The sequence below is a fragment of the Mauremys reevesii genome, linkage group 21, assembly GCF_016161935.1.
Source record: "Mauremys reevesii isolate NIE-2019 linkage group 21, ASM1616193v1, whole genome shotgun sequence".
NCBI lineage: Eukaryota > Metazoa > Chordata > Testudines > Geoemydidae > Mauremys > Mauremys reevesii.
Window position 1 is genome coordinate 5,214,516 of NC_052643.1, and position 282,191 is coordinate 5,496,706.

The 282,191-nt window shown below is 48.6% G+C and overlaps 2 protein-coding genes and 1 long non-coding RNA gene across 5 annotated transcripts; 1 reads left to right on the forward strand and 2 right to left on the reverse strand.

Moving 5' to 3' along the window:
• Positions 1-33,858: 33,858 nt before the first annotated feature.
• PAX7 (paired box 7) lies at positions 33,859-181,818 on the forward strand. 3 transcript variants are annotated; one of them, XM_039509500.1, is made up of 10 exons: positions 33,859-34,085; positions 36,124-36,359; positions 37,284-37,410; positions 38,942-39,070; positions 104,332-104,531; positions 122,579-122,744; positions 124,421-124,620; positions 174,304-174,550; positions 177,119-177,315; positions 179,998-180,121. In XM_039509500.1, the coding sequence occupies exons 1-9, from the start codon at positions 34,001-34,003 to the stop codon at positions 177,271-177,273; spliced, it is 1,545 nt and encodes a 514-aa protein (XP_039365434.1). In that variant the 5' UTR covers positions 33,859-34,000; the 3' UTR covers positions 177,274-177,315; positions 179,998-180,121. The 3 variants fall into 3 exon arrangements, with proteins under 3 accessions (XP_039365434.1, XP_039365435.1, XP_039365436.1); XM_039509501.1 differs by lacking the exon at positions 177,119-177,315 and having other exon boundaries at positions 33,862-34,085; positions 37,281-37,410; positions 179,998-181,818; XM_039509502.1 differs by lacking the exon at positions 177,119-177,315 and having other exon boundaries at positions 33,862-34,085; positions 179,998-181,818.
• Positions 34,912-45,738, reverse strand: LOC120387996. The gene is made up of 3 exons (XR_005590473.1): positions 45,615-45,738; positions 45,157-45,171; positions 34,912-35,235 (listed from the first exon to the last, which is right to left on the reverse strand). It is a non-coding gene; the product is annotated as an uncharacterized LOC120387996 (long non-coding RNA).
• A 78,511-nt stretch (positions 181,819-260,329) lies between the features above and the next one.
• Positions 260,330-270,937, reverse strand: TAS1R2 (taste 1 receptor member 2). Its single transcript, XM_039509565.1, has 6 exons — positions 270,780-270,937; positions 267,391-267,691; positions 266,152-266,910; positions 264,519-264,731; positions 263,345-263,465; positions 260,330-261,361 (listed from the first exon to the last, which is right to left on the reverse strand). The coding sequence occupies exons 1-6, from the start codon at positions 270,935-270,937 to the stop codon at positions 260,433-260,435; spliced, it is 2,481 nt and encodes an 826-aa protein (XP_039365499.1). The 3' UTR covers positions 260,330-260,432.
• Between the last annotated feature and the right edge of the window lie 11,254 nt (positions 270,938-282,191).

Sequence of the window (282,191 nt, forward strand, 5' to 3'; positions counted from 1 at the left end):
GTGGGATCAACAGCAAAATAAATCTGGGGTCCCCAGATCCTCGGGGCAGATCCTCATCTGTAGTGACGAGTGAAGCTCCACTGACTTCAGAGGAACTCGGCTGATTTATGCCAGCAGAGGAGCCAGCCCATGGCTCCAGACAGTATTCCTATAAATCGGCACAAACCAGGGGGCGAGCCTGGGGAGGGGCCGGGCAACTGCAGCTCCTGCCAAGCACCGTGGTGGGAGCTGGGTGCGCTCCGGCTCAGGCCCTGAGACGGAGTGCGAGGCCTGGCACAGTGGCAGCTCTCTGGAATTCTTCCCTGCCACGTCTGCTCCTCAGCCGGGGTTCCCCACTCCCCTCCACACACCCCGATGGCGAATTCCACAGGCAGAGCTGAGAACAGGTGCTGGGCCCGATCCCCACGAGATCAAGCTGGCGTGTAACAGCTCCTCCCACCTCCACCCCCCACAGCTGTGGAAAGTAAACCCCCTGCTTCACCCCCCATAAAACCAGAGCTACCTTCTGGAGCCGATTCCTTTTACCGCTCCGGTCACGCTTTCATGTAAAGGCAGACGGGGCTAAGGTTTCAGCACGGACAGAAGTGCCCTGGCTTCCTTATAAATCTGCAGGGGAGTGGGGGCTCGTGCTCCAGGGACTGACTTGTCGGTGCGTCTGGCCGATGATGTCATGCCGTCAGGGGGGCTCTCAGAAATGCAATTAGACGCGCTTTCTCCACCCGCCTTTTCTCACACGTCTGCTCAACCGCCGCTCCCCCCTTTGACACATGTTCCCTGCCTCGCCCCGCTGCCCTCTGCCCCGTTCCCAACACTCGCACCACCCCAAGGGAGAGGGTTATCCTATTCGTTCAGTTTGGGGCTCCTGCTGCGAGAGCCGAATAAACCCTGCCGGACAAGTGCCTCGCCGCCTTCTCTCTGGAACACACGGGAGCTGCGTGGCAAGGCTGAGACAAATGATCACACTTGTCGCTGCCCCGTGCGCCAAGCTGATCGTATCACAGGTGGAGTTCTGCAAAAAAGGGCCCCAGATTCTGATCTCACTTGCACCAGTGAAAATTCAGAGTAACTAGGCCCAGACAGCACTGAACTGTAAGCACCCGCTTCAGTCCCTTTGACTTCAATGGGACATAAGCATAAGCAATTAGACAGATGGATAGATTAGATTAGATGATAATCAGAACTCTGGGTGGTTAGCCAAAACCAAAGCTTGTCTGAGTTGATCAAGTCTGCGTTTCCAGATAGTTTCTGCACCGGATCCAAACTCAGCAGAGCCCAGGGAGTTGTGGAAATAAAGCAGAGAAGTGGAAGCAGTGGTGTAGCTAGGAGAGGAAATTTGGGTGGGCCCCGACTTTTGGGTGGACGGGCAATGCCAGACTGTGCTGTTCACTGGCCATGCCAGCTGGCTGTGCAGCCTGGCCTGGGTGGGGAGTGCTGATCCCCTTGGCTGCACCCTGATTCTGCAGCGGGGGAAGAGACGGATCCGTTGCCTCATTTCAGGGTCTGGGTGCTGCCTTCCAGCTGGGGGCTCACATCTCCTGTGGGCCAAACGGCCCCTGTGCAGGGTCAGCTCCGGCTGCGCTGCAGGGGCACGAACAGGGGCTTGCCTCTGCATGCAACTTGTCCCGGACTTTGTCCTAAGTTGCCCAGCAAAGGGCATCCTCTCCTGGGAGTGCTGCAGGGGTGTGCTCCGGCTGTGCAGGGGTGAGCCGCGCAGAGAGCACTGCTGGCCAACGGGCAGCCCCCGAGCACCTGCTAGCTCAGCATCTCCCCTGATACCACACCCTCCTCCTAAGCCTGGTGCCCCCAGACACAGGGCTTCACCTGCCATGGGGCGGCTCAGAAAACAGCCAGGCAGAGCTGCCGGAGCTTTGCTCTCTGAAGGACAGGCGTATAGCTCCCTCCTGGATTTCAGGTGATGCCCGAGTGATGCTTCGGCAGCACTACACCCCTGCTCAGATTTGGGTGGGCCGGGCTGCTAAGTAAGGGCCCGCATCCCACCCAGGTCCATCCCTGGCTATGCCCCTAAGTGGAATAACCTTATTTGACCCTAACTGGTCCCTCTTCCCTTATTGTCAGTGGTGGGCGAAGTCCTCGCTGTGTCTTGGGTCCTGCACTCTGAAAAAGCACCGAGAGGGTCAGTTCTCCTTGCCAGGTGCTGTATAAATGTGTCAGATGATGATGACGATTCCTGTCAGTCCCATCAGTTAAGAGCGGAGCTGCTTTTCCTTTGGCCACTTTTTGCCACTGGAGGTCACTGCAGAGCTAGAGACGCCCGTGAGTTTGTCCTGAATGAGGCAGGAATGTCCAGGTGAGGCAAAGGGACAGGGCAAAGCAGTTGATCAGTCTCACTGAAATCCAGTGGGGTGGGAGGTGGATGCTACAGCTGAAGAGCTGGAGAGACAATCTGCAAGGGGGGAAGATGCAGGCCTAGTACGAACTGGTAGGATGGATTAGGTAGCATCACAGAGAGACGATGGACCGAAGCACAGAGTACTGCCTGGAAGAGGAAGATGTAGAGAGAGAGACGTGCACTTAAGTACATGCATACATCCTGGGTTCCCAAGCCCACCTATGCACCAGTCACTCAGGCCTGGATCCTCAAAGCTGCCCTTGAAATCAATGGGAGTTAGATACCTAGATACCTCTCAGGGTCCGGACCTTAGCCCTCCCGTAGTCTCTGCAGAACATCTTCGCACTTGCATGGCACCACAGATCTCAAAACACTTTTACTTGACATGAATTAATTAAGTCAGCTTCCCAACCGCCCCGAGAAGTAAGTCTGTATTGTCACCTCCTTCCCACCGCTGGGGAAACTGAGGCACGGAGGACTGCAGTGACTTGACAATCAGTTGAGCTGCTTTTAGGCTGCACCGCAGAACATGCCCACGTTTTGTGTGATGGGCACATCACAAACCAAGGATGCGACACGGCAAATCAGTGGCAAAGCTGGGAATATAACCTAGGAGTCCTGATGCCCATACCGTGTTCTAACCACTAAACCACTCTCCCTTCGCAACCTGGGCTGCCCACAATGGCCTCTAAGGCCAGGGTGATATAGACTAAAACAATAGCCAACTAATTGTGTGTTCAGTTCGCCTTACATAGAAGTTGTGCGTCCCAAATGCCCCCTTAAACTAGCCATCACAGCATGGCGGCTTACAAGTTACACAACGCTGTTCAAGTCGCTTAATGTTGAAGTTTAACTAGCCAGCTTGTGCCAGTTTTTCCTTTGGTACCTTCCTGTGCCTTCTCCATCTTTTGTTTTGAATGTTGGAAATTCCAAATGTTACGGGGCGTGAACATAGTCCCTAATACATAGCATCTTACATTCTCGCCTTGCACCTTTGTTTCGTGACACTCATCCATCTAACTTTTGACCGTTTCCGTATCTGCCTGCATCTAATGCTGAGCTATGTTTCTCCCAGGGCATCGTGGGATATGTGTTGTAGCATTAGAGAGCAAGAATAAGCGTAGTACAATTTAGCACAATTAGCCAACACACACATGTATATCAGAGGTTCTCAAACTTTTGTCCTGGTGACCCCTTTCACATCGCAAGCCTCTGAGTGTGACCCCCTTATAAATTAAGAACACTTTTTAATATATTTAACACCATTATAAATGCTGAAGGCAAAGTGGGGTTTGGGGTGGAGACTGACAGCTCATGACCCCCCAGTAATAACCTCATGACCCCCTTAGGGGTCCCAACCCCCAGTTTGAGAACCCCTGATGTATATTTTATTCCAATACCATGTGCATAACGCCTATTAGTATAGTGGGGGTGGTATATATAACCTATATGCACTGATTAACAGTGACCATTGAACGAATATCAGAACTATGGCAACAGACCTGCACATATCAGTGCCGGTGAGCAAACACTTCTACCTTTGTGTGGTCCCAGAAAAGCCAAAGGGGAAACTCCATGTGGGTTTAGGAGGCCATGTGGGACCCTGTCACGGGGAGACAGGTCCTTTAAGGGGAGCCCCACCTGTGACACAGTGAGCTCACCTCCCTGGTTGGGGAAAATGAAGAAGGTCAAGTGAGAGGAGGATCCTGTGACCCAGTCAGGCCTCTGGGGTAGATAAGGGAGAGGCCTGGAATGAGGGAGTGAGCTGGCCGAGAGGAGCTGAGAGCAGGAAGGCCCCTGCAGGAGACAGCCCAGGGGAGAGGGGACTGAGGTGGTGCAATCTGGTTTCCCAGGCTGCGGAGGAAGGCTGGAAGACTTCTCCCAATGTTGTAATGAAGGTTTAAGTTTGAGTTTTCTTTCCTGAAAGACTTTGTTGCCAACCCTGGGTGGAACCGGTGGAGGGCAATTCAGAGACACCAGGGAGAAGCACTGCCCCATATGAGCCTTGGAAGTTGGCTATGTAATCTCTTAGCCGAGAGGGAAGGATTTGGGCCTAGAGGATCCCTGGAAACTGTGCAAAGACTCAATGAATTATTCCACAGACAGGGAATCTTGGGTTAAATACCTTGGACTATGGAAAGTTACTGAGAGACCCAGGAGGGAACAGAGGGTGGAGTACCTGCGTGGCCACCCCTTGCCATGTTAGGGTGCTCTGGAGGCAGTGGTCCTACTACAGCTTCTTTGCAGGATCAGGGTCTACGAGCTTCCTCCCATTTTGACCATGCAGCAAGTACTGAGAAGTTCCAGGAAATCGCTTTTGAGCGAAGTTTGAAAAGGAAGATCACAGAGTCTGCAGGGGGCCCTGGTGGTAGGGTTGAAAGAGGGGAAGGGTCGCCAAATTTTGGGTTGATCCAGGCTCTCTGAGACACTAGTCCACTCCCGTCTATCTCAGCAATTCTCTGGACTGGATTCCCTGGTCCGCTATGCTCACTTTGCATCCCGTAAATGGCTTTAAAGAAGCCTTAAAGTGGCTGGCAGAGAATTTCCCCTGAGCAGAACTCTCTGCCAGCAGAAAGCTGGTGGCAACAGGTCTGTTGCCTCTGAGTAAAGAGAGAGAGGGAGATGCCAGAGTCATCCTGGGGGTCTGGCATGGGCTGGGGGATGCCTCACTTGCCACTGGCATAAATTAAAGCGGCTGCTTCACATCTTTAATATATGCCAAGGCTGAGCAGCTGAGGATCTAACAGCCACAGCGGGCTCCCTGCTGCCCCTTCTCCAGTAGGTCTGAGTGGGGCCCATATCAAGCCCTCTATCTCCAAAATAAGGGTAATACCTACCTCCCAGGCAGCTTGGATGAGATTTAAACAGTCCGTTGGCCAAGTCCTCTGCTAGTATAAATCCATTTAGCTTCAATGGAGCAATGCCAGGTTATACCAGCTGAGGATCAGGCCCAGTGTCTTTAAGGCCCTTCAAGACGCATTTCTTGTTTGAGCTTGTCAATATGTTTTGGTCACAAACAGAAGCTACTGCCGCCCTAGCTACTTCGAAGTCCCCTTGCTACAGTTCCTTGCAGTGCTCTCTGTCAGCATGTCCTCGCTGCAAAGCACCTGACGAGGTCTTTCCCAGTTAACAAGTATGTCTGCAGATTCCTTATCCCTTTTCGGCAGCCCGGGTGGTGTTTCGCACCAGGCCAGCTGAACTACAGCTTTCAACTTCAGTGGTCTCTGTCTGCCTCCATTGGATTCTCCCGCCCACCGAGTCCAAATTCTGGAGCTTGTGAGGCGTGCCTGTCACCCACGCGTAGGGAGGAAGAGTCATGCAAACTCCGAGCTCTGTGGAAACACATGACAGACAGGCCTGAACTTTAGTTCCAGTAGCTGGGCTGGAGTCTTTATTCCACAAGAATCGAATGCAGCCTGGCACCACCTCCTAAGCCACAGGTGCTTAGGAGGGATATGTTTTTAAAGCTGTTTAGAGAGAGACCCTTTCTCTTCCTTTCCTGGGGGTATTCACGCTTTGAAAATCATTATCAACAGGGGGAAAAAATTCCTCCTTTCATTCTCTAAAATTAACATGAGTTTCTCTAAACGCTCATTGTACTGTTTCAATTTTTCACACCCCCTAGAGTCTAACCATGACAAGAGGAGACACAGCAGTGGTTATGACCCAACTTTCTGGCTAATTAAGAGTCTTGTCAAAGAGAAGTCTCTCTCCCCAGAGAGCCCAGGGCAGGAAATGAGTGACTTCCCATGACATGTGAGCGAAGCTTGAGGCTCATCTGTTTCCTTCGGAACTCGCTGTGCAATCAGCGCCTGATTTACGAGCGAACCCGGGGGAAAGAGCGACTGCCCTGCCGGTAAGCACGTGCCATAGCAGAAGAAAGGACTCTGGCACCGTGGCCAGGTCCAGGGCAGCTTGTGGGGTGCGCATGAAGAGGTGTCTGGGATGGGTGGGATGCCAGAATTCTGCAGGCCACCGCCCATCGCTTGCTCTTCTTTCTTCTGAGGAGTCTGGTTGGTTAGTAAAACAAATCTACCCCCTGCCCCCACCGCATAAAATCAAGAAACCTCATTACAAAATATTCAATCCCCATTTCTGGATTTTGGGTCCAGTTCAGCAAAGTAGTTAAGCACATGACAACAAGTACCTTGGGCCTTAAGTACGTGCTTTGATGAATCGGGGACTTAGACGAGGAATGGTCCTGAGCAAACACCCCAGATCAACCACCCTTGGACATCAGGGGGTTCCCAGGACACAGCCATATTCCAGTCGGGATTTTGCTGCTTGTGACTGTCTTACAATAAAGGCCATTCCCCCACCGCTATCTTTTCTTCTGCGGCTCCCTGAAATGGCAAAGCAGTTTGACAGTAACGTCCCTGGGGCTGACTGTGCTGTGCTGACTCCACTGAAATCAGTGGAGTTACCTCTGGAAATCAAACCAACAGGAGACCAGTCAGGCCCCTTGTTATTATATTACTTTTAGCATTTGTCCTACCATAGCACGCAAAGGCCCGGGTCAGGGTCCCACTGTGGTAAGTGCTATACAAACAGATAATAAGAATCAGTGGGTGAGATTTTTCAAAAGTACTTATGTGACTTAAGAACCTAAATGCGTGTCTACATGGGAACACTCAGGAAAGTTAATCTGCATTAACTTTCAAAGTGGATCAGTTAAGAGGTTAATTACAGTTTAACAAATCTACTTTAAATTCACACACACATTAACTTTCCTGAATGTTCCCGTGTAGACAAGCCTTGGCTCCCAATTAAAGTCAAGGGGACTCGGGCTCCTAAGTCACTTAGGCACTTCTGAAAATTGACCCAGTCTCTCCCATGAAAAGCTACAACATAAAGTCCAGATCCTACACCCTTCAAAATCAATAGAAAGAGCCTCATTGAGTGGCATTGGCTGGGACCTTGAGTAGAGAAGACAGTCATGGGTGAGGGGAAGAGTTGTGCCAGGAGAGTGAGCAGAGCGGTGGGTGCCTTCCTGGCCCCCCAGGAGCATGCTTTAATTACAATAAATGGTTCCACTAGTTTATAATTAGGGGTGGACAAGAAGATTGAAATAAAATAAGAGCCCTCCAGATCTATCCAACAAAAACTCAAACCAAACCTTTAAGGACATTTGAAAAAATTGGTTAACTTCCTTTCCTGTTTTGTTTGGGTTTTTTTTTTCTTTCGTTCTCCTGGTTGCCTCTTCTCTTCTACATTCTGGGCCAGAAGCAGAAAGGCTCTTAGCCTGGCATTTCCATCCCACACAAGCAGGAGTCCTGGAAATCTCATGATTCCCCACCTAATGTTGCAGACTCAGGGATTCCAGATAATCTGGAGAAGCAACGGGTTCTAGACACACACCAAACCCAAACTCCCAAGGCGGGTTTGAGCTGCACTCACCACAAGACAATCATAACTCTTAGGCTGGAATAATGGCCAGTATCATATGACTCTTAGGGGAACATGTTATATACTGACTGGAGAAAAAAATATTTTTTATGAGAGCTTTAAAATGGCTTGAGGTATATGAGGAAATGCTGGTTGGTGTCTTTTGCTCTTCACAGAACAAAACAATATGAAGAAACCACACAGGCATGGTTGGGTCTCAAAGAACCGTGTTTACAGAATATACACAAATCGTGCCAGGCCTTCATAAACAGCTGCCTGGCTGGTGCTGGCAGCTTCTGAAAAATAGAACACAGTGAGCGTCACTAGAGGGCTCACAAGCTATTTAAAGGGATAACTACCCTATTCTGTTAGTCTTTAAGGGGCCACCGGACTCCTTGTTGTTTTTGTGGATACAGACTAACACGGCTACCTCCTGATTCCCTATTCTTGTTCACTCAGCTGGCGTTCTCCTACGATCAGCAATGGAGAGCAGGACAACTCTGTGCTAAAGATCCTCCTTGCCAATTTCCTCATTCCATCTGAAAGCCTGTCTCCTCCCCCACACACAAACCCCTTCTTAACTATTCCCTCCATGAACCATGGAAGGCAAATGTTGGCAGGTTATGTGACTAGCACTCGTCCCCAGAACACCTTTGCTTTTAAATATACAGGCAAGCCAGAGCATTGGTGGGGCTATTGTGGGCAAAGGTTGGCAGGCATAGACAACTTTAACTTCCAATCTGGAGGCAGTATATATTATGGTGACTGGCTCTTTCTTCCGGGTCTTCCTCTTTGTATTATTCCATAGCTCCAGCTGTGTGCTAGGTGATGTGCAGACACACATGGGGACAAGAGAGAAAAGATTCTCTGCCAACTTATTAATTAACAAATTACCAGGTGTTTCTACTAACACGGGTCAAAAATTTTAGAAACTCAAAATTTCAGTGAAACTTCTTCGAAAGTGATTCAAATTTTGTGGGGAAAATGGGTCTTTTTTTCACAAAAAAAGTCATCACAAAAAAAATGAAATTTGACACAAAAAAAAGGGATGACATTTTTTGTGAAAACTTTAGCAGCTCTAATCTCTACTTTCTGGAAATGTGTTGGGATCATTTTACTTTAGGAGGCTGTAGCTATGAGGCCAGACTCTGATGTCAGCTATGCTGATGTAAATCTGAAGTAAACGCTGAAAGATTTCCAGGGGCAAAACTTATTCAGACTCTAGTCCATAGTGTTAATCTGATGGAAGTGACAATTCAGACCGACAGACCGCAGTGGCAACCAAGCCTAGACAACATCCACTCTGCCATGGAGTCTGAAATCTGGATCAGAGCTGGGAGGAACAAATGCATGTGGTCTGGGATGGAGGTATCTGGCACAGAGATGACACACGCCAAGCAACAAGTAACAGTTTAAAATATTTCTAGTCCCCATTTCACCTCTTCTATTGCAGTGGGGTCTCTTCGGAACCCTTCACCATAATGAATTACCTTGATGGCCAAGCAGTTGGAACTAGGGTCTGCCAAGATGATATTTCTCTCTCCCTCTTTGCACTGGTCTGCGCACAAAGTTATACTGATCTGAGGCCAGGTCTACAGGGGGCCGCTCAGGAAAGTTAAGGCAAAATCAACTAAAGGTGTAAAGTTAAAGTGCATTAAACATCTGTGGGGATGCTCTCATCCAGGAGTAAAAGTGACCTGAGTTCACTGTAATGGAAGACGCTTAAGGGCTAATCTGACCGCACAGGTTTTGATGCTACAGCTGTAGGAGTATAGCTGTACTAGCAGAGCCCACTAGTGTAGGCGCAGCATATGCTGACAGAAGGAGCATATGCTGCCAGTATAGTAACACCACCTCCCCAAATGACACTAGATATGCTGCCAGAAGCACTCTTCTATTGACTACACTGGCGGTTTTGTCGGCGTAACTGTTGGCTAGGAGGTGTGGGTTTTAGTTGAGTCGCCTCAACTTTCCTGAGTGGCCCCATGTAGCCATGCCCTGTAGCCATGCCCTAACCAAAGGTGTGGTGTTAAACCGATGTAACTAAACCAATGCAACTTCTGTGCGTTCATTCGCCCTATCAAAGTGGTCCCCAGAGCGATACTAGCTGGTCCTTTCTCTGAAGAACACTTGCTAACCTTGGCCTTTAGGTGGCAGCAACCTTCTGCTGTTGCAATATGAACGGTTTGATTTCAGAGCACAGGCAGCTGTGCAACTAAGTTTTGTGCAGATAAAGAGAAGGGTCAACATTTCTGGGAAAGCCTCTCTGGAATGAAGGTTTCCCTACTGCCACCACTCTGGCCTCCACAGCTTTAAAACAGTGGGCCTGGGGAACACAACTGCAGGTTGTAAATAACCCAAGCATTGTTCTGCAGCAGAGCAGAGTGGAGGTGAAGGCTCAGAGAACAGCAGGAGGTTCTGAGTGGATGATGACTGCATTGAACATGTCTCCAGTGGTGCACTGGGGAAGCCGGGACAGCTTTGGATAAGAAAATAAGATCTGCAGATCAGCGTCTTGTCGTCAGATGCCAACAGAGTGGGGGGAAGGGAGGTCATTTTCCTGGTGTTATAAACCTCTTAGACGTTATAAAATTCCAAAGCACCTGACATCCAGAGTACAGTGATTCCTTTAGGCCTCAATTCAGCAGCCCATCCTTATTTAGCAAAGCACTTAAGCACATGCTTAACTTTAAGCACGTGCTTAAGTTCCATTGTCTTCTCGTGTGTGTTTAAGCATGTGCATAAACTAGAACTTATCGGAAAACTTTAATCAACGCAATTTTCCATTGGAAAATGCTGTCTTGTCGAAACCAACCCCCCCCCCCTTTTTTTCCCCCAAAAGTATCAATTTTAACAATTTAATTTTGAAGAAAAAAATGTTTCAAAATGCCCTGTGTTGACATTTTCAGCATGAAACGTTTTGATTGTTTTTGTTTTGAAATGACTTTATTTTATATTTTAAAATGAAAATGGTTCAAAGCTGAAACAATGTTTTGATAGACCTGAAATAAAAAAAAATCATGAATAATTTCAGCATTTTGGCTTTTTGTCCCAACTCAGAACTATTTTTTTAAGTCAACCTTTTGCAGGACAGAATCAGTTATCTCTAATGCCTACTTAAGAACCTTGCTGAATAGGGATGGACTTAAGCACATTTTGAAATGCTTTGCTGACCTGGGGCCATAGACATATTTAATTGAAGATTCATTTCTTCAGCAAGGTGATCAGAAGCCACCTGAAGGTCTTCAAGCAACCAGAGATTTCAGCGAGATTTCTGTAGGCAGGACGGTCAAATGCTGGCCCTCAGGGAGAGGCAGAATAAATGGGTGTAAAATAAAACTATCATAGAATCATAGAATATCAGGGTTGGAAGGGACCTCAGGAGGTATCTAGTCCAACACCCTGCTCAAAGCAGGACCAATTCCCAACTAAATCATCCCAGCCAGGGCTTTGTCAAGCCTGACCTTAAAAAACCTCTAAGGAAGGAGATTCCATCACCTCCCTAGGTAACCCATTCCAGTGCTTCACCACCCTCCTAGTGAAAAAGTTTTTCCTAATATCCAACCTAAACCTCCCCCACTGCAACTTGAGACCATTACTCCTTGTTCTGTCATCTGGTACCACTGAGAACAGTCTAGATCCATCTTCTTTGGAACCCCCTTTCAGGTAGTTGAAAGTATCCTCCCATTACAAAATGTATCTCTGTGAAGAAGAAACGTTTTCCTTCTTGATAAAAGTTTTATTATTTGCAGAGAGTTACTGTATAACAGCACGGGCAAACATCACTTATTGAATGATGAACATAAGCATCAATGCATTGTGTACATAATAATACATGCAAAGAATCCTGTGGCACCTTATAGACTAACAGACGTTTTGGAGCATGAGCTTTCGTGGGTGAATGCCCACTTCATCGGATGCAACCGACGAAAGCTCATGCTCCAAAACGTCTGTTAGTCTATAAGGTGCCACAGGATTCTTTGCTGCTTTTACAGATCCAGACTAACACGGCTCCCCCTCTGATACATAATAATACATGAATGTAACAAAGCTATTTGGATAAAAGAATCAATGAGACAAACTCGTTTGAGCAAATGTAAACTAAATCTTCTCAAAGCCTACTAATAATAGTATTGGATCAGGGTCCCATAGTGTTGGGAGCTGTAGAAACACCCTATACCCTGATCCTCCAATAATTTACATACATGCTTAACTTTACTTCCATTGGAACTGCTTGCTATGCAGAAAGTTGAAAGTACGTGTAAGTCTTTGTAGAACAGGGGACTTAATAAGAGGCGGTCCCTGTCCCAAAGAGGTTACATTCTCTCTTATGTATCAACATCTTTGGTTATAATTTGCAATTGTTGTGTTATGTAGTCTTGTGTCTTAATTCCTGCTGTTTATCTTTGCTCTTTCCTGGACATCCTTGATTGGGGTGAACAAGCCCTGATCATTCATGTCAATCGCCTGCCAGTTGTTAGTATTTTCAGAACATCTGGGGTACCCTCTGTTTTTGGCCCTGTGGATTATTTGGAGGTTGGGACACTGCTCACGGTGCAAAACATCATCATCCCAGCCCGAGAGATGACTCTTAACATTGCTCATGGCTCAATAATTTCAAAGCCTTGTACAAACTCTTAAACTGACATGAGACGTGAGTGCTGTTATCCTCATTTTACAGATAATTCACCTACAGTCACAAAGAGTCAGGAGTAGAGCTGAATCCCCTAGAGTTTCAAAACTAATCCTCCTTTATATGGGTAGGGACTTGGCAGGTGGGATCCAGGAGGGGTGCTAGCGGAGCTGGGCGAATTTCATTGTCTGAAACGTTTTTTGGCAAAAAATACAGATTTGGCAATATTGAAGCTTTGCCTGACTTCATGTTACTTTCACCACGTTGTTTTGGACCAAAATAAACCTTAAAAAAAATATCGAGGTTTTGATTTGACCATTTAAAAAGCAAATGTTTCGATTGTTTTAATCAAAACTACTGTATGTTTCAAATTTTCCTTTCGGTTTTATTTTTAAAAAATGTCAAAAATGCGGAACACTTGTAATTGAAACGTTTCCTTTTGGGTTGAACAAAGCAATTGCCTGACTCGAAACAAATGTATGTTTTGTTTCACTGAACAACTGGGAAAATGTTGGGCTTTTTGGATCGACCCCCAAGTTTGTTTGTTTTTCTTTCAATTTTGCTTTCAAAATCAGTTGTCTGCACCATTCTAGAAGCAAGTGGGGACAGGAGAGGTTGTTGCAAGGAAGAATCGGGGCCCAACTTCGATGCACTCAAAGAATCAGAACCTGTGGAGGTTCAAGTACGGCAAACTATGGCTCTTGCCTGGCACCGCCCCTCACACCTGGATCCACCCTTCAAGTTTGAATTGAGGGGGTTCAGCAGAGTCAGACGGGAGCAGAGAACACTCCTGCCTCCTCTTTCCCAGACACCTCGGCAAGAATCCACCGGTTCTGGCTCTTTGCACCTGCGGACCGGCGCAGGGATCTCAGTGCTGGCTACAATACTGGATTTGTTTCACAACTGAGACTTTTAAACATCAAGGAGACATGAAACTTGGCAAGGAAATCACCTAATAAAGACATCTGAGCTTAATCATTCCACTCCTGTCCAAAATGTACCGTAACTTACGACCAAGTATAAAATCTGGGCCCAATCCTCTGCTCATGTAAATCGCTGTAGTGCTATTAAAGTCAATGGGCCAGGTCCCCAGCTGGTGCAAATCAATGTATCTCCATTAAAATCAATGGAACAGAAGCCCAGTTTGTGTAAATCAGAGCTACACCCATTTAAACCAGCAGATGACCCAGCCCGTATCCTTTAAACACGTCCACTCATTCTTATAGTCGCCCTTATATTTTTTAATGTATTTAATTTTTTTTCCCCTCCACTCAGTGGATTGGTTACAAAATGGTATCTTTTTACCTAGTTTAGGGGACTTTTCTTAACCATGTTGTGGAAAACATGTATCATTTCAGAGTTCCCCTTTTATTATTTATAGAACTCAATCATTTTGATTTTAAAATAACCCAAACCAACAAACGATGCTATTCCAAATATGGGATTATTGATTGTCACAGTAGTTGGCAGGTCATCTCATGAATGGCTTGTGCCTAAGAATATTCCAAAAATAAAAATTCCCCTTGAAATTAAAAATACTTTAACCATATTTGTAGCATTTTTTAGTGGCTGGTTTTTACCTCCTGTCTCCACCCCACAATATTTTGCTATTTAGGACAGCATCCTTAGTTAAAACGGGCATTAAAGCACACAGTGGTACATACAAACACGAATCAAGGTCTGCGGCAGGGCGGCGACTCACCTGCGGGGCGCCTCCTGCTGGCCGTCTCAGGAATTAGCTCTTTCTACCCCGGAGCGCCCTCTGCAGGCCGGTGTCCTGCCTGCCGCTGGCCCATGGGTCCCTCCCAGACTCCGGTGCCCCTCTAGGTCAAGGTTTTTCCCCCCAGCAGTAACCCACAAGCTGGGTTTCCCCTCCCAGGGGAACCCCCAAACCCTTCAAAACCACCTTGCCTCAGTGGCTACTGCCAGTCCCCATCTAGCCCCTGCTCCCTGGGGCAGACAGCAGCCTGTAAACCACTCATCATCGGCAAGGGGGTTAGGACCTGCTGTCTTTGCCTATCTCTGGGCTGCCCCCCTGCAGCCCCAGTACCCTTTTGTAGGCCTTTAACTAGGCCTGCAGCCTGGGGCTTTGCTAGGCCAGAGCTCCCCGGCACTGCTCTACCCTAGGTAACCTTCTCAGCTCCCAGGCAGCCAGGTCCTTCTCTCTCAGAAAGCTAGAGAGAGTGTCTCAGTCTCCGGCCCTCAGTCCTCTTATAGGGCCAGCCGTGGCCTGATCGGGGCATGGCCCCACCTGTGGCTGCTTTCCCCCAATCAGCCCAGCTTTCCCCCTGCCCCAGCCCTCTCCCAGGGCTGTTTTAAGCCCTTCAGGGCATGAGCAGGGTGACCACCCTGCTACAAGGCCCTAATTGGTTTTAAGAGGAGGAAATGGTTCATGTCTTCAGCTGGTGTCCGTCAGCTTCTGACTTCAGTGCAGCTTCGACACCAGCTGAAGGTGTGGCCCAATCAATGTAAAGAAGCTACGGTCCACAAAATATTTCAATAGAATTATGCTGGGGAGAGATTAGCTGTCTTCACCGAGCCTGGTCAGCCACCGCACACACAACACGCTTTGTCACACACGCTGCACGGCACCTCTCCCTTTCTGCGTCCGGCCAGGGGTCAAGCCGAAACATCCTGCCGTCTCGACTGGGAGTTCCATGCGTTTAGGCTGCGATTCGTGAGAAGCGTTTAAACACATGCTTAAAGTTAAGCAGGTGCTTAAGCCCCATTGATGTCAGTGGGACCACTCACGTGCTTTAATTGTTCTTGGCCGAACGGGGATAGCTGTAAATGTTTTGCTGAATCGGCGCCTATGGAACCCAGGGAAGTTTTTACAAAAGCTGGGCTGGGGGGGTGTTGCCTGGTCCAACTCCAGTTTGGGTGATTAGACTGCAGGGACGCTGGAACTATTTTTATAGTCGGGGGGCTGAGAGAAATTGAACCAAAGTGTAAACCCTGGATATAATGGAAACCACTTCAAGCTAGAGGCTGCCGGAGCACCTTAGTTCCAGCACGTCTGTTAAACTGTGCCCCCTAGACCCACACACAGAGCGGTCATATAAGAACATAAGAATGGTCCTACTTGGTCAGACCAAAGGTCCATCTAGCCCAGTATCCCGTCTTCTGACAGTGGCCAATGCCAAGTGCCCCAGAGGGAATGAACAGAACAGGTGATCATCAAGTGATCCATCCCCTGTTGCTCATTCCCAGCTTCTGGCAAACAGAGGCTAGGGACACCCTCCCTGCCCATCCTGGCTAATAGCCATTGATGGACCCTATCCTCCATGAACTTATCTAGTTCTTTTTTGAACCCTGTTATGGTCTTTGCCTTTACAACATCCTCTGGCAAGGAGTTCCACGGGTTGACTGTGCACTGTGTGAAGAAATACTTCATTTTATTTGCTTTAAACCTGCTGCCTATTAATTTCATTTGGTGAGCCCTAGTTCTTGTGTTATGAGAAGGAGTAAATAACACTTCCTTATCTACTTTCTCTACACCAGTCATGATTTTATAGACCTCTATCATAGCTCCCCTTAGCTGTCTCTTTTCCAAGCTGAAAAGTCCCAGTCTTATTAATCTCTCCTCATACGGAAGCCGTTCCAGACCCCTCATCATTTTTGTTGCCCTTTTCTGAACCTTTTCCAATTCCAATATATCTTTTTTGAGATGGGGCCACCACATCTGCACACAGTATTCAAGGTGTGGGCGTACCATGGATTTATTTAGAGGCAACATGATATTTTCTGTCTATTATCTATCCCTCTCTTCATTATTCGCAGCATTCTGTTCGCTTTTTTGACGCTGCTGCACACTGAGTGGATGTTTTCAGAGAACTATCCACAATGATTCCAAGATCTCTTTCTTGAGTGATAACAGCTAATTTAGACCCCATCGTTTTATATGTATAGTTGGGGTGATGTTTCCCAATGTGCATTACTTTGCATTTATCAACATTAAATTTTATCTGCCATTTTGTTGCCCAGTCACCCAGTTTTGTGAGATCCTTTTGTAGCTCTTCACATCTGCCTGGGTCTTAACTGTCTTTAGTCATTTTGTATCATCTGCAAATTTTGCCACCTCACTGTTTATCCCTTTTCCCAGATCATTTATGAATATGTTGACTAGGACTGGTCCCAGAACAGACCCCTGGGGGACACCACTATTTACCTCACTCCATTCTGAAAACTGATCATTTATACCTACCCTTTGTTTCCTATCTTTTAACCAGTTACCAACCCATGAGAGCACCTTCCCTCCTATCCATGGCAGCTTACTTTGCATAAGAGCCTTTGGTGAGGGACCTTGTCAAAGGCTTTCTGAAAATCTAAGTACACTATATCCACTGGATCCCCTTGGTCCACATGCTTGTTGACCTCCCTCAAAGAATTCTAGTAGCTTGGTGAGGCATGATTTCCCTTTACTAAAACCATGTTGACTCTTCCTCAACAAATTATGTTCATCTATATGTCTGACAATATTGTTCTTTATTATAGTTTCAACCAGTTACCCCAATACTGAAGTAAGGCTTACTGGCCTGTAATTGCCAGGATCACCTCTGGAGCCCTTTTTAAAAATTGGTGTCACATTAGCTAGCCTCCAGTCATCTGGTACAGAAGCTGATTTAAATGATAAGTTACAGACTACAGTTAGCAGTTCTGCAATTTCACCTATGAGTTCCTTCAGAACTCTTGGGTGAATAATATCTGGTCCTGGTGACTTATTGCTGTTTAATTTATCAATTTGTTCCAAAACCTCCCTCTAATGACACCTCAATCTGGGACAATTCCTCAGATTTGTCACCTAAAAAGAATGGCTCAGGTTTGGGAATCTCCCTCACATCCTCAGCTGTGAAGACCGATGCAAAGAATTAATTGAGTTTCTCCGCAATGGCCTTATCGTCCTTGAGTGCTGCTTTAGTACCTTGATCGTCCAGTGGCCATACTGGTTGTTTAGCAGCAGGGCCGGCTCCAGACCCCAGCACGCCAAGCATGTGCTTGGGGCGGCGTGCCGCGGGAGGGCGGCAGGTGGCTCCAGTGGACCTCCTGCAGGCGTGCCTGCGGAGGGTCCGCTGGTCTCGCGGCTCCGGTGGAGCATCCACAGGCACGCCTGCGGGAGGTCCACCGGAGCCGCGGGACCAGCGACCGCCAGAGCGCGCCCCGCGGCGTGCCGCCCTGCTTGGGGCGGCGCAATTCCTAGAGCCGCCCCTGTTTAGCAGGCTTCCTGCTTCTGATGTACTTTTTAAAAAAAAATGCTATTACTTTTTGAGTCTTTGGCTAACTGCTCCTCCAATTCTTTTTTGGACTTCCTATTTGTATTTTTACACTTCCTTTGCCAGCGTTTATGCTCCTTTCTATTTTCCTCACTGGGATTTAACTTCCACTTTTTAAAGGATGCTTTTTGCCTCTCACTGCTTCTTCTACTTTGTTGTTTAGCCACGGAGGGAAGTTCAGCTGCCTCTGAGAGCACCATTCCCCACCACTCCCACCCAAGGTCTAAACCCTCACTTGCTTGAGGATTATTCATCTGACAGCAGGACCAAGGCCAAGGCCCCAGCTCCTGCAGGTTCATTCACACAGGCCTCAGGGGTCTGCTTGCATGAATGAGCTTTCAGGGATGGGTCCCCCAGTACTGTGGGACATTCCGATCCTTCAGGAGCAAGGACAGAGCCTATACGATGAGGAGCACCTCATGCAAAGTGGTGCATGCTTCCAGCTTTCATTGGAGTTGACACAGGGAAGCACTCAGCAGCCAGGCTGGCCCCAAGAGGGGCTGTGTCACTATCCGATATGATTATTGTATGGCTCTCCGTTTCACTGTATCTTCCATTCCCTTCTTTAATTAAAGACATGCTGCCAAGCCCTGATTCAGCAAAGCACGTGCTTAACTTGGAAGTCCTATTAAGCCCGTGTTTAAGTGCTTTGCTGACTTGGGGGCCTTCACTGACTTCCTATGAACAAAGCCAGGGGCAGCTGTAGCAGGAGTGAATTTGATTCTGTATGGCAACCGCTCGGTCAGTGCTATTCGTTCACCACCTCTGAGGATTTCCACCCTTTAGAAGTTAATTCCTTGGTAACTTTTAGAGCAATTTTCAGTTCCCATTATGCCCGCTGCGCTCTGTGATAAGTATATGGCTCATCGACTATCTAGTAAGCTACAGCCTGGGAGATAGTTCTACCTTTCCCTTGACTAGCGGAGGTGATGTTAGGGAAGTGGCTCTATGGATTATGATAAGGGAATGGGTCACTTTATATGCTGAGCATAGTTGCTAACTTGTCTTTCCGTACTGGGGGTTGGGAAGGCTAATTTCCATGCAGCTCTCTATCTCCTATCAATACCAAACATTCAAATACAGCCTGAATGTTAAAAGCAAAAGACCCTTCCTTTATAGATACGGCATCATAGAAAAGAAACGTAACCATGGGCTTTAGAAATAATGTAAGTAGCTGTTTCGAAATCTAATCAGTGAACCATGAAAATATTTTTTAAATGAAGAAGGAAAAAATCGTGACTTGTTTCTTTTTAATTGTTGGGGGGAAGGAGGGTAAGACCTTCCAAAGGTAGGTAGGTATTTTTTTCCCCTGAGACTATAAAATACCTTGTGAATGTTAAAAAACTGATTTAAAAAAACGTGGCTCAAACCCTGATCTCGATCACAATGGCATAAATCCAGCTAGAGTAATTCCATTAAAGTCTATGGGAGTTACTCTGGATTTTTGCCAGTACAACGAAGATCAGAATCAGGTTCTGTGTTCGTAACAGATGGGGCGCAGTCCTGTGAAGCACCGCACGCCTTCAACTCTCATTAAAGTCAGAATCTAGCAATCTGCAGGCTTAGCTCTTAATAGATAATATTGTACACGGGCCCAATCCTGCTCCCAGTGAAGTCAATGGCAAAACTCTCATGGACTTTAAAGGAACCGGAAGCAGGCCCTCAATTTTCATATCCAGTGAATTGATGGTAAAATTCAGTTCTCCAAATGAAAACAAATATGATGTGTTTGCATCCATCTATTGCCTGCTACACCAGATATTAAACAAACAATTGATTTATGGAGAAAAAATAACAAAGTGGAAAGGAATAACCTAACCATTACTTTTCTAATGAAAATTCAGGAAATGAAAATTGACTCTTGAAAAATACCCTTCTGCATTGTTTTCTGGGTTTGTCAGCAGATATTTATTCAACTTTATGGTGCATTAGTAACTAGATTATCTTCCATCTCAGAGCCCTGAACTGGTCTCAAGTAGGAGAATTTCTTTGTTCAGAAGTCAGCACCAAAGGAAAGAGAGCTCCCAGAGAACAGGCACTGCAAAAATACATACCTAAGAGCTCCTCCGACTCCAACTTGTTTGTTTGCTTCCTCTGTTATATTGACTGCAAAAGTTTCTTTGGCTGCAATTTTTGACACAGAGTTTTGTTATATCAGAGCCTGATCCACAGTCCGTTAAAGTCAGTGGAGATTGTGCTTAATTTCCCTGGTCTTGATATTTCTCTCACTTCCACCACTTCAGTGGAGTTACCCCTGACTTACACCGGCACAACTATGATCAGAATAGGTCACACTGTGCTGGTCTGCACATGGATTTCTCGCACCACTGTCAACTACCTGGATTTAGTTATACCAGAGCAAACTCCTACCATAAACACACTCAAATGGGTTCAAATCATGCTTTAACAGAATCGTTTAGCGAATTAACTAAACCAGAATCAGCATGGTTTAACCCAGTTTGAGTGGGCCTCCATTAGGGGCCCTGCACAGGTGTGTGATTTTTTTTTTTAAAGCAGTCCATTACACTGGTGCAAATTTTCCAGTAGAGAAAAGAGCCTTAAGGGACAGATTCACCTTTGGTGGAAATTTTCATAGCCCTAGGGCATTTTACACCGGCTAAGAATCTACCCCTCTGTCTCGGATATAAAACCGCTTCTGCCACCCTTACTCACACTGAGTAGTGCTTTATTAAACCACTAGCCCCACTGAAATCAAAGCAAGGCCCCAGTCCAACAAACAACTCGATGTGGCTGCAACCTTATGTTCCCTAGGGTTCTACCCCAGCCAAGGAGTATCCTCGGGGGTGGGATAGCTCAGTGGTTTGAGCATTGGCCTGCTAAACGCAGGATTGAGAGCCCAATCCTTGAGGGGACCATGTAGGGATCTGGGGCAAAAATCAGTACTTGGTCCTGCTAGTGAAGGCAGGGGGCTGGACTCGATGACTTTTTAGGGTCTCTTCCAGCTCTATGAGATACGTATATCTCCGTATATTAATACCTGCATGGATTAATTTGCAGGATTTGGGTCCTATTAATTCAAATAATTGGGCTCTTCAGAACCAGAAAAAACCTTTCTTGCTTCCCAAATGCCAGATAAGGACGATAGATCAGTTTGAGCTTGTTCCAAACCAGTGAAGTAAGTAGAAAGACTCCCATTGATTTCAATGGGCTTTGGATCAGGCCTTTTCCTCTGGATTATGGTTCAGACGTTGATGTAACAGGGTCCTTATCAGATCCTGGGGTGGGGGGAGATCTGATTTTAATTGTAATGCCTATTTAATTATTCTTATGCTAAGCCAAGAAGAAATGATAGTTGCAGGAGATTAAAGTGCTGTAAGGCTGAGCCACGTGTAAATTTCCTTCGATGTTTCGGGGGACGACTTTCTGTCTGACAAAAATGTTATGAATTTTGAAACGGGAGCATTTTCCCCTTTACATGATTTGTCTTATTGTGAACTGGTGCCATAATTATTATGACACGATAAATAAAGTGGTTTAAATCAGTGGTTTCCAAACTGGGGTTCGTGAACCCCTGGGGGTTCGCAAAATGTTACAGGGGGTTCTCGGGAAAAACTTCCCTAATGGCAGACAGAGCTGTCCCTAGGCACCCCGAGGAGCCTGGGGCCAGCAGCCTGGTGGCCCTGGACTTCCAAGGGCTAAGCAGATCAAAGCAAGCGTATCTATCATACTGAGGAGATTTAAACTTCAAGACTCCTTATAAGAAATGGAAAGGGAGGTGGATATTTTTTGCTGTTTTTAAAATTAAATAGGCAGCTAGTCGTGTTTTTTAAATTATTATGAAGAACAAGTTTAAGCTTTGTTGTAATGTGTGTTGTTTGCCTGGACTGCTCAAAACCTGAATGCTTGTGTAGGAGGAACTCTGAGTTGGTTTCTTAAATACCTTCCTGCTATTTCACATCTGATACTCCTTGATGAAACTTAGGAGCCTTGTCTTATAACAGGCTTATTCAAAGTGATACAAGCTACGAAAGTGAGATCTTGGAAGACTGTTGCTGTTTTCATAATGTAATAAAAATACTGTAATGAAATAATAATTAATAATAAATAGTGTGTAATAAGCATGGCATAAAAACAAATTTTACATTTCCAAGATCACTGCTTTTATAATCTATACTCAGGTGAAGGAGAAAATCCCTGGAAATATTCATTTTTAGGAGGGGGCTCACGAGACTTGACGTTTTAGTAAAAGAGGTTCATAGGTTGTTAAAGTTTGGGAACCACTGGTTTAAATAATATTTTAAAAGAAGGAGCATATCTCCGATACAAAAGCCAAATCCCGAGCGCATCTAGCTCTTATCAGTAGATCTCAAAGTGCTTTACAAAGGAAAGAATTGTCACAACCTCTATTTTACAGATGGAGACACTGAGGCACAGATAAGCAATGTGCCAAAGGTCCCTCACAAGCCCAGTAGCAGAGCTGGAAATAGAATCCAGGTTTGGGAGCTCCTCATTCAGGATCCTACCCAATGACCCACACTGCCCCCACTATTGTCATCATTATACCTATTACACCCAAAGGCCTCCATGGGGATTGGCCCCATTGCACGGGGCACTCTACGGACACAGGAAAAGACCATCCCTTTTAAAGCTGGCAGCCTGAAGATGTAAATCAGGAATAACTCCGCTGATGCTAAGGGCACTGTGCCCATATGAAACCAGTGTTTGAGGACAATTAGCCTTGATGGTGTGAGGATGGGGTAAAACTCATCCAAGAAACAGCTGTACGAAGCAGGCCCATGACCCTGATATGCAAAATATTTTGCCAGCCCAACTACTGAAGGCTAGAAAAAAGTATTCGGCTTTATTTTTGACTGCAACGCTTAAAAGACACGAAGAGCTGTTTGTATGGAGTGGTATTGCTTGACTGCAGGGGGCAGGGGGGCAGGTGGACTCTTCTTTAGTTTACTAGCTAATAAAATGTTTTTCTTTCCTATTGTGGCATCCCTCCGCCCACCTTCTGACCTTTTACATTCGGTGTAATTAGAAGCTACCTGGTGTGAATGCAAAGCAGGGAACTGAAGTTTTCTCGGTGGGGCTTCAACCTCCTTCCCACTTCCTGCCTCCCTTCCAGCTCGGGAAGTTCCTGAAATTCAGACTTGCTTTCGAAAAGGGATGCTTAGCCTCTCGCAAATTACAGCCTGGAAAGGACTGAATTACAGTTCTCGAGGATTAAACCGGGCCCTGCCAGGATTAGGGGACATGCCAGGGGGGAGACAACACTGACAAAGAAACAAACGCCACGTTAGCATGAGCCCAGACCCTGCCGAGAGGAGACAGCGACGCTTCAAGGTGCTGACGTTTTAAATGAGAGCATTTTGTACAGGTTTGGGAGAGGACCAGGGAAAATAAACTATAAAACTATTCATTACCAATGGGTTAGGGGGGCAGTTGTCCAAAGCACTAGCCAAATTGTGCGTTTGATCCAGCATCACGAAACATGAGGTAATTTTACACACAAACCACATTTACCATTACAGTGGCACATAGAGGCCCCAGCTGAGAGCAGGGACCAAGTCAGGCAGCGTGGGCTCATGGTTAGAGCACTAGTTGGGGACTCAGGTCTGGGTCCTCCACCATTGGCCTGCTGGGTGACCTTGGTCAAGTCACTTCACTTCTCTGTGCCTCAGTTGTCCCATCTTTAAAATGGGGATACTGATCCTGGCCTCCTTTGTAAAGCACGTTGAGAGCTACTGATGAAAAGTGCTACATGAGGGCTAAGTGGTGGTATTATTCTTGTGCCAGGTGCTGTACAAATGCCCAAAGTGAGAAATAGTGCCTGCCCCAAAGAGCTAAATAAACAAGACTGGCAACCATAGTATTGCCCCCATTTTAATGAGAGGTGACACAGAAATTAAGTGACTCACTAAAAGCCCCCCACAGACTCTGGGGGGGGGGGCTGAGAATTGAGACCATTTCACCTGAGTTCCAGCCCACTGCCTTAACCACAAGACCAGCCTTCTGTTGCTGCTGCTTCACCATTCAGTGCTGCAGCATAGTGCCATTCAAACAGCAGTTATTATGGAAATTCTTATGAAATATTGGTCCTGATTCTCTTCACATTTACACTGGACTAATGCTACTGGTCCATGGATTCAGATGGGTGTGAAAGTGGCTAAGTGAGATGAGCGCCACAAAGCCATCCCAATTCATCTTTACACTCATGCTAGGGCTTGCACCAACACTATTCCAGAGCTATCCTAACGTGTTCCCCTGATAAGATTCGAGTGCTGAGAGACCCCCTCAGACCAGTTCCAGATACCAGAAACCGTTTGCTTCCACCTCATTTTGAATCACATGGCCCCATTCCTTTCCCTCATTCCTATCATTGCCTGCTTACCCACAATCCCTGCCCTCCCCAATAGCAACCAAAGAAGCCAGCCAGCTGACTCTGAAGATATCAGAGGATAAAGGAGGATAGCGTTAAGGTTAGTGGGGCAGAGTTAAGGTTAACGTGGGAAACGTTGAACTCAGCTTCTCTGAGTTTGATGTTGTTTTTTAAACTGTCATCTTTGAATGCTTCTTGGTTTTAAAGGGAAATTAATTCTCAACCTTCATTTTGTTTTAACAAAGTTTGGGGAGGAGGGCTGGGAATATGCAAAGAAATCTTTGGAGACATTAGCTGTCCTCAGCCTTCTGAGGATAAAGCAAGAAGAGAAACATACCCAGAGGTTATCTCTGGTATTTCAGAAACTGATTCAGAAAAGATGAGCTAGGGTTTGCTAAAATAAGGGATGGTGCATGGGATAAGTTGCAGCCGACTTCACTAGATGCCCTTCCCATAGCAAAACTGGGGCCTGATTCTGAGGGCTGCTGTGTGCTTTCCGTTGCCATTGGGCCAAATCCTGCATTCCTTACTCCATTTTTAATTAGTGCTTGTTCGCCATTGCGGTCAAGGTAAGTTTGCCTAAGTAAGGGCTGTAAAGCTTAAGAGAAATGACAGTAGATTCCATTAGAATCTTTCACCTGAGCTCTGTTAGTTTCTGCTGGTCACTGCAGATTCCTACCTGGATTCCACTGGTTTCTCCTGCAAGACCAGTAGCTCTGGGACCCAGAAGACCAATGGGTCTGTTGTTCCATCCTTAACTCTAGTTGCCATTTGGAACCAAAAGGAACTGCCTGAAAAACTTCAATGGGAGTTTTCACTAGGGACAGACAAGTAAGAACCAAGGGCTGAATTCATATTACAGTGTAAATCTTGAGTAAATCACTGGAGTTACTCTGGATTTACACCAGTGTAGCTGGGATCACAGCCTGACTCTGCATAAGGACCTCAGGGCTGAGTTCATTGAAGTCAATGGCAACTGAGGATGGTCAATAATTCCTGGGCAATTGTCAGGGAAGGAGGATAGATCTTCTTGTGGGAGGATCCTGGGATCTCTTCTCCAGGGCAGTTTTCTTGAAATCACCTTCTATTCGATGCATTTAAAGACAAAGGACCTGATTCCACATTGTATTACACCAGCTCCATTGACTGCCGTGGAGTTACACTTGCCTGAAAGTGGTGGAACAGAGTGGAGAATCCAGCCCACACTTCTGCTCAGCAGATACATCTTTATGGCCAGGGATAAAAGTTGTTTCTTCCTCTTCACTCTCCACTCTGATAAACAATCAGAACTTCTCTGTCCCGTGGGGGGAAGCGGCTTTGATTTTGTTTTGTGCCTGAGTTTGATGACATTTTTTTCTTCGCCTGTCAAAACCTCCCAAAGAACCTAGTTTCTGGTTCTATCCCAGTGGTTTCCAAGTGTGTCTCCCTGGGCCAAATTCAATTGATTGACTGGAGATGAAGAAAAGAATGGAAGGCAATGTACTTGGATATAATGGGCCAACTTCCCAGCTGGCATAAATCAGCGTAGGCATAGCACCATTGAACTCAACAGAGCCATGCTATTTCAACCAGCGGAAGATCTGGCCCACGGCCCTCCTAATGGGGACCCAATTGGAAAGTGCTGCAAATAACCATTGAGTCATTAATCGTTGGAACAATTTACCAAGGGTGCGGTGGATTCTCCATCACCGACCATTTGTAAATCACGACTGGATGTTTTTTTCTAAAAGATCTGGCCTAAGAATTCTTTTGGGGGCAGGTCTCTAGCCTGTGTTATAGGAGGTCAGACTACATGATCGCAATGGTCCTTTCTGGCCTTGGAATCCATGAATCTATGAAACCATAAAGATCTTTTTTAACTGAGCCATTTCCCATTCAGGGGATTTTTACAGTGTGTGTGTGGGGGGGGTGCTCAGGGCCAGGAAATCAAACTGTAAACCACTTCAAGCCAGGGGGTGCAGAGCACCCCCAGCACCTCCAGTTCCAAGTAACACCCATGGCCCCATTTCTGAAAGGAGAGGGAGAGAAAACCCACCATGAATAAGGATGAGAAGGTTTCTGATTCTGAGCCTTTTCAAGACACAAGTGAGCTGGGAACTATGAGAGAGAGAGAGCAAGGGTGGGGGGAACCTTTGCAAATGCACTTTTTTTTTGATCTATCTTAACAACCACGATAGAGAATTAAATGGAATTCATTTTGGTGATGAAGGAATTAATGGCACTAGGGAGAATCAGGTTCAGGTAGGAGACTTGAATCCAAAGAAGGGAATAAAGCCTTGAAATTCAAATGGGGGAAGAAATGATTCTGTAAGCATAAAGGGAACCTATTTTACACCTGTAAGACTGTAACTAGAACCAAGTGATCCCTCTGGGAAGCAGGAATTGTGCTTTTAATTCACCTAAACAAATGTGCAGCTGGGCTTCCAATTCCATCCACTTCAATGAAGTCCAGGCTCTTCATTCGGATTGTTCCCATAACCCCAGGAGTTTTCACCCTCCTTCTCACTGGCGCCAGCGTCTTCCTGGTAGGATTAGGCCACGCCGTAGACTATAGCTAGGCTCTGCACTTACTCCAGCCACTTTTCAGCTGAGGATTTCAAAGCGCTTTCCAGAAGGTGGTAAATATCCAGGAGAAGGTGGCTTGTCCAGGAGAAGTGGTTTAGCTTCCCCTGCCGCGCAGCCCATTTGCAAGGGCGGAGCCAGACCCTGCTTGAAACTAGAGGAAGCCGGGCCAGGGGGCGAATCCCAGCCTTCCTTGGCAGACGCGTGGGGACTTTCCCCGTTGCTGGCCACGAATTGCTGACCTGGGGCTAAACCAGAGGCTAGGCCAGACCAAAGCGAGGGGCGGGCTCTGGGGCAGAGCTGGCCCCTAGAAAGTGCTTAGTGGTGTTGGGTGCCCAAGTGGAGACAGCTAGATATTTAGAGGGCAGGTGCTCAGCACTTTGGAAACTCCAACTCCTTTCAGCTCACTCAAGCTGCGCGCCCCCAAAACGGAGGTGCCCACTAGTCACTGTTGAAAACCTTGGTCCCCTGCTCTCGCTACTAGACACACTGCTCCAGCCTGTAGGCAGCTGGACTCCATCCATGTCCCTCACATCTCCCCCTCGACACACGGAACCCACAACCACCCCCAGTAAGGAGCACAAAGGATCCTACAATCCCCACACACCCCCTTCTGCATCAGCTCAGGAGTGTCCTGCTTTAGCCCTGCCAGGTCGCTGCTGAACAGGAGAGATGCAATAAGAACATAAGAATGGGCCTCTTGGGTCCATCCAGCCCAGTGTCCTGTCAGTGGCCAAGGCCAGGTGCCCCAAGGGAATGAACAGAGCAGGGAATCATCAAGTGATCCATCCCCCTGTCACCCGTTCCCAGCTTCTCTCAATCAGCTTCTTTTTATTACCAGTGACCCTTTTACCATATAATGTGACTAAACCCAACACACAGAGGGAGGAAAGTATCTCCAGCCCCGCTCCTGCCTTGATGCCATCCCAGCGAGGCTGTTTGAGCCGGGCAGCAAGAATACAGGGAAAGCGTGTTGTAGGCAGAGAAAACCCAATTAGGATGTTGCACCCTGACAACAAGTAGAACTGAGCCTTTTAGCAAGGAGTATTTAATCTTCTTTAGAAAAACTAAGCAGGGACTGCCAATGGGATAGAAGTTGGTGTGGGACTGTTGAATCTCTCTAAAGCCACTTATGGGTTCAAAGACTGAACAAGGCCAGGGCCCGCCTTCTTATTTTGATTTGTTTCATGAAAATACTTTGCTCATTCCATCGATGTTATGCTTTGATAAGGTAATTGTTCGAGGGCGCCGCTTACATCTTATTAATACCGCACTCTGGGCAAATTAAACCCGGCCCAATGGCAAGCCAGCGTGGAGGAGCCCTGTGGAATCCAGCCCAGAGCGCTGTGACACTTTGCCTTTTGTTCAGGGTCCTGTCAGGGAGCGGAGCTTGACGGGGTTTGATTCGGGGGGGTTGTGTCTTGCTGTCCCTTGAGAAAGTCCCTGGGAAAATAAATGAATTCCCATTACACACAAATTAACAGCCTTCCTTGTGAGTCTGCAAGGGCTGCATCACACACACACACACACACACACACACACACACACACACAGAGTGTGGAGACATGCAAGAAATTGCAAACAGTTCTTTTTTTTTTAATACAATCTTGGAGGTCAAACTATTTCTCACTTCCACCTTGGGGCTTGAAAAAAAAAAAGCCTGTGATCTGATTGCATGGAACTTTTTTTTTGTTTTTTAAGCAATTAAGTTGAGAGCATCTCTCTGGCAAATAAACAGAGCCTTGTTTTCCCATCAAAGAGGGAGAGAAAAAAAAGAGGAAGCAGGAATACAAACCGAGAACTGAAGACCAGCACTGCTCTGTCCATACCAACGAGAGGGGTCGCATCCTGCTCCCGTTGGAGCCAGGGAGTTCAGTGGCAGCAGATTTTAAATGTTCAGAATCTGGTTTTTGCTTGTCTGGTTGTTTTCCCACTTCTCAGTCCATCCACCTACATAAAAAGCACAGGCTAAAACTAAAGGCAACTCATCTGAACACAGAACTGCTTGAAGGGAGATCTTTCTGATCAGGAAGCAGGGATATATATGTAGATACTATGGTGATAAAGTGTGTTATAACTTAAGAATCAATATAGACTAGACTAGAATAGAGCTACACACACACACACACACACACACATTAAGGTAATTTACCCTCACATTGGGCTTGATTTAAAACCCATCGTAACCACTGAGACATTTCAATACGCTTTGGATCAAGCCCTTAGTTTCTGCAAGAAAATATTCATGTCAATTTCGTTTCCGTTTCTACACAAACAGTAAATCAGGTCTTTGTCATGTGTCGTGTTTTGTGCCCTTTAGATTTTTATTTGTATTTATTTATTTGTTTTACTTTTCCCTGGACACCAGATCTTTAAGGACATGTAGCTTTTCAGACCTGCACTGCGCTTTTAAATAACAAACGAGTTTTCCTGCCTCCTGTCTTCGATGCTCGCTGCAAACATTCAGTCTCTCTTCTTCCCAGTGGGAAAACGTTTTCAGAACGAGCGTGGTACTTTTCTTTTACGATTTTTTTTTGCAATGGTCGTTTTCAAACAACGCCGAAGCCCCTCCGAAATATTGGGTTTGTTTTTTTTTAAATCCCCAGTTTTCAAGGCGTATTAAATCAAGCCCTCGGCAAGGGCGATTCGTTGAATAATCGCTTTGCAATAATGCTCATTGCACCGAAATTTCAAGTGGAAAACCCCTCACATGGATTATCTCCGTGTACATTTCAGGAGAGGGGAGTAACTTTTCCTTAAATAATTCCTCTGCGGTCCTTTTCAATTATTATTATTATTATTATTACTACATTTTAACAAAATAACGATCAAATTCTCCAGCTTTTAATATTTTCAAAAGTGCATATTAAAAAGCACGTCTGATTTGAATGATCTTTTGAAGAGAAGCTCTCTCCTTTCCATCCTCTCTTGGAGCAGTGTCAAAACAGACGTTCAGACGCAAGATCCCAATAAATAAAGAATAAGACGGGGTTTTTTTAAGACATAATGGCTAGCCCGTCTCTAAAATGCGCACGGACTAAGCTGGCGAGGGAGGTGGGCAGCTTTGCTTTTGGCAGCGGGTGCATTGCCTAAGTGATTTTTCCTGGGCAAGCTTGACCTAGCTGCCTTCCTCAAGTCGAGAATTTAATAACCAGACCTTGACAGGACGCAGCGCCGGGTTAGCCAGCCCCTCCGCAATTTACATACGCCGCCCCTCTGTTGAGTGGCTCTGAGTTCCACCAGAAGCAAAAGGAAGATGAGTTTGCCTGGGGGTGGGGGGAGAGAGAATAACACCCCTATTCCCTTATCCTTAGGAGTGGTCTTTCAGTGCTGATTTACAAGCCATCTCTCCAAAGGGAGCCCTGATATACAGCATTTATCAACCAGAAACATACCTTGGGAAACCATGGAGATACGCAGAGAAGTGAGGAGTCGCTTTCAAGACGCGAGGAATTCTGTCTTGTTGCTTTAAGCAGTTAATCGGGTCCTTTTCTTGATTGATGCTTGTTTTAATCTATCGCTTAGCGCTCCCCGGAGAGAAAAGAAGGGGGCTCTCCTTTGTGCACATGGGTAATGAAGCAAGGCATTGGGGGAAGGGGGAAAAAGGGTCCCCCCCCTTTCTTAGCTCTCCGGTTGGGCGCTCAGGTAACAGCCCCCCTCCCCCGCGCAGCCCCCAGATCTGCATGTGAAATTGCCATTTCACCCCTGCACACTCCTTAATTGTTGGAAAAATTATTTGTGAAATTGCTTTCCACCAGGAGAGCGGTGCACGCTTATTACACACACACACACACACACACACACACACACACCACCTTGCATTTCCAAGGCATGGAGTTCCCATGATGCTGGCAACCTGCTTCCTCCGCTATAAACCTATTTCCCTCAAAACACACACACACACTTAAAAAAATTAAGGCTGCTTAAAATGCCAGCACAAAAGAAGGCAGGTGCCATCTTTGCCTCGTTGGTTCCATGATAAATGCCCGGTGGACCCAGGACTCCTGCTCTGGGGTTCTTGCTTTGGGTTCGATGCAATCGTTCGAGCTGAAAGTTGGAAATCAAGCGTCCAATCTGGCCCTGAGAGGTGGGAACGGGGAGGCTGGTCCTTCAGTCTGCTTGGCCATAATGCCTTCATCAAGCGAGATTACGCATTGTCTGTGGAGATGATTATTCCAAAAAATACATTGGACAAAAGGATGAGAGGATAAAGGGTGTGTGGGGGGGTGGAAATCTGAAGTTTCTAGTGTCAAATCTTTTTCAATTCTCCTTGCTCCTTCGGGCAGGGTAAGGAAAACAAATCCTACGTTTGATCTGGGATTTTTATCCGAGAGAGGTAACCTTAGAGCAGTTGGGGAGGCAGGACGCTTTTCAAATAATCGTAGGACTATAGCTATAGTCTTTCTAAGGAGGTGTCCTAAGCAAGAGGTTTACTGGAGACAAGATTCTCCTCATTTTCTTAATCAGCTGGGGCGCTACAAAATCGGAGCCGCGTCATTTTCAACTTTTTTTCCCCCAACCAAGCGCGGTCCGGTCCAGTTGAAATGAAAATAATGAATTGGAGCAACCCTGAAGGAATTCAGCTAATACGGGTCTCCAAGTCCGTTCAAACTGGTCCGTTTTATCCCCCCATCGCTCTCCAGCGTGTTTCCCCTAAAAGTTTAGGAGCTGACACGTGTAGGGGGAAAGAAGGGATGAGAGAGAAAATCTTCGAAGCGATTCGACTCTTTGGAAAGAAATTGACATGATCGATTTTGTTTCTCTCCCTTCTGAAAAAGAATGAGCTGGCACAGAAACATCGCCAAGCAAATACCGCCCCCCCCTCCTCCATCATTTAGTTCAAGGTCTGTACTGCATCTGGGAGCTGATCATCTTTGGAAACACACACACACCCCTCCAAAAAAAAAGCTGCAATGGTTCAACTCAAAGCTACTTTTAACGGGAGGGATTTTCTTCTGTGCCTTGCAAAGTGTCTGAGATCTGTCAGGCCGGGGATGGGAGATGTGTGAATGATAGAAAAATTGAAGCAGAAGTGGTGGGGAGGGGGGCAGTCGCTTTTAATTGTTGGATTGCAGCTTTAGCTGTCAACCTCAGACGCCTCAGGCAGGGAGAACTTTTATACTGGGAGGCCGGATTAATAGTTGGCGGGGGCTTTTCATTAGGAGGGGGGGAGAAGCTGATGCGCCCGTGCCTTGTTGGGAGAGAGATTGAGATCCAGCATGTATCTAGCGCGTATTAATTATTATTCGAAAAGACAAAACAGGAGGGAAAAGTAATCAGCCACCTGTATTTGCCTGGGAATCTGTCTCTCCTCTGGCTGGTTTTCCAACTGGAATATACTTTTTCGTTGGGGGAGGGGGGTCCGATTTAATGGGAGAAGGTTTGGGAGACCTGATTTTGGTTGCAACAAAGTTTTTTTTTTTTTTTTAAGAAAGAAAAGCTGCAAGTGTAGTGTAAAAAAAAAAGTTTTCCGTGATTTCCAGGAAAAGTCCTTTTACAGCTGCAAACAAAAGAGTCCGCAAAGCCCTGGCGTCATTCCCTGCTGAGAAGGAGTTTTGTTCCCTTCAAGTCCCAAAGCAGCCACCTTCAAGGGAAACATTTGCTATTTGTTCAAATTGTCCTGGGTCAGCGGGACGATCCCCCATGGGGAAACCCAGGCTCCACCTCACGCTAGTGGATCACACCTGGGGGGTAAAGGGGCGAGCAATCAGCTCTGTGGCAACCCCCCCCCCCCCCGAAGCAGGGCCCGATCCTTGCCCACGGGCGGGAAGAAGAAAGAACTGGGGCGCGGGGAGGACTCCGGAGTCAGGTTGTTTCGAACCTGCCTTTCCTCGGTTAGAAACACGAATGATGAGCCAGCCACACGAAAGTGCCCAGCCAAGGTCGGTGGGGCTGGGTTCTTAGACCAAGGCGTGATCTTTGCCCGGATCCTTAAGAGAGGGTGTTACCCAACTTCCCTGCGCCTCCTCCCACTCCACCTGGCTACTGACTTTGTTCTTTCCCCCATCCGCCTCCTTGGTTACCCCTCCCCCCACCAAACAATGCCCCCAGATGGGTGTGGGGGGTCTGCTAAGACAAGAGAGAAACGTGTCCCCAGGTCTGGAGAGGAGCAGTGGGGACTCCCACGGGCCAGGCGCTTGGGGGGGGGGAACAGGAGAAAGCCCCCCAACCCCAAACTTGAAGAGGGTTTAAATGGCAGCGAAGGAAGCAGGGAAAGGGGGTTACATCGTTTGGGTGTGAAGGCGTCAAAGGTGGTTTATAGCCACACATACAAAGCGGTTGCGTCCGGGGCTTGTAACCCACTGGGCCATCTATTCCCACCAGGCACATTCGCCCTGGATCCATCTCTCTGCTCCCCGCATGTGGGGGACGGGGGGCGGTTAATTTGCAACCTGCTTCGGGGAGAAGTTTGGGCAGCGGATTCGAACGAGTGCCAGAGAGAGGTCGCCTAACGCGGGCCAGCTGGAGAGGCGCCGGCGCATGGCAGGCTAGGGAGGAGGGTCCCTTGGGTTGTGAGTTTCTTCTTGAGTCCTTAGTCGTGGCAAAACCTCCCCTGATGGGCTGAGAGAGGGGGCGGCTCGGTTGCCACTCGAGGAGACAGGCATCGCCCAAGGCAAGCGGGGGGCTCTGGGCGACCCTTCAGGGGAGATCGTGCTGGCGCATAAAGATTCCTTCAGCTGAAGCCCCGTGCGCTGGGGAGGGAACTTGCCTACCACCGGGAGATGCTTTCCCAAAGTTTTCTCCCCCCCACCCAAAAAAAAATCCCCAGCCTTCCCATGCAAACGAGGCCGAGCCTAGGACTGAATTCCAACCCCCAGCCCCGTGCGTTTGGAAGCTGCTTTCTGCGGTCGGTCCCTCCGCCCCCACAGCAGTGCCCCTTCCCCTGCTCATGAATAAAAGAAAGACGCTGGAGCCTATCACAGCTCACTCGGGGCTCGCTCGCTTCCTACCCAATGCGCCAAAGTTAGGCGCTTTAACTTCCAAACCTTCCAGCTGACATACCCCCCCCCCCCATCACCCTCCTCTCCCGAAAACAACCATCCCCTACGCGATCACCAACTGCCACACACACACACACGCACACACACAACACAACACCACAATAAAACAGAAGGGGGGGGGATCAGTCCCCCAGAAGCCCTGCCCAGTGGCCACTTCCCCCTCTAGTCTGTCTGTTACATTCCTCAAGAGCGTAAGCTCGGTCCAGCTGAGCCACATCGCTAAAACTTTAAGAAGAATTTCTGGGGGGGGTGATTTCCCCCCCTTCCCTGTCGGAGCAAAAGATTTCCCCGTTGTTGGTGCAGCCCAGGGCTGGGCAAGAGAGGCCGAGAAGACAGAGCCGGCTGCTGCAGCTCGCGGGACTTCACTTCGCTTCGCTCAGCCCAGACAAGGGGGTGGCCTGGCTTTGATCTGTGAGTCTGGTTGAAACCCAGCCGCCCCAGACTGACTTCGGGATGGCAACTTTACCAGGGACCGTTCCCAGAATGATGCGCCCCGCGCCAGGACAGAACTACCCCCGCACCGGGTTCCCTTTGGAAGGTAGGTCTTGATTTTAAATGACTCGTTTCTACACAGCCGGTCGCCGTGTGGGGACATCTCCCTCCCTGCCAGGGCCAGAATGCAGCATTGGAGTCCGGGGGGAAGGGAAAACTTGCAACGGGCGGTGCGATCCCCAGCTAATTACCCTGTAACTTTCAACCCTCATGGAGTTTGGGGGCAGATCTCCTCATCTGACTTTCCGAGACAGCCGGCAGTGATTATTTGCCAGCTCCTTGACGTTAGCAAACGTGCGTTGGGGTTTTTTTTTTTTTGTCTCTCCAAATCTCACCCCCTTAGACGGACACGATCCCGAGTTTCTCCCCAAACTTTCTGTTTCCTTCCCCAACTGGGTCGCTCCAAACTTCGGAAGCGGCTTCCCAAGAATCGGAGACCGTAGCCACCCCGGGCTCAAGGGCGGGTCACGGCTCAGGGCTGAAATGGACCCATTTGCAACAAGCCGCCGAAGGTTTGGGGGCTTTCGAGCCCCGGAGAGGCCCCTGAAGCTGTCAGAGGATGTGTCATTCCCCCCACCTCGCAGCGTTGCTGCATTCAATTCTCGATGTATCTGCCTTTGCACTGTGTGTCTGGCTGCACGTTACCGTCATTACCGGTATTATTTCTCACCCGCCTGCTGGCTGCTTAGCAGAGGCAAATTCAGAGTGGGACCCCTCTCCCCGCATTTATTAAAGCAGCGAGTCTCAGGCAAGCCGTGATCAAGTGGCCAAACTCACACCGATGGAAACCCACGCAGGCTGCAAAACACACAAGCTAGGGGGATTTGCTGAAGTGCTTTTCTGTAGCAAATGAAGTAAAGCAGACGGGCAGGGAAAGGATCAAAGGATTACAACAATATTTGCACACCATGCCTGGGAATAATGAAAAGAGAGAGCGGCCGGTGCTTTTGGTACCTCTTGAATGTAAAATTGGCCACTCGAGTGTTATCTGCCGCTAATGAGGTAGCCAGCGAGTGCTGGCCGAGTGACTTTGAATTAGTGGTGCATGATTCTTATTAAATCGGGAAGCAATTTCTGGACTCGGCTGTTCTTTGCAAAGAGAAACTCGGCCTTGTCACCCCCTCACCGCCGTCACCTCTTCGCAAATTATGCAGCTGAGTTCTTCGGTGTTTTCCAGGCTGTGAAATTGTATTAATCTGCAAGATATACATTGGCAGGTATTAAACAAACGGGGGGATATCAGACCGGGATTAGAAAGCCTGCCGCCCCCATGGCCCTGAAAGAAAATGCTGCAGACTTTGTCTTAGGATCTTGTGACGGATGCGTGCCCACCGCAAGGTGTTCCCTGGTTAAAACGGGGCCACCGCAAAGAACCAGCATTTTGCTGGTACAAGTTCGCCGTTCAAATATTAAGCCGGTTCCCGTCGCATTGCTTCCTTGAAAGAAACAAAAATCTCCCCCTCCTTTTCCCCCAGATAGACATCAAGCAAAGAAAGAAAGAGGATTTTTTTACGAGGTGATTTTAGCAGTGTGGGGTTTGTTTGTTTTTAAATGCGCTTTTCTGTGGTTTGGATCAGGCACCAAAAAAGCGCAAGGAAACTTTGGATGAAAACCGTTTTTCCAAGCTAGGTTCGTCGGTTTGCAATAGCGTTTAAAATCTGGGGACCAACGGCCAGATAACGTGATAACACATGGGTCGTTTGGGGGAGGAGAAGGGTGATCTTTATGGATCGATAGAAAAACGGTGCGCTTCTTTTCTTAACAAGACCTCGAGCTCGATAGGCGACTATTGCATTAGCTGTCGATTATGCGGCTATATCGAGGAAAATACAAATAGATACAGGCGGTAGGTGGAAATATATAGATGCAGACGAAAATACAGACACAGGTCTATAGAGGCAGAGCGAGGGGGAAAGATTTAGAGAAAGGAATAGAGAGAAATCTCCAGCCACCCAAAGAAATGCAGACGTTAGAGAGACAAATAGAAACACGTGTAGCTATACGGGATACATAGGCACAGGGAGGGGGGATACATGCACAGAGATGGTCGACCTGACCCAACTTTCTCCCCCTCTGAATTCTAGTGTCGACTCCTCTGGGCCAGGGCCGAGTGAACCAGCTCGGGGGGGTGTTCATTAATGGCAGGCCTTTGCCAAACCATATCCGCCACAAGATAGTGGAGATGGCCCACCACGGCATCAGACCCTGCGTGATCTCCCGGCAGCTGCGAGTCTCCCACGGCTGCGTCTCCAAAATCCTTTGCCGGTATCAGGAGACCGGCTCCATCCGCCCCGGAGCGATCGGAGGCAGCAAACCCAGGGTGAGTGCAAAGGGAGCTCCAGCCCGGGCAGCTCTGACCCTGCTGAGGTGGAAGCCAATGGGAAAATACACCCTCACCTCCTCCTCCCATTGGCTTCCACGGCAGCAGGATCCGGCCCTACCTGTTCAGCGCTCCCCAGGAGAAGCCCAATTCCCTCAAGCAGCATCGCTTTAGGAGCAGCCTTCTCGGCTGGGCCCATCGGTATCAACACGCATGGCTGCGTTCGCCACGCAATGCCCATCCACTCCGGTTTCCAGTGCAGCCTGGGCACTGAGTGCATCCACTCTCCCATCGGGGCCTGGGCCCCCACGCTGAACGCAAGAGGCCTCCCCCGGTGAAAATGCATTGTTTGGATGAAATGTACCTTCAGGGGCCGGGATGGAGGGGGGGGGGAGATGAGGAGAGAAGCGGTGCGGGGTTGAAGGCAATGAATACATTGGAAGGATTGTCCACCTGCAACAAGTGGGGCACACTCCAGCATTTGCTCCGGTTCCCGGTGCCTCCCGGGGGGAGCCCCGTTTGCATTTCAGGGAAGCTTTACATGAGGTCAATCGGGGTGTGGTGTGGATGTGAGTCTAGATCTCCCCTAAGTATCTCCCCGGCCCCCCTCTGGATACTCTATTTCATACACACACCATAAATCTACCCTTGTCAATTTCAAGCGACGAGCTTGGGACAAAAGAATCTTTGGCATCACGTTGTTTCTTGGGGGAGGCGGGGGATATAGGTAGATTTAACACACACATCCCTTACTTGGAATAAAATGTCTTTCTTGTTAGACCTCGATGGGAAATCTGAGTCTAGGAAAGTCTATGGTTCCTTTTTAAATTAAAAGTGATTTTTCCCCTCTCTCTCCCCCCCCTCCGTTCTCTGCACGTACCTTCCCCCCTTCCCCCCACTGATCTCCATTGATCCCAAAAGCAGGTTGCCACTCCCGACGTGGAAAAGAAAATCGAGGAATACAAGAGAGAGAATCCGGGGATGTTTAGCTGGGAAATCCGAGATAGACTCCTGAAGGATGGGCACTGTGACAGGAGCACTGTTCCCTCAGGTGAGAAGGCAGCTTGGCAAGAAATACACAGAGAGAGAAACATCCAGATAGAAATAGATCTAGGGAAATGATTATCTGCAGCCACCACAAACTGACACCCAGCCTGTATCCAAAGGCTACAAAACATCCTCTCAGGCGCTGCGTCCAAAAACAGAAGTGATGAATGAAACAAAATTCCTCTAAAATTGCCTAGAAAGGGACCTAGAAAGCAGGAAAGTGCACGTTTAAATTCTCCCCGCAAACAAACAAAAAAAAAGCAACCATGGACTAAGGCAAACATTAAACCCATAGTTGAAAGTTTATGACACTGTTGAGACTTTACCTGTTTCGCTCACAGTCTAAAGGGGGTGCACGGAGAGCACCCACCAGCATCCTGGGGTTTCTTTCAATCGCCCCTGGGTGGGTTTTTGAGTTGCTCAGGGGAAGAACCATTTTCTCCCCTCGATGATGTCCGGAGCTGATGCGGGAGGAAGCGTCTTTCAATTCAGTTTAAAATCAACCAGCAAAGGTTTGGGGCACCAATGGCTCTGCCGTCTCCGCAGGACAAACCCCCTCCCCACGCCCAAACTTCCCTCCGTGGGAGTAGCTAGAAAGCAAGAGTTTCAAGGAGCCCAGCAGTGGGCCCGATTCTGAATCCCTGCTACCTACACCCCCATCAATCCCCCCTTGACTTCAGGGAGGGAAAGCAAAGGGGAGGGCTGGCCCGTGCTCGGTTTTTTTCACAATTACAAACAAAAGGAGAACGAGATGCCGTGTATGTATTTGTGTTCTCGAGGGTGGGAGCGTGGGTGGGTTAAGTGGGTATTTCCGTGTGGGCATCTCTGTATGTGGGTGTCTGTGATTTGCACGCGTGTGTGTGATAAGTGTGCATTTGTGTCTGTGTAACAGATGTGGGGGGGAGAGAGGTAAGTGCATGTGGGTGTGCGATACATGCCTATTAGCGTGCGTGTAATTGCCTGCAGGCGTGTGATTGCACACCGGTGAGTGCTAAGTGTGCGTTCGTGTTCACGCGGGCGTCGGTGTCGAAGCTTGTGACTTGAGGGGTGCACGTCTGTGATCGGTGTGTTTGTGCACGGAGAGGGCGTGAAACGCGCAGGAATGAGTGTGTGTTGGTGTCTATTCCTGAGTGGGCACGCAGATCATGTTAGTGATTGTGCATTTTTATGCTAGTGTCTATTTCGGAGTCCGTGTGTGTGTGTTTTTTCTGGGGTTATTTCTGTGTTTGTGTTTGCAAGTTTCTGTGTGTGTGTGTGTGTGTGTGTGTGTGTGTGTGTGTGTTATTTCTGTGTTTGTGTTTGCAAGTTTCTGGCTGTGTGCGTGTGAATGTGTGTGTGTGTGTTCCTGGGGTTATTTCTGTGTTTGTGTTTGCAAGTTTCTGGCTCTGTGTGTGTGTGTGTGTGTGTGTGTGTGTTTGCCGACCCACTGCATTCTTGTTGCTCAACTTTGGAAGCGTTGGCGGGTTGTCTGGCTTCCACCCCTTTTCCACCCCAGCTTATGCTCGCGCTTTTGTCTTTGACTGGCCGAGGTTTAGTGAGTTCGATTAGCCGGGTGCTACGAATCAAGTTCGGGAAGAAGGAGGACGAGGAGGAGTGTGACAAGAAGGAGGAAGACGGGGAGAAGAAGGCGAAGCACAGCATAGACGGCATCCTGGGCGACAAAGGTAACTCGACGGGCCGCCGGGCCTGAGCTCCCCGGCCGGCATTCGGCCGCACTTGCTTCCTATTGGTCCCCGCTGGGTTTGGCCTGGGCCCGATCTTGCTGTCGCTGGAGTTCGGGGCAAAACTCGGTGAAGCGGGACGGCCCCTGCAACCAGCAAACGTCTGCAAAACTTGCCCTTCTCCGCCTCTTCCTAGTGATGAAGCGACCCCCGCGTCAAAAGTTAATGAAGCGCTTCAGAGGCGCTTTGGGGCAAGGGATACCCCCTCCTGCCCCCACCTCCTTTATTTTAACTCCCATCACCCCCATTTTGTTTTAACTAGGACCCAAGCTGTCCCCAGGGCCCTTTCCCAAAGGGCTAAGAGGAAAGCAGACACATGGCGAGAAAGGCCTCCATGCAATTGCGCATAGACGGGCGCTTGGAAAGGGGGGGCGCGTGGGGTATTAATGGGGTACCCGTATCACACCCTGCCCCCTCTCCGAGCCAGCTGAGATGCCGGGAAAGAGATGTTGGTATTTTCCTCGCCGTCACTGTGGCTCAATTATTTATAGAGAAGGGAGGGAGGGAGAGGAATCAGGGATTCCTTAAATGAATTTGTTAAACAGCTTTTTCTGCTGCTATCTAAGTGGTCCCCTGAAACTCTGGATGACAGTTGAGCGATTTGGGCAATCAATATCAATTAGAGAGGCTGGGATATGTGCTGCTTTGGGGCTACCAGCAAAAAGCACCGTTGCTAACCAGGGAGGGACCAGTTTGGGGGTGACGGTGCTCAGGTGAGCAAGAAATCTTCCCTTTAAAAAACAGAACCTGCTGTGATTGAGGAAAGGCTTTTGAGCTCGTTCGGTGCGCGGGGTGGGAAATGTGTGTTGAAATCTCCCGTCTCCAATCGCCTCTGGAAACTTTTATAAACACCAGTTCTTGTGCCCAGGGAAATTGTAGGGGAGAAGGGAGATAAGTTTGCAGAAACAAAATGTTTGCAGCTAAACCGTTCCTAGATTTTGATTCCAAACGGTTCTGGGACAAAACCAAAAAAAAAAATGGTCAGTGCAGATGCATGAAACAAGCATGAGAAAGGCTATAAAATAAACAGCGTGAACTGGTAAATAAAAAGTTTGAGCGAGGACTGTCGTGTGTACATTTCAATCTGTGTTCCTGTCCCACTTACAATGATCTTGGTGGGTCCTTTTTCACTGAAGAGAAAAGGAAAAGATCCAGCTTGGGGTTTTCCAATCAGGCTATTTTCGGCTTCTAAACCATAACTAGACCCTAACTCACTGGAGTGGGGGGTAAATACCCGTGTATTTACTTGAAGGGAAATCCGCTCTTTTCTCGAGTTAGGGATCTCACCAGCTCTCTGAGAGGAAAAGTGTCCGTTTAGGAAAATCCTTCGAAAAGATTTCGATCCTTTTCTGTGCAATAGGTAGAAAGCTGGAAAATGGCAACTTCTGAAGCGGTCTGGTTTTGGTTGGTCTTTTTTAATCACTTGATTTGGTTTCTGGTTTGTTTTGAAGAGTTTGCGGTTTCTTCGGACGATTTGCAGTAATATTAGTGACCGAATTTAGGGTCAGAGGTGGGGAAAATAGCTATTTTCTGTCGCAGAAGCCTGCAAAAAATGTGTGCGGGAAGAGATCACTCGGGCAATCTTTTTCACCAGCTATAACATTTCCCCGAGCTGCGACAAGGCGAGTGACTTGGAATATCGAAATCCAGCGATTTTGTGTTGAAAGGGGGAGGGTAAAATTGGGAAGAAAAAGCTTCCAAGTGCCACGATCAAACATTACTCCAAGTTTGAAATAAAGGTGCACAAAAGGGGGAGCTTTACGGATCTGATCCTCCCCCCCCCCCCGACCTTGAAGATGAATTTCGCTTACAAAGACCTTCAAGTCTATTGAAGCTTTATAAGCAAAAGATTCCTGGCCACAAAAGCAAACAGTTTTGTTGGTTTTTTTTTTTAATCTAGGCTGCCTTTAAAAAAATGGAGTAAAGGATGGTGGGGAGGGAGCGTTGTCCATTCTCATTCAAAATTCTGCAAGGAGGAGAAAAAGTTTGGACAAAGGGCCAAAGAGGGGAAGAAAAGGAGATAAATTATTCAAAACTCCCTGCTGTTAGATAGTTTTGTAATATTATAGGACCGTCTGTTGGAAAAAGGCGAGCCGTTGGACGCGGCAAAATGTTTCGTGTGATTTGGAAGGAGCCAATGCTCATTTGCAAATCAGTCCTATTGTGTCTCCGATCCCCCCTCCCCTTACGATATTTTTTTAAAAGATTTTAGTTTGAGTTTATTGCTTGAAAAAAAAATAATAAAGTCGCTCGCGAGAAAGCTGCAAAGATATTTCCCCCTTAAAAAAGAAGAGGGGGACTTTTTGCGGCTACAGACGAACACGGCTGCTACTCTGAAACCTGTCATATTTTCCCCCGTTCCCCCCCCAAAAAAATAAGAATAAAGGGTAAACATAGCTGTCAGCTTCCTTCCCCTGTTACTAAGAGGTAAATTAATTTCAATCAGCAAATAAATATACATTTTTTCCATGATCAAAGAAAACTGGTCCCCGATTTATGTATAGGGGAAATCCCCCCCCCCCGTCCATTTTCAAGCAAGGGCGAATTTGGGAACATCTCGGGATTTCAAATAACACACACACCAAAGAAAGTTCCCTGGCACTTTGTTCCACCGCTGGCTACTCGAAGAACCTAACCTGGTTCTAGATTCTTTCCACAACGGTGACCCTGACTCTGGAGAGCAGCCCAGGCTCCCCGGATCTTTTTAAAAGAAATACCTAACCGCAGCCGCAATAGCGAAATAGAGCCCCCGCCATTTGCAGGAGGCCTCTGCGGGTGCTTCTTGGAAATCCCGTTTGTTTTCAGCAGCTGATCGGATGCATTTAACCCGCTCGCCACGGCGGGAGGCGAGTTAAAAAAAAAACAGATGCAAAATCTCGCCCCAATCTAGACGTCTTTTGTCGAAGTACGAAGAAGTTTTCAGTGGCCCCAATTAAAGTAACTAATCGCACACCGCAGAGAGAGGGGGAGCGACTTCCAGTCTGGCTCCAGTTTAATAATCTTTAGAGAGCTCACCTCGGTTTAACCAAAATGGTAACTTTTTTAACGACTTTTTTTTTTTTAACCTCTTGGCACTAGGACCTGTAGTTTCCAAGCACAGCCACAAAAGGTTCTGGTCTTTATTAAAAAAAAGAATCCGGGGTCGGGGGGAAGGAAAAAGAAGAGACCGGGGGAGAGGGGGGGGGGCAGCGAACTTTGTTTTGGGGCTTTTTCCTCGTGACAAATGCCTTTGCTGTATTTGTGCACGCTCCTCGCAGGGAGCCGGGGGAAGACGGCGCTAAACGCTCTCCCTTTTTCAGCGCTAAAGAAAGATTCCACCCTGCGCCTGTTTCTTTCTATCATCTGCTTGGCATTTAATAATGTTAAGACTTATTAGAGCTGGTAATGAAAACTGTGGCCGCTGAATAGGGAGCTGTGTTGGAGCGGGGTGTAATAGCTCCCAGGCATGCTAAGAAATGTATTTATCCCCAATCAGTGCTCACTCTCTGAGTTCCAAGCACAAACGTTAAGTTGAAGGGTTTTAAGGCAGATTAAATTGAGCCTTTATTTCTCTGCACTTTCATCTTTAAACGGCTCACTCCAGCTAGCCCTGGGCGTATATTCATGAGGCTTCACTACTTCTTCCTCTTTTTTTTTTTTAGCCTTGTTAAAACCGAGTTATTATTAGTTGTTGTTATTGATTGTTGTTATTGGGGTGCATTAGGGAGTGGCACGTGGTTCTGCAAATTCTTCCCCTAAACCGGACCTGCAGCGCGTTGGCGATGCGGATCATGCGGGCCGTAGCGAGGATGCGTGTGGACACAACCCACAGCTTAGGGCGCGGGGAAGATGCCCCGTGTTTAATTAAGAAGGGCGGGGAGGGGGCAAGGCCTCATGCAAACGAGTAAATGGTATTAATTGCAACCAGGCGCGGGCAGGGGATTGCTCCACAATCAATGGAAATAGGAGGGGAAGGGGGTAGGGGCTGGCTCGCTCAAGGAATGGCTGAGTTGATTGTAGGGGTGTGTGTGTGTGATCTGGGTGCAGCATTTAGATATGCAAGGCGTGGAAAGAACTGACCAGGTGAAGATCGATTCCTTATATGCGTGGCGTATAGGGACGCATCTTCCCCACACGATAATCTCGTCAGTTTCACGCGCGCGCGCGCTTTATCTGCATCGTCCGCAACGGCAAAATGCACGTGTGACCAATTTTTTCAAACCCCGATATATGTATCTAAATATATCTTAATCATATAGATGTGCATGCATAAAACGAGGCTGCTGTATGAGGGAAGGAGATCTGTGGGAAATATTTAATTATATAATTAAGCGGGCGCAAGAAATTGACCAGGTTACAGTCAGAGGAGTACAGGGGAAGATGATTTCTCCGTGCGTGTGTGTTCACACACAGCGAGAGATCCCGTGTGCTTGCCTGTTTCCCCAGCCTGTAACCTGGTCGATTTCTTCTCAAGGTCTGTGTGTGGCACAGGGTTTCGCAAATGGATCAATACCAACATTTTGCTATGGCAAAAGATCCAGACACAACTCTCTAGGTTCCCGTATCAGTATTGCTTCGGGGAGCGGGGGGGCGGCTGTGAAAAGAAGAATGGCAGAAAACGGGAAGGAACCATGTACAGGTGTGAACGGGAGCAAGGGACTGGGAGTGGGGGGGGGGGAGAGAAAAGGTGTGGATATTTAGACACGTCCAGCTCAAGGTGGTAACAATTTAATTTGGCAGCAGCAGTCGCTGCTAATGTGGTTTTCGGAGGCTTGCGACACTGAAGGAAGCTGTTTTGATTGTGTGTACAAGGACCTGCCAAATTTAATTAGGCTCCGGGGGAGTGAATGAATGAGGAGAAAGAGGGGACTCCTTTCCCCCCCCCCCTCGGCAACATTTTTTTGCTGGCACACCTGGAAAGCCGGATTGTTTCCCCGGGTCGGCATTGGGGAGGGGAGGGTCTCAGGCGGTTTATCAGCCAGCAATCTGCATTGATTTAAAACCAACAAGCGCCTTCTCTGTAAATGTGTGTTTAGACGGGAAAGGGAACAGACACTTCATCAAATCAAGGGATTACCTAAGGTTGGCAATCTAATCAAACAGAGACCAGGCGGGATTTGTGAGTGTTCGCAGCGAGATCAGCGCTAATAATGGGGGGCAGGAGAGCGAGAGGATGGTGCCAGGCAATTCATTGGCTTTAGGCTCAGTTATTCTGTGCATATTTCAGGAGGAGAGAGAGAGGGGGGAAAAAAAACCCAGGAAGCGGGGGGGGGGGGGGGACTATGTGTGAGCACACACAGAGCTTACATGTCACAAAAAAAGCTGAGACAAATGAGGTACAACAATAAACACAGATAACAATTACAAAGGCAAACAGTGGCTTTTGGGAACAAGTAGCTGCAGAACCTGGGCTACATAAACAAAGTCGGCAAATGTTTGCAAGATAAACTCCTTCCTAAATCGAGTGTGACGGGAAGGAGAGAAGAGAGGCGGCGAGATAAGGTTGGAGGGGGAATACACGAGTATAATCTAATACAAGGCACTTTTAAAAAACAAACTTAAGACAAGGATGCCGGAGAGGGAACGGTGGCCGGGGGGGAGGTTCACTTCTACAGCAGGAAGAGGAATAATATAAGGAAGATGTTAATAATCCAGCTTTTTTTGGGGGGGAAGCATAATTATAGACCAGGAAAAAATATGAAGCAGGTAGTTATGATCCGTGATTTGGGGTGGGGATTGGGGTTAGATTCAACCAGATAAACCAGGGGAAAGAAAGACAATAGAAGGAATCGGTATTTATAACCCACGGATTTTTTGTTTGTATGGGTGGGTGGATACATTCAATTATAGGGCAGGAAGACTCGAAGGCAGATACGTCTGACCCGGGACTGTGTGTGTGCATTCTTAGCAAGCCCCTGCACCCAAAATACGTTTCCAGAAAGAGGTGAGGGGCTGTGACGGGGTTTATAGAGGGAATCCAGCTAAAATGAGAATGGTAAAGGAGCGAGTGGAGATGGCTGCAGTGTGGTTAAAGGAATTCAGATATTTACCAGTTCGAAATAAGCCTGGGTATAAAAAAAAGAGAGGGAGGGAGAGAGACGTTGAAAAGACGAGACGGGAGAATACTTCAAACGAATTCATCATCGGGAGTGATGCGGGGGAGATTTAGCGACAGTATTGGGAAGTTATTTAGATATTAATAACATATTTGCCCGAGGCGTCAGGAGTGCCTCCATACGCACTTTTCCCCTCGCAGCTATTTGGCTGGGTGAAAGATGGGAGACCCAAATGTTGAGAAGAGATAACGCAATCAGCCTAGGCCCGGTCCTGTGACTGCATCATAGCATTAAACCCGGATTAACCTCCCCTTTCCCCTCCCTCCCCCAGCTTGCCAAATTTTTCAGTGGAATTTACATGGCAGGATTTTAAAGCACATATAACACGACCCTTAAAGCGGTAAGGTACTTACTTTAGCATTAGGGTAAGGGGGGGTCTTGCTGAAAATTACCTTTCTTACACATGGAATAAGCAAACAAGGGACCCTCTGGAGACCTGAACTTCTGAGATGTTATAAACGGGCTGTTCCCCCTCGCTTAAAGAAAAAGCAATTGCCATCAGTCGCTACATATGCCCCCCCCCCCCAATGGGTTTTGCTTTGTCATTTTAATCTGCACTGCGCTATGATCTAGGCTCTGGATTGGCGGGGGTGGGGTCAGGACTATCAATGCTTCCTAATATTGTGTGATATTGACTAGGAGAGTTTGGTCTTCATTCAAGATGCCCTCCCCACTCTGGGAGGGAGGGGCGACCATTAAAAAGAAGAGAGAGAGAGTGTGTGTGTGTGTAACCCTGAATCCCACCAAAACTGACGCTCCAGGCCTTTCGGCTTGGGTGCACCGGGGAAGAGACCTTCCAGTCTGGGGGTCCCAGATGCTTGGGATTTTCTGGGAGCGCTTGATAAAATATCCCACCTGGCCAGAGGAAAATGACTAGCACGGAATGAGGGGCGGACAGGTGTTTTAGCTAAACTCCCCGGGGCTGATCAGCACACCCGCGGGGTGATCCGGTAAACACGCAGCGGGCTGCCGAAGCAGCGAGGTTTTGGATTTAGTTTTATTACGAATCATAATTGTCACCGTTTGGTGGCTGCGAACAATCAACCTGTGCCTGCCCGCCTCACCTCCCGCTTGTCTTTCGAGTTCGCTGGTTGCAAAGCATGTTTCGAGGGGAGCGGATGAATCTGCCTTTGGAGGGGTCACTTTTATGCTGCACTTTCTGTGATCCTCCCCCTCAGCAAAAAAAAAAAAAAAAAGGGCAATCAGGTGCCGGCTAATGACAGTTTATAAAGACATTTGTCTTTCCGAGTGGGGGAGGTGCGAGCATGGGGCGGGGGAGGGGACCTCGAAGGAAACCCATTGAAGAAGGGATATGAAGGTACAATTATTATTTTGTGAAGAGCTGGGGAAGACCCTCTGATTCTGAGAAGACCCGAGCTGTCACAGGGGGGAGGAGGCAGTGGCAACTCGTTGGGGAGAGTGGGAAAGAAAAAGGAGGTGAGGAAAAGGAGAGGCAGTTTGAGGAAACTGAGAAGCTTATAGTCTTTGATCCTTGGCTGCTTTTCCTTATCAGAAACATTTGTGGTGACACCGCTACAAAGAAAGTTCATCATATTACAGACTGCTCGCAGGACTCACTCTCTATTAATTAGCAGGCGATCTGTCTTGTGGGACATACTAGATCTGAGGCTACATATTACTTGCTTGGATGGCTCTGGGTCCTGTGATGAATTGTTGAAAAGGGCCATTTCGGTTTCTAGTCTCTGCAGGGTTGGTCAAAGAAGCCGGAGGAGCTTGGGGTGGGTTTTTGGGGGGGGGGCGGGGAGAAGGAGAAGCGCTCCTAATGCTCATTCATAAAGTATATGTATGGAGGGAAGCCTCTGTGCTCATTCGTTATATCTGTGTGGAATTATCACATATGCTCAGAGAATTCCAGGCGGTTCTGCTCTGGCCACTTAGACTTTGTGTTCCTGGCTTCTGGGACATTTGTTCGTGCTTAAAAAGAGAAAGTGCTTTTTTCAGAAAATAAATTCTCCATCTCTATAAAGTTTCTCCTATTACTAGTTTGTTAGTTTTCCTTCCCTGGGAGATGGCACCCTGGGGGCCAAGCGACACGTTTTAAAGAGTTCCCCGCTCTTCTTAACCCAGCAATCGCAGACAGCTAAGTTTGCTGGCAGTACCCCCGGGCTCCTCCTTCACCTACACCTGCTGCGGTGATGGTAGCTTGCTTTGATAGGGTGACCAGGCAGCAAGTGTGAAAAATCGGGACAGGGGTGTGTGTGTGTGTGGGGGGGGTGGGTTAATAGGCATCTATATAAGATAAAGCCCCAAATATCAGGACTGTCCCTATAAGATCAGGACAGCTGGTCACCCTATGCTTTGAACATCAAGCTAAACTACTATTTTAAAAAAATGGGGTTACTTAAAAGCGAATCTCCCATGAACGAGTCACATCCTTTCCGCAAGGTTCCAATTCGAAGTCCAGCCTCACTCAGGCCTTTGAATCATGCAAGACTGGAGTTGTCTTATCCACCACCCCGTGCATAGACGCTGCCAGAAAAAAATGGTGACTAGATGAGCCAGCGAGGTGCTGAGGCGGTGGTGGGAGCAATGCATCGGAAGGGGAAGAGCAAACTGCCTTTACACACAGACTCCTCTGCCCCTAGGCTCTCTGGACGCGAGAGGAAGCCCTGCTCGCTTTTACACTCTCTTCTGTGTTTTGTTGCTGTTGCTAAAATTGGAAGGAAGCACTTTGCCTGACCCTGCAGTATAATCACTGAGGGCACAGCTCCTTTGCAAGGGTCCTTTCGCGGTTTAGGTACAGAAGCGGGTGGGGGGAGGAGGACACTTTCGGAGTCTTTTCGCCTTCACTGGCTTCTTTGTCTGAAGTCCCTAAAGATCGCAGATCAAAGTGACCTGGTCGCTTCTTTAAAAAAGACAGAGACAGGGGAGGGGAAAACTAGTTATGAAACTCCTCCGTGTTTGGAATTGGTTCTCCTGCTGATTCCCCCCCCCCCCGGGGAGGGGGGCTGGACTACTTGGGAGTTGTGGGTGCTCGGGATTTCTGAAACCATCAAGCAGAAAAGGCCGGCGTGGGAGCTGGGTTTAGTTCTTTCCAGCATCAGCGAGGGAGGGTCTCTTCCGCGGATCATCACATTTGGAGTGGTTGTGGGTTTCTAACGGATCTGACCCCTCCTCCCTCTCCCCAGCTCCCCCTTTCTAATCGTCCTCATGACTAAGTGGTGCAAATGGGGAATGAGGTCCAATGTTTAATCATGCTAATAAATTCCGCTCCCAGACTTCTTCCTAAATTGTGTGTTGCCAGAACGCCTTTTAATCAGGCGTTTGTTTCAATTCCCTGGTACCTTCCCCTGAAAATGCTCCACTCAAAAACTTTAGGGTTTTTATGATGATTTTACTTTGCTATTCTCCAGTGAACAGCTAGCAAAAGAGGAAAAAATCTCTTCCCCCGCCCCCCATGGCAATTTACATTTTCGTCCAAATTTGGAGTGGGTGAAAAAAGTCAGATGATGATTATTGCAATAATGTTGTTGGCTTCTATTATGGAGACGAATTGATTTGCATACAGATTGGGAATTAAAGGAGGAACAGAAAAGTTGATTCAACAAGATTATTGAGGCCGTTTTTCAGCAACTTTCTAGCAAGTGTGCGTGTGTGGGGAGGAATGCTGGGGGATTTTAGACTTTCCGAAAATAGATCTAGAAAGGAAGCTACTCACGTTGATTTTGAAACGCCGCTATTTGTTGTAAACGTAATTTCATTTGAAGCAAATTTTTCGAAAGAAAATAGCTCCCTTGTTTGCGGGGAATAAAGAGGAATCCATGCAGCTGGACTCTTAGTGAGTCGCTTTTCCTGAAAGATCGACAAAATTGTGGAGAGCGGGAATTATTTTGATCGAGCGAGGTCTTTTTAAAAGCGTGTGAAATATACAAAGGGCGGTTCGATTTCAAAAGATACTCCCGTTTAAACCCTAAGTGATTCTTTCCAACCCATTTGATTGCCAGGAAAGAGCAACATGGACATGGGAGGAATTCAGGGGAGGGGGGAAGACAACCACACGACCTTTCGAGATTGTAAATCATCTAGCCCGGCAGTAGATTCTCCAACGAGTCAGGAGGAAACACAAAAGTAGATAGTCGAAGCGGCCAATTAATAGACGTTTGGGGACTAGAAATATATTGAGTGGAAATGTTGGGATTTTTGGATTCACTCTTTCTGTGCCGAAACTTAAACGCTTTCAAATTCTTTCAAATCCACGCTCCAGCCCGAGACGTGATTATTGTTTGTTGCTAAAAAAAAAAAAAAAAAAAAAAAACAGCCAATTTCGCTATTTGAAGCCCCGTTCTGCTGGGGTTAGGAGTTGGGGGAGGGGGGGTTGCGAATATTTGGTTTGTATCTTGTTGCTTTTTCCTGGAGCTTTCTCCTTAATCTCATTCCAACCACAAACCCTCTCCTTTGCGTGCTGTTGAATATCCTCGCAGCGGGTAAGCAGTCATTTCTTTCCCTCAAACTCCAGCAAAGAGAGCAGCAAACTTTTTTTTTTGTTAATTCCTCTTTATATCTTCTCTTTATTGGAAAGAGGAAAAAAGAATCAGTCACTGCCTCGGAGAAATGGGTGAGAATGTCCAGGATTAATAGGAAGCTGAAGAACCAATTAGCCCAAAATTGATGCATTCAAGTGATGTTTTGGGGGAGCCATAGATTGTTAGACTCTCCATTCTACTGAGGGGAAAGTGCTTAAAGGTTCATCGTAGGTAGATAAACAACCTTCCCCGTTTAGGCTTGGCCAAATCCGTGTCACTATCAGTATCAATTGTAGAGAAGAAAATAGCTTCATTGAAGAACACAGATCTGGATCAGTTCTGATTTCCATTGCAAAGGGTGAAGTTTCCCGGGTAGGGAAAAATCCCCCCAGTCAAAACAGATCCGCAGACTAATACTTCAGCAGGGCAAATATTTAAAATGCATTTTTTTTCAAGGAGGGGTTCAGATTGCCAGGGAAGGAAGGGAAGTGTAAATGTCCTTGCTGCTTTAAAAAAAACAAACACCCTTTAATCAGGAGCCCCTGCTCTTTTTCGTGCTGCTGTGTGACTTCATGACTCGCTTTCCTTAGTTTTTAAACTTGATACAAGGCTGAATTTGATCCTTTTTAAATCTATTCCCCTCTCCTCCTATTATGGTATTTTTTCTCACTCTCTTTTCTCCCCTTAACCTCCTTTTTTTTTTTGTCCTCCTTTCATTTGAAGTGAGCCTTTACTGCTTGCTCCACTCTCTGAGGGCATCAATAGCCACTTTAGAAATACAAACAACTTTAAAGATAAAGTAACCAAACCAGAATGGGACTTTCAATGGGGGAATAGTTGTTGTCCTTTACCATGGAGTGTGCAGCCGGCTCTGCCTAATCCAGCTTTCATTTTCACCGACAAATGCCAAGAATCTATATCTGTCTCCCCACCCCTCGGGAGCCTGATTACACAACAAAAGGGCACCATTATCCCCAGAAGAAAACAGGGAGGGGACAAGGGGGCTCTGGGCTCTGAGGATGAGGCCATCTTCAAACTATTGACTTAGTGGATGAAGTCAAGAGCAAACACGCTGAGATCTAAAGGGGGAGGGAAGCGGTTTGAAAGGGGGTGGGGGGGGGCTAGTGCAGAAGCCAAGGAAAGGAGCAGAATGTGCTTGAAACCGACATGGGAGTAAATGTAGAGGTGGAAAGGAAAAATAAATTCTTATGCCCCCATTTTCCTTTCCCTCCAGCCTGTCCTGGAAAGCCCTGATCTCATTTGCTTAGAAAAAGTGGCATCTCCCCTCTCCCGCTCTCAGTTTCTGGTTCAGAATCCAGCTGATCTCTACTTGGGTTAGTCTGTTTCAAAGGGCTCCCCAGTCCTATCGCAAAGAGAATTGCGACACCCCCCCCCCCAGTCTTGCTCGCCCTTTTCATGAAACCGACAAGGGAGTAACGGGGGGGGGGATATCAGGGTCAGCTCCTGCCAGAAGAATGTCATCTTTTGGCCGAAATCTTCCAAAGCGGCTGGCGGTTTTCGGGTACCCAACTTGAGCCACGTCAAAGCAAGCTGATTGCTAAGCGTCCTCCCAGGGAAAATCCGGGTTCTTTAGGGTGTCTCATTGAACCTCCAAAATCAGGTGGGCTGCAGGGGCGGAAAAGCGTAGCTGTCCCATGCTCCATCAGCCCAGCCAGAGAGAAGGAAGGGCTGGTTCTGACTTCAGTTACGCCAGAGTAAATCAGGAGGCACTCCGCTGGAGTGAATCTGGATTTACCCCTGTTTTGATGAGGTTAGGGTGTAGGCTGCGTGTCTTAGTTGGGTGAAAGTTGCCAGGAATCTCTTTTACCTTTTGCTCCGGGGTTGGAAAGAAGGGACAGTTGGAAATATGCGATGAACTAACCCTAACCTATCCCAGAACCATAGAATCTCAGGGCTGGAAGGGACCTCAGAAGGTATCTAGTCCTGCTCAAAGCAGGACCAACCCCAACTAAAATCAACTAATGTCCTTACAGGTCCAGTAGCTATAAGTGGGAAAGGGAGGGAGGGCTCTGTCTCTGTGCCGTTTCTTTTCACCTTGCTGTGTTTTGCAGGAGTGCCTAATTAGCTGCTACTGGGTAGGGATTTGCAGTATGAGCTCATGGGGTTTCTATCCCAGCCCATACGGGACAAAAGTTATTCCAACCATATCTGTAATGTATCTGGGTCACCTAGGGAGAAATCTGTCCCAAGCAGCCCTGAAGGAGCCCCACTGCCCCTCATGACTCTTCAATCAACCCAACCCAGTGGTCCCTTTAAGAGCTCCCTTTGGTACAAGCCCCCAATTAAAGCATCTGCGCTCGGACAGATTCTTGGGTGTGCAGGAACTGTGGCAGCTTATTCTTACAGCGAGCTTCCCTTCGGAGAGGAGCTTTAAACCGGGGAGGGACGCCCCAAAATAGCGTAGGGGATGTGCTGTAAAACTGACCCTCTGTAAAACGAACCAACAAGGTGGGCATGGAAAGAGGGGCCCTCACCCTGTTGTGTCTAGTTGTCCCGGCTGTTGTATACTAGAAAAGACCCGCACAGGCTAGAAATTCTCTCTCTCCACCCAGAAACCAAGGGTGGGGGTAAGGAGGCGATGGAGGGCACCTTCGACCTAATCTGGATTTCAGCGTATTTTTTCCTGTTTAATTTCTTTGGGGGCGGATGGGTTCCAAACACCTAAAGAGGGAGGGGGTTGAAGTCTTTTAGACGCTCTGAGAGGCCTCTGTCTGGGCATTTGTAGAGCGTCCGTCACCCTGGTCTCTAGGCGCCTCTTTCAAGCTCCATGTATCAGGTTCACGTTTAGCCAAAGGCGTTTAATATTTTTTCCTCTCTGCAAGCACAGAGCCCTCCGCAGCCTCAGAATAAAGATTTCCTGTCCCTCAGCTACAGAAGCAGCAAAGAATCCTGTGGCACCTTATAGACTAACAGAAGTTTTGCAGCATGAGCTTTCGTGGCTGTTAGTCTATAAGGTGCCACAGGATTCTTTGCTGCTTCTACAGAACCAGACTAACACGGCTACCCCTCTGATACTCAGCTACAGAAGTTGACCGTAGGGGCGGGAACCAAGTCTCACTGATGTGCAGCGCCTAGCACATCCCTCTGCCTGCGATCAGGCTACAAATAACAACAAAGACGGGGATAGGGGCCCCAATGTGACTAGTCTGGAGGATGTAACCAGGCCTTCTCCAACTTCCTGGGTGTTAGTCTGAATCCGCACAAAGAACAGGAGGGCTTGTGGCGCCTTAGAGACTAACACATTGATCTGAGCATCAGCTTTGGTGGGCTCCAGCATCCGATGAAGTGGGCTGTAGCCCAGGAAAGCTTATGCTCCAATACACGTATTAGTCTGGAAGGTGCCACAGGTGCTTCTGTTCTTTATCCCGGGTCTGGCATTCCAAGGGCCCGCGCAACCCTGCGCGTGGGGAAAGGAGCCGTTGCGCATGCAAGAAAGTAACTTTGTGACTCTCTTGGGCCATATAGGAACATACCTATTTCTCCCTGAACCCTGGCGGGTGAAAATCGCCCCGCCATTCTGCTTCATGTTTGATCCGGGCGCCTAGCAAGGATCCCAGAGAAGCAAACGGCTATTTTTAACCACCGCTTTAAAGCTTAATTAAAAGCCCCTACCCTGATTGTTTTGAAAATTGATTTAGAAGACTTGCCCCCGGGCAGAGACACCAGCTCCGCCAAGCTGCAGTCCCAGAGCTCGCCGCGGGGTCTGAGTTGTTAACCCCGCAGGAGGGGGGGTGTTGGGGTGGCGCAGGGTCTATATATAGCTGGGCTTTTTGTCACCCCCTGCAAATAAAGGTGCCTTTGTTCAGCACTGGCGACTGACTCGGTTGCGTGGACCGCGGCTGGTTTCCTGGAGTTCTGAGGCTTAATTGAATTAAGTGAATCTCTCCGGGGCTGGGAACACGGGGACGGGAGCTGCTCCACTTTGCCCTTTACTCCGGGGACTGATCTCGGGCCAAGTTACGCGCAGCCAATAGGGGCGCGTCTCCCTCCCCGTGCCCCCAAATTAGGCGGCTGCTCCTGCACCCTGGGCTGCGTCTCTGAGTCCGCGCCCAGCCTCGGTTGCCTCCCGTTGGGGTTTTGGAAGGGGAGCGGATCAAACGCTGGAAGGAGGCGGAGGTTGGTCTTTGATCCCTGGGGCGCGCAGCCCCCCGCAACTTCAGGGTCGCCCAGAGGGGGGCAAGTGAGGCAATTTGCCCCAGGCCCCCATGAATATAGTATTCTAGAGTATTGCAACTTTTGTATGGAAGCGCCCCCGAAATTGCTTTGCCCCGCGCCCCCTGAATCCTCTGGGCGGCCCCCCCACAACTTCCCTTCCAGCTCCTGGGCACCTGGACATAGCCAAGGTGACCTGAGCTGCTTTAATTATCTTCAGCTGCTTCCTTGGAGAACTTGGCAGAGGAGGGAGGGGGAGCAGCGTTACCTGCCCAGACTGGGCGGAATGAAAATGCGTTGGGAGGGGAGCGCAGGGGAAGCAGCATTTCGGAGGCATAATTAGATGTAAACAAGAATAGAGACAGGGCCCTGTGGTCAGACAACTTGATTGTTCAGGGATTAACACCTAAGTAAACCAATGAAGGCCCCGCTTTGCTGGTAACAAGGCTGCAGGCCAGCTCGAGTTTTTAAAAGACAATCCAGGACCAATGGGGTTGTTCCCCACCACCCCTTGGGAGCTGAGGCCGCTCAATGACCAAGCCCAGAGACGCTAGCTACTGCATTGGTCGCAAACGGAGACAGGCAAGATTTTCAAAAGTGGCGCATGATTTTGGGGAGTCCAATTTAGGACACTTTAAAAAAAATCCCTGAAAAGTGCAGCGCCCCCCTCAAAGGAGGCCCCCTCAAGATAGTGGTTCTCAACCCAGGGGACCCAGAGGCCCTCCAGGGGGTACATCAGCTCAGGTAGAGATTTGCCTAGTTTTACAACAGGCGACAGTACAAGCCTCAGACTCCTGCCAGGGGTACAGTAGTGTGGAAAGATTGAGAGCCACTGGCCTTAACCCACCTAAGATCACTAGTTGCTTTTGATCATTTCTCTATATAAGAAAACCCTTCACGGGTACATCAATTCTTCCCTGATTTGAAACAAACAAAAATCATTGTGTGCACACCCACGTGTGTGTGTGTGTGTAGGTGCAAATCCGCGTGTATTTATGCGCCCGTTTCACTATATTTGTTTTAAACAGGGAACTTTGCGTTTTTTCAATTAACTCCTTGAATCGCTTTCACTTTTCCAGAAAATCCCGTAAAAAAAAACCCCACCCCGTCCAAACTCGAGGTTTCCATCCGTTGGCCTGTCTCTCTCTCTAGGTTTCTTTTCAACTTTGGTTTGGTCTGACTATTATTAAATCGGCTTGAATTCCAGTTTGCACCCAGCTCGCATTCTCTTCTACACCCAGGCCCCCGCCCCCAGTCTGGCCAGACTCCCAGTAGGTCGAGAGAGTTTAACCTTTTTAAAATCAGGGCTGCCCTTAAGTGCTGTGGGTACCTGCGAGTCTAATTTCCCTGGCTTCCTGCCTGCCAGGATTTCGGACTCGGAGCTACCTGAACGGCTCAGAATCAAAGTGCGTTTAATAAGTTGGCTTTGTTTGGTGCTCTCCTATCCTCGGCTCCCAGTGGGTTCTTTACTTCGCTGGGGGGGGACTAATATTAGAGCACTGGGGGGGGGAAGGGGGGTTGCGCGTATTTCTTCCTCCCTGATTGCAAATCACCGAAAGATTAGCACCAGCAGCTGTTTGGAATTGGAACAATAGCGAGACCTAGGAAGTGGAGAAATTGAAAAAGGAGAAGCCGCTTTCTAATCAGCCCGGCTCAAAGTTCACCAAGTCAGACTGCATGACTTAACATGACCTTCAGCCTCGGCTTCAGAGGGCTGGTTACGGGGGGGGGGGAGAAAGACACCGGAGCATTTAATGAAATTCCCCATAGACCTGCACACGTATTCCGTGACTCGCTGGGCCTCGGGGGAGATTAGCCCCAAACCCCTGCGCCCGGGGAGCAGTTTGCTAACCAGCGAGCAGAGGACGAATAGTTGCCACGGTTAGGAAAGGAGGGACGGGGGGGTCGCAGGCAGCGGACCCACATCAAACCCGACTGGGAGTGGGGGACAGGGGAGAGCTGGCCATCTGCTTCCCTTGCCACTTTCCAGCAGCCCCCGCCCCTGTTCCTACCCCCCATCCCCTCCCCATTAGCCGCGCGGTGCGCAGGAGAAGAGGTTTTCTTTGCAGCAGGGGCCCGATCCCGGGGAGTTTTTGCCACCAGCGCTGGGGCGAGTTGGCGTCCGCTGCTCTCCCGACTAGCGGCAGCGGCTCCTCCTTGCAAGTCACCCGGCCGAACTCCAACGGGGAGCCGGGTCCGGCCCTGCCATTCACTCCGCCTTCCAGGATCGGGCCCCCAGAGAACTTCGCGGGCCGCCTGCGCGGTTTTCCGCTCTTGCGCTGTAGCTGCGCGCAGCTCCCGGCCAGGAGGGCCAGGGTGAGGAGGGTGGGGGGAGGTACTTGTCTTTCCTTATTCCCCCCCCGCTTAAAAGCACTCGGGGTCCAGCCTGAGCCAGGGACCTTACCTTGCCCGCCAACCATCCCCTCTGACCTCCGAACCCCACACGCCCGCCCCACAGCTCAGGTCCAGACTATTTCTAGCACTTACCTCTGCTAACCATGCCCCCCCCCCCGGGCAATCAACACACACAGTAACGCCCGCGGGCGGTTGTGATTGTTTAGGAATCGCTGTTTGCACCCGCTGCTGCGCTTTGCACCCCAGGTTTGTTCGCCTGGGCAGGGATCACGTCTGGAAGGTGGCGTGGGAGGAGGAGGGGGGGTCCTTCCAGGCCAAAGTGAACCGTCAGGCAAACCTGGGCTGATCAAACGCTCCGTGAAGTGTGAGGGCCGCGGAGCTGTCAGGCAGGGCGGGGGTGGGATCCCCTAATGGATTTGACTCGGAAATCTCGACTTGACCGGTTTTTTCCTCTTTAAAACAAACTCATTAAACTTGTCAACACTCATTAGGGCTTCAAACCCCTGAACTGGGGCCGCTGGGGAGGGGATAGAGAAGCAGCCCAGAGTAGCGCGGGTTTCTGCTCTTTTCAGCAGGGGAGGAATAGTTCGCTGCTTGGTTAAAGTGAGTTATTGGCGTGGGGCGGGGGACACGGTTTGGGAACGTGCAGAGCTTGGGGTTTGCCCGTTGCAAGAAAGAGGAAAAAAAACCCAGCTCCGTTTGCAAGCGGGGCAATGAAATGACTCGCCTGGGAACTTGCCCTGGGTCCGCGGCGCGTCGCGTCTGATCTTTAATCGTGTCTCGTTGCGTGGATGTGTCCTGCGTCTGGCGAGCTCCAGGGCTCATCAAAGGAGAGAGTCGTATTTGTGTGTGTGAGTAAGGGGGGGGGGACCCGAGCGAAAGGGAGGTGAGGAAACGCATTTCGTGTGGCGATGCTGCTAGACATTGGGGGGGGGGGTTGTGTTGTTGCAATCGCTTGAAAAAAAGACAACCCTAAATCCTCTGTCCGTGAGCCTGGCCTCAGAAATTCTTTCCCAATCCCAACTACCTAAAATATTTTAAGAGCTTTAAAATTAGTTTGCTGGATAAAAACGACCTTGGAGAGAGACCCAATAAATGTTGACTCCCCCCCACCCCCAGTGTCTCTCTGAATGGGAGTTTTGTTTTGGGTTGATTTTTTTTTTAAATAAGGGGTTTCTGATGCTTTTCAAGGCTTGGTTCCCTTCTTAGAAACCCCCCCTCCCTCCATCCACCCACCCTTTAAAAAAACAACCCGAGCCCTTCTGTTCTCCCCCCTCTCTGAGAATGAGACCAGCAGCTATTCAAGCGTATTGATGAACTCCCCAAAAAAGTTTATTAAGAGAAGCGAAAACAAAAGGACTAAAGGCTGCAGGCAACTGGACAGCCAGTTTATAAACCAGGCTCCCATTGTCCCTTTAAGGCAGATGCATGAATACCTCTCAATGGGCTCCTTTGGAGTGACAAGATCAAGCCAGACAACAGCATGTTAAAAGGAAGGAGTGCGGTTTCCCTTTTTCCAACCCAAAGAGCGGCTCCCCCGACTTCTCCTGCATTAATGTACATCTGCAGGGGGAGGAATAAATAGCTCCTTGGGATTGTGTGTGTCCCCACCCCCCACTCTCCCAATGCTTCTCGGCACCATATGCTGCAGCTCAGAGCCCCAGACCTCTACGGAAGGCCGGATGCTCAAGCCAGCACAAACTTAGTGGTTTGTTAAAATCGCCACTTTAGAACAGGCTCCTTTCAAGGAGTCACCCGTGGCCACTTCAGTTTCTGCAGCGAGGGGGATTGGAGGAATTGTTTGTGGTTTCTTTGGCGAGGTGTTGGCAGTACAAGGTCCAGTGAGGGGCCGGACAATGGGCCAGCAGAGGACTCGTGGGTTTTGTCCATCCTCTTCCCCTGCCGGGCAAGATTCTGTCCCTTGGCTATTTGGGGGAACGGAGGAGGGGAGCTGGGGTGGGGAGCTTTGTTGGATCCCCATCAGAGAAGGATGTGAGATGAAATGAACAATAGGGAAAGAGGCGAAAAGACAAAATATTAAATCAGAGTCAGGAGGATGAGTAGAGGGGCTTTGAAACCAAGGGAGCTGGGCCATAAGCCCTACTCATAAACTGGATCCGGACACATTTTTCTGCCTCCCACCTTGTTGTAATTGTTCAGTAACAGCAATATGCTCCATCCAAAATGAAGCAAGGCAGGGATAGAGCATGAGATCCTGGGCCCAGGGAAGTCAGTGCCATGGCGTGTTATTGGGGCCAGGATTTTACCCAGGATCTGCTTTTTCTGCCTTCACTGGCACTTCCCTGCCTTCACCGGTTGTCATTAACGCCCCCGGTTACTCCTGATTTACGCTGAGAACAGGGCTCAGAGAGTAGCCAGAATGAACGGGCAGGCTCAGAGGAGGGGATGAACGGTTTTTTAATAAAACAGTAATATTACTGTTGTCATTTCTTGCACAGGTCATAACTTGGTGTCTTCTTTTGAAATCAGATTGACCTGTGTGTTTGCATTTTTGCCTTTTTTTCCCCCAACCACCCCCCTTCTCCCTCCACCACAGACACACTCGCCCCTCTCCCCTGCTGGTCGAGCTAAGGTTAATTTTTAAAAGTGCATGCAGGGGGGCTCCCGTGTTAATTTGTATTTACATTTTATGGCATTTCAGTGTCTATGATCCTAGGGTATCTCAGTTCCTATGAGAAAGCAGATCTCGTATTACCTGAGGCCCAGAGCCGCCAAGGTATTTAAACCAATGGAAGTTAGGAGCTTAGATACCTTTTGAAAATCTGGGCCTTAACTCCCAATAACTTATTGAAACATAACAAATAGCCCATGAAAAATGTCAACAGAGAGTCAGCTATTTCAGTGCACCAGAATGCCACCATGTTTGGCTTGATCTAGATTCCTAGCCTGAATGCCCAGCCCTGATTATTTTTACGTTCTTCCAAGTTTTCTTTGTCAGTTTGAGGCGTCCCATTCTCTCTCTCTTCTCCCCCCAAGCCCCCTATTGCAGATGGTAGGCTGGATTTCACTCTCAGACCCACCCGTGTGCATCTGGAGTCACTCCCCCAATCTGCAATGATGTGAATGAGAGGCGAGTCTGGTTCAGTGGGTGCATCTCAGTCAGTAGCTGCCTGAGTGGGTGTGGAGGAGAGCAGGTTTCAGAGTGATAATTCACATGATGAATGGCTACAGTTACACTGTGGTGATTGCTGGGCCATATGCCTGTTTACACAATCCTAACGAGAGACCGCTCTGAGTGCCAGGTTGGAAGGTCAACCGCTGATAATAATAAAGAAAAAAAATTCACACATCCCCCTTCTACCAATGGAACAGTTGCTATTTCATGACTGACTGAAGTCAAACTTCCCTCAAGGGGGTTCCGTGACTTATGACCCTTGTAACCTGTACTTAAAACTTTCAAAAGAGACAAGTACCCCTAGAGAGATGACCTGAGCAGAGACTAAATCACAAGGGCAAATCAAGGCTATAAAAAAGCAGCGATGGGGAAGAAAAGAACTCCTGAGTGAAAAACCAGAAGAGTTTCCCAGTTACAGAAGATGCCAGCTCAAATTAACTAACCCAGTGGTATCCAGAACAGCTCATGTGCCCCCGGTGACTATCAGAATAGGACCCATAACTTCTTATCTCTTCTCAGTTCATGTTTTCTATAGACATGGAACCCGTTTATAAGGTAGAATGAAGATCCTGAATTAGTTCAACTCAAGATTGGGGCCTGATCCTGGAATGTGCTGAGTGCTTTCCTCTCCTGGTGAAGTTAATACAGAGCTGAGATTGCTCAGTCCCTCATTCCCAGCACCTTGCAGGATCAGGCCTTTGTCTTATGTAGTGTCCTTTGTACAAGCTGTATTCCCAAATGCTTTACAGAGGGAATCGTGCAAGAGTTTAACATTACCCATAAGCAGAGGGTCTTGTTCCTAGAACCTCCTGTGAACGGTGCTATCTAAAGAGGGAGAGAAGAGAACTTTATAAGGTATATAGACAAAGGAGAAAAGAAATGCTTCCAGCTGAGGTTTGAAAGGAACCGGGAAGCCCAATTTACAATTGCGGTGATAGTAAATCTCTGCTTAGAGTGAAGTTCTTTGGGAGTTGGGGGAGATAAATTCTTGACAGCTTTGTGGTCTGATCCCCCCCCCCCCCCGCAAAAAAAAAAAGAAGTGCTGAGCACCTCTAGCTCCCACTGATTTCACTGGGATCAGTGGATGCTCAGCAGGTCTGAAGCCAAGCTACTAGTGGCAGCAGTACTTAGTAGCTCAAATATTTGCACCCTAAAGCCATCTTTGAGTTTGCAACAGGTTAAACACACACAGGCGCATACCCCAATCTTCTGTTGCTTCAAATTAGCTCAGCTGCTTCAAAACCAACCTACGCACGTGCCCGGTCCTGATGGCCTGAAGTCAGTAGGAATGGCTTGTGTGAGTAAGGCAAGCAGGTTTTTGACCCAGGCTAGTAGATATTATGGCCCTGATCCTGCAAACACACACATACATGCTTAACTTTACATATGTGAACACGACGACTTCACACTAACTGCTAATGTGCACAGAGTTGAGCATTGTGCATAAGCATTTGCAGGATCGGCGTCTCAGGTTCTCCTTTGGAGATTTGCAAATATCTTGGCATTTGACTGTGGGTTTTTCATCGGGCTCGCTTGCATTTCTAGGGCCAAAATAAGACAAGGAACTAAAAGTGCCATGAGAAGAACCAATCTTGCAAAATTTCAGTCCCTGAAGTCACTCCCCGAGGCATTAAAAAACAAAATCTGAAAAATATAAACAGAAATACTCCAGTTCCCTTATTCACATGTGCGTAACCAGTAACCAGGCCAATCTACAGAATCTCAAACTTCCTATTTAACTACCCACAGGATTATCACTTGTTGACAGCTTGACACCAGCAGGTGTTTCTAGCTCTTTACGATCACTGTTGTTTTTTTTATGCAGTGCTATTGGCAGGCGAATAGAAAGCTGGATCCTTGCCTTGAGAAGGTATCAAATTAAATTAGACCTAACTCAGTGAAGGATGATAATACTCAATATATAGGAGGGAGAATTGGTTCAAATCCATGAAGATCGTGCAATCTGCGTGCTCCAAATCCTGAACCGTGGAAATTGTTGGTTCCTCTTTGGATTTCAAACAAATAGACAAAACCATATTAAAATGTGGGACCAGGACCCGGAATGAGGGCTGGATCAGAACAAGGGTCTCATTCTGGCTTACAGGTGGTAGTGAGAAATATAGTTTTATTATTGTGTTATGGGAGGGCCGATCACTTCCGACCAAGATGGGAACCCTGTTGTGCTAGGCACTGCACATATACACAGTAAGGGACACTCTCCGCCCCAAAGAGCTTACACGCTAAATAGACAAGACAATCAAAGGATGGGAGGGGAAACTGAGGCACGGTGAGGTGACTTGTTAGAGGTCACACAGCAGGCCAGTAGCAAAGCTGCAGCAGGAATAGATCCCACATTTCCTGAGTCACCAGACAGGCCCTTTGCACTAGATCACACTACCTCTTACTTATTCTCTTGGGGTTTTTTTGGCTTCAAACCCTGCAGTCTTTACTTGGGCAAAACCCTCACTGATGTCAATGGGACTATTGTCCAAGGAAGGACTGAATAAGGACCTCAGGATATGGACTTTGTTTTTCATTAGGGCTAAAAGAAATAGAACTGTTGATAGCGGGACATCACGCCTATTTTAGGCCCAATCCTGCAAATGCCTGTATTAATGGTAACTTTATTCACATAAGTCGTTCCATCCATTTCGCTGGAACGTTTCCTCATGGGAGTAAAACTGCCCACGAACCATGTTTGCGGGATCGGGACCTCAGGTTACCACCACGTGTTCCCTTGTTACAACCGAGCGTGGTATTAACCCAGCTCTGCAAAGAGCCTCCTTTGCAGGTTTCGTGATTTCACTTAGTTCAGAGGACGGTCCATATTTCAAAAATGAAATAGCCGCCTCCTATTTATCTGAGCCTTAAAATCCAAGCCATGTGGGATGTGACTGGTCGTTGCTCGGGCGACGGGGGTATTGGCTTGATGTCGAATGCAAAGGGGGAGCCCCCCTGTAGCTGTTTGGGGGCAGCTCGACCTGCTGCAAAGCTGCATACATTGGGCTTGCTTTTTGTTTTTTTCCTCTCCCCCCTGGAATGTTTTAAATGATTCTGGATTTTAATGCAGGGCCTGGAGCTCATTCCACTGTGTGCATGGCATCAAACAAGAGGCTGCTGCCCCCAGCTGGGTTCCTCGAACTTAGAAGCAAAGCTCAACTCAATATTACCTCAATTAATTAACTAAAGAGACAAAGGCTTTTGAGGTTTCACCTCTGTTTCCAGGGAGGGGGTCCTGGGGCAGAGATCTGCCATAAACTCATTCAGAACTCCAGCAAAGAGCCATAAGGGGAAGAGTTAAATGACACTATTTACTTGTTTACTGAGACAATGTATGTCTTATATGCCACTCCCCCTTCTGCTGCATTAAAATCTCTGTTGGGGGTGATGTGTGGGGGAGGAAAGGGAGTATTATTCTCATTAACTGAAATCAGTGCATATGCCCATCTTAAAAAAATACCACTTCAGAGCTTTTGGTATCTTTAATTTTTTTTTTAATTTTAATTTGCACAAACTTTTTGAAGCTTTCCAGGTTCAATATAACAAATCTGAGCTTTGATGCTTTAAAAGTGCCGTAAAGAGCTACAGGCAACATCACAGTCAAACACCGAACTGTTTCAAGGCTCCCATCAGCACTTGTATCTGTTCCGAATGTTGTTCTGTTCTTTGCGAGCAAGTCGTGAATAAAAGGTTCGCTGGCTTCTTCCCCGGTGGGGCCGCATTTTGTCGCGGAGTGAAACCCACTTAAAAGGGCACTAAGAAACATGACCGGCTAGATAACACGACCAGCTTATATGGCCCTTGTCACTGTAGCATCTGAACACCTCATGATGACTAATGGATTTTAGCTTCCCCAAACCCCTGTGAGATGAGGAAGCCTTGTCCCCATCTGACCAATGGGGCACCGTGTCACAGGTTAAATGAAATGACTCGTCCAAAGTCATGCAGGGAGTCTGTGGCTGAGCTGGGAATTGAATCCAGGTCGACTGAATCCCCCATCCAACACCCTATGTGCTAGCCATCCTTCCTACCCACAAATCAGTTCGATGCCAAGATTATAACTCAATCATTCTCCTTGGCTGGACCAATCCCAATCATAGGGTTAGATCCTCAGCTAGTGTAAATTGACCTAGCTATGGAAATCTGTGTTGATTTACATCATTGGAGGATGGGCCATAATCTAGAGAGATAAGAAGGGAATCTTGGATCATCAGCTCCAGATCCCTTGGTATATACCAGGGGTAGGCAACCTATGGAACGTGTGCCGAAGGCAGCACTCAAGCTGATTTTCAGCGGCACTCACACTGCCCGGGGCCTGGCCACCGGTCTGGGGGGCTCTGCATTTTAACTTCATTTTAAATGAAGCTTCTTAATCATTTAAAAAATGTTATTTACTTTACATACAACAATAGTATAGTTCTATATTATAGACTTCTAGAAAGAGCCCTTCTAAAAAAGTTACAATGTATTAGTGGCGCGCGGAACCTTAAATCAGAGTGAACGAAGGAAGACTCGGCCCAGCACTTCTGAAAGGTTGCCGACCCCTGGTCTACACTCTCCCTAAAGGCTTTGTCTAGCCTATTTTTGAATACCTCTGGGACTGGCCTTTTGATGCTTGGGGAAATTATTCGCCTGGCTGCATAACGTCACTGTTGAGTATTGTTCATTCTGCTACCTAGAATGTGGAGTGACACCAGCAAGGGATTCTGCAACTGCAGGGAAAGTGGACTATATCTCAAGCGATCCCTCGTGGGCCCCATTTTTGTACCCTCAGTTTTGTGCATAGAAATAGGACGGGTACAGGTCTGAGTTGCAGGGCAGGGTGGGCATAGGAAAACGTAGTCATTTAGAACTGCTTCCTCCTACCTTGTGGCATGCAACTTCAGAGGCTTGGGTGGAGGCCTCCTTGAAAATTTGGTCCTTACCGTCTCACGTCCCAAGCCTGCAATTAATTATGCATCTGCTTAACTTTTTGCCTGCGAGCAGTCCCAGCGGGCATGGTATACACAGCAGCTATACTAAAGAAGGTGTTTCTGCCAGAATCTCCCTGAACGAGGTTGACATAGAGAGGATTCGTTCGGCTATTGCGGTGATATTTCCTAGGTTTTATGGCTGCACTTTGTCGTAGAGGCTCTTTATATAGTCCAAGGCTTAAGGGCCAGATCATTAGCTGATGTAAATTGGCAGAGCTTCACGGAGTCAGGGGAGCTATGCTAATTTACACCAGCTGTGGATTTTGCCCGTTAAATCCTAACATTAGTATCAGAAAACAAGCGAGGGGTTTTTTTTGCACTAGTTCCGTTAGCCTGTGATCATACTACCTTAAGCTAGTGGGAATATGGAGAGATGGAGATTTAATCCTAGCTCTGCTATGTGACCATAGGCTAGTTGCTTTACCTCTGTCTTGTCTATTTAGTAAGCTCTATGGATCAGGGACGGTCTCTTACTATGTATCTGTTCAATGCCTCGTACAATGGGGCACCAATCTTGGTTGGGGTCTCTATTATACAAAGAATAAATACTAAGAATAAAACAGCTCAGCCCTGGTCTTGATCAGCTGGTGGATGGAGGATCTCTAAGGAACATGTAGGTACTACTAGAGGTGGTGCTGGTGATTCAACGGTTGGCATTCTTCCCTCTGAATCAGCACTGGACTAACATGCCACCATGGTACTACCAGGTCTTTGCTGGAGTTGCTGTATTTTGAACAAGGCACAAAACAGACATCCCGACAGCTCATGGACATCCCATGGTTTTATTTGGAGGAGTAGGGGGGTTGCAGTTAGATCCTTTTTGCTTCACTTCCTCCTGAGAAGCACTGTTAGCAGTTGCACGGCAGTTGCATTTCACCCCAGAGGTGGTCGCCTTTCAGTCACGGGTGTAGCAATGTCTCTGGATAATTTGTATATCCTTTAAGTTTGTAAAGCGCTTGGTTATCCTTTGGCAAGAAGGCTACAAGTGTCAATTATAGGGTGAGGCCCTACCTTGCACCACGGGTAAGGTTGAACTTTATTATTGCAAGTGTTGTACTTCTAAATAATAAGAATAAATCATTATATTGTGGGTAAACTCTGACTGGTAGTGACTCCCGCGAGGCCTTGTTGGCTTTGCAGAATTCCTTCTAGCTACTCAGGTATTCTCGGAACCCGAGTGTGCCATGGACTTTAGATGTGTTGCGACAAAAAATGATGTAGCAAGAACTGGTGCCCTTTTGTCTTCTTTCCAGGAACCCTGGCCCAGATCCTCAAATATGTTTAGGCACCTAACTCCCATTGATTTCTTTGAGGATCTGGGCCCTCAAACCTTGCTTAGAGCTGTGAGACTTTACAATTTCCCTGCCAGGACTTTCCATTCCCAAAAATGATGACAGAACAATTTATTCTTGGTTTCCAATAGTGAACTTGGCTTTTCTAGGAGAAAATAACCACATGGGTCAGTTCCCCAGCTGGCATAAACCAGCATAGCTCCATGGAAGTCAACGGAGCTACTCTGCCCTATGTCTGGCCCCATGTGTTTAGTGCTCCTGGAAACTGCAGGGAGGATTACGGCAACCATTCCTGTCCCGTCTCTTTGAGGGTCTACATTCCACTCTGGGGAGGGATGGCTTGCTCAGCCCTGAGTCTCCCACAACACTGAGACTTCTAAATTATAATTACTTAACCGTATGGAAATAGGGGTAAAAGATTGATCCCCTAGGGGCTCAGCTGAGACCGACCAACTCATCGCATGTGAGACACCCATTTGGACTCACGCCAGGAACCTGGGGGGAAAGGCAGAACATTTTTAAAAAGGGGGCATAAAGGATTATCGGATAAGCCACCTGGCTCCCTTTTTCCATCAGGCACTACTTAAGCCAATGTACCTTTAAGTGAGGCAAAGGAGGGGGGTGGACTGGAAATGCTTCAGAAATGTAAATGCCATCCATTTGTTTATAATTTTATACCCCAACACGTAACCCGAACCTGATGGAGTCAATAAAGGATCAAACCTCCGCATGTTTCCTACCTCAAATATACTGGAGCCAATCCAGAGCTCACAGAGGCAAATGATTCCAAAAAGCTGAAAGGGAAAGAAGAAGGAATTAAAAAAAAAAGAAGAAGCAGCAGCCTGACCGTGTGAGTGTGTGTGTGTGTGGTTTGTTCCCCTCAAAGTTTTGAACGAGTGCCCTTACTTGTTCTCCCACATCAATGGGCAACTGATGACTTTTCAGGAGCCCAGCCAGCTAGTCATGAAGTGAGCCCCACAATCTACAAATAATTACATTTCTGCAGGGGGGGTTGAAGAACAGAAACGATTCTAAAGGGATGAAATTTCTCAAGCCCGAGAAATAAAGTTTCCGGCAGCTTTTTTTTTTTTAAGGAGAGTAATTTTCTGTGACACGAAACATAAGTAAAAACCTCAAGACTTTAGTTATTATTACCCAGGCATGGGTGGCAAAGAAACGGTGAATATGAACTGGGCCTTGATTGTTCTTGGACAATGAGCTTTTATGCCGGTGAAATCCACGCTCTGAGAATGAAACTGAGATTTGGACGTTGAATGTCACAGATTTGAGGGGGGGGTACAGCTCCGTGGTCTTTGATTTGGCTCACGATAAAGACACGGCTGGTTCGGGAGATTTAGCTCCCCGGTCCAGAGTTCTGTCCCACCCTGCCCAACGTTCAGAAGGATTCGTTCACATCTAGCCTTACGCCGTGGTGAAGTAGATAGAAAGGTGCCAGTTGTTTTAAAGCATTGTAGTTGTGCTCTGTGTTTTGGAGCAAACTTGTCTGGGATCGGGGGGCGGGGGGCATGTCGTCATGGCGAGAGGATGTCTCCGTATTTATTAGTGCGGTGACTGCTTACTTTTCAGCCCGCACACAAGGGGGAATGATAGGGGAGCTGGCGAGACAAAAGCACTCCGTGATTAATAGTTTGCTATGTAGGTGCTTTTCTTTCAAGCAGGGTTTCCTTTGCTGTGAGTCCCCGACATCAAAAGTGCCCTGCTAGGGAATCGACTACACTGGTAAAACTCTGGCCTCACCTCCGCCCATGCGATCACTAGAGCTTAGACTGTAATCTCTTTGGCGGCAGGAACCGTCTTTTTGTTCACGAGCACAATGGCGTCCCGGCCCATGTTTAGGGCTCCTGGGTGCTGCCCCAAGAGAACTAGTAAAGCAGTGAAGGACAGAGCTTTGGCCTGCCTGCCAGAGATGTAAGTAATGACGTGCGTCTATACCATCAGTACGTGGGCACACCAATGATACACTTCTCTCTAACCAGTTAAAGGAGTGGGATGAAAGAGCTGGGTATAGGAAATCATAGGAAGGAGGCACCTTTTCCCCCTGCAGTGGGTTTCTAGCCTACCACTTTTTACACAGGCTCGAGCCAGCCCCACCAGAGAGAGCACCGGGCGGCGGGGAGGGCACCAGGGGACCCCTACTTTTGGGTCAAATCCTCCACCATTAATGTTACCCGAAATTGTAAATTTTTTCTCCTGCTGATAATAGCTCACCTAATAGCTCACGTTAATTAATTATTCTCATTACAGTGGGTATGGCAACACCCATTTTTTTCATGTTCTCTGTGTATATATATCTTCCTACTGAATTTTCCACTGCACGCATCCGATGAGGTAGGTTTTAGCCCATGAAAGCTTATGCTCCAATACATCTGTTAGTCTATAAGGTGCCACAGGGCTCTTTTTACAGATCCAGACTCCCCCTCTGATACTTATCCAGTCAGTTACAGCAGCGACACAAGTGCTGCTAAATCCAAATGGCCAGGTTTGCCTGTGCCTGTGTGCAGTGCAGCGCTGCAGAGACGTGGGGCCATGAGAAACTGACTCCAAATCTTTTGACACAAAGAGAATGGGCTTGGGCGGGTGTCTGGCTGGAGGGATTTCTGTTCTAGAAAGGTGTTTGCATCTATTGGACCGGATCCTCAGCTGGTGTAAATCAGAGTAGAGCTCAATGGAGATATGCTGATTTAACTCGGTTGATAAGCTGGCCTTTCTCTGATCCTTTGTGTTAACTCTAAGGGCCAAATTCTGCTCCCAGTTACTCAGCTGGCAAGAGCTCCATTGACTTAGGACCAAGTAGATCACAGCCGTTTTGGGCTATAAATCTATCAAAATGGTTGTGTGGAGGGGAGCGACCTTCTGCCCTGCCGATCCCTTTTCAGGTGCCCGCGTGTGGATTCAGTCCTCCTTGCTGGTTGCACTCCTTTATATATATCTTTGCTCCACTCACAAACTGCAGGAGCTGCACTAGCTCAGCTCGGAGCACCAAAAAGGAAGGCAGAGTCACAGTGAGTGACACAGTAGCCGTGAATGAGCCTGCTGACAGGGAGCCCGATTCCCAGAGGGCTATGCGCTGTCGTCACTATCCTGTGGCTCTTGAAGTAAGCAGTTCCCTGAGTGTTCTGTCATACTAACCGCAGCTGGCCGTAATGCACATTGGAAAAAATAACCCCAACTATACATACAATGCGATAGGGGCTAATTTAGCTACAACTAATCAGGAAAGAGATTGTGGAGTCCTCGTGGATAGTTCTCTGAAGGCATCCACGCAGTGTGCAGCGGCGGTCAAAAAAGCAAACAGGATGTTAGGAATCAATCAAAAAGGGATAAAGAATAAGACGGAGAATATCTTATTGCCCTTATGTAAATCCATGGGACGCCCACATCTTGAATACTGCGTACAGATGTGGTCTCCTCACCTCAAAAAAGATATACTGGCATTCGAAAAAGTTCAGAGAAGGGCAACTAAAATGATTAGGGGTTTGGAATGGATCCCATATGAGGAGAGATTGAAGAGGCTAGGACTTTTCAGCTTGGAAAAGAGGAGACTAAGGGGGGCTATGATAGAGGTCTATAAAATCATGAGTGGTGTGGAGAAAGTGAATAAGGAAAAGTTATTTACTTGTTCCCATAATATAAGAACTAGGGGCCACCAAATGAAATTAATGGACAGCAGGTTTAAAACAAATAAAAGGAAGCTCTTCTTCACACAGCGCACAGTCAACCTGTGGAACTCCTTGCCTGAGGAGCTTGTGAAGGCTAGGACTATAACAGGGTTTAAAAAAGAACTAGATACATTCATGGAGGTTAAGTCCATTAATGGCTATTAGCCAGGATGGGTAAGGAATGGTGTCCCTAGCCTCTGTTTGTCAGAGGGTGGAGATGGAAGGCAGGAGAGAGATCACTTGAGCATTACCTGTTAGGTTCACTTCCTCTCAGGGCCACCGTGGGGGGGGAGAGGGCAAGTGGGGCAATTTGCCCCGGGCCCCGCAGGGTCCCCCACAAGAATACAGCATTCTATAGTATTGCAACTTTTTTTTATGGAAGGGGGCCTCTGAAATTGCTTTGCCCCAGGCCCCCTGAATCCTCTGGGCGGCCCTGCTCCCTGTGGGGCACCTGGCATTGGTCACTGGCGGTAGACAGGATACTGGGCTAGATGGACCGTTGGTCTGACCCAGTATGGCCGTTCTTATGTTCTTATGATCTTTAATGTGGGCCTGGGTTGGGGCAGATACGCTAAAGTTCTCCGGGTGCAAAAACACACACACATTATCCTCTTCACAGTCCGCTTTACGCAGTATTCAGGACAAAGTTAGCGAAGCCAAGGGATCTATTCTCCATGTGTTTGGATAGCGTTGGTTCAGTTTTTATCCTGGATTCCTTGGAGCTAGTTGTTGGCTTAGAGATCCCAATACGCCCTTTTTGGGGAGTTAGCCCCCCTCCCCCTTCTCCAGAGTCATCCTCAACCCCCATGTAACATGCTTTCAAAACAGGCTCTCTACTTCTTTTTTTTTTTTGGCTAACTTTTTTGTCACTGCACCAGCACGCCTCAGAGTGTCAGCTTGACATAATATGTAACAGTAATTAAGAAATAAGCCTCTTGCCCGGTTTCACAGCAATCATTTAGCTAAGTAACTACCATGGTCCAGTGCCTCAAAAATCACCATTAGCCCACGCCACTTATGGCCATAAAATTTCTTGTTTTCTGCTTTTCATCGGCCTCACCCTGGAATCTTCGTTTTGCTTTATTTATACATTTGCACTCAAACAATGGCAATAAACCCATTCCCAGAGTGTTGCAAATCAGAAATTTGTCCACATTTTTTCCACCACCTTCCTGGGTGAAGCGGCCTTTTTGCTTGGGAACGGTGGTGGCTGGAGCCAGCAGGGAGAGGGGGCAGGGTGTCGCATGTAGATTGATCGGTGCTGTTGGAAGTTGCGGGGATGGGGCAGAGAGGGGGAGCTGGAGGAATCCGGCATGAAAAGGCAGTTTGTGGCGACAGGAGTTTCTTTTGAAAGCTGTGATTGAATCAGACCTGAGGGGGGAAGAAAAGGCGGCTGCCTGTGTTGTGTTTTATCTGCGTTTTTCTCCTCCCACCGCCAAGAGAGAAGTTGGATGTTGGGTTGTTTTGATTTGCCTTTTTTTTTTTTTTTTATGTTTAAACTTGAAGAAAATCTACAGTAGGTCCTGCCTGCAGGGGCAAAATCCTGACGTCTTCATTCAGTGCTTACAAGCCTTTGGGCCAGATCTTCCTCTGGCATAAACCAGCAGAGCACTGCCAGGTTCAGCGGAGCTCCGCTGACTTACACCAGCTCGTGAATGGTGCCTTCGCCTTGGAAAAGGATGAGTAAGGAGCTGTCCAACAATTAACTCCATGGGCCAGATCCTGATGCACTTACACAGAGGAGTCCTCTGATGTCAGTGGAATGACGTGTGGGGCAAAGTCCTCACTATAAATAATCTCTCTAAGGTCCTGGTGTGGTCTCCATTACTGTAGTACCTGAGAGTCCCCCGTTCATATCATCACGACACCCCCATGAGGCGGGGCAGGGCTATTCTCCTCATTGTACAGAGGGGGAACTGAGGCACAGAGAGGCCGGCGGAGCAGGGAACAGAACCCTTTTCTTCCAAATCCCAGACTAGCGTCCTAACCACTGGACCATCCCTCTTCTCCGGGGAGTCTGGTGTAGCCCCGAGTGAAAAGCCTTTTGTAGGGCCAAATCCTGAGGTCCTTACTCAGATTTTGCTGAGTTTTTACTCAGGCAAACTCCCATTGAGGACTAGGGAGTCACTGCAGCTTTACACCGCAGCGAGGTCAGAATAGCTTTGAGCAAATGCCTTGGCCTTTGGCACACTAGGCTTCGACGTGAGTTTTGTCAGAATCAGGAGAACTCAGGAGGACAGAGCAAATGGACATATACTGGGCTATCTTTTTCTATGCAGAACTTCCCATTGACGGCCCTCGGCGGGGAACCCTCTTGCACTGACTGTGATACAGATGAGATGCCTGACCAGGTCTTTACTGTTCCCCTCATTGCTTCTCCCTCCCAGGGCTGGCGCTTCCATTAGGCGACCATAGGCGCCGCCGAAGAAGGACCTTCTGCCGACGTGCTGCGGAAAACAGCGGCAGGCAATTGAGCAGCTCCATGACGGCCACTGTCACCTGCGGCATTTCGGCGGAGGGTCCTTCTTCGGCGGCGTGACGGGAGTGGAACCAGAAGCTCCCATGTGCCCCGTGGGGAGCGCACAAAATGCCCCCCCCCCGAATTCTGCCCTAGGGTGCCAGAAACCCTGGCGCCGCTCCTGCTCCCTCCCCAACCTTCAGTCTATCCAAAACCTTGCTGTGGAAATGATCTTCCTCTCCAATTGCCACCTTCCTCCAATCCCTTCACCGGATTCCCTGCCTCTTGCGGCATCAAATTCCAGCTCCCGGTCTTCCTCTACAAGGCCCCAGCTCCACATTCCCTCTGCCCTTCCCTCTTGCTCCCTGCACTGCACCCAATATTCTTTCCCTACCGTTTTTCATCTCTTCTCCTGCCCTTCATGCCATCCCGTACATTTGGCAGGGTCTCCCTGACCTCCCCCGCAAATGTCATCACTCTTCCTTCAAATGGCTTCTTCCAGGAGCCCTTCCTGCCTTGTTCTGCACTCCAGCATCCTCTCCACTCCCTGCTTTACTCCAGTGGTTGTCACCTATTTCATCTGTAGTTTGCTTTGTGTGTCATAAGACCCAATCCTGCAACCACTTATACAAAACAGTTGGCAGGATTGGGTCCGTAGACTGTAGGCTGAGCAACTCAGGGAACGTGTCTTACTCTATGGGCCAAATTCTGATCTCAGGAATGATCCGGAGTAAATCCCAAGTAACTGCACAGACTATAATGGAGGAGAAGTGAGATCCAGATTTGGCTTTGTGTCTGTGTAAATTCATGGTGCTGTCTCAAGCCTCAATCTTGCAAAGCTGATCCTTGTGGCTGGAGTCCCACTGAAGCTAATGGGACCTTGCACACATGCAGGGTTCCATCCCCTTGGATCAGATTGCAGGATCGGAGCTTCAATAATAACTAATTATAGAACAATATTGTCTATGAATCCATTGTCAGTTGCCATTCTGGTTGCACTGAACCTCTGTTAGGAGGGCAGTTGTTTTGTAAAATAACACCTTTGCTAGCGTTAGTCTTGGTGTGTGTCATATATAGTATGTTTATCTGATTTTCCTAAGGCAAAACAAAAATAATTTCTTTCATAGTCAAACTCCAAAAGACCTTGGCTTTCAACATAGACAGGTGAGTGGATGGATAGATAGAAATAGCTGGATATTTTCTCTAAGAAGGCCACTCTGCCAGGGAAACCTTTGCAGCAGTGAAAGTGAAACACGCAGTTGGTAAGGGGAGGAACCATGGGTGAAATCTGACTTCAATGACCTCAGGATTTTGACCCATATGTGCAGCCTTATCCTGCTCAGGGTCCCTATGTGATTTACTAAGTACGCCTTCCTCCCCAATCGGAAAAAGAATAAAGGGGTTTTTTAAAATTATTTTCAAATGAAAACTTTCTTAAATGATAGTCGCTCCTGTGAAACAAAGTATTAGCCCCATTCTCCACACCAGGAAAGTTACCTACCAAGTAGGGTGACCAGATGTCCCAATTTTATAGGGACAGTCCTGATTTTTGGATCTTTTTCTTACATAGGCTCCTATTACCCCCCACCCTCATCCTGATTTTTCACACTTGCTGTCTGGTCACCCTATTACCAGGTTCATATTAGCAGTCAGTAGAAAGCATCAGGAATGGAACCCAGGAGTCCTGGCTCCTAAGTCACTTGCTTTAACACTAGACTGTCTCTCCCGCATCACCTGTGTTCACTGGAGCACAACCTTTTCTCTTAACTTTGCATCTGAGCTGTGTGGGTCTGTCTGTCTTGCTGTTGTCCCTGTATTTCTGCCTGCGCCGTGCTGCGGCCCAGTTTCACGGGGCACTCGTTGCTCGTGTTCCATTAGTCATACTAGGTACCGCTTCAGGACAAGACCAAACACCGATTCTCTGGTCCTGCTTCCCTGAAGTCGCCGGGAGATTTGCCGTTGGTTTCAACGGAAGCAGCATGAGGCCCGAAGGTAGAAACGATTAGTCATGCACAGGGGCTGCGGGGGGTTAGCACCTTCCCTCTCTAGGCCAGGGACAAAGCTCGGGGCACCCGCTCTGTTGCTCCTACTGCCCACAGGCTGCAACGTGTCCCTTCCATGGCCCCCTGGAACAAACAACGGCAGTGCAGTCTCCATAGAATGTTGGGCCCTGGTGTCCCACCAAAAGGGGGCAGTAGTGAGTACAAACACATACCTGTCCACCTGGCAGGACAATAGTGTGTACGTGCATGGAATAAATACAGGCTGTCCAAGCAGATTCCTAGGTCAATAGGGACAATATCAGGGATCCTCCAGGCAAATGCAAGCGTAGCCATCTCATTCCAGCATTGTCTCTCTCCCCCTGTATCAAAACAGTACCACAGTGTCCTGTAACAATCGTGCAAAGGGCCCCGGCTTCTGGGATTGTTACCGCAGCATTTTCATGTTACTGCAGTATTCTACACACACACACACGCACACACATGCAAGCCAGCTCCTGCTCCTGTCCGAATGTTTGGCAGCTGTACAACAAACTTACTTAAGTCTGATTAGCAGCAGATCCATCGAGCAGGAGGGGCTGGGCAGGGGAGAGTGACTCCAACAAATATAATAGAAACAGCCCAGCTGAGTTGCTGTTGGGTTAGTTTCAGAGAAAGCCGAGGGGTTAGGAAACCCTCCACTAGGCCTTGTCTGTTGTCGAGCTCCATCACTTGGTTACCTAGGCTTCCTGCAGCCCCCAGGCGGAGGAGGGAGGGGGAGAAACAGGGAGCCGTGGGAGGCAGTTTTCCCCAGGCATATAGTCCACGCACATAAGTACATTTATACATCAGCGGGTGTAAATCAACGTCGCTCCATTGACTTACATTTGCACATGCTAGGGATCTGGCCCACTGACTTCAAGGGAGCGATGCTGATTTACACCAGCTGAGGATCTGGCCCTGATTATCTTTCTTCATCCTTCCCTCGTTCTTACCTTGAGATTCAAGTCTGGCCATGCAAGCACAGCACTTGCTTTCAGTTGGCCTGATCCCCCCTCCTCCATCCACTGGTAGATCTGCTGATGAAAGAACAACCTCGTCCTCCCTTCCCCATCATCCATCCACTGAACGATCCACCCATCAGTGAATCCTCTGTGTCTCATTTCTCCACTGGAGTCTTCTCACTTCCCTGGCTTGACAGACCACCTGGGAGTATTGCCTCAGACTGAGGCTTTTTGACTTTCCCAGCTTCCTGGTGATCAATCCTACCTTTGCTTTCATTAACCCACAAGCCGCTGTGGGGCAGAGCCAGTTGTCTCCATGCCGTGGCGGGAACCAAAGGGGGTGGTGTATATGCCACTTCTCCTGGCACTCGGAGGGGTTAAAGCGCTCAAACAGCAAGAAGAAATACCCCATTCAGAAACCAGTGTGACTTTAGTACAAGCCTTTTCTTCAATCGCCCCTTTCCTCTGTCCCTCCTTCCACCTCTCTCCCTATCTTCTCCCTCAGGAATCACCAGAGCATCAGCATCGCTTGAGTTCTCACCTCGCTCATGGCACAATCTCATGCCGGTCAGGAAGGGGTCTGGGACAGGATCCCAAGATGTGTCACCAGCCCAAACAGAAACTCAGACTCCATTTCGGTCTTTTAAGCCGTCTCTCTTGGTTTCAGATGGAGGTTGAGCAGCTCCAGGGACCATCCATGCCAACATACGTGCAAGGATGATTGCATGGAATATACAAGATTATCCTTTACGAATTATGATGCCAGCATATAAACTGTGATCCTTATCTTGCCTTGCACAAGCCATGCTTATCCTGGCACTTCTGCTAGTATGATAGCAAATCAGTATGGACAATAGATACATCTGTTGCTCTGTTCCAAAACCAGTTGGCCAACTGGAACCATAGGAACTAGATGCACCAAGTTGGGACCGTTTGCACTCTCGAGAAAGTGCTTGGAATGGAAGGCCAATTTTAAATTAAAAGAATGTCCTAAACTATTTCAGCAGGAGGACAGGCCATCGGTATACTTAGGCTAACATCTCAGCATAGACAGCCAGCCAGAGGTAGGTAGAAGTGATGGCCTTTCTTCTGCCATTGGTCATATAATGAATATAAAAGGAAAACATCTTACCAATGCAGAATCTGGGTGAATGACCCGACTTGGATAAAATATAATCCCCCCCTCCGCAGGGCCACCCAGAGGATTCAGGGGGCCTGGGGCAAAGCAATTTTGGGGGCCCCTTTCATAAAAAAAGTTGCAATACTATAGAATACTATATTCTCGTGGGGGCCCCTGTGGGGCCCGGGGTCTGGGGCAAATTGCCCCACTTACCCCCCCCCCCACACACACACACACAGCCCTGCTCCTCCGAAACCTTGGTTTCCATGACAGAATCTTGTTTGGAGGTTGTGAAATGTCCAGATCCCCCTTTCTAGGAGTGGGGTTGGGGGTAATGAAGGGGTTTTCTTTCATTTATGCTGTCTGACACTGCAAGGCCTAGAAAGCTCACCATCAATGCTGTTCTGGTGAGATTTTCCAGCTTGGTTACTCAAATCCAAGAAGTGCTAACAAGCATCCGTCAAAGCTTTTAGATCCTTATCCAAATGCAACCTGCACTCTGGATAACATGTTTTTTTTTCTTAGAAAGAAGAGATACAAATCTGCAGGGCCTAAGACAGCCATGAACTGATGGGGGGTGGAGGGAGCAGGTTGAGAAGACCCTTCCTTCCCTTCCGAAAAGAGGTTATTGCTTAATTGTCCACTCCTGGATTTCTTCCACTTTCTTCTGAAGCATCTAGTCCTGGTGTCTGCCTGAGAAAGGACAGTGCACCAGATGGACCATTGGTCTGACCCGATAAGGCTATTTCTATTTGAACACATCCAATCTGGCACTCAGGCTTGGTGCTTTGTCTGTCACTAAACAGGGATCGTCTACCAGCCTGTGGAAAGAACTTGTCCAGAAAGGAAGTAATATAAAGAGAATACCAGGCACACTCTTTTCATGGCTTATTCCCCAAGAAATCTTTGGGGGGGAACTTTTATGCCCAGCTCCCCAGAGAATGGGGTGTGTATGTATCTGAAATCTGTGAATTTGTATTTCTCTTTTCTAGTCTCCGTAGCTCAGATACTCTAACACTTTATACGCGTGTCAGGAGGTACAAGGAAGCAAGTCTGTCACCTGAGACGGAGTTGTACGCATTAGCTTCCTGTAACAGTAATGCTAACGTTCTCAGTCCTCCAGCCAGCAGAGGGAGACACTGTGCAGCTGTGTGAAATAGTCACACTCAAAAATCCTTGAAATCTCAGGTGTTTTGAATGTGCTGAGATTTTGAAAAGGAAGAGGCCAGATTTAAACAAAAATCCAGTGACATTTTATAGCTCTTTGCTTGCAAATAGGATTGCGTTGGGCTAATAAGAAAAAGAGAGTTTTCAATCCCAATAGCACTTTTTCTGAGCTTAAACATCCTTAGTTGTTGAAATTATCTCAGAGGAAAATTAATGTTTGCTCCGAAACCTCCACCCATTTTAATTTTCTGCGAGCAAAGACTAATTTTTGTGAAAGAAATCTTGACATTTTCCAGGCATGAAATCAACCAAAATAACATTGTGAACATTTTTTGCGGGGGAAAAAAATTACACTTTCACACAGTCCTAAGTGCCTGTAACTGATTAACATTAAAGCAGGTCTGATTTCCTCCGGTAAAGAGCAGAGAGTGGTACAGCTCAGACATTACTAGCTAGGATCTGCTCTGGGCAGTGGTTCTGGACCCATTAAGTTAAACTGTGGGTGAAAGTCTTTGGCTGGGATCTCGAAAGGCGCTCTGTGTGGGTGCAGGGCTCTACTGGGCGCGCTGCTGGCAGAATCAGGAGACTGGAGACTGCTGGGGGTAGGATCTACGTCGTCTTATGTGTTTCCACAGCATCTAGCACAGGGGTGGCCAACCTGAGCCCGAGAAGGAGCCAGAATTTACCAATGTACGTTGCCAAAGAGCCACAGTAATATGTCAGCAGCCCCCCATCACCCCCCACACACACCACACACGCCTCCTGCCCACCGGCAACCCCACCGATCAGCGCTTTCCCCATCCTCCTCGCACCTCCCGATCAGCTGTTTTGTGGCATGCAGGAGGCTCGAAGGTGGGGGCGGGGGAGTGATGGCACGGCAGGCTCAGGGGAGGGGGCGGGAAGGGGTGGAGTGGGGGCAGGGCCTGTGGCAGAGCAGTGAGCACCCCCCGGCACATTGGAAAGTTGGCACCTGTAGCTCCAGCCCCGGAGTCGGTGCCTGTACAGGGAGCCGCATGTGGCTCCAGAGCCCCAGGTTGGCCACCCATGATCTAGCACCACCGAGCCCCCTTGGATTGACTGCAATGTAAACGTTTAATACTAATAGTTGATAGGGGTTGGTTTACATAGGCAGAAATGGGAGGGAGTCCCCTTACCCCAATTGCTTTCCCATGGGAGTTGGGTGCCTTTGGAAATCTCCCCTGTGAATATCAGTGTCCTTGCAGATCACAGAGGTAGACAACGCAGTGGACTGTGTCTACACTGCATCGTAAACCTGGGTCTGTGGGGCCTGGGCTTGTGGACTTGGCGTTTCCAAGCCTGGGTCTGAGCATCCACACTGCATTGTAAGGCTGGGATTACAGCTGGTGGACTGAGGTCTCACAGCCGTGCTAACACGTCCATGCTGCACCACGAAGCCCTTCTGACGTGGGTCTGTGTGCTGAGCTGCGTCCACACTGCAAAAGACAGGGCTTGGATGCGAGTCACAGCAGGACTTGGGCTCTGACACCGCCTATCCTACCCCATCCCCCAGCAGGGTCCTAGGCCCAGATTCTGAGTACTTACTGACCCAAGTCGGACTGATTTGTGTGTGGATGGGAGAGGGACTTGGATGCAAACCTGAATCAGAACCTGGGCTTAATGGGCAGTGTAGACATACCTACAGAGACCCAATGGTGGCGGGGTTTGTTGGAACCCCATGGGTTGTGTGTCTGTGTCAGCCGTCCCCATGGGGACAATACAGGCAGACGAAATATGGATGAAAAGGAAGTGTAAAATTCTGGTGGAGCAACAGAGCCAGAAGCATTGCACTGAAGAGCATTTCCATGACAATGAGTTGACAAGTCTCCCCCCATTTCCCACGTGTTACTAAGGCCCGTTGGAAATATCTGGTGCTGGGCTCCCTGGCAAGGTTCTAAACGAGTAGAAGAAGCATTCTGAGCAGTGTCCATGGGACCCCGAGCAGCCCTGCCATCCCCAGAACGGGGTCCGCTCATACTGTCGCTAGTCGCAGCCCGATGACTGAATGTCTCGACGGGGTTTCTCTCTTGAATCCACAGCACTCCTAGGGTTAAAATTAAACCCAGAGGGTATGGTCCAACCCTTTCACTCACGGTTGGCGAAAGCTCTCCATCCAAGTTTGATGCCCCCACTTCAAATCGTTTCATTGGGAGGTTCATTTGTTTAGATGCACGGAGAAGGCTGTTTGTCGTTTAAATTAAGACACTGAAAAATGCTGCTGATATAAGGTGCTTTCTTCTACTTCGCAGCGGGTGAAAATTAGTGACTGGTGGTGAGCATCCAACAATTCAGAGGTTTGGTCCAGGTAAACATCCAAACGTACTTACATTTTTGATCATCCCTCAGACCAAACCGTTGACGAGATTCAAACGTTGTTAGATGAAATTCTGATGCTTCGTCTGGTGTTGGGGAGGGTGGTGTGCCTTGCTGACAGTTCTGGGGCTATCTCGCAACGTATGCAGCCCTTCATCTTGTGCACAGTGGGTTTTCTAAGCCTGGAGGGAAATATCGCAATAAAAGTGGCAGCTTTTTAAGAGTGACGGTAATTCACCATTGGAACAACTTACGTATGTGTGTGGTTGCTTCCTTGTCATTTGAAGTCTTGAAATCAAGATTATATGCATGCGCAAGCTCAACCAGAACTTGGGTTTGGTTCAGGAAATCCTGGATAAGGTTCTCTGGGTCTGGGTTATGCATGAGGTCAGACTAGAGCATTATAATGGTCCCTTCTGGCCGTAACAGCTGTGAAGAGTGGTCCATGGGTCAGACGCTGGCTTGGCTTGGGAGTCAGAAGACCCAAGATCTGTTCCTAGTTCTGCCACGGATCTGCTGCATGACCTTTGGCAATTTACCTCACCTCTCTGTTTCCTGTCATATTCTTTTCCCCCCTTGTCTGTTTAGATAGCATACAATGCCTGCCACAACGGTTGTGGACTTTAGGGACTACTAGAATATAGATAAGAATAAATGTATAAATGTTGAAACGCAGAAATGCAGGAAGATGAAGACAACCAGAGTTAAACCAACATAACAGAAACTTCAGGAAAGGTTTAAGTTCTGTTAAAGTAAGTTCTTAATTTATCCAAACCAGCTGTCCCCATCCCAAGAGAAAATATCCATCTCTGAACCCAAAATCTCATCAGTGAGTAGCTGAAATTATCTACAAACTGGAAAGAGGTGAACATCTAAAGGTTCCTGAAACAACCAAAGATTTGGATGCTTTTTCAACTCTCTTTGATCTGCAAGATTTGGTTAGAAATAGAGATGAGTGAAGGGACTTAGGTTTCTCAGCACTTGGGTTTTGGCTGAAGAAACCTGAGTGGTTTGGATGCAAGTACCATTGCACCTGCACCATCAAAGGTCAGGGGTGATTACAGTCTGGGCTTATCATTAGCTGGAAACCTATGGAGTTCAAAGGTTTTCTCATGGAATTTTGTGCACTTGCTGTCTCTGTTCAGGCTGGAAAGAGAACTGGCGTGAGAACTGTCTTTCTCATGCTGTTTCTGGTCCCAATAGGATCTTAAAGGAGGTTTGATTTGGGTTTGTGGCTGAGGCTTGTAATGAGGGGAGATTTCTTCTTCTTTTATCCACTCATCCCTACTCTTCATCTGTTTGCCCGTCTAACTGCAGGTGCCCGTCTGTCTGTCCCTGCATCTAACCAACTAGGTGTACCTAGGCACCCATCAACATACTCTCCTCACTGTGAGGAATTACCTTGTGTCGTAGAGAAGGGCACCAACATTAGCTATAGTTTCATGAGCCACAGAGAACAATAAGCAGCACACAGGACCAAAACCACAAATAGTCTCATTCCAGGTGCACAAGTAGCTGTGGAAGGGATGATCAATAGTCAAGGAACCAGGGCTTGATGCTACAGATCTTGCTAACCACCACCTAGTGTCTCATCTCCCTTTTCTAAGGAAGCTAATTCAGAAGTGAGCACAAACCAGCCTCCCACACCGTTTGACCCTGCCAGTGTCTTCAGGCCAGGACAAAGCACCAGTTTGTCAGGTGGACGATGTCCCTCTGTCCATAGAAAAGGGTCAGCATGTAGACGTCACCTTGCTTGTTGGCGTCCTGCGCTGGCTCCCCCATTAAACAGAGTCCAGCTTGAGGTCCCCCATGGAATCGGCTCTGGGTCCCCAATTGCCCCACTCCTCATACCTTGTGGCAGCTGTGTGCCCCTGGAGGCACGACAGAAATGACACCTGCTGAAACTCTCCTTTTTCAGCTGCATTTTGCTTTTGAACTCAGAGCTGGGAGCAAATGTGAGGACGTATTAACCAAACTTCACCAAGACTAAAGGGGAGTGTTCTTGTCGCTTCTCGTAGCCACTGAGTTCAGCCCAGCTCCACACCCTGCAGTTCCATTAGGCTGCCTCAGGGTGGGTCACTGAGCCTATACGTTTTCCCCAGAGGGCCTCATCTTGCATTCCAGGACCTAAGCTTTCAGTTCAAGGCAAAAATTCTTATGGGCACAAAGATAAACCTTCCAATGATGAGCTGAGCGAAAACTGATGTAGTAAGGTCTGCTGGAGTCTGCAGACAGCCTGACACAAAGGTTCTGCCAACTGTGACTTGCCCCTCGTCATCTCAATTGGGCGCGTTAACTCTGGAACCTAATGGCGTGATTTAACATGTCAAAAATGTAAAATATTTCTCTGTTGATCCAAACGTCCATGAAAGAAGAGAGGTGATCATTTTACAAAGGTCTGTGCAGTCTTCTGGGAGTGACATTTTGTTTAGGCACCAGGAGGGCCGAGTCATCTCTCTGCCTCAGTTCCTCATCAGCAAAATATAGATCATAGCTTTTCCTTTCTCTTACCAGCCTTTGCCTGTCTTGTCTATTTACACTGAAAGCTCTTTGAGACAGGGACTGTCTCTTATTATGCATGTGTACAGTGCCTAGCGCAAGGAGGTCTCTAGGCACTACTATAAAATAATTTAGGGGAGAGATGGCCCTTCTGCTCCTTGTGGGGGCAAAGCTTCAGGACTCCCTCCCCTGGCCAGACCATGCAGTACTGTCACGCCACTGCAGGCTTCATGTACCTTCCTTGGAATAATCCGATTCCGGTTGCCATCAAAGTCTCGTCTTGTCCAGTCTGGTGACTCCTTTGCGCCTGTTGCCTTGGGGGCCTTATGGCTGAGGATAAAAGCAAACACTCATTGGCCCATTTAGCTGGGCAGCAGGAAATGTATTTTTGGGTCGTCTTGCCACCCAAAGCTCTGCTAAGCACCCCCTTGATCTTCATCCTCCTCTCTTCTCCCTCCTCTCCCCCCACCTCCCGCCCCGCTCCACCCCAAGCTTCTTTCCAGGCTGCTCAGGGTTTTAATATTCAGGCCGTACCTTCCACATGAGCTGCGCTGAAGAGTTGACATGCTGGAGTTTATTGATATCACATCGGGCTGCACTGGGCTGTCAGCTGCACATTCAGGCTCTAACGGCCCCCTAAGGTGCCGGCTCTGGCAGCTCTAAAGGAATCTGCACAAAACCGCCTTTTCGTTTTGTCCAAGGTGAGACAATGCGACCGGGGCTCTGCACCAGATGACAGGGCTGAGAAAGGGCCCAGCAGCGCAGGGATATCTTGCTTTCTTTTCGCTCCTTCATTCAATCCTTCTTTCTGTCACTTTCATTCTCTCCTCCTGTGATTTTTCTTTCGCCTCTTTCTTCTCCCAGCTCAGCTGAGAGGAGAGCGGCAGAGACAGGCCGAGCGGTTCAATTGCAGGCGAATGTCACAGTCCGGCTTCTCAAGGCATTTTTAATGGCAGTGGAGGTGCCGTTGGCCAACGTGATGAGGGATTCCTGAGGGCACCCTCTGCCTGGTGTCTGGCTAGTGGCCCCTTTTTTCTCCCGGAGTTCTCTACGCTCACGTCGCTGTTGCTTTTTCCAAAGGACTAAAATTAACGTAAAGCACAGAGGGGAGGATAGATACAGAGGGAGGAGAGGCAGAAAGAGGAGGGGGCGAACCATAGCGCAGAGAGAGTGAGGGAGAGAGAAAGGGAGGAGACAGAAAAGGAGAGAGAGGAAGGGAAAGAGAAAGTGGAGGGAGCAGAGAGAGAAAAGACACAGAGAAAGAGGGATAGATACAGGTGGACAAAGAAGATGGAAGGTAGAGAAAGAAAAACAGACCGAAGTAAGTGTGTCCTCCATGGTCGCATCAACCTGTGCTGTGTTGCTTTGCTGTCCAGCAGCCAGGGACGCAGAAAGGACAAACCGCAGAAAATCCCCACGCTCCACTCTGCTCACCCCGCCTGGCTTCAGACAGGAAGCCTGACGCCCAGATAAATGAACCAAGGCCTGCAGGCTGCAGGAGGAACCCGTTTTTCACATGTGCTTTATTGGTCTCCAGCATCTCGTTTTTGCCGGCTGGTTCTTCAGGAGTGGGAAAGGTTTATGAGGTTGAAATTGGTGCATCTTTAATGCAAGAGGTTTATACTGAAAGGTGTGAGCTATCCATCCAGGGAGGCCCAGGGCTGGACTAGCAGGTGCCGAAGGACAGGAGTGAGGGGCATTGGCAGAGCTGTAGAGAGGGCTCAGGACTGACCCGGAAGGGGCTCGTTGCAGGTCAGGATGGAGGTGTGACGATGGGAAGAGGGCAGCTGCAGTCAGGACAGAGGTGCATTGGGAGAGTTTTTGGAAAGCCCAAGACTGGAATAGCGGGGGATGCTGTAAGTCAAGTCTGAGGTAACTCAACAGAACTATATTGGGCCCAGGACTGGAGGAGCAAGAGTGAGGCGCACGGGGCGATCTGTTGGCATGAGCCGTGTGGGATAGCAGGGAATAGGCCGTTTGGGAATGGGGCCATCGGCAGATCCGGGGAGGGAGCATTTCAAGACTGGAATAGCAAAGGCGCTGAAAGTCAGGACTAAGGTGCATTGTCAGGTTAGGGTGAGGGGCTCGGGGCTGGAGGAGAGCTGAGGTGCGTTGGCAAGGCTTCATGAGCTGGGGATGGGATTGAATGGGCCTCTCCAATGAAGGTCCCTTGCCAGCACCTGGCTGGGATGATTAGGAAGGAGTGGGAAGCAGGGGGGACTTTCCATGTGGGACGGGACATGGCGACTCATCACAACCGAGGCAAAACAAGCCCCCTCTGATGTTATCTTAGACTGCGCGAATGGTGAGGCGGGACGGCGGTGGCACTTTGCACTTAAATCGCCCCTTTCCTCTGCATTGTTATCGTTATTATTTATGTAGCCCTGCAAAGTCAGAATGTACGTTATGCACACACTCCCCATCCTCAAGGCGAGAGGCAGCGTGGCCTAATGGGCAGGTCCTGGCCTGAGGGTTAGGAGTGGGGAGGTCTATTCCCTGCTGTGCCTCTGGGCAAGTCACTTCCCCTAGTGGGGCCCCTTCTTCCCTCCCCGCTGTTTGCCCGACTTGGCTCTTCGGAACAGGGACTGTGTACGTCGCACCGCCCTGCACAATGGAGGTCCCGATCGTGGTTGAGGCTTCCAGATGCCTGCAGTTTAAATGTAGCCCCAAGTTTTGCAAACATGGTTCAGTAAAGCACCTGAACTCCCCCCGTGAGGCCAGGTGGGGCATGTTATTACCCCTCTTTTATACATGGGGAAACTGAGGCACAGAGAGGTAACTGTAAGCCAACCTTTTCAAAGCAGGGTGCCTGCAGTTAGGCCCCTAGATCCATATTTAGGTCCCTAAATAGGAGCAACCTGCTTTTCAAAGGCACTGAGTGACTGCGGCGCCCATGGGTGGCAGCATGCTTTGTGGGCAATCCCATTTCTGAATTCAGGTGCCTAACTCTACGCACCGAAGTTTGAAAAGCTCAGCCAAAGTGACTTGTTCTGGGTCACACTGGGCAGGAACCGGGAATAGAAGGAGGGGTCTCTGGAGATTATCTCACGGCACGTTTCCTCCTGTGTTGGCAGTAGGGAACTTCTAGTGCGGCAAAGATTTCCCCAGATCCTTGAAATTCCAGAGCTGCTTTTTCAGATAGGCCTCTAGAAATGCCCTTGCCCAATTTTGTGTGTGCACAAAACTTCCAGGTTTTTGCAACACAAACGTGTATGTATTTGCATGTTCAGATGAACATGTGTGCGTGCCGTGGCGACAGCAGCACACGAATGAGGGATTTTTGCATGCGTGAGCTTTGCTGCTGTGTTTTGAGGCCAGCCTGATGTCTTGCGTCTACTACATTTTAGCTTTCCAAGGCTAAGCCCACAGCTCTTCTGTATTCGGCAAAGTGCAGTGGGTAAATTGATGGCACAGGATACATATTTTTGAATAGTGATGGTGATATTGCATCGCTGTTAGAGAAAAATCTAAGCCACATAATTCAGATCGATCTTTCTAACGCACCAACGTTCAGGGAAAAGCGGGGACAAAAGGGGTCACAATACAGCATTGTGCGGTTACAATGCAACATCACAATGTGAAGGCATGATTTTCTCCTATAGGATAAATAGTTTGCACCTTGCTTGAGCCCTCAGACCTTCCGCCTTCTCCCCTCTGTTCAGCAGGTGTGTGTCCTGCTGTGGCGTATTATTCAATAGAAGCAACTGGCCCTGGTTTTAGGTCACCTACCAGAGACTGCACTGCGTGTGCTGAGTCAGCCACAGCAGCAACTGCTCCACCAGGGGAAAACCGACTTGTACCTTTTGGTTTTCTGCCACTGGTGGATTTAACCTGGGTTGCTGGTACTACTGGGACTTGGGCTCTGAGATGCTGAGCTCTGCAAATCCTCCCTCGGCAGGTGGAGGCAGGAGCAGTTTTCTGCTATCTGCTTTGCTGCCTAGTACGGGCCCAATCCATTGAGAGTCTTCCCGTTGATTTCAGTGTGGCTGTATTTAGCCCTGAGCTGTGCCTTCTATCCGAGATCAGGCACCGGGAACCTAATACCAGCCAGCTATCTCAGCACAAAGGCCCCTGCCTGGGGGTGGCGCCCTATACAGAACAGTAACTGGCCCACCTGTAGAAATGAAGGATAAAGGTATACGAGGGTTGTAAGGAAGCATTCTCTGCTCAGTGAGAACTGCGCCTCTCTAAGGGCTGGGGGAGGGAGAGATACCGCCATGAGCCCCTCGTAAGGGGCACTGCTCCAGGAACAAGCCAGGGCTTGAATTGTGACTCAGAGTCCCAGTTCAGTCCCTGCTCCCTCTTGCTCCAGGGGAAGAAAGCTGAACCATCTCACTACCCATTTTTTCTCCCACTGCATCAGCTCACCTGTGCTGGCAGGTGCTTTGGGGAAGTGGCGCTGAGGCTCCGCCCACTCCCCCTCCCTGCCTGCCTGTATGGAGAGGAGAGTCGCGACCTGCCTATATGCGCAGACTGGTGATGCAATTGCCCACGCAGGGAGTCAAGAGGGTGCCCTGTGTCTCTATCGTGCCAGTATTGGCACCTAAAACCCCTCACAATGAGCCCTAATACAGTAATTGCTCTTGAATTACCACATGCTCTGAAGGAGTAAAGGTGTTGGAGAATTATTTCATCTTTCCTTAATGTTGAAATCCTCTGAAAATCCTAAAAGAAAATCACCCAACTTTTTCCAGCACCCAAATCATGAGCAAACCCTGACGGAGGCAGCAGCTCAGGAGCTGGAAGGAACTGCAAAGATCCCACTCGAGGCCCCTGACCTCGGAGCAGAGCTGTCGGCAGCCGTTCTGAAATGTTTGTATGTGCTGGCCAATCCCTTGCCCAGACACATGCTGAAGTATAGTCATAGGGCCAACCTGGTCCCTTGTGTAACTCCAACATCTTCAGCGGGACGGCGCTAGAGAGGCATTTGTTACGTCATCTTCTGTCCCCAGCGCTACTGGGATTAAACAGGTTGTCCAGTGCCTAGCACACTGACTGGGCTTCCCAGGCACACCCCCAGTACAAATAACAATAATTAATAAGCCAAACATTGGCTCAATTTAGAGCTAGCCCAAAATATGAGTTTGAGCATCGTTCAAGGCAAAACTGCAGCAGGTTTTTTGTATGACGATTTTTGCAAGAAAGGCATCTTGGTTTTCAGCCAGCTCTAGTCCCAGTCAACTCAACTGCAAAACACGCATTGATTTGGGAGGGGCCAGAATCTGGCCGAGTATACTGACTAATGCTGCAGCTGCAGCTAGACTCAGGCCACTGGGTCTGATGTGGCCACTTGGCACTGTGCTGTCTTAGGAATGGGGACATAGGGCTGCAGAAGAATCGCTCCCATGTAGAGGGATCCCCTAGTGATGTAGGCCCAGATCCTCAAAAATATTTAGACTCGTGGAATTAAGGAGCCTAAATATCCCTGTGAGAATCTGGGTCATAGAGACTCCCATGCCACCCACCCCTGCTGGTGGTGGAAGGGATGTGAACAAAGCACAGAAGGTATAGAGAGAGCAAATTTGGCATGGCTGAGGTGTCCCTACACCCACCTCCAATTTCCAGTTGACATTTCAGCCCCTTGAAGCAATGGCCTAACTTAGAGCACCCTTCAGGTTACTCTAACTTATGCAGGGGAATGGGCCCAGACCAGAGCAGGCTGAGAATCAACGAGGAGCTAATGAGATCAGTTGAACGAGGTTACTGCCTAGCTTGTGAGCTCCTGGGGCCAGGGCTAAGTGGCTGTGCTGCCAACAGAGCGCTGCGCACACCGGCGATGGCATCTGCACACACAGATCACTATCGAACCAAAACACACCGTGTAGAACAAAACAAACTACCTGTGGCAATACATTACCCTTCCAGCCATCACCCGCTGCAACGACATCTCTCCCTGACCCCCGTAAGATTGGAATTTCCCACTGGTACCGAGGACCACACCTTCTGCCTCGTTAGTCAAATGGCTTTTCCTGAGTCCAGCCACATCTTCAAAACCAAAGTCCAAGTCATTGCAATGCCCTCCCCTCTGTGTCCTACCAAGATCCCCTTCCTCTGTTGTTCGAGGGCTGAGCACGCTGGTCCTCTGTGCCCAGTTCTCTTTTGTCACCCTTTTGGGATAGCATCAGAGGACCAGAGCCTCAGCTGGTGTAAATTGGCCCAGCTCCATTGATTGCAATGGAGCTGCCCTGATTTACACCAGCTCAGGATCTGGCCCAGAGGCTTGTCCTATGTGTATGAAAAATGATTGAAGGGAATTAACAAGGTAGATCAGGCCAAGGATGAGAGCATGAGAGGAACCCCCCAGGTTAAATAATTAAGCCCCTCCTGCTCCCTGGCCTCCATCCTCCCCCTGGCCTCCATCCTCCTCCTGCAAACTACCTTTGCTGCCCAGTTTTGGGAGCCCAGCTGAAGCAAAATGCTGCAGCAGGAGAGGCAGCAAGTGGAGGAGCAGGCGAGTCCCCACGGTCCCTCTCATGCAGCCCTCAGCTGGTTCCTGTGCCTGCCACAAGCACGCAGCTATGAATATTGAAGCGAAAAGGGCCTTTTATGGACTTCACAGATGTGCTGAGGAGTCGGGAAGGGCCCCTTTACCTCGGGGTGCTTTAAAAGGCCAAACAAAAGCCAGAAGAAAGAGGGGGGGGCGGGAGGAGGGAAGGGAGGCGAGAACTAGAAAAAAGTTGAAAGAAAAGAAAAGAGACTGGAGTTGATGGATATTCCATCTGTTTATGCTCAGGCTAGTGCAGGGAATTGACAAAGGCTGTCGGGGGCATCGTCTCCCTCTCTCTCTCTCTCTGCTCCCCCCTCCCCCACCGAGATGGTTTGGATGCTCCGGTTTTGTTCACTGCTCACACGTAACAGAATCGGTTTTCATGGCCGGGGGTCTTTCCGTGGGGCACGGCAGCGGGCAGCTGCCCTGCCAAGCACGGACTTCCAGTGGGACTCAGTAGGGGTCCTGGTGGCTTTTATTTCCTTCACGTTCCGAGAAGGAGATGGAGACTCCAGGACTCAGATCCCCCTGGGTGCAGTGCCATGGGCGTGCCATGAGCTACACCGCTTTATGACAGCGCCGGAGGGGACTTGGTCTGTCCAGGTGAAGCGTGAAGCAGCACCCTTCTGCATTGCCTGGCATCCCCGAGACCCTTCTCGGAGTAGCAAACATTTAACTGGTAAAGATCTCTGAACGAATCGCTGTCAGTTCGGAAACATACCAATGTGCAAGTGGTTTAGAGATCTAGCCCACACATAGCTCGTGTAATGGGCTTTATGTACATCTCCAAGGCAATTGAACCAGGCTGGCTGGATGGATGGAGAGAGAAGACTGTATGGTGATAGACAGATAGAGAGCTATGGATGGGCAGGACTCCAAAGTAAAGTCCTTAACCAAGTCTTCACTCAACTCCAGTTTGAGCAGCAGTGAAAACTCTTTGTGAGGGTGGATCTCCCTAGTTCTATCAAAACGAACATCTCTCCAAGCTGGAGTATTGGGTGGTGCAGTTGATGGTCAGGCTTCCTGCTTTCCATTCCAAAATGCATGCCCTGGTCTGTTGCTCCACAGTTCACGAGTCCCATCATGCAAGACAGTGCGGGACGCCTGAATGCGTTGCGGGTGTTGTGACGTTGGGTGGTTGCCTCAGCAATATGCTCTCCTTGCGCATCAGGCTGTTGGGTATTGACCTGTCATTCCCAAGTCATGTGGTGTTCTGTTGGGAAAATCCTACTCTGGACAGCACCTGTGACAGAACCAATGTGCATCTGCAACGTCAGCCGCGCGCTTCCGCTTGGAATGGAAGGAGAGGAATCCAGCACGCATGACACCCTGTGCCACTCTTCCCCTGGCTGACCCATGGGCTGGGGAGAGGTTCCCATTGACTTTTGGGTCTCAGCATAAAGGAGACGATTACCATAAAACACAGAGGTGCAGCGGCTTTGGGCTGCTGTTTAGTTTAGGCTGAAAATGTGACTGAAACTGTGCTGCTTGTATCTATCTTAGGTGCTTATATGACTCCCCCACCCCCCCGTGCCATACAATCTTTTTAATGTATTTATCATCACTCCTTAGAGGTCTGGATTTCCCCTTATTACTGATGGGGAGCTGGGGCACACAGTGTCTAAGTGACTTTCCCAAGGTCCCACAGATGTCTGTGGCAGAGCAGGGACTAGACCTGCCATGTCCTAAGCCCCAAGCTAGTGCCTTACCCAAGGTGCCCTCCTTCCTCTTGTTCAGCAACGATTGTGTGAACATTTCATGCCAAAGCACCTGGTGAAATACACCCCAGTTTAACTTTGTTATGAGCCCACAACATAAGAACACAAAAGCAGCCATATTGGGTAAGATCAAAGGTCCATCTGGCCCTGCCTTCCAACAGTGGCCAAGGCCAGGTGCCCCAGAGGGAATGAACAGAACAGGGAATCATCCAGTGATCCATCCCCCTGTCACCCGATCCCAGCTTCTGTTTGCAAAGTGGGGCCTGAATTCTGGTGGAACCAGGGCGGTTTTGCCATGTTTTTTAACCGGAACCAGGGACAGCATGGTGGTCCAGTCCAAGTCTCACTTGGAATCTTCAGATTTATCATTTCAATTTTAAACTGCAGTGTGAATCCAGGGGACCCAAAATTGGAAAAGAAACTCATCACTTGCTGCAGACCAAAACCTCTGTGTATTGCACGGCTCTAGCTGCATTTAGGTTTGCTGCCTGATCAAACCTGATGATCCAAACATTAAGAAGAGAGCTCGGAATGACATTTGATTTTCCATTCGCTTCTTTTTCAGGCTATTTAATCTCCAGCTTTCTCTTCTCACTAGCTTCTCACGCACCCCAATACAATCTTGCACCTTCAGAGAAGGCAAGGGGAATGCCTCCCTCCCACCCCCGTCCTTCTGGAGCATCGGTCTCATTGTTAGTGTTATTGCCAAGTTGTAAAGTCCATAATGGACATTACCTCGATCTGTGGTTTAGTTACAGCTGACCAGTTCAGTGCCTGAATAAAAAAAACAAAACCCTCATCTCCTAAGGCCCCATACTACTGCTGTGCTGAACACTGCGGTCCCCAGCTGAGCTGTAAATGACTTTTTCATTTTCCTAGCCCTGCTATCCAGTCTGTTTGGTATTCAAGGGCACCCCACCAATACGCACCTTCGCTCGGCTTGGACCGAATTACTTGATTAAAACGCATATCAACTATTATGTGATTCAGTTTTCTGCTATCGTTTCACACCACAGCCCCTAAACTATGTTAAACTGTAATATAGCTGAGGAGGGGCGGGGGGAAACTGGGAGACAGAGCAGTTTACAGGTTGGGGAGAGTGAAGAATCCAAGCTATATTGTATGCGCCGGTTATTGTTTCTTCATGGATGGGGCCAGGTGGTGGGGGGATGCATCTGGAGTTGGAATATCTCTCTGGCTCTCTTTTGAACACACCTGCAGCTAAATAGGTTGGGACGGGAGAGTGAGGAAGGGTTCTTCTGCAGAAATCTTATTTAGTTAAAATCCCACCCCTCACATTTAGGGCTCAACACTTCATCGGCCTCAAAGAAGAGAGACTGAGAGTGGGGAGGGAGATTTTTGTTGTTGCATTTAAAAAAAAAATCTCATGGAAATATAATTCTTTTGTGCCTGCAATGCCGCCGCCTCTCTCCTCAACTCACTTTTTAGATGGTCTTGTTTGCATTTTGATGGATTTTGTTTGCTTTCTGCCCGTTCCTGCTCCAGAGAGAGGCAGATACTCTATTCCCAGGGCGGCCCAGCTCTTGCTCAGAGAGAACCATCAATTGTGGTCAGAAAATGGGTACTCGTTGCAAATTAAAAAAATGCATCTTGCTGTGCCTTATTGATCCCCCCCTCGAATTGCTGCCATCGCCAGTTGAGGTCAGTTGGTGAATCAAAATAGGGATTTTATGACCCCACCCCAGGATTGCTGTCCCCTCTTGGCACTTGGCATCCAAGCTGTGTTTTTTCTGCTTCCTCCTCCAGCCCTATCAATATTGATTCTGCATTCTAGCCAGCAACTCTGCTACTGGTGCAGCAGGCAGAACAGAAACGCTCTTGCTCTTCTGTGGCAGTACTGGCTGTAGCATGAACACTTGTCTGGGTCAGTAAACTAAGTAGATACGGGCTGCACCGTGGGCCATTCTTATCTCTGACAGACTCATTTTCCCGCATAAAAATAACTAGCCTGCCTGGCAAACAAAGCCGGTCTTCTGATATCAGTGCAAATCAGTGTGTGAAATCTCTGTACGGCCGTATGTTAGGGTTTTATATAACATATTCCGTAGCATCGGAGTGCCATCAACAGTCTGTTTCCAGAGGTAGGGGGAGGAGAAAGCAAGATGGTACCGGAGCCAGAGATCCAGGCTGTTGTCCATTAGAGCCTCGAAAAGCCAATTCAGGAGGGCTCAAATGGAGAGGAGGAATATGGCCTCCATATATATATATATGGGATTGGTCCTGCTTTGAGCAGGGGGTTGGACTAGATACCTCCTGAGGTCCCTTCCAACCCTGAGATTCTATGATTCTATGATATGGGGCATCTTCCTAGTGCCGAGCTGGACTGTGATGCCCTTGCTCACACTGAGTAGGACCCCATTGATTTCAGCAGAGCTACTCATGGTGTAAGGTGCCGCTCAGCATGAGGAAGGGGTTCCCAGTCTGGCCCTGTGCATGTGTCATGTACCCAGCCCAATGCTCCAGTGGTGGCGAAGATTTCCATCCAGTGAGCTCTTCTCTGGTGTGCCTCTTGGCTGCATTGTGACAATGTGACACCACATCACCAGCTGCTGAGACAGCATTGTGATGTGAGGAAACCATCCCCTCCCAGCAGGGGCTGCTCCCCGTGTCACCAACCAGACCACAGAATAATGCTCTTTAATTGCCCCGGGAGCATGAGGGTGGGAAGAGCCCATGGCCCAAACTCAGAAGGTTCAGAGCAGAATTTCGGGACGGGTGGCAGAGTTCCAGTCGCACCCTGCCCAGGAACCGATCCATGCAGCCTCCTGAGGGGCTTTGTGGGTCGGAGGGTTTGGACGGCCAAAGTCTTCAAAGTGGGTTAACCCCACCCCCTGTTGTGCTGTTGATTCGAGGCTTCCCAGTGAGTAGGCACCCACCGCAGCGCCTTTGGTGCAGTCTTCTTGGGATGTCCCAACCGCCCCTGTGACATTGGAGTGATTTGGGATGCAGCCCCTTTGATGCCGTGACTTACCGTGTGTGGACAGCGCCCTGACGGGCTCCGGCAGGTTCCCAGCGACTCACAAAACCGGTCCCCTCTCTCTTCCTCTCAGTCACTTCTTAGGACGGGGCAGGTGGGAACGAGAGAGAGAGGAAATAGAGTTAAAGGAGAGAGGGTGACAGAGAGAGATGAGAAATATCGTAGGAGAAAACACGCAGCCCCCCTTTTACCTCCCCTCCCCCCCTGCCCAAATCCGATTTCCTCTATAATGAATGCGTCTTCATGTCCAACCCTGTCTGCGAATCCTTCCAGAAAGCACCGAGGTGCTTCAAGATGAGGCAGCGGGCCCTTGTAGAGCATCGAGGGCTGTCTGAGCCTGGAGGGGCTCGCCGTGGCCGATTCCACCTAATCCTGTTGATTAATTTAACTCCAAGGCTAAGAGGCTCCCAGAAGTAATGGAGGGAAAGGGAGGGGGCAGGGGCTGGGGGGAGAGAGGAGAAGCATGCCCCTTAATTATTGAGGGTTTTTCTTCTTCCTCCCCCACTCCCACATCCCCATTCCACTCCCACCCCTTTCAAACTCCTGCAAACTCCCTCTGCTCCGCTCCTCCTAATTACACGCCCCACCTCCGCTGGCGTTGTTACCCAGGAATGCGCGTTTGCGGGCCATAATTTACACATTTTCTCATGCTAGACTGGATTGTAAAACCAGCTCCCCCTCCCCTCCAGCCCTCTCCCATCTCCCAGACCCCCTCCCTGCTACACCAACGCACCTGCGTGTGTTGCTTTGACCGCGTACCCTTCATCCGGGAGGAGCCATCTTGTTTCATCCCTCGCATCCTCAGTTCAAACCTGGGCTTGAGGTGGATCATGCAAATCTCCCGCTGGCCTCTCCTCACCTTCTTTTCTCCATCCTCTTGGGGGTGGGAGGAGGTGATGGTGTGGGGCTGTTCCTGGGATTTTGTTCATGGTGAAAGTTGATGCTACAGCAAAGGGCTGAACCGTGAGCCCAGATCTGAATGCCCCCAGCTTCGGAACAAGTTGGATCTAGTTCAAGTTTTGCAGCTTGGGCTCACCTCTGCTCGCCGCTAGGCAAGGGTTTCCTGAGCCAGATTCTGAGCTTCTGCAAATCGGCAGAGCTCCATGGATTTCAGTGGGTCTGTACTGATTTAAACCAGCTGAGAATCCAGCCCACTGACATCAGTGGAGCGACGATGATTGACGCCAGCCGAGGTTCCGGCCCATTACGATCTTTATCAATTATTTTGTATTACAGTCGCGCCCACCAGCTCCAATTGAGAGCGGAGCCCCTTTGTGCCAGGTGCTGTACACAAACATAGACCCAGCCAGACCTTACCCCAAAGGGCCAAGAATCTAAATAAGGGGGGAGGGGACTTAAGAAGTGTTGCCAATTTTCAAGTGGGCAAACTTTCTCCTGTGCTGTAAACCCACATTTGTTGCTTGTTTCCAAGGGCGAGTCAATTAAAGAAAAGAAAAATGTTTTTCCAGCTGTGCTGTGTGTGAGAGATAGACTCGCCCCTCAGAAACTAGACTGGAACCAGTGCGTGTCCTGTATCTAGAACATATCCTAGAGGGGCTGCTCTTTCATCTCCCCTCTCTGTGCCATTTTTCCCATGGCTTTTTCTCCCTTCTTCTCTTCTTCTTCTTTCCTTTTCACAGGCAATCCCCAGACATCCTCGAGGGGTTGAAAGCGAGCGAGCTAATCTTTCCCTGTCCCTCATTACAAGGGGTGATGGGTGACCCACGCAAAAGGTGCTGCCTGGTTTTTCCACTGCCTTGCGTTTAGGGTGGTCAGTTACACCTGTGCAGAGGGGGCATAAAATGCTCCCCAGTCGCAATTATTGTCACTGTTGCTTGCATTGCAATACCCTCGAGAAGCCCTGGTGCCATTGCGCTTGGCGCTGTACAAACATATAACAAAGAGATGTCCCCACCCCAAAAAGTTTACAGTCTGGGTACGTCCACACTACCCGCCGGATTGGCGTCTAGACGCGATAAATCAATCCCCGAACGCGCTCCCCATCAACTCCAGAACTCCACCAGGGCGAGAGGCGGACGCGGAGTTGACGGAGGAGCTGCGGCTGTCGATCCCGCACCATGAGGACGGGAGGTAAGTCGAACTAAGATACGTCGATGCTATTTTCGTAGCTGAAGTCGCGTATCTTACATCGACTCCCCCCCAGTGTAGACCAGCCCAGAGTGGGATTTGCCACCCTCTCACACCAATGGGGACATTATACACCCACTTCACACACCTTTCCTCAGGTGCACGTGATGACACACGGTGTAAGGGGGAAGAATCAGGCTCATGGACTTTATATTTCGGAGGCTTTGTCTACATGCAAAAGTTGTGCCCCTTTAACTAGACTGGTAGTGTTAAAAGCAATATCAGAGCCCTAAAAATGGGCTATACCTGGAACCAGCTAGAGCGAATGGCCCCGGATAGAAGACTCTGGAGATCTGTGGTTGGCGGCCCATACCCCGGTTGGGGTGACGGGCATGAATGATGATGAATGATGAGTGTGGATGCAATTAAACCTGTTTAACCGTGCTTATACCCTACAGCTCATTCCTATAAGGGAAGGGGGTAAATTAGACCAGTATAAGACATCATTATCACAGTGTAACTGTATCTACACTAGGAATTGTACTAGTATAAATATTATAGTTAAAAAAAAACCCACAGCTGTAATTGACACAGTAATACCGATGCAAAATCTGGGACCCTAATCAAATGATGCTTCTCTAAACTATCCAGTATCTCGGGTTCCACATCCTTGGAGGTTTTTAAGAACAGGTTGGACAAACCCCTGTCAGGGAGGGTCTAAGTATACTTGGGTCCTGCCTCAGCCGAGGGAGATGGCTTAGATGACCTCTGGAGGTCTCTTCTAGCCCGACATTTCTGTGATAATCAGGCTGGGTATTTTGCATGGTTTCTTTTTCCAGCCAGAATTGAAATACCTCCAGAACAGCCTGTCTCGCACTCCTTTGCTGCTTCTGCTGCCTATCCTGGCTGGAGCCTGGTTGTTCAGAGGCCTCCAGAGAAGAACAGTAGTAAACAGGGGAGGCGGGGAAGGCATCCAAACATTTTCAAACTGGGGAAAAGAGTTGGTTCAAGTTTTGGATGAAGGCTCCTGGTGGTTCGCGGGGGAGGGGGGCATTATTTTTGCATTATACGCAGGGGGTGGTTATTCCTGCAGCTTTCTTAACCTTTTTGTGCGTGAACTTTGCTGAGAATAATAGAAGTGAGTCCCCCGCATAGGAGCCCTCTGACTAGGAAAAGACCTGTTAGAGCGATGAGGCCATCTTTCTGTAGTTACGGGAGATCATCCCCTTGATAATACAGGATGCATTGGCTAATCAGCTGACACTACGCTCAATCTTAGCCAGAAGGCGGCCCGCATTATTTAATAAATCTGTGCCTGACAGTGGCAGCTGCATCCTGCTAAGACCAGCTGGTTCCAGACGTGCCCTGGGATCTGTCTTGCTGCCTGGCCTGTTCCGTATGGTCTTGTGGTTAAAGCACAGGACTTGGCATCAGGCGTTCTGAGTTGTATTCCCAGCTCCGCTGCACGACCACAGGCAAGTCCCTTCCACTCTCCATGCCCCGTTTGTCATCGAACGCTTTCTGGAAATGATCAGGCAGGGAGTGTTCTGGAAGGCCAGTGTCTCACTGTAACGGCGGCTTTGGCGCTCTCCCATCTGGCACTGCAGCCAGGTAGATGGCCAGCAAGTCCCCAGGGACAGGCTGATGAGTTGGGTGTCATGACAACTGGCTATTCCCTGCCAGGCTCCTTGTGAGGGATTTTTCACCTGCCAATTTGCGGATGTTTAAAGAAGTTTGGCTCCTTCCCATTCCAGACCACCATGGAAAATATGCACAAGAGGCTAGGTGGGGAGGCAAACCGGAGTGGGGGGATGAAGCTTATCTGAGTTTTGGGAGGCTCTCTCATTCTACTTCCCCATCTCCTACACCGGGGTGTGGGTGATATTTTGGGTTGCAGCAGGGCTGTATGAATTAGTGGCAGGGATTCTGGCTGTAACACCAGATAGCCAAAAGAGTTGGATTCATTGTCCATCGATATTGTAGCACTAACCTTAGGTATATAAAACACCTCGATGTTGGATGTTTTGTTCATAGATAGTCGAGCATGACCACCAGGTAGCCAGGTGAGCCAGCTCCGTCGTCTATAGAGCAGGGCTCGGCAACCTTTCAGAAGTGCTGTGCCGAGTCTTCATTTATTCACTCTGATTTAAGGTTCTGCGTGCCAGTGATACATTTTAACGTTTTTAGAAGGTCTCTTTCTATAAGTCTATAATATAGAACTAAACTATTGTTGTATGTAAAGTAAATAAGGATTTTAAAATGTTTAGGAAGCTTCATTTCAAATTAAATTAAAATGTAGAGCCCCCTGGACCAGTGGGCAGGACCTGAGCAGTGTGAGTGCCACTGAAAATCACCTCACATGCCGCCTTCGGCAGCTGTGCCATAGGTTGCCTACCCCTGCTATAGATATTCTAGCACCGGGGTAGGCAACCTATGGCACATGTGCCGACGGCAGCACGCGAGCTGATTTTCAGTGGCACTCACACTGCCTGTGTCCTGGCCACCGGTCTGGGGGCTCTGCATTTTAATTTAATTTGAAATTAAGCTTCTTAAACATTTTAAAATCCTTATTTACTTTACATACAACAATAGTTTAGTTATATATTATAGGCTTATATGAAGAGACCTTCTAAAAATGTTAAAATGTATGACTGGCACGCGAAACCTTAAATTAGAGTGAATAAATGAAGACTCGGCACAGCACTTCTGAAAGGCTGCCAACCCCTGTTCTAGCACCACTCCCAGGTGGACAGGTGAACTGGAGGAAAATATTATTATTTATTATTAACGTCACATTTATATTGGGATACGTCCAGATCAGGGGGTTCACTGCACTAGGCACGGTACAATAATATACTAAATTACCATCCTTGGGCTGAAGCACTTAGAGTCTGAAAGTCAAGAAGTAACATGTGGAGGAGACAAAAACAGGGGGTCACGTTTAAGAGGTGGGGGAGGCAGGGTAACAGAAATAATCGGCTATGTGCAACACTAAGGGTCAGGATCAGTGATCACAAAGCCGATGAGGACTCTGGAAGTCCTCTCAGGTGGTTAGGTTGCCTGCATGTTTTCTAATGGCCAACAAGTCCATTCCACCCCTACAGCACAGTAAATCTGAAACGCCGTATAATTACCGGTACTTCACAATGAAAAGAGCAGCACTAACAGTAGCTGTTCCTTATGCAACAGCCTGAGTATGGCTGCTATGTGTGTGTGTATTTGTCTATACAACACTGAAATAATGTTCAATCTGATTCATTTGCCTTCACGACTGTCTGTGGTGTATTGAGGACTCAGCTGTATTGCAAGCTATCACTTTAAAAGCGGGCCGTGGGGCAGCTTCCTTGTCCTGCTGGCAGGCTCTTCGGAAAGTATGTGAGCAGAGTCAGTCTGGAAGGAGCCAGTTTAAAGCAAAGTGGGGTGAATTGTGCTTTGCTGCCTTAGTGAGCAGCCTGCTTTCTCTCACTCTGTTTTGGGTTACTGTGCATTGTTCTGGCATCTAGGAACAAAAATAGTGTTCCTCTGCAGCCTTCCAGCAAGAGTGTTTTATATTTTTTATCTAACGTCTCTGTTTATATGCTGTGGACAAAACACTCTGAAGTGTCCTCTCATTACCAGGAACAGCCTGCATTTTAGACCCAAACTTACCTCTTTCCTAACTTTTATTATTGCAAATTATTTCCATCAAGAATGCCAACTAATGAAACTGACAGTTGCTTGTGAAATATACAATTATATTTATGCTAATTAAATTAATAACATGTTCTTGGATTCCAGATGTGCTTGTGCACAGTCTGGTTCTCCAGAGCCCAGATGTACCTGTACCTGGCCAAGATGTGCATGTTGCACCATTTAAGAATCTAGAGATTTTCCTGAAAATGCAAGAACCAATGAAGCTGATCATGCACCAGAACCAATGAAGCTGATCATGCACCAGAACCAATGATGCTGATCATGCACCAGAACCAATGATGCTGATCATGCACCAGAACCAGTGACGCTGACCATGTACCAGATTTGTGCTACAGTCGGGATTCTAAAGGCCTCCTAAAAATATTGGCCCGATGCTGGTCCCACTGAGGTCAACAGCAGAACTGTTATTGATTTCATTGGAACCATGATTTGGCCCACTGGGAATAACAGATGTGAGAGATCGAAAATATGAGAACGCTATACATTGTACAGAAAGAGATCTGTGGATCACAAGCTAAATATGAGTCAACAATGTAACACTGTTGTAAAAAAAGCAAACATCATTTTGGGATGTATAAGCAGGAGTGTTGCAATCAAGACACATGCATCCAGCGAATTGGGTATTCACCCACGAAAGTTCATGCTCCAATACGTCTGTTAGTCTATAAGGTGCCACAGGACTCTTTGCTGCATTTTAAGACACGAGAAGTCATTCTTCCTCTCTACTCTGTGCTGATACTGCCTCAACTGGAGTACTGTGTCCAGTTCTGGGTGCCACGTTTCAGGAAAGATGTGGACAAATTGGAGAAAGTCAAGGAGAGTAACAAAAAATATTAAAGGTCTAGAAAACATGACCTAGGAGGAAAGATTGAAAAAATTGGGTTTGTTTAGTTTGCAGAAGAGAAGACTGAGAGGGGACATGATAACAGTTTTCAAGCTCATAAAAGGTTGTTACAAGGAGGAAGGAGAAAAATTGTTCTTGTTAACCTCTGAGGATAGGACAAGAAGCAATGGGCTTAAATTGCAGCAAGGGCAGTTTAGGTTGGACAGTAGGAAAAGCTTCCTAGCTGTCAGGGTGGTTAAGCCCTGGAATAAATTGCCTAGGGAGGTTGTGGAACCTCCATCATTGGGGATTTTTAAGAGCAGGTTGGACAAACACCTGTCAGGGATGGTCTAGATCAGGGGTAGGCAACCTATGGCACGTGTGCCGAAGGCGGCACGCGAGCTGATTTTCAGTGCCACTCACATTGCCCGGGTCCTGGCCACCGGTCCGAGGGGCTCTGCATTTTAATTTAATTTTAAATGAAGCTTCTTAAACATTTTTAAAACCTTATTTACTTTACATACAACAATAGTTTAGTTCTATATTATAGACTTATAGAAAGAGACCTTCTAAAAATGTTAAAATGTATGACTGGCACGCGGAACCTTACATTAGAGTGAATAAATGAAGACTCGGCACAGCACTTCTGAAAGGTTGCCGACCCCGGTCTAGATAATACTTAGTCCTGCCTCGGTGCAGGGGACTGGACTAGATGACCTCGCGAGGTCCCTTTCAGTCCTACGATGCTGATTCTATTGGTATCCCACAGGTGGAAATAGAGGCTGGGTTACAATCACCTGGCACAGTGATTCCCACAGCTCTGAGAACATGAGGCCACTAATTGTACTTAAATGCATATTGGTTAACTACAGGGGACCTGATTCTGATCTCCCTTACACCAGTATAACCACCCTGACAGATAGGAAGCCATGTAGCTCATGCGGCTACAGCACAGCCCAAGGGGTGCCTGGTCCGAGTTAACTCAAACGGACGTGGTCCATCACTCCTGCATCCAAGAGCTCAATTCAGACACAGTGCATCCTCCTCACATAGACCCAAGAAATGAAATCATCCTGCCCTGCAGCACGCTGGATCCAATGGCATGTTTGACCTGCTCGTTATAAATAATTGGCCCCCATTGGGATATTTGCCTCATGCTCCACAGGCCGTCTGCATTGTTCAGCAGCTGTTGAGAACGCCACAGCTGGGATTCCCAGTCCTGGGAGGAAAAAAAGGAGGTTTTGGTGGAAAGTTCCGATCACCACATAAGAGCACAGTGAAGAGAAGGGGCCAGATTCATCCCTGGGGCAGCTCCATTGACTTTATATGGATTATTCCAAGGATGGATTTGGCCCTGCCTATGTAACTCATGCATTTAATCATAGCTGATAAAGGTTTGGCCTAATAGGAGCAGACTGGGGTTGTGAACTATGCACTGAAACAGATTATGGTCTTGATTCTGCTCTCAGCTACGTCAGTGTAAATCGGGAGTAACACCATTGAAGTCAGTGGAGTTATTCTGGTGTAAGGGAGATCAGAATCAGGTCCCCTGTAGTTAACCAATGTGCATTTAAGTACAATCTGTTGTATTAATGAGAGACAGAGAAAGAGAAACAGAGAGATCAGATCTCTTGTTTCGCTGAGGACACCTAAGGCTTTAAACATCAAGTTCTCCGGTCTGCCTCCATACTGAGCAAGGGCATATATCCCACGAGAGCTGAAGTTGCCTCTCACTTTCCCACACAGCAGCGACGTGGGGTACCGGCCTAGATTAAGCATTCTGTGCACTGGCATCTGCACCGCTTAACCTGCGGCAGGGTCGCACAGCATCTGTTGAGACAACAGTTTTGCAATGTGAGTGGCCTCGAGGGAGCACTAAAGAGTGAGGCAGTCTAGCACTTTTCTCCCACCCCCTCCCAGTAAGGTTCCCCGGGCCACGTATTTACACTGGTGTAACTCTGTGGACATCAGCTGAGGATTTGCACTTGTGTACGTGAGACCAGAATCAGGCCCACTAGCTCTGGGGCAAACTCTGTTAAGCCAAGTCTGATCTATTTGGTTTCGTTGTTTAATGGTACGTCCCGTACACAGCAAAGACTTGATACTGGCAGCAGGTCCAGGTCAATACAGCTCAAATAAATGCTGAAGCATTTATTTTTCTTTCTTTCTTTCTTTCTTTCTTTTTCTTTTTCCCTCCCTCCCTCCCAGATAAAAGACTGTAGCAGGTGGGGTATCAGAGCTAATCATGAAGACAGAGTAGATAGCGTGAAAGCCAGGACCGTAGCCAAAACATGTGCAAACATCAGAAACTTGTTTTCTTTCCCCCTCCAAGAGCCGAGGACCTTTTCTGTGAGTTGTGACTCCCTTTAACCTTGTGCGATGCTGACAGGAGATGCAGCTATTGACTGAAGAGGAGACCTTTCCCTGTGAGCTGTTTTGAAACTAGTGGGAGTTTTTTAAACTCCTAGCGTCTCCCTTAAGATGCTTTCAGCCTGTTAAAAATGCTACTTTCTGGACCCATCATCATTCCCTCAAAGCGGGGCCCGGGGTGCCCTATTCACAGAAGTCAGGGGGCCACATGCTCCTTTTGAGGATGGGCTGTTGGGGAAGTTTCGCTGTCTCTCTTGTGAATTTGATCCCGATAAATATGCTGGATTAAACCCTCCCTTTATCCATGGGACAGATGGAGCCTGGGCAGCAGCCATGAAATCTCCCTGTGCACTGTGCCCAGCAAAGGGGCATCATGCCAACCAGGAGGGACCACCTCTAGGGTTGACAGGGGAATTCACTCAGCTCACGGTCTTTCTGCAGAGATGGCCAACAATGAGCATCGGCTGTGGTGTGTTTGGGGGGAAACGGATGCTTGTTCGCAAGGAACTAAACCGAGGCCCCTAAACTCGTGTCACAAAGGGGCATCAAACAGCCACCTGCTGACTCAGGCTGAGGGACAGTTTAACTGCAGTGTAGACTGTTTGGATTCAGGCTGCAACCTGAGCTCTGGGACCCTCCACTTTCATAGAATCATAGAATCTCAGGGTTGGAAGGGATCTCAGGAGGTATCTAGTCCAACCCCCTGCTCAAAGCAGGACCAAACCCAACTAAATCATCCCAGCCAGGGCTTTGTCAAGCCTGACCTTAAAAACCTCTAAGGAAGGAGATTCCACCACCTCCCTAGGTAACCCATTCCAGTTCTTCACCACCCTACTAGTGAAAAAGTTTTTCCTAATATCCAGCCTAAACCTCCCCCTCTGCAACTTGAGACCATTACTCCTTGTTCTGTCATTTTCTACCACTGAGAACAGTCTAGATCCATCCTCTTTGGAACCCCCTTTCAGGTAGTTGAAAGCAGCTATCAAATCCCCCCTCATTCTTCTCTTCTGCAGACTAAACAATCCCAGTTCCCTCAGCCTCTCCTCATAAGTCATGTGCTCCAGCCCCCTAATCATTTTTGTTGCCCTCTGCTGGACTCTCTCCAATTTATCCACATCCTTCTTGTAGTGTGGGCCCAAAACTGGACACAGTACTCCAAATGAGGCCTCACCAGTGCTGAATAGAGGGGAATGATCACGTCCCTCGATCTGCTGGAAATGCCCCTACTTATACAACCCAAAATGCCATTAGCCTTCTTGGCAACAAGGGCACACTGTTGACTCATATTCAGCTTTTCGTCCACCGTAACCCCCAGGTCCTTTTCTGCAGAACTGCTGCCCAGCCATTCGGTCCCTAGTCTGTAGCAGTGCATGGGATTCTTCCGTCCTAAGTGCAGGACTCTGCACTTGTCCTTGTTGTCCTTTGCAGGGTCCTAGAGCCTGAGCTATTGGTGTTAGGTCCTCTGCCCTCCACTTAAAGCCCCTACCCAGCTCTGGGCATCTATAGAGGATGTACTTTCTCTCAGCCACTGAGGAGCGGTGCTGGTTCCATCAGCATCAAGCCAGCAGCCCTGTGTCCTCTGGGCAGGCCAGAAGTAGAAACTCTTTTCATGCCCCACGAGAGTTTTTGAGGTTTCACGTGTGTTTCCATGTCCCAAATCAGGACCAAGGGTTCACAAATGTTCACAAGCTGATCATCCAAAAACTATAATAATCATCAAACTGGGTCAGCTGACACGTTTTGATCATCTGTAGGTGTTTCTTTTCCATTTTGACCTTTTTTATTTTGAACCTTTTTATAAACAATAGAAATTTAACATTTCAAAATGAAAAATAGTTCCCAACGGTCCAATGAAATGTTTTGCTTCAAAAATACCAAAATGGGACATTTCTACCATTTGGAAACTTTTCTTTTTTTCCAAACAATTTTCGAATCAGGAGATTCGTCGAAACTGATCCGTTCCCACAAACCATTTCAGTTTTGACAAATCAGCATTTTTCTGACAAAAAATGTTTTGTCAGAATTTCCCCGTCCAGTTCTACCCAGAAGTAGAAGTTGGCTTGGTGGACACCATCACTGTAGCATTGCTCTAATTCTGGTTGTGGGGGTGGCTAGGAGGTGTTAGTAGGCTGTTGTCTACAGGAGGTCAGACTAGATGATCTGATGGTGTATTCAGGCCTTAAACTCTATGACTATATTGGATTCTCTCCTTCCCTGTAGCAGTTTAATTCTGGCTTTTCTGCCATTTAAGCCTCAGTCCTTCTTCTCTTTCCCTCGCCAGGTAACAGGCTGGATGAAGGCTCGGATGTTGAGTCTGAACCGGACCTCCCCTTGAAACGCAAGCAGCGCCGTAGCCGGACCACCTTCACGGCCGAGCAGCTGGAGGAGCTGGAGAAGGCCTTTGAGAGAACCCACTACCCAGATATCTACACACGAGAGGAGTTAGCCCAGAGGACCAAACTCACAGAGGCCAGAGTACAGGTAAGGATGAGAGTCAGGACATGGCTGAGTCCCCTGATAACACAGCAGCCAGGGACTCTCTAGGTCCATTGACCTAGGAGCAGGAGGAGCTGAGAGTGGGAGGATGACACGGTGGATGAACCATTTCTATAGGATCAGGTGACCGGGGCTGAGATGCATAGTTTGGATCCAGATCCAAAGTTTCCCCATAGCCCAAGGCTGTTCCCATCTGGGATTTTGGTTTGGCCCATTACAGCTGCAAAATTTCAATCTAGATTGGGATCATGAGCCAAAGCTGACGGGATGTTCAGTTCTGTGTTTAGTGCCTTGAGTGAGGAAGGGGCTGTATCCCATTTACCTAGGAGGGTCTGGGCTGTTTCTACTATTTACCATACCCCAGCCTCCCCTCTCCCCGCCCAAGGGTTTGGATCATATTTTGCAAAGGTTGCAAATTCTGCGTGTGAATCTGTTTTTCTTTTTGCAAATCTCCTGAGAGTTTGCGAGTGGGGGGGGGGAGGGGAGAGGAGGAGGAAGGGAGAAAGCTATGACATCGACACAATTAATAGCCCTTGTGGGAACTCCGCACACAGACCCTTATGTCTTCCAGATAAAGGCTGGGTCAGCAGTGTGTGCAAACATGCAGAGGGATAAGGAGTGTGAACAGATCGGTGGGTATAATAGAGTCCCCCGGGGAAAGGGAAGGGGGGGCGCTGAGGATTGTGCTGGGTTAAAGAAGTGAAATGGAGACACCAACAGTCAGTATGGGCAGCGCTATTCGGTTTCAGCCTCAGCATGGAGTGGAATTGCAGCCGCAGGAGGGAGGGAAAGAGCAACCCCGTCTGGTGACAGGGAAATAGTTCTTCAGTTAAATGGCCTTTTGGAAGCAAAACAGGCGTTTTTCTGTCTGAGATTCCCCTCAGAATAACACCAGACCTGTGTTAATCCCTCCGAGGCCAGCCCAGCCATATGGCTGCATCCTCCCAAAACCGGGCCTCACACCTCTCGGACATCCACCCGGTTCATGGTCTTGCCCTGGCCATCAAAAGAGATGGATAGCCGCAATGCTACAGCTCACAGCGTTTCCTGTGTGTCTTTTTGCCTCCCGCTGGCTTTTCCTGCCCAACGTGTGTTCTCTGAAAGCTGCCACCGCGGGGGCTCAGACTCACAGCGCGTGGGTGTAGCAAAGGCTCAATGACTGCAGCGTGTCTCCCTGAGCCACCCAGCATCTCTCTGTGCCTCAGTTTCTCCATCTGTATAGTGGAGATGTTGATATTGGCCTCTGTAAAACTCTTTGAGATCTACTGATGAAAAGCTCTATATAAGAGCGAGGGATGATTATTATTTTCCTGGGGAGGGAAGATCTGACCCATCGTACCTTGAGACACAAAAGACGCCCTGTGTCAGAGTTAATCCTTCTCCCTGTGAACATAGGCTGTATTGCCCCAGCAGAGGAGATGTAGTGGACATTAGACCGATAGGGGCCTGGGGCACATGACCTATGAGGAGAGGCTGAGGGAACTGGGGTTATTTAGTCTGCAGAAGAGAAGAGTGAGGGAGGATTTGATAGCAGCCTTCAACTACCTGAAGGGGGGTTCCAAAGAGGCTGGAGCTCGGCTGTTCTCAGTGGTGGCAGATGACAGAACAGGGAGTAATGGTCTCAAGTTGCAGTGGGGGAGATTTAGGTTGGATATTAGGAAAAACTATTTCACTAGGAGGGTGGTGAAGCACTGGAATAGGTTACCTAGGGAGGTGGTGGAATCTCCTTCCTTAGAGGTTTTTAAGGCCTAGCTTGACAAAATCCTGGCTGGGATGATTTAGTTGGGGTTGGACCTGCTTTGACCGGGGTTGGACTAGATGACCTCCTGAGGTCTCTTCCAACCCTAATCTTCTGTGATTCTATGATACTAGACTTGACTTTAGCCAAGAGGGTCTTCCTGAGATTTTAGCAATAATAATGCCATTTGTTCATGATGAGCCCAATCCACCTCCCACTAAAACCCAAGAAAAACCCCCATTGCCTGCAGCGAGCATTGGAACAGGCCCTGTGCTGTTCCAAGAGTTTATCCTTCTCTCTGCATTACACAGGGTTGCTCATCCTCTCGGTTTAGGGCACATTGGTGGTGAAAGCCGGTCTACGGTAACTGGTCTAGAGCAGAAACGCAGCAGCTGCGTCACTGAAATGCTGCTTTATTTCCTTCTGGGCAAGGCAAGCAAAATCATCCTACTGGGATCCCAGTTTGTGCAAGGTCTAAGTACTCTTCTCGAGGACAGGAAGCACAGGGCTTCCTGTCCTCAAGTCTCCATGATAGCCGCTAGCCAGCAAGAAGGGGTCGTCTTTGCACCATGAGACCATCTGACCTCTTGAAAATTCTCTTACTTGCTCCTGAAGCAAGCCCTGCTCCACCCACCCTGGATGGCAGGGGCTTGTGCTGGAGATAAAATATGAGGGGGGTTGCATGCTCCTGTCCTGATTTACTTTGGCTGATGCAGACATTGAAAGACCCTAGTAGAGAAACAAGGAGAAGTAAGAAGGTGCCGGTTGGCCAAACCCACCCAGAGAATGGTGCTTGGAGGGGGAATTCTACCTGGGCAAAGACCCCTACACACGTTTTTACGGTGAAAAATATATCTGTATTCAGTGTACTGTGGTGCCAGTCGCGGGAGCGGAGGGAAAGCCCAAGGAGTGCCAGAGAGCTGAGATTCCTCCCCACAGCCCCTGCCAAGTCTTCTAATCCAGGCACCCACACAGCTGGAAGAGCTGCCCTGTGAACCCGTGGCAGGTTCCTTCCTTCCGAGGAGTTCCGACCTCAGAGCGACAAGGGGGTGGAGGAAAGCAAAGCCAACCAAATAAATAAATAACCCCCTTCCCTCGGCTCAAGCTGTGATCTCCGAATCCCTCTCCTGGCTCCCAGGCAGCTTGTGGGGAAGGCTCCTGCCAGAGTGCTAGTAGCAGCTGTTCTCCGCGGCGCATTCCTGATCGCTTTTTCATTCCGACATCCTGGCAGGCTCGGCTTCTTCCCACCGCTTTTAAGCCTGCCGCCCCTTGTAAAATTTTCTGGATATCAGAGCGGATCTTCCACTGGCTCTCAGGAGCCACAAACATCAGTCAATCACGTTCTTGTGGAAAACACACACACACACACAACAGGAAGAGTCCTGCAGCCCTTTTCCCCCTCTCTTCACAGGTTCTGCGGCCAGAACGGATGTTTATTAGCAGTAGTTATAGTATTATTTTTTACAGTAATGGCTAGAGGCGCCAGCCAAGATTGGGACCTCATTGTGCTAGATGTTGTGCGTGCACACACACACACACACGCGCGCTCTCTCTCTCTCCCCCCGTGCCCCAAGGAGCTCACAAGGCAAAACAGACAAAGGGTGGGAGGAAAAAAAGAGGTACAGAGAAAGGAAGTGCCCCTGGTCACACAGCCAACCCAAGATCTGCCGAGTCCCATCTAGTGCCTTATCCATTGGGTCCCACTGCCTCCCAGAGCAGCTAGTCTGACCTCCTGCACGAGAGAGGCTGTGGAATAAACCCTGCCCTGTCCCATTTTGTGTCTCTGATCCCTCACCCACACACTCCCCTCCACCTGAGAAGCCCCTAGATCTGTTAAACTCACTGGCAAGGCTTTGGAACTTGGCCGGTCGTGCAGCTGTCCAGCTAAGTGGAAGTTTGACACGTTGACAGCTAATAAAAATTTGCAAGCTGAAGAACAAGGGGAGGGGGAGGCAGGACCAGTTGTGGGCTCCTATTTCTCATCTGCTAAGAAGTTCATGGAAGAATGAGTGATATTTTCAATAGGGCCATAGCAACCTCTGTGCAGTCAAGGTGCATGGGTCCAGAATGCAGGCACTGGCAGTGTCCAAGATGCATGGCATTTAGAGGCATGTTAAGTCAATGGACAGGCTGCCACTGACTTCAGTGGGCCTTGCATCAGATTCTTAGGGCCTGGACCTATTGCCTGTGAAAGCAACAGCAAAATCCCCATTGACTTGAATGGGAACAGGACAATGCCCGTGTGTTCTACTCCAATTGTACATGTGGGCAGTTCCTTTTTCTGGGTCACTCTCGCCTCATTTGCCCCCACTCCCACCCCAACCAGCCAAACCACTGGGAGTCAAGTGGGACCACGCATGCCAAGGGTTTGCATTTAGTCCCCAATCCAGTCAAGCTCCCTGTACCAAGGGGTCTGATGTTCAGGTGAGGTCACTGCAGTGCTGGTTGCTAATCAGGGTATGTCATTCCCAGTTCCAGGAGACGTACCGCGCTAGCTCTGATCCAGCCTCGGGCACTACCGACAGAGGGTAGCTGCGACGGTGGGAGGGGCTAGCCACCCTGAGTACGTACCTGTGTGAGATGCCAGGCCTGTTCTCAGCACGGCAAGCCCCTCCTGCTGCTCACGCTCTATTTGTAGCACGCCAGCCCGACCAGAGTTAGCATCCTTGAGATGGGAATACGCCCTCCGCTGGAAGTGTAGACATACCCTTAGCCTCATGGCGTAGAGGCCGGGCTGGGGCATCTGCACGGCTGATCCCAATGGTAGCGGGAGGGCCTGAGCTGACGCTGGATTAGAGCCAGGGAGGTCTTGGCTTTATAAAACCTAGACTAATGATGGGGAATTTTTTGCTTTGTTATGTTGCCTTGTTTTCAGTAGGCTTCCTGGGCCCAAGGTTAAACCCAGTATCTAGTTCTATGGGCGCAGTTAATTACGGGCGTCTAACTTCCTGGTTAGTAACCACCATCGGGTGGCCAGGCTTTTAGGGCCAGATCCTTAGCTGGTGTAAATCAACAGAGTAAATAGGTTCCTCATTCTGCCTCCAAGTCTCACTCCCGCTGCCCAGGAAAGCAAGAGGGGTTTTGGATTGTGCCCTGAAAATCAGCAAAATCAAGCTGCCAGGTGGGGGCGGAGGATTTCAAATCAAGGTTCAAGGGCCTCTTCAGAGAAAATGCCAACCAGCATCTTTCTCTCATTTAAACTATGAGGCTTTTAGGTCAGATACCTCTACTGATCTCAACTATAGACATGTGCCATAGCAGAAGGGGAGGTCTCTCAGGTAGGCAAGTCCCAGGTCACGGGAGACTCACTTGCAAGCTGCTGAATGTCTCCTCCTGTACTGAGCTTATGTAGTACCTTCCCTTTCCAAGTGCTTCAGGAAGACTGATAAGCATTAGGCGCTTGATAGCACGGCTGAAGAGCCTGAGGCCTGGAGAGGAGAAGCGACTGGAGCTGGGTGGGAAATGCTTTTCCCGTCCTGTAAGAATTTTAGAGATTTTGAATTTTTTTCTCATCCCAAATCAGGACAAAATGTCGACAACTCAGAAATTTTCCTGAGGCAAAAAATCTGAAAAAAATAAAAATAAAAATTGGAGCAGGTTGATTGAAACGTTGCATTTTGATCATTTCAGAATGATTCCTTTCCATTTCAACCTCTTCAATTCATTTTATTGAGCTCAATTGAACGTACATTTCAAAATGAAAACTTCCTGACCAGCTCCTGAAGTGAGTTGCCCCAGGTGACGCAGGAAGCAACTGGCAGAGCCCAGAAGTCTTGTTTCTCAGTCCTGTGCCCAATCTCCTGGGTCCTGGTTCCTCCTTGATATAATGCTGCCTGCTGATCTATCTAGCAGTATTTCTAAAGAGCACATCACTGTGGTAGCTAAGTGCTGCTCTGGGTTTTGTAGTTGACTAACTGGAGAAAAAGACAGAGGAAAAAAAGCTTAAATTCACCAGAAAGCACCAAAATCCCCCCAGAAAGGGGGGAATCAGTGGGCACCGGCCTCTCGGCAGATTTGGAGCTTTGAGCAATGAAAACGTTTTCAAAAGTGGGCAGGGGCCGGCGCAAACAACGGGGCTCTGTTTCTCCTGCCATTAAAATGAGTCCATGAATGATGTTCTGCATAATTCAGTAAGGCGGGAACGCAGGGCAAGAGACTCAGGTGGTTCAAGTCGGAATAGCTCCATTGATTGAAATGGCGTCCATTGATTGAAATGGCATCCATTGACTTCCGTGGAGCTATACCAATTTCCATCAGCTGAGGGTCTGGCCCATAAACTCCAGTCCCCGTCCTGTTCCAGCTACAGAAAGACTTCTAGTCTGGAGTCCAGTTCCCAGCTGGTAAAACAGGATCCCAGAAGCCTGCAATGTGTCAAGGTTTACGTTGGATATCGAGGAGGATTAGGTTGGATATTAGGAAAAACTTTTTCACTAGGAGGATGGTGAAGCACTGGAATGGGTGGAATCTCCTTCCTTAGAAGTTTTTAAGGTCAGGCTTGACAAAGCCCTGGCTGGGATGATTTAGTTGGGAATTGGTCCTGCTTTGAGCAGGGGGTTGGACTAGATACCTCCTGAGGTCCCTTCCAACCCTGATATTCTATGATTCTAAGGCACTGGGGAGCCCAGTGCTCTATCAGTCAGAAATCTCTGTGGTCAGTGGATTGCATGTCTCTATGCGGCAGTCTGTTATATGCGGGGTTGTTGGACCCAGGATATTAGAGAGACAAGGTGAGTGAGGTCACATCTTTTATTTGACCATCTTCTGTTGGTGAGAGAGAGACCAGCTTTCGAGCTTACCCAGAGCTCTTCTTCAGGTCTTGGAAACTAACTCAGAGCGTCCCAGGTAAATACAAGGTGGAGTTAGTTTCCCAGACCTGAAGAAGAGCTCTTTGTAAGACCTGGTCTACACTGGGGGGAGTCGATGTACGATACGCAACTCCAGCTACGGGAATAGCGTAGCTGAAGTCGACGTATCTTAGATCGACTTACCTCCCGTCCTCACGGCGCGGGATCGACGGCCGCGTCTCCACCATTGACTCCGCTTCCGCCTCTCGCCCTGGTGGAGTTCCGGAGTCGACAGGGAGCACATTCAGGGATCAATTTATTGCATCTAGACAAGATGCGATAAATCGATCCCCGATAGATCGATCGCTACCCGCCGATCCGGCGGGTAGTGTGGACGTACCCTAAGTTCAAAAGCTCGTCTGTCTCACCAACAGAAGTTGGTCCAGTAAAAGATGTGACCACACCCACTCGTCTTGCCGAGTCTGTTAGGATTCATTCTGAGGCCCTTCTGCGCTTGGAGGCGTCGTATGGAGATGGTCAATGTCTTCCCCAGATCTGAGCGTTAATCTGAGACATGTGAGGCTGCTTGAGTCTAATTCAGCGTGCCTGACTAGTTGATTCCAAAGCTCTTTGAGACTTTTCCAAATGGGCTCTGTTAATGCAATCCCTTCATTCTCAAAGGTCAGTGGAGAATGTTCTCTTTCTTCCACGGGGTTTGACTCGTTTGCATTTCTTGCACGGGGTGGGGGGCCGCTATGAGGTTATGACACAACAGCTGCCCTGTGTCTTTGGCAGCAGCCAGGAGAGACTGTGCTCAGGAACTGTGGGAGAGGCTACACTCAGGATCAGGGACTCTTCCTGGCAGAGGCCAGGTTGGCGTGTTCGTTCTCTGTGGCACGCAGCCAGCTAAGTGGCTTTCTCACACACGGGGGGGGCACCCACACAGAGCAGCCCCTGGCTCTATAGCAGCCATGTCAGTGGCATTTCCTGTGTGTGCCCGGGCACTGCGAGAGGCCGACAATGAAATACATGCACAGGCATGTCAGTCAACATTCAGCTCCTGGGAAAAGGTCGGGGGTGGGGAGGAGGTTAGAACACTTGCCCAGCCAAGTCGAAAGGAGCATTCCACTCTGCAAAGCCAGTAAGGACTGTTCTGAATTACTCTTTCGATTGTAGCTGGTCATTCCCTCCTCCCCAGACTGAGTTAGAAATAGACATGGAGATGGGTCCCATAAAAGGAAAGCCCACAACTCCCTTGTCCCAAGCCACACTCTCCAAATAAGACCCACGTCCGTCCAGTAGCCACTTGCACAGGGGTTCTCAAACTAGGGGTTGGGACCCCGTGAGATCATTACATGGGGGGTCGCGAGCTGTCAACCTCCACCCCAAACCCTGCTTGCCTCCAGCATTTGTAATGGTGTTAAATATATAAAAAAGTGTTTTTAATTTATAAGGGGGGGGTCGCACTCAGAGGCTTGCAATGTGAAAGGGGTTGCCAGTAAAAAAAAGTTTGAGACCCACTGCACTAGGCTGTACTGTATCTCAAATCTTCTGCTCTCCAAGGTCACCCAAACCATGGTGGCAGTTCTTCTCCACCTGGATTTGGCAAAGTTAAAGATCATCTGTAAGAACTGCGAGGATGTCCCTTCCCTCCCAGCTGTGTGTGTATCTGTGGCTAAGCTTAGAATTGCATGCATGCCTTTCTGACATATATATAATACAGTCTGGTTTCTGACATATATGTAATTACATATAATGTAATATAGTAACTGGCGCAGCCCCAAATCAAGAATAGCAGGGTTGGAAGGGACCTCAGGAGGTATCTAGTCCAACCCCCTGCTCAAAGCAGGACCAATCCCCAGACAGATTTTTTGCCCCAGATCCCTAAATGGCCCCCTCAAGGAACTGGACGTATAATTAGGCAAGATCAACTTGTTTTGCGTTCATAGTGCAAGGGATCCATATAGGGTGACCAGACAGCAAATGTGAAAAATCGGGATGGGGATGGGAGGTAATAGGAGCCTATATAAGAAAAAGACCCAAAAATCAGGACTGTCCCTATAAAATCGGGACACCTGGTCACCCTAGATCCATATGAAATGAACATGAGAGGTAATTTACAGCAGCAAATGGTGATCAATTTCACACTGGTTGAGTATTGAGCATAAGCTTGCAGTGTAGATATGGAGGAACCAGTTCAGATGGAATAAGCACTGGAACATGGTTTTACTTACTTTACTTTAACTATCAGACCAAAAAGGTTCAGATAAGCTACACCCTTCTCTAAACCGAACCTTTAGCTCCACCTCAGCCACCATCCCATGTGCCATTTAAAGCAAATAAGTGTGCCACTTATCCATTGCTTAGAGCCAGTGAAATTCACGGCACTCAATCTGTTCTCCTGGCGATTACCCCAATTAAGCAGGTCTTGCTATTTATTAGGGCACCAACTTAGCAGATTTCATTGGGGTTAACAATGGAAAATGTTTCTTAGAATCAAGCCTGGTGTTTGCCAAGATATTTTAATCTTTTATCTATTTCCCACAGCATTTAAGCTATTTTTGTAAACGATGCATAGCTTTTTCTGTCGCAAAGAAAATCTCCACAATATAAATCAATGTGCTGCTGTTCTGTTGTTAAAGCCTATCACCAGCCAGACAATAGCAGTGGGAAATCTACTTCCCAACACCTTAGTCACCTCAGTGAGGTGTGTGCATCAAAGCCTGTTTTGGAAGGCTTAAATGCAACTGTGACACTGTTAAGATTGGGCCATCTAAGAAGCAGGTATTCAAGCGGAGATCAGGCACTTTAAAAAAAACAAACCCCACACTGCTATGCAACTGTTTTATGCCATCAGTGAATTTATTCTAGTGTCTTTCAGCTTCCCCGTTTATCCCCAGGACATACAGTTTGTAGGGGAGATAAATAGATAACTGAAAACAGTGATTTTATTCTTCATTTTAGTTACTTAACAGCATTTCTTTTGACCACGATCATTGAGAAATTCTCTATATACACTGTAGAGCTGGAAGATGCTGAAAAAACAATGTTCGCAAACATTCATTCATATTCCAAACAGCTGTTCGGTCCAGCCATAATTTGAGTCCTTTTTATTTGCTAGATGCAGGTATTAGTAACATCCTTCCTAAGATGAGTAGGAGGGATGCACCAGTTTGCAGTGCTCTGGATGGGGACTCCAGAGCCAAGGGTTCGATTCCTGATTCAAACAGAAGATCTCTTGTCTGATGTTGGGCAAGTTACTTAATTTATCCCATGCCTCAGTTTCCCATCTGTTAAAATGGAAGTAGTTTTCTGCCACACAGGAGTGTTGATGATAAAATCCCTTAGTGATTGTGAGATGCTCAGATACTATGGTGATTAGGACCATATGAGCAGATGGATGAATCATTGGTTGCATAAGTGCTTGAGAACTGGGTTACTTGTTGTATTAACACATGTACTTAGATGTGAATGATTGTATTCGTGAATGGACAATAGTATTTATTATTTGTTGCTCATTCTCTGCTATTCACTATTCCCTATCCCTTGTTTAAAAACAATTTCAGGCATCCAATCAAGAATCAGAAACAATGTCATGAGACTTAGATGACCAGTCACGCATCTTGAATAACTAATGGTAACCAGCGAATAACTGAACTGAACAGTTCGCAAACAGGCCATAGTATTCAGTCCAACCCATTCAGTAGATACTTACCAATAACTAATACATTCACGGGTACTAGGACTTTCAAAGAGAAAAATCGGCTACATTAATTGGATAAATTTCTTTGTAAAAAATAGTTCGATCAGGTCTAATAATATTATTTCATATTTATATTGTGGTAGCGCCCAGAAGTGGTAGGGCCCTACTGCGCAAGGTGCTGCATAGCCATCGGGTCTGTCTACACAACCAAAGCTGTGCACAGGCTGGCCTACCTGAGCTAACTTGAATCCAGCTAGCGCAGGCAACAACAGCAGCGACCATACGCTGCAGGGCAGGCTGGTGAGACAAGTATATAGCCAGGGTCCGTGGCAGGCTTGAACTCCCTGGACTGTGCTGTGTTCACTGGTATTGTTACCCCGCTAGCTGGATTCGAGCCAGCTCCCATAGCATAGCCCGTGCACAGCTTTTGCTCTGTAGCAATACCGGTACAGGTAGATACAATGCCTTGCTGAAAATGTACATGCTTAAGATCTAAACATATTTATAAGCCGCTTTCTAAATCTGTAGAGACTTGTCAAAATCTAAATAATCTTTGATGATAATCTGAGCGGCGCATCTACCTCTCTGTTGTCTTCCCTGCGTTTCCCATCTTCTGACAGAGGAAGCACATGGGTAGCTGTCTTAGGTAGTTACATGGCCCCAGGACTGTTATCTGTGCATCTCACTAGCTTTACTGTATGTATGCCCGCAAGATTAATCTGGAGACTCCAGGACAATCCTGGAAGGTTGGCATCCCTAGTTATGCCAGCAAGTTACCACGTTGACTTCAGTAGACTCTTCATGTGATTGGCTAAATAGGTCTTTTCCATCCCTGATTTCTGAACATGTGGAAGCAAACGCATGTTGTGCCTTTTCCCTGCTGTCTGAGGTTGAGGGCAGGACTTGATTGTTCCATCCCTGTTTTCATTTACCAGCTCATTCATCCCATCCATCTTCCCTCAACATCGAGTCCTCATTAGGCTGAGGAGGAACACAGCGGCCTTTCTTTCCCACGAGAGGATCTTCTTGACCTCCCTTCCTTCTCCTTGTCTGACAAATTGTGGGAGCTGACCCAGATCGCGATGTTTGCTGGGATAATTCAGTCCAGCCTCCCCTGGCAGGCAGCTGTCTCAGCCGTGTGGCTGTCCTGGGTGCACAGACAAGTGGCTAGTACATCGAGTGGAAGTATTGGCAGGACGGGGTGCGAGGGTTCACTTTAAATAAGAACCAGCTCTAACCTTTCTCCCAAGTTCAAACCAAATCTGGCTGAGCTGCTGAGACAGAAGGTGGGTGGTTTTGTGGGTAAGGCGTCGGCCTGGTATGCAGGAAATCTGGCTTCAATTGCTGGTTCTGCGACATCCTCCCTGAATGACTTGGGGAGGCTTCTTAGATGCTCTGCACCTCATTGCCCCATCTGTAACATGGGGAGGAGAAGGAGAATGCTTTGTTTCTCCCGCCTTTTGTTTAATTAGATCCCTAGGCCAGGGACTGTTTCTGACTATGTGTATGTACGTCATCCAGTATAACAGGGCCCTGATGACAAGTAGGGGAATACCAAGAATAAGTTCAGATAACTTTTTCTTATGTTCATGAGCAAGCTTGGGTTCCTACACGACCGTGGTGTTGGTAATCACAGTGGGGGAAGTTCACCCATATGCAGAAGGTCTACGTGAGGCTTATGCACCACTTACGCCCATAGGTGGTGGATTTAAGTGGGGTATAGGCTTCTTGGTGCACAGGCCTTGTTCATGGGCTTTCTGCACGGGGGCGAGCTGCCCCCACCATGACTGGCTTGGGCATTCCAGGGTGGAATTGCCATGCCAGCTGCTCCTTTGCAAGCACGTGCCCCATGGTGTGATTTACGTCGCGTCGCTGGGAGGCTGTCTCCTTTGTTCTTCCCGACAGGCCGTGAAGATCACTGCGGTGAGGGCAAATGGGAAAGAGAGAGTGAGACTAGAAAGGGGAGGTGGGTTTTGCTTTGTGTTCACTCGCCCAAAAGGCGACTGCGTAAAAATGGCACCTCCCCATTCCACATATCTGTTCCCTGCATGTAGGCAAGCCACACTAACTACCTTTACTGAAACGAGCCTGTTTTCCTTACCGGTGATCCCCGAAGAGGCAGTGCGGCTATGGGAGAGCAAGCCGGATTCTAATCTGCACCAGGCACATTCTGCCCAACTAAATTCCAGCTGTGGAATCTTTACTATCGTTAGAGATACCAGACGAGGAAACAAGTCGGGTTGATTCTCCGATCCCTTGCGGTGCCCGTAATGCAGACAGTTAGAAGAATCTCCCCGCTGCCTTCCAATAGGGTCAGTTTGAGCTGCAGTATTTACAATCACTTTTCTGACTATAAATCCAAGAGAGGCAACGTGGGATAATACACGTCCCTATTAGCATCGCGTGTAAAATGAAGAGCCACAGCACCCTGTTCAGGCTCTGCCCAAAATTAAATACATTTTTGGATTAAGCAACGTCATAAGGAGATATTGGAACAGGAATTGGCTCTTTGTAACCTTTCACTTCTGTACATTGCACTGACGACATTGTGCTCGGATAAAGACCCCAAGTGTCTTAAGAATCATAGAATCATAGAACTTAAGATCAGAAGGGACCTGTCTTTATCAGATGCAAAATGCTGCCTGCAATGATCTAAATTTTGCTCCCGTGTCCTATGCATCTTCAGTGAATTTACAGTGTGGGATCCTCCTGCAGTGAATGGACATAGAACCTGAGGTACCTTTTACCTCTTTATAAAAGAGGCAGATGACAGACACGCATGTCCATCTGCCTCCAGGTACCTTGTGCAGCCTCTTTTCCAAGTGCCAGACAGCTTGTCCTAAAGGAAGATGCTAGCTATGCAGTTCTGCCCAAGCCCATCCCAATGGCCTATGGATGGGAACAATATTTCCGCAGGCAGACCCACAGCTTCAAGGCTGCTTCCTCTTCTCCTCCATCCCCCATGGTCTGGTTTTAGCAGCCATGGCCTTCACCCTGGGCTTAACATGCTGGTAACAGGATCTTCAGGCAGAAGAATCTTTAGTGGCTGATAAAACCTTAACTGTTGTGAAGCGAAAGCAGGTTTCCTTTGAAGTGAGCCTCGCATTGCAGTTCGATGCTCTAGCCTGTGTATTTTAACTACCAATAAAATGATTTTTAAGCATAAAGCCTTGAGCCACCTTTAAGCGGGGGAAGGAAAGAATTGCTAACGTCATTAGCTGGAATGTATCTTCTTTTTTTCCCGGTGGGTTATAAATAAGGGGCAGAATCAACCTGTATCAGCCATGAAACGTCCTTTCCTCTGCAAAGGGAGATAAATCCTATACATTCCTTTGTGGATGGTTTCAGCGGTTTTGTCTGTTGGTTTTGTTTTAAAGGCTCTAATATCATCCACTAGCCAGCCTCAGCTCGGAATCACTAGCGTGCAGTTATGAAGCTCCTTGGGCGCGCCTGTGTTTTCTCGTTATAATGACTATTTATTATTTGGTTTACAATAGGGCCTAGAGACCCCAGCTACTGGGATCTCATTGCGTGAGGTGCTGCACATACACAGAGTAAGAGACAGCCCCCGCGCCAAAGAGCTTACAGGCTAAAGAAACAAAACAAAGGGCAGGTGGACAGGAAGTCGTATTGCCCTCATTTAAAGACTTCCACAGACTGCCGATCAGATGCTAAGTGACTTCCCCCAGGTCACACAGGGAGCCGAGGAGGGAACTGATCTCTTGAATGCTCATCTGGTACCTTAACTACAAGGCTATCCTTCCTCTCCAAGGACGTGCACTTCTTAGTTGGAAACGTGGAACACATCTACACAGTGCAGCTGGCAGGAAGACAGGAGTGACCCCCAAAAAATAACCGTTGGCCATTCTGCTAATTGCATGGCACTGCGAAGGCCGGTGGCGGGTCTCCGTATCAAGAAGCAGCCACGGTCCGTTCCAACTAGGGTGACCAGACAGCGAGTGTGAAAAATCGGGGGGTAATAGGAGCCTGTATAAGAAAAAGACCCAAAAATCGGGACTGTCCCTATAAAATTGGGACATCTGGTGACCCTAGTTCCAACACAAACGAAAACAAAACTCTGGGCTCAAGAGGGTGTTGCAAGACAACACTGGGGAGCAGATGGGTTTGGGACGGACTGGAGCAAGAAGAGGCTTTTAGGGAGGGATCTGCAGGAGAAAAGGGAGGGTCTTTGGAGACTGGAGATCCTTCCATAGGTGGGTGGGATGAATGAATTGTGCAAAGATGAGAGTGGGGAAAGAGCAGTAAAGGCAGCAGGATGCTATGAGAGTAGAAACATAAGCAGGTTTGCTAGCATTGAAGTCAGTGGTCACATTTCCAATGATAGCACAGTATTAGGCCTATGGAGCCGTGAAGGGTTGAGCAGGGGACCTTCAATGGGATTCCCAGGCCCTCACAATATTTGCACAGTCATAAGCTCGCTCTGGTTCACTCACTGACCCTGCTGCAGCGAGAAGCCTTGTGTTTCAATTTGGAACTTGTATGTGTGTGTACGCACGCGTGTGTGTGAGAGTGAAGACAATAACCGTACGTGATGTAACATAATATAACGCAAATCTCTCCAAAATTGCATTTTGATCACCTGTTAGCCAATCCAACAGACAACATCACCCGAGGGGGAGCGGGAGTCATTGTGGGTAGGTTGCTTGCCCATCCCACTCCATGTGTTTCTTCTAAAACTCCTAATCCACAGTGGATTTGCCGGCATCTGGCTCTCCGTTATAACAGGGAACTTTCCCACCCTGTCCAACTTCAGAAAAGTGTCACAATTCAATGTTCTGAATCTTCTTGGGTCATTGTCAACTGTTGCAGTGGAAGCCGTTGATGTCATAAGCAGAGGAAAGATACCCTGTTAGCATGAATGAAGAGGGATTGTGTGTATTTGGGATGGGGTGTTTGGAGTACAAATGGGGGAAAGGACAGGACTCTCTACTTTGTATGACCAATGACAAACAAAACATTAAATTATTAGTATTATTTATTACTTGTGTTACCATAGCATGAAGGAGCCCTAGTCATGGGCCTGGACTCCACTGTGCTAGGTGCTGTACAAACACAGGGAAAAAAGACAGTCCCTGCCCCAAAGAGTTTACAATGTGTTATGAACCTTGATGTAAATTCATCCTCTTGACCCTCAATCACTGACTTACTGTGTGGCACTGGATAAATCATCTAAGCTCTCTGTGCCTCAGTTTACCTATGGATATAATAACAGTATCGTAGTGGAGTTGTGAGTAATGCAGAAATTTGCCCATGAATTAAACACAGAATGCACAATTGACTGTGGAACTCATTGCCACAAGATATCACTCAAGAGCTTAGCAGGATTCAGAAAAGAATTAGACATTTATATGAATAAAAAAAAAACCTATCCCATAACTACAATTGCAAGGATCCTTCCTCTGAAGCCAGTGCTGGCCACTGTTGGAAACAGCATACTGCACTAGATGGACCCCTGGTCCTCTATTGCAATTCCTGTGGTGCTCAATCAATTAATTTCATCCACGTTTGCACCCCATTTGTGTCCGCTTTGCAATCAAGTGTCACTAGAATGAATACGCCCCCAAAATTAATGTCAAGCTTCCGTGCTCCAACATCCACTGAAAGCAAATTTAAAATTCGCTTTCGGTGAGTGTCCTCGCCGGAAACCTGGCTGTAGGAGTTACGCTCATCCAGTCAAGAAGCAGAAACAATACCATGTGACTTATGTGACCAATCATAATAAAGCAACACAAGCCACGCAGTAAATGAGATGGGGGCGTGTGTGCAGGAAATTCGTTGATTATTTTTAAATAACAAACAGGCCCAAAATATCACGTGTTCACATGAATGTCCCACAAACACAAACACACCTCTGAGTTTTTCTCCTTTGTCTTGACTGATCATGTTGAGTGTAAGTCCATCGGCCTACCCCCATCCCTTTGCAGGGTCATAGATTTTAAGCACAGAAGGTCCGTTATGATCATCTAGACTCACCTTTGGCATAACATAGGCCAGAGAATCTCCACAGGGATTCCTGCAACAAACCCATATCCTTCCTCTTGCAGCCTGCAACTCTCCCCTGCCGTTTGGCCTCCGTCCTGGTCCCAACATACATGCATCCATACATTTGCCTCCACTGAACCTCGCTTGTTGCCGTAATCTCCCCAAGTCACTGCACCCCAGCGTACAACCCAGGCACTAGCAGAACGCATGCACGTAGCGAGATCTAGCAATGCAAGAAACAGGACAAGAGTAAACAAAACCTGTTCCCCACCTCCACACACACACACACACACCCCCGGGGAATTAAACGTACCTAATGCGACACAAAGTAGCCCATGAGGGACTGTACTCATTAGGGGGCTTGATCCAAAGCGTGTGGAATGACCCCTGTTGATTTCAAAGGGCTTTGACTCAGGCCTTAGGTGAAAGGAGAATCAGATCCAGAGTCTTCACTACATGCACAAAAGAGAGGTTTGCTTTGGTTCACCAAAACAGAGGGTGCTCTTGGGAACTACACCCCCCACCCTTGTCACCCCAGCTCCTAATCTGTCACTGAGCAGCCTGAAAGCCTGATGGAGGACTCCCCTCCCCCCCAACCCCGAACGCTTTTCACTCTTGATTTTTGCTCCATTTTTTCTTGTCCCTGTGAAATTTAATCATGTTTTCTAGCCCTTTAGGCCTCACAGAGTCCAGCAGCTGCATTCTCATCTGGTTTGAAAGCTTATCCGCATACTTCTCAACCCCAAACAGGGATCGGTCCTCAGAGCCTTGCTGATTAAACACAATAAACCAGACCCTAGAAAGGGGGCTTATGCCGCCCTTCACGCTATCCAGGAGGGAGATGGCTTGGGATAAAACACATCAGGGCAGACTCATGCTTTTAGAAAATCTCTCTTGAGTCTCACAGGTAAAACAGGGCAATGCAAGCCCAGCATAAATACTGGGCTTATTTTAACGCACAGTAATTTAGATGGGCTGCAGCACCTAGCGCAGGGAGGCCATGTGCTGGGCCACAGACAGTGCTGATTGGTTGCAGTACAGAGAAGCTAGGAGAACTCTCTATTCCTCCTGGTCTGGTTCTGTCTTTTTAGCTTGTCGAACATAGGAGCCGTGATGCTCATCTATCTATTCATCCTCTCTACCCGTGCAGCCATTACAGTAACCTAATCCTACAGCCTGATTCACATAGTTGCCAGATAATGAGGCAGATTGACCAGATGACAGCAGTACCTCTACTTCCTAGGGGCCCTCTTGGAACGCACGGGCTTAGTAATTATTCTTTTTCTCACGCTGATACTTACATGGCTCTCACTACCAGAGGGTCTGAGCACAAACCAGTGTTTAAGGTACTTACGGTCTCTGCACCGTTCTGACACAGGGCACTGCTATTATACCCACTTTAGAGATGGGGAACTGAGGTACAGAGTCACACAGGAAGCTTGTGGCAAAATACGAACCTTGAACTCAGGTCACCCCAGTTCCAGGCTAGCACATTAACCACCGAACCATTCTCCCTCTCTCTCGCTCAGCCTTTCTCTCTCACACTATGATTCCTCTGGTGCCATGGTCGCTATTGATCAGGAAATGCATCTAGGGTGACCAGATGTCCCAATTTTATAGGGATAGTCCTGATATTTGGGGATTTTTTATATATGGGCTCCTATTACCCCTCACCCAGTCTCGATTTTTCACATTTGCTATCTGGTCACCCTAAATGCATCAGCAATCACGGTGAAACAGGACAGTCTCTGCAAAGGATGGAACTCAGTGCGATTCACCCTCTCTTTCCTGTCCTCCATCGTAGGTGTGGTTCAGTAACCGAAGAGCCAGGTGGCGCAAGCAAGCAGGAGCCAATCAGCTGGCAGCTTTTAATCACCTGTTGCCAGGGGGCTTTCCGCCAACTGGAATGCCGACTCTACCACCCTACCAGCTGCCAGATTCCACCTACCCCACCACCACTATTTCCCAAGGTGAGCACCAACTACCAGAGTTGGTTATTTCTGGGTCTGTTCTCATCTATTATGCCACTCCGCCAGCCAGACCGCCCTACCATTCTGGATTCCCGTCACTACCTTCCTTTGAAGCAGCTGCTCTGTGCAGGTTGGCCTCGACTGGGAGGGAGGCCAACGTTTGATTCAGGCTGATGGACGCTCAATAGTTTCCATTCTTGATACTAAGCACAGCCGGTCAGCTTAATGTCCATCGGTCCCTATTCCTGCATCAAGGTCTCCCATGACGATGGCTGCTCCACTTACCATGTCACTGAGACTAATGAATCCAAAGTGAATTCTGTGTGGGACTGGTGACTATGGCTCAGCTAAGTGAAACGCTGGCCTCCCAGCCTAGGGCAAACCGACATGTGCAGCTGCTTTGACCGTGAAACCGGGCAGGTGGGAGAATGTGTATTTCCCCTTTTTAAAAAAAATCTTCAAACTACCATCTAAATTTGAAAAGCCGGGCCCAGCTCTTTCCAGTTCTGCAGCAGCAGCCATGGAAGGTCACACAAGAATAGTATCGGAGCCCGTTTAACAGAGCAACCAAAGCGTTTTGCACTGTAGTGAGTTGGACACCAGCAACCACGCACACAAGGCTTTAGGCACTGGGCAGCGGCAGGTAACCTCCGAAACTGGAGTCTGAATTCAAGCCCCTTGCACCAGCTCTTGGATTTGGCTCCGGAGCTGGTTTTCTGGCCGGGGGGGATGCTGGAGTTTTATTCAGAGGCCGTCCAAGTCAGTGGAAAGTCCCCTGTTGACTCCGATGGGCTTTGGATTGGGTCCTTACAAAGGATTTTACAACCTTAGGGACCTCAAACCAACATCTCTTCCTGCCTTGTGTTTCCTGCCTGTTTCTTTATAGACTGAACTGTCCATAATGTCCCTTTCTCCCTCACCTGCTCCTCCCCAGCAAACTGTGGGGATCAGGGTGTCATTGGAGAAGGAAGATTTAGAAATATTGGGGGAAATTTGGGGAAACGCTACTGGAGCTTTTTCAGGCGACTCCATCTCCAGCCCTAGGGGAATAGAGAACCCTGAATGGAGAAAATTTGTAACCCTCTGGGCTAGACCTACCTGCAACAGGGAGGCTGGTATTGTAAAAAAGAGAGAGGTTCTGAGATCAGGAGCAAGGGGGCCTTGTGGAGAACAGAGCTCAGTTCCTGCTCTGCACAACTGCAGGGAGTGAGAGTTTGCTGGGTGCACCTCAGACTCCCACAAAATATTCCAAGGAGGTCAGAAAACTGCCACACAGTTTCTTCGTTTGTGCTCACGTGCGACCCAGGTCCGGGATAGCCAGGTTGGCTGCAGGGCAGGGCTCAGCTGCACTGGCACACATGGAAGGGAAGCCAAGGACTGGATTAGCAGGGATGCAGATCGGGACTGAGGTGCATTGGCAGAGCTGATGAGGGAATGCTGGGTGCTGGCCAGGGTCAGTTCCTCATTGTTTGAAGAACATTACGTTCAATCGCAATTTGGGGAAAAATAAAGAACAGAGGGAACTATGCGGAAATGCCTCTCTGGTCTGTGCCAGCTCCCGCCTCTCCCTGCTGTTATCCTCAGCAGCCCTTGGGCTCTTCCCCACTGCCTGATGATGCAGGCGTGGCCTCCGGTCATGTCTCATGAATGTTTCCCTATGAATGATTTCTTCACAGATGGGAGCAGCACCGTGCACAGACCCCAGCCCCTGCCACCATCCACCATGCACCAGGGAGGGCTGGCAGCTGCTGCCGCCGCTGACACCAGTTCTGCCTACGGAGCCCGACACAGCTTCTCCAGCTACTCAGACAGTTTCATGAACCCTGCAGCTCCCGCCAATCACATGAACCCTGTCAGCAATGGCCTCTCTCCACAGGTACATAGTGCTCTTCCATTCTTCTTCTCCAAGCCAGGAGCGTTCGGTCAGCCCAGACCCTATGGGAGAGGGCAGGCGCTATGCGATCGCTGTCCAACACTATTACTGAACAAGTTGTTGCATGCTCTCAGGGAGCCCTGATCTATCTGTCTGTCTGTCCATCCATCCATCCATCCTGAGCTTATTGCCGCAGCATCTGAGCATCTGTAGCCTGTAACAAAGCTCAGATCCTGTGTTTGAGATGTCACACTCTGCTCCCAAGTATCTAGAGACTCGCTTGAGTCATCAAGTTGAGGGTTGGCTGGAACAGCATTAGGGGGGTTGTTCCAGCCCATTACAGAGGTGGGCCCGGCTCTGACGTTCCCATGCCCACCAGGGTCTGAACTTCCTCAAAGTTCAGGGATGTCTGGGCCTGGGATTTTGGTTCCAGTCTCTATCAGGAACTAATTGTGATGTGCTCGATTTTCTTTACGACCCCATCGTACATAAGAAGAGCCACATGAAGTGTGAGAGAGAAAACACATATTCCCCATATATTTGTTCAAATAAGAAGAGAGCACATCTGTATTGAACTTACCGGGCCAAACTCATACCTGGTGCAACACCACTGATCTCAAACTCCCTCCCTGAGCTCCATATAGAATGTGGGACTCCTGACAGCCAGTCCCCTGCCCCAACCACTAGACTAACCTGCCACTAGGCTAAGTTCTGGGGGCTCAAAAATTCACAGGGCTAGATCCACAGTTGGTAAGCGCCATTGAAGTCAATGGAGTTATAAGGATTTACACAAGCTGAGAATTTGGCCCACTGGTCTCTTACACTGGCTCACCTGGCATATTAACACCAGGGGCGGCTCTAGAAAATAGCTGCCCCCCAGCGCGCGCGGCGCGCCGCCCCCTCTCCTCGGTCCCGCGGGGGGTCCCCCTCCCCGCTGGCTCGGCTGAGCCTCCAGGTCCACCGGGAGCCCCGGGGGACGATCGCGGCCGCAGGCATGATGACTGCGAGCCAGCGGAGCCGGGCGAACAGCCGCTGCCGGGCGCGGCTGGCGGTCCGCGGTTCGCGGCGGGTCGCTTCAGCTGCCAGCTGCGCCGCCGCGCCCTGCGGGAGCGAGCCGCCGGAGGAGCGCCGCCCTCGCCAGCGCGCCGGCCTGCGGGTCGGTCCCGCGCGTCCGGTCTCCTCCGACCTCCGCCTCCGCAGGCGTCCCGCCGCCCCCCCCCCCCCCCCGCCCCTTTTGCGCCTAGGCAGCAGCTTGGTTGCTGCTTGGGTGCCCCCCTGCCGGATTAACGCTAATTTTCTATCAATCCAACGTACCCTCAGCCTTGTCAGACAGAGCATTTAATTCTCTTAGAATCATAGAATCATAGAATCTCAGGGTTGGAAGGGACCTCAGGAGGTATCTAGTCCAACCCCCTGCTCAAAGCAGGACCAATCCCCAGCTAAATCATCCCAGCCAGGGCTTTGTCAAGCCTGACCTTAAAAACCTCTAAGGAAGGAGATTCCTCCCTAGGGAACCCATTCCAGTGCTTCACCACCCTCCTAGTGAAAAAGTTTTTCCTAATATCCAACCTAAGCCTCCCCCACTGCAACTTGAGACCATTGCTCCTTGTTCTGTCATCTGCTACCACTAAGAACAGTCTAGAGCCATCCTCTTTGGAACCCCCTTTCAGGTAGTTGAAAGCAGCTATCAAATCCCCCCTCGTTCTTCTCTTCTGCAGGCTGAACAATCCCAGTTCCCGCAGCCTCTCCTCAGAAGTCACGTGTTCCAATTCTCTTCTCTGACATGTCATACTTTGGCTCCCATATGCACGTTTACTTTTAGTGGTAATAAGACACTTATCATATGTTAAGGGGTAACAATAATGACTTGTATTCACATAGCTTTTATTATCCTGAAGGATACCAAAGTGCGTTGCATTCTTGTTCTTTCCTATCACTGAAATACAGCTATCTGGGAGGTGATATATGGCTATTAATTAAGGACTTGTCTACACAGTGGAGTAACGTGCATTACAGGGGTGTGATTTCTAAAGTGTACTAATGTGTTGCACATTAACTGCTCCATGTGGACCTTGCTGGTGTGCACAGAAAGCTTGTTAGTGTGCTTTAACATAGTACCGTGTCACACAGTAAAAGAGTGCTCAGCAGCACTGCTTAAGACGGGAAGTGCAGGATCGTTTATTTAGCTGAAACTACAGGGAGATTTTCAGTAGGCGTTTGAAATGAAAAGGTTGGAACTGTTTAGTTTGGAGAGGAGGCAAATAAGAAGGTAGAATAGAGGTATAGAAAACAGTTACTCGTCTAGAGAAAGCAAATATAATACAAGAAAGTGGGGCTATTCAATGAAACAACAACTCATACAAGGACAAACTTTTAACACAATGCATAATTAATAGGGCTGGTTGGAAACACTTCCACTGAACCCTTTCCCATTGGATAAAGCAATTCTGTCAAAATCGTGTTGATTTTGCTGAAATTTTATTTAGGAGGAAAACAGCAACAACAACAACAACAACGTTCCAACCATGCTGAAATGTCCCACTTCATAGATTCCTAGATTCCAAAATCGGAAGAGACCACTGTGATTATCTCGTCTGACCTCCTATATTACACAGATCAGAGAACTCCCCCAAAACAATTTCTGTTTCAAGATTTTTGGAACCAAATGTTTAGAATTTTTTTGTTTTGATATTTTGTTCTGAAGTGATCTTTCCTTTCAATTGTTTTGTATTATATTATATATTGTAATATATTTTTAAAAAGTCAAAATCTAAATGAAATATTACAATTCGATCCAAAACAATATTTTTTTTCTGAATTTTCCGGCATGGAGAATTTTGAAATGTTTGGGTTTGATTCTGATTCAAAACAAAGCCACATTTTGAAATTTCAAGATTCTTCAGGAAATGAAATTTCTGTTCTCCACCCATCTCCAATAGTTAGCCTGTGGAACTCATTGCTGCAAGAGATCATTGATCTCCTTGGAGATGTAACAACTTACAAAAGCTGTCCCAGAGTCTGGACTGCTCAAGAGATGCACTAACAAAAACGAGATGTCTGGGTAGAGATCCCTTTATGACTTTGCATATAGAGAACAGATGATGGTATGATGTAATCTAATGTATCTAAATATATTTGCCTGATTTTGGAATAGCCACATGACTGGCAAGTGAAGAAGCCTCATGTGTGAGCTGCCCAGGTCATCTCAAATGCATTCCAATACAACATTTACACTACTCCACTGTATATTTTGTTTCTTCCCCATTTGTTATGGAAAAAACTTCTTTTAGAAATGCTTTTTAAAGGATCACTGGTATTAATAATACTTGGCTTTTATACAGCACTTTTCATGCATAGATCTCAGAGCACCATACAAAGGAGGTCAGTATTATTGTCACCTTTTATATATGGGGAAACTGAGGCACGGAGCAGGGCCATGACTTGACCAAGGTCAACCAGCAGGTTAGTGGTAGAGCCAGGAACAGGACCCAGCTCTTCTGAGTTTCTGTATGGTGCTCAGCCCATTGTCTCCCTGTCATTCTTCATAGCTTCCTGCCTCTAAGTCCTGCTGTACAGAGCTGACTGAGTGAAAAAGGTATAACTGCTATATTTTAGAAGCCTCTAAAAATTAGAGTGGGTCCAAAAATGTGGGGGAAAGGAGGGGGATATCATGGAAAACTTCAAACATTTCCAAGTGATTTTCATTGCACAGGTTTCAAAAGGGAATGATTTTTCATTGGTTTGAACTTTTTTTTGCAAAGATTTGGCATAAATATTTTTGGTTTAGGAAGTTGTCTCTTCCTCCTCTTCTTCCCCTCCCCCCATTTTACTTCCCCCCCCCCCCTTTGCTGCCCTTGTTTTCCGTTTTCCATTTTGCCACTGAAAAGGGTCATACGGAGTTTGGATTATGGGCATGTAAATTGCAGCTTGCATGCGTAGGTGCTGGAAGTAGGGGTACTGCTGGACCCCCTGGCTTGAAGTAGTTTCTGTTATGGGCAGAGTTTACAGTTTGGTTCAGTGGCTCTCAGCCCTCGCCCTCCCCCCCGCCCCCCACTGTAAAATTGTTCCAGTTCCCCTGCATGCACTAGCATTCTGTGCTAGAACTGTCCTATGGAGGCCCTGCAGGTGCAAATTATAAGGTACCCGGTTTGCACCAATGCTGTCCTTCCAAATGGAATAAAACTCCCATTTCTAGGTGGTTATAATTCTCATGGTGGAGCAGCACAATGAGTGCTGGTGTGTGGCGTAGAAGGTCATGGGTCCTGTTCCAGTCAATACTGGTATGTGTAGGCTGTCAAAATGATAAGTTATGTAAGGTTAAACCTTCCCCTGGGGCAGGGCTGAATATTACCTCTGGTGTGGTTTTTGTGGGGGACATAAGGAAACATTTCTCTGGCAGTTGGAATTTTTTTAAAACATCAGCTGAGTAAAGCTGGAGACGCGAGTATATATTCTGGGATTAATGGGCAGAGCACAGGTTAGATGATCCCAGGCACACGTTTATCCAGTGCTTTTGTAATTTATGACGTGGACGTAACACGGGGGCAATATCCAGGTGATAAATTGCACAAGCGTGTGGTAAATACGTCTGTTGTGCAATGCTCATGCAATTTATCCCATGCGGCTGCATCGTCTGCTTGCTGGTCCAGCTCCCTGGGATATTCCAACTGACTGAATAGATTAAAAGGTTCATTCAACCCTATCCGAGAAATAGTTCTTTCTATGCTTACCCCTACTCCAAATTACCCTGCCCTGGGGCCTTGGAGGTGAGTTCTGGGCCAGTAAAAGCCTTTCAATACTTAAAAATGTAGAGAGCAAGATCTTGCAGCCTTGAAGAAATAAGAGCTTGATGCTGTTGAGAAGGGGAGATTCCAAGCACTCACTTCTAACCCTAGAAAGGCCCAAGGTATCTGCATATAAATACATCCAGAGTTTTGTGTCTAAAAAACCTGTTTTAGGTTATTTTCTGGGTGTTTTACATGTGTTAGTTTTACTTCCTCTCTGCCCTTCTGAGCCCTGCACAGTTGGACTTGTGGCAGCCAAGGCTCCGGGTCTTACAGGCAGAAGGATACAAGAAAGAGTCCCAGTAACGGGAATAAAAAGTCTGCAAGGCATTCGTCAAATGCCTTTCCCCTAACATATTTGGCACATGCAGAATACATTATGGGGTGGGGTAGGGTAAAGGTTTTATTGGTACTCATCTGGGGGTGACCTGCCTAACTCACTTGTGGGTAATGCAAGCATCCACAGCCCTACAGATAAACCTTTTATGCCGTTCTATCTCTCTATCTATTCCCATATACCCCCTCTATCTATCTATCTATCTATCTATCCCCATACACCCCCTCTATCTATCTATCTATCCCCATACACCCTCTCTATCTCTCTATCTATCGCTCTATCTATCTATCTATCTATCTATCTATCTATCTATCCCCATACACCCCCTCTATCTATTTATCTATCTATCACCATACACCCCCTCTATCTATCTATCTATCTCTCTCTCTATCTATCCCCATACACCCCCTCTATCTATCTATCCTCATACACCCCCTCTATCTATCTATCTATCTATCTATCTATTCATTGTGGCATCTGGCCGCTGTCGGTAGGAGTAAATATCCAAATGAAAGGGGTTTTAGGAGACTGAAAAAAGTTAGAAACTCAAGATACGGTGGGTGATTTGTATGAGCTGCAGACAGTTCTCTGGTTTCTTCCCTCAGCAGCAGCAGGGGGGAGCTTTTTTTGCAGTTTAGACAAGGAGAAACCGATGGGGGTGGGGGGAACTGGACCCTGAGTTACAGCCAGAGCCCTCCGCATTTGCAGCCACAGGGATCGCTATCCAATTACCCCTGGATTGGGTATCCCAGCCAGAATCCACCAGACGGGGTTGGTGCTGGTAACTGAAATTCTATAGGCCGAGCACAGTTTTTCCATTCTCACAAGAGAGAAGGGGGATTAGATTTGGCCTCTGCAGGCTTGACACACACACCCTACGCCCCCGACAGAGGGAGCAGAAGCTGCTGAAAGTTTTGCGTAGAGCCTGTGGGAAATGGCAGCCCTTTGTGTTTGTTTTTTCTATACCCGGTGCGTGCCCGTGCTAAGGAGGGAACGATAGCGCTGACCAGTGAGGGGCTGTGTAATCAGTCTCCAAGCAGCACTGCCAAAGCACCTCCATACTCAGTCACCGCATCCCCTGTTAGTCTGATCCTGCTCCCCCCAGCCCCGGGGCTCTGCAGTCCTGGCCTGCAACACGCTGGGCTAGTCCAGTTCTGGCCCTAGGTCACTACACAGCTTCCCAGCCTTGTCCTGCAGCTTTCCCTGAGTTCCAGTCCTGGGACCTCCAGGACTGGAACTCAGTCTTGACCCTTCATGTTCTGGTTCAAGGTCCTTGTCACAGCTGTGTCAAAGCACCTTTGTCTTGACCTGCAGCATCCTCTGCTATTTCTGTCCTGAGCTTTTCCTGGGCAGACACCAAATCTATAAGGGAGCCCTTTTTCTCCTCCCACCACTAGACAGAGGCTGGATTAAGACACCCCCCCCTGCAAAAAAAACTCATTTTACATATGACAATCCACATAAGAGAACTAATCACAATGAAATGAAGGATAATCCGACATCAGTAAACCACTACATAACCCAGCCCCTATTTTGTACCCCATCCCGATCCTTAACGATGGAGCTTATGGTAACTTGAGAACTCATCTGTGATGGTTTTATGCTGGGGCGGCCTTGATAAGAGAGAGGCAGCTAATGATCATGCTCTGAAGGCTGCCTGTTCAAACCTAACATCATAGGCCAGCCAGCTGCGACCAGATGAGTCATCATGCATCTGTCAGACTGGATTTAGTGGCTACAACACTACTTAGGAGAAGCTCATAGCAGACCCAGAACTTGGATCTTCAAGGGCTAGGTACCCATCAGTTTCTAAAGGTTGCACCTCTAACCACAGAAGTCACTTGCTGGAGGATTCTCTGCAGCTTGAGGTCTTCAAACCACAATTTGAGGACTTCAATAACTCAGACATAGGTTAGAGGTTTGCTATAGAAGTGGATGGGTGAGATTCTGTGGCCTGCATTGTGCAGGAGGTCAGATTAGATGATCATAATGGTCCCTTCTGACCTTAAAGTCTATGAGTCTAAGTCAGAGAGTCTCTCGGGCTGAACTGGTGACTTGCAACATCCTTCCACCAGGCAGCTTTTGAGCAGAGCTCAGCAAGGCGGAGAAGAGGAAGAGAGACAAACCCAGAGAGAGATTAAAAAATAAGTTCGTGACAAGTTAATGCTCTAAAAGAAATGGGCTGCAGCCCCCAGCAGCTGGAGCTGGGATCTCACCCGTCCTTGAAGCCTCGGAACTATAGCAGGTTGAAAAATGGTGGGTGGGAATTTCATTAAGAAGTTTCAAAACATTCCAAATCATTTTTGTTCCACAGATTCCAGAAAGGAACAAGTTTGTGTTGGGTTGAAATTTCCCACAATTTTAATATTAAAAATGATCATTTTTGAAATTTTTCCTTCTTTCTTTCCCCCCCTTTTTTCTTCTCCCCTTCCCCTTTCCGCTTTTCCTTTTTGCCACTGAAAAAGTGGGAGAAAGAAGGAAGAAAAGAGAAAACAATAAACCAAAATAAACAACAAAACAAAACCAGACCCAAACCATAAATAAGGCGACATTTTTTCGCTTTCTGATTTCATCCAAAAAGGAATATTTTTGAAAAAAAAATTATTTTGAAAAAAAGTCATTTTTTCAATTAAATCAAAATTCATTCAAAAAATGTCAATAATCTACAATAATAACCAAGCTAAACACCTTGACCTTCCTCATGCATCACACCACAGCTATGTCAAGCTTCACACTGACAACAAGGATAGAACTCAAGTATCAGAGGGGTAGCCGTGTTAGTCTGGTTCTGTAAAAGCAGCAAAGAATCCTGTGGCACCTTATAGACTAACAGACGTTTTGCAGCATGAGCTTTCGTGGGTGAATCCGACAAAGTGGGCATTCACCCACGAAAGCTCATGCTGCAAAACGTCTGTTAGTCTATAAGGTGCCACAGAATTCTTTGCTGCTTTTTAAGGATAGAACTCAGATCCTTCTGCTCAGAAACCCAGACCCCTGCCACTTGAGAATCTCCATTTGTGGTCACCAATACAGGGCCTATGACACACAGCGCTGAGTCTATCCATTAAGGAGAAGCAGTGCACAAATACACTAGCTAGTTTATTATAATTGGGGCCTGAACAGTGCTTGGTTGACAGAGCTCCTGGAGAAGTGCGTGGCACTGCAGGAACCGGCGTAGGGAGCACAGAGGGACGGAGCGCAGTGTTGCTGTTTTCTTGACAAGACATAAAACTGAGTATCCAGCCACTCATGACCATGGAAGAGTCCATGGTGTTTTCCATGAGAGTAAAAAGCTCTGGCTGTGTTGCTTGCTGTCTGAATTTCAACTTGAGTAATTACATTCTGCCTGCTTAAATGTCCCACTAGTTTTAATGAGATGTTTTTCCCCACTTCCTGGCTAAGTGTCCCTGCTACCCTGTCCCTTCCACCCCAGATGTAGGTACCATTCAGTGATGGGTGAAGACATCCCTGTGTAGATCTTTTGGGATGGAAAAGGCTATTAAAATATAAGGGATTCTGGATTTATTGCAAACGTTTCTGATCACTGTGTATCTATTTGCTATGTCTGCAATGAATGGGCAACGAGAATGCTCATCGAGATGGCTTGCTAGCTAATAGGGTGTCGCGTCTGTAAGGATAGTGGGGCATTTGCCCTTCCCATCCATCTCTCTTTGATACAATGCAACTGGTTCTAGATGGTTTAGGTGGAAAATGATCTATCATTATATTGGTCTATATAAAGGGGCCAGGCTGGGGAAATGGGAAATGACCAGCATAGCTTGGTAATTGTCTTAACCAACATCTCTCGGTTATCTAGGGAATAAGGCTATGTGACATATTTTACATTAAATTGACACGTTTAGTTGTTTCACAGAATCAACAGAAATATGAAAATACCAAAATGTTGGTACTGTTTCACCTGCAAAACCCCTCCCCTCTACGTTTCCTTTACAAGGCAATTGATGTATCTAGCTCTTTGTACCGGTGCTCACCACGGTAGTGGCAAAGCTGAGTGGTACTTTAGCTTGACTGCCTTTGGATGGCCAAACTCAGATTTCCCCGATATGTTCTTTCTGAGTCCTCTAAAGTGTTCTGCTGGCCCACAAAGTCAACCAGAGAGATCACGACAATCACAGAAATATCAGGATTAGCAGGAAGCTCAGACACCCTCTCCTTGTGTTTGTTGCTTTTGTTTTCTCGGGGCTATGGGTGGCTTTCCCAGAGGAGTGAACCTAACAAGCAAATATCAAGATCTCTCTCCTGCCATCCATCTCCATCCTCTGACAAGACAGAGGCTCACTCCACGTGTCACATTCATCCCCAGTGCAGCTCCACCACTGAGTGGTCACGTGGCTAAGCCATGAGACTGAATGTTGCGGGACTTGGGTTCCACCATGTCTGGCTTTGCCACCATTTCTTGGGAAAGCGACAGCACCGCTCTGTGCCTCGGTTTCCCCATTAGTAAAATGATGATAACACCGCTGAGCAACCTTTGAGGGTGTTTAATATCTCTGACGTGCTTTGCGATCGGTGTGTGGCCGGTGTAGTGGAAGTGCAGTGCTGCCTTAATGGTGTTTCCGGAGAGAGGTTTGAGGCCCGGATCTGAAAGTTGGCATTTGTCAGTGATTTTGATGCTCGTGCACCTTACCTTTCTGAGGGGTGAGCGGCGGAGCCTTGCAGGCAGGCTCTCCCTCATGAATGGGCTGCTTCTGCTCCTTATTTCACCCCCAACTGTCTGGCTTTCCAGGCTCCATTTGAGTGGATGGCCCTGGGAGGTGCCTCAAGCTGACCTTTGCTGATCACGCCAGGCCATGTGGCTAATTCAGCCCGGCCATTTGTATTTCCTTCACACTGTGTTCCTGTTTGTAAAGCTGGGTGAGGGTTCTCTCATGGCAGTCCACAAACTCAGGGCTACATGGGAGGCTACATAGCACGGGCTGTGAGGGAACCTCAGCAAGGCTGCCAACTTTCCGGGGGTGTCCTTTCCTAGCAGCGCAGGATTCTGACTGGGGAGCCGCACAATGAGTTGAGGCCATGGTGCTGTCCTCATCTCCAAACCCACATCCCTCCTGGTCCCTGCCTGAATCTGTCCCCCCATGCGATGTGTCATATCATTATCTAGAGCAGGGGTGAGCAAACTGTGGCACCTGGGGGCCGCATCTCACCCCCCAGACATTTTAATCTGATCCTCGAGCTCCCGCCAGGGAGCAGGGTCTGGGGCTTGCCCCACTCCGCGTGGCTCCCGGAAGCAGCAGCATGTCCCCACTCTGGCTCCTATGCATAGGGGCAGCCAGGGGGCTCCGCACACTGCCCCCGCCCCAAGGGCCGCCCCTGCAGCTCCCATTGGCCGCTCAGGCAGTGTGCAGAGCTGCCTGACTACGCCTCTGTGTAGGAGCCGGAGGGGGGACATGCCGCTGCTTCTGGGAGCTGCTTGAAGTAAGCGTTGCCTGGAGCCTGCACCCTTGACCCCCTCCTGTGCCCCAACCTCCTGCCCCAGCCCTGATCCTGCTCCCGCCTTCTGAACCCCTCAGTCCCAGCCTGGAGCATCCTCCTGCACCCCCAACCCCTCATCACCCGCCATACAATTTCCATACCCAAAAAGTTTGCCCACTCCTGATCTAGTGCTTCTGTCCTCCTGACCCATCCCCCTACTGGTTGCCTGCTTCGCCCCCTGCCTGCGGCCACCTCCCGCTGTAGGCTGGCTCCATTTTTTGACCACCACCCCCCAATTCACCATCGTTTTAAAGAAATAGAACAATGGGTGGGGCGGGAGAGACATCCTCAAGCCCCGCTCCACTGCCTACTTTCTTGCACGGTCTGTAAAGGATGGAGTCAGCATTCTGGCCTGGAAGCGGGAAGAGGAGCAGAAGCTGGAAAGGAAGGACATTCTCTGCCATTCCCTGAGTTTTTCAGAGAGGCTCAGGATTCTTTGCTGCATCTCCTGCAGTCCCTCCAGCCAGCCCCAGGAGTGAGTGGGTGGAGAGGGAAGGAGGCAGTACACTGAGATCCTCCATCCTAGAGATTAACCCAGCTCTGACCACCTGCCCTCCATCATCGTTGAGGTCTGGACATCAGTTTTTGCAGCATGAGCTCTGTCTACACTTCAGCTTCTCCCATCTAGGGCCCAGTGCTGCTCCCGCAGCAATCCGCCATACAGCTTCTGTTGTGGTTCAGAACCTCGCTCGGTCATGGACCGGAGGCTTCCTGGCTGTAACGGTGCTGATGCTGGAGGAAGGACGGGTTTAGCCGGCTAAGTCCTTTTCGGGAAGCCTGGCAATTGGGAGGGACGCGGCACCGGGTGGTGAGAGGGGTTGGTGCACAGAGAGACAGTGCTCGCTCGTTCAGTGACACGAAACCTTTCCGTCTGGTTCCTTTTCTTCCTTCCTTTCTTTTTTTTTTTGTCGGAGACACTGCGCCTATAATAAGCATTTAAAATGAGTCTTGCTGGGCCGGGGGAGGGGAAGAGCGGAGGGGGCAAGATTTGGAGGGGGGGGGTTAAATAGCAAAGAATTAGAAAAAAAAATCTGATGCAAATCACTAGTAGAGAGAAAATTATGTGCAATTACCCAAGCGCTACTGGGCAGCCTGGCCCACCCCAACCAACAAGATCTCATTAACAAGCAGAAAATAAGATTGAAATGGTGCGTAAAAGAGCTGAAAAATGAATTTGAATGCTGCATTTGTCCACAATTACCCCCTCGTTCACACATATTTTATTGCCATTTTTTTATTATTCTTAATCTTTCCATCCCTCAAAGCAGATTGGGAACATCCTGGCATTACGGTTGCTGAGGGAGGACGCATTAAGGATTCCCTGAAAGGAGACCCTTCTCTCGCTCCAGTGTTAAAGGGTTGGGTTTGGAAGGATAAGGATTCATTTCTCCGGCTTATCTTAGTGTAGAAACATGTTCTTTTAATAGTCTTTAACTCTGACGCTCTTCGGTGCCATCCCACACGGGCTTTTTTTTCCCACTTTTCTCCTGGTTTCCTCGCCGTCCCTCTTCTGTCTTTCCTTTCACTTTCCCTTTCTTTTAACCGTTTCCCCTTCTTCCCTCCCACCCTGCTTTCTCCTCTCTCCCATTCCCATTCTGTCTATCCATTTACCTCTCTCCTTTTCCCCCTTGGATCTGTGCTGCACACGCAGCCACCTCCCCTCCCTTCCCTCCCTCCCTCCCGTCCATTATCCACCTTTGAATTCACTCTGCAGCCCCCCTACCCTGCTGTTATGCCCGGTATTTATCTCCTGTGTCTCTGGGGGAACATTATTCTCCTGGACTAACTGAGGACTCTCTGATGCACACACCTGGCCCCAGTCACCAGACCCCTTGGAAAGCTGCTACCGCTTCTATGGTTTTTTTGATTTGGGAGGTTGGGCTGCTTTTTTTTCCCAGAGACGAGAGCATATGCAAGTCCCATCGAGATGCGGCATTTTGTGGAGTGGGTGCATGTGATCAAATCAATGTCTTTTAGGAAAGTGGTGGGGGGGAATTGAAACCGTCTTTTTCCCCCTCGGAGAGGCTGGCTTTACTGATCCCTTTGGCGTTCTCAATTGCTCAGTATCAAATACAGCTCAGACTCTGTAAACTGTTAACCTATGTGGTCCTGCAAAGCTTTTCCCCTCCACCCCCTCCGCTAAAGTTTTTACCAAACAAAGCCAGCTGCTCTTGTCAATTAGACGCCTCAGCTACAGGCTGCGAGGAAAAGGGAGAACAGAGTATTTTTCTCATGTGAAAATAGACACGTATTTATTTGACTGCTTTCTAATTACTTTGTTTATAGGGGCGAAAGGAGTAGGGGGGATTCAGATGTGGGGGGTCCGAGGCACCGTTGCAGCCCTTCCATGTTTCCTTTCAATGTTTCCCATATGGTCAAACCATAAATATTTCCCACAGGCCCAGTCAGTGTTATTACCTCGCTATATATTACCCAGGTGACTCATACAAACAGCGGCCCCGAGTCTGGAGAAGCATCCACACAAGAGTAAAGTCGCACCATGTGAGTAAAAGCATCTGCGGAGTCTGGCCCCGCGTCTCATATCACACCCAAGAATTATTAGGTGTGAAACTACAGCCAAGATTTCAAAACCAGCCTAAAGGATTTAGAGGCCCAATTCTCATAGGAGGCACCTTGAAATGGAGTGCCCAAATCCCCTAGGCAGCTTTGAGCATCTCACCCTAAAATATTACTTTAAATACATTCAGAATAGTGTGACTTGTATTCTAGGCCTTATATAGATCTATCCTATATAGGTACAGACATATATATGTCCTGATCCTCATTTATGTTACACTGGCAGAGTAAAGATGCATTAGTGCCTTGTGTAAATGAGAAGCAGGTGTACACACACACACACCCGTGCGCCCGTAGAGTGAGAGAGAGAGTTTTGAAGGACTATTAAGACGTACAAGCATTATGAACACTGAGAAAATAGGACCTGATCCCAAGCCATTGAATGCAATGGGAGCTTTGCCATTGACCTTGGTCGATGCAGGGTCAGCCCCACAATTCCCATGTTACGTATTACTCTAAGTAACAAGAAAAGGGGGGAAAGAGGCGAAGAGAAAGGGAGAGGAAATAAAGGAAGGGGAAAGGGAAGAACAATGAAAGAGGGCAGAAGGGATGAAGGGGAGAAGAGAAAAAGGTCCCACGTACAATCCTCATATGACCCATGATTACTCCTAGTTCTATAGACAGTCGTTCCTGTAGAGCATTTGACTCAGATTCCTCTAGGAATCCCGAGCCCGTTTCTTAATATCCAAAGGTCTGACACGCACGGCGCGATGAATTGCCCAGCACATTTAAACCATACTTCCCGTGCCTCGTATTGTAGCAGATCTTGGTTTATGATGCGAAGCCAGGCCAACGTAGCACAGATCACGTCTGGACAGCTAGAATTGCGTGTATATGGTCGGGAGTAGCTGAATCTAAGCACGAGCTGTGTGTTTTCCCCCCCCCCGTAGGTTGGCTTGTTCGAAGTCTGTCTCCTCTGGGTTAGAGAGAGAGAAGGCGGGTGAGGGAAATATCTTTTATTGGACCAACTTCTGTTGGTGAGAGAGACCAGCTTTCGAGCTCTTCGCCAGGTCCTCTGGGTTTTGTCTCTTCTCTGCACGGGGGCGGTTAAGAGTGCGTGAGCCCCTGACTTGGCTGGTAGACACGGGCTGGGAGAATTCAAACGCCGGCTTTGCCCTTCTTTATGATTATTAAGGGAACTTGAGACAAGGCAGGCAGGGCAGATAGAGGGAGAGAAAATGAGAGATTAGCAATTAATACCGACTCCAGACGGGTGACAGGCATTGCCAAGCGACCTTTGGAATTCAGAGGCGAACGTTTTACCGCAGGGCTTCAATAGCCCAGGGACGTGGGAGCTGGGGCTGAGCTGTGAAAGGGATCAGAAAGGCCACAGTGCGGAGGAAGGTTGCCCGGGAAGGAGGACTCCTAGATGGAGACGCTTAAACAGAAAGAATGCAAGAAGAGAAATAATTTGACTCTAAAGGCTGTAGTGCGTGTGTGAGTTCATGTATGTGGGTGTGCGTTCCTGAGTGCACACGTGTATATCAGCGTGCATGGGGGCACATGTACATACATGTTCCAGTTTCAATAGTCCTTGAGAAAAAAGAGAGAATCATGCTGGCAGTTTGCTTCCAGTGGAGTCCATTTTAAGCCCAGCTCTGCTCCTTATCTTTGCATGAGCAGGGCCTGATGCTCAGGGGTTTACACGCAGATGGGTGTGCACGGCGTGTTCATTTCCTTGGGTGCTGCAGATACTCAGCACCCCTTTGGATCAGGCCCGAAATGCTACGGTGCAGCTTTCCTGCGTTGGCCAGGGACCAGGCACAGAGCCAGTTCTACTGGGCAGCAGAGGTGGGCACAGCCCAGACTGTACCTTGCAAGTGTCAGTGAATCAGTAGCTTCCCCTCCCACCCAAGTCCCCCCCACCTCGTAAAGCATCAGCTGTGCCCCTTCACCGTCCCTGTGCAATGAGTCCGGAGCCTCGCTTTCCCCGGAGTGCTGGTGTGTCGCCGAGGCCCAGCATTGGCGGAGTTAATAAAGGTGCTGGGTGAGGGGTGCTAATGGAAGGGGGTGGGAAGAAGCACTTTCCTTTGCTGCGGCGCCAGCCCTCCCCACTGCATCAGCCAGAGCCTTGCCACTGGCCATCGCAGGGAAGCATTTTTGTCATTGACGTTGAGCGCCTCCTCCTGCAACAATGGTGTAGCGAGTCGCACAGGTAGGGTGGGTGGGGTGGGTGTGCTTTGGGGGGGGGAGGTTGCGTGTGACATCAGCCTCTGGAGTGTTGCAGAGGGGCGTGAGTGTTGCCTTCATCCCCTGGGGGGTATACAAGGGCAGGGTTGCGTTAGGGGAGGGGCTGTGGGTGAGCGATTTAGAGGGAGGCTTGTGTCGTGTCAGCTTTGGGTTGTGCCCTCCCCTCTGTAACACACACACGCAAGGTAGCGCTGCACTGCTCAGCCCTTGCCCACTATGGGGCCGGTTGGCCCAGCCTTTCTGGCCCTATATTGCAGAGCTGGGGGGGTGAGCTGTCCAGGACCTCGCCACCTGGCATCGACATTGGCACAGAGATGGGCCTAAGGGAAGCAGCGTGCATGCAGCCCCAGCTTCCTCCTGAAAGATGCTTTCTGCCCCCGCATCAGACAGGCATGCGAGAGATCAATTTACAGCAGGGGCTGAAGATCCGAAATTCTAGCAGGGCTTGGGGTGGGCAACTAGCAAGGTGATCAAAGGTGTGGATGGTCTTAGCTCCCGTGATAAGCTGGAGTCAGTCCTTAAGCCTATCCAGTTGGGAGATGAGGGGGATCTGATTGCAGGGAATAAGCACCTGAAAGGAGATCATAAGCCACAAAGCGAAGGGGCGATGGAGGAAGGATCTAATCTTGCTCAGCCGCAATAGGAAAATCCACAGGATACTCCTGGGAATTTGCAAGGAAATATACAAAGTCTACGCCAGGGGTTTGTTGCTGGCAGGGAATGGCCATCGCCAGAGTTTGCCCCAGAGCCACTGCAAGCCCACCAAGCCAGTGAACAGCTCGGAGCCCAAAGGGACTAGATGTTTTGCGGTAAAGACGCTGGTCCCCATTCGGCTCTGGGAGGCAGCGAGTAAGGATGGCTGGCTCCCCTTCCTCGCACGCACCGAGTAGGGATCACCTGCTGGGATGATGGAAGGGGCCTCTCCCACAGAGTCCGTTTCAGTGGCAAGGGGTGGGCCTGGGCACAGCCGTGTCCGTGACCCTCATCCCTGCTCCCCCTGCGTCTGGTGTTTCTAGGACCCACCCTGGGATAACGCCCGGGGAGCGCTGTGAAAGCTGGTACGATGCAGCAATGGAAGCAAAGCGCAGAATGGCTCAGGTCTTGTCTGGTCGAGTCTCACCTCCAGATTCCCAAGCCCGGCTCAGGAAAATGCCTTTCTTGCTATCACTATTATTATGTCTTTTTTGTGTTACCGTAGCGCCCAGGCACGGACCAGGGCCCCGTTGTGCTAGGTGCTGCACACACACAGCAAAAGGATGCTCCTCATGGACCATATGTCCCCATCCAGGCAGGGTTCCGGCTCCTTGGTGCAGCTCAGAGCAGGGAAAAGGGCATGAGGCGAGAAAACCCACCCCCATATCTCCCACGGTCAGTCTGCCCGAGAGCGGACAGCTCCCCCTCCACGCCGGCTGGAAATCCACCCCCACAAAGGTGCCAGGCTCTCTGTTTGCCCACTCTGCCAACTGCCCGGCTTGACGCAGTTCTCTTAAAACAGCCCCTCCCGCCTCTTTAACCCTCCAATGGCTTTATATAGAGCGACCCGGAGAAACCCCTCAGAGGTGCCCCAGACACCAGGGAGACCGTGTAGGGGAGAGGGAGAGAGTGGGGCCAGGTGCCCAGGCTGATGCTTTCCCACCCGTGGGATCCGATGTGGCACTGAGAAAACCCCACACTGAGAAAACCCTTCTGCTCCTTCCTCTCTTCCACTCCTCCTCTCTCCCTCTCCCTTCTCTCTTTCCTCCCTCTCCTCTCCTCTCCTTCCATTTGATGTCGAGGAGAGCTGTCTGCCACTCCAGTGTCTGTACCGAGAAGGGATGAGAAGTTTCAGCGTGTGCTCGGCGCCTCTCCTTTGATCCATGTCCTGAGGCCTGCTTGACAGCAGAAAAAGCATGGAGACAAAACGACTCAGTCAAAGTGATTCCTGACAACTGTCTCCCTGAGATAAGGAAGCTCTCTGTGTCTTGTGGTTTTTTTTTTTTTAATACCTCCTCTCCGTTTCCATAAGAAGCAGAGTCACTTTAAACCAGAAGAGCCAGGCAGCAGCCAAGCTGCACAGAGAACAGCGATACAGAGAGCGCCTGGCTGGGGTTTATCGTGTTTCCTGTCTTCCCCTCTTTCTACCGCCCCCCCATTTTCTTCCCCTCCTTTCTAATACGCTGCGATGGAGGATGTCGGTTACCCCGGCGCTGAATTTAATTACGTGCTGCAGAGAAAGCCCAGCGAATTTGCAGGTGGCAATAACATCAGTGGGTTATTCTGTTCTATCCTAACCACAGGGAGATGCCTGCATTCAAAGGGTAGGAGGGGAAAAACCTTTGCATTATCTGACAATAACCAATCCTTTTAGGGATCGGCAGCAGGCCTGCTCATTATTAGCAGGGCATTACGGCCTGCCAGGCGCTAAGTGGCCCTCAAAGCTGTTCCCCTGCTGCTGAGGAGTCCCGGGTTTGTATGCACAGTTGATGCTTCTTACCCAGAAGGCCAGAGAGCCTTTTTGTCTCCTCTTACCCCTCCGGGCTGCTCAGTGGAATGAGTTTGGCAGGGCTCAGCTCGGTGCATCGCCGACGCTACTCTGCGTTTTGAGGAAATGCCGCCATCTTTTATTCATGGTTGAGGAAGCAGGAAGGCGCCAGGGGAGGGAATTTGATCAGATTCAGGCCACAAGCAAACGCCAATGCAAAGGCCGGGCCTGGCTCTGCGAAGCACCAGGCAGCCAAAGCCAGGGTTGCCAACCCTCCAGGATTGTCCTGGCATCTCCAGGCATTAGAGCTTCGTCTTTAATGAAAGATTATGTCACGTGATGAAACCTCCAGGAATGCGTCCAACCAAAATGGGCAACCCTAACCAAAGGCGCCAGGCTCCCCTCAGGATCAGGCCCACAGATGGGAGCAGATCCAATCTCCCTGTCAGTCAAGACAATCCCTCAACTCAGAGCAATGGGATTTAGGAGAGGGGACAGCCCATGTGTGGTGGAACTTAGCTGGACCTTCGCCATGGGACGTGGCCAGGCAGGGCTGATTTGGGCAGATGAAAGAGGATAAATTGACTGTGGCTGCAAAGCGGCAAGAGGAACATAGGGGGTGGAGGGAGAAGAGGCAATCCCTTGTTTAGTTGGCAAGGGCAGATCACGCTGCCCCATCCCCAAGTTTAAACACACCGCAAAGGAGTTGGATCTGCGCTAGCCAGGCAGTAAACCCCACGAGACAAGGAGGAGATCTCACAGCCCCTGGGCCTGGAGAGGTCGTGATCCTTTGAGCATCATCATCCATGGCCATGGGAAGACAGTCCAGGCAGCTGGGGATTGTGGTCTTCTGGTTCGCTGCTGCAGGTGAAAGGGGACGGCGGGCACTGGAATTCGGAGCTCATTGTGGGGCGGTGTGGAGCCTCTGGAAAGAGTTCCTCCTTCTTTTCTCTGGTTGAAATAATGAGGCTATTGTTGTGCCGGCTGCTCTAAAGTCAAACGCCATTAATATGCGGGAATAGTAGGGATGGCTGGGAGAGAAAGGGAAGCGAGGGGACACAAGAGGAGGCACAGAGGTAGCGCGAAAGAAAGAGAGAGTGAGATTCCCTTCCCCCCTCCCCAGAACCGCACTGCACTTCGCTGATAAACGGTAAATATCGGGGAACGGGATTTCCACATTATCTGAGCGCGGCAGAAAATCAAAATTTCAGTCTAAATCCGAGGAGACGAGGCTCTAAGCTCCTCCAGCTGATACGGACGCCGAGCCCAGCTAGAGAGGCTCAGGAGGCACCAAATAACATTTTTCATTCAAAAAAAAAATAAGGAAAGAATGAGAAAAAAGAAAGGACAAATATTTCTTTGGCTAAATTGCAGGAAAGGGGAAGAAGAAGTGAGAGCGGAGAGGGGCCAACCAGCAATACCTGAGTTTATGAACTCTTTCTGATGGGAAATAGTTAGCTTGTGTGTTGGGGGGAATAAGAAGGGGCTCATATTTGAGGTAAGCCGTCCAATGAACTTTCCAATATGCTACTACGGATCAGCAGAGTGTTGCTTGGGGATCGACCTGGAGGATACTCACAGCTGCTTGAGGATGATGGCAAACCTTTAATTAATGATTAAAGTGTGCAGCTGAGCACAAATCCAGGCTCGAATTAGGAGCCACATGGGGTCTCCCTGACCCCAAAAGCCAATGCCGGATTCAGCGGCTCAGTCGGGAGTGCAGTTCCATTGGATATAATGAATCTCTCGGCATTGCGTGCCAATAATAGCGCCGTCACGCCGCTGCTTGTGCCGAGGAGGATTAGACAGCGTCTTTGACTGGGTAACTTCACACCCCGATCAAAACTGGTGCCTTTGCCAGGGGAAGTGGCCAGGATCTGTTCTAGGTGGGCACAAAAATCCACTCCACAGTTTACCTGTAACTGCCGTAGGCAAAGAGTAGGAACTAATGAAATCTAGCGAGTCAGCACATGGTGTCTGTAACACTCTCACAAGTAGAGGCGATACATGAATACAACAATGGGTAACTGGTCAAGCACGCAGGGTCAAGAACCAGGACGTCTGGGTGATTATGGCCAAAAAAAACCCCAAATGCGGCAAATAATCATGTTTTTTAAGGAATTTGCTCCATCCCAGTTCATGTTTCTTTTGTAGCCACTTTCCGCGAGCATTTGGTAAGTCAGATTTTTAGGCACAGAGGGACACAGGCGACCACTGACTGTCAATGGCATTTAGACTACTAAGTGCCTAAATCCTAAATTTGAACATTAGATTTAGGCTCCTAAATCAGGTAGGCATTGCAACGCTGAGCGCAGCAACACCTAAATCCTTTTAAAAATCTGGGCCTAGATGCTTTTGAAAATCCCACTAACTTTTAAATACGTTTAAAAATCTAGCCTGTTTCAAAAATGACGTAAGCACTTTAGAAGCCTAAGTCTCGTTGGAAGTCAGTGGAATTTAGGCTCATAAATGCGTCAGACTCTTCTGTAGATGGGACCCAGGCTCCTAAGTAATTTAGGTGCTTGATGCCTTCAACTTCCTTCGAAGTCAGAGTGAACCTCAAAAAAATGGAGAGATTCAGTTTGGATGAGTACCCAGGAGTTCAGATGCTTATTTGAAACACTTGCTTTAGCTCTCGGATTAACAAAACTGGGCTGGACAGCTTAGCTTCTATTATGGGATGTTGTCACATCTGGTGGAACCCAGAAGCAACATCATAGCTCAGTGGTTTGAGCATTGGCCTGCTAAACCCAGGGTTGTGAGTTCAATCCTTGAGGGGGCCACTTAGGGATGTGGGGCAAAAATCAGTACTTGGTCCTGCTAGTGAAGGCCGGGGGCTGGACTCAATGACCTTTCAAGGTCCCTTCCAATTCTAGGAGATGGGTATATCTCCAATTAATCTAATCTATTCAGTCCCGGTTCACAGCAAAGGCTGTTCCCATAGACAAAACACTGGGCACTGCAGGGCCAGATCCTCAGCTTGTGTAAATCAGCATGGCTCCCTTGACATTAATGGAGCTACACCCATTTACACCAGCTCAGGATCTGGGCCTGGTTGCGAGAAGATTGGGAATCTGGTCTCTGTGATCTTCGGCAAGTCACTGAGCCCACTCCAACTCCCAGTGATGTCTATAGGAGACTTGGCTACTAAGCACCTCTGGAAATCAGGTCAATGGTGTAGGTACCTAAATATGTCTCTCAGTGCCTAATCTGAGGAGCCTGAGTTTGAAGATGGGCAAAATTTTCTAAAGTGCCTTAATGATTCAGGAGCCTACACCCAATTGAAAGTCAATGGGATTTAGGCTCCTAAATCACCAGGCACATCTGAAATTTTTGCTTGATGAACTTAATCTCTGCGTGCCTCCGATTTCCTGTGGGTGATAACAGCAAGCACTTATCTCACTGGGGCGGGAGGTTTGCAAAGCTCGCTTCACCCGTTTGCAAGGCAGCCAGGGCTATGATGATGGGTGCCCAAGAAATGCCTAGAGTCAAATAATCAATAATAATTAATAAGTCAGAATCGGGTCACTTGATTTTCCCCACTCAGCTTTACGGCACATGCCAAGCTGAGCCACTACCTCCTTAACGGTACACTGCCTCCAGCCCAGGTGCAGGAAGGGGAATTACACCACCTTTGGGGGACCCTACCTCAAAGAATCCCAAGCTGGAAAGCCTGAGGATCCCGGGTATTCTGACATCCTAGTCCCCAGGGTGCCTGGCGTCGAGATCGGCACCACAGCGTGGCTATGCCAGTTTACACCAGATGAGAATAGATCCCGTACTTTTTAAAGGGCCAACACGCCACATCTAGTCTTAGCATTTAGAGCTGAGAATGCCTCCCGCTCCTCTAGCCACCTATCCATGATTCTGCCTGGCTGGCTGGCAGGGTTAACATTACCTTGCCGGTTGCCATTTGAACCTCAGTCGCTGCAGAGTTTTGGCCTAAGGGACACAGGAGAACTATAGAAAGTCAGTGGGACTTGAGACCCTAAATCACATGGGTGCTTTTGAAAATCCCACCTTGGTTACCTCAACATCGGCCTTCAGCTCCATCTTGCTTTTTCCCTGTTGGCTGACCAAATATCTTCTGTGGTTTTTCCCAACATCTCTATGACATTAGGTCAACCTCCAGACTATGTTCTCCCAGCCTTCTCTGAGGACTGCCCCTGTACCCCCGACCCAGCCCCTGGCCTCTTTCCCCCCACCCTGCTTCTTAGAAAGTGGTTTCAGCCCCCCTCCCTGCTGTTTTCTTGCTTTCCCTTCTTGCTGTATTTCATCCGGGGTCTCGGAACCACAACCACAGTGAGATGGCTTCTCAAACAGCTCGAGAGCTGCAGGCTTGTCTGGGGGGTGAAAGGTCACCCACTAGCAAGTGTTTCTGTTTAGTTCCAGATTCCAGCCTGACAGGTGTGTGCCTCTTGATTAATTCCCAGCTCCCCTAAATGTTCCCATCGTCATGTGCTCCTGCCTTGCCCTCGCCACGGCAAAGAAAGAAAGCAAAAAAGTGGTATTTGAATGCACTGGGCTTTATCCAGCCAGCTTCCTGGAATGGCACCTACTTAATGCATTGGACTAATGGAATCATTTCAGATTCTCCCCTACAGAGCTCCTTCCATTCAGGCTACATTTAAATAAAGAGATGGTCCAAACTGGGATTTTAAACCCCCTAAGGTCATCCCTGTGACGGCTTCTCCACTCTGAGCCATCTGCCTCTCCCACCAGCCCCCATCTGTGATGACAAAGGAGAGGGCTTCCACACCGATATCTTGTTAGCCACCAATGGCGCCCAGACACTGGAGCGGCTTTATCTAGTCTCCCCATCCACAGGCTGTGCAAGCATCCCATTGAGGCTTAAACCAAGATCCTTATCATCCGTGGGCAGCAGTTTTATCAAGGCGGCATCCTGTCCACTTGACCTGGTAGGAGCTATTCTGAGATAGGACTCTGCAGTGGCTTGTAAGCTCCTTAAGGCAGGGACCGTGTCTTCTCCTATGTGTGCACGGCCCTCTGGGCACCCTGCTGGCACTCAATAAAGAATCATTGTAAACCACCATCACTTTGCAATGATGGGACACATACAGGGATTCAAAAAGGTTGGGAGGAATTCAGTGATGTTTCAGTCAGGATGGTACTTTGATGGTGAGTCCTTTCTTCTGGCCTCTGGTCCTTGAGTTTGAAGAGCGATTGTCTTGGTTGCCAGTTAGCGATGGGCAAAAACCAGCCTGGAAAGAATATCAGTCCTCATGTGGTGTCTCTCGTGATCAAGAAGTAGACTGCAATGTAACAAATATGGTGGGGATTCTTTATTGAGGCTGCAGGATACAGACATACTCCTTGGTGTTGTCCGGCTCCCAGCCTGACCCAACCTGTGCTGCCTGGTAGGTGCCTGGTGTTTGCCTGGACCTTCCTAAGCCCTGGCCCGGACTAAACGGTCACAGAATGGATTGCTGACTACGCTATGCCTTCCCCCACCCCACCCCCACACATCCCCCCAACTCGAACCTTCTCCCATTTCTACAAGGAGACTGGGACCCAACTTTTTTTCAAATGCTGAAACGTTCTGAGAGGTTCTTTGAGTGATGGGTCCGGATCCATAATGCTGGCTCCGAGTCCCCATGACTGTGGAGAACGTTAGACAAGAAAACCAGATCCAGACTCCAGACGCAGGCCCATGGCCCCAATCCTGCGAATGGCTCATGGATGCAGGTGGATACCGATGCCAGTGCAGGGCCCCATCGACTTCAGTGGAGCCAGTTGCAGGATCCGATGCTAACTGCAAATAAACCAGAACCACAAATCTGAACACTCTAGATTAAAAAAAGAACTGGATAAGTTAATGGAGGATAGGTCCATCAGATGGCTATTAACCAAGATGGCCAGGGAGGCTACCCCATGCTCAGGACAGCCCAAAACCTCTGACTACCAGAAGCTGGGAGTGGAAGACAGGTGGTCTCACTCCATAATTACCCTGTTCTGTACACAACCCTGAAGCTCTGGCACGGACCACTGTCGAAGACAGGATCCTGGGCTAGATGGCCCATTGGTCTGACGCCCTGGCAGCTTTTATGTTCTTAACACTCCCAACATTTGGGGATGTGCAGATCTGGATCTGGACTCCATGGGAGCCTGGGCTCATCTCTAAGGAGTTTTCCCTCTACAGGTCAGGCCGCCCGGTGGGGGGGGGGGGCAAGTGGGGCAATTTGCCCCAGGCCCCAGACCCCGCAGGGGCCCCACAAGAGTTTCCAGGGACCCCCATGAGAGTTTTCGGTGGCAGGTCCTTCAGTGCTGCGGCACACACCCGGAGCGAGTGAAGGACCCGCTGCCCCGAAGACCCAGAGCTTCTTCCGCTCCGTGTCTTTGGCGGCAATTTGGCAGAGGGGGCTTCACTCACTCCGGGACCCACTGCCGAAGTGCCCCGAAGACCCAGAGCAGAAGGATCCCTGCCACCAAAGACCCCAGGCCCCCTGAATCCTCTGGGTGGCCCTGCTACGGGTTTCCAGAAATGCTGGAAATCTCATGAAAAAGTCGTTTCTCAGAGGACTTCAGGCCAAGCTGTAGAGACTCACAAGGTTTGCAGAGCTAGATAAGCATCAGAGAGCATCCCACACCAATTTATCCGCTAGAGAGAAGCAAGATCCCTTTTGGGGTTTAAGTAGTTGGGCTCAAGATGAGTTAAAGAGGAAATATGGTTTAGTGGTTGTAGTATAGAACTGAGAGCCATGAGAGCTGTCTCCTCTGCCACTGATTTCCCTGCATGACCTTGTGCAAGTCACTAAAAAAAAAACCCTCAGTGCCTCAGTTTCCCCATCTGTAAAATGGGGATAATAGAACTGATTCATCTCACAAGAGCGTTGCAAGGCTGAAATCATGACTGTCTGTAAAACATTTTGAGCTCCTCAGATGAAAGGTAATAGACAAGGACATGTCTTGACCCCTGCATGTTTCATGACCTCACCAATGGGGACACATTGAGCAATCCTGAGCACCTAAGGAAGCACCCGATGCACTCAGTTCTTTCTGGTTTGTGCGAGTTCTTTTTTTTAAAAAAAAACTTATTAAAATCTTGCCCCGGTTGCATTCCTTGCTTATTCAAATGCTGTCAGTTTCACTGTGGATCCGATATTATCTCCCATCATCTTCCAGCTTCAGTGTTTGGGTTATATGGAGAGAGAGGGGAAAAAAACTGCAAGCAAAATAAAAAGCTGCTATCTGACAGAATCTCTCCTGGGGATCTCAGTTATATAAAAAAAAATAGGAATAATTTTTCTCTGAGCTGGTGTTTGTTAAATGTGCAGGAGCCATAGGCAAATTTTTGCTAATTTTGTGCATGCTTTTATCATACTGGTGATTCACTGGCAGCTTTATCCTCCGATAAGTGGATTAGTTGTTGAGCTAAACAAAAAGGTGTTTGACAACCAGGAAGCTCTAAAGAACATATTTGTTTTCCAAATAATGGAGCTGTGTTTGCTGCTGAGTGCAGTGTGGGATGATGTTGTGAATTTCATTAGCCAAAAGGAAAGTCCTCGCAGCTTTTTCCCTTGCATAAGGCAGGAGTTCGACAGGAACCTCTCCTGTCTGCCGCAAAGGTTTGGGGGTTTTGAGTCTCCCTGCTCTGGCTCTGGTCTCGCCCTAGATCTGGTTTAGTCCGGAGGCGATGGTGATTAGGAAGTGGCTAATCAGCTGTGTCTGTGTCAGCCCAGCAAGGATAAGCTCTTCACTCAGCAGCTACTGGAGTTACTCATTTAGCTCAAGAGGTAGCGGCTCGTGCTGCAGGACCCGGTGCTAGCGAGACTGAGAGGTGAGGTATCTCTGCGCGTGTAGCCAGGCTTTGCTGCAGGGATCATTTCCTGGCTTTGAAGGAGGTGATATAGTTCAGAAAGAGCCTCTTAATTTAAATATGGGGGGGTGACCCTAAAGTGCAGCCTGTGGCTGCCCCCTCCTTGTGCAGGCCAGTAATATCAATGGCAGGCCTGATGGCCAGTTGTGCCCATCCACACGCAATTTCTATTCGCCCAGCAAGGCCAATTCAAACGCAAGCATTATGGCCAAGCCTGTTTATTTCTGCATGGCATGTTACATGCAGCCCTTGGGCTCCTGGAGAGCTGGGACGCGAGCCCTCAGCGTACAAGTATTTGGCTCCCCTGACCAAGGGGGTATGTCGACGAACTGGCTAAGTGGGAGTAGGCTGAGGCTAAAATGTAGCACTCGTCTCTGTCTAAAGCACTTATATGGCCCCATTAGTGTGCTATCTGAGCCCTTCACAATCCTTAATGTATTTCTCCTCCCCCTGGGGAAGTAGAACAGTCCAGATATCCCTGTTTTACCAAAGAGAAACACAGAGAGACTTGTCCAACCTAGGAAGTCTTGAACCCAGGTTTTCTGTGGCCTAGGCCAGGGCTCTAATCACGAGACCATATTGCCTCTCTTGAGCGGGAACCTGAACGTGGCCTCTGTCAGTTCACATGGAAAACTCAGTGACTTGAAGATGATGCCTTCATTGGAGCCGGCGGGATGGGGGCTTCCTGGGCATGGAGACCTTTGTATCTTTCTGCAATGACCCCTCTGCCTCTAAAAGGCAGCACTGATGGGACACACGGAGGGCAGTCAGGTCCAGCCATCTGCAGTAAAATGACGGGTTTCTCGGTGACGGTGGTTGGGCATACAGTGGAAAAATGAAAGGATCACACCCACCGCTTCCACTTGCCAAAAGGCGGAGGTGAAATTCCTCCCACGGACAAGCTGAAATCTCCTTGTTCAGCCTGGCGGAGCGCGCTCGCTGCTGTAGCTTTGGAATTCCTGTGTCTGGGAGGGAAGGATGCTGTTTGTCCTATGCCCTGTGGAGGCTGCAGGGCTGAGGGGTGCCGTGGTAACTGGTTTGAAAAGAGAAGGGGCTCCCCCAAATTCAGTCTGACTCCGAGAAACAATGGGCGATGTGGTTTCTCAGGCAAGGTGGATGATACTGAGAATAATGGAAGCCAGGGAAAAACACCTTCTTTGTTGGCTTAAACTCTGTACCCCAATGGTCCCCTGCTGAACCAAGCATCTGCTCTCCCTTGATGCCAGCTCACAGACAGACACTTTCCTACACGCTTTTAAAAGATGGACCGCTTCAGTAGTAGGAAAGATGTAATCTCAGTGCTTGGAGAAGGTACCTCCCATCTCTGCCCGGCAATTGGAAGAGAGCAGGAGCATCTTTCAAATTTGCAGAGGGCCCTAATGCTGAACAGGAGATCCAGGCAGTGAGTTAACTACCCTTTGGGTCCATTTGCAGGTGGGCCCACCGGGGAGCTGCCAAGCCTCCTTCCCTTCACTTGCATTGAAGGAAGGGTGGCTGGACGTGGGACACTGGACAGAGAGGGCCAGGGTTCTGAGGTGGCACTGAGCATTCAGGTGCTTAGCTGGCTGGTCCTGGCTAATCATCATCTGCAGGGTCAGGAAGGAATTTCCCTGCAGGTCAGATTGGCAGTGACCTTGAGGTGTTTTCGCCTTCCTCTGCAGCGGGTGGGTGCGGGTCACTTGCCAGGATTGCGGGGGCCTCGGGCACTGGTGCATCTCGGTCTCTCCTATTCTCTGGTATCGTTTCAGTTGTTGGGTTTAGTGTACGGGTGCCGGGTGGGGTTGGTGGCCTGTGATATACGGGAGGCCAGACCTGACAATCTGCTGGTCCCTTCTGGCCTTGGACTTTATGACTCTGTGACACTGAAAACAACACCATAACGCACACACGCACGCAACCCTGTGACCAACAGGCATTTCTGTCCTGGCAAAGGACAGTGTAAAGATGGGGTACATTCAGTGCAGGAGAGAAAGAGGCAGCAAAGAGAATTCTTCAGATGAAGGCGATCGTGCCCTCAGCTCCAGCCTGGATGAGCTTGGGGGAGGGAAGAAGGAGGGGGGGGGGAATAAGCAGCCGAAGAGCGAAAGGTCCCCAGCTGGCTGTTAGCGGCATCTGCACTCGGAGTGCAGACTCCAGCTGAGAGCTATTTCACTATTTATTTACATGTAATTATTGCTATGAGGTGCAGATATTAACACTGTCAAGAGCAATTTGCCCTGACATTTTTCACTTGCTCTGTTCCCTGACGTTTTCAGAGTTGTTGGTTTCTCTCGCTCCCTCTCTCTCCCCCCACCCCCGTCCCTTTTTTTCCCTCTCGCTGCAGCAGCCGCTAACACGGCGCTTCGGCTTTGGCAGTGCGCAAGGCGGCCTTTCTAATCCAGCGCCCTTCGCAACTCATTAAACTTTGGAATTAAATTTTGTCCAGGAGAGGCATGGGGGTGGGGGAGTCCCCCCCTTTCTCGCATGCTCTTGCACCCCGCCACCCGTCCACAGCAGTTCAAGCATTTCCACTCTAAACAAACCAAATTTACCGGTGGCCGCGTTTTCAATTGGAATGCAATCTCAGGCATTAACCTTTGCTTTTGACGCTGCATTTAAAATACAGAGAAAGGTGCCCAGCCGTTTATTAGGTAGCGATTTAAAGTGCGGGCGGAGAGGGGTAGGAAAGAGACAGAAAAACGACTGCAGTTGGAGAATGAATATTTTCACCGGGCCCCATGGCAGCATGGAAATAAGAAAATCCTGGGGTGTGTGGGTTATAATCTGTAGCTATCTTACACGTCCATAGGCTCTGTTTCCTTCCCCTCCTCCCTGCCCAATCCATCTGATTTCAATAACTTGCAACCAGTGGCACTTTAAATTAAGACTCCCAACTGGCGCTCAAACTCTGATTTAATGAGACAGTTATTGTATAACATCTAATAACTATCAATTGTGCACTAAAATTTACTCACTTAGCAGAGATGTGACAGATACAGGCTTCTTCATCCTCAGCCAATGTGGTGCTTGTCATCGACTGCTTTTTATTTTATATACAGAAAGTCGCATCCCTCCCTGGCATGACTCCACTACTGCCAGGCATTGATCTGACTCACAAGTTCTTTGTGAGGGTTTGTAAGCTGGATGGAAGGGAAGCATTTTATGCGGATCCCAGCATTGAAGCATCTGCGTTGGAAGAGATCTGCTTCATACTTATTTAGTCTACGTCCGAAGCATTTGATCGGTGTCTATTATATAGCTATATAATTGGGCCCAAATTCTGGCTGCAACCATTTTTTACCTCAGCACCCTAGGCCTGATTTTCAGCAGCTGGGAGCACTCACAGCTCCCCGTGTCTCAGGGCTGGGAATCTACACATGGAGCCTCTCCAAATCAGAGGCCACTTTTTAAAGTTTGTGCCCATCTTAACTCTTGGCCTTGAGGGTTTCTTCTGCCTTACCAGCTCACCCGCACTGAACTCCTCAAGGAAGGCAGGATCAGGCCCTGAGTGTAGCATCCGTTTGATAACCGGTCTCCGACTGCTTTGCCCTTGCAGAGGGGTGGACATAGGAACCTGATGGGGTTTTCCTGGTTCTGTTTCCTCTGGGTTTGAGCTCTAAGGATAGGGGAGGAGGGTTTTCACTGGAACAGGCAAATCCCCCAAATCTCAGGGATGCATGACAGGCCAAGGCGATCCCTCCCGGAGTGGAAATTCCAGATATACATTCCCAACTGATTCTTACTTAGGGTGACCAGATGTCCTGATTTTATAGGGACAGTCCTGATATTTGGGGCTTTGTCTTATATAGGCGCCTATTACCCCTCACCCCATCCCGATTTTTCACACTTGCTGTCTGGTCACCCTATTCGTACTTGGCCATTCAGTTTGGGAACAGTAACGGGCTATCAGCCTGCTGGTTCCTGCGCTGCTGGTCCCCCTGCAGACACCGAGAGAGAGCAGTGCAAAGATTCGAATGAGATTTCCACGGGTGCCCCCTTCTCTCCTGGGTTCTCTTGGAGATGTGCTGCCTGGGCCTTCCTTTGATGGAATGAGGGAGATCAGTGAAGGGCTCTGTCAATATTAACATAGGTAGGGACCCCTCTGCGTTTGATAAAGGGGTGATGCATGGAAAGTACCCGCCTGCTAGGCCCACCCCTCTGCACATGCAGATCTAAACTTTTTCAATGGAAAATGGGGTTTTCAATGAAATGCAATTTTTCCCTGCAATTGTCTGCTTTCTGTGGAACATTTTGACTTTCTTGTTCAAAAACTAAATTTTTTGCAGTGAAAAATTCCATTTTCTACCACTGCTCTATTAATAAACATTGAGCAGATGTTTTAGGTCAGTAGGTTGTTTATAACCAGGACTGATTAACCGTATAACACCTTCTGCTGATGAGCTTAGATAGTAAACTCTTTTTGTTCTGGGTTTGAAAAAGGTAACTCTTTTCCGTTCCAAATTTTGAAGGAAAAAAAAGGAAAAAAGTTTCATTTCATTTCACGTTTTTCAGGACTTTTCCAATTTTTTTAATTGAGTGAAACAATTTTATTTCATTTAGTTTCAAACCAAACATTTTTGTTTCGTTTCAAATTGAAAATTTAATTTTCTTTCAGCATCTGGAAACCAAAACTGTTTCCCTTTTTGATTTTATATTTTTATTTTTTTTCTACCTTTCTCTCCTCTTTTCCCTTTTCTAGAAAACCCTACCAATTAATTGGACAATCATTTCATTAAAAAAGGTGGAACCTTTCAAAGGAAACTAAAATATATCACCAAAAAATCATTTATTTTAAAGTCCGGTTTTCATCTAGAAGAAAATGTTGACCAGCTCTGTCTGTAACATCTATTCCTCACATATTAACCCCTTATACACCACTTATAAATGGAGCCTTAATATAAAACTGGTCCTTAGTAACATGTGAGTTTTCATAGATTGCATGTCTAAGTGTGATAAGAGGAAGGGAATGAGAGCCAGAAATTTGGACATGTCTATTTCTGGCTGCTTCTTCTTCATGCCCATCCACGTCCTGTTCTTCAGTTTGTCCATCTAGCTATAAAGAACTCTTAGCTCTTTGGATGAGAGCTCTATATAAGAGTAGATTTATTATTATTATTATATTATATGGCAGCACTGTTGTGAGGCTCACCTCATTACTCATTTAATGCTCATTCAGTGTGAATGGCAGGATGATCCGGTGGTTAGAGCACTAACCTAGGATTTGGGCTCAAATCCCTGCTGCTCCGCCACAAATTTCCTGTGTGACCTTGGGCAGGTCACTTAGCTTCTCTGTGCCTCTTCTGTAAAATGGGCCTGTTAGTCCTTCCCTACTTCCCAGGGTGCCGTGAGGATAAATTTAAATTTCATTAACGTTTGTGACTTGCTCAGATACCATAGGGATGGGGGCCGCCAAAAAGGGCTGCAGAATTGTAACCTGTTCTTGTTGTAATGCTGGCTCAGCTGTGAGATTTGGGTTGAGTGTTCTGGGTGGGTTAGGCTCATAGACTTTAAGGTCAGAAGGGACCATTATGATCATCTAGTCTGACCTCCTGCACAATGCAGGCCACAGAATCTCACCCATCCACTTCTATAACAAACCCCTAGCCTATGTCTGAGTTATTGTAGTCCCCAAATTGCGGTTTGAAGACCTCAAGTTGCAGAGAATCCTCCAGCAAGTGACCCATGTCCCATGCTGCAGAGGAAGGCGAAAAACTTCCAGGGCCTCTGCCAATCTGCCCTGGAGGAAAATTTCTTCCCGACCCCAAATATGGCGATCAGTTAAACCCTGAGCATGTGGGCAAAACTCACCAGCCAGCACCCAAGAAAGAATTCTCTGTAGTAACTCAGATCCCATCCCATCTAACATCCCATCACAGACCACTGGGCATACTTACCTGCTGATAATCAAAGATCAATTGCCAAATTAATTGCCAAAATGAGGCTATCCCATCATACCATCCCCTCCATAAATTTATCAAGCTTAGTCTTAAAGCCAGATATGTCTTTTGCCCCGTTACTCCCCTTGGAAGGCTGTTCCAGAACTTCACTCCTCTAATGGTTAGAAACCTTCATCTAATTTCAAGTCTAAACTTCCTAGTGTCCAGTTTATACCCATTTGTTCTTGTGTCCACATTGTTACTAAGCTTAAATAATTCCTCTCTCTCCCTAATATTAATTCCTCTGATATATTTAGGCGATCAGTCCCTTAAATGCTGCAGCGCCCCGTGGATTGGTGAGGGTAAAACTCTTTTGTGGCAGTAAAGCTATATCAGAGACTAAAACCAGCCCACCGTTTACAGCCGGAAGAGTTCATCTTTAGCTCACGTGGTAGGGGGCAGTTGTCCTTCGTGCTGCAGCTCTGAGTTCTGTCCAGGCTGATAGCAGTGGTGTCTGTGTGTATGGGCTGCAGTTGGTTACTCAAGGGCATTTCTTGGACTAGAAGGAAGTGAGTGGGGTTTTCAGTGTCTATGGGATTCTGATCCCATTGAATTCCCATGGGATTTACTCATCTGACTCCTGAAGAGTCTTTTGAAAATCTCTGCCATAATTCGGAAAGATTTCAAGTTGGTTTGAATGTGTCAGACTAGAAGAGGTAGGTGGCTTTTCTCATCATGTAATGGCAGAGTGAGGGTGAATATGATTGGCTGAAGGCTTTATGACTAGTGTCCAGAACACATCCTAGAGGCTCAGAAACCAGGATGCAAATAAAATGAATTCCAAGGGTCTTTTTAAAAAAAATCTCATGATTTTTAACACCAATCTCATGATTTTTTTGCGGGGGGAGCTGACATGGTTGAAGAATACTTGGGGTAGGCCATACAATGTGTTTCAAAGGTGAGTACGAGGACCCTGATGAGTCTCCATACAAGAGTCTTGAAGAATATTTGAGAATGACGCATAACCAGGACTTGTGCACAGAGGGCTTCTGAGAAATCGGGGTGACCCATAGGCTAGTGCGGACAGCTATTGTCATGATTTCCCCTCGGATTCCCGTAGCACATGGCCAGTGCCTCTCGCCATGGGTGTGTCCTCAGCCATTTCCTTCCCCACTATCAAGTCTCCCTCCAAGGGATCCAGAGCAGGGTGGGGTGGTCAGTAGAGGCCACAGAGCCCGGGGTAGCCTCCATGGGCAGACCCAGAGGGTGCAGTCTGGCCCTGAGTAATATGTCAAAATCTGGCTCACCCGTCCATGGGCCATGAACTACAGCGCAGCATGGATCCGTTCACCAACCTCGACCTCGCGAGGCCCAGCACCAGCAGTAGCGGTGAGGGGGACCAGGGATCAGGTGGGCGAGAGAGGGAAGCAGAGAGAGAACGAGTGATCAGCATTGATGTTGTCAATGTTGCTGGGACTTAACGTATTGTGAGATATGGCAGCTTGTTTGCACGGGTGTTAATCAGCCTTTCCTGTCCCCTCCTTGTCACTGCCCAGTCCCTGCCACAGCCAATCTGTGTCCTAATCTCCATCAATTAATGAGGAACACTCTCTCCCCTCTCCCCCGCCAACACATGCACCCACCCCGAAGCATAGGAGGCCCCAAGAAGAAACAACCGCCCCCTTACTTTCCACTAACTCAGCGCGGCCAATTAGGCATCTGACACCCGCACTGGCTGACAAATTGTTTCTGTCATCTGCTTTCTGTCTTTCATTAAACGGGAGGCGGAGGGGGGGAATCGGAAGGGAGGGGGGATTGGAAGATGTGATCTCCCATGCTTAGCGAGGCCAGATACATTAATTACAAAACGGCCATTTGCGGCATGAAAATGCATTAATTAAATTTATGCAATCATTATCTTTAAATAGTCTTATCTTTAAAATAATCAGCCCTTCCTGAGTCTTCCCTCTCCTCCACTAAGTCGCTTCTAATCCCCTTTCCTCCATTTATCTCTGGATCAGCAGAAGCTTGTGTGCTTTCAAATTTCCGCACGCGCGAGGAGCCTTAAACTTCGCCGGAGTAACGCAGGGTGTGACAGATCAGTCAGATCACTTCGCAGTACAGTTAGGATGGAAGGGAGTGGGCCCAAGCTTACGCAGGGATGTGAAACTCAGACATAGGTTAGGGGTTTGTTCCAGGAGTGGGGGGATGAGATTCTGTGGCCTGCGTTGTGCAGGAGGTCAGACTAGATGACCATAATGGTCCCTTCTGACCTTAAGTCTATGAATCTCTGACTCTATGGTGGATTCGCCATCACTTGAGGTCTTTACGTCAAGATGCCTTTCGACAAGACATGCTGTAGCTCTGACAGACGTTCCGGGCTTGATGCTGAGTTTATTGCATGAGGGTCCTGGGTTTGTGCCATCCAGGTCAGATTAGGGTCTGGTCTACACACACATTTTGTAACCAAACAAGTGTTTGGGGGGGGGTGATTTTTTTTTTTTTAGTGAAAGAGCTATACTAGTCCTCCAGCGTGGACACAGTTCTATCAGGATAAAGGTGTCTTGTAGCTAATTCCCCCTCCCATATGGGGATAGCTATCACAGTATGAGCACCTTTATACGGGCCTATCTGCATCTACCCCAGGGGCGCTGTACTGCTTTAACTTCAGCGCTCTTGTTAGCTGGGCTGCGGTATCGACTGGAATGTCTACATGCTGCAGTAATAGCAACAGTAACAAAAAAGGGCTCACAGAAATGACTAGAAATTGTAATGAAAATGAGCGGGGGGTTGTTTGCTTAGTTTTGGTTTGATGTGAACAATTCCTTGCATTGTTTACAACCCAACACTTTTAGGCTGTGCCTTCACTAACAAAAAAATCCCCTCTGGGAGTTCTGGTATCAACGAGCCTTCAGTGTTTTCAAACTAGGGTTCCCACCAGCACTATTACTGATTTAACGGCAGCACCAATGGGAACGTTATTGTAAAATTCTCCAAGATAGACTAGATTTAAGTGCATGAAGGTGAAACTACCTAGGTCATTAAACTGATGAGGTGATGTTCATTGTCCAAATGGAGTGAAACACATAAAGTAAGCAAACAACCTAAAAGGCAAATGAAATGCTTCACATTATTCCATTTTTAACCATTTGAGATGTTAGTAAGAGAGGGAGGGAATTTTAAAAATATATACGGTGCTTCACTCATTTGAAATTCTCTCAAAGGTACACTTTATAATCCACACACAAAAATCGATGGTCTCTGCCTATCCCTCTGCAAAGATTTAATAACAGCCATGGTTGTGAGATCTCATATTTCTGTGATCTCAAGATTTAAAATAAGGCAGTATACTCTGGAAAACTCTCAGTATTATTACTTAAAATACTAATATCCTATGGAATATCATCAGAAATAACCCAAACTGAACCACCATTGACACAAATGAGAAAAGGACCCTGTGATGTCTTACCCTGGCTTTTTAAATTGTGCCTGTTCTTTTACTTGCTAATTCACAAAATTCAGAGGCGATTGCAAGTTAGTGAGGTTTTACTGTGTGTGGATTATATTCTCTGCTGGTGTCACCAACAGAGAATCTGGCACTGTGATTTTGATAAACTGATGGTGTCTTTTTCATAGTGTGGAACCAAAGCCCCAATTCAGCCAACCATGTTAGCACATGCTCATGTCCATCCCTATTCTGCAAGAAAGCATTTAAGCACGTGTGTAAGCCCATTGATGTCAGTTAAGCATGTGCCTAAAAGTTAAGCACGTGCTTAGTGCTTTCCTGAAGAGAGATGAACTGCTGAATGGGTCTGAAGTCTTATAACCAAAGACTTACGTAAAGACTCCAGGATTTTTTCCATTGACAGTATTGTTATTCTTTGGTGATATTTTTAGCACTAATTAGGGAAATATGACTAATTCAGATAAAAAGCCAACTGAGCCGCAGCTTCTCCTAAAACATGAACTGAACTCGGTTTGCATTTCATTTTTAAAACTTTGCTCAACTTTTTTTGTTTTTAATTATTTCTTCCCCTTTTCATTTTGTGCTTCCTTTTCCTAGAAGGGAGTGAAAATGCCAAAATATCAAAGGAAGGTGCTTCCCATGGTATTCTCACCTCCATCTGAGGCAAGAAGCCCTAGTAAGCTTTAAAAAAAAAAAAAAAAAAAAAGCCTGTTCTCATGAGATTTCCAGCCCAACTACACTCAAGAGGTTTGGATGGTTCAGAGAAACAGTGGATGCTTATCTCAGCTGAAGCCCTGAAACCTTTTTGAGTTTTTGGACTTTGTAGGGTTGTCTGGGAGTCAATGGGGATTTTAGTATATTGTAGTCATTCATTCCTATCTGCAATAGAAATCTTAAAGACAGGCCAATGTAGTGGTGTTTTGATCCAGATCTGTATTAGATTTAGTCTGCGATTTGGAATTTAAGATCCAGTCAGATATAGAGTTTGGGTCAGGATTCCACTGTGTCAAAATCTTGCCAGATTTCTGATATCTTGAAGAGTGGAAATCATCTGTTCTCACTAGATTTCTGCCATCTTGGGCTGAAATCCCATGGGGTTTCAGTTGCATCAGAACTGTAACTGGAAAACAGTTCTTCCCCCATTTCCAGCCCGGAACCAAAAACATAAGGGTGGATTGAAGATCCAAAGCTGAATCCAAGCCCTCCTAATATTTAAAGCATCATTCGATCTTAAGCTCTTCAGATCTGAGACTGTCTGTATTTTTTACCTGGTACAATGCTGAGCGCATTAAATAATAAATAAATGCACAGGAGCTCAATTTCAAGGTTCTTTTCTCCAGCCCATTCTAGTAACTATTCACCCAGTCAGAGAGAAGGAAAAAAACTCCACTTTCTAACTGGAACTGGATGGGGAGAAGGACTATGAGATAAAAAGAAAACTAGACATACAAGACTAAGATCTCAATTAAGATCATCATTCTCCTATTTACCTACAGTAGTATCCTTATCCCAGTGAAAGTCTAGGGTCAGATCCGCAGGTGGTGCAAAGCGACACAGCCCCATTGTCTTGAATATTCTGAGAACGTTTGAGCTCTGAGCGTGTTTTTTAATGTAGAGGTGGACAGGGAGCGTAGATCACCAGAGGGACTTTGAAAATCTCTCCCTGAAATCTTTGTTTCGGCCTCACACAGCAGAGAGGACCATAGAAACCAATTGTGGGGCTGCGAAAAGCCACTTCCACTGAATTCATGGCTTGTCCTGCAGGAGTGGAGGGAAGACACTTGACTTTAAAACTCATCCCTGCTGCAGGTTCCCAAGAACCTAAAATTCTCTCAAGTTGCTCCAAGTTTGATAGGGGGAATGAGCTGAAAAGGAGCCGGCCTACCTTTAAAATGCAAAAAGCCCCGAGCAAGCTGAGAAGCAAGAGAGCAAATGAACAGGCAGCCAAGCAGGATGAGATGCTGCTAATTTTCCCTTTCTTTCATTCTTTTGCCAGCCCGAGTTATTAAATGTTTGGTTTGAGTCTAGCTAGCATGGCAGTGGCTGAACTTATCAGGGTTATTTCATCTCCCCATGACCTCTCCGTATTTACGATGGGGACCCTGGAGGCATTGGCTTGACTTAACCAGTGTATCTTACAGTGCAGTTAAGCCGGGCCTTAACTGATTACAGCCCTTGATTGATCAGAGGGGGGAGAGGGGCGTTCTAGAGCAGATACGCAGGGCTATCAGTGCACCAGGCAGCTTTGCCTGAGGCTGGGATATGCCACTCGGGGGACTCTTTGTAGTGCATCTTCCTTTCACATTTATAGATGCCTCCCTCCACACTCCTAAAAAAAAGAGAGAGAGAAGCAGAGAGGGGAGGTGTGCGGAGGACTCAAAGGATCTCAGGAAATCTTGTTTGGAAGCAGCAAGTCAGCACCCACACTCTATTAGCAGTGTCCGCGGGGGGTTGTGATAGTGAGTGAGCACATATCAGTTTAGCTGAGAATTGAAAAAAAAAATAGAGAGAGAGAGAGGGGAAAATGGCAAGGAAGGGAGAAGAGAGGAGACACTTCTGTGAATTTTGGTTTGGTTTTGTTAATCTCTGGTATGGAGCTGATGATAAGAGAGAGTTCTCAGGGGTTGAATGACAGAAGAAAGTTTATGAAACAGGTTTAATTTGCCAGGACTTAGCTATCCTGTTTGAGCTCCACGTCCAGCCATTATTCGCATCAGGCCGATGCACTGCAACAGATTTAGTGGGCAACCTTTTTTGTTTCTTGGTATTGTAAATCTCTTGCCAGCCCCTTACTATCCAGACCCTTCTCCCACCAGCGTTCCAGAGATCAGCCCAGGATGGACAAACAGGTGCAGAAAATAAGAACAAGGTGATCCCCAAACCTTTGCACATCTCTAAAGCCAAACCCAAACTAAACCCTGTTGAAGATTCTGAAATGTTTGGGGGTTCTTGCTTTTCCTCGTTGTTCCTCTCAGCTTTTGCATCCCCGGTGACCCTGTGAGTGCTGAAATGCCATGAGCAAGACTGTTCTCCAGACAGCTGTCTCCCAGTCAGAACCTGGAAACAATTACATTTATAATTAATCGTTTTGTGGATAAAGTGCCTAACCTGTTTGCCTAACTCAGGGGATCTCAGACTTTTTCATAGTTGCACCACATGGAGGTGTCCCATGGACAACTCCCCTCCCACTCCACCCATGTGGTATTTTACATGGAAATTGTTTTGGGGGAGAAATAACATCAGGGGAGTGTTTAATGTCTGTTTAGCTTCTTTTAATGCAATCTAGCAGCTGGAAAGGAGGAGGAGGAGCCAGCCCCATGTGATCAGCCAGCTCTCTGGCAAGCCACAGTTTGAGAACTGAACCACTCACCTTACTTATTTGTTATTCCTCTGTTTAAAATGTTTTAGCCATCCAATCAAGGAGCACAAAAAGTACCATGTGACTTAGGTAACCAACCACACAACGCAAATAACTAACTTCACAAACAACTCATACCTTGAAAAAGCTATTCAGTGACCCCGTTACAGACAGGGAACGTGTCTGAAGGAAATCAGGAGTAGTTCATTGAGCAATTCACGAACCAAAAGGGGAAATAAATTCATAACAGATACCAGGCCAGATCTGCAGCTGGTGTAAATCAATGTAGCTCCACTGAAGTTGATGGGGCAGATCCTCTGTTGGTATAAGCTAGCACATCTCCAGGATCTGTCCCATAATTTGGTGATGAACAGTTTAACAAGATCTATGCTCAGAGCTTCAGATGAATAGAGCCCTGGAAACGTGCAGATATGCACTTTATATCTGCGGACTGTGCTTGCGGATTGCGGAGCAGATGCGGATACAAATTTTGTATCCGCACAGGGCTCTACAAATAGAGGGAAAAATTCTGCTCCTATTCCATAGGGGAAATTCCATCCCAATCCTAAATTTATCAGTCTGTTCAGATCTATGCATGTGATCAAGAACCTCTGCTATCTATCAGTGAATCCCATTTTTATCCTGAGATACGACTGAGCTAGATTCTCCTCTCACTTACACCAATCTAAATGTAACTCTGCTCCAGTCAGTGGGGTTACATTGATGTAAAACCAGCGGGAGAGGAGAGTCAGGCCTGTTATCTTTGTTCTGTATTTTGAGAATGCTTCCTAGGCAGGGGTGTACACACATTAATTGACCCTTTGGTGTGGGGCACCGTTTGTACGCATTTCACTAATCTTGGGGCCAAGATTTTCAGAAGTGACTAGTGACTGTGGATGGCTTAACCTGAAACACCTTAAAGAAAGGAGTTTTGATTTTCAGAAGGAGGGTGATTTCAGGTATCTCAAGTTGGGAGCCAAAATCTCTAGTCACTTTTGAATCTCTTGGCCTGGGTTTCTTCCATCTCCACAGGAAGTGTGTCCATGTCTGATTAGTTACCATAAATCCATATGCACATAACTGGGATCCCCCTTTACCTTACGCAACCTGTTCTAACATAATGTGGCTCTCTGTTGTTGAGTCTGCTACTACTTCTGATACAATGGATTTGGTCCTTTTGCTCAAGGGATAGAGACTCATGCTTCTAGATCCAGAGGTTTTGGGTTCAAGCCCCACATGTAACAATGCCCCAGGAAATTACTCTTAAGATGCAAGAGAAGATTCCCCATAGACTTTCTTACTTTCTTTGGGACTTGCTCTGAAAGAAGATCTCCATTCTCTTTTCCAAACTGTCCAGGCTCGAGTAATAGCTAAGACCCACCTTTGAATAGTTTAGCAACTTTTCTCTGGACCGTCTCCATAATTTGTACATCCCTACAGAAGCAGGGTGCCCAAACCAAGAGGCAGTTCTCATGCTAGCCTTGAACAATCAGGTAATAACTTCCCATTGCCTTGTTTCTTCTAATACTCCTGTGCTGCTGCCTAGAACCTTACTGGCTTTCTTTGCTGCAAGTGATCATCGTATTCTCAACTCCACATTGTTCCCAATGGGAATCCATAAGTCCCTTCCATTGTCAGTACATGCCAATTCTTCATCCATCAGTGAATAGGTCATCTTAGGATTTTTAGATCCAAAAATAAAACCACTCATGTCCATTTCATCAACTGTTCCCTAAACCACTCCCCTTATGTATTTAAATAACCCTGAAGATGTTTTCAGTCACTGACAGTGTTAATGGTATTTCTAATTTTATTGCTAGCTGGCAAATTACACCACTCCACATGCACAGGTCCACAGTAAGCCACTTAGGAGAACGCTGAAAAAGGAGACAGCATAGTCTAGTATCCTAGCACTGAAGCGGGAATCAGGAATCTTGTGTTCTGGCCCTGGCTCTGTCAGTGACTCACACCATGACCTTGAGCGTGACCTCTCTGTGCACGTTTTCGCATCAGAATGATACTTGCCCTTTTGTGGAAAGCACTTTGAAATCTGCAAATGGAAAACGCTATAAAAGCAAAGGTTTGTTATCTGAAGGCAACTGAGATTCCTCCTCTAGAGACATCACTGCAATCCAGTGCCATTTGCAATAACCAGCTTTGGCGTCTGTCCATTCAGTAGATATTTATCCAATCTAGATACCTGAGTTTCAGAAACATGTTAACTAGTATAGGAATCAAACACTGGTGCAGTGCTTCATCCCAAGTTATAATAAACTCTGGATAGATAATATTTTAACCATTCCCTTATCAGGTGCCTTACTGGCCTCTTGTTGATCAAGAACTATCCAATTTTTGTCAGACTACATTGGTTCCCGTTCTCTTCAGCCCTAAACATCATGCTCTAATGCTCAGATCCCATGCTGATGGTTGCATGATAAATATCTAGCTAGACAGAGTCCATTCCACCAAGCTATCTTTTATAACGTAATAGATTCCAGGGGTGAAATCTTGCCCCACTGAAGTCAGAGCTGAAACTTTCATTGACTTTACTGGGGCCAGGATTTCACCCCAGTCATTTAAAATCTCATTTAAAAGCTTGATTGCATTTTATATAACATAAATCTCCAGAAATAAAACACACTCTTTTAAGATAATGTATGTGGACCCATTCTGGTTCCCACTGATTCCACTGAGCAATGGACTGACTCTATTTGCTGAAGTTAGACCAAACGGCCTATGATCACTTTGATCAGATCTTTCTCAAGTTGTGGCGAATATGAGCCCTGATCCAGTCCTCTGCTACCATGCCTGACTGCAAGGATATATTTAATTTGTACACCTGATGGGTTACCATACTCTTCACAGAGTTCCTTCAGTATGCCGGGATACCACTCATCTGAGCCTGGGGATTTTTAGAAGTTCAAAACTGAGTGCTTGGTTTTGTAAGTAAAGTGTTAATGATTACAATATAATCATCATATTTCTCTACCCATGGGCACATTTGGTTATAGTCAACTTCCTGCAACGTGAAGACCTTTGGGTCTCCATATTTATTTAGTTATTTATCTCCTCCCAAATCTTTCACCAGTCCTACAGTAACCTTTCCCTTAAGCTACTGTTTAATGTGGGTTTGAAATAAACCTGTTCTACCTGTAAGAATGACCACACTGGGTCAGACCAATGGTCCATCTAGCCCAGTATTCTGGCTTCCAAAAGTGGCAAAGCCTTCCTTTATTCACAATTTAGCCAAGCTATGCATATTGAGGCCAACATTTTCTAAAGTAGCCATGGATTTTGGATGCCTTAAAATGTCTGAAGATGGACACCCAACAACTCAGAACCACTTGAGAAACTATTAGCCTTAAGCTCTGTTCTCCTTCCCTCCAGAACCAATCCTTCCAGCCTCCTGATCATTTTTTGCTGCTCTTCTCTGAACTCCTTACAATTTGTTCATATCTTTCTGGTAATGAGGTGTCCAGAGGTAAATGTAACATCATTGTCCTGCTACATGATGTGATGCCTCTATAAATGCCCCTAAAATTATATCAACCTTCCCTGCTCCCCTTCCCCTGGGTATCAAAAAAAATGACCCCGTCTACGCTCACAACCAATAAGGATTTACTTCATCAGCTCTTTAAGGAATGATCATATGGTGCAATTGTCTGCCATTGGTTCTTCAAACCCAGCACCATGGGTATCTTTTCTCTCTAGTCCTGGTATCTTGCTCATTTAGTCTTGGTGTCACACCAGTTTAGCCTTCACGTTATATCCGTCTAGCAATCTGCTTACCAGAAACCTCACACTTAGATAATCATGAAGTAAGTCAGCTGAGGAAGTACAAGATTCATGGATGGGGTATGATCAGCCACCTTGTGACTAATGAGGAAACATCCTTCTCCCGGCAGTGAGTACTCTCCTACTTACATACTGACCTGCTGCTGGTTGGTGTCACCATTTGAATGTGCACAAGTTGGTTCCAGATGTCTCTGTGCCTGGGAGAGGTATTGTAGCAGCAGTGAGTTGGCAATCCAAGCCCTCAATTGTTTTTCTGCCCCCTGAGTGCCACATTCTGGTGTTTGTTCTTCTGGAAGTAATGTTACAAACCATGGCACCACGCTTCAGGGAGAGCAGGGGCCTCAGAGCTGCCCACTGGAGTCCCACCTTTGTGATAACAACAACAATAACATGCCCTGATACCACAAATTTCATCCCTGGATCTGTTATTATCCTCCCTTGTAAAAGGCCAAGAGAAGTTAAGTGGCTTGCCCAAGCATCACATAGTGAACCAATGAGAGAGTTGGGAATAGAAGCCGAGTCTCCTGGCTTCCAAGCCTGTGTGTTAACCATTAGGTCACACTACCTCTCCCACATAGCTTAGGTAAGGGCATACAGGGAGTCAGTGGCAGACCTGGAAACGGAATCCAGATCTGTTGGCACCCAGCCACCTGTTTTGACCCTCCCTGCACACCGTGGATATAATTTTCACAATGGTGAGATTTTTGAAGGGGGCTGGATAATTTTCTGGCCATCATTAACGTTTGTAGCGAGGCAATGTAGGACTATGATGCGGCAATCGAACCTCATGCTTCAAGGTATAAGCTGACTATCTTCTGGGGTCAGGAAGGAATTGATGTTAGCCCTTTTCTCCCCCACTGGTCAGGTGCATTATGGGAGGAATTTCTTGCCTTGTTCTGCAATATCAAAAGTGGGCGGTCACGCTGTGAATGCCTACTTCAGAGCAGACTATCAAAAACCAGGGCAGACACCCCAAACTGGTGGCATGTTCATAATTAGCCAGAAACAAATGTGAACTCCTGGAGCGCTATACTGGTCTTATAACGGAGTCACAGGCAGTCCCTTTAGATTCTCCAGCCTATCTTGCCACCCAGACAAACTGGATTTTGTGATAAAAGGTCACTCCATCCAAAAATCACACCACATCAGGTTGCTCCCAGCCCCAAGAGACCAGTCATTTCCCCCAGATCAATTAGTACGTCAGATCTTACGCTAGCAGCCAATTCTAGAGTAAACTAGCTAAAGGTTTATTAGCTAAGAAAAGGAAATGAGAGTTATTGAGAGGTTAAAGCAGGTAAAATAATGCACAGGTGAGTCTCAGTTTGAAACTCCAAGTGGTGGCAGTGATGCGATAAACAGCCCATCCTCCAAAAGTCTTTTCAGGGTACCCAGATTGCCTCTGGGGATCTCCGCCTTGCATCTGGTACACTTCCCTGTAAGAGTCCAAACAGTCCAGAGAGGAAAGATCTTTCCTTGAATCCATGCATCTAGCGTCTTCTCACAGAAAACAAGCTGACAGGGTCACTACCCACATGGGCTTTTCCTTTGATGGCATAGGGTGAGGAATGCGTTTCGAGTCTTTGACCTCCAACCATCACCCACAGTGGCCACTCGCTTTGAAATGGGCTCTTTTCTGTTCAAGTTCTTCACTTGCATTCTACAAGGCTTCTTTCTCCTTTGATGGGTTATTTTGTTTCAGGGATCTACCCAATGTAAATGTTTGCTACAGGATACAGATACATGAAAACAATGCAAGTAACATCCCATTATTTTTCCTGAAGTTTAAACACCAAATACACTCTGATACATTCAACAATCGCTTTGATCTAGGCGAATTCAGAAGTGAATTGGCCTGAGGCTTTAGCATGAGCTGGCACCTGGTCTGCCAGTGTCATATTGGCCATTGCCAGAGACAAAGTACAGAACTAGATGGAGTGATTGCCTGCAGGATATCTGCAGCCCCTTTCATGGCTGCTTTCCCCAGACCCTGTGTAATGACACTAGCCAGCGCAAGCTGTTAGCCAGGATGAGAACTAGAGAGAACCACAGAGTGAGTCTGTGTCCAGCAGCCTCAATGAGGAGTCCCCTTCATATTCATTGCGGCCAGTCTCCTCTCCAGAGTGAGGGATGGTGGATCCCAATCCTGTTTGTTTAAAAGTTTGTGGCAGTGCGCCCCAATGCACTGCCTCCCAAAGGAAAGGTCAGTCATCGTGCAGCTGCCAGATTTCCACGTTGTGCTTCTCTGACCCATTTTCTAGCGCCTTAGAAGCTCGGGCGGGTTTGTGTGTGGAGTTGCCATAAAGGCACTTTTGTGTTGGGAAGGAAGCAGATGGGGATTTGGCTCAAGGTTCACAGGGTGTGAGCACCCTAAGCTTGTACTCCCTTTCCACACCGAGTAAGGTGGGCGAGGACTGGCCCTGCCAACCTGGCCCTTCCCCAGCCTGGCAATGAGCAGCTGGAGTGGGAGGGAGAATATCAGTGAAAACAAGACACGGCCAAAAGCAGCGACTCCAGCCTCAGGGTGCTGCAGGGGTCCCTAGAGTTAACTTTAGGGAGGGGATATTTGGGGGTTGTCTTTCTTCACATTTCTACAAAGCCTGAAACTTACATAATATTCTCTCCCCTCCCCGCCCCCGCTCCCTTTGGTATATAAAAAAATATCGCCCCATCGCTGCCTCTCAAACTCCTCCCCCACGACACACAACACCCCCCACCCAATCTCCAAACCTCCAAATCTGGAGCCCCGATTGCAGAGATTGAGGCTCCTAATTGCACAGCACTTTCCAAAGCCGCCTTCGTTTATCATAAAGGGTGCACATTTCCCCGGCTACAGTTTCCACGGCCAGAGGCCCTGAGGGCCAGCTCAGAAATGGAGGGAATTAATTACATTTTTTAAACTCCCCTTCTTTTAAAGTACAGGAGAGAGTGATGAAACGTCCCGGGGGGGAACTGTAGAGACGATGGGGGGGGGGCAGTGGCGGGAAAGGAGGGGCCTATTATTTCATCCAGGAGGCTCCATTTTACCTTATCCTCAGTGACCCCCCAACACACTGAGATCCTCCTTTCCCCCATCACAAGCAGGCTCCTAAAAAGGTGGAAGTGAGGCCAAAGCACCATGGAGTGCAAGCTCACGCCAAGCCTGTGACTGATTTGGGGCAGCAGAAAAGGAAAAGGAGATTGGGGGGGGCAGGGATTGACAAGAGGGAGGAAAAGGCAACGCTGTCCCTTGCCATGATTGACAGGTAACAGATTTCCCTCCAGATAAAACCTTACAGATGTGGAGTGGGTATTGATTTTTAGTTAGTGATGGTAATGCACCAAGAAGTAATAAATTATAGGAAAGGAAGGTCAAGGAAGGAAAGGTAAAAGGACTTTGCATTCTTAAGAAGGGGATTACTCCATCTGCCCTCAACTTCCCCAAGTTCAAAAGGTTGCTGGAAAATGAGTTGCACCAGTTGGCGTGAAATGCCAGATAGTGCTGGCCTGCCCCCAGGCTGGAGACCTCTTCTCCACCCCCTCTTGTGGAGGGTGGTCAACGGTGGATGGATGATGTCAGCTGGGGTGTAAGAATCCAGGGTCCACCTCTCGTTATTTCTGTTACAAGACGAGATAAGGACCCCCAATGTACTAGGGTTGTACAAACACATAGGACAAGACAATCCCTGCCCCAACAAAGCTCACAGGCTAAATAGACAAGACAGACCAAAAAAAGCATTTCACAGATGGGGAACCCTGGAACGGAGAGTTTGAGAGATCTGTCCAAGCTCACACCGTGACTCTGATAGAGCTGTTGGTACCAGCCCACTACCTGAAACGCACCACCCCCCTTCTACCCTTAGATCCATGTGGGAGCATCCGTCTAGAACACACTGCTGTCTTTTTGGCTGATGTTGTTTGCCTAAGAGTACCTGGGTATGTAGTGCATGGGGCACAGAGCTTCACAATGATGCCACAGTCTCCTCTGGGTGCTGATATGTTGGGATCCTCTTGGCTTCTAATATAATAACAGTAATTGCCCTTCTGTCCCACAGCATCTTATGTCCTAGGATCTCAGAGCTCTTTACAGGCATGTATGAATTCAGGATCTCGACACCCTTGTGAGATATTTTGCAATGGGGAAACTTTAGAGAAGTTAAGTGGCTTTCCCAAGGTGTCACAGAGAGTCAGGGGCAGAGCTGGGAACCGAGCGCAGGAGTCTTGGCTTCAGCTGCATGAAACTTGGCTGTGGTTTTTTGCAGGGATTTGTGCCGGCTTTTCTTAGGGTGACCAGACAGCAAGTGTGAAAAATCAGGACAGGGGCTGGGGGGTAAGAAAAAGCCCCAAATATCGGGACTGTCCCTATGAAATCGGGACATCAGGTCACCCTCACTTTTCTCCGGTTTCAACTCTCACAGGTTGGGATACTGTGGGCCTGAGTCTTGTTTACACTAAGACCACTTCACTTCACTCCGTCTCGTCACAGGGCCTGAAAGTGAGTGTAGATGTAACTGGCACCCACGCTGAGGCCCTTTTACGCTGCCGGAGTGCAAGTGAGGCTCAGCCCGCGCGTCACCTTATGGTTTTGAAAGCTCATAGAATCCCTCAACCTCAAAGTGAAAGAAAACCGCTCAGTTCCACATGATTTCTACACGCAACCTCTCTGGGTTTATACTAGGACCAAATCTTCAGCCGTACAGCACTGCGAGGCCTGGACAGCTCACTAAGGAGAGCAGGAGGAGAGAGGAGGTGATAGCTTAGCCGTCAGATAACTGAGCGAATGCTTTCCAAAAATAATTAACACCAGCCATTTGTGCACCTGATCCTAGCCATGAATTGAATTTAATATCTCAGTCTGGCCCCACATATGCCTGGGGCAGGTGCCCTAGATATATGTATAATAATAAATAGCCATTGATGATCAGTTCCTTCTGAGCCAATTCACCTAGTCAGGAAGCTCCTGCCGTACCATATGAAATCAGGTTACACTAGACCAGGGGTGTCAAACAGGCAGCCTGCCAGCCTGATCCAGCCCACCTGATGTATTTATATGACTTGCATGTCCTAGTCAGATTCCACTTAAAGCAGAATCTCAGCGTCTGTTTAAAGGGAAAAAGCCGGTTTCTGACCTTCGTGATGGTGAAGAACACTTCCAAATATGAACTGAAGGAAAACCCATGCAGTGTCGCCTTCCTGAGTCTTCAGAGAGCCTGAAACAATGGCTCAGAGAGGTGTAAAATCCCCAGTCCCCGGTAAAGCTCATTAGACCGTCAAACTCAAATGATCACACTTGAACATCAAGATGAACTACTGCAGAGCTGATCGTTTCAGCAGGGGGAATGTGGGAGGGGGTAGGAGAGACGCCCCAGGAGGTTGGAAACAGGTGTTGCTGTAAGGAAACATAGAGGGAAGAGCAGAGGAGAGACACAAAGACAAGGAAGAAGGGGAGAAAGGAGGGTGGGGAAAGAAGAGAAGGGAAGGGCAGAAATAGTAGTGGCCCAAAGGGAGACTTATTTTTCTACCGAGGGATCCAACAGTAACTCAAAGTTTAGTTAGCATTTAAAGGCCAGATGCTACCGCTGATCCCATTGGGCATCCGGGCCAGGACTTAAAGTGGAATTTGGCCCTTTCCACCACAGGAGTTTGACACCACTGCATTAGTCCGTCCTATCATCTGAAATCAGCTGAGCTCCCAGCTGAGACTGTTAGAGTTCCAGGGGCCTGTGCTATCCTCCTTGGGACAAAGATGATGGAAATCCCTGGGATCCCAGGGCGAAGAGCCCCCTTTTCTGTAGTGTTTCTGGAATCAAAGGCTGCAGTATGCGTCCGGAGCCAGAGGGATGGCCCAAGAATATAGGACTTGCAGTTCTGGGTTAGGCCAGTGATCTGTCTCGTCCAGCAACCTGTCCCCAGTATCAGCTGGTTCAGAGAAAGGTGCAAGAAACCCTGCAGTAGCAGTTACGGGCTAACCTGCTCCCAGAGAAATTTCCTTGCCAATCCCCAATAGCTACAGGCTGGCGTAAGCCATGGTGCAGGAGGGTTCACATCCCGTTGTGGGAAAAGACGATGACGTCCTCGATGATACCTCTATGGACAGCTCTGTACAGTATATGCAGGGCTTTAGCAGAGAGAGCAGTTACTGCTGCTGGCTTTGTGATGCCCTTCCTCTCAAAGCCTGGGGCTGAAATAATGTGCGAGGAAGAGGAGGAACTCTGAACCCCCAGCCCAGTAGACCGCAGGGATGGGGGTTATACTGATTTTCCAGCTGATAAGATGACACCCTCTCCAATCCCCCATCACCTCCTTCTCCACAGGGGGCCAGCCATTGCCGATCTGTGAATCCAACGCTCAGACAAATCCCCGAGAAGGGGCTCAGCCTGCCCGAGTCGGGAGGTGACACTCCATCCAGGGAAAGGGTCGTTGCTGGACTCCTGAGTCCTTCCGGGGAAGGGGGAGGGTGGAAAAGCAAATGTCAATCCGCCCCCCCCCCCATCATTCAGGATAAGCTCCTGCCTTAGCGAGGGAGGGGAGGAGGGTGATGGGGTTGAGTAGAGAGGGAAATCGCTGTTCTATGGAATCCCCTCTTGTGTCATTCTGAAGAATGAACCCTCTGCACAATAGCTCCCCAGGCCACCGGCAGGGGATAAAGGGCTTGTTCTGCCTCTCGCTGGGCTGCAAATATTTTCAATTTGCCACTTTAATTGATGTCAATAAGGTTATGCTAAATGTGGAGATTTTCGACATTTCTGCTTTCGAGCTCCACACTGGCTCCCGAGGTGACCGCTGCCCGCCCCCCACCCCGGGCGAGCTGCCAGCACAAACGCCGCAAGCCTGCACTTACCCGGTGACGGGTGACGGGATCAGCCCAGATGTGTCAAAGACGCCTCTCCTCCCCTCGGCTCCTGGTCCTCAGCTCCCGGCCTGCAAACACTGACACACGCTACAACCGCGAGGAACCTCACTGATTTCAATAGGGCTGCCTGGGGTAGTAAAGTGAAGCAGGTGCACAAGGGTTTGTAGGATCAGGGCCCTGGTTCCCAGCCCTGTAGGCAAACTGACTCACTCCATCCTGGTCCCGTTTGCTTTACAAACCCCTCTCTTCTAACAGGCATTTTCTCTGCAAAATGAACCAACTGTGGTTACAGTCCCAAAGTGGGAAGATCATTTAGGTGCAGCCTTAATTTTGAGATGGGCTGAGCTACTACCAGCAATTTAACCCCCTTTCCTTTACCTGTGCTTTTGAATAGGGGGTGGGTGAATTCACATCCCCAGATCAAAACCTGCTCTTCCAGGTTGGATCCAAAAGCGGGAGCTTACTATTCAGATCTGGTTCAGATGGGAGCCCAAGATGGCAGAAATCTGATGACCTTTATTCTATCTTTATTTGACTTTATCCTCCAGGGTCTTCAATCTGGCACCGTTTGGCAAACGTAAACTGACTTAAAAGCCACCATAGATATTGGCTGTCACAAGGCCACTTGGCGGCAGATCCTGCTGGGTCTAAGCATGCTCTGTTCATGTGCCCATCGACAATGCTTTCCCCCTTTGCTTCCCCAGGTGATGAGCATCCTAAGCAACCCGAGTGGCGTTCCGCCACAGCCCCAGGCTGATTTCTCCATCTCTCCCCTCCACGGTGGTTTGGATACCACCAACTCCATCTCCGCCAGCTGCAGCCAGCGGAGCGACTCCATCAAGTCTGTTGACAGCCTCCCCACCTCGCAGTCCTACTGCCCTCCCACCTACAGCACCACCGGTTATAGCGTGGACCCCGTGGCCAGCTACCAGTACGGACAGTATGGACAAAGTGAGTATCGAGCCCACCAGAGACTCGGCTGGACTTAAGCAGAGTTAGGTGTGGGAGGAGTTGGGGTATTGGAACCAGCAGTCAGATGGGGTGTTGGCTCTGCACTCAGGAATGGATTCCCATGGATGTCATCTGTACAGAGAATCATTCTTTAGGGACTAAGCAAACAGACACTGTCCCGCTCTTTCCGTGCTCTGTACAGGGTCCCCCACTCACTTGCCATCTATTGGAAAAGTCTGAATGAAAGATATTAAATAGGAATATGTATATTGTAAGAGAAGGAGGGGTACCTCCGGGATCCCTCTGCTTCCCCATCTCCTACTCCTGCACCCTCAGAGGCCCTACATCATGGTGACCCTGCTTCTGTCCAAGGAGATGTAGACATGACATCCCTAGCCAAGGGACCGAGCTCAGCTGCACAGGCATTAGCCCACCAACCCAACCTGTCAATAAAAATATAGGGCGGATATCAGCACAGCTTGAATCGATCATTAGAAAAACGCATGTGATGCACACCACGGCTCCTCAGCTGCCAAAACCATCCCAGTCAAACAATTCACAGTCCCCTTTACTCAGTTCTGACCCAGCTGCCAACACCCCCACCATCTCTTTAAACTACCAAGGGTTCCATCAGATAGATACTTAAGGTGACAAACCCTCTCACCTTTGGGGCTTCCTCAAGCAGGAGACTCATGCCAAACACACGGAGGTGGGGTCGTGGCCACTTTGCTACTGCACATGCAGCCCTATTGGGAACAGAATCCAAGCAGCAAAGAAACAAAAATGAAAGAGAGAGAGTTTCTCTAGCCTTTTCATTATGAATTAGACACCCCGTTAGCAGGTACAGGTTCTGGAATTTCGGGTGCTTTTAATGCAACCACCCGCTTCCAAATTTGCATAGGAATTATTGTTGCTATGGCATCAATTTGACCTCAAGGATGAGGATGAGTGGTTGGATGAATGGAGGTAACACGCCTTTCCCAACATTCAGAAATTGCTGACTGTGAAAATGTTACAACCACACTACCTGTCCCCAGATTCTCCTGAAATGTCCCTTCTGGGAGTCTCCTTCCAGAAATATTGACTCAGGACAGCATGGGAAATGGCCACCCAGTGGCTGATACAGAGGTCTTTTGAAATCAGTGCTGATGGGGGGAAATTGCCAGGCATGTGTGTGTTTCATAGGCGACATCATAACCAGGAGTCCCAGCCCTGGTGGAATTGAAGTGGCCATTCCAAGCCTGGTGCCAGTTCCAGTGCCTCACAGCCACTGGGCCTTTTATGTCTCCAGCCCACCATTTTCCTTGTGACCAAGGCAGGCCTGGCCCATCAAACCTCACTTGTTGCTTCAGTCAAGAAAAATGCTGGAAGGGTGTGTGTGTGTGTGTGTGTGTGTGTGTGTGTGTGTGTGTGTGTGTGTGTGTGTGTGTGAAAGAGAGAGAGAGAGAGAGAGAGGGTTTGGTATGGGAATCTGTGACTTCTGCTACTACCACTGGGCAACAGTGGGGATTCTTGGTTTGGCAAAACCTTGTCAGCCAGGTTTGGTTCTAGGAAACTCAGAGATAGGCCAGAGTCAGAATCCTGGGTGTGAACACACTCAAAACTGTTGTGAAATTTAGATGTGGACCCGAACCCAGCTGTGACTTATTTGAGCCCCCAAGATTTGAGGGCTGGGGGACTGGCTCATCTCGGCAGCAAAGCCTGTGTAAGGCATCCTGAGCATCCCGGCTTGCCCCTGAGGCGAGGCTGGTGTCAAAGATCTGCCGCCTGAGCCAAGGCTCACCGAAATCGAGTGGAGTCTTTCCATGGGCTACAGATCAGGCTCAAAAGTCAGCGGTTGGGACGGTCGGTTTCACCTCTAGAACGGCTGGGTCACAGAAACGCTAGAGACCCTGGCAGAGGGCTCACCTGCCGGTGTTAAACTAATAATAAGTGTGTGTTGTGAGAGAGCGACCCGCAATGGGTTAAAGGTGCATCCTCTTCCTCCCTAGCTCTCCAGCTCGCCCATGGCTTGTCCTCGGTGACCTTTCCTTCCATTCGGCCGTGGCTTTTTATTCCCCTCTCCGTCACAGCCCTTTAATGTCTTTAACTTCTATGGCTAAATGAGAACCGGCTGTGGCGGCAGACAGGATCAATAGCAGCTTCCCCCTCGCCCCTCCTCTTTTTGTTTTTAGGGAGCTTGATCTGCGACCCCTTGACCTTCCCCTCACTTCTGGATGCGAGGCTGGACACACGTGCTATTGATAAAAATCTTAAACAAATTCCAATACCATGTATTTCCAATAAAGATCCCTTCAGGCAGGACGTTAGTCACACCCCATGTGTGTAAAAAAAAAAAAGGGTGGGGTGGGGGGGATACATTTTAAAAATAAGAAGAAGGAGTTGAGAAAAGACAAGGGAAAGATCAAAAAGGAGAAGAGAAGAGAAAGAAACGCTTGTCTTGTTTTGCTGCCGGAATTCTTATTGGGGGCTCTCTGGGTTTATGAAACCGTCCGCTCAAATCCCTTGATATTCTTTTATTTGTCTCCCCTTTTTTGTTTCTGTCTCGTGTCTCCCTCTTTTCTGCAGAGTGTTTAGACTTTCATCCCATTTCAAAGTCTGGTTTTGAGCTTACGGTGCAATCCGCCGGGCTCGGTTTGCAGTGGGACCGTTTTCCGGTTTATTTCAATCAGAACCCGGGCTCCCAAACGTTCTGTGCCCAGCAGCAAATCTCGTACGATTGACAGAGTTAGACCAGATGTGCCGCGCTCCCCAGAGACATTCAGGTAGCCAGCCACAAAGGGTCCCTTCCTGTTGCCGAGGTGAAGGTAGGGTGAGAAGCTTTTAACACACACACACACACACAACCTCCACCACTTCTTCCCATTGCTGGGAACTGGATTCACTCCCAGTCACATGAGCCAGTGAAGCCCAACTGTTCCCCGTATAATACTCCTGCCTTTCAGTGGGATGCTGGATGGCAACCGTCGCCACAAACCAACATTACGTGTGTTAAGATGAGATGCATTTGAAGCTTCAATTTCCCTATATATACATGATCCCTGTGCAGGGCCTGCTCAAAAGCCCATTGACTTCAACAGGGTTTGGATCAGGTCCATAGGGAACACGATCTATCTGTCTATCTAAGAGATGCTGAGCACATGCGATACCTGGTAGAGTCAATGAGAACTGTGGGTATTCAGCACCAGGCATACACACACAGTCCCACTCGTACACACACCTGTGCATTTCTTTTTGTTTTGATTTCCACTCTGTATTAAACCAGCTCTGATTTCTGGCAGGGAATGACCCACTTCCTGTGAACCCTTCCCAGAGGTGTAGAAAGGGATTGACGGGTGGCTTTTGTTGGTTGGTTAGTTGGTTGGTTTTTAATAATAATACCACCACATTTCTAACACCAAGTGATGACCAAAACAGGACGAGCAACTTCTGGCCAACCTTCAGAAAGTACTAATTTCCCAGGAGAATTAATATTCCCAGCTCACCCTGCTTTTCCTCCCTCGGCAAGTACGTGTCAGAGCCCATGCCTTGCACAAATGTCAGCGTGGGGGGGGGTATACATGAGGATGGATGCACAAAATCAGCACACATACACACACACACACACACACACACACACAGAGCACTCTTAATTGTATGGGCAATGTGTCAGGAACGAATGTGGTCTACTAGCCCATCTCACGTGTACACACCCACCTAACACACATGCACCACAGCACAAATTTACAGGGCTAAGCCTTAGGACCAAGCAAACTAGGGACATGGGAATCTCATTCTTCCGGGATCTTCCATGCACCCCAATCCACCCCCCATTTCCCAGTCTTGTGGTCCCATCAGACTCCAGTGCTGGTAGGCCACCTCGGGGACTGAACTCCCTCATAGGCCTTATGCTGCCCTTCACACCTCAATGTAACTTTATCCTGTGCCCGAGTCCATTTGCCGCTCACGTGTCCCAAGCCATGAACACTCATGCACAGAGGCAACGCACAGCATGTTCTGTCCCAGCCGGTGTGGAGCAGGGGTGCCAGATGAATGTGGTCCTTACAGTTCCCAGAGGCCGGAGCCATGCTAATGATGCCGGTGATGGAACGCAGAAGCGTGAAAGGAATTCTAATAGATATGACAAGTCTAATAAGAATTTGTGTCTGGAAGGGACCCCCTTTGGGGCAGGCATCTGACAAGATGTTGATGGCTGAAATTTGTTTACTCATTGGCACCGATGGTACATCTCCTGCCAGCTCCTTATTAATCTAATTTGAGGCATTATAGCTAGTGAGAGGGAGAGACTTTGACTGAAGCTCTGCTAATGAGCGGTGTCACCATCCTGCCCTGTCCCTCTTCCCCTTCAGTCCATGGGGCGGTCTGTTGAGCTGGAACTTGGTCACAACTTGGGATACGGAGAGTCCCCGGATGACCTCGGGAGTTGCCAATGTGTCTTCCATGATGATGATCAGCAGAGGCTTCTCCCAGAAGGGGAGGAAGGAGGCGAGGAGTGAAACTATCAGAGACGTATCAACCTACAGTGTCTGGGTCAGATTCCAATCTCACTCACACTGGGCTAGCCCCATTGAAACCAGTGAAATAATTTACACCAGCGTAACTCAGATCAGTGGTGGGCTCTGTGGCTGTGAGGGAACACAGGGAGTTGAGCAGGAAGATCTCTGCGCTCACCCAGAGCTCCTACCAGCTGTCATTCTCTTCGGCCTTCATCCTTAGGCAGCTACCCAGGACATGCCCTTGTCTATGGGAGATGGGGAATTCTTGTGTTTTTCCAGACATTTTCACTAGGTTTGGGGAAGACGAGTGAATCTATAGCAATGTGTGTGCAAAGTTCTGTGAATGCAACCTCTGTATTTAGCTCCAGCAGGGCTTTCTCTTCTGTCAGGCCGCCCTAGCAGGTCCTGGGCCTATCTGTCTGTGACTCCCCTCCCATGGTGGGGGCCTGTGTGTCTGCAACTACCCCCACAGCGGGGCCAGCCTGTCTGCAATTCTCTCTGTGACAGGGCCTGTCTATCAGTGAGTGCTCCCCGCGGCAGGGGCCACCTGTCTGCAATTCCCTCAGTGGCCAGGTCTGTCTGGGACTAACTTAATGGCAGGGACTGTCTCTCTCCCCCAACCACCACGGAGGACCCCTTTGTGTCTGTGACGCAGCCTTCTCCACAGCAGGGCATGCACATCTCCATCTCCCTCTGTGGTGATGCCCATGTGTCTGTGACTCCTCCCCGTGGTGGGGCACGTGTGTCTACAACACCTCCTGCACCCCCCTATGGCCGGGCTCATGCGTCTGCAACTCCCCCCATGGCTGGGCCTGTCTGTCGGCGATTCCCCTTGTGGCAGGGATTGTTTATTATCCTCTTTTAAATGGACGTAAAATGCCTCATGCCCCGCAAATCCCAATCCTCATGCTGTGTTTTTTTTCCCTTCTTTTCCCCCCACCCGCCCCCCAGCTGCTGTCGACTATTTGGCCAAGAATGTGAGCCTGTCTACACAGCGCAGGATGAAGCTGGGAGAACATTCAGCCGTGCTGGGCCTCCTACCAGTAGAGACAGGCCAGGCTTACTGAAGAGCCCATCTGTGCCAACAACCCACTCCAGCAACCTGGTACCACCGCAGAAGACACCACCAGCAGCCTTCCAGGGTTCCACCTCTGCCCGGACACCGCTCCTTTCCAAATCCTCACCACCTGGCACCAACTCAAGCTGTGAAGGAGACGGGAAAGAGGGGGGGAGGGCTCTCCATCTATCCAGTTCCTTGCCGAGCACTCTTCTAAGACGCCAACCCAGCCTCTTTAACCGTGACTCCTTCTGTGGCCAGAGACAATGGGTTGGATACATTTATTAACCCTAACGTTCATGCCCTCCCTCCAGCCTACCCGGTCAGCTTGGCATACTGCCCACGCTTACTGACTTTCCATTGATCTCGGTAGTTGGCACAGTCAACGCTGAATTTCTTTTTCCATTGTAAAATATATTTTTTTATTTTCCCCCTCTTTTTTATTGTAGTAACTTGGTGGATGTTGTATAGAAGGAGTAACCAAGCTGATCACTAAGGGTGATGCCGTTTGGGACCAAAAGACCTTTGGACCAAATATAAGAAGGTGTTTAAAAAACAAATGAAAGTTACAGCAAACCTGTCCACCTCCCACGCTGTTGATAGCAAGGAAGAAGCAGGCAGGGATGTTGCTCAGCAAAGGTGGGATTCGATGGATGCTATAAATGCTCCAACCTGGGACCTTTGGAAAGTGTAAATGTAAATTGCTGAGCGGGGTTAGGAGAAGTTGGGGGCAGGTGTGAGCAACACTCAGTTTTCCTCTTAGGGACCAACTAGATCCTGACAGGATGGCGTGGGGCTGACTGAAAACCACTTGCATCCCATAGCAGCAGGAGATTCAGTAAGAAATGTTGGCGCATGTGCGTGTGGAGGGCTGGCATGGACACTGTTTAGGCCAAGCGGTGTCTGATTGTGCAGAGTGAGAACTGAACAATGACCTTCCTTCGCTCAGCGAGTTTGATCCTGGCCGTGAGGGAGAGTGGCTGTGTATGTCAGCAAGGGAGGTGCGCTGCCCAACGGTGCTGTAGCTGAGCCTGTGTCTGGCCTAGCTGGAGACACTTCAGCTTTCAGAACTGGGTCCTTCTGCTGCTTAGAACATGACTGAAATGAAATGAGACTTGTTCTGAAGCCGCCTGTCAGAGAGGTCAAGCGAAGGGCTGAGTGACAAGTTAGTCGCTGGGACGGAGGAGGTGCATTAGCTAAGGCACAGTGCCACACAAAACTGGAGTGGGCGTCACGCACTGGGGAGACAGGGCTGTGGGAATGTGACCACGACAGTCTGTCTCCAACTGGCCAGAGAGAGAGGGAGGCATAAACCCACAGAATGCACCTATTTGTGCTGTACTGTACGGCAGAGGAAAGACTCTTGCGTCCTTACGCACACACCTCTTTGTTTCGCAACCTACCAGGATAAGTACTTGTCTCTTACCTTAAGTAACTCGTCCTTTTCGCCATCATCTGGTGCTTTTCTGGACAGGCTGATCTCTTGGTCCCTTCTCTTCATATTTCTGTGTTCTTTATTTTGGAGCTGCATTCTCTCTAGGCCTCAGATTTATTTTTTTTTTGGTTCAGACTTGCCCCCCTCTTTTCTGTAGCATACAGCACTCTTCCCTCTGTACCAGCCCATGATCCTGCTCAACTCAATGTTCAGATAAACCCAGCTGGGAATAACAAGTTATATATGAGTCACGAACCACATGGGGTTTCTGCCATTTATTTTTTTATTTATAACAATCTTCACTCATCCCGATAAATTGCTAGAGCAGGTCCCTAAACATTTAGATTTTCTTCACTCTCTGACTGCATTTAAATGGCTCACCTCCAAGAACACACTTACTGTTTACTCATCACCCTGAAGAGGATGGGGAAAGCTGCCATTGAAACAACCCATCCTGCTCCTCTCCTTTAAATGATCTTGTGCCAGCCAGTGACTAATTTGTAAGGTCCAGTGTTCAATGGATTGGCAGCAGATGCTGCATGCCGGGTCGGTCAGGTACAACTTTCTGGTGTCTATATTGGACATACCCTCAGTGGAGTTGAGAGATGTGGGGGGACCTAGTTTCTGCCTCCCAGTGTGATTAAAGGGCGGGTGAGGGGGCAGATTTCTTTCCCGTATCCTTCAGCTTCTTCGTTTTTGCGTTTCCCTCAAACCATCAGTCCTTGTCTTTACACCTGAAGCAACATCTTCTGGGCAGTTTCAGGCTTTCTGGTGCCTGGCCCTTGGCTGCATTTCATTGTTAACCACAAAGTTGCCAACTCCCGTGGACATGGCAGCCCACATGGGCAAATTGCCAGGTCTTAGTCAAAGCAGATTTTTGCTTCATGTGTTGCTCTGTATTTCATCAGACACCATCCATGGCTTTTCATCCAGCCCACTGCTTCACTGGGCTTTGTTGTTCTGAGCTCCTGAAAGCATTTTAACACACAAGGTTCATCTCTCTTATTTATACACACACACTGCTGTTGATAACAATTGCACACATAGACTCCTCTGCAGTGACTTGTACAGAGAATCCAAATCTCTCCTTTGCTTGTCCAACTCTGCAACAAATAGATCTGTGATTCCAGAACCTCCCCTCATCTATGGGAGAATTTCCCGGGATCACAGAACTTCCTAGTTCTTGCATTTCACAATGCCATTTCCAAGACTAAATACTGCATATAAAATGGGAGTTGATGAGGACAAGAATACTGGTTTCTTAGAGGTTACTGGTGAACTGAGATATGATAGACAAGAGGTGTTGCCCAAAGCTAGTGTGATAGAAAAGGAAAATGGAGAGTTATGTGCTTTTGGTTTGGATCTGAAATGAGGAAGAGCAACTTTTGAATCCCACTTCTGGCTTGACTGTCCCTCCCAGTAACTATAACAACATTATTACCCCAACCACATCTAAACTGGAGAATCAAAGGAACATCTGGAAGCTCGAAGCAGATGTTAGGGTGTTTCCATGAGATAGCTCGTGACTGAAACAGCCATTTTAACCTGCTCTAGTACCTCATGGTTACCTGTGGGTTTTGAACAGACACCAGTAAGTACTGCTGCAGCCGTAGAACATGTGCATTTTGGGATATTACTGTATGCCATGAGCTGCATTAATCAGCAAAAAATATTGATGGCTAAGTGCCCATAAGCACCCAAGAAGGGCTGTCATGCCCTAGAAATCTGCAGCCTGGCATGTCTTGGTTCTGTTAGGAAATGTAATGTTCAGAGGGAAAATGTTAGCCCCCTGCATTAACTGAGCATTGTTATCACTGACGGCCAATTAAAAAGCTCTAGTAATATGCCAAGTCCCAAAAGCCATTTTATACTTCAACTAATTAAAGCCATTTTTGACTAAACTGATTTCTCATCACCTGCCACACGATACAACCAGCAGGACAGACCCACCTTGTAACAAGAAACGGTTGACCACTGATCCCGCCCACAAAAAGGTGCACTTCCTCTTTTCCCCACCTTGTTTTCTTGTATACTTGTGTGGGCATATATACAAAAGCAACAGACACACAACAGCTCCCCGTCCGTAAGGTGGCCCTCAACAGCATACAGCAGGTTCTAGTAGTGGGTATGTTGTTAACAGACAACTTCAGTTAAGCTAAGAGCCAGAGTGCAGGAGCCTAAGATAAAGAGTCTTAAAAAGAGGCAGCGTTATAGAAATCAGTTTACCAATTACCTTCACCAGAAAGTCCACGAACATCCTGGCTGCTGTTGTAAATAGAGTTCTTAGAGGAATATGAAAAAAACGCCCCATGCGAATAGCTATCCTCTGACCCTCTCCCTGAGTTCGCACTTATGTATATTAGTTGGATATCTGGTCATGTGCTGTATGTTTATAGAAAGTTGCGTTTTTTTATATACTAAAAACACAGTGAGGTGCTATGCTAGTTTAAAAAAAACCGGGGCAAACCGTAGAAATTTGCATATCGTGTGTTTTCAAAATACATTCCAGAATCTTTGGGGTGGGATGGGCTTGTTTTTGTGGGTGGGGGGGTGGGGTTTTTTTTGTGTTTTAATTTTTTGAAGGTACGTTAATGTATGAAAGTCAAAAGATTTTGTTTTGTTTTGTTTTATGGATTGCCAACCTCCGTTCTGCTGAAAAAAAGACAAACTGGGGGGATGAAGTGGGGAAGCAAAATGGAGGGAGAGATGCGCTAAAGGCGAAACGCTAGGAAGGGTGGAGCTGCGGCTCTTGGCAACGGGCAAGCATCGGACTCACAGGAGCCTGGAGAATGCCTGGCCAGAGTCACTTGAAGTGAAATGAACTGGCCATGAGCAGACATTCCAACCATGGGGATGCAGGGACACCTGGGAACCCAGACAAATCCCGCGCTTAATAAAAACGAACCAACTGAAGGACACATTCAATGGACGTTCTCCCAGGTTGATTTTTTTTCCAGGCCTGTGAACACGATCCTTGTGGGAAAAGAAGTAACAGATTTGCTTTATCTCCCCACCCACCGGCACCATTCCGAGACCATGCTGGTCACTATCTCACCATGTTCTGCAGTTCAGCAGATTAGCCCCTGTTGTTCAGAGACTTTGTGTATTTAATGCTTTTAACCCCATCACCCCTAACACCTCCATATACCCATCTGGGGAATATCTACATAGCACTATAGAACATTCCTTATTCCTTGTAACTGCGGATATGTTGCTTCTGTGTTTGACTCATAGCCATTTTGCTCCATGTGTATGCGTGTGTGTGTGTGTGCGCGTGCGTGGGTGTGCGTGCGTGTGTGTATATATATAATCGCACCATAATTTATTCAGCTATATGGAGTAGTAGAATAGAAAAAGAAACTGGTATTTGCTTTAACTACCTGCTGCCTGTAGGTGTCTCTCTGTAACTCAGGCATAACTGTTATACATTAAAAGAAAAAAAAAGAATTAAAAGTGTCTTTGGAGAAATTATTTAATTCACTTCGCAGTGTGTCACACACAATCAAATGGGAGCTGCATGACAAAAACCTTGGGGTTTTATGGGTGCTTGGTATAATAATAGGGTCATTTGAAAGTGAGGGGCAAATCCGGCCCTAAATGCCTAATTTAATCAAATTAACACCCATTAGGAAATGCAAAGAAATGCATTTTCACAAAGTGGTTGTTTTCATAGGACCGACAACACATTGATTTAACCTCTCCTCAGCAGCAGTGGGTTCATTAACCCACACACTTCTCAGAGCCAGCGAGGGCTCAGATACCATGGTGATGGGCACAACATAAGACTCTAGCCCAGGGGTCGGCAACCTTTCAGAAGTGCTGTGCCGAGTCTTCATTTATTCACTCTAATTTAAGGTTCCGCGTGCCAGTAATACATTTTAACATTTTTAGAAGGTCTCTTTCTATAAGTCTATAATATAGAACTAAACTATTGTTGTATGTAAAGTAAATAAGGTTTTTTAAACGTTTAAGAATCTTCATTTAAAATTAAATTAAAATGCAGAGCCCCCCGGACCGGTGGCCAGGACCCGGCAGTGTGAGTGCCACTGAAAATCAGCTCATGTGCTGCCTTTGGCACGCGTGCCATAGCTTGCCTACCCCTGCTCTAAATAGTTAACTAGAATTTAAAAAAAATCCATTAAAAGGTTTTTTTGTTGTTATTCTTTTTTAGCTTTTTGGGTTTTCATTTTGTGTTGCTTTTTAATGGAAAATGGCTTTTTGTTGAATCAGAAATTTTCACCCAAAATTCTTTTTTGTTGAAAATTATACATTTTTTGCTGGCAGCCACAATTTTTATTTTCAAGGCTGTTGGCTTGCTTGTGTATTTGTTTGTTTGTTATTCGACAAAAAAATTCTTTAAAATTCCACAAAAAGTTTTATCAACAATTTTCATTTGCATCAAAATTTTCAAAGGGGGAAAAAATTGTTTTCCAACCAGGCCTAGACGTAACCAATGCTTTTTGCGCAAAAAACAAACTTGTTTTGGCTTGGCAAGGCAGTATGTGAGTTGAATACGTCGTTGAACAAAAGCCACCATTTTAATTTCAGTGCCAGTCAAGAAACTGGAGTTTGCCAAATGGAAAAATACAAAATCAATGGGAGGAAAGTATTTTCAAGTTTCTAATAGGGAATCACAAATGATGGAATAAGTGGCTCATGGGACTGGCAATTGGGAATGGAGCAATTCACCTCTAAATCAAATACAGACGATAGAGGGCAAAATTCATTATCATCTGATGACTCTTGCACTATGTCTGTGAAATGAGATTGTTTTAGTCCAGTTTCCACTCGCCAACATCACAAAAACTACTACGACAATTGGCTTCTTTGTCAGTTGTCTCTCAGCAGAGGGAACGATTTGTGAATGGGTGCAAAGGATGAACTAACTTCTCATTTTGGACAACTGTCCTGTCACAGAGGGACCCAGTCCAGTTCACCTATGACTCATTAGCTGCCTCCCAATAGGAGGGCACCCGGCCATTTTAAAGAGCCAGGGAGCAGGTAGGGGAGAGGAAGAAGAAAGGGACAGCAGGAAGTAGCAGCAGGGTCTCTGTAGACAGCTGCATGAATACTGTGAGAGCAGTAGTTGGAAGCCGCTTGTGGGGAAAGAGCTGGTGCAGGCAAGAGGTCACAGCATTGGCCAAACCTGGGGAACCTGCCAGGAAGAAGGCTCAGGCAAGGTAGGGGGAAGAACCAGCTCAGCCAGGGACAGGCCAAACCCAAGAGGGTGATCCTGGAGGCACTCAGCAGGGGTAGATCTTGCAGGCAGAGAAGCCTGGGGAGCCCACTCGCAGGAGCCCTGAGATAAGGGTTGTGGCCCTTCACCGGTGTGGAAGCCCTGGAATAGGGGTGGGGCTGAACTGTGGTGAGGTGGGAGGTGAACTGGTGGAGGGCGAGGACAGAACTGATAGGGGCTGGCAGTAGGGGGCCCATTTAGGGAGGGCAGCGGGGCGCATCCGCCCCCAACTGCATAGGCAGAGATGGAGAGGGTATGGGGGCATTGCCTCCCTAAACTGAATACGTCACAGAGGCGACACATGGGGGGGCAGATTTCTGCCTTCCCATTGGCCCTGCTGCCTCCCTGTGCCCCCCCAACCCCCGAAGGGGCTCAGGCCAGCCACATCCCCTACGAGGGCTCGGAGGAATGTTCACGGGGGTGGGGGGTGAGCGGTGACACCAGATGCTCTGTGTGTCCAGGTCAGTTTCCACACCTGGGCTGGGTAAAGGCCGCACCCTCCAGGCTCAGGTGTGTCGTCCTTGGTGCCCGCGAACCACTGGCTGCTGGTGCCCACGGTGTCTGTGCAGGATGGCATGGCCTGGCATGGCCTGGCCCGGCGCACACACGGCCACAAGGAGCAGAGCTGCCCCCATTGTGCCAACTAGAGAGAGAGCACGGCCGGGCCCTATAGCAGCACCCTGTTGGACTCAGCCCCTGCCTGCACCCTGAGCTACCCCCTCCCCGCCAGGGCCGGCTCTGGCTTTTTTGCCGCCCCAAGCGAAAAAGAAAAAAGAAAAAACCTGCAGGGCGGCCGGAGCCAGGGTGCAAACTTTCGGCTAGTGGGACTCCCTGCGCTGAAGACGTGCCCTGGGCGTGGCGTGGGTGCCCTGGGAGCAGAGGGGGGGGAGAGAAAGAAGGGGGGCAGCCAGGGCTTCCTTCAGCCAGGCAGCCAGGGCGCTCGCCACTCAGCCCCTCCCGCCGCGCCGCCTGCCGGGAGGGCTTTTTCCGCTCTGGTCGGCGGGGTGTGGCACGGGACTGTCCCATGGAGTTGGCAGTAAATCAGAACCCCAGCGATTGTCCAGAATGGCTGCAATATGCCCAGGCACGCTGGTGATGAGCATCCTGTAACACATTGTTCTTGTCTGTGGGGCTTGCCTGGTCAGGACCGTGTCCCTCGGCCCAGGGAGGCGCAGTGTTCTCTGCAGAGGGGCTTCACTTGGTCAGGAGAGCAGCTTTCTTCAGTGTTTATCTTGGCATCCAACGTCCAGCACCTGTCTGACATTCTGCTCTGGACTTGGGCAAGTGGCTCCGCCTCCCATTCTAATACTTTTCCTACCTACCTAGGTGCATAGGGGGAGATTTTCAAAGGTACAAATGATGAAAGTCGATTGGGTACATAATTGCCTGTTGTGCCTTTGAATATCTTCCCCTTTTATGCTGCATTCATAACATGACTGGGGAGAGCTCAGCAGCAGTCCCTGAGCTTTGTCATTCTTCGGCAGACGTTGCATGAGAGGTTTCACCCTGAGCCCACTAGGATACGTCAGATGATTGGAAGGCACCGAGCATTGCACCAAAATCTCCCGAGCCAAGGGGCAGAATCAAGAGGAATTTGAGCTATTTCTAAATAATGCCACCCCCTTGTTCTGGGCAGCGCTCTTTTTTCACTAACAGCTCGATCGGGTGCCTTGTAATGGCAGGCAGCTCTGACAAGGCTTGAATGTGTTGCAGCTATGCCATCTTGTATTCCCGTTAGCTCCAATGAGCTAGGCAGGACGGGTCTGAGACAGTGCTTGGATGAGAGACCTCCAAGAGAAACCTAGGCACTGCAGTAAATAGTGTTGGTCTAATAGGGGGCACTCTTCCCTCTAAATCAATGGTCTACCCTAATGTTAGGGGCATTGTGCTATCTATCAGACCTGTTGGTTTTGTGATAGGATGTAAAATTGAGGTTCTGAAAGCTGCGGCTATTAATGATCCCCCAGAAGTTTATGTACGGGCGGGAATCACCCCTGGCCTCCTTGCCAAGTTCCAGGGTAAATTACATCCTGCTTCTGCAAATATGACATGATTGGGCTTCTCTCCCTGCCCTAATGTGTCTGTGTGCTGCTGTAACAGCTGTCGTGTTTCACCCCAGAGATGGCTGCACTTCAGTGGGGACTGAAGTGATCTTTTGCTGAGTTTGCATTCGGAAAGCTCTTTGAATGGAAGGCTCCATAGAAACAAGAGATGATGATTATTACACAGTAACTGTAGAAATGGAGAACATGGCCTCCAATTGCATGCCCTTTTATAATGCAAAGATTTTGCCCTGTGCCGCTGTGGAAAGGCGAAGTCCTTGTGCCGCCTCGCGGTCCCTTGCGGCCGTGTCTTGGCTCTGACAATGGTCGTGCTTAGATGTGTGTTGCCTCGGGCCCTGCCACTGCTAGTGTTTCAACGCTGCCCCCCACTGTCCCAAGCGCTCTTCTTCCTTTCGCCTAACGACTCCAACCGTTATCTAAGTGGAACAGGATATTTGCCAGACCTGGCAAGATTCGATCCATTACCCTCTGAAAGACATCAAGGGCACAAGCTATCCCGTGAGGGAGCTTTTCTTACTGAGACAGCTCCTTATGCCAGTATCAATGGTCAATGATGGCTCTGAGCTGTCATTGGCTATAATCTGCTGACAAGCCGATGCTAAGTCAAATGTGAGTCAGTTTGACAGCAGCTGCCAACTTTTGCAAATATGCTGCACCTGCAGTGTAGGAACTGCCATGTCCAGGGTCGCTTTATAGTCACAACCTCATCTCATTACCATTTGGACTAGCATACACCCACAGACGAATACACGGGGACCAGCCTACATAGTCCACTGGGGTATTGTTCCAACCAACGTTTCTTTCTTCCCCACCACCCTGGGTTATAAAATAGTTGGCGGTTGCTCTCCACCGCACCCATCTGCTGAGGGTGTGTCTACACCGCAAGAGAAGGTGTGATTGTAGCATATGGAAGCCTATCTGTGGTAGCTTTACTCCAGCTAGCATGAGTACCAGCAGGAGCGGAGCTGTGGTGGCACAGGCTAGCAGTCAAAGTTTTGGTCCACCGGGACACCTGTGTATGTATTTGGGTGGCTGGCCCCTGCTGAAACCGGCGTGGCCACATCTATATCACTCTTGTTACCCAGGCTAGCCAGATTTAAGCTACGCCAGATATGACCACCCGGGGTACTACCCACCTTCACTTGCACCTTGAGAGTTGTGCTGGTCACATTAGGGGGACTGGATTTCTTAAATGGAGGACAGGGTAGTGGAAGAAAGACATTCCTCCTCTGAAGACAATAGTTACTTCCAGGAGCCCAGGACATGCTGGAGGTGGCTCTCAAACAGAAGCTGGATTAGGGCAGTGGTTTGCAACCAGGGGTACGTGTAACCCTGGGGGTACTCACAGGTCTTTCAGGGGGTACAGCCACTCATCCAGATCTGGGCCTCGTTTTACACCAGATTACATAAAAAGCACTAGCAAAGTCAGGACAAACTAAAATTTCATACAATGACTTGTTCATTCTGTTCCAGATACTATACACTGAAAAGTAAACACAATCTTTATATTCCAGCGTATTTATTTTATAATTATATGGTGAAAATGAGCCAGTAAGCAGTCTGTCGGTAGTAGTGTGCTGGGACACGTCTGTGTTTTTATAAGCAAGTAGTTTTAAGTGAGGTGTAACTTGGGGGCACGCAAGACAGATCAGACCCCTGGAAGGGGTACAGTCACCTGGGAAGGTTGAGAGCCACTGGATTAGGGTAACCTCCCTGCTTTGCGGATGCCACTCAGTCATCTCAGCCAGGCCAGGCTTGTCCTGAGGGGCTCATAAACCCTGTGAAAGGAGGGATCTTGGGCTCTTGGAATGGACCCGATTGCCTCAAACAGCAGGTGTTTTCCTAAAAAATTGTTCCTGCTTGAGGCCCCTGGGGCTCAACTCCCACCCTTTCCAAGGTCTTCAATCAGCTCCATTTCTAACAAACAAGCTAACCACTGTGTTATCCTCTCACTGTGCTCCACTTTTCACTCACCTCCTGTAGTTCCAGCACACGTCGCTCAGGCATCTCAGGTTGGTAGGGTTGCCAGGCGTCTGGTTTTCGACCAGAACGCCCAGTCAAAGAGGGACCCTGGCAGCTCCGATCAGCATCGCTGATGAGGCCATTAAAAGTCTGGTCGGCAGTGGAGCGGGACTAAGGCAGACTCCTTGCCTCCCCTGGCTCCGCGCAGCTCCCAGAAGCGTCCAGCATGTCCCTGCAGCACCTAGGTGCAGGTGTGATCAGGGAAGCTCTGCGCGCTGCCCCCGCCCTGAGTGCTGGCTCCACAGCTCCCATTGGCTGGGAACCATGGCCAATAGGAGCTGCAGGGGCAATACTTGCAGGCGGAGGCAGTATGCAGAGCTGCCTAGGAGTGCCTCTGCCTAGGAGCTGGACATGCCGGCTGCTTCCAGGTGCCACGCAGAGCCAGGGCAGGCAGGAAGCCTGTCTTAGCCCTGCTGCACTGTCGACCAGGAGCCGCCTTAGGTAAGCACTACCCGGCCAGAGCCCACACCCCAACCCCCTACCCCAGCCCTGAGCCCCCTCCCGGAGCCCACACCCTGAACCTCTTCCCACACCTCAGCCCCCTGAGCCCCGTCCTGCACCTAAACTCCCTTCTGGAGCCTGCACTCCCTACTGCACCCCAACCCCCAGCCCCAGCCCTAAGCCCCCGCCTGCACCCCAAACCCCTCATCCCCAACCCCACCCCAGAGCCCGCACCCCCAGCCAGAGCCCAAACCCTCTCCCATTCCCCAACCCCCTGCCCCAGCCCTGAGCCTGCTCCTACACTCCAAACCCTTTGACCCCAGCCCAGAGCCCCCTTCTGCACCCCAAACCCTTTATCCCTGGTCCTACCCCAGAGCCCACGCCCCCATCCAGAGCCCGCACCCCCTCCCACATGCCAATCCCTTCCTCCAGCCCTGAGCCCCCTCCTGCACTCTGAACCCCTCATTTCTGGCCCTACCCTGGAGCCTGCACCCCCAGCCGGAGCCCTCACCCCCAACCTCCTCCCCAGCCCAGAGAAAGTGAATGATGATGAGGGAGAGCGAGCGACGGAGGGAGGGGAGATGGAGTGAGTGGGGCAGGGCCTTAGATAAGGGGTGGGGCAGGGACAGGGCAAGGGTGTTCAGTTTTGTGGGATTAGAAAGTTGGCAACCCTACAGACTGGGTGGTTCGTCAGGATCTCACATTCACTAGGGCCCAGATCCTCAAAGGTATTTAGGTGCCTAACTCCCACGGAAATCAAGAGGGGTTAGGCGTTGAAATAGCTTTGAGGCGCTGGGCCGAGGCCAGAGTCTCATTTACTACCAGACTAGGTAAAGTGGCCTGAGTGTAAATGAGATTTAGGTCCATGTATGGGGTATATAAACCCCACCTATTGGGAAGGGGTGGGGGGGAACTGGATTGGGCGGTTCCTGTAAATGAAGGACTGCAGGACAATAGAGAGAGAACTGAGGGGAAAGCTGCAGGAGGGAGGTTCCCTCTGAGGGTGAAAGAGCCTCCCGTGGCAGGTCTGGAAGAAGTCCTGCCAGATGGCCAGGATGGATATTGGGCAAAGGATCTAGTATGCAGGGAGGACATGCTGGGGATCTGGGGAGATGGCCCTGAGAGGCAGGGTCCTTGTAAGGGAACAGGGGAGAACGAAGAGCTGAGCCCAGGCGGGACAGAAGAATTTGTGGGTCTTTTGTTTATTTTGGACTTTGGGGTATTCTGGAAAGGTGCAAAACGATACTGTGACCTGGCTGGAACAACAACAGCACCAGCCTCCGACATAACCTCTGCGTCACCTTTACCTCCTCCCACATGCAGACGGAGGCAGCTCCAGTCACCTTGCCCTCCATGTTCCTAACATCCCTCTTTCTGTCCCAACAGCTAAACTGCTTGCACAGGCCGTAATCCGTCTCCTGGCCTGGCTACTGCAATCTCCTTTCTTCATGCCCCATTATATTTCAGCTGAACTTCTCGTGGAACAAGTTATTATGCAATGTGAGTAAGGGTAGCGGAATAGAGCCCCAAATAAGCAGAAATTTAGCACGTATGCACACATCTATGCTGGAAAATGCTGGGGGAGGGAGGGGCATGGCAGCTTAATTAGTTCTTTTCTCTAGAGTTGGTAAAAAAGAAAGTAATTGTTTCTCTGCAGGAAATGTAGGGGAAATATTTTTTCCAAATTTCCCATGAAAATGTGGAATTCTGACAAAAAAAACTGAAACAGAAAAAATGAAATGTTTTCAGGGGTTCTTGCTTTGCGGTGTTTGCTTCCTTCCCTCCGTCCTCCCACTGTAAGGGGGAGAGGAGGAAGGGGACACAGAGGAAAACACCCCAAAACCAAAAAGTATTTCGCTTTTTGCCCATTTGAAATCAAACATCTTTCAACTGAAACAAAATGAAAAGAACATTTTCTATTTTGTTTCATTTTTTTTAAAATGAACATTTAAAAAGAAAGGCAATATACCCCTGAAAATGTTTACTTCCTTCAAAAAGCCATTTTTAATCAAAACAAAACATTTCAGCAAAATGTTTTCACCCACTTTATTTTTCTCCTTTCATAGCGAATCACTTAGCAAACATTGGCTTTGTTAGCACTGACATCCCCCCCCCAGCCCCACTCGGTAAGGCAACTCCCATCTTTTCATGTGCTGTGTATTTTCCACTCCATGCATCTGATGAAGTGGGTTATGGCCCACGAAAGCTTATGCCCAAATAAATTCGTTAGTCTCTAAGGTGCCACAAGGACTCCTCGTTGTTTTTGCAGCTACAGACTAACACATCTACCCCTCTGAAATTTAGCAAACAATTTTCAGAACATCCCTGCAAAGTAAGGTTTTTAAGGCCATTTTACAAATGGTCAAATGCTGGTTAAGGCCCAGATCCTTAAGGGTAGGTTCTTAACTGCCTACCTCCCATTAAAATGTATAGGAATTAGGCTCCTAAATACCTTTTGAAAATCTGTGACTTACAGACAGACACACATACTTAAGTGTCAGAGCCCAGCAGTCTACCTCTCAATGGACCGAAGCCCAAATGTGGGATGCTATATATGACTGGGTCAAAATGAGGGATACAAAGGTTATTCATGCAGGGAACCCAACATTCTTTAAATTACTGTTTCTATAACTTGAATTCCATGATTCTTTATTTCTGATGTATATATACTTTTGAAAAAACAAAGTGCAGAGGATAAGAAATGTATGGGAATGTATTTGACTTTGGGATTAAGCCCCAAAGGGATACATTTGAAAGGTATGCTGTGAATCCATCATTATAAATTTTTGACAACATTGCACCAAGATTTTTGGAAGTGACTGGTTGTGGTGATTTGGGGAGTCTGTCTTGTACAATTTATGAATTCGGTGTGAGATTCTGAACACTCTGTATGTACCTTTACCAAGCGGCAAGCTCCATTTTGAAGGTGATAGCTACTTGCCTTCTCTCTGTGCTTTTGCCTCCCTGTTGGACTTAAGTTCCAAAGGAGGTGGCAAAGGACTAGCAAAGGGGGGTAGTTTATTTAAGGGCTGGACCGTTGATATTTACTCACCCTTGGTGATAGACTGGCTTCCAAGTAGGAGAAGTGGTTTGTCAGGGGAGTGGTAACCTCTCAGTGAAGTCACCTGGTAGGGCTTTGTGGTCACCTGTTAGCACTGATCAGGGAGTCACCTGACACAGGAGACAGGAAGGTTAGAAAGGGCAGATGCTGCTCTTCTTCCATTCACTCTCTGGCCATTTTTCACCAGCTTAAGATGAAGGAAGCTGCTGCCGGAGCCAAATGAGGCAGGGTGACCCTGCCTACCTGAACACAAAAGAGCCAAGGAAAGGGTGAGTTAGAGTGAGGGGAAATATATGTAGGGTTTATTATTCTTGCACGGATCTGTGTATTTCTCATTGGGATTAAGTAGAGCGCAAGAGCTGTGTAGAACTCTGTGCAAAGTGTTTGTGTGTGTTGTGTTACATCTATCTCCTGCCTCCTGAGAAAGCTAAACTGTAAGGGTGAGCCTTTGGTGGGATTCTTGGAGAGGGTGTTTTTAAGTGAGAGGAGGAGTCAGTACTGGGGCTTCTGGGATCAGCATCTGGGATGTGTTGCAACTCTCAGGAGGGAATATTAGATAGAAGGTCTGCACTCCAACAGTATGCCTAGGAACCTGAAGACTGGGGCAGTTCATGGACTCTATTTTGACTCCAGAGGCTGGGATTCCCCCACAGCAATCTGGTGGGATGCCAGCAGGGGGCACCTGACCAGATCTGTGATACTAGTGATTTTGAGTATTTTGATTTTTGGGGTGCCCAGTTTGAGACCTCCAGAAAGGACCGGACTTTTCCGGAAGTGCTGTGCACCCACCCTCTGGTCATCAGGTCCCTTTTAAGGGTCTCATGCTGAGCGTTCGGAATCATTGCCACTTTTGAAAATGTAAGCCATAGCCTTTTCCTCACAGCACAGCCGAGTTCAAGTCCTACTTGAGTCCCTCGTGGAACGAGCTTGGATGGCTTGTTTCGAGCGGACACGGTGTCGCAAGGTAGCAAATTGTGGCTGGGATAGCAGGGGGGTGTTGCCGATCAGGATTTAGATGTGATGACAAAGCTGTGGGAGCTCAAGGCCCGTGTGCATGATACCTGGTTCTAGTCACTTCCATAACGTCACTTGCAAAAGCAATGCACATCACTCCATAATTTTCTCTTAAAGACAGGTTTTGGTTCGTACGTTTAGCTGTGTGTGTTTTATCTATATATTATCTGCTGAGCCTCCCCGATGAACTTGGAAGTTGCTGTATGTTGCCACATAGGGCATGAAAATACAACTCCTAACACACACAAACCCAAGTCTGTCTGGAGTGAATCTTAATGTATCCTGTAGCATTGACTCTATGAACTACATTGCTAGCCAGACGGGCACACCCGCACCCAATAATTTAACTATCAGGGTACATGCACCTGCCTCCGATGTCTGTCACGCCTCGTGGCCTGTGTTTAGTCCTATTGTCACTGATCTCAGTAGCTATCATACAGTTCCTGTGTGGTCAAATTTAACTTGGAAGCCTTCAGCGTTACATTTCATGATCAATTTCTTTTCTGCATAGGTATAGAAAAGTTTATTACAATAGACTGTGTGGACCTGCATAAAATCAGGGCATTCTGAGCAGGGAGAGGTACATGAAAAGAGAATTAAATGACTTTAAAAGGATTTTCATGTGGGTCTCATTTTCTGACATTTAATGTAATTAATATTCTGTACTTTATGGACCAGATTCTTGGCTGGCATAAATCAGCTTAGCCCCGAAGAAGTCAATTTGCTGGGTTGATCTTACACCGGCTGAGAATCTTATCCTGCATATCTATAACACATAACATCCTTAATCCAACTCCTAACTAGTGGGGGTTAAGAAAGAAGCCTCCTCAAAGCAGGTTATCCCATAGCTGTTGATGCAAGATTTCTTGCAACTTCCCCTGATGCAGCTGGGTGCTGGCCACCATCAGAGATTGGATACCTGGGTCTGATACAGTGTGGCAATTCCTATGTCCCTTTCTGATGAATTCAAAGCAGTATGGAAACTTTAATCCCCACCACACCCCCGTGATGGAGGTATTCTACTCCATTTTACTGAACTCACACACAGGGAGGGTGAATTGTCCAAGATCACAATGGTGGAGCAGGGGAACAGGACCTTGTTAGTAAGGCCACATTATATAGCCCTCTGGTTAATCACATGAGAATCTGATTTGGTTTCCAGACATGGTCTCTCACCTTCCGGGCTAGGGTGGGATTAGGAACTGTCTGTGGAAGTGTACCGCCTTTTGGAGAGGTGGGATTTCCCATGCAGTGACCTTGGGACCATGCGAGGTGTGAGAGGGAGGTGACCCATCCATCTTTACCTGCCTGAGAAAGGTCGATGTGATTGAGGAAGAGGAGGAGAAAGAGGTGGACAGTTTCCTATGGAAAATTGACTGGTCCTCTACTGAGAATAAGTATGATGTAGATACCCTATTTGACTTCCCTTCTAAACAGTCAAGGTATTGAGCACTACAGAGTGTCTAGATCTTGGAGTATAATATAAGGAGTTAGGGGACCTGGTTTTCATTGCTTTGCCCAACTCCCCATGGGACCTTGGATAAAACACTTAACTTCTCAGGCTCAGTTTCCTTCTCGTTAAAATGGGGATAATTAATACTAACCTCAGAGTGGAGACAGTGACACCCGAATAAATAACGTTTGTGCGTGTGTTTTGAAATCATGGGAAAGAAGGTGCAGATTGGGATGGATGAGTGGCCCCACACCTGTCTAGAGCCCTCACAAGCCACTGCAGCCAACGGAGGGAGAACTGGGGGGAGGGGATCCTCATGGCTTACTGAGGGAAAATTCCCCCAGAGTGGACACTACGTAGCATGGCCAGAGTGACCCCACACAACCCCCACCTCCCTCAGAATCCGCAGCACAGGGGAAATGCTGGGGGGCGGCCATATGGGGGCAGGAGCGGAAGGTCCCGCCCCCAAAATGCCACCCCCGACAGAGGCGACGAAATGCCACCCCCGAAATACCACCGAAGACCTGGGTGGCCGAAGATCCGGCTGCCACCCCCAAAATGTTAGCGCTCTAGGCGACTGCCTAGGTCGCCTAATGGGTTGCGCTGGCCCTGTGTGGGGGGCAGAAGGAGCGTCCCTGCAGAGTTATGATGGGGATCACGGGTGGTTCTAATATGCACTGTTGGCTGCCCACATGCACCCCAGGCAGGACTGTCATAACTTAGAGCAGCCACTGGGGTCCCCTAAAATTGCCTTGGGGGCCACACTAGTCCCCAGCTGGCCCAGACTCCCCAGGATACAACACTGGCCGAAAGCCACCATGTCCCCCTCCCTCTTGCGCTGAGACTGTGTGCACTCTATTTCCAAGCGCCACTCCACCGAATCTTGACCGTTAACTCATTGCAGGATCAGGGCCTTCCTCATCTGTGGAAAGAGAGCTCCTTTTTTTTTTTCCTTTTGCCTCTTGTTCCCACCCAACGCAACCTCAAAATGGTTCACGTAAAAAAGCAGGAACAGGGAAGGCTTCCTACGCATCTCCCATAGGGGGCGAGTTATATGGGCCCGTGGTGCCCGTGCTCCACCTATATTTAGGAACGTGGGCCTGGCTCCACCAATGTTTGGGCTTACCACGCTTTGGGGGCCCCGCACTTCGGGGGAACACAGATCCAAGGCGGCCTGGCCCTAGGCCGCCCCGCTCCACTTCACCTTGGCAGCTCCTGGCATTGATTGGGGGAGAGGGTGAAAGCCGAAAAGAGGCGGGGCGGGGGCTTGGAGGAAGGGCTGGAATGGGGGCAGGGAGGGGGAGTAGCAGGGGTGGGCTGGGGCCAGGTTGCTCGCTGCTGCTGGAGCCAGGCCCTCCGCTAAGCCCCCCTGAATCACAGGGCCTCCCAAAGCGTGGGGCCTGGGGCCAGGACGGCTCTGCTTGGGCCCGTTCTGGGCACCACCAAAAATGATACAAACGTGGCACCCATGGTATCCCCAGCCCACTTCTGATTGTCGTTCATATACATCCAGGCTAATTATTATTAATAGCAGATATGGGTTTATTTCAACAAAAAGCAAAATAAGGAACTGAAGGAGGGGGAGGAAGAGAAGGGAGGGGAAAAAGGAAAAAAAAGAAGAAACCCACAAGAAATTGTTCACATTTCCCGAGACGTCGACCAAGCTTTTATGAATATAACTGGATTTGTAACAAGCATTGCAGCTGCATATAAGGCATTCAGACATGGAGACAATTTTACTAGATAATAGACTATCACGCAGGATACAATTTAAATTAAAAAATGCAATTTTCACCTTGAAATGAACAAATGATTACAATTTCTATACAAATTAAGGCATTCAGGCTCTCTTTCAGTAGTGGCATCAGTCCATGAAATATGACATAATTACCATGAAATACATTTTCAAATATTTTGATTTTTGTCCGCCGCTTTTAAAAAACATAGCCCCGGCTTCTGTGTGTGTATGTGTGTGTGAGCGCTGCTCGCATTATCCCACCTTCTGGGGGAAAACACATTAAACAGAAAAGAAAAACTACCCAAAGATTAAGCTTCCCCCCCCTTCTCGTTCTCCCTCCCCTCGAGTTGCGAGATAAAATTGAAAAAAAAAGAAATCTTACAGAAAGAAAGAAAGAGAACGCAAGCGAAGGCCTCCAAAGCCTCCAGATTTATCTAAATTACTACGCTTATCTGCAAAAATCACATCTGCTGGTTATCTACTAACTTTGCAGATTCCCCCCTCCCCTTTCCTCCCTTAAAATGATTTTTTTTTTATTCCCCTCTTTTATTTTTTAATTATTTTTCCATGATGTCCTCTTTTTGCGGCTGGAGATACAAGGCGAATCAGAGAAATTATGACACAGGCTCGCACACGAGAAAAAAGAAGAAAAGTGAAACTTTGCAGAAGTAGGTGGAGGAGTGGGGAGAGGAGAGTAGGGGAACGTGGCGGGCGGGAGGGATGTAAAAGAAGCACTTGCTGCCTCCCTGCAGCGTGAAAGTGATAAGTTTGGTGATCCCAAGAGAGGGGCAGCTTGCAGCCAGCTGATCTGCTCCCCGGCCTGTCTGCATCCTGCCTAAGCCTGGTCTATGTATTCTGAGCACTCTCAGCTATGGATAATGCTCTTTACTGGAGGAAACGTTGTTTAATGGTTAGACAAGGGTCTGGAATCCTCAGCTTCCCAGCACGGCCCGAGTATAAATTAGGCAAGTTACTTCAGCTCGAATTTTCAACTTGGATGGCTAAAGTTAGCCACCTGAATCTGTATTTAGACCTCAAAGTGGTCTGATGTTCAGCAGTCCCAAAAACCCAGAGCTCCCAGCAATCTCCTCATCTAGTCTGAAAACTATTTCCAGTAGGTGCCTGTGGATTTAGGGGCCTAACTTTAGATGCACAATCTTGAAACTAGTGTTCGGAACTTCTTTATGAGCTCAATCCTGCGTGGTGCTGAGCACCCTGGCCCCAATGCAGCAATGTACTTAAACTTATGCTTAAATTTAAGCACACGTGTAAACCCAGGGATTTCAGTGCTTTGCTAGCTCAGGGTTAGAGCACTCAGCAGAATCAAGTCTTATCTCTGCTTCTCAGTTAGTCCTTTTTATAGATGGCTTGTAACAATCCTTCATCCATATCGCAGGTGTTTGGCCGAGGTCTAATTGTTGCCTGTGAAGTATCTGGAGATTTTACAGTAAATATGTACGGTGTGTCATTTTAGTTTCAAAGTGAAAATCACACTGCAAAACTCACCCTTACCTCCAACTTTCCAGTGCTGTTGTTGAATAATAATCATTGTCTCTCATAGGTTATGTTCACAATACGTTATACACCAAAATACCAACTCTGGCAGGTCAGAGTTAAGGTTGTGATTTTTCGGTTGTTTGGTGTGTGCACTGAGGTTGACAGTCTTGCCGAACTGAAATGGAGTGTGTTGGCGAAGGTTCTCGTGTGCTGAAACGGTGGCGCCATGGGGTGGTGGAATAATGCCGGTCTTAGCGCTGCAGTGCACCGAGCGGCTTTGATTCTTTTGAAGTGAATTGTGGGAGAACGTGTCTCTCCTTCTGGACACACAAAGCTGAATTGTGGGAAGGCGTTGGAGGACTATCTGCTCTCAAGCAGCTTAGCCGGCATCCTCACTGCAGAGTGGGCAGGTTACAGGCCTCAGTGTAAACAGCCCAGGAGGGATCAGCAAGCCTGGGTGTAAAGTATCACTTAACTCGTTTTGTGTGTGAACAGGCGTTAACTCTGCCAGGAAGACGAGTTGTACTAGAGAGTGAGCTGGGATCCAAGGGGCTCAGAGGGGGTTTAAAGACACCTGTTCACATACACACACTCCTAGGTCCCGTCTTTACTGCAGAGTTAATCATTGCTCTTACTCGGGCGTTGCCCCAGGACTAACCTGTGCACTCAGACCCGAGTGCCAATCACCCAAATTAATTCTGTGCTGAGCTTAGTTATAGCCCCACTCAGGAGCCTCTCTGTCAGTCCTGTCTCTATCCTTGTTGTGACTCAGGGATAGTTATTTTTGTTATCGTACGTTTGTTGCCTTGTTGAGTCCTCCGAATCAACGCATGCATTTTAAAATCTATATATAGTGGTATCCAGGGTGTCCCACTTTTCCATCCCACTCCTTCCACCAGAGTAGCATCAGGGTCATCCAAAGGAGAGACCACGTTGTCAATCCCCACACACACACACACACAAACACACACACACACAAACTTTAATGCAGGCAAAGCCCTCATACAGCAGCGCCTGCCTCCCCTACAGCTGGGGAGCAGCACCTCCACCGAACAAAAGAACTTCGTTTCAATTCCTATTTCTCCATCCTCTCTCCAAACACATCTACCCGCCACGTTAGCCAGCGGGAGAGGGAAAGCCTATTCGAATGTTTCATAGTTGAAAAGAGAAATTTGGTCCAGCTCAGTGTACGTTTTCAAGGGGTTTTCCCCAAAGCAGGTGAGGCAGAAGCGTTGGGTGGTTCGGTTTTTTGTTTTGTTTTTTTTCTAAGAAAGCCCCAAGCCTGGGACAGCCATTCAGTGTCATTCAGTGTGTGGGAAGGTGGACTAAAGAGCTTCTGTGCTAAATTTAGACACCGATTCCCATCAGTAAAGTACTTGCACCAAAATTTTGCAAGTGGGCACCAGACCCTCTTCATTTAGACCCTCCCCCCCAATTCATGCTAGTGCTGCTAACTGTGGGTACATCGAACCACATATCAACTTCTTCCTTGGGGTGGAAGGGTTCCAAAGAAAGAAGGAAGGGGGCTGGGATATCAAACACATTCGGCCATAATGGGCTTTAAAATGGCCCCACAACAGTCACATTCAAGGCTGTGAAATCAAGCAAGGATTCCGTGGGGCAGACCCTGCTATGTGTAAGATCCAGAACAAGGCAATCAATAGGAAAGGAGTCCTGCCCCGCCTGCCTGCAGAGGCCCATCGTTAGGGCCCTACCAAAGTCACGGCCATGAAAAACACATCACGGACCGTGAAAGCTGGTTTTTTGTGGGCTTTTTACCCTATCCTGCCCAGCTCCGCAGCAGCAGCACAGCTGGGCTCCCGCCACCTGTGAGAGGCAGACAGCATCCCTTCCTGCTGCTCAAGACACTGCGCAAAGGAACCCCATATAGGGTCTCACAAACAGTCTAAAACCAGCATGGGGACTGGACTGGATGACCTCTCGAGGTCCCTTCTAGTCCTAGAATCTATGAATCTATGGGGCCCCATAGCAGAGAAACACACATTTTAGTCATTTACTAGAAAATGCATTAAAAGTATCTTGCCAAAATTGGAAATACCTTGTAAATGTCAAATTTGCAACTACTCGATTTGGGACAGCTGGAATGGACCTGATTCGCAAGGCGGTGAGCGTTCTATCCAGCGTGGCTTCCCTGCTCACTCCGGTTACCCCCACCCTGAGTATATGGATCCTCTCAAGACTAGTCTCAGGTTGTGCTGATGCTAAGTGGGTGTGGCATGCAAATTTAGCTCCCTCCATCCTGGCTGACACCAGGTCTGCGCCTAGCTTCATTTACACCTTGCTGCCAGTGAATGCTTCTTACAAGTTACACACGCTCAGGCACGGCGCTGTATTTCAGTCAGAGTTCAGACGCAGGGAACTAACTCTGGCCCCAGGAGTCCCATGAAACTGCAAAGAGAGTGAGCTAGACCTAGGGTTGCCAACTTTGGCTGGACATATTCCTGGAGGTTTCATCATCACATGACATAATCTTTCATTCTTGGAGACTCTAGGACAATCCTGGAGGGTTGGCAACCCTCACTAGACCGTATCTTGGACGTGACAAGCTGAGATTCAAGGTGTGCCCAAGGGCATAAGGGCAAAGCACATAGGATGGAGCAACATTAGTCCCTAGCAATGGGGGGCGGGGCAGGGGGGGCTTGTCAGCAATTAAACTGAACCACGGTGTGGGTCTATCCTAGTAGCTCTCACAAGCTAAGCAGGGTTAGGCTGGATCATTTTGGGGAATGGGAGACCTCCAAGAATAACTGTGGTGCAGAAGGAAGAAATGATGGTGATTCAGCACAGCAGGAGGACTGGCTTCTGAGTCAGTGAGGAAACAATGCCCTTCTGTGCTGCTAAGAGGCACTGCCTTTCAGATGAATCGTAGGACTGGAAGGGACCTCGCGAGGTCATCTAGTCCAGTCCCCTGCACTCCTGGCAGGACTAAGTATTATCTAGACCATCCCTGACAGGTGTTTGTCCAATCTACTCTTACAAAATCCCCAATGATGGAGATTCCACAACCTCCCTAGACAATTTAATCCAGTGCTTAACCACCCTGACAGTTAGGAAATTTTTCCTACTGTCCAATCTAAACCGCCCTTGCTGCAATTTAAACCCATTGCTTCTTGTCCTATCCTCAGAGGCTAAGACGACAATTTTTCTCCTTCATCTTTGTAACAACCTTTTACATACTTGAAACCTGTTATCATGTCCTCTCTCAGTCTTCTCTTCTCCAGACTAAACAAACCCAATTTTTTCAATCTTCCCTCATAGGTCATGTTTTCTAGCCCTTTAATCATTTTTGTTGCTCTTCTCTGGACTTTCTCCAATTTGTCCACATCTTTCCTGAAACGTGGCGCCCAGAACTGGACACAATACTCCAGTTGAGGCCTAATCAGTGTGGAGTAGAGTGGAAGAATTACTTCTCGTGTCTTGCTTAAAATATTCCTGCTAATACATCCTAGAATGGTGTTTGCTTTTTTTGCAACAGCGTTACACTGTTGACTCATATGAGTAAAAACTGAGACTCTGACCAATGGTCGTTCAAGATTTAATGGCAGTTTCTGATGGATGCAGTAGTATTATTCACTTCCTGGTCTAACCTACTGAGTGTCGGGTGAGGCGGGTAGGAGAGGGTGTTCTTATTCCACTTCAAAGGTGGCTTCATTTCAGCAATAGATTAAGCGTTCCCTATGTCTTTTATCTATCTCGGGGTTCTGTGAAGCTCAGTTAGTTAAACTTCATAAAGTGCTTTGCGATTCTTAGAGGAAATCTTCCGTAGAGGAGCACAACATGATCATTGTGTGTGTTGGGGACTAATGTGAGTTTCTTGGTGGAGAATTCTCAATTTTGACTTCCCTGCCAGACAGTTACTAGAGCAAAAAATACGAGAAGGGGTCAAAGGTGGTGGTGGTTGTTTTTTTCCTCCCTGCAAAACATTTCTCATTTTCCTCCAACATTTTCTTTGACGTTTTTCAGGTGTTTGTCAAAAAAACCCAAAGCCACAATATTTAGGTTTAATACCGCAAATGTTTGCTTTTCAACAGATGAAAATGTAAAACAAAAAAAGGTTTCTTTTTTTGATTAAACCCCTCAAAATGTGGATGAAAATCGATTTTTTCCCCCAAAAAAAATCATTTTATTGAGAAATAATTTTTGATCAGGAAAAAGAAGTTTCTAAAAAACAAGTTTGACCAGCTTTCAAGGATGTGAATGTCTGTAGGGCTCATAGGAGTGCAGTCAGTTATGGTGCCACCAATTGCACTGGAGGTAGCATTTGGATCAGGTCTTCCGGAGGGGGCAAAGGTTTGAGCAGATTTTCTGCTGCTTTAGACTGTTTCCTCTCTTGCTGGAGCATGAGTTCAAGCGGAGGTCACAAACTGAAGTAAATTTGTGTGGCTTCAGCTCCATCTCTCCTCTTGCCCCCCCACCACCACCACCACCATACCAGACAGAATTGAATTGAATTGGGAATCTCCAATTTATTCAGACTTGGGTCTGGGTCTCATTTCACTCCTCAGAATTAGTTTATCAGGAGCTAGTACACCTCAGCTGCACCTGACTTCATCAGCCCCTTCCACTGTCATCTGGAATACCTGCTGCCAAAACATGAAGGGGCAGGCTTTTGAGCTCAAAGTGCACAGGTGTAAATCAGGAGTAATTCAACTGATTCCAATGGAGACACCATGGATTTCTACAGGCGTAACAGATGACAATCTGACCCAACTGGCGTCATGTGCCAGCAATGTCCCTCTGCCATGCACATTGGCCAAACCGGACAGTCTCTACGTAAAAGAATAAATGGACACAGACGTCAAGAACTATAACATTCAAAAACCAGTCGGTGAACACTTCAATCTCCCTGGTCACTCGATTATGGACCTAAAAGTTGCAATATTACAACAAAAAAACTTCAAAAACAGACTCCAAGGGGAGACTGCTGAATTGGAATTAATTTGCAAAATGGACACCATTAAATTTGGCTTGAATAAAGACTGTGAGTGGATGGGTCATTACATAAAGTAAAACTATTTCCCCATGTTTATTTCCCCCCCACACACACATATACTGTTCCTCACAACTTGTCAACTGCTGCAAATGGACCATTTTCATTACCACTACAAAAAGTTTTTTTCTCTCCTGCTGGTAATAGCCCACCTTAACTGATCGCTCTCGTTAGAGTGTGTATGGTAACACTCATTGTTTCATGTTCTCTGTGTATATATATCTTCCTACTGTATTTTCCACTGCATGCATCCCATGAAGTGGGCTGTAGCCCACGAAAGCTTATGCTCAAATAAATTTGTTAGTCTCTAAGGTGCCACAAGTGCTCCTGTTCTTTTTGCGGATACAGACTAACACGGCTGCTGCTCTGAAACCATTCAACCTCAGCTATTCGTGTGCAATCCCATTGCCTGCAGTGGGGTTGCATGGATGTAAATAAGGGAAGACTTGTAAAAACTCACCACTTTATCCAGTTTCAGAACCTCCATTTGGCTATTGGAGGGGTGCAATTTATATTTTAGCCGGACCTATTCCCGCCACCCAGTACTTAGTATGTTGGACAGTTCCGATCCAAATTCTGTTGCACCCCCTACAGCTGACCCATTTCTGTGACTGTAACTGATTAACATCAGCCAGGAATAAATGGGGGAAGTTGAGCAAAACTATTCCATGCAAAAGGTAATAAACATATGGCATAAGTTACCCGAGAAGGCAATTGAAGCAAAGAGCATAAATGAGTTCAAGAGACATGATTTTTCTCTTAAAGAAGGAGAGGATTGAAGGAGTCTAGAGGAAAAAAATACAAAGCAGGAAGGTGGGGATTAAGATCAGCTATTCAGGGCTAGCTGAACTCTTCCTGTTCTTATCAGAGAGTGGAATTATGAAATTAGTTATAGGAAAATCTCCAGCAGAAACCTGTTTAGCACACAAAGCAAATAGTTCCTCGTGATGGCTCTATTCCCTGAATGAGCAAGTATTCCTGTATGAGAGTTCAACCCTTTTATGGAATGTGGGTTGGCTCAGTGCTCAGATTTGTTCCTTTATCAGCTTTGCACAGTCCTGCATTTTACCTGCCTTATGCATTGGAAGTTTCTTCTTTTAGCTAAAGCTGCAAACGAATGGGTCGCCGGAGTGTCGAGTTCTTGGCAAATCAAAAGCTACAAATCTCCTGAGCCTGTAATAAGAAGCATAAGAATAGTTTACATATGTATTTTCACTTGCCTTTCAACCTAAAGGAGGCCAAAATACTTTGCTAACTACATACAGAAAGAAATGCAGCCACTGCTGGGGAGGCTGGTACCAGCCAGCTGCCACATTTCACATCTACGGGAATTCTGTGAAGGCAGCAATGCACCAAACTCCCCTTTCTTGGTCTGACGGGGTAGGAGTCTCATGTCCGCCTTCCTGAAAATTGCAGGACCATCCCAATGTTTGAGTATCTGACCTGCATAGCAAGCTCTGCTTTCATAGACAGCTGCACCTACCCCACAAAGTTGGGATACAGATTTTTGAAAACAGCCCTAAAGGTTCAGTGTACTTGGCTCTGAGAGTCTGGTTCTGGCTCCTTTTCACAAGATAGAAATGAAACTCTGCTGGAAAGTTTATGCCTGTCACAAATACTGTGGACAGGCCCGATCCTGGGAATACTCACCCCTCGCACGAAGGTCACTGTTCAGCACCGCTCAGGATTTACAGTAAAGCTGATTTTAAAAAATGTCAGCGTAACAGTTTTCCATTGGAAAATGCAGTTTCATCAAAATTGCAATATTTTGAGGGAACATGTCAGTTTCAACAAAAAAATTTTCATTGGAAAAATGTCTAAACAAATTGTTTTATCTTTGTTTCATTTTGCTACAGTAAAAGTTGTTTCAACTTTATCATTTCAATTCCCAACTGTTACATTAAAATATTATGTTATATTACATTATATTTTAGATGTTAAATATGATCTATTATAACATTTCAAATTTGTGAGAACAAAACATTTGAACGGTTCTGAATATAAATTTTTCAGAATTTCTATTCCACAAGAAATTTCAGAATTTTGACTTGTTCCGATTCAGAAGGAAAATTTTGAAATGGGATTTCCCACTGAACAGGAAAATTCTGGTTTCTGACCAGCTCTAATTTACTGTCTGAAGTATCCATTTTGCTACCACCTACCATAACCATGTGCACTGGGCACCTCCTTGCATCCATTGCTATCCCATGTAGCATGATCTGTCACAGGAATTTCACATGCAATGAAGGAGCCTCATTGGAACACTGGGACAGCCCAAGGACAAGAATGGAAAACTAGCAACCAAGTTGAGAACAGTCTACGGGTCACAGGGTGGTCTCCAGTGTACAATGTGATACTTGTAACATTTATTGGATGGATGGATGGAGGCAAGGAAGTTGTTGCAACATTGAGAAAAAAAATGGTTGCCCCTCAACATATGATTTACAATAAAGGAAAATGGACCAAACTGCATCTGTAATCTTGATGTCCACAGTGGTTGCAGCAGCAGCTAATGTGGCTTTTGTAGTGGGACCTACACAAGGAGCTACACAGATGGAAGAAGAGAATAGAGAGGCCTTCCCTTCTCAGGAGCTCTCAGTCTGGTACCTAAATTTCACTAGCACCAAATTCACATGATGCCTTTTTTCTTTTTAAAGAAATGGACAGGGAGATTTAAATGCCCCCCCCCCTCCCCAAACTCACACACACACAAATGACAGCTCTGCAATTGTCATCCAATTGTTTGCTCAACTGTTTGGAGAGTTTTAAATGCTGCGGTTCCCCAGGAATACATAGGAGGAGGCTTATAGAGAGCTCAGGGGCCAGTAATCCTAGTACTGTGGAAATGGGACCAGAACACCCGGTTTGAGGATAGCACTCTAATGATACATCAGAAGCACCCAAAATAGTGCACAGCAACCCTTACACTTCAGAACTGTAAACCGTCCCAGGCTTGTAAATGCATCGGCTTAGCAGGAGAGGAAATAGGGCTGCAGCACCCAAACAGTTTTAAAGCTTAAAGTTCTTTCTTATAAGTACCCTGGCCCTGCTCCTGTTTAATTCAACAGCAAAATTTTCCCTTGTCTCTGAGAGTAGAATTGAGCCTTTCACGGGAGGTCCAGGGTCATTATAAGGGACACTGGGTTGGGAGTCTGCAGAAAAGAGACAGGCATATGAGAACTTCTTAGAACTTCTGAGCCTTCTTGGGTCATTTCTTCTTTACTCTAGCTGCAGAAGATAAGGGACTGAGCAGATTAAAGGATTTATTCCACCACCACTCCCAGTTGATACAGGGCTGAGCTTGGTCGGTTCTTGGATAGGAATCCTCTACAGATGCCCAGGTGCTACTGCAAACGGTAGCGATCATTCAGGAGGCAATGCTCTTCCCTCTCTCCGTACCAAATCTATGTCTTTTGGGGGCCCTACATACTGTCTTCCAGATGCAACGACAACCCAAGATCCTAAGCACTTGGGCTCACTACAACTCCCGTGGCACTTTTTCTTAAGAGCTTGTTAGCTCCAATGTCCACTTATTTAGGTGCCTAAATGGGAGCTGAACTGTTTTGTAAATCTGCCCTTGATTGTAGGCGCTGAGGACTTCTGAAAATCTGGGCCTAACGAATCCTGCCATACATTCCCCAGGCAGTTTCATTTGGCCGTGGGATTCCTCTTACCTGCTCATCCTGCACTGTTGAATAGTGTTGCTCTTCATTCGACCCCTGAAGCGGCTGTATTACTGTGGAGGCTGAGGAGTTTTTGAAGCTCTCTGGGACCCCCCAGGGTGAAAGGTTGCTTTATACATCTAAGGTAGTATTATTGTTTTATAGCCCATTGATTGGTTGACTTTTACCAGGGTCCACGTAATATACTTCTCAAAGTCGGTGCACGTTATTTCTAAAGGGGGTGTCATGACCCATTTCTGAAGTGAGGTCTTCCCTTTGCTAGTCAGAGAGGGGATGCCCTTAGCTTTTTATGTCAGAGCCATGGACCAAATCCTAGTTGGCATAAATCAGTGTAGCTCCAACCGAAGCCAATGGAACCACTCCAATGTGCACCAGGTGAGGGTCTGCCCTGTATGTCTGGCTTGGGAAAGGACACAAAATGTGTTCTTTCAATATACCTTTAAAATGGGCTCTAGTGACCTCTTCCATCTGGAACTTACAAGAGTCATTCCCTCTTTTGGTTTTCATAGATTGATGGATTTTAAAGGTCAAAAGAACCCACTAAGATCATCTGGTTTGACCTCTTGCTTTCCAGAGGCCGTAGAAGATCACCCAGTAATTCCTGTATCAAGCTGTGATAGTTTGTCCACCCCACACAAGCCCTGAGAGAGTTAATGTGTGCTAGAAGGAGGCAGGTAACCTGATATGCTGCACCTGCAGGGGAACTAGGGATTGATAAGGCCTAATGTCCGAGGAAGCCAAGCTGGAGAGGAGTATAAAGCCAGGAAGTGAGCACAGGAGGAGGCGGCTGGGAAGGGGCCTGCAGTCACTCTCTACAGGGGAAGAGAGTTGATCAGGGACCAGGAGGAAGTCCAGGGGGAGAGTAAGTCCTGGAATCCTGTCCTGGTCTAGGAAGTCAATCAAGAGTTCGAGATGGGTGAAGTAGCCATGGGAAGCAGAGGAAGCTCCAGTAGTAAACCAGGAGGTAGAGGGTAGAGTTGGAAGGAGCCCAGGGAAACAGCAACTGAGACTGAGCAGAGTGGATTGCTAGCCATTGGGAGCCTGGGCTGGAACATGGAGTAGTGGGTGGGCCTGGGTTCCCCTACCAGCCACTGGGAAGCGGCGCAGGATCTAGAAATGGAATGGAGATGTCGTCCAGACAGCTCGTCCGGTGGGGCTTTGATACCCCAGAAGTGGAAGACTATAGAGTGACCTGGAGAGAGGGTGGAGTCACAAAGAGGGATCACCCCTGAGTCTTGGGGAGAGCGGTGGAGCCACACTATGAGCAACCACACAAGGCGAGAGCTAATTCCCAGACCTAGCCACAATGGGGCTCACTTGCAGCGAGTGGAACCCCTTCACACAAGCCCATAACTTGCGTCTGAGCTGTCCTGTGCCTACATTGGAAGGGGTTCCAGAAGGGACTATTATAATCCTCTGGTCTGACCTCATCCTTGACTCAGCCACAGAATTTAACCCTGTGCTTCTCGCATCCATACCAACAGTTGGTGGTCGAACCAAAGTGTATCCCATTCCTCTTAGTGAAAACGCACAATGGCCCATCTCTAGTTTGATCCCTCATAAAAGAGTGTAACAAAGTAAAGACCGAACTCAAAGCAAACCGAGTGTCTGAGTCTAGCTCTACTTAGGTTTAAAAAGCCACACGGCCCCTTTAAAGCTGGCCCCAGCTGGGGTTGCTACAGTATTAGAGAAGACACAAAATTAAGTTACGTGAGGCTCCTGCAGCTGAACCAGATGCGACTGAAACCAGCTCTTTATGTATTCATGAGCTGTGTGGAAGAGAAATAAAAGGATTCATTACCACGCAAACTGTTACTAATGACATGTACCTGGCGCCGAGCACCTCTGGAAATCTAATGCGACACACTAGAAGAGAAAATGTATTCGCTTATTCAGAGGCCAGAGCTGAATGGAAAATTTCCCCTCCCCGGCCCTTCCTCATTCGGCAGTCACTAAAAGCAACATTTACAATTCTTCTGCCATTATGTCCTACCAGGGCCTCTGCGCTTTCTGTCATGACCTTGATATTAGCTGAAAATTGGAAATTCATTGGCATAGCAGAGGTGGGGAGGGGTGCGAACCTACTTGCTTTGCCTCCTGGTTCGCCGTGCACTGGAGGAAGGAAAGGAAGAGAAAAAGAAGGAAAGAAACTCCTACTCTTTCTAATGCAGCAGCAGCAGAAGGGTTCGAAGAGGTCTGCAACTTGAAACTAACCTGGCAGTTCTAACGGCAGGGGTCGGAATCCATTGGTGACTAAGCAAAATTCTTCTGCCATTCGAGTCGGCACTAGCCGGATGCCAGAAGAATGTTGGTAGTCGTCACCTGGCCAATCCAGTTCTGCAAGAGACCCGCTCCTGAGCCTTTGGCAAGGTGGCGTTTTTGTTTTAAATCCCCTCATCTTCCTCAGGTCTGAGAAGCTTCCAGTCAGGAATCTGGGCTCATCAAACATAAGTTGCCTCTGAAAAAATGGGACACAAAGAAATATGCGGTTTGTTTTAGCGCTGGAGAAAGGGTAAAGCGCAGATAATGTCAGGGTAAGCTTCCCTCACATGGCAGTGCCCTGCCAATGCGCCTCCCACAGAGAGTCACATTTAGTGTGAGACGATAAAGCCGTTTCCATGTCCTTGGTCTCTGGACTGAGACTATCAATAACAGGGCCAGATCTGGTGGTGTGGGGTGGACACCGTTCCTCCAAGAAGTGAACTGAGAACCAGCATCTTATTTCACGCAGGCAGCCGTCCAATTGTAATGATGGGGTGACCTAAAGCCAAGACCCCCCAAACTCTATGTTCCTTCCTATGAGTCTTCCAGTCCCATCTAATATCTACATTGGGAAGTGGACAAGTCACAGGGAGGAGCTGATGGTGGAATTATGACTTGCTACCACAAGGAGACCCAAGTGTCCAGTATGGAGGGTCAGGAGGAGTGGAGACTTCTGTTGCCCAGATCAGTGAGGCTCTGCTTGGTTTCCAGACAGAGGGTCATCCAAAGCTGACTATAGTTTGAAGGGGTGAATAAGAAGCATGGGTGGGAGGGAAGAGGAAACTCCAGGCCAGGTCATCAACTGGTATAATTCAGGATAGTTCTATTGATACTGGAGTGATGCTGATCTACACCAGCTGAAGATCTGGCCCTCCATTCTCAACTCGTTCACGTTTTAATAAAGATGGCATGTGGTTTTCCAGCTACTCTGATATGTGGTAGGGTTCTGACTGATGGATGGGGGGTATGTGGGCTTCAGGGAAGCCAGAGATCATGTTATCCTGGATGAAAGGATAACACAGCAAAGGTCAGGTCTGGGAGATGTTGTGGAAGAAGTGGTAGGATTTGGACATGACCTTGGATGTGAGGTACAAAGGGAACGGAGGAGCCGAAAATGATTCCTGGGTTATGGACCTGAGTGATGGAGAAGATGGGGGGGGAGAGTTGGAGACAGAGAAAGGGGAAATGGACAGGGCTTGGTAGTGGAACTGATCAAAACATTTTCATAAACTTGTTTTTTAAAGAAAAATGACTTTCTGATCAAAGTCCATTTTTAGTTGAAATTTTCCAGTTTTCCATGGGGTGGGAGGAAAAACAAAAGAATTACAAAAAAAGTCTGGTTTTCAGTGTTTAAAAGCAAAAGAACACCTACATACCTTCTGGTTAAAATTTTCATTTTCTGGATCAGTGTTTATTGTTTAGACCTCTACTTTACTGAACCCAGATATTTTTTTAAAATGGGAACAAAAGATTGGGTTTTGGTTTCAATTTTTCATTGGGGGGGGGAAATTACATTTTTTTCAGAGGAAAGTTTAAAAAAAAAACAGAACCATGAAAAAATAATTAGCATTTTCAAGTGTTCCACATGGGAGAGGTGAAGAGGAGCTCAATTTTGACTGGGTTAAGTTTAAACTGATAGCAAACCATCTCAGAATACCAGGTCAGAGAGACCGACTAAGAGATGGGATTGGATCAAGGGCGAGAGGAAGTTAATGCTGTTGAAACCAGGGAGTGATGTTTACATCGGAGTTGTGTGCTTGCCAGATCTCTATTTCTGATGCCATGGTCTTAGAGTAAGCTGGTGCAACTCCAGTTAAGCCAATGGAAATGTAAACAGGAACATCAGGGCAGAATTTGGTCCTGGTTGATGGATGGACTGTATGGTGTTTTGATTGACATGGCACCAGAAATGGATTATTCCTTTTACATAGTGATCAGCAGAGGGAATTTCCATTGTTCACTGAAGCCAGCATTAGGAGTCTTCTTGTGAACACATAACACTTGTATGCAGAACGGTAGGCAGCAGGTTTCTATTGGGCTTTTTGCTCAGTGTAGTCTATTGGGCCTGATTCCGATCTCACGAAAACTGGTGTAAATCAGGAGTTAATGGAATGACACTGGTGAGAGCGGACTCCAGCCCTTTTGCTGTTATCTGACCTTAGATGTGCTCTTCTCCAGTAAGAAGGGATTGGATTATGTCGTCCACTGGTTTAGCGGTGGTTTCATTGGTAATCCGAAAGCGTCCAGTGTCTTTTTTTTTTAATGCTGTGGGAAATGTTTTCTACTGACATTTTTATAGCTATTTTAAAGCTGCCTGAGGCATTCATGTATAATTTAACATGTGGCTTAGTCCTGAGTCTGTAAAGTCATATGTGAATTTGTGGTGGTTATTCGGGGAAAGGTTCTGTTTTATATTTCATCCCTCAGTCCCTCTCTGTTTGCCTCTGTCCCTTCTCCTCCCCATTCCTGTGTGTTTCTCTCCCTCTCTCTCTGTTCCACCGTCTCTCCCTTCCTGCCGCTAACTTCCTCCCTTTCGCTAGCCAACCCCCGTCACTTGTCAACTTGCTTCTTATCCACTTCATTAGCCCTGTTCCTAGTTGTTTGTGGAGGGGGGTTCGTATTAGTTGGAGAGCTTTCTAATTTAATCAAGGTTAGAGACACAATTCCAATGCTTGTTTGCCCGGCCCGCTGGCCCCGCTCTCTGATTAATTCACAGGCCGTCAGATGCACTGTTCTGCTTTGTTTGTCATCTTCCCCCATCATATCCTAGTCCATATTCTCCACACCAGGTGCACAGAGCTTTGAAAGCGCACACATAAACAGCCCTATCCGAGTGACGATGTGAGGAGAGCAACGCCCCGTTCTTGGGAACAGAGCAGAGCTAAGGTCTGATTCTAAGCTTGCTTACACCAGTGCAAATCAGGAGTGACTTCACTGGGGAGTTACCCTAGGGTGAAATTAGTGCGAGTGGAGAATCAGGCTCCTGAACTGCCCAGCTAGGAACAGAGATCCCTAAAGTTTCAGAGTTTCATGGGAGATAGCCACACAGAACATAAGAATATGATCCCACTGGCATTAATGGTGGTCATGTGCCTACCTGCCATACAGCTTGGTCAACACACGTGGAAATGGGTCATGTATGTGGGCTTGGAGGCCAGAGAAATGCTTGACCAGATGCCCATTTCAGGTTCGTTGTAGGGCATGGTTACCTTATTGTGGTTATGCCTTTCCCATGCCCTCTCTGGAGGGGGAGGGATAGCTTAGTGGTTTGAGCATTGGTCTGCTAAGCCCAGGGTTGTGAGCTCCATCCTTGCGGGGGCCAGTTAGGGATTTGGGGCAAAAATCTGTCAGGGAGTGTACTTGGTCCTGCTATGAAGGTAGGGGACTAGACTCCATGACCTTTCAAGGTCCATTCTAGTTCTATGAAATAGTACATCTCCATATCAAAAGAAGAGTGCCAGCTTTGCTTTTCTAAGCCACCACCCCTCCTTCTCCACAGAAGCAGAGCACTCAGGCAGTGGAGGAGAGTGTATTGACAACGATCCTTTCAGCAACTGCCAGCTGGAAGAGTGGCTGCAAGGTGAAGTCTCAGGGGAGGCGACAGAGGGGATCTCACCAAATTCTCAGCCCAGCTTAGCCAATTCAAGAGGTGCAGCTAGGGTAGAGACACAGCTGAATTCTCAGGTGTTTCTCTGAACCCCAGCCCTGGTTGCCTATCACCATTGCTTTCTGGATGCTTGAACCCCAGTCTGCTGCAGGATCTTGTCTCTGACACGGCTGCAATTAACATAGATCACTACATCCATCCAAGTAGTTTTCCTGGCACAACCCTTGGTCATGCCATGTTGGCCTTTTCACGCCATCATGCTGGCCAGTCGTGTTTGAGGAGTGCATTCTGGGAAAATCTGGGCAGGTGACAGCAGCAGAAGCCTGTGAGTGTTTTTCAGATGGGGCAAGGCGCTTTGGGATGTCCTTCCACACACACACAGCTGGGAGGTAAAAGAAGTGGCCAAACCACCCGCCTAACACAAACATAGCAAGGAGGGCAAGAAACCTGGGTATGGCATGGCAATAGTGGCGCAGGGTCAGAGCACAGTACCACCTGCAGAGGTAGGAACCATGTGCGGAGTCGACCATGTTACAAACTGAACACTCTTAAGTCAGACAGTTTCAGAGTAGCAGCCGTGTTAGTCTGTATCCGCAAAAAGAACAGGAGGACTTGTGGCACCTTAGAGACTAACAAATTTATTTGAGCATAAGCTTTTGTGGGCTACAGCCCACTTCTTCGGATGCATGGAGTGGAACATATAGTGAGGAGATATATATACACATGCAGAGAGCATGCCAATTAAGTAAGGGGGGGGGGGAAAGAACTTTTGAAGTGATAATCAAGATAGCCCAGTACAGACAGTTTGATAAGAAGTGTGAGAATACTTACAAGGGGAGATAGATTCAATGTTTGTAATGGCTCAGCCATTCCCAGTCCCTATTTAAACCTAAGTTGATTGTATCCAGCTCAGCAGTTTCTTGTTGGAGTCTGTTTTTGAAGCTTTTCTGTTGCAAAATTGCCACCCGCAGGTCTGTCATTGAATGACCAGAAAGGTTAAAGTGTTCTCCTACTGGTTTTTGAGCATTATGATTCCTGATGTCAGACTTGTGTCCATTAATTCTTTTGCATAGAGACTGTCCGGTTTGGCCAATGTGCATGGTAGAGGGGCATTGCTGGCACATGATGGCATAGATCACATTGGTAGATGTGCAGGTGAATGAGCCCCTGATGGCATGGCTGATGTGATTAAGTCCTATGATGATGTCACTTGAATAGATATGTGGACAGAGCTGACATCGGGCTTTGTTGCAAGGGTAGGTTCCTGGGTTAATGTTTTTGTTCAGTGATGTGTGGTTGCTGGTGTTTTTGTAGCCGTGTTACAGCCTGCTCCTCTGAGCTGGTTACAGCACACGCAGTAAAGTTGTGCCCACACTGCAGGGGAGTGTTGCACAACACAACCACAAGTCACAGTTTGTGCATCCACACCTGCTGGGCTACCTAAGCTGTTTTGCACATCCTTGGAAAGATTGCACAGAGGATATGCACACACAGCAGCACCCGCAGAACAGGTGGCAATGTCCCACTGCCCGTAGCACTGAGAGGAGGGATAATCAGCCAGATTGACTATACTGGGACAAGTATCAGAGGGGTAGCCATGTTAGTCTGTATCCACCAAAACAACAAGGAGTCTGATGGCACCTTAAAGACTAACAGATTTATTAGGGCATAAGCTTTCATGGGTAAAAAACCCACTTCTTCAGATGCATCTTTCGTGGGTTAAAAAACCTACTTCTTCTGAAGAAGTGGGTTTTTTACCCAAGAAAGCTTATTCCCTAATAAATCTGTTAGTCTTTAAGGGGCCACCAGACTCCTTGTTGTTTATACTGGGACAGTGAAGGGGGGTGGATCCCATCTACACAGCAAAATAACAATGTTCCTGATTGCCAGAAGACAGCCCTGTGCTAGGCTATGGTGACACATGACTGGCTGCCATGGTTACTAACCTAGTATTAATCTTTTTGCATGTGGACATAAAGGTGACCATGTCATAAGTGCATAAGAACAGCCACACTGAGTCGGATCAATGGTCCATCTAGCACAGTATCTTGTCTTCTGACAGTGACCAACGCCGGACACCTCAGCGGGAATGAACAGAACAGAGCAATTATCTAGTGATCCATCCAGTGTTGTCCAGTCCCAGAGTCTGGCAGTCAGAGGTTTAGTGACACCCAGAGCGACCCCAACCCTCTTGGCTAATAGCCACTGATGGACCTATCCTCCATGAACCTATCTAGTTCTTTTTTAACCCAGTTATACTTTTGGCCTTTACAACATCCCCTGGCAATGAGTTCCACAAGTTGACTGTGTGTTGTGTGAAGAAGTATTTCCTTTTGTTTGTTTTGAACCTGCTGCCAAGGAATTTCATTGGGTGACCCCTCGTTCTTGTGTTATGTGCAGGAGTAAATAACACTTCCATATTCACTTTCTCCACACCAGTCATGATTTTATAGACCTCTAGCATATCCCGCCCTTAGTCATCTCTTTTCTAAGATGAACAGTCCTCACGCTTCTTAATCTTCACATTTTTTAATCTCTCCTCATACAAAAGCTATTCCACACTCCTAATCATTTTTGTTGCCCTTCTCTGTACCTCTTCTAATTCTAATATATCTTTTTTTGAGATGGGGTGACCAGAACTGCACATCGTATTCAAGGTGTGGGTGTATCATGGATTTATCTAGCAGCATTATGGTATTTTCTGTCTTATCCTAGCCCTTTCATAATGGTTCCTAATATTCTGTTAGCTTTTACGACTGCCACTGCAACTTGAGCAGATGTTTTCAGAGAACTATCAATGATGACTCCAAGATCTCTCTTGAGTGGTAACAGTGTCATGAACCGGTTAAAAGTTTGGATCATGATTTTCAAAAGTGACTAGGGATCTGGGGTGCCCTCCTTACTAAGCACCCACTTTCTGAATATCACCCTCCTTTAAGGCATCTCGAGCTGTGTATCCAAAAATGTGAGGCACCCAGAATCATTAGTTACATTTGAAAACCTTGGCCAAAGTGTAGACAAGGCCTAAATCCGCAGTGCAAGATGGGTCCTTTGTGGTTTGGTCTGTTCTTCATACCACTGTGAGCAACCTCACAGCAGTCTGCCTTCCCCTTGCACCCCCAGACCACAAGACCTGCCTCCTTCCTCTCCGCCCGTCCCGGGGAAATGGAATACTTTTCTCAGAAGTTATTGTCATGTTCAGTAGCACATGAGAAACATCCGTGCTGTAGGTTATCGACTTCTGGTGCTCTGGTGTAAATTCAATTAGCCAGCATGTGTGAAGAGGAACAGAAACCTTCTCCAGATCACCTCTCCTGAGCAGAGATCAGGCCCTTGGCCTTCACAGCTTCCTGCTACATTTTTCACACCTCCTTAACAGGAAGGCTGGTGGAGAAGGGTGAGGGGGCTGGGGAAATGAATTGGGCCGGTTGGCTTTTGAACACATCAAAAGTGCAAGGTGTAGGACACCCCATGGCAGCTTTCTCGAGTGATCAAGTTACATCCCTGCAAACCCCCTCCCCTCCCCAGCAAAAAAAAATAAATCCAGGGCCAGAAAGACAGTGGGAGCGAGGCAGAGAGCTGGCGAGAGAGAGCCGCCGCTCTGATCCCTGTAGCATTTCACAGCTGTTAGAAGCTGCCTCCTCCTATTGTGGTGATTAGGCCCGAATTAATGAAGGGCCTTTCAGCCTTCAGCCTTCATTACTGCTGTCAGGTTTCAAGATGGCTCTGGGGCCTGATGCCTTATAGAGGGTCAGGGGCTGGGCTGGGTCCGAGGAGGCTACGGTCTTGTCTCTCTCTTGCCTGGGCCTGCGGGTTTTCTCTTCTTCTTTTCCAGCCTTTGTTTCTGTGTTACCGTTTCCTTTAAGACACGTTTCTGCTCCTTAGAGGGGGCGCAAAGCCCAGTCCCAAGCCCACGTGCTGTTTGGGGGGGGGAGGGTTGAAATTCATGCACCCATCTGGCCTTCTCTTCATAATGAGCCAAACTAAGCTGGGAGGGAGGAGTTCAGAACGGAACCGCATCCGACCGAGTTGCTTGAGCCCATCTCTGCCATGCCCCCGAGCTTGCCAGAGGAGGCCAGATGCCAGAGGGACACTCACCTGTTGCAGGGAATTTGTTTGCAGGGCCACGACCCGCCCTACCGCAATGCGGCGTTGCCGTTGCCCTGATACTGCCTCCCAGCGTGATGGCTCGGAGCTGGGCTGCCATGATGCATAGATCCATCCAGCCCAGAACCACGCTCGTCTACCCAGGTTCCCCTCCGTGAAAGAAATCTCTCTGGAGCTCTACCAGGGACCCAGTTCCCCTCTGCCTCCCTGGGAACAGGGCCGTTTTCTCCAGTGTCACAAAGTAGGTGGGAGCTCCCCTCTGCCTCCTCCCGAAAGACGGGTCTCTTTGTAGCCCCGCACAGGGTCAGGGACACATATACCAACGTTCAGCAAGGCCAGGTGTGACGGAGCAGGGAGCAGGGCGGATTTGACCTGGGAATGTTGCAGGGGAGTTACCTTGGGGATGAGAAGGAAGCTACTTGAACATAAGTGATCAGCAGATTGATTGAGGGGTCCTGGTTGTGGCTACAAGCTCTGCTGTAGCCTGCATTCCTATTGTCCAATAAACCTTCCATTTTACTGGCTGGCTGAGAGTCCCGGTGAATCCCAGGAAGAGGGGTGCAGGGCCCTGACTCCCCCACACTCCGTGACACCAGGCATCTATATCCATCTTCCCATGTCCCCCCCCTGCCCTGAGAAAGAATTAATTTGCAAAGGTAGTTTCCCATATATGGGCTCAGCTCTCTTGGCCACCTCTTTCTCCATTCATTCAGCTCAGGTCTGATTTTTCTCCCTTTCATTCACCCTTCCCCTCCTGGCAACTGAGAGAGCCCCTTGAGATCACAATCTAAATAGTCTCCATCAGCTCACCTCCCCTCCTCTCTCCCACCTTTCCTGAGATGTCTTCTTGGCAAACATTTGGCTGGGGCAAGGAGTGGAATGGAAGGAAACGTTACAGTAAATCCCCCTGGTGTCTCAGTGCCAGGACTTGCTTGAGCCCTGCCAGCTGGGGTCAGTGGAGAGAGTCCAGGAGTTTGGATTCTTCTCAACGGCCAGATGTGCCTTTCCCATGCAAGGGAGCTTAGATCCAAGTGATGTGCCAAGGACATGGGGGAGACTTCCTCTTACCAACCAGTGAGGGGGAGGTCAGCAGGGAGGAATGCCAACCTCACAAAATCTGTACCACCTCCACCCTTCCGCCGTGCCCTGGCAGTTCTGCTAAAGATAATGCTGGAAGATATTCAGAGGAAGATTAAAGAGAAAGAAGGTTCCAGAGTAATGGAAAACAGCAGGAATTGGGGAGTGGGGTAGGGGTCAGATACAACAGATCCAGCCAACTAACTCTTGTCCAGCTGAGATTCTCATATATGTTCCATGCTTGTTGGACCTTGGCATTCTGCTTGCTGCTGGCCACTGCTTGGTGAGGTTCTTGGGAGTCTTGTACCCTAGAAATAATGGCCCACACGAAGTAAAAATCCTTGTTGGGCCATATCAGCCATGAAAAGGTAAATGCCTATGCAGGGCTCTTGCATGTTTTGGGGATGCAACTGCCCTCGGTGTAACAGAAAGGAAATCAGCCCTCATTTACCGAGAGCTGTACAAAATGTGGAACCACGTGAAACTTACCCAATTTCTCTGCAGAGGGGAAGAATCGGACCAGGTTCACTGAAAAGTTCATGAACCATTGGTGCAAAACCGGGCCCAACTTCAAGTGAATTTGGGCCGATGGCTGGTTTCTCAGTGACAGCAGAGGTGGGCTCAGGCAGTGGTGCGCACGTGCTGAGTAAGTACTGGCTGAACCTTGAGGTTTGGATTCACTGGCTCGAAAAACTTCCAAGCTCGTCCTGCAAAGTTTTGATCTCAAATGTTGGAAACCCCGACGCAGTGGGTATTCACCCACGAAAGCTCATGCTGCAAAACATCTGTTAGTCTATAAGGTGCCACAGGATTCTTTGCTGCTCCAACAGAGTCGTTGTTCTGGCCAGATTGCTGTCCTACTGAGCCATGCTCCTGTAATATTGGCTATTGTCCTGCTGTTTCATTTGCATTTGACCCAGAATCAGAAATCAGGGCCCTTCTGGTTTTAGATCAGACCTGGCATTAAAATCATAGAGGTAGGTTAGGGTCCAAGGACTCACATCTGAGCTATCTTATTACTCCTGAAATTTGAAAATCTGGTTTGGCCAATCTCTAATCTAAATCATGCCATGCCTGTGACTTTGATGCAAATCACAGATGTGCCTTCAAAGCATCTACTGCTGTCCATTGCTGGAGACAGGCTACTGGCTAGATGGACCATTGGTCTGTTCCAATAAGAAATCAAACTCCTTGTGGCTAAAACAGTTGTGTTTCTCAGCTGAAAGAAGAGAAAGAGAGAGAGAGAGACCAGGAGGAAGAGGGATATTTTTGGATAGACCCAGGATAACAGGAAAAGATGGGTTTCTATACAGGCAGATCTCAGTCTGTAAGATGCCCGTCACAATTACAAACAGTCGTTTCTGGATCCAGCTGAAATATGGTTTGGTTGTGCAAAGCATTCGACTTGTTGCATCCTTAGCCTTTTACAGAGTTGTACTGTTCAGGACCATGGCTAAAATATAGTTTAATCCCAACTACCCTGCAAGAGATCATCATAACTGGTTTGAGGGACTATCATGCTGTAAATCAATTTCCCCACTCTGGTAGGAATTTCAGTGAAGACAGGACCTCAAGGGTAGCACTAGAGATGGAAACGGACCTGTTCAAAATGGTTTGGCTAATCTTTGGCTGCTTGGGAAACATGGAAACGAAGGAACTACTTGTACTCTGGGAAACTGTTTTGCAGGAAAACTGAAAAACATTTGTGAAAAATCACAAATCTGCAGTACAAATCAAGGCAAACCATTACCTTGGTACGGTGCTCGCTTAATGTTCGGGCTTAGTTCATGTACAAACTGCTTCACCTAGCTACTGTCTCTGTCTGCCTAGACCCCCATCTTCTTCCCCTTTCTTTATGGCAAAGGGGTTCCCAAAACTTTCTGCTGTCCTGTCACAAAAGACAATGCAATGTCACTTCACTGCATGGAGAAAATCCAGAGGAGAGCAACAAAAATGATTAAAGGGCTAGAAACTATGATCTATGAGGAAAAATTGGGGAAAAAAAGTGTTTATTTAGTCTGGAGAAGAGAAGACTGAAGGGGAACATAACAGTCTTTAAGTACATAAAGGGTTGTTATAAGAGGAAGAAGATAAATTGTTCTCCTTAATCACTGAAGTCAGGACAAGAAGCAATGGGCTTAAATTGCAGCAAGGGAGATTTAGGTTAGATGTTAGGAAAAACTTCCTAACTGTAAGGATAGTTAAGCATTGGAATAAATTACCTAGGGAGGTTGTGGACTCTCTGTCTAACCCAGGGGTCGGCAACCTTTCAGAAGTGGTGTGCCAAGTTTTCATTTATTCACTCTAATTTAAGGTTTCGCGTGCCAGTATTACATTTTAATGTTTTTAGAAGGTCTCTTTCTATAAGCCTATAATATATAACTAAACTATTGTTGTATGTAAAGTAAATAAGGATTTTAAAATGTTTAAGAAGCTTCATTTAAAATTAAATTAAAATGCAGAGCCCCCCGGACCGGTGGCCAGGACCTGGGCAGTGTGAGTGCCACTGAAAATCAGCTCGCGTGCCGCCTTCGGCACGCATGCCATAGGTTGCCTACCCCTGGTCTAACCTGTTCTTAAAAACCTCCAAGGACAAACACCTGAGATGGTCTAGATAATTCTTAGTCCTGCCTCACTGAAGAGGACTGGACTAGATGACCCGTCGAGGTCCCTGCCAGCCCTACATTTCTGTGATTCTGTTGTAGCATAAGGTCACGATATAGAAACATTTGAGAACGGCCGAGGTAGACAGTTATTCTATGCTCCTCTCCTTGATATCTGAGTGCCTGCTCAAATGAGCCCAACGTGCTGTCACCCATGTCTCGCCCTCCACCTGTGCTCACAGTCATGGCGGTTTAATCAACATCTGGGTTCTCTTCCTATCTCTACCTCAAGGCCTGAATCTCCAATGCCCTGCACCTCATGCCAGCATTTACACTCGTGTCAAGTAGGTGTTAAAATTCTGCTAGGAGGATCCGGTAGCATTTTGCACTGGTGTAAATAACCACACACGGTGCAGGGCAATGGAGAATGAGGCCCAGTGCTTTCGAAACAGCATCAGCATTCTCTTCGAACACAGTGTGGGGATGGCAACGCTCCAAATGAAGCTGGTGACAGCTGCTTCGAAGGGCTTTACAGTGCACATAGGCTCCCAAAGCTTTGCTCATTCAAGGGTTTGCTCATTCAAAAATACCTATCATGTGAGTGCGACCAGATGTTCATCATGAAACCACAAAACTCAGTTTCAAACTATGTCTGCCCATCCGGAGGCAGCAAAACATTGCGATCTGAGTTGAGAAATGGGTCACTGGCCACAAAAATTCAGGTGGGGCGATTCTCACATTCAGCCCGCTCCGGAAGAGCCAAAGTTTCACATGGTTTTCAGGAGGTTCTGCTGCAAAAGTTTCATGCTCTGCCTGTGCTCGCAGTCCATGGCAGTTTAAGCAAGGGCAATGAAGCAGGACAAATCAAACACCTGGAGGAGAATGTTGAGGGACACAACTGGGTGTCTTTTCACTATTTCTTTCAAATCAAACGGTCTAGTGGCTGCAGCAGAGGATGGGGAGTCAGGACATCTGGGTTCTCTCCTTATCTCTTCTGCTGACAGGGCCGGCTTTAGGCCGGATTCGCTCGATTCCCCCGAATTGAGCCCCATGCCTAAGAGGGCCCTGCACCGGCACCTAAGAGGCCCCTGCGCCGGCGCCTTTTTCATTTTTACTCACCCGGTGGCGCTCCAGGAGTCTTCAGCGGCATTTCGGCAGCGGCTCCTTGAGTGCCGTGGAAGACCCGGAGCGAGTGAAGGACCCGCTGCCGAAGTGCCGCCGAAGATCCAGAGCACCGCCGGGTGAGTACGAATCGGGCCCCGCACTTGTTAAAGCCGGCCCTGACTGGTGATGCAGTGTGACCTCTCAGTGACTCAGTTTCCTCATCAGTGAAATAGGGATAATAATACTTCCTGTCATTTGGAGGAGGGTTTGGAAGGATGGTCCAGTGGTTAGTACACTAACCTAGCACTTAGGCGACTTTGCTTCAGGTCTGCCATGGACTTCCTGTGTGACCTTGGGCAAGCCACTTAGCCTCCCCGGGCCTCAGTTCCCCATCTGTACAATAGGTATGATAGCCCAGCCCTACTTTACAGGAGTGCTGAGGATAAACTCTTTAAAGACTGTGAGTGCTCAGTTACTACAGGGGTGGGGCCATGTCGATATAGGCCTGAACTAGATCGATAGGCTTGATTCATTAAAGGTTGTGAAGAACTTGGAGCGTCTTAGATCTGGGGATTGCCAACCAAAAGGGGTTTGTGGCCAACCTGCCTTTCCTACATTGCTAAAGGAAAAGGGGTCCCAGGATGGGCTAGGTTGAGAATGACTGTCTTAGATGAAGGGGATGGGGTTAATATTTATTTACTAATGACACCCTGTGTCTCCCTCACACACACTTTGGCTAGAACGTGCCACCCCTAGTACCTGACCCCTCGTTGAAACCAGTGGGGATCCTCGCAGAATAAGGCATGGGTAAGAGCGATGCCGTCTGGCCCTCCTGTGAGTTAATCAGGGTGCTTCATTTTTAAAAGCGAGGGAGAGAAGCGAGATGAGAGTTGGGTGAGAAAAGGGAGGGGAAAATGAAGGGCAGAGACAAGGGGGGAGAAGCGTTTGGGGAGAGGGGTAGAGGGAAGGAGCCAGCCACTCAGGTTTCAGGGGTCTCAGGGAAAAGTTGAGTCCTGAAGTATTTTCCCAGGCTGTGAGAAGGCATTGCAGCTGGCTCCCATCCTAGGCCGGGAAAGGAGAGAAAGTCTGAAGTGCTGCCAAAGTCTTAGTGTTTGTAATGAAAACGAGAGGTTGAGAGGTTAGGGAAGGATTCTCCCTGGCTTGACTAGAAAGATGAGACTTTCTACATGTGCAGCTGCTCACCACATTGCCAACCCTGGGGGTGGGAGGGTGGGGGGAATCAGAGCCCCCACAAGTTATCGGCTGCAGTTAAAAGGAGTTGACGAACAGGGGGAGGCTGAGTGACTGCAAGGCCCATAAACGCAGGTGTTACCAAGGAATTATCGCCATCCCTGGAGCACGGAGGGTAGTAAATCAGTGCTGCTAAGGTGCCACATTTGGTGCAAAGGACATTCTAGGCTGGCGGAGGTTTCTGGTTAAAAACCAGGCTTGGAGTCCTGTGTGGCCCGCTGCAGCGTAGAGGTCAAATCTTCAGCTAATGCAAAAGGGGGGCAACTTCACTGATGTCCATGGGTCAGATCCTCAGCTGGTGTCAATCAGCACAGCTCCATCGACTTCAGCAGAAATTTGCTAATTTACAGCCGCTGAGAATCTGGCCCCAAATCCTCCCAACAGGCCAGGGAGCTCTGTCTGTACCTATCCAGTGGGAGACAGCCACGGAGCTGACTCCTCTTCCTCGCTCTGGTGTAAAATGTGAGTAACTTCACTGAAGGTACAGGGGTGAGAGAGGAGAGTGAAACCCTGAGTTTCCTACTCTAACCACTCATGAGTCCCTAACGCCCTAAGCAAGTCCGTTAAAGTTCATCTCCTGGAGGATGTACTCCAAATCCATTCTTGGTCAGTACACCAATGCAGACCAGATTCTTTGCCAGATGGTGAGAGACACCCAGAGTTCATATAAGTCTCAGTGTATTGAGGTACCCCAGGAGTAACTCCACTGAAGTTATACTTGTTTAAACCAGTGTAAATGCCCCAAGAGCCAGGAATAGAACCCATGTCCCCAGACAGACAGTCCAGTACCCTGTTTGCTAGAGAATGCTTTTCACCTGGCACAGTCTGCTGAACTTTCCCCTCTGGGATTGCATGCCTGGCAGGCCTTAAAAGTGTGATAAACTGTAACCTTGCAATCCCTGAACCTTCAAACAAGATGCTAAAGCCAATGGAAATAAGGCCTGATTTAATCAGCAGGTTCCTATTTTTGATAGCATGGAAACCACTTCAGCTCATCTCCTTGGTGTGCATTCAATTTAGTCCTTCAATAGACGTATTCATTTATAATCCACCATTTGCCAGCCGGGTCTCATTGTGACTACAGAAGTCATATGGATTGATATATACAGATTGTCTACAGAAGCGCTTGTGCTCTGCAGGCGGGTCTGTGAAGTTGGAAGCAGGAAGCGGAGTGCCTTCAGCCTCTTGAGATGTGTGGAGAGAATTATGCAGCACACCTGGGCACCCCACGGCCCCAGGATTCTGCTTTGGAAGGAATTAAATAATTCTGTCAATGAATGACTGGTTAATCCTCAGCGCAGGCTGGTAACGATTGCGTTACCCCATTTCGCAGGTGCAGAAACTGAGACCTGGGTAGAGCCATGTTCTTTGCTCATGCTGGTGTAAATGCAGCGTAACTATGGCCTTTAATAGAGTGGCTCTGGATTTACATCAGTGTAAATGAGAACAGAATCTGGCCTCAGGAGCCTGAACTCCTGACCCTCTGCCTAAGCCGCTCTCTAATGCTGTAATAACTCCAGGAGCTGCAGTCAACAGATGACTACACACAGCTGGAACGCTGGGCATAGAACCCTGGTCTTCCAGCCCCCCCAAACTGGCCCTAACCACTTGAGCTAAAAAACTCCTCCGCGGCTGGTGGAATCAGCAAGTCCTTAACCCTTCCTGGGCCACCGGAGAATAACCTCGCACGTGCCTACGCAGAGCCAGTACATTGTAAGGCAGCAATACGAGCGAGACTCCACTGTTAAAGGGAAGGGGCGATACAATTTGCGGCAGTAAATTAGCGCCCACGCCCACGATCACCCAGGGATGGAACCGTGCCCCCTCGGTCTCTTTGTGCCACCCCTTACGATGGGCTCTATCCTTGTGGCACCGTCTAGGCCTCCATTGATTGAGCCACAGACGGATGTTTTAGCCGATGAGGCAAGACAAATTCCAGACTGCTCGGGTACATTTGACACTTCCCAGGCTTAGCCTCCTGAGTGATAAACCAGGTGGCTTCCCGACTCCAGGATGCAACAGCTCTCCCTCTGGCCACAGGCTGATGCTAGCTCTGGGTGCAGCCTGAGCACAGCACAGAGAGATAAATTAGCGAGAAGGAGCGAGGGGTTTCTCAGCCCAGTTGTTTGGTAGCTCAGCTGAAGGACATCCCTGAAGATAAGGGGCAGATGCCCAGGCTGATGTTCAGCCTGTAGAGACTTGGAAAGCCGGCCAGCTGCTAGAAATGAATCATGAGGAGGTGGGTGAAAGCAGCATAGTTACTTCTTGTTGACTCCCAGCTGTGTTCCCCGGGGAGGAGCAGAAATCCCATGTTTGTGCAATGTGCCCACAACATACCCGCTGCGTTTAGTCACACTCTGACCATAGGCTCAGCTGGGAAATGTACAGGGGGGAGGGAAGGGAGGTGGGTGGCAAAAGGAGGGAGAGAAAGAAGGGAGAAGAGAGGGGTGGATTGGACAAGAAAAGAATGGGGGTGAGGCTGGAGAAAGAAAAGGAAATGGAGGGGAGACGAGGGATGGGTGAAAAGAAAGAAGGATAAGGGGAGTGGCAGGTCTTAAAGAGAGAGGGGATTACCAAGCGTATTCTGCTACCCGCGGGAGCCTCCCGCTGAGAGCAGGGCCCCATTGTGCCCAGTGCTGTCGAGACACAGTAAGGGACGTCCCTGCTCTGAAGCGCTTACAGCCGAAGTAGACAACACCGACAAAGGGCAGGGGGGAAGGATATTCTTCGTGGGTGTGTAACATGCAGCGGTGAGGTCCTTGCTCCGTTCCTCACGGGTGTGCGGGCGAACATCTCTGCTTCCCCACCATTGCACTGGAAGGTGCAGGTGCCCGGCTGCTCCTCAGGACTTCCCCACTGAAGTGAATGGGCCTGATTCTGCTTTGCCCTCCAGCCCCTGGGAGCACAAGGGCTGTGAGGCCAGCTGATCCAGCCACTGGGGAATTGCCCCAATCTAGGAGGAGTCCATGTGTGGAACAGAGTTGGCATAATGGCCCTGCACACACATACCCTCCAATACATGGGAGGTGTAGGTGGTGGTCTGGCTGAATGGGAGCATGGATGGAGGGTCCTCAGATTGGTCTGATGCTCTTAAAGATGTCAACGGGAACTAAGGAATCTCTTCAGAAGCCAGGAATTAGAGCAGCAGGGCTTATGTTGAGTCCTGATTTGGGTTCCCCACTAATCTCATTCCTGGAACTCAGAGACTGGGATACCTGGTGCATGCCAAGGCTAAAGACGTACAAAGACTTTTGATAGAAATGCACTGGGTTACTTTTTATTTTCAATTATTTCATAAATACTGAAGTCCATGTTGAAAGTTCTTACTCACCCCGGGTAACCCCTTACTCTTGGAGGAATTCCATTGTTTCCCATGTGGCACTACAGTCCTCCAACCTGCAGCTTCCAAGATGTATCCCCTCGGCTTCCTTTGCTTCAGTGGGTCCTTCTCTTGGGTGATTTTATAGACAGACGCTGGCTCCAATGAGCTCTTTAAATGTATAAAGGCTAGTGCCCAGTAGCTCGGCCCTAAATATAATTTATCCCAGGCAATGAAAGAGTCAGTGATCGCCACTACTCTCTTTCTCTAAAGGCTGCATAACCCCCCTGGTTGTATTACTAGGGCACCCAGTGTCTGGAGGGATAGCTCAGTGGTTTGAGCATTGGTCTGCTAAACCCAGGGTTATGAGTTCAATCCTTGAGGAGACCACTTAGGGATCTGGGGCAAAAATTGGTCCTGCTAGTGAAGGCAGGGGGCTGGACTTGATGACCTTCCAGTTCTAGGAGATGGGTATATCTCAAATTATTACCTTTGCCTACACAGTTTCTTGGTGTCCTGGTAGTCCATCGATCCGATGATGACAAATCTGTGCAGATCATCTATTGTTGGTCTCATGGTGTGCCCTCTGATGACTGTACAAGCCAATTCTAGAGGTGCACTTTTGGCTGCAGATGGTGCATGTGAAGTTCGTGGTCAGTGGATTGTGCGCTGCTGGTGCTCTGTGACGTCGTTCGCATGCCTCTTGTAGACGCCGGCAGCGGCCTGCCTCAGAGGCGATGCAGGTATTTCTGACTGTTGCACAACACTGTGTTCTGTCGCTGGCGGCTTCCTCAAGGTCCCTGGGTTTGATCCTGCTATACTGCAGATTGTCTTCGATGGTGTCCTTGTAACGTTTCCGTGGACGACCTATATGCCGGATGCCCTGGGAGAGCTCACCATAGAGAAGCTGGCGGGGGATTGGTGCCCCCTTGTTGAACATCCCAGCCAAAAGACCAAGCACTGAAAGACCTCGCAGGGCCAGGCAGAGATACAGGGTGGAAGAATGCATGGGAAACATGTGCTGATCCCTTGTCTGCCCATAAAGGGCTTCCCTTTCCAGAGCTGCTACTGGAGCATCTGCCAGGACCACGAAACTTAAAATAAAAAAGAACAAACAAATTCCATCCACATCCAACACCTTGGAAAAGTCTCCCCTCCCTGCCCGGCCCATTCAGGTTGTTGGGACTCCTCATCCTCTGGACCCCTTCCCACCCTGCACGAACTGTGGTCTCTCAGTACCACTTACAGCTGTATCAAGCCTCAGACAATTGATTTCCCAGCAGCAATCCATCAGCCTGGCACAGCGGGCTGTAAAACTGTCACCAGGGCCTCCTGAGTGTCCCTCGTCTCAAAGAGGCGCCCTCCTTCCCCCTGCCGGGAAGATCCTCTCCCTTTCGAGAGCGCCGCTTTGTTCTTGGACAACTGTAACCAGAGACCCCAGCACAATTTCCAGAGCAGGCCATCTCGCAGTGGGGTGAGCGGTCTCTCTATATGGGAAAGGCTGGACTGTACATGCTTCTTGGGGAGAAGGAAAACAACTGCATCAAAACATGAGGATAAACTTTCTGAAGCCGGAGCTGGGTCAAGTGGCCAGAGCCGTTAAAGGCTTTCTGTGAAAGAATCGGAATAATGATCGATTCTGAACCTCGACTATATTCTCGATATATTCTATCCCTTGACTTTAGCAAAGCTTTTGATACGGTCTCCCACAGTATTCTTGCCAGCAAGTTAAAGAAGTATGGGCTGGATGACTGGACTATAAGGTGGATAGAACGGTGGCTAGATCATAAGAACATAAGATCATTGGGCTCTCAATGGCTTGATGTCTAGTTGGCAGCTGGTATCAAGTGGAGTGCCCCAGGGGTTGGTCCTGGGGCCGGTTTTGTTCAACATCTTTATCAATTATCTGGATGATGGGATGGATTGCACCCTCAGCAAGCTCACAGATGACGCTAAACCGGGGGGAGAAGTAGATACACTGGAGGGTATAGAGTGACCTATACAAATTGGAAGATTGGGCCAAAAGAAATTTGATGAGGTTCAACAAGGACAAGTGCAGAGTCCTGCACTTAGAACAGAAGGATCTCAGGCACTGCTACAGGCTGGGAACCGACTGGCTAAGCAGCAGTTCTGCAGAAAAGAACCTGGGGATTACAGTGGATGAGAAGCTGGATATGAGTCAGCAGTGTGTCCTTGTTGCCAAGAAGGCTAACGGCATATTGGGCTGCATTAGTAGGAGCATTGCCAGCAGATCGAGGGAAATGATTATTTCCCTCTATTCGGCACTGGTGAGGCCACATCTGGAGTATTGCATCCAGTTTTGGGCCCCACTATAGAAAGGACGTGGATACATTGGAGAGAGTCCAGTGGAGGGCAACGGAAATGATCAGGGGGCTGGGGCACATGATTTATGAGGAGAGGCTGAGGGAACTGGGGTGTTTAATCTGCAGAAGAGAAGAATGAGGGGGGATTTGATAGCTGCTTTCAACTACCTGAAAGGGGGGTTCCAAAGAGTCTGGAGCTCGGCTGTTCTCAGTGGCGGCAGATGACAGAACAAGGAGCAATGGTCTCAAGTTGCAGTGGGGGAGGTCTAGGTTGGATATTAGGAAAAACTATTTCACTAGGAGAATGGCGAAGCACTGGAATGGGTCCTGTAGAGGACGAAGCAAAGCACTCAGGAGGAAGACGATGAGTGAAGTCTCTACAAGGAATGCTCAAAGCTAGCATGGAATATTTCAGGTGGGCTCACCGGATGGGTGTGGATATACCCCAGGCCACATGTTTCCAACACATCCTATTCCTCTGTCTCACCACAGATGTCCTGCCTCTGAAAAAGCTGAGGTTCGGACAGGGCAGGAACGGTGCAAAGAAAATGGCTGAAGCTACTAAAGAATCCTAGCTGGAAGGGACCGTCACAAAGGGTTACGGGAGTGTCCATGTTTTGCCTTTCTCTGCCAAGCCAGCAGAACCCGGGGCTGCCGCAGGGCTTGGGTTTCACAAGCAACTCTGGCTATAAAATATGATCGTGTCTCATGCGCTGATTGATGGTCCCAAAGTAAACATCAGGCAGATAGACCCAGAAAGATCAGATTCTCAAGGGCTCAGACAGCTGACATCCTATCCGCCCTTGCAGCCCAGTGGCGACCCAGGATCTGTCGCCGTTGCACCACTAACGAATCAGCAGCGGAGGGAGGTCAAGAGAGGAGGGGAAAACCCCCACTGCAGTAGGATCATCTCTTTGGTGGAAATCATGCCAGTGCATCCAAACCATTCACTTGCTCTGTCTGGCCTTGGGCGGTGGCACTAGAAGCAATGCGAAGGCACATGGAGTCCAATTGTGGAGAGCAACCCAGAGAGTCAGAAAGCGTATGGTTTGGATGCACTGGCATGATTCCATTCTGCCTATGGTACGGGCATGCCTGGACCTGAGTGCTCATTACCAGAGAGGAGAAACCTCTGTGTTAAGGGGCTAGCCGGGGAACGCCATATGAATAGGTCTATCCCTAACCCCACCCCCACCCTGCTGCCAATCATTTCAGCCGTATCACCTGCCTACCAAGGAGCTTCCAGCTGACCCCTCAATATGGCAGGCGTTTATTTTACCAAGCAGAGCAACAAGCTCCACTTTGCATTTTCCCAGTGATGCAACTGGATGTAGCATTGCATAACCACCACCAATGCACAATGTGTTGGCATTCCAGCCTGGATTTAAAGATGTACCACCACTCTTCAGAAATGCCCGTGTGTATGACTAGCACCAACAGGAACTCCAGCTTCTTTCTTAAAACGGAAGGACTGTCCCTTTAACCCCCGGTGCATTGTACCTCCTTGGCTGCTTCAGTAAAGGGAGACTCAGGGAAACAATGCTGTCTATGGTGGGAAGAAATGCCCTTTTCAGGTGACTGGACAGAGCAGGGGTGTCATTAACCTTCCCAGTGAGGTACGTGCCACTTGAACTCCAGTGGATGTTCCCAATTCTCCCTCACTGGGAGTTTTTACATCAAGAATGGATCTTCTAGACAAAGATCTGTTGTGGGAATTATTCTGAGGCCGTTCTATGGCCTGTGTCATACAGAAAGTGATCAAGTGATCAGAATGGTCCCACCTGGCCTTGGTATCTATGAATTGTTGATTTGATTGAAACTACTGAGTAATCTCTAAAGCATTTTGCAGTGCCCGGGTATAAATGGGACTGTATAGAATATAAACGAGTTAGTTCACCAACCATTAACTGATTAGGATTAGTACAAAACTTTCCCCGTGAGCAAGTTATGCCATGATTATCCATCAGAAAACATATTCCACCTTCCTCTGAAGTGTCTGGCGCTGACTGCTTTTGAGATAGGATCCTGGCCTAGATGGACCGACGTTATGTTCCTAATACTATTATTGCTGTTTATTAACTGCTGTCCCAATGGCACATATCAAGTCAGCAACAGAGATGGGAATAGAACCCAGGAGTCCTGATTTCTTCTTCCCTCATCAAAGCACTAGATCATGCTCCTGTTTGCATGGGATGAATCTAGTGGTGCTATATTTTTCTACTTAGTTCATTAAGGGTGAGGCTTTGAGTGTATCTGCACTGGATTGGTTTGGGGGTTTTGCACTGATACTGGTGCACATTGCTGCAGTAGCAGTGCCGCACTGTTTGAAAACCAGGGCAAGAGGTACTAATTCAAGTCTCTATTTACACTAGTGTAGCACATCCACGCAAGGACTGAGATTCCGTGCTGCAGTTTCCGAAGGTGTAAGCCACCTTTCCACCTCAGGATTCTGGCTGCTCTCAGGGGCAAATACAGCTGCTGTGTAAATTAGAGCAGCCCCAGGACTGCTATCCCCAGGCTCTAATTTATGGCAACCTTCTGAGGACACCTAAGGGCTGCTCCACCATCTTGAGCTGCGCAGAATCTCCATAGCAGTATGTACTAGAGCATGTGTTGGCCACATTCTCTGTAAGTCCCTATACGCCACCTGGGTGGCATATGGGAGCCAGAGTAGGGGGCAGAGTGTATTCCTAGGGGGTTGAACTGGTGAAGCTACTCAGATGAAAAAAATTCCCAGTGTGTCCCCTTCAGTTTTTCCCTGAAAACAGCTTAGCATTAAGGATTGCAGGAGGAGCCCTGTTAAACCATCTGACTTTGCCTGTGCTGCAGTGTTATCTAGAATCCAACATGCTTGAGAAGCCAGGACAAGGAAACTGAGCAAGCTTTCTAACATCTCGCTGCCCAGAGGAGAGACCTCTGAAATGTCTGCCTGATTATCGTGTCCTATTTGAGGCTGGTTTTTAAAAGGAGACTGGAAGTTGTTCGCATGTGTGCGCTTATACTTGTTAGGCCGTGATCTGGTCAGTAATGGTAGTGTGGGAGTGAATTTGGCTCTATGGTTTTATATAGTACTTTCCTCACCCAATGAACTGTACAATTCCTGGGCAAAGAACCTCGGTTAAACTGGAAATGAGGTTGAGCAGATATAATCTCTTTGGGAAATGACTTAAAGATCAGTTAGAAATCAATCAGATCTACACTTTAAACAGGCTGGAAATTTAATATGAGGGTTCCAGTTTATGAAATTACAAAGTTAAGGTTAAACAACCAAGCCGCCCCGCCCCCTTTTCCACTTCCCCTGGTACCTTTAACGTTGATCTCTGGTGTCACACCCATTATGGGATTGTAGGTGTAACGTCTCACCTGGAAAGACGCCTCCACTGGCAACACCTTCCCTTTGCTGTGTTCTGTTCCCCAAGTGGTGTGGGACTTGAATTCCAGGGGGACAGATCCTGACTTGAGTCAACAGAGTTGGTCTGGATTTACATCTGTGTAAGTGGGATCAGAAGCAAGACTGGCACCCTGCAGAGAATGTTTTTATTCTCACTGTTTGTGTTTTGGAACAACTTTTTTAATGACGACGGTGGCACTTAGGGGTCCCAGCTGAGATCATTGCCCCATTGCATTAGGCACTGTGTAAACCTGAAGCACAAGAGAGCATCTACCCCAGAGAGTTTTCAGTCTAAACAGACAGGCCAAGCAAAGGAAGGGACTCTTATTCCCATTTCACAGGTGGGGAACTCAGACACAGAGACGTTCAGGCCAAGGCCACGCAGGGAGTATGTGGCAGAGCTGGGATTAAAAAGCAAACACCCAGAGTCCAGGCCTTGAATAAAAACATCTTCCTTCCTCTCTAGGTTCCTGAGTCCATATGGTGCTTTGGGGCTTTTCTTTCCAGCTGCAGGGCTGGAAGGTGTCTCCGGGGTGTTTCCTGTGTTTGGCTGTTCCATTGTCTTAAGTCTGTGGTGGGAGGGTTTGGGGTTGTCTGAATAAAAAGCCAGTTTTTATTTATGGTTGGTATTTGTGGGCAGTTCCCCCGTCCCCCTTTAGAAAACAAGTACAAGTCCATTTGCAGGGGGCGGGGGTGTCACTGGAGACCTCAGAATGATTTTTATGAGACGGGCTCACACACAACCCTCTTCCGGTCCAAACCCGCCCCCCAATAGCCACAAACAGCGAATGCAGCGCTGCTTCCAGGCATCACCCAGCAGCGCCTGGTGTTGATAGAAAGCACCGGGAGCTGGTTTTCGGGTAACAGAGGTCACAGCACTGGGCGTGGGTGACACATTGGGGAATTTCAGTCCATATTTTATAAACGTGACGGCCCAAGCGTGCAGCACGGTCCATTGTTATAGACCCGCACCCCACTCAAAGCAGGGCCTTTCTCTCCAGCTGCAATAGGCTCCCAGGCAGCAACCAGCCTGGCTTGTAGATTTCAAATCAGCTTTTCTTTATTCTCCAGCCGCTGGGCTTAAATACCACCTGATGCGCCTGAGAGCCATTCGGCAAACACAGGGTTAAGGCGCCTTGCATACGATAGCCCCCCCCAGGCCTCCTCCTTCGATGGAAAAATAGGAGACGCGCAGCCTCTGCCAGTGTAGCTCATTCTCGGGCCTTCATAGCAGGTTTGTGATGTCAGGGGGCCGATGGGAACATGCACAGCTGTCTCCAGCCATCCTGTTGCCACCGCAGGATTAGGGTGAAGGGGGGAGACTCCAAGGGGAAGGGTAGGAACGCATTCTTCAGGGACGTACGTCACTTTGGCACTTTTTCTCCCTTTCCTTGGGATTTGCGGGTGTGTGTGTGTGTTTATTCAGTCATGTGACCTGGCTCCCAAACTCCTGTCCCACACCGCGCCCCCGCACGATCCGGAATCCCACGCCTCTGCACTGAGACATGAACAGGGCAGAAAGGAGTTTATTCAAGTGCAGAGAAGCAGGTGATTCAAGCCCTGTGGCCCTCAAGCATGGGGGAGCGGTGATGTAAGTGGGCAGATGGCCCTCGATACCCCGATCCCTGCAGCCATCTGCCCAGGCAGGAGGGAGCTCACCCGGGAGCAGGAGAAGTGCAGATCCAGTGTCCAAACTTCCTGTGCCTTCAGCCACCATGCTGTGAATTGGTACTGAGCCAATGGTGAACCGTGGTGTTGAGAGATGGTTGCGCCATTGGCGGCGTGGTCTTACGGCCGAGACTCAGATCCTCACGGCAGGTGGGCACTAAAAATCTCATGGTGCTTTCAGTAGATCCTGTGGCTTTTATCCTGGCCAAATTCCAGCTCAGCTAATCACATCCTGCCTCCCTGAAGTCACCCTGCAAATATTGTTCACTTCCTACCTTAGCCTATGTGAAGCAGGAAGGTGTCACCGTCCAAGGGTTAGAGCCGGAGACTTGGAATCCAGATTGCTGGTTTCTATTCCCACCGACGCACCTTGAGCCGTGACGTTAACCCTTCCGTGCCTCAGTTTCCCCATCTGTCAAATGGGGTTAACAATCCTTGCCCATCTTTGCCAAGCGCTTTGATCTCTTTCCCTGAAAAGGGGCCCCGTACAGGAAGTGCACAGTAGAAGCAAGCCTTGCGGTGCGCTGTTCAACATGTGCAGCAGCTCACCCCAGAGGGGGCTGCCCTGGAAAACCCAATCGCTATAGATCCCTCACCTATTTTAGGGAGGCGCTATGAGGGTTAACAGGGCACTGTCTGCAAAGCACTTTCACGTGCTCAAGTGAAAGGCGCTAGGCAAGGGCAAAGTATTTTTTACTATTGATTGCTTTGTTAAGCAACTAGATTGCGCTACCAAGCTCTAATTCATTGGTGAAAAAATAATCCAGGGACACGTAGCCGGGCACTGTACATCAGTTTGTGGGATTCTGAGTCCTTCTGAAGAGGAACAGAAGGGACCTGCCGCTTCTGCCTTCTTCAGTCTCAGCCCACACTACTAGCAGTCTGAGTGTGTTGTGTGTAGTCGCTTCTCTGGTTTACTTGGCGTTAAAGTTTCTCCTCTTTATTAGGGTCTCATGTTCACAGGCGTTGAGCAGCCCCTGCTCCTCTTAGCTGCAGTGGAGTTTGTGAGTGCTCGGCCGCTCTGGAGATCAGACCCAGTCGACGCTCGCTGCTTTATTCAGAGTTGTACTCCGTTCTAACTCGGAGCAAGGCCCATTGACTCCAGTGGGAATTTGCGTAGGTGAGGTGCTCAGGATTTACCCGTTATTTCTAGGATCACCCTTCCTAAACTGGAACAAGTCCATGTCTTGAGAGCACCGCTCACAATAAACACAGGTTATCAGGAAAGTCCCCAAATATCCTTTTGGGGAGCTGCACCATTCCCCCACATTGTCCCCTTGCGCCGTTACCACGCACCGCACTGACTTGCTGAGGAAGCTTCATGAGGTTTCAAGGCAAGCATTGCAACGCTGGGATATACACATTTGTCCCGTGGGTCAGACAGACAGGGAGAGGTCGCAATACAGGAATTGCCCCACCTGAGGGAGGATGGTCTAGTGGTTAGAACACTAGCCAGGCAATCCGATTCAGTTCCCTGCTCTGACACAAACTTCCCCTGGGCAAGTCACTTTTGGGATCTGGGCCGTAGAATCATAGAATATCAGAGTTGGAAGGGACTTCAGGAGGTATCTAGTCCAACCCCCTGCTCAAAGCAGGACCAGTCACCAACTCAATCTCTCTCTGCCTCAGTTCCTCATGGGTACAAGGAGGATAATAGCACTTCCCTACCACACAGGAGGTTGTGAAGATAAATGCATTATATTTTGTGAGGTGCTCACATATTGTGGTGACGGGCTGTATAAGTACCTTAAATTCTTACCTCTAGAGCAGTGGTTCTTAACCTGGGGTGCACGCACCCCCTGGGGGTGCAAAATGCCCTTTCTGGGGGTGCAAGACATGCCAGATTTTTTTAGAAGGTAAATCATCGAAAGCACAAATTAAGCATTAAGTCATTTAAATCATTAAAAAGGGGATAGAGAATAAGACGGAGAATATATTATCACCCTTATATAAATTGATGGTACGCCCGCATCTTGAATACCGTGTACAGATGTGGTCGCCTCATCTCAAAAAAGATATACTGGCACTAGAAAAGATTCAGAAAAAGGCAACTAAAATGATTAGTAGTTTGGAGAGGGTCCCATATGAAGAGAGATTAAAGAGGCTAGGACTTTTCAGCTTGGAAAAGAGGAGACTAAGGGGGGATATGATAGAGGTATATAAAATCATGAGTGATGTGGAGAAAGTGGATAAGGAAAAGTTATTTACTTATTCCCATAATACAAGAACTAGGGGTCAGCAAATGAAATTAATAGGCATCAGGTTTAAAACAAATAAAAGGAAGTTCTTCTTCACGCAGCGCACAGTCAACTTGTGGAACTCCTTGCCTGAGGAGGTTATGAAGGCTAGGACTATAACAGCATTTAAAAGAGAACTGGATAAATTCATGGAGGTTAAGTCCATTAATGGCTATTAGCCACAATGGGTAAGGAATGGTGTCCCTAGCCTCTGTCTGTTTGTCAGAGATGGATGGCAGGAGAGAGATCACTTGATCATTACCTGTTAGGTTCACTCCCTCTGGGGCACCTGGCATTGGCCACTGTCGGTAGACAGGACACTGGGCTAGAGGGACCTTTGGGTCTGACCCAGTCGGACGTTCTTATGTTCTAAGCACAGGTACGTAAGTACAACTACTCTGTTTTGTCAAACCTATGTATTTATTAACATTATACATTTTTTAACAATTACTGTAATATACAAACAAAAAAATATATCTAGGTTTACTGGGTGTGAGAACATATTTTTTAGGTTTAAGGGGGGTGAGAACATATTTTGAGAACCAAAGGGGTGCAGGCTGCAGTAAAGGTTAAGACCCGCTGCTCTAGACAGGCTGTAGCTCTCTGCCTGGCTGTGCTGGATAAGCTTGATCTCAAACTCTGGCCGTGCGAGTTTTGGGGTGCATTCTATCATGTCATACCGTGCTGGTCATAATATCAGCGTCCCGAGGGTGGGGGGAATGTCATGCTCTCCCTGTTTGTATTTTGTTCCACTGTCTCCATTAAATCGTGTATTTGTAACTAATCACAAAGTCCTAATCATTATTCTTATTGTTTTACAAGCTCCTTCTCTGGCTGAGCTCGCTATGGCCGAGCATTTAGTCTGTCAGCAGCGCACTCCGCAGGTGGCAGGAACAGCTGCAGTCCGGCAGTGCAGAGCAGCAGTTTTACATTTGGGTTGATGCACGCAGGCAGCTCCAAAGCTGGCTTCCCTTCATGAAATTGACATTCCACGATCGCTTACGTTTCCCACCTTTCCAGGGGAGTGCCCTCCTTCCTAGCCTACAAAATCCAGTGGCCCTTTCCTCAGCTGTCCAGGGTTCACCGATCGTCCTTATTCTCTAGAACCCCCAGTGATGGGAACTCCATGATGGGATTCTTCACTGGAACAAGTAGCAGAAGGTCAAAGCAGGAGAGAGAGATTCGGACTGTGGTTCACTGCCTGATAAGAAATAGGTCACTCTTACTGAGAGAACCCCATGATGAGCCGAAAATCCTAAAGGCCCTAGATGTTCAGAACTGGTTTCAATCCTCAGGAATAAGGCAGGAGGTGGCAAGATCCCCATAAGTGGGCCAGAAGGCAAGGCATGCTTAGAAAGAGAGCAGAAGGGTTTATGACCCAGCGGTCAGGCAAGGAGACATGTGAAAAGGGACGGAGGGCCTGATACTCCCCTGCCTCGCACGGTGTGTAGCCATTTACACCTGTGCACGGTGACTCCACAAGCTGCAGGGCAATGGAGATCCAGGCCCCGCGTGTGCCAAATGGGTGTGATGCTCCACCACCCTGAGCAGTGGCCTACAGCCTGCGAGCACACTCTTGGCCTGAGTGTAAATGATGACAATAGGTGCACGGCAGTGGAGAATCAAGCCCACGGCCTTGCACACCCTGTAGCCTTTGAACGTACATGCATGTGAGTTTAGTACGGGCGAAAGGTGCTGCCTGACAATTCAGGAGCTGCAGGCCCTATTCCCCCTTGTTTACACTGGTGCCAATCACTGATTTTTAACAGGGTTACCCTGGAGCAAAATCAGTGTATGGGGGTATGTGTGTGTGTATATATATATATATGTTGTGATAGATTCAGGCCAGTTGGGTACAGCAGAATAGCAGAAGGCAGATATACTGGACACTGGATTAACAGTTTTCTGTTCCCTGACTGACCAGAGCAGGAGCTGCTCCAGGCTAATGAGAACACCTGACTCTAACCTGCAAAGAGTCAGGTGAGGCCATTAAGCTAATGTGACCACCTGACTCTAATTAAGGCCCCGCTGATACTATAAAAAGGGCTCACTCCAGTCAGGCAGGGGAGAGGCAGGGAGCCAGAGGAGAGGAAGTGCGGCTGAAGGGCTGGTTAATGAAGACACCCTAAAACATCGTTAAAGGAGCCCTAAGGTAAGGTTGAAGAAGGGAGAAGCAGGAGAGCTGTGGGGAAGTGGCCCAGGGAAATGTAGCAACTCTGGCAGTGAAAGGTTGGCTGCCAACAGCTGCTACCATCAGGGTCCCTGGGCCGGAACCCGGAGTAGAGGGTGGGCCCGGGTTCCCCCCAACCCACCACTACAGGAACATCTCCTGGGAGGGGAAGTCAGGTCCCTGTCAGGACAGGAGGCTGAACAGAGACTGTGGGAGTTCTCTCACCAACCTCCTTGCAGGCCTGTGATGAAAAGGGCTCAGCAGACTGTGACCCTGGCCCTAGAGAGAGACGGGCTACGTGGAGGGTCACAGTGAGCCACTGAGGCAGCATAAACCACCTGGAAGCCCAGGACCCACAGGAGCAAGGCCAGAGCTCTGCCACAATGTGTATCTACAGTGGATGTGATTTCCAGCTCGGCTCGACGTACCTGCGCCAGCTCGGATTGAGCTAGCCCACGAAAAATAGCAGTGTAGTGCCGGCTGCCTGGGCAGCAGGCTGGGTTAGCTGCCTCCAGGACAATCCTGCCCAAGACTCTAGAGAGGTACTCGGGGCAGCTAGCGCATCCTTTCGCCCATGCAGCCGTGGCTACATAGCGATTTTTCACTCGGAGCTGGCACAGCTCCCTCTGCCCGAGCTGGGAATTATACCTCCCGCTGCAGTGTGGGCAGGCCCTAAGTGAGTGGTAAGTCAGGCCCTGAAATCCTCTGTGCACCGCACAGGTAGCAAGACAGCGGCTTCCCCTCCACCGCCTCACCAGCCACAGTCATAAGGGGCCACCTGAGAGGCTCATTTGGTTTCTGTGGCCTAGTCACGTCCTTGGCCCGGCCCTGCCCCTGCAGACGAGAAGCCAGTTGTGATGGTGGCATTTTACGCAGCTGGAGATTTGTGCGCTAGGAACTAGCCTGGGACCCCCCAAACTCATGCCATGTAGCCGGCCAAACCGCCCCCAAGCACTGAGATGGCCCAGATTCAGACCAGCAACCTGTGGGGAAAGGCCCACGCACAATCCCCTCAGGCACCCAGAGGCCCAGCTCTCAATTGAGTCTTATTCTTCAGGCTTTGCCAGGAGCGAAACATCCTGAGGAATTTCTCCTTCGCCCCCAGTGGAAACTCACAAGGGACCAGACAGGGTAGTGCCCTCCCAGGGCCGGTTCACGGCGCGGTTGTAGTGGGGGCAGACGCGAGCTGGGCTGCGAAGCGTCACTAAAATGCATCTTTCCCCTGCCTCTCTCTGGAAATTCCCCGTCGATCCAGCGTGGCAGGCGTTTGGCATCTCTTTTGAGAGCTAGCGCCAACTGGAAAATAGCTGGTCTCCCCCAGAGCATTGCGATGGCTGCACAGTAATTGTTTGGTGCTCCCCGCCTGCTGGGCGGCAGATCCAGCGAGTCTTGATTTCTGGGCCCCTGTCCCTAACCAAAATCAGGAGCAAAGAGCCCCCATGTTCTTCAGAACAGACAAGGCATGGCCCTGCTTCCTCAGGGCAGATACTGTCTGCTTGTCACCTGCAGCTGTGAGCTGGCTCTGAGAGCCTTTATTATCTGTACTCCAGTAATCCCCAGGGGCTTCAACCAAGGATTGGGCCCCATTGTACCAGGTGATGTACTGACATAGTCAAAGAGACACTCCCTGTGCTAGAGAGCACCGAGTGTGCGTCAGTTTCACCTGCCCATTTTCAGATATTACCAGCTTCCTCCAGAGGTGGGGAGGGGGCGAGGTGTATCTTTTGTAATGAACTTGCCTATGTGTGTGTCACTGCCCACTGTGGCGTAGACTCAGACGATTCTGTTGCGTGTCATAGCCCCGCTATAGTTAATGAAGATTCTCCTTTAGCACAGGTAGTTGGGGACTGAGCCTTCTAGTGCCATGAATTTCAGATGGGCCATAATGTGCAAGATATTGACAACCAGGATGTGCTACGGGTCATAGATTTGTTAATGTTTGCGTCATAGCTGTATAGATTTTACGAGTCATGGAGAGGGGCTGACTTTAATAGCTTTATTACGTTTAAATATGGACACATACACGTCCTCTGCATATTATATGATGTGTGAGATCCAAAAGGAGGGGGAGTATCTCTAGGGTAGCACTCCACATTACTTTGTGCTGAAGAAGGCAGGCTAGGTTGAGCATATCATGGCACAATAACCAGATCAGCCTATATCCAGTTCGGGTTTTTATTTGGGGGCATATGTTCCAAATTAGTTTCGCATGGAGCATGGAGGCGCCTGGACGGGAAGCCAGGTAACCACAGAGCTTCTGAAGCAGCCATCAGACTTGAAGCTCAGAGCTGACCACGTGAAAGTCTGGGAACGCAGCCCTGGCTAAGAAATAAAATCCAACGTTCACCTTCTCTTAGCTGTAAGTTCTGCAAGAGCATCTTCCACCTGAGATGAGCTTAACCCAGAGCCTACTGACGTGACTAGGAGAGTTGGGTTTAGTTCAGCTGCTACCTCTAGATGGCTAGGATCCCGGTTCAGACCAGCTGTGGCAACACAGGATCATGTGTAATCTATACTAGGAGAATGAGTCTTTGTCCCTCTCTGGTGTCTGGTCCACTAAGAGGATAATCATCTACTATGGCTGACAGCTTAGCAGGTTTCTATAAAGGCTCATACAGCCTGGGGTCAAACTCCATTGATGGCCCAAGGGCAGTGAGATTGTTATAACCACACTGGGCCCAACTCTGATCTTACATCCGTTTGACGCCTCCATTTTTAGTGGCGCTCCTCCCACTTTACACCAGGGTGTGAGGAAAATCACACCCATGTCATCCATTTTGTGGGGGTGAGGGATTCTGCTAAGTGCTTCTATCCACTGGTGCCTCAGCAGTGGTTGTCAGGCACGTTAGGGCAGAATTATGTAGACTTTAGGAAGTTGCTTGGGGAGGAGGGAGGAGAGGAATAAATTAAAAGGGTCCACTGAGGGCACGATGAAATCTTAATTGGTTTTGTTAATTCATTATTATCCATTTAAAAAGTGTAAACTGAAGACTGAAAGTGACAAAACATGTCAGTGGAGCTTCTCAACTGTGAACTGCCCTGGGCTGCACAGGAAACCATCCCATCTGGATGAGCCATTTTAGCCTGTGGCCACACCCCGAGGAGCTGCTGTGGGGGTGCAGATTGGGGTGATTCCACCAGCAAAGAGGGGGAGAGCAAGGTGGCGAGGGAACCAGTCCAGGACTTGGGAGACCTGGGTTTAAGTCCCTGCTCTGCCACAGACTTCCTGTGTGACCTTGGGCAAGTCACTTAGCCTCTGAGTGTCTCAGCTCCCCAACTGTATAATAAACATCATAGCACTTGGCTGTCAGGTAGAGCTCCACCTCACAGGGTTATGAGGCTAAATCCCTTAAAGACTGGGAGATGCTCAGATATTATGATACATACATGTGCTATCCAGATCAGACTCACTAGGCTCTCAATCCTGCCCCACTGAAGTCAAAGGTAGTGTGACCATTGAGAGCTGGATCCTGCCCTAGTCCAATTCTCACTCCCGATTCAAAAAGGGCAGCCCAGCCTGAGACGGATTAAGACTAATAACACAGTCTGGATTCATCCACAAGGTGGAGTTTCCTGCACAGAAGAGTGGGGTGGGGGAAGTGACTCCAGAAAAAGAAACCACCAATTGACGTTAAGGGGACCCCACGAGGCCCCGTCAGCTGATCCATTTGACCCGTAAACCCCTAGCAGAGTTTCTGAAATATTTCAGCTGTCTCCCCTTCTCAGCCTTAAACCTCAAGATGCAGAGCCCTGCAATTCAATCCTGCGCAACAGGCTTCACTTTGGGGTATCTTTTGGTTTTTTATTTTCATGGGCTGGAAAAAAACCGAGAAGAGAGAGAGATGCCGGAAGGGTTGATCTTGCGTTGATTAAATGTTTTGGATGGTACTGATAGATTATGCAGAGAGAATCAATTGTTCAAGGCAGCATTGCCCTCCTGGCATTGTGAAGCAGGCACTGAAATGTCAGGTTTGTGATCTTAAATCAGCAACCACAACACAGGGGGGGAATTAAATCGGGAGGGGGGGCGAGAGAGGGGGAGAAATCTTAAATGAAAACAACACTGAAGCAGGTTGGGAACTGTGAGGATAATATTAATAATTGATACCAAAAAAAAATGTGCCATGGAGGAGACTGACGGTTGTAAGTAATTTTCTGGGTGCTGTGTACACACACAGATGCCTTATCGCTGAAGGATGGAAAATAGCAGCCGAGATGAAACTTTAGATACATTTTAAACACTCGGATGAAGGTGGGGGCAGAGGAGAAAGCAAGGAGCGCGAGGCGGGGGAAGAGTTTGTATTGCAAAGCACTTTCCCATTTGGATACTGAGACCAAGCGTTAGATTGGAGCAGATAGTCGTGTTGCCTCAGGCCCAGGAGTGAAGGCAGCAAAGCCAAGCGAAGGGGGAGTTTAAGGCCAGTGGGTTAGAGAAAGGGGGAAGGTGGTTGTTTTTTTTTAATTTGGGGGGAGAACAGAGTGAATTTTGGAGCCGGTGAGGGATTAAAAGACTTGGCTTCTGTCTGGCACTAGTTTTGCAGAGCTCTGCCCCTGGCCCTCGGTCCTACCATGTTATTCTAGCTCTGGGCTGCCTACACCCACGCTTCTCTGTCTAGCCTAGGTACTTCTATCGCCCCCGATTCTGTAATACCCGAGCACGTCAGCGCCTTTAATCTAGTTATCCTCACAACACCCCTGCACGGTAGGGAAGTGCTGAGCCCCACTTTACAGCTGGGGGGACTGACGCAGAGAGACTAGGAGTAGAGATACACTGCAATGGGGCAGTGCGACTGCAGCAGGAGTAAACATGCCCGAGCAAGCCCAGGCATCGCTAGCAATGGGGCCGCAGCAGGATGGGCTGTACAAGGCTGCCCAGGAACCTGGGTAACTACTCGGGGGACTAGCCTGGCTTTGCTGCTTCTGGTATGAAGCTGGCTTGGGCAAGCCCATGCATTCGGCAATGGCGATGTAGCCGTTCCTAAGCGACTTACCCAAGGTCACACAAAGTCAGGGGCCGAGCAGGGAACTGGTTTCCCCAGGACCTAACCCCTGGGCTAGCCTTCCATTCTAGCCACGTATTGCCCTCAGCGCCTTACTGTTCTGATCCTGGGTTCTCCACACAACGCAGCCAACGCCCCTCGCACCCGAGTGGTAACCTCCCCTTGCTCTTATCAGAAGAATTCTCCTGTGCCAAAGCTGCCAAGCACACCCGATGCCGTGGCGGTTTAGAAACGGAGCAGCTAGCCCGAGGCCAGCAAACTCGTGTCACTTCCGAACCCAATTGCAGCGTGCACCCGGATCTCCCCGGCTGTGGTACACGCAGGGGTAGGGATTTTTCATTCTAATCGTTGTGTTCAAAGCACCGTTATTCTGTTACATACACAGGGAAGCCAGACGTGAACGAGACACTGTAAAAGGTCAGCTTGTCATTAAGGGCTTTGGAACCGCCTGACTATCATGTACACAAAGAACAATTCATCCTACATTTATTTATGAACAGCTTACTACTCAGAGCCAGGGGCTGGTGATTAACAAGTGAGTGAATGAATGAGCCCTTTTATTCCCTTTGGGAAAGAATCTCATCGTGATTATTTCGGTGTATTACAGTAGCACATAGGGGCTTCAATTCAGGATCACGGCTCACTGTGCTAGGAGCTGTACACACACGTTATGAAAGGATGATCCCTGCCCTTGCAATCTAAGGAAGGATCCATCTGTCTTAACGATCTAAAGTACCTACAAATGCACCTCTACCCTGATATAACGCGACCCAATATAACATGAATTCGGATATAACGCAATAAAGCAGTGCTCCGGGGGGCGGGGCTGCGTGCTCTGGCGGATCAAAGCAAGTTCGATGTAACGCCGTTTCACCTATAACGCAATAAGATTCTTTTTTGGCTCCCGAGGACAGCGTAGAGGTGTCTCTGAGCAGCTCACAATCTTTCCTGTATTTATCCTTGCAACACCCTCATGAACCAGGTCAGTGCTGTTATTTCTATTTTACCGATGGGGAACTGAAGCCCAAAGGGACTAAGGGTCAGATTTTTGATGGTATCTAGGCACCTCACTCCCCTGGGAGCTAGCCCTGAGTCGTTCAGGAAGTCTTGGATGGACCAGGAAACTGAACCCAAGTTTCTAAAATCCTAGGCTGGCGTCCTAACCCCTGGCCATTCTTCCTCTTTGGGCTAATAGCCTGGCTGATTCTTTTGGAGCACAGGGCCACTTGGATCTCCACATGACAGCCTCTAGGTTAAACATCAGTATTGTTGCAGGAGCTTGACAGACAGCAGAGTCATGTCTCTGCCTGCATGTGTCTACCAGGGCCGCCCAGAGGATTCAGGGGACCTGGGGTCTTCGGCGGCGGGGGGGCCCTGCTGCCGAATTGCCGCTGAAGGCCTGGCACTTCAGCGGCGGGTCCCGGGGCAGAAGGACCCCCCCACCGCGGGTCTTCGGGGCACTTTGGCGGTGGGTCCCAGAGCAGAAGGACCCCCCCCCCACCGCCAAATTGCTGCCGAAGACCCAGAGCAGAAGAAGCTCCAGAGGCCCGGGCCCCGCGAGAGTTTTCCAGGAGCCCCGGAGTGAGTAAAGGACCCCGCACCAGGGGCCCCAAAAAACTCTCATGGGGGCCCCTGTGGGCCCCACTTCCCCCCACCCCCAGGCGGCTCTGGTGTCTACTGTAGGCGTGATGGCAGCAGGAGCTGGAAAGAGGCCCTTATGCATGCAGCTCCTTAGTGCTAGTCTCATTTACTGGGGCAAACCAATGTAGAAACACGAAGGCCAGATGGGTGCCCTGCCACCCCAGTGCCAGCATTACGAACCCCGGAACCACCCACGGGACGACGTGCAAACATCAGCCCTGCTTGTGAGATGGTATGAAAATGCCTCTCAAACTCGGCTGCTAGCTGTTTCGTCCAGCTGCTGGGCTCAAAGGCAGGTGGTGATGCCAGTTTGTTAATCTAAGGCCACCCGTGCACTCGGGAAAAGCCCCCATGCCCTCATCTGTAGCCAGCCATCAGCGTAGCTGCACCAGGGCTAAGCTCAAAGTGTTGACGGCACTTACAGGGCCTGGCACCAAGGTTAACCTCATCATTATTATGACTATAGCACCTAGAAGCACTAGTCATGGACCAGAACCCCTTGTGTTAGGCGCTGTACAAGCCCAGAAAAAGAAGATGGTCCCTGCCCCGAAGAGCTGACAATCTAAGCATAAGACAAGAGGGGTACAGACCGACGGGAGTATAAGGAACAACAACACAGGCAATGGTCTCAGCGCACCAGCAGCCTAACTGTTGTCAAGTTTTGTCAGCAGAAGGGCAGGGTTGGAGGAGGAGGAGTTAGTTTTGTGCATGTTACGGGGAGCTCCTCCCAGTCCTTGGGGCATATCCCTATTGCCTCCATCAGGGCACGTCTTTGTCTTCCCCGTGTTGACACTTAGCAGTGAGCAGTGGTGCAGCGCCACCGATAGCTGAGGCAGGTTTACTCCCAGGCATAGAGACAGGGACATTCCAGGGGGTTTGGTATACTGAGACCTGGATACGCGTCATGTCACTGGTGGGTCACCAGGCTAGGAGTAACTTAAAGCTCTTGGCTATTTGGTGGGCCTCAGGCCAGTTCCCAGTGGGCAGTGTCCTTGTCACATATGTTGCCTTCGCTGTTGGCACTCACCAGCTGCCATTTTAGCAGTCTCAGCAGAAAGGACAAAGGTTATGTGTACATGGAGGCATGGCCGCTCTCAGTCAGGACGGAGGTGCATTGGTGGGGCAGGGAGATTTACTACCGCAGACCAGGCTGTACCCATCCTGCGGGTTAACGGAGGACTTCTTTCTCCCCTGCAGTTAAGCAATAGCCTTTCACCAGCCCGGAATTCAAATGGCTAGTTGGGTCCAGGAGACAGTTTGGCCTCTTCACCATTTCACTTCAACAGCTCCTTGTCTTCTCAAGGCTGCCCCGGCCGACTCTATCACTTCCCCCATGCGGCCCTGATCGCCTCTACAGCTGCCTCTCAGCACTAAGTAAACACTCTTCGCTTCTATAGACTTTTGGCTTGGCCAAGTGTTAGGATCGGCTGCCCCCGGCCCCTGCCCTGGGAGCCCCAGCTACCATGCAAAACTGCCTTAACGTGACAGGGGAAGCAGCCAACACACTGCGCAGCTGGCGTAGGAAAGGCTGAGATGAAGGCACCGGGGGGAATTCAGAGGCTTGGCAGATGGAGAAGTTTGCTGTTAATCCCAAGCCACCCTGGGCCAACTTTGCTGTGGTTTCCCGGGCTGTCAGAAGCCTCTTTATTTGCCATGTGAACCAACCTTGAGGTCTTTAGACAATAACAGACAATTTATCTCATGGGGGGTGTCCCCAGAGAGCCATAAGAGGAGAGGCTCCAAGTCAGAATCTGCTGGCAGCGGAGCAGACGGCGTTCACCTGTTATTCTTCTCAAGCAGGCTGGCTCCGAGGCATCAGAAATCTAGACAGGCCTCCCTGGGGCACGCTGAGAAACACGGGGGTAGGTATGTTCTTCTCCTGTTCCCCTTCCCCATCCACACCCACAGACTTCCCACCTCTGTGCCCAAAAAGCAGGCCCCTCTGAGAAATTCAGACCTCCGTTCTGGAGGGTGGTTCATGGCCAGCATTGCCCACCTCTCCATGGCAGTCAGTGCCTTTCAGAACTCGGAGTGTCAGTGGAAGTAGATGGCCAGGTTCTGTGTGTCGCACATCTTTCTGCATATGACCAGGAGTCCATAATGATCAGGAAATCGGGTGCTCTGTCCAGTCCCAGATTGGGAACGGTTAGCAAAGGTAGCAAAGTGGCTTTGATTCTGTCTAATCCCTTTGTAATTACTGGAGGAACAGCCATTTTGGAGGAACAAATCTCACCCTGAGTAGCACTTTGCAGTTCAGCCGTTTCGACCACTTGCTGGTCAAAGTATTTGTGCAAGAGCTTGGTCCTCCCGGTAGCCTGATATTTTTTTCTGCTTTCTGATTAGACAGCTGGAATTTTCTGAATAGAAACCACAGGTGCTCATACAAAGGAGCAGCCATTCCCCAAACAGAAATCCCTTGATGCAAATACCAAGTGAATTTAGCACTCGTGGAAGGCCCAGAGACTGTCCCCAGAACAGGTACCACAATGTAATTCAAGCTTCCCCACCAATGTTCCTTAACCCTAAGCTGGATGGGCTTCCCCTGGGTGTGAGAAGGCCATTCAATCTCCATGGCCCATTCTGCCCCCAGCCTTTCTGTATACACGGCTAACAAGGAGGCCAGTTATCATCAACTGTGCCATCTGGGAACCCCCCCCACACACACACACACACCTATTTCATGGTAGCCACCAAAGAGCCATCAGACAGCAACACTATACAATCAGACATTACCAGCCTGGGCTGGATTTAACCTGGCAACCAGGAGCTGAAAAGCTCTGCACCCCCATGACAATCCTTTGAGTCACCCAGCCTCTCAACATGCAAACTGAGGGGCAAATTCCCAGCCAGTGTAATCAGCTGCACTGATTTAATGGAACTCCGCCAATTGACATCAGCAGAGAATTTGGCCCTCTGTTTCTTAGGCTCCCAAGAACAGCTTTGAAGCAGGGGGAGATGTGTATCCTTTGGGTACCTTCTGCCCACCCGTCGGACCAGAGTTAGTCCATGTCTCCGTGAGCCCATAACCTGTCTGCCCTAAATGCAAGCTGGGTGTAGCCTCTGGATCTCTCTCCCCACCTCTGTCCCTTGTGGCTCAGCAGCAGCATCTAGCAAGGTCTTTGCAAGCAGGGACCCAACTCGGAGCAGGGAAGCAAGACCCTCTTTCAGACAGCAATGTTCTAGATGCGCAGGGGACTGGGAGACTTGGGCCACTGTTAACTAGTGGTGCTGCCTTTTGCCTTGGGTTCAAATGTGGCACAGATGAGTTGGGACTGAATCGTCTTACCACCAAGTGGCTGCATCCCCAAAACCACCCCCACAGAGAGACCACAGATACTCTCCCTCTATGCCACAAAGAGGCATATTGGCAGGCTGATATGTGCAGGAAACTTCCAGGCTGCTCTGCTCTGTCCTGTGGATAGATTAGGAGACTAAATACTCGTGTTGCCAACCTCAAGCGTTAAAAAAATCACGAGTCAAGCCCCAACATAATCATGAGATTGGCTTTAAATGACAAGATTTGAAAAATAGTAAAGCTTGGATTCTTATTTGCCTTCTGGGTTTTGTCCCTTTGGGGATCACGTTTCACAGCTTGTCTGCACAGCCACAAGGGCTAGAAACTTTCTCGTTTGGTTTGGTAATGAAAGGTGAGATGCTGGCGCGTTGATGTGACTGCAGGAATGAGGGCTTCCAGAAAAGCACCAAATAAATAAATAAATTCACACGAGTCTGGCAACGCTACTACACACGTGTTTTAAAGAGAATGGGGGAGGCAGGCAATTTCAGCGTGCCCTAGAATCGGTGCTTGTTGTGGAGGGGGAACTGGCTCATTAAAACCCTGTCCCCTCCTTGCTTTTTCTTACCCAGGGTTATTTCTCTAATCATAGAGATTGTGCATCCCTGGGTCACAGCCTCAGTCCTTGTTACCACCCCAGAACTATGTAAAAATTTGGATCTTAAGCGGATCTTTGTGGCTGCCTTAACTCTCCATAACAGGCTGACCCAGGACTCCTCCTCACCCCCAGATTCAATCCCTTCTGACTCTGATCCTAACTTTGCACCTTGAGCCACTCTCGGGTAAAAGTCCGGCAACCGAGTTTCCATCGGAATGAGGGCTGGATTGCAGGCCACCTTTCCCTGATCCGGTGGAGAATGGGGTAAAGAGCACCATCTGCTGTCTGATCCCAGCACTGTATGCAGCTGGAGTCCTTGACAGTTCCCCAAAATGGGTATCAAACCACTTCCCCGCATTTAGGTTTCCAGGTGTTGAGGACTGAAGTGGTGGCAGCACAGCCTGGGGAGAGACTAGGAACACAGAGATCGGAAGAGAGAGAGCAAAAGACAACGAACTAGGGAGACGCAGAAAGCACCAGACAGAAAGACAGAGGGACAGACAGAGAGGCCTTCAGTCCCCTAGCAAATCCTCTCCAGTGTTTGTGTTTTACTCCCGATATTTTCCCCTACTGTGTTTCATTTTCTTTCCATTGTCTGTTTGTCTCCTTTGCCTCTCCTCTCACTCTCGCTCTTCTGCTTCATATTTTTCTCCCCCTGTTGATTCCCACCCCCAGCATGTTCCTTGCAACCTCCTCTCTCTTTCCTTTCCTCATTCCCCTTTCCCTCTACCCCTTCATCATCCATCTCTGCTTTCTCCTTCCCCCTTTTCTCAGTCTCTGCCACCTTTTCCCCATCTTCCCTCCATCACTTCCCCTTCACCATTCTTCTGTCCCTCCTCCACCCCCTTGCTCCCCTCCCCTCTCACATCAAACCCCTCTAGGGCCCGGATGGGCTCTCTGAAATGCTGTCCCAGGCAAGTGCTGCAGGTACCAAGCTGATGGAGGAAGTCTGTCCCAGGTCTGTGGCCCACACTCCTCCTTTTGTCACACCCTCCATGACTCTCTCCTCTTCCTCCCTAACTTCCAGGGACAGGCCTGGGGAGTCTCTCTGCTATCCCCTCCTCCCAGTAGCCTCAGGGTCTTATCAGCCTGAAACACCAGATTGGCCAGGACAGGACTGGGCATTCCTGTCTGCCTGTGTGCTCCACAGTTGGCTGCTGGAGCTGTTCTCAGCCAAGGAAGGGTTCCTCCTTCTTCTCCTGCCTGAGAACATCTCAGAACCACTGTTTGATCCACCAGAGCTATTGCACCTTGTAATGCATGACAGGGGGAGCTTTAGCGCCCTACGGGGTTGTGACAGCCGTGTATAGGACACGCAGTGTGTGACCCTGAAAACCATGCCTCTCTACTTGGAGAACACGAGATTAAGCCCCCAGAGTCTGGCTGTTAGAAGGAACTGATTAATACAGGTGAGCAGGCCTGGCATATCCCATCCAGTAGAGGGCAGAGCATGTTCATGAACCTGTGCAGAAGCAGCCGACCCATGGTAAATGCCCACAGATGAGTGGTCTTCCAACCTTCCTGGTCGCGCCCCCCCACCCCTTACCATTCATGGAATTTGTCATCTCCTCACTCCCATTACTTGCAGGCACAGCCAAAGCTTCCTCAGCAGTGGGCTGCTTCTACCTTGCACCCAGGCTGCACCGCTAGGGCATGGCCAATACCTGCCTCTTCCCGCTCGGGTTTTCAGGGTTGGGGAAGGTGCGTGCAATGGTCTCTGGAGGCTGCCAGGAGCAGAAATCAGCTGACCCACAGGCCAGGTGGCCCGCTGAGGGAGTGGAGGTGGCGCTCCCTCCCCATACCCCACAGCCTGGCATCGCCGCTTGCCCCACAATTTGAAAAACCTCTGCCATAGATGGACCCAAACCAAGCCATTCACTGACAACATAGTGTGAAGTGGGGAGAAATTGGCTTGACACTCTCTGGCAGGTGTGACTGTGAGGAGACTTCCTCCCCAGGGAGCCTCAGGCTGTCACATCGAGCTGGGGGGACACTGTCTGGGGAAGCAGGAGAGGCAGGTGGAATACCACTCGGTACAGGGGCTTAGGCATTCAGACTGAGTGGTTAGCTGAGGCAGGAGTCCCCAACCTTTCTTCCCTGAGGGCCACCCGTGCAGCTGCACTAGGTACTGCAGCCCGCTCCATCAGGGACAGCAGTCCTGCGGGGCACGGGACTCACCTCAGTAGGAACCAGGGCCAGTGAGAGGGCAAAGCGGCCAGGCAGGTGCCACAGCCAGCTCCTGCCCTCACCCTCCACCTCAGCAGCCTGCTGAGTGCTTTGAGTTGGTCACCTGGCAGCCCTGCCCCAGTCACCCACCCAGCACCCCAGAGTGCCTCACAGACACCCCCTGCCTGAGAATGAGGGACGGGCTCGGGGGCACCAGCGCCAGCAGAGGCAGGCCCTTGGGCTGAGCCTGGCCGTTACCTATGATGGGCCCGATCACGGCATTGCCAGGTGGAAACAGAGCAGCATTGCTGAGCCCAGGTCCCTGGAGGAGCCCCAGGGCTGATACTCCAGGGGGCCCGACATCCACGGATCGTGGGGTGCGGCAACTCAGAGTGGGGATGGCTGCGAACCTTCCAGCCTCCTCCAGCTGACCTGAGATCTGCTGTCTCTCAAGGCCGGCCCTGTCTCCTTGTCCTCTGCCTGGCAGCTCCACTTCAGCCTCTGATGCCCGCCAGGGACGCTGGGCTCCTCCAGCTCTGGGCGGGGGTCATCGCCAGCTACCACTCCACCAACGTATACAGTTGCGGGGGCACAGTTTGGTGTGTTATAGCCATACACGATGACACTCCAGTCATGGGGACATGCTGAAGCAGGCACAGCAAGAATTTATGCTTGCAGTGGGAATAAACTGCCAAGGAGGATAACTCGTCCTTTCTGGCACGGGGAGAGCAACCTTTGTTGATGCTGTGACAACGATGGGTGCCATAGAATGAGGTTGTCCCAAAGAGCAGATCCACTGCCCCTGCCTGTGGAAGGGAGCACATTTCTACACCTCACCCCCAGTGGGTCACGTGTTGGGTCGTTACCGATGGTCCAGGATGGATCTGCCCACAGCAGGTGGTTACTTATACCCAAGAAACATGTATCTGGTGTCCTGCAGAGCGTAAATATGCCCCGAGAACAGCAGAGTCCCTGCCCCCGAGGACTGACAGCCCAAATGCTGGGGTGGGTGCAGTGCAGTGCGATAGCTTACAGAACCAGTGCAGCTGCATGTGGTCTGAGAGGTTTCCTGGAAGACGTGGATCTCCAGGAGACGTCTGAGCCAGGAAAGGCAGGGCTGCAGAGCTCAGGGGATTCATATACAGGGGGTTGGCTTGGGCCCAAGCTAAAGATAACACAGCCCCTATAGGGGGCTAATAACATTGTCGGCAGCTAATCATTTCCTTTAAAACACAGACTGACCTGTTTGACTAGGAAGTGATGCTCAGGACTCGGCTAAGGGAATTCAGATGTTGACAGGGAACACCCAGCTGCAGCATGAAAAGATCTGTTACGTGCCTTGCAGCTGGTTTAATGGCAGAAATAGCTAGAGCCCAGAGGTGACATGTGGGGGTCACATGCCCCCTCCGATTTCTGCCGGGGTGGGAGTCGGGCTGAGCACAGCTGAGGGGGACATGCCTGGGACTCCAGCGGAGCCGGGCTAGGAGGCGCCAGGAGTAGGGAAGAGAGACTGAGCTGGCAGCGGGTATAATAGGCCAGGGAAGGCTAAGCCTCCCCTAGCCATGGCCCCGTCCATGCTCCACCCTGAGGCCCCGCCCTCACGCCCCCTCTCCCCCAAGGTGCAGGGGCTCAGCGCCGGCTGGCAGCTCGGGTCGGCCAGCAGCCCAGCGTGGGGCAGCGGCGGCCGGGCCTGGGGTGGCTCAGGCCAACTTGGGGGTCAGACCAGTGCTCGGTCCAGGAGTTGGGCCAGCCTGGGGCTCTGTCCAAGCAGGGGTTGGGGCAGGCTGGTGCTCAGGCTGGCTGGTGGGGCTTGGATGGGCTGGCTGGCAGCCCAGGGCTCGGGGCAGCTAGGGTGGGTGGGCCCGTGCTCCTCCGGCCACTGGGGAGGAGACCTCCAGTCTCCGGTGGGCGAGGGGGGCACGGTAGGGGCAGGGCCTCGGGTGGAAGGGGCAAGCCTGGGGGCTGGCCTCCCCAAAGTGGGGGTTCACGCGCTGTCCATGCATGGAGGCGATGGGAGACGTGAGGAAGGAGCTGTGAGGGAAGTAGGGAGCAAGGTGGTACCAGTCAAGCCTCACTCATTGGGTGTGAGACTCACTCCCTAGCACGCCAGCTCACTCTCGCACACATTTCTAAGCTTATCTCACTCCTTGTGAGAAAATATGTAAAGACTGAAACTATTTTTACTCAGGCACTGCAAGAGACAACCATACATCCTAGGCCCCAAGCTTATGGACTGTGGCCATCATGGAGACTACAGGGCTGCAGTCTGTAGGCAGGAGAGAGGAGGCTACAGAAGGGGTTTTCTGGTGGGTCATGGGTGTGAACACTTGACAGTCAAAAAAATATGAGTTTGCCCAAAAAACAAGCAGGACTTGATCGAAAGTTAGCTGGTTCTGCAAAATACAGTTCAAAATTTAAACCCCACTGGACAAATTCATGGCCCTTCATTGTCCTGGTAGCAGGCAAGGCTTCTTTTTTTTTTAAACGTACGCTGTGTTGCCAGGTGCTGTCCTGTGGTCATTGAGGAGAAAAAGCTATAACATGTCATCTGGGGAGTGAAATATACTACACAAATAGCAGAGCAATGGCTTCACAGCCACAAATTCCTTTTGTACCCGTGGCAAATCCCTTCACTGATAAAGTAAGTCTAATATGTTTAATAATTATGATTACTGTTGTTAATTATTATTATTATTTATTAACGCTTTCAGGGCACTTGGGTTTCCCAGAAGTAATTTGTTTGCTGGCTTTTTTTTTTTTGGTGGTGGTACAGTAATTTATTCCTAGTACTTTGCCAGAAACTCTGTTTGCAATGTTTTCAGAAAGTTTTGATTGTTTTTATGAATTAATTTTTTATTGCGTCCAAGATTTTCTCTTTCTTGTACAGTTTTCAATGTGTCCCGATGAGGGTTAAATATTAATTAATTAATTTAGCTGAGGCCCTTTATCTAAGGCAACAGGATCATTAAAATACAGTATGGTACCTATAAAAAGTTACAAAGACACAAACTTGCAATCCTTATATCACAAAAAAAATCCACTCACTGTTTGTATAATATTATTAACATCCGTGCTTGTGAAACTCTGATTATACTGGTTGGATTAAAAACCTGGACTATTGGATATTGCCAAGGACCAAAGGTGAGTCCCTTTTTTAAGCAATGACCCAACACTCCACCTGGGAAATGTCATCCTTTGGCCTTGAATCTCACTCTTTGGTGCTGTAAATCTCACTCTTAAGGTCAGTCAACCTTTGGCAGGTGCAATGGGTAATTAGATGGGTGAGCAAGGGGCCAGAGCTGACGTGTGGGGCGGTCATATGGCCTCCCTTTAAATTTTGCCTCCCCCCACTATCATCAAGAGTTACATCTCACCTCTGCTAGAGCCAGAGAGGAGGAGATACATGCACAGAAGTAGTGACTTCAGGGTTACAGACTAGATCTTCTACTGCAGCAGCCTCTACGCACAAGTCCCTGCTTTAGCGAGCCAGCCACCATCTACAGCACAAACATGTCACAGGGCTGCCTTAAGTGCAGCAGTTAGGCCAAGCAGCTCAAAATGGAGCCTGCTACACAATCCACTTTCACCCACCCAGGCCAAGAAACTGGCTGCCTTGTGGAAGCAGGCCCAGTTGTTGCAAGGTGGGAAAGGGTACAGGAGCTTCCTCCCCGGGACTGCTCCTGTGGTGTAGGACAAGCCATGTAGACTTCTCTGTTCAGACTGCTCTTGTGGGGTGAGATCCTGCTTCTTCTTCTACCTTGCAGACTCCTCCTCCTGCCACGAGGAAAAGCCCCAAGGTTCTTTCCCAACAGGTAGTTGGAGATAGCAGGATGCCCCAGAAATCCTAATGAGAATCCTAGCAGTCTTGGTCACAGTACATACATACATACATAAAATGCTACCTCTGGGCAAACTATTTCCTGAGGCACTCCAATTAGCTAAATCTCCCCTCCCCTGCATGAACACAAGAGCGCAATGCAGAGCCCCCCAATTAGCTGAACCTCCCATGCCTACCTCTTGCGCGTGCGTGCGCACACACACACACATAGTGAAGTGCAGAGATCCTGATTAGCTGACCTCACTCCCCATGATGTACAATGCAGAGAGACCCCAGTTTGATCATCCCCCTCCTTGTAATACGGAGAAACCCTAGTTAGCTCAACCCTGATTCTCTGAACTGCATATCTGTTGCTGATTCTGAAGTGCATTTTTTTGATTTACCTAGAGCTTTAGCTATCCCAAGGCAATGAGATAATGGGGGTTTGTCTGCTGTGCTCTCAGGCACTTTGTATGCCACAGTCTCAGGGGCTATCCTGCCCCTTGGACAATATTTCACATTGCAGCCAGTCAATATTTGTGTGTATGTCTGTATAATTACTGCATTGATACTTGAGCTGTAAATCTGCTCTGCTAGAGGTATCTATGCATTTTTGTGTTGCCAGTACTTGTTATTTTACTGCAAGTCTCATGGTATTTGGCATTTTTCTTGGTGCTGAAGCTCCTGGAGTCATGTGATTATGTGAGAATCTCCACTGTTTAAAGTACATTTAGATTCATAAATTCCAAGGTCAGAAGCTACCATTGTGATCATCTGATCTGACCGTGCCCATAATAATTCCTGTTTGAGCTACAGCATATCTTCTAGAAAACCTAAATTTTAAACTAAAAATTGTTAGCGAAGGAGAATCCACCACAATCTAGCCCTTGTGGCTATGGAGAAAAGCTTGAAAACATGACCCCTAGTGGTACGATAACCAGAAAGCAATTCAATGACCCCAAGATGTATAATGTTTGACAATCTCATGATTTGTAAACCAATCTCATGATTGATGGTGCCTGATTCATGCCTTTTGCCTGCTCGGCGTAGGCAATACTGTTCTGGAAGCCAGAAAAACACCATCCCCTCAGTTTGGTAGAAAAATTAAATGATCTCTAAGTTCATGTCTTCTACGGTGGAATGTGCCGTGTCTTTTCCAACCCTCCTATGTATTGCCCCCATCTTACTGGGTGTGCACTACCCAGGATTTCTCATTTGCTTTACTTTAAATCTTAGGTTCCGAGACAAGCAAATGAAATTTAACATGAAGGTCCATTCGGTGTGAAGAATGTAGCATGGCCCTTTGCCAGGAACAGTTCAAAGCGTTTTGACACTTGTTAATACCCCTGCAGCTTCTGTGCATTCAATCTGGGTTGCATTAGCACCATGAGCAATCTGTGGTTGGCGGAGGTGGGAGGGGGAGGAATGACTTTGGGATCCATCCAAGAAGTGTCATACTCAATCTGGGTTCTTATAACTACTTATCTAACATGGTACATCACATGGTTTGATCTGCCAATTAGCCTCAGTCAGAGCTGCTAACCGAAAGCAGATGGATCTATACGTTATCGTATGGAAAAATCTGCCACTTCCCATTTTCCTGGAGAGTGGGAGAGCCGGGCTGAATGCCCCTTCCTAAAATCACCAGGCAGCAGCAGGTCTTAGATATGCAGGAGTGAGGGTGAACAATTAAGGGTGCTCTGATGCAAAGGTGACGGAGAGGGGAGTGTAAGTACCTAGGTTGGTGGAAGGCTGGTGGCTGCTGTTGTTTCATACAGGTGTGACACTGAACATGAGCGAAGGAGATGCCCTTCACCTGTTTCCTCTGTATTTTGTGTGTGTTGTACATTGGGATTATGTAAAGCAGCACCTGCTGTCCTTACCTTGCACCCTCCCCTCCCCTGGGGTATAAGAATTTCTGTTCCCCCATCTTGGGCAGAATGTTAGAAGCATCTGAGCAGGCAGGAGAACATCTCAATTGTCTGATCGGAACACTGGAAATTCCCATCCCTCCTTCTCGTCGCCCCACCTTCCCCAAACACATGCAGTAGCATTTATCAGCTTCAAAAAGAGAACTGTTTAAATAGCATTAAGGGCCTGATTTAAAGTCACAAAAGCCATGAAATTCAGAGTTAAGGCTAAAAATCCACTTGACACTCTGGCCTTAAGTCATAAAAGGCATGAGCCAAAGGCAGCAGCTGAGTGCTGGGAGTTGCCTGGCTTCCGAGCAGGCTGGGGGAGGGATGCAAGTCAGATCCCTTAATGAGATTTAAACGAGCTGATGGCCTGAACTCAGAAGGTTCAGAGATGCTGTTTGGATTAGCTTTGGGATACTGATCCGAACCGCTTTGGTCTGGGAACTGGGCTGGAAGGCGTATTTTTTTTCCCCAGGGGCTAGTCCTGAGAGGTGCTGAGACGCAGCAGCTCCAACTCCTGTCGGTCTGTGAGCTCTGAGAGCACAGGACCATGATTCAGTCCAGAATCCGGGTTGTTTGTGATGTGCGCTCCTCTTGGAGCCCGAGATTGCAGGGTTGTACGCGGAGAGGCAGTGTGGTTTAGTGGGTAGAACATCAAGCTGCGAATTAGGAGATCTGGGCCACTGGCCTGCTGGGTGACCTTAGGCAAGTCACTTCCCCTCTCCGTGCCTCAGTTTCTCCTACTGCTTGTCTTGCCTATTTAGATTGTTGGAGGGGGACTGTCTCTTACTATGACTTACAGTGCCTAACACAATGGTACTCCAATCTCAGATAGGAGCTTTAAATGCCATCATAATCCTAAATCTGGAACCGTTAGCCCTTAGTGAAATCACAACATTATCAGAGCAAATCAAGTCAGATTTAAAACCTTTATTATGGTCAAGGAACAAACAGAAAAATGTAACAGCATCAGGTTCGTGCACCTGGAACAAGGAAGTCCATTAAGTTCCAGCCATATTTGTTGGTTTGAATTAGCAGCTAATCCTACATTTTGCCAGGCTGCTTTCAAAAGCTTTTTATGCCAGCTCCAAGCTAATAGTGTCTTGTCTAGTTGCATAGGGTCACGTAGCAATGCACTTGGGCCTCATCGGCGAGAAGAAACTAACTCAGAATATGGACACGGGCTATCCAGCTTCGGTTGTTCAAGGCAAAATTTTCACTAACGGCCACTGAGTTTCGGTGCTCAGTTCCGCACTTTTTGGGGGCCCGGTTTATTTTAGGGATGCTGAGAACCCACAAGTCCATGGACTCAATGGTAACTGAAGGTGCTCAGCAGCTATGAATACAAGGCCTCTAACTGGGGCACCCAGAATTACTAGCCACTTCTGGAAATGTTGGGCCTTAATGTCTTGACCTGGGGTGAACTTCACGACAACTTCATTGTTGGGAAGGGCCAGTGCAGCCAAAGCAAAAGTCTCTGTGGAAATGTGTTCCTTTGGATGGACGTTCCACTGGGAAGGTTTCTCCGGTCCACGATGGAATTTAGGTCCTGCATCCGGTGGGGCGGCGTCATGACTGGGCTATAGCGTCAGTCTCTTTGTATCTGGCCCAGTGAATATTTAATTATTTATACAAAATGGAACCGCGACAACGGGAGAGACTGGCAGCGACTTGACATCCAAGCCTGGTGGTGAGGGCATTCAGCTGGGATATGGAAATGAGGCTCTGATTCAGAGCAGGGACGCACACCTTGTACCCAGATCCCAGGTGAGTGCCCTCACTCCTGGGTTGTTGGCTAGTCTGGAGTGAGTCGCTTACTCTCTTTTTGCAGAAGACTTTGACCGGTCGAGTTCTTGTTCTGATGCAGAGAAAAAAACAAACGTCAAAACCTCGAGTTGTTTCGGGAAGTAGAACTCTTGTTTTCTGGCCAACCTTAGTTGTTGTACATGTTGCCTCGTTTGAGGGGGTAGGAGGGAAATTTGCAAGATTCATACAGTTGTACAATCTACAAAGCATGGATGCATTTCTTGAAGAGATAAAGACTCTCCTCCAACACAGACGGGTTGGAACTGGGGCTTCTTCCACTATGGGGACTGTCTCCATACAAAGACGAGGTACCTGGTTAGTCCTGTCTCATGGTGTAGCTCTGGATGGCAGTTTGGAAATAAGCAGCCGTATTGCGTTCTGGATGGAAAAATATCAGATAACACTTGGGGCCAAAGTAACCCATGGAGATCCCAAGCAAATTGATTACCACGCCCACGGCATCGCAGATGGTCACCAGCACCCCTCTGTACACAGACATGACCAGGAAAATGGCAATCCCGGAAACAGAATAGCAGGTCATGCACAGCGTGATGTACTTGGCTTCGTTGTAGTTCTTGGGAAGCTCCTTGCCCACGTAGGCAAAATAGAAGCACAGAATAGAGAGAAATATGTCTAGGCTGCTGTTCATTATCAAGGCCAACTTGTAGCTCTTGTTGCATTGCAGCTCTACTATAGAGGGCTTGTCCTCCAGCGCTAACGGAACTGGAGCAGGAGGGTGGATGATAACGTTGGTCACAATGATGGTGACTTTCAGAGCTAAAATTACGGTTATAAAAATGTACTGGCCGTTGTACTTCATCCAGTAGCTGTAGACTTTGGGCAGCCGGGCAGCCATTTTGAAAATGCTGATGATCTGGAAGGACCTGACGGTGATGCAGGAGATGCACACGCTGAAGCAGAGGCTGAACACTGTTTGCCGGCACATGCACTTGAACTCTGTTGGGACCCCTATGTACATGGGGACGTTGATGAAACCGATGATCAGAGACACCAGCATGAGGAAGCACATCCTGCCTCCTGCGGACTTCACCACGGGTGTGTGCGAATGAATGGCAAATGTGACAGATATGACTACAGTGGCTATGAGGCCCAGCACCGAGAATAGCAGCAACACCACTGCAGTGCCATCTTGCCATTTCAGATATTTCACAAGCCTTGGGTAGCACTTTTGACTTCTGGCACGGGACCACTGGTCAGCTGGACAAGGCTGGCAGTTGTACAGGTCTGCAAAGCAAAATGTGGTGTTTCTGAAAGACCCTAGCAAGGGCTGTCTTGTCTGTAAATAGTCAATATGTCTAGTAAGAGCATAACTGATGGGAGTGATGCTAAAGCTTTTGCACCCATACTAGCTCAGGCCGCTGTCTTGTCAGCTCTCACTAGCTAAGCAGGGTCAGACCTGGTCAATTCTGGATTGGGAGACCTCCATGGGAACCCCAAAGTAGTGGTGGTTGTACAGTTGCTAAAACTCTTCTTTCTGACTAATATGTGAACCAGAGCCGTAAGCTTGGTCTTAGGGGTACACTATGCTGTTGGAGGTGAAGTCATTCAAATGAGAGGTAAAGCCACTTACGGTCCTTAGTGATCCCATGGGTTTGTTTTGGTTTGTTTTCCTTTGCAAGTGTAGTGATTGTAACCCTACTGTCTTGGCTAAATTCCAATCTGGGTAATTGCATTCTATATCCCAAAATTCCCCCTAAACTTGACGTTGGAGTCAGTGTTCCTTTCCCCTTCCTGCTGGAGTCGTTTTGTTGTGCACCGTTACCCTATTGTGTTCCACCCTAGAGGTGACGGCACTTCAACAGTGGCCACGGTTCCTCAAGTTTGTCAAGCTTCTTGGAATCCTTCAGGACAGACGGTGCTATGCAAATTTAAGATATAAGTAACACCTAAGGTCTTCTATTTGAGGATCTCGCATAACATTGCAAACATTAATGTAAGCTTCACAGCTCCCTGATAAGGTAGGGCAGTGGTCTCCAACCTTTTTGGGGCCAGTAGCACATTCATGTTTTCAGAAGAGTGTGGCGGGCACCAACAATTTTTCAAGACTTATTTTGTATTTGTACATTAAATAATAAAAAAGAAATCATATTTAATATTACATAATATACGAATCAAGAGAGAAGCCGGAGAAAAGCCGCGAGGAAAGAGAACACTGCTGCCTGTAGCCCCGGAGTACTCTGTCCCTGGCAGGCGTGGGGCCGCGGCTTCTCTCCCCTGCTGGGAACTAGGCAGGCCCTGCACCTGCCGGGGACTGAGAACACCGGCGCCCGCAGCCTGCAGCCCTGGAGTTCTCTGTCCCTGGCAGGCGTGGGGCCGCAGCTTCTCTCCCCTGCTGGGAACTAGGCAGGCCCTGCACCTGCCGGGAACAGAGAACACTGCGCCGGAAGCCTTAGTTCTCTGTCCCCAGCGAGCGCAGGTCCGTGGCTTCTTTCCCCTGCTGGGCACTAGGTGGGCGCACATAAATGCCCTGGCGGGCGCCATGGCACCCACAGGCACCATGTTGGGGACCACTGAGGTAGGGTGTTATGAAATCCATTTTACAGCTATGGAAACTGAGCCACAGCGAAGCCATGTAACTTGCCTACAGTCAAACGGTGAATCACTGTTAGGAGTGACAATGGAAGTCAGGTCTTCTGACTCGTCATCCCCTTTTCTGACTACACCTCTACCTCCATGCCCCAGCGCCCACTCCCTACACACGCCACACGCAGAGAATCTGAATCGGTGAGAGAAAGCATGGCCTTGCGGGGATTATTATTACAGTAATGGAGATCTCAGCCGAGACTGGGGCCTCGTTGTGCCAGCTATTGTAAAAACACGCAGTGGAGGCAGTGCCTGCCCAAAAGAGTTTACAATCCCAAAGAAGACGACAAAGGAAGGATTTATTATCCAGTATTATAGATATGGGACTGACGCCCAGAGAGAACTAAGTGACTTGCCCAAAGGCACACTGGAAATGTGGCACGGCCAGGAATTGAAACCAACTCTTCTGGGTAAGAGATTCATTCCTTTCATAGACTCTAGGACTAGATGGGACCATTAGATAATCTAGTCTGACTTCCTGGATAGCGCAGGCCAGAGAGTCTCACTCAGCTACCCCTATCTAGAGCCCAGTAACTAAACTACAGACCTTCTGCTGGGAACAAGCACTGTCGAACTGATATGAAAACAAGGTGCGTTTAGGCTTGTACGTTGCATTTTCCTTACCGTTGTTGTCGAGGAAAGTCCCTTCTGCACAGTCGACACACTCAAAACAGCAGCTGCTAACACTTGCAGGCTTCCTCCGCTGCCCGTACTCACACTGCTGGGAACAGAGTGAAACGGGGACCTGGGAAAAAGGGAATCGGAGGAAAACGACGATGATCTCATAGCAACTTCCAGGTGAGCTGGAAGAACTTGTAAATGTTCCATAATAGAACCTCAGCAGCTCATCTAGTCCCGCCTCCTACTCAAAGTAGGACAAATCCCCAGACAATTTTTTTTTAAACCTCAGCTTCCTAAATGGCCCCCCCAAAGATGGAACTCACAACCCTGGGTTTGCTCAAACCACTGAGCTGTTCAATTCTGATTCAGCAGCAGTATAGACAGGAAAGGGGATACACAGCTAGGATAAAGCCAACCAAACAATATGCTTTACCTTTAAATAGGGAACAGGGTTTAGACTGGGCCCCTCTTGGGATTCAGCCATCAGTTATACATACCTGCTATAATATTACCAGCAAGTTTACCATGTTCCAATGGCAGAGAACCAGGGATTGATTTCTTGGGATGGCCATAAGCACAACATTCCTAGGATCAATCTAACTACTGCATCACCTTTAAATAGAGAAGAGGGATGGGCATAGCCACAAAGGCAACACTCATCTGGGAATAACCTAACGAGCCACCGGATGTCGCTGTTGTACCAGACAAACAGCTGGAGGAACATTCTTCTGGCAGGAGGCAATTTAGAATATTAAAGCCAAGGGCCAGACTTTCAGGCCTTGTTTGTTTATGCACAAGTCTGGCACACACAGCCCATTCTGGCCGCTTTTTTGGTTGTCTGTCATTGTGTTGCCCCAAGTGACAGGATTTACGTGCTCGAGTCCCATTTGTGTGTGTAACTATGGCACAATAATCCCTAGCTTCTATATAGCACTTTACATTCGAAGAGTTCAAAGCACTTGACAAAGGAGGTGAGTATCATTCTCTCTGTATTACAGATGGGGAAACTGAGGCACGAAGAGGGGACATGACTTGGCTGAGATCACTCAGCATGCCAGTGGCGAATAGAACCCAGGTCTAGCTCTGTACTCTATCAACTAAGCCCTACTGCCTTGGGTTTTGCTCATGTAGTTCCATGACTTCCCCACATGTGTGATAATGGGTGGAGGGAACTTGCCGTGTTGTTTGGGGTGTGCCAGGAGATGTTCTGGGTGGTGAACAGCAGCTTCTGGTTCTTGGCGCTGTAGGAGGCGATTTTCTGAAAAGGGTTGTTGGGTTGGTCCCACTTCCACTGGATGATCTCGAAGCTGTTTGGAGTGTCGTCTCTCTGTCTGAAATTGATCTTCGTGTTGAGCAGAGAGAAGTCCACGCGCTTCACCTCTGGCACTAGCTGCAAATGGAGAAGGATAAGATGATCAATGCACACGTACTGCTAGGCACTGAAGTTATAGATTGAGGTCACTTCCTGAAAGTCTGGTTCTGCTCTGAAAAGAGACACTGCCTAAGGAGCAGCCGTGGGTATTTTACTTGGTGATTCCAGGTCAAATGCTCTCAGTCAGCAGAAATTTTCTTCTAAGACCCAGCATGGCAAGCTGACCCTTGGATCAGAAAGTCAAACTGGGCTTTTCTGGCTTACATATCCCTAAAGATTCTGCAACTGGGACTCAACCAGGCTGATGCATGAGTCAGAAGAGAAGCCAGCTCGCTCCCCTGGAACTATGTTGGCTTTGCAAGAGATCTAAAATTCCTGAGGGCCAGACCCTGCCACCCATGTTCACGCTGAGCAGTATCTTGCATCCGATTGATCACAATGGGACTGGTGGGTGAGTAAGGGGAGAGAGTGGCCGATTCTGCCATCCTCGCTCTGGTCTGTGGGAAGTGGATCTGACTCTCTGAAGACCATGGAGCAGGTCTGTTCAGCAAGATGTTGCCGTTTTGACACCCACTTTGCAGAACAGAACTGCGCTCCAAAAGGTCCTGCAGGAAGTGGTCGTGGTAAATGCAGTAGTGGTGCTTTTCCTCTGAGTCGGTGCTGACCCCTGCCACACACGCCCAGTGCGGAGTTTGTGCGAGGTGGGCACTGGTCTCGCAGAGATGCCGTCTTTTGGATGGGGGCCCTGCATAGAGGTGGACTCTCTGCTGCCGTGTCTCTGCCCGAGCGTGAGTTTGGCACTCGGTACCTGCTGTCATTCTGCAAAAGTTCATTTGAACAATTGAGCTGGATGCAGGCGCGATCTATCTGTCCCTGCTAAGCAAGGAGACTGTGCTTCTGGGACAGCTACATGGAACTGTGGTAAGCTATTCTGCAACATGGACAGTTGTCTGCTAGGTACTCAGGGCCGCCCGGGGCGGGCAAGTGAGGCAATTTGCCCCAGACCCGGAGGAGTCCCCATGAGAGTTTTTCGGGGCCCCTGGAGTGGGGTCCTTCACTCGCTCTGGGGGCCCCAGAAAACTCTCTGGGTCTTCGGGAGCAACTCGGCAGCGGGGCGTCCTTCCGCTCCGAGACCCGCCGCCAAAGTGCCCCAAAGAGACGTGATGGGGGGTCCTTCCACACCGGGACCTGCCGCCGAAGTGCCGGGATACTCCAGGCCCCCTGAATCCTCTGGGCGGCCCTGTAGGAACTGGGTTGGGGTCATCTGACCCATCTGATGCAAACCACCAAGCAGCCATCAGAGACTCACACCTTTCTGTTCCTAGCCACATGGGCTGGAGGGAAAAGGTTCTACCAGCACTCTCCCAATGCCCCAAGCCATGTGGTCCCGCGCCCTTAAAACATGGCTTGGATTTCTCAATGCAAGCATGTGGCCAACCTGCCAGGGGTAAACCATCCGCTTGTGGCATCCTGTGGTATTGCAGCCCAGCAGCCTGTGCAAAGCGTGAGCCACGGCGTAGACAGAAGAGTAGACGTTGAAGTCTATGCGCTGCCCTTGGGCCCTCATACTGTGGTGTGCGTCTCGGGCAGCACTGAGGCACTGGTCGCACGCTTGGTTGCATGTAGTTTGGTCACTCGCCTGCTCATTGGCTCCTTCTGCCGGGCTGACCCTGAAGTCATCAAAACCAGGAATGAAGAATTCTTTTGCTGCCACCCCTAGGATGGTGCCCACCCTCCAGAGGTCAGTGATGTTGTACAGGGAGGGTTCAATGGCCCAGGCTTCGGCAGCAATCCACACCAAATCCGTGACATTCTGGCGGACAGCTTCTTGGAAGAAGAACGGTAGCGTCAGCTCCAAGGACAGGACGATGACCACCTTGGCCGTACTGTGGATGACCCTGCTGACAACGGCCTTGATCTTTCCCTGCAACTCTAGTGGGAGCAGCTGGCTGCTGTGGGGCACTGGGATGACGTCCTGCAATGCCACGCAGACCTCGGTAGCCCTGGCCCGCAGGAGCTTCAGGTTCTGCCGCCCGTAATCGTCGTCGCTGTACAGAATGTTGATCCAGTTCCACCGGAACTCCTTCAGCAGGAGCAGCATGGCCACGATCTGCTGCTCCATGCTGGAAGTGGTGCGGAAGGCGGTGGGGAATTGTTCGTGGTCGTCCAGCTCGTTAGTGATTGCCCTGTAGGAGATCTAGGGGCAGGGAGGAACAGGGAAGAGACAACGTGAATATACAGACATGACTTACACCTGGTATAACAGCTTTGGCGTCGTTGGACTTGTACAGGGTGTATTGACGTAGGGATTGGCTTTCTCTGGAGTGCAGACTTAATGCTGTCATAATGCCCAAATTAGGGGCTGGTCTAACTACGGAAATGGAGCGTGTCTGAGTTCCAGAAAGCCAGGAGGTGCCCAAGTGAGCCGTCCAGCAGCAGCACTCTGCACATCTGGTGTGATTTACGTATAAAGGGACCAGATTGTCCCAGTGAAAATATGGGATGCCCCTTGCTTGCCACCCAATGGGGAGCATGTGACACGGGTTGATTTGAGTATGGTGAAGCTACAGGGGGCTGACTCGCTTCCCAGACCAAAGCGCAGGGGATATGTTCATGAAATCATTAGTGAGGGAAGCCCTGGAAGGTTTGTCCAGCCCTAACGTGGGCACCAGCTTACCTGTGGCATGAGGAAAAGACTCAGTACCTGGGCCACTATAACAGCTGCTTGTGAAGAGTCTGGGCCAATAACAGCCAGCACCCGGGGCCGGTAGTGTGTATAGTTATTGTGCAGCTGCACCACAGAGTGCTGGTTGGCGAGGAAATACAAGATGGGGTGGATGGAGTTGGTGAAATAACAGACGTCGACCATCTCGTAGCCTAGGGAGACACCAGGCAGCAGGGTACTGGAATTGTTGATCTGCTCCACAGCGAACCTCATGGCCCGGAGGTGGCTGTAGCTTGCTATCTTCAGCTTGTACCTGGGAGGAGTGTAAAACGATGAGCGATGGGTGCGGGAACCCATCCAGTGAGAGACCAGGTCTGCCTTTGGGCTTATGCAGCAAGGCTCGAAGAGGACTCCTCTCCCTTAGTGTTGCATAGCACTGCAGTCTCAGGACCCTGGGCCCAACTCAGTAAGGTGCTGAGCACGCATAACTCCCACTAGCTTCAGGATTGGGCCCCAAATTCTACCCTGAATATAGCGCTCCTATAGGAGTCAATGGGAGCCAGGTGCGTCATGGGCCATCATTATGGGAAGCAGCGTGGTCTGTTGGACAGAGCAGTGGAGTGAGACTCCAGGGACCTGGATTCTTTTCCAAGCTCTGCCACTGGCCTGCTGGGTGACCTTGGCCAAGTCACGCCTCTTCATGCCTCAGTTTCCCATTTGTAACACGGGGATAATGACTTTGTAAAGTGCTGTGGGATCTACTGATGAAAAGTTCCATATAAGAGTTAGGGTTTGTTATTATCAGGCTTTGAACCCCAACCCCTCAGCACAGGCCTCTACCAGTTGAACTACAGGAGTAACTTCCTTAGTTAGTGTAGTAGGCTGTTATCCTCTAGCAGTCCAGCCACCAGTGGGGAGATGTGACACACACTCTGCTAGTGTCTTATGCTTGCCACTAAAGGCAGGATTATAATAGCGTTTTTCTCCACCATCTGGGCCAAGATTACCTTCCGGTTAAGATCACATGACTGGAAGCCAGGACTTCTGATTTCCAGAGTGACTTTGCAAATGTGTGACTTTGAGCACTTAACTTCTCTGGGCATCATCCCACGCCCTGCCTCCCATCGCATTGCTAAAATGGGTGTCACTGGAGGATCCTGAAGGATTCATGCTTGGGAAGGGCTTTGAGATCTTTGGATGAAATGCACTGTGCAATGTGAGTGAAATTCAGCCCTTAACAGGGCCTATGTACCACTTAAGCCTCATTGGGGTGGGGCACAGCCCTTGCGCTTGCATTTCACCCCATAAGACTAAATGAAAAGTGTTCTGATTGGAGCTGGCTGACTGCAAAGGAGGGTACATGCTGCCCCCATCCAAGAAGTGGCACAGCTTGTGTGCTCCTGCTGCAGCTTGCAGCGCTCTGGGGAAGCATTGTGAATGCCCCTCCTGAGGCCGAGCGGCTCCCCACTGCCTCCAGCATGGAACCTGTGACTTAATAGCACAGTCTGGCCTGGTGGCCTGTCCTTTGTCAGGCAAAACTTCTCTTGAAGTCAGTTTGGTGGTGGGGAGGGCTCCCCTTTTGGCCTGATGTGCCCAGGTAAAAGTTGGGAGGTGAGAGGAGAAATTGCACAGGCCTTAGGAAGCGACCCTTAGGAGTTCAGCTGTGCTGTGTGTCCTGGGGGCAAAAGTCCTGACGAACAGCTTCAGGAGTGTCTGATTCGGGAATGCTGGCCATCAGCAGCGGGCAAGGTGCACACCTGAGTAGGCTGCAAGCTAAGGGTATGTCTACACGGCCACCGGAGGTATGATTGCAGCATCAGTAGGGCATACCCAGCTAGATTTGATGTAGCTAGTATAACTCACACACCTCCCGGGTGTGGTGCTTTGTCCCCTCTAGTGGCACCGAGACCACTTAGGGCTGGCCTACACTGCGGGGGGAGATCGATCTAAGATACACAACTTCAGCTACGCGAATAGCATAGCTGAAGTCGAAGTATCTTAGTTCGACTTACCTAGCCGTCCTCACGGCGGCGAATTGACTGCCGCAGCTCCCCCGTCGACGCTGCTTACTCCTCCTGCCGAGGTGGAGTACAGGCGTCGATTCGCAGATCGATTTATTGCGTCTAAACAAGACACGATAAATCGATCCCCGATACATCGGTTACTACCCGCCGATCCGGCGGGTAGTATAGACGTACCCTTAGAGATTAATGAGTCTGCTACAGCCTTAGCTAAGAGCCACGTGTCTTTTAGCTCATGCAGTAGAGGCTCATTAATCTCTAAGTGGTCTCAGTGCCATTAGAGGGGAGGGAGCACCACATCCAGGAGGTGTGTGGGTTACACTAGCCATCTGAATAAGTACCCAGGGTCCTGGGCAGGCTCGTACAGCCTCCGCTGAAACCCAGGCTGCTGCAGCTTCACTGCTATGCCTAAAAACCTTTCGAGGCTCTAGGCCTGAGTGACTTGCCTACGGTCACACAGGGAATCGGTGGCAGAGCAGAAGATTGAACTTTGGTCTCCTGACTTCCCATGAACCAGCCTTCTGCCTCTGTTCATTGTGCTGGGTACTGAGTGTAGACATAGTACACAAGAGACCCTGCCCTGAAGAACTCTCAATTTAAATAGATAAGACAGACCATGACTGGGATTCGAAGCAGAGGCAGAGAGAGACAAAGTGACTTACCCAAGGTCACACAGCAGGTCAGTGGCAGAGCCAGGCTTGGGACTGAGGTCTCCTGGCTCCCAACCCGATAGCCTGTCCACTGGCCCATGATGAGCAGTCCTCCTCCTGTGCAGTCCCATTAGCCTGAATGGGTCTGCTTGGATGAGCAAGGGCCATTTGTTTAAGGACTGGGACGGAAAAGGGCTTGCATAGCGAGGCAGTGATCCTGATGGTCAGATAAATAGACTAGCAAAGCCTCATGAGGGATCCATTTCAACTGTTAAACAGCTGGTGAGTTTTGTTTCATTTGAAGCATCTGCGGTGACACACAATATTTGAATAGAGATTGAGGGCCACCACTTTCAAACATGGGTGGTTAATTTTGGGCACCTAGTGGCTTCCTTATCGGATGGGCTGAGTTCCCCTAGCTCTCGTTAAAGCCTACGGGAGCTGTGGGAGCTCACCACTTCTGACAAGGGGGCTGCCGGTTTAGGTGCCTGTCGTCCAGCACGTAGGCGTGAAAGTTTTGGCTTAAATGGTTTGTCCCAGGTCACGCGCAGGAAGTCTGTGGCAGAGTGAGGAACAGAACCCAGGTTTATGAGGCCCAGCCAGGTGCCTCAGCCACAAAAACCCTTCCTTCTGTCCCCCTTCACCAGGAACAAACCAGTGCTGGCTGCAGTGTGGCCCCAAACTATTTCGTCGCCCTTCCCAGCCCCGGCGCCACCCGTTTCCTACTTACGCTTCACACGAGGGCACCGCCGAGTAGCTGAGATGGGGGCTGCTCGTAGTTTCAGTGTGCAGCGAGAAAAGCCCTCCAAGGAGGTAATCCCCCGCCAGATGGAAATCGGAATATTGCGTCTCTGAGCCTGCCATGGTCAGCAAGACACTAACGCACATCGCTACCACCCCTGTGCTCCTCATGGTTCTAGGGTGCCTTCATCACCAGCTGCTGGTGAGCACCCAGAGTAGGTTTCTTGCCCAGGCTCTGCCAGTTGCTGGGTCTGGTGCTCATTTTCACAAATTTCTGCTGACTTATTTACATACATTTCAGGGGCCAGCCCGAAAGGATTTGTGTGTGTTTACATTTTTCACGGACTATTGCATTGCCATGGGCAGTTAAAGCCAACAGGGCTGTGCATCAGAGGGGGCACTCCTTGCTTGGAAGAGGAAATGCCTTTTAGAAGGCAATTATTGTAATGCTGATGTTTGTTAAGGGGCTGCTCTGCCTGTGCATTTGCCAGTGCTCTGCAGAAATCCATCAGGCCCTCATCAAGTGGGAGGCAGCATAGCCTAATTGATAGGGTTACTGGCCTGGAGATCTGGGTTCTGATCTTCATTTAGCCACTGGCCTACTGTATGAGCCTGGCCAAGTCTCTTCTCTTCCCTGTACATCTGTACAGGTTGAGACTTGCATGTCGGAAGACGGTGGCGCGTGTAGTCATATTCCCTGCCCCCGTGTAATCGGTTTCCTCTGTTTTCAAGAAATATATATATATATATAATTTAGAATAGGAAAACATGTTTAAAAGCCCCAACAATTAGCAGGGATGGGATCCGAAGAAGACATTTATTTATTTAGGGTCCACATTTACAGTACTCAGGGGTGGCTCCAGGCCCCAGCACGCCAAGCGTGGGGTGGGGGGGGCTTCTCCCACCGAAGCCGCGGGACCAGCGGACCCTCCGCAGGAACGCCTGCGGGAGGTCCACCGGAGCCGCCTGCCGCCCTCCCGGCGACCGGCAGAGCGCCCCCCGCGGCATGCCGCCCCAAGCACACGCTTGGCGTGCTGGGGCCTGGAGCCGCCCCTGCCCCCAATATTTTGAAATGTTTTGCAGGACAAACTATCTGTTTTCTGATCCAGGTGACTTCTGGCTACTGTTGTAATACAACTAATAAGTAGAAGCCCTTACTCCAAACCCCTGTGTAAGGGGACTGTTGGCCCCTTACTAAAATTTAGTTGGGTGGCGGGGTTGGTTGGCTAGCTCCCAGTACCAAAGAAAGGGGAAGGGTCGATGGGAAATCAGGACCCTGAGACTGGCAGTCCCCAGGGGCAGTGGGGAGAAGCCAACACTCCAGATCAGCCTGATGGACAAAGCAGGCAGGCTAATGAGAGAGTCAGGAGGCCAGGGGTCCCATCCTCCGTGTGTGAGCTGGAACTGCCTGGCCGGGGCCGAGCTAAGGAGAGAGCAGGAGACTGAGCTGAGCTGGGGAGCAGAGCTGCGCCCAAGCCAGCCTGAGCCAGAGAGAACCAGATAAGCAGCCTGCGCTAGGGAGAGCAGCAGCAAGAGCCAGAGAAGTAGCCCAGGGAGCAGGTCAGTGCTGGGAGCAGAGCTGCAGCAACCAGAGCCAGAGGCCAGAAGAGCAGCCCAGGGAGCTGCTCTGGAGGCAGAGCAGCAGCAGCGCAGGGCTGGAGCAGCCAGGGAGAGCAAGGGGTAGGGTGACCAGATGTCCTGATTTTATAGGGACACTCCCGATATTCAGGGCTTTGTCTTATGTAGGCGCCTATTATCTCCTGCCTGATTTTTCGCACTTGCTATCTGGTCACTCTAGCAAGGGGGGACCCTGGCAGTGGGCCCAGCTTAGGGAGACGCCCCCAGGCAAGATGTCTTGCAGGCCAGACTTGTGGGGGGGGCTGATGCTGGGAAGAAGGGCCCTGCCACCTAGAACAGGGGAGGGCAAACTACGGCCCACGGGATTGCCAGCCCCATGGCGCCGCAGGGCTAAGGCAGGCTCCCTGCCTGCCCTGGCCCCGCGCCGCTCCCGGAAGCGGCTGGTACGACGTCTCTGCAGCCCCTGGGAGAGGGGCAGGGTGGAGGGCTCCATGCATGGCCCTCGCCTGCAGGCACTGCCCTCCGCAGCTCCCACTGGTTGGGAACCGCGGCCAATGGGAGTTTCGGGGATGGTACCCACAGGCGAAGACAGCACATGATGGAGCTGCCTGCCCCACTCCACCCCCAGGAGCCACTGCCAGACACGCTGGCCACTTCCGGGAGCGGTGCGGGGCCAGGGCAGGCAGGGAGCCTGCCTTAGGCCTGCTGCGTAATGCTGCCACCCCGGAGCCGCTCGAGGTAAGCGGTGCTGGGCCGGAACCTGCACACCAAACCCCTCCTGCACCCCAAGCCCCTGCCCTGAGCCGCCTCCCACACTCTGCACCCCCTCCTGCACCCCTGCCCTGAGCCCCCAACCCCCTGCCCTGAGCTCCCTGCTGCATCCCTCCTGCACCCCAACCTCCTGCCATGAGCTCCCTCCCACACTCCGCACCCCCTCCTGCACCCCTGCCCCCAACCCCCTGCCCTGAGCTCCCGCTGCATCCCTCCTTCATCCCAACCTCCTGCCATGAGCTCCCTCCTGCACCCTTCCTGCACCCCAACCCCTTGCCCTGAACCCCATCCTGCACACCGCACCCCCTCCCACACCCCAGCCTCCTGCCCCAGCCCTACATTCATGGCCCTGCATACAATTTCCCCACCCAGATGTGGCCCTCAGGCCAAAAAGTTTGCCCACACCTGATCTAGAACCTGAAGGCAAGTGTCTGACCCGCAGCATCCTTGCAGCACAGCCAGGGCCTGAGAAGGCCTGGGACATGTGAGGGACAGACTGAACGTCCCTTATGTTCCAGAGACGGCTGGGTATGATGAGAGCAGGGTGACGAGTTTTCCTTTAACCTTTTCCTTTTTTTCCCTATTTTTTTTTAATTGGTGGCTGTTTAATAAATTGTATTTGCTTTGAACTGTGGGCCATGATCAGTGGGTCAGGGAAGTGTCCAGAGCAGAGAGAGCACCCTGGAGTGGGGGACACCCTAGCCCCTGTCCTAAGTGACCATGACAAGGTTGGGGGTCGAGCCCCCCAGGACTCCTGGGCCCAGCCTTGTCAGGGTTACAAGGTCTCTGCCACCCACCCAGGAGAGTGGAAGAGGAAGGTCCTTGTGGTCAGGCAGGCCTCTGGGTAAAGGAAGCGGGAGCGAGGCCTCAGATCCTTTCGTTAGCCCGTTTCACCGGGGTCGTGTATAAACTAGGAAAGTCCCCCACAATAGCCGGACCATTCCCCTGCTTACACCTGGACCCCACAGACCCAAACCCTGCCCTCTCTCCCCCTGAATAGGAAAAAGTGAAACTAAGGCAAACACAGAATTGCACGGTTTGAAGGCAGACTGCTTTTGAACACCTTTGGTTTTAGACAACTTTTTAAAAACTTGCTTTCGTTTTCTTGTTCTGTGCACGGATGTGGTCCTGGGCCGTGACTGGCATTCCTAGACACTATGGTAAGACAAGAATAATAAAATCAAAGCCTTCAGCCTAAACTGACCCTTTCCTTTTTACCCATTGCCAGGGCCGCCCAGAGGATTGAGGGGGCCTGGGGCAAAGCAATTTCGGGGGCCCCTTCCATAAGAAAAAGTTGCAATACTCTAGAATACTATATTCTCATGGGGGCACCTGTGGGGCCTGGGGCAAATTGCCCCACTCCCCCCCCCCGGGCGGCCTTGCCCAGTGCATGCAAAGCACCAGTGCCTTCACCATGGAAATGTATTTGTAGCTCACATTTGCATCAGATTTTGTTTGTGTGCATGTTAAACAGGACCATGAGCTGCTAAAATTTGTTCTTGAAGTCAAAGGCTGGGAATAGACTAGATGTAGGGAACATCCATAAGAGGTAGGTTGTTGTTTGCAGAAAGCGACATGAGGCCATATAGGCAGTTGTGTTTTAAAGCCTACATTTTCAGTGCAGACATAGCCAGACCTTCCTTTTATTGCATGCTGCATTGTGCCTGCAGTTTGGAGAGGCAGCACAGCCTGCTTAATAGGGTACTGGACTAAGAGTCAGCAGCGCAGGTTCAATTCCTAGCTCTGCCTCTGATCTTGGGTAAATCACTGCCTCAGTTTCCCCTAGTGCTCTTTGTCTTGGCTGTTTAGACTAAGCGCTTCAGGACAGGGGCTGTCTCTTAGTATGAGTTTATACAGTACCTACTCCCTCCAGGTGCTACCATAATGCAGATAAGTAATAATAAACTGCCTGGTTTGTTAGTGCAATTAAGAATTTAGGCATCTAAGTGTCCTAAACTGCATTCACAAAAATGGAGGCCAGCATCAGAATGCCTGGTCCTAAAACAGTGGGAGATGCTAATTTAGGGTCTGATTTTGCAGCCCTAATTCATACTTTACTTCATGAGTAGCCCTATGTGATTGAGGGTGTCAGAACTGGGCCCTGGATCTGTGGTCTGGTACCCAGATCAAGATTTATTATAACCCACGGTTGTGTGTGTTCAGCTCTGGGCCCAGTTGAGCAAGGATGTGATTCGCCTACTGTTCACAGCAGCAGAACCTGGATCTTTGGTCAAACTGCAGAGACGCGACGTTTTATCTCGGAGGCCCCTGGTTCAATCCCAAGTCAATGAAATGTTCAGCTGGCCGACCCTTGTGGAGCAGGGGTGAAAAGGCCTGTAGGAACATGAACTAACAACACCTTGAACCAGTAGGGTGACCAGAGCCAGTTTGAAAAATTGGGATGGGGAATGGGGGTAATAGGCGCCTGTATAAGATAAAGCCCTGAATATCAGGCCATCTGGTCACCCTGTACAACAGCCTGCTATGGTGAAGTACCACACGCAGGAGATGCAGAGTCAGAGAGCAGCGAAGCCGGTAGCAGAGTCAGGACTAAACGAAGGATCTCTCGGTTTGTCAGTAATATGCTCAGGCCTTCCTGCTCTTCTTGTTTTGGGATTGCTCCCCTAGATGCATGTGGATCTGTTGCGGCCCTGCCAAATCCTGAGATTTGTGCTGCTATATCCATGCACATGTGTGTGCATGCTCTCTCTCTCACACACACGCTCACTCGTTCTCTTGTGGGAGATTTCACCAGCAGTGAAAATGTTGTGTATCTGTGTGTGAGGGGGAGAGAGCAAACGACATGTTGGGGGGCGGAGGGGGGGGAAGAGTGGAACCATCTACACCCACCCCAGTAGTTGCCCCAATGGGGAATTCCTTAAATCGAGGTGCTGCGACTCAGTAGTGACGTGCATGACTCTGAACTTCATCGATCACATCTGCACTACATGGGTAACCACCCAGCCTCAGCTAGACGGTCAGAGCCCTGCAGTGCAGCCTTGGGCTCAGTGTAAAACCTGTGTTGGACTCCAGGGTCAGAGCTATGGAGAGGAGATCTCCAGGAGGGCATATATGCCATTTTCCCAACCTCAGAGATTCCCCGTCTGTCTGTAGTTTTGGCTGCCTGCACTGGTACAGTGTTAGGTAGCTGCTCCGTACTGAAGTTTGATACCCAGGAGAAAATATCTCTTGGCCCAAGGTATTTCACTGCCACTCTGTGATGTTGCCTCTAGTCTTTTATCCCCTTCCACTGTATTCCTAGCCATAGTCCTCGAATGCTGGCGGAACTGATCTGTATATAGGTTGGTTGGTTTATACAAAATCCAGCCTGATTACGACTTTCCATGAGGCTACACGTTCCATGGGAGTGCCAAGGTGGGAGCGGTAATCTCTTATTGGCTCAACTTCTGTTGCTGAGAGAGGCAAGCTTTTGAGCTTACATAAGAACGGCCATACTGGGTCAGACCAAAGGTCCATCTAGCCCAGCATCCTGTTTTCCAACAGTGGCCAGTACCCCAGAGGGAATGAACAGAACAGGTGATCGTCAAGTGATCCATCCCCTGTCACTCATTCCCAGCTTCTGGCAAACAGAGGCTAGGGACACCATTCCTGCCCATCCTGGCTAATAGCCATTGATGGACCTATCCTCCATGAATGTATCTAGTTCTTCTTTAAACCCTGTTATAGTCTTGGCCTTCACAACATCCTCTGGCAAGGAGTTCCACGGGTTGACTGTGTCTTGTGTGAAAAAATACGTCCTTCTGTTTGTTTTAAACCTGCTGCCTAGTAATTTCTTTTGGTGACCCCCCTAGTTCTTGTGTTACGAGGAGTAACTAACACTGCCTTATTTATTTTCTCCACATCGGTCATGATTTTATTAGACTTCTATCGTGTCATCGCTTTTCCAAGCTTTTACACAGAGCTCTTCTTCAGTTCTGGGAAGCATACTACATGTATCAAAACATACGTCGACATTCCCAGTCTCTGGCTGGCAGCAGGTGCAGCACTGCTATTAAAAAGGTCAACTCAGTCAATAACTGCATGTGCTGTAGGGTGAGGAGAGGGTTCTTAACCGAAAGCTCCCCTCAACGCCCCCACTACTCTAAAGAGCCAAAGGTTATTTCAGTGTTACCAGAATGTTCCACTAGCCCAGGAATAAACATCAAACGATGTGGGATATTTGCATAAATTTCCCTGGTCAGCAGGATTTGATCTTTGGCACAGAGATGAGAATTTTGAGAGGCACATATATTTTCCTGGCTTCTTCCGACTGCCTGTTCAGTGGCTCTGAGAACTCTGCTTCTATAGCGTCTTTAGTTCTTTATGGAGAGGGCCCTAAAACTGGGAGACTGGCTTCATGTGTCCACCACGCAGCCCCCAAAGCTTATCTTTTACCCCTTTGGACAGCGGTTTCAATGAACTGATAACGAGTTTGCATCCAATGTGCAGTAAGTGGTGGCTTCCAAAGCAGAGAATAATTGCTTGTGTGCATGGCCCTGCGCTAGAATGCTTGAACACTTCTGGTTGTTTTGTATCTGAATCCCTCCTCATGTTTGCCAAGCCCAAGTCATCAGATGCCCAGAGCTAGAGAACAATGGGAACTCTCCCCTGGAACTCTCCCCTGGCTATATAACAGTATAACCCCTCTTCAGAGCCACAAGTAGCTAGGATTGGATATTGTCCTGCACACATCCCTGAAGTATTTGAATGACCTGGGTCACATGCTCCTCTCCAGCTAGCTACATAAGAACATAAGACTGGCCATACTGAGTCAGACCAATGGTCCATCTAGTCCAATAGCTTGTCTTCCAACTGTGGCCAGTTCCAGATGCTTCAGAGGGAATGAACAGAACAGGGCAGTTAGCGAGTGATCTAGCCCCTATCATCCGTCCCAGCTTCTGGCAGTCAGCGGTTAAGGGCTCCTGGAGCATAGGGTTGCATCCCTGACCATCTTGGCTAATGGCCATTGATGAACCTATCCTCCAGAACTTAGCTAATGCTTTTTTGAACCCAATTATACTTTTGGCAACAAATTCCACAGGCTGACAGTGCGTTATATGAAGCAACATATCCTTACGTTTGTTTTAAATCTGCTGCCTCGTAATGTCATTGAGTGACACCCACACACACACACTGGTTCCTGTATTATGTGAAGAGGTAAATAACATTTCCCCAGTCACTTTTTTTCATACCATATATGATTTTATAGATGTCTAGCACCACCCCCACCCCTGAGTTAGCTCTTTTCTAAGATGAACAGTCCCAGGCTTTTTAATCTCTCCTCAGATGGAAGTTTGTTCCACATCCCAAATCATTTTTATTGCCCTTTGCTGTACTTGTTCCACTTCTAAAATATCTTTTTTGAGATGGGGTGACCAGACCTGCACAGTCTTCAAGGTGTGGGCATCTCATGGATTTATATAGTATCATTATGATATTGTCTGTTTTTTCTAGTCTTTTCCTAATCGTTCCTGACATTGCTAGCTTGTTTGACATTGACCAGATCTTTTCAGCGAGCTAGCTAGGACTCCAAGATTTCTTTCTTGAGTAGCAACAGCTAATTTAGACCCCATCATTTTGTAGGAACAGTTGGGATTATGTTTTTCAATGTGCAGCACTCAGCACTTATCAACTTTGAATTTGAGCTGCCATTTTCTTGCCTGGTAAGCCAGTTTTGTGAGATCATTTTGTAACTCTTCGCAGTCAGCTTTGGACTGAACAGTCTTGAGTAATGTTGTATCTGCAAATTTTACCACCTCACAGGTCACTCAGTTTTCCAGATTATTTTTGAGTATGTTGAACGGCATTGGTCCCCGTAGAGATCCTTCGGGGACCCTGCTATTTTCCTTTCCATGTGAAAATTGATCATTTATTCTTAACTGTTGTTTCCTATATGTTAACCAGTTACTGAGCCTTGAGGGGACCCTCCCTCTTATCCCATGACTGGTTACTTTGCTTAATACTCTTTGGTGTGGGATCTTGTCAAAGACTTTCTGAATGGTCAAGTACACTGTACTGATTGGATCACCTTGTCCACATGCTTGTTGACACCTGCTCAAAATTCTGATAGATTGGAGAGGCATGATATCCCTTTACAGAAGCCGTGGTGACTGGTCCCCAATATTTTATGTTCATCTGTGTAGTTGATATGTCTTTTCATTACTATAATTTCAGCCAATTTGCCTGGTACTGAAGTTAGGCTTACCAGCCTATAATTGTCAGGATCGCCTCTGGAGCCTTTTTAAAAACTCAGTGTTACATTAGCTATCCTCTAGTCATCTGGTACAGAGGCTGATTTAAGCAATAGGTTATATACCACAGTTAGTAGTTCTGCAATTGCATATTTGAGGTCCTTCAGAACGGTTGGGTGAATATCCTCTGGTCCTTGTGACATATTACTGTTCAATTTATCAACCGGTTCCAAAACCTCTTCTGTTGACACCTAAATCTGGGACAGTTCCTCAGAGTTGTCACCTAAAAAGAATGGCTCCGTGTGGGAATCTCCCTGACATCCTCTTCAGTGAAGACTTGCAAAGCATTAATGTAGCTTCCCTGCAACAGCCTTGTTTTCCATGAGTGCTTCTTCAGCAACGCAGTTGTCCAGTGGCCCCACTGATGGTTTGGCAGCTTCCTGCCTTTGAGGCATTTTTTTAAAAAAATTGCTGTTTTGCTGTTTGTTCACGCTTGCTTGTTGCTCTTCAAATACTCTTTTGGCCTGCCTAATTATACTTTTAGACTTTGCTTGCCAGAATTTGTGCCCCTTTCTATTTTCCTCAGTAGGTTCTGACTTTTTCAAGATGCCTTTTTGTATCTAACTACCTCTTTTACTCTGCTGTTTAGCCACAGTGGCATTTGGGCAGGGACTGTGCACCACGAATTGAAATAAGGCCGTTCTGGTTTTCAGATGAACTACAATTCCAGTCTGAATGTGACCAAACCTACTGTCAGGGAGACACACATCCTAAAAGCCCTTTGAGGGGAGAGCCTTCCAATTTAACCACACAGCAGAGCTGGGTAAGTGAGATTATTGTATGGTTACATTACGTGTAATTCATATTCTTCAAGGGTGATCTTGGAGTTGAAGCACTCGACTGGGACCCATTATCTGGCTTCCTGTGGCTCTGTCACAGACATGCCATGTGACCTTGGAGGTTACTTTAGCGCAAAATTTTCAAAGATGGCTTTTGTAAGTTTTTTTGGTTGCTCCTCCTGCCCCACCCCCATGAGGCACCCTGCATCTGATTTTCAGATGCATCGAGCCCCCACAAGGTCAAGTCAACAGGCGCTGTGGGTGCTCTGCAGCTCTGAAAATCAAGCCCTTGGTGCCACAAATTAGTCACCCCAACGTGGAGAACAGTTTTGAAAATTTGAGCCTGTTTCTCCCTCTATAAAATGGGCTGATATAGACCTGCCTCCCACAGCTGTTGGGATTTAATTCAGTGGCATTTGGGATGTGGGTGGAGAAAAGGCATTTTATGAGCACAAGATCAATCTAGAAATCTAGGGTAAATTTTCTGCTTAGGTGACTGACTTCATGGTGGGGGGGGGTGTTAAGCTTGTTATCCGCACAATCTAGGGCACCCAGTCAAGGCTAGTTTAGTATGGGGGTGAGTTAGGTCCCAGGCCTACAGAGTGAACTTCCTTTTAGAAGCAGGCCAATCTCCTGTGATGTTTATGAAGGGAAGGGGGAGACTAGCTACTGCATGTACCTAGAATTGGGTGACTTTTTATTTTATTTTTTTAAACCAAAAAAAGGGTTCAGCAAACCATCTAGCTTCAGCAACACCCAAGTGGTTTGTGTCAGTTTCACCAAACCCTTTCAGTTTAATTAAAAAGCCTTCCAAAATTAAAACTTCTGTTACAATATTTTCAAAACAAAACCTTTTGATTTTTTTTGTACAAAATTAGTGTGACCAACAAAAAAAATTAAGGAAATTAAGGTTTTAAATGGTCAAATTCAAATGAAGCACTTTGTCCAGCGAAAACTTTTTTTTAAAAAAACTTTTTGATTTGCTGAAAATTTCAGAAAACTTCAGGGTTTTTTGGTTTGACCTGAAATGTATCTTTTTTTCAGACTTGCCCCTGAACCAAAAAAACATAAATCCATTATTAGCCCAGTTCTCCTTGCACTTCCATTTGCCCGGAAGATGAGAAACATGTCGGTAGGCAGATCGGCTTCTCTTGTAAGCACTGAGCAACCCGCTGCCGGATCCCGAGAAGGTGTTAGCAGAGATTGCAGTGCCATTAACGTCGATCATCCTAATGTGTGAATTAAAAGGGTGAGATGCTACTTGAAAGGATTTGACAGGAGCATGAAAACCAGAAGGAGCTGTTAGATGCTCCCTGATGGTTCTTGGCTAAGCTCCAACATTAGCATGGGCTGGTACATCATCTCTTGTGTTCGCCCAGTAAATAACACTAGGATTTTCTCTCTGTGATTCCAAACCCTCTGAAACAACAGATGATGTCATCAAAAGTAACCATGGCAATTTATCAAGGCTGCATGGTGGCCTGTTGCCTTTCACTTGGGGAGTGGTGGATTGCAGAGAGGAGCTGTTTAACTGAACCTACTAATAGAAGTACCGCAGTACACCCACGCCATAGGCACTGGTTACTGGTTTACAGCATTGGGGTGGTGTCCTATTACCTTTTTGAAATCCACTTGAACTCAGGGAGCACTTGCAGTGGAGGGAGCTCAGCACCTCACAGGAACAGTCGCTTAGAGGGCCAGATTTTCAAAGATATTTCAGCACCTAAAAAGGCAGAGCAACACCTAGTGGGATTTTTCAATCCATCTGCCTCTTTAGGTGCTGAAACACCTTTTGAAAAGCTGGCCCTGCGGCCGTTTGGTCAGGCAGAAATAATCCCCAACCCTCAGGCCAAACTTAGATTTGTGGCAAGGGAAAGAATTCTTCAGGTCACGGCCGTGCTTTGCAAGTCTTTTATTAGCAGTACCTGCCCGATCCTGAGTATTATGCTCATCCCTCAACACAATACAGGTGAGACGACAGCAGCAGCGACCTTTCACTTTGAAAATATCTTGCAGCATTCA

Bases quoted from the DNA above. Each gene is read 5' to 3' on its own strand.
- TAS1R2 (XM_039509565.1), bottom strand. From the start codon at position 270,937: ATGTGCGTTAGTGTCTTGCTGACCATGGCAGGCTCAGAGACGCAATAT. The intron at 267,692-270,779 runs GTAAGTAGGAAA...CACTCCTCCCAG, and splicing joins GCGGTGCCCTCGTGTGAAGC to GTACAAGCTGAAGATAGCAA. The intron at 264,732-266,151 runs GTTGGCCACATG...CTCCATTTGCAG, and splicing joins GGATGGTTTACCCCTGGCAG to CTAGTGCCAGAGGTGAAGCG.
- PAX7 (XM_039509500.1), top strand. From the start codon at position 34,001: ATGGCAACTTTACCAGGGACCGTTCCCAGAATGATGCGCCCCGCGCCA. The intron at 124,621-174,303 runs GTACATAGTGCT...TTGCTTCCCCAG, and splicing joins GCAATGGCCTCTCTCCACAG to GTGATGAGCATCCTAAGCAA. The intron at 174,551-177,118 runs GTGAGTATCGAG...TCTTTTCTGCAG, and splicing joins GTACGGACAGTATGGACAAA to AGTGTTTAGACTTTCATCCC.